Raw genomic sequence first — 230,339 nt, 5'->3', positions numbered from 1 at the left:
ATATATATATATATATATACATATATATATATATATTATAAAGGGAGCTGAGCACTGAACATTCTCCACACATCAGAAAAGTAATAATTTTAGTGGAACTGCTATACAATGTAAAAATACAAAATTCATAGTTGACTTATATTTTTAAATTATAAAATAAAGAGAAATAACAATAATTATTTTATTATTATTGAAGCTGTTAACTTTACTGTAAATTAATATATTAGTGAGCCATTTCATGAACAATAATTTATTTATTATATGGTACCAGTTTTTGAACAGAGTGTTCGTTATATACAACTAAAACTTTCAGAATATTACATTGCATATCTTTTTATAATTTGAAACATTTCCTTGAATAATTAAAAATTTTATGTATATCTTTGAATTTGTCTATTAAATTATGTTATATTCGTGTATATATTTATTACATAAGAATCCTATACTTCTTTTATGTTTTTACACGGTTTGTATTCCGTAATTTTAGAATCTTTTATTCTCTACATTATTTTTAACTTATGTATTTTTTTGTATTTATATGCAAAGTTTCTTTAATAAACTTTTCAATAATTATTGTTTCATCATTATTGCAGCTTATTTCATTTAAGTGGTTTTTGTAATATTTTGTAAAATAAAAAAAAGGAAATTGGAATTCGAATTTTCTTTCTAAAATTATGGTAAAATAATCGGTAGCAGTCTGTCCCTCCGGTTAACCATAAAGTTTATGGTTATGAATATATTTTACTTTTACGAATTTTAAACCGTTTAAAACAGTTACGGTTAACAAACCATGAATGCAAAACTATGCGGTTTTGTGGCCATTTACAACTTCCATAGTTTCTAAATCATAAAAATCCTCGCACTATACAGTATGAATATTATCTTTTTTATAGTTATTTGTCTGTTTTGGTTGAAAGTAGTGAAATAACAATTGAATAAATTGCTATTTAACCATTTTACCGAGACATTTCTAGCAATGTATCAGGCAGCCTGGAAGCATTTAAGCCTAATAATTTGACCATGCATACATCTCCTTCAAAAATAAAAAAAAGTAATCTTCAAATCTTAAAATTTGAAATCTTTGTGCATCCCAAATTTTTTTAAAAATTTATTATGAGTATGAACGCAACGAACATAATGAGTAAGAAAACCTTTTTTAGGAGAACATATTATTTAAAGTTTAGTAATAACAAAAATAATCAGAAAAATTAAAGTGTCATTTGTTCGATTCATTCGATTGTTGGACCTATCGCTTTTAGTTTCTCATTCCCTTACTTTTAATGTTTCGAAATTTATTTTTTTATTAATTTCTATATCTTGTACGCCTGGCACATTTTTTTCTTACTGCAAAGTGTTTGTATCACATGGTTTAGATTTATTCATATTTATGTTTTATTTGTAACATTACTTTGCCTCTCAAATCTTTATCAAATTCTGAGCTTACAAACATAAATAATAAAAGTATAATTATTGCATATATTTAAAGTGAATTTTTTAGCAGTATTGCCGTGTACTTTTAAATATAATGAAAACGTGCATATTGTTTTTTAAACCTATTTTTTTAGAACAAAATTCATACATTATTAAACAAAAAACATTTTCTCATTTATCTTTAAGCACAAGCAGGCCTATTAAAATTTTTTCCCTCTGAAAATTTTGTTATGAAATCAGTTTGTAACTGCAAGCACATGCCTTAGAAGAAGAAAAAAAAGGAATTTTTTTTTCAAACTGTTAAGTTTATTTTAAAAATAAGATCATGACAACTTTGACTTATTTTCAAAGCTAAGGTTTATTTATTCCTTTTTCATGTGTTTTATATGAAAACTAATTATGATTTTTAATTTAATTACGATTATTAAATTATGATTTTCAATTTACGAAAAACTGCTACGGGGGTATAAGTTATTTTGTTTTTAATGTCTTCCATTACGTTTTCATTTCTATTTGTTGAATTAGATTTAAGTATTAAATTTATTCAATATTATTCAATGCAATAGTATTTATACAATATTTCCAATAGTTTTATTTTCAGTGATTAAGAAACTGATGAACTGTATGAGCTATAAAAATATTACATAGTCTCACTTTCTCCTTATTTCTGGTTAATATTCTTTGCAGTGATGTAACAAATGATTTTGCAGCTGTAACCAGGAATTATTTTAACTTTGCGAACACTTAATATCTTCAGAAAATACTGTTAAGACTTTTATAAACTGACGTAACTTACCTTGTGCAGCTGCAGACAAAATCAACTTTGCTTAAAAGATAAAAGACAAAAGATAAATAGACCTTACAGATCGTTACCTCTTCAAAAGAGAAAGAACGAAAAGGTATTTCGGAGAGTATGCAATAATTGTTTTTATGAAAAGTTTTAAGTTTACCATAAATCTTAATATGTCTGCATCACAACAAGAACAAAAGAGAGCTTTTCTCTGGATACCTGGCAAAATTGGTTGAGTCCAGATAAAAATATTATTTCCCGGATTGGAGTGATAACACACTGGTAGAATTTTTATTCGGAAATTATGGTAAAATAACCAGCAACAGTCGGTCTATGCCATTAACTATAAAGTTTACGGTAAATAAATTTTTTTACTTTCATGGTTTTGAACATGTAATATGGTTATAAAACCAAAAATACAAAACTATGCTGTTTTTTAACCATTTACAACTAGGAATCGTAAAGAAACGTAAAAAAATACATTATAGATAGATTTTTCGTTAGGAATAGGCATTGGAGAGTGCAGAACACAAATTAGGAAGTGCGGGACCCTAGAAACTCTTTATGTGTTGAACGGAATGGAGGAAATAAAGCGGTGTCAATGCTTGAATCCCAATTCTGTCGGTCATGCGACTGACCGATTTGCCTTCTCGGCTATATGTACAGTCCGCAAAAAAAAAAAAAACGAATCACCCTGAATAACTTGCGTTCTAATGATCGGATTTTCACGAACTAAGTGTCAATCTTAATGGTTCCTGGGGGTGCCCTCAAATATGTTAATTAATTAGTGCTAACTATTAATTAAGTTACGAAATCAGACATAAAAGCGTACTTTCTCTGAATAAACATATAATTTTTTTTACATATTTGGAATCTAGATCCTTGAATTAGTGGGGATAGGCAAAATTTTAAAAAAATTGGGTGGTAAATTGGGCCGCAATAAAGGTTTATATATTTGGCGATAAACCAGAAAACCGCCAAAAAAAGTCGCCTGCGTAAATAAATATTTTAAGATAACCCATTGACTAATTCAAAAGAGGAGTGCTTAATTTTACTAGGTTGCTACGCAACCAAACTCTGATAGTAAAAAAATTGAAATAATGTTCAGTGATTGCTTGGAGGGGCTTAATTTATTGTTAATAGAAAATATCTCGAAGTTTCCAGGCCATAAACAATTTTTTTAGGGGATTTCTGTCCAAAAAGCAAAAAAAAAAAATTATTTTAATCTCCTTTGAAAAGTAAATTTGAATCGATTTATAAATTATTTATGATAGTTTTTAGAATTTAAATACATTAACTTTTTATCTGATATTATTTAGATTACACTGTCTTTACTATACTTATTCGAGGATTTTATACTAAAATAAAATGAGCATAACTTATTATAGCTATATACAAAATTTTAGGGATAATCATTTTTACAGTTTTAATCGAGTCTTCTAGGCAAGAAAGTTTGAAGAAAAAGAAAGTGCTTGAAAATTAAAATAGAGATTGTATAATAATTCTAATGCACATTCACAAGGCTTTCTATAATTTACGATATTTCTTTTTTCTATAACTCAAGGAATTGCTGAATGTTTAGTGGCATTTTACAAAGATTGAAATATGTTATGTTTAAGAATAAGATATTGAAATAATATGTTGCAAATTGTAGGATTCATTTTTTAAAAAATCGCTTCATTCTACTAGATATTTAGGTTACATAGTTTCCTTTGGATAAAGATGATTAGCAAATAGCATCCTCATGTTTCGATACATTCTGAAACTTATACGTTCGCAAATTCACCATAAAATGTCGCACAGCATATTCTTCAATTACGATAAGCTACATTTACCACCAAATACTGCTACTATGGTTATTTTTGTTTTCTTATATATATCTGATGCTCTTTTTTTTAAACAGAGCTCGTAAGATCCTTAAGATACTGAAATGGGGGCACAAAAACTTAAGAGATAAAATATTTAATTTCATTAACTCAAAATATCTGGTGTCAAAATGTTAATTTTTAAGTTAAATATAACTTTTACAATATTGATGTTCTTACATTTTTAAAGACCATATGAATCCTGATAAAATATTAAAATGCATATGTTTACTTTAACTAGTGTAAAATAATTATCAAAATAATGATCAAGACCCAATTGTAAAACAGTATAATTGACGATAAAAACTCAACTGGCTTCAAAACATATGAAGAGGGAAGTAAAAGTCGACATGTTTCGAGTTTTCAAATATAATCGCACAATCTCAAGACTTGTCAGGCTTGGATAACTTGTGACTTTTATTATTGGACGCTCAAAACATGTCTATTTTTATTATCATCTATTATTTTTTTAAATCAATGAAGTTTTTATATTTTCGATTCAGTTTCTTGGGATTATCCATTTAGTTACACAACATATTAAATTATTTCACTCGATATTAAAATAAGTTTTACATATGTTATAGGCACAGGTTCTTAGATTGAAAAAATAATAATTCACTACTTTGTAAAAAAATTAATGCAGTAAAAAAAAATGTTTTTTTTTTTTTTTTTTTTTTTTTTTTTTTTTTTTTTTTTTTTTTTTTTGCTGCAAGCCTTAACATTTTAGTTTAAGGTCATAAAAAAATTCCTTTTACAATTGAAATTTCAAAAGTCGAATGTGAAAATGGAATGTCCCCTAGTACCAGGAATCAAAATTAAATAGTAACAAGGACAACTTTTTTAAACAAGTTAGCGTTTCCGTTCTACTCGAAGTTGTTTGAAAAGGTATTTTTTATACACAGTCCAGTCACATTAATGTGACCACTAGTCAAAAGCCAGAATAACCACCTTTGGCAGAGTGAACAGCTGCGAGACGTGCAGGAAGAGAGACAGTTAGGTTTCTGAAAGTGTTCACTGGAATGTTGAGCCATGCCGACTCCAGTGCCATAGCCAGCTGAGCTAGATTACGCGGTTGAGGATATGTGGCGCGAGCAACCCGATAGAGGTGGTCCCACAGATTCTCGATTGGGTTTAAATCCGGTGAGTTTGCTGGCCAGGGAAGTACGATAAACTCATCCTTGTGCTCTTCGTACCACGCACATACACTGTTAGCTTTATGACACCTCGCCTTATCCCGCTGGTAGATGCCATCATTTTAAGGAAAAATCATTCGCATGAAGGGGTAGACATGGTCCGCAAGGGCAGATGCGTACTTGTACTGATCCATCGCTCCTTCCACAATGATGAGTGCACCCAGTGAATGCCAGGAAAACATTCCTCAAACCATAATGCTCCCTCCTCCAGCCTGAATCCTTCCGATAATTGTTGCAGGGCGTTTGCTTTCAGACGTTTCATGCCGTATACGCCAACGTCCATCTGTTCGATGGAGCATAAAATGTGATTAATCGGAAAAAGCTACCTGTCACCACTATGTGGACGTCCCGTTGCGGTACTGGCATGCAAATAACAGCAGTCAGCATAGATGCATTAACCAGGCTTCTGAAGCGGAGGCCCATGCACAGCAACATTCGCTGAACCGTTGTTGAGGATACACACTTGGTAGCCCCTTGGTTCATCTGGGTGGTCAGTTGCTCAACAGTTGCACGTCTATTCACCCGAAAGCATCTCTGTAGCTTTCCTACGCCTCTGTCATCTATAGCCCGTGGTGCCAAGCCGCTGATTTTGGATAGTGCCATTTTACCATGCACGGTATACTTTCACCACGGTGACACACAAACAGTTCACAAAATTAGCCGTTTCCAAAATGCTTCCACACTTGGCCCAAAGGCCAATAATCATGCCCTTTTGGACGTCGGATAAATCGCTACGTTTCTGCATTACGCCAACGCTTGAAATGCTTTCCGATGCCCTAGGACATCCTTTATATACACTCTACTGTAATATGCTGCCACCTGCCTTCTGTGATTGGTTATTTCACGTTGACGTCGAAGGTAGGTGGCGGTCACATTAATGTGACTGGACTGTGTATATCGATTCCAAAGTTTATTCTACATATATTTCAGGGTATACTTTCGGAGTATTTCGATCGAGTTTATTTTTACACCCTTATTTGCTTAAAATTATTAAATAATTTACTTAAAATAAATTATTCAAGCTACATGATTTAATGCATTTATAGTATAATAATAAACGGAGCTTCCGGCGCATATCCTTAACCTTAATACCGCTATCATTAAATAAATGGAATAAGCTTAGATAAATAATAAAAGTTAATTTTTCCCTCGTGTAATTTTCAAGGAATAATATGTTTCGATCAAACAGATTTCATTCTGGAAATAGCGAAATTATTGAGTAGGTCCCTTGGAGAAATATCATTCTTATCCTCTTTTGACGAAATATAGGAAAAATTAGTTTTCACAGTTTCTGAAAAAAGTATGTTAGCCTACTTGCCACGTTTTTTTTTAAATTTTTTTTTTATTAAAATAAGGTCGGAAATTGTGTATTGTGTGCACAGCTTCGGAATCCTTACAAATTTCAATTTTTAGTATTTCCTGATTAACAAAATAAGGCATTTTCCTGATTACAAATTATACTACAATAATATCTTGGAAATCATGCTAAAGTAAAAAATTAAACTAAATAGTTTAGTATATTATCAGAAAAAAAATCTACTTGGTATCATAAAGAGTAAAAGATGTAATGAAATAATTAGTGAATCACACGTGGTCAGATAATTAAAAATTTAATTTCACAACTAAGATAGTAGGACGACATTTAAGATACTGAGATATTTTAAGACACTAAAAAAATTGGCTACGTATTCCACAGCTTTTTTATGTTCGGTATCTTTATCCTCTTTGTAGTGACTTAAAAAACATCAACACTATTTTAGATAATCTAAGTTGAAGTCACAAGAAACAAAAAAAAAAGACAATCAATAATTTATATTCTTTTTTCAAAAAAAATAGTATGCTAAGTAAATAATCAGCTGTTTTGCATTAAATAATTTTAAACAGCTGAATGTTTTTAATTTCTTAACAAGGTTTTATTCTCAGCTAGCAGACAATAATTCTTTAAAAAAAACTTGGCTATAATTTGAAAAGGAAACCTAAATTAAAGAAAATCCAAATTAAAGTTCTAAAAAAATTATTCGTATATTAATGAAGAAATAATAAACGTAAAATGGAAAAGAATAAGAATTTTAAAATGTTAAAATTTTATTAAATAGTTGGTAAAATAGTTCTGCGATACACTTCCGGAAATTTCTTTTAAGATTAGGATGATATAGGGTAAACCAACAAATGAAGGAGCATTTCATAGATATTTCTTAGAAATAAGATTTTAAACGTTTTAATTTAGATTGATTGGTAAGAGTAGCTTACTACCTAACAATAGGAAGTCCTCTAACAATGCATTTAGTTATCTGGTCTTTGAGTCTTCTCTGGAAAAAAGTTTTGAATTTGTTAGTATCTGTTCAACGCCTTGTTTCTTTGACAAAATTATAAGGTCAGTGTTTGTTGTTATCCGTTTAAACTACAATTAATTGCATATAATAATGCTTTTTCTTTTCATTGTGAAAAAAAGAATTCAAAATATGGTCATTGAAGTTACATTTTATTTATTTTAAGCATCATAACATAAGCAAGTACTGAGATTAGGGGGTGTTTATTAACTGGATTACAGAACGATGAAAAACCAATGTATAAACAAGTGTTCCTTTACTGGGATTTTTTCAAGTTAATGAAAATAAAAGAAAAATTTTAATTTTCTTGTACCTTTTGTCATATTATAAATCAAAATTATGTTAAAAATAGAAAAAAACAACTTCTAACCAGTGAAGGAACAGGCATGTTCCTTCACTGAGAATAGATTTCCCAGTGAATGAATAGTATGTGTGAAATATGATTTTACTTGGATAATTAGTAGTTCAGCGACATAGAGGACTCCTAAAATTCAGTTAAATGTTGTATGAATAGTTCCTATAACTATTTCATTTAAATATGCAAATTTAATTGCTAAATTTAATTAAAGAATTATAATAACAAGTAATTTATTATTTATCTTTATAAATGTAGTGATTAGTTATTACATCATACCTTAGACTCCTTAATAAACTATGTTTATTAACTAAATATAGCAACTAAATATAACAACTAAATATAATAATAAAAGCTTGAATGGAATCTTTGAAGGATTTTGTGCCAATAATTAGCTAAATTATTATCCTATTGCAGTCTTTAATGTCCTAACGGGAACTGGTAGGAAAAATCCATTTAAAGACAATTATCTAGGTGAAAAATGGGTGAAGTTTTTTTAAGGTGACATCCACCGATAACTCAGTGCAATGCGAAGATAATTTCAAAAGGCAAAACTTCCCTTAGAGAATAATATTCGAAATACTGGTTTTAAGAACTTCAGAGATTCTTTAGGAGGGAAGTAGCCCTGGCATCCTTTTATAAAGTGATTGCATTTACAATGCGAATGAAACAAAAGTTGAATACTGCCCTTAAACGGGAAAAATCTGCTGCCTTAAAAATTATAAGGATTTATATTCTAAAGTACCTAGGAAAGAAAAAGTACCTCCATTGGTAGTTTTTCCTTACAGAAGAATTCGTAGAGATATTACAGAATCAGTCCCTGCTACATATTTCATTGGAAAAAGCTATTCATGAAATGAAACGATGACCGCAGCAACATTTTACAAATATATTGCAAATGTTTCTACCCATGGCTAATTAAAAATGCAATCAAATTCCTAATTTTGCTTCTTCCGGATAGGTATAAATCTCATATCAATTTGAAACTGAGCAAGTTTTGTTCCTCAAAACAAATTTTCTGGTTTAGTTTTCTACGTAATTCTCGAAAATCTCGTTAGACCTTGAAAACAAAAGAATTGTAAAACAATATGTCTAGGAAATTTTACATCCATTTTTAAATAAGATTTGAGGCATCAACTGAAGTTAAATTGCTTTTATGAAATGCGATATTTTTTCATTCGATGTAGAAAACGTTGACTGTAACAAATGCATGCAAAACAGACACCAAGAGTTAATGAGCAAGACAACTTTTCAACAAAACACATGCTTCCAGAGTAACGATGCGCTATTTCTTCAGAAGCTTGAGAAGGAAATCTCACAAGTTATGTTGCAAATTTTTAAAGGAACATTGACAGAAAAGTTTAATCTCCCAAATATCCAATAGCCTGTGCTTTTCTCAATATTGAAGAATTTATTTCAAAAAGAACAATTGTATAATCAAATTTTGGCTCTGAAGCTGAGACAACTAACATTAATAATGAAAGTATCTTGAAAACTGATTTTGAGATAAGTCCTCTTGAGGCATTGTTAGTTGCAAAAACGATTGGTTTCATAAGTAACTACTAGATATAAGTCAATGAGAGATGGGTTTTACTCAAACTTCGAAACTCCTTTTTCTCATTTATTATCCAGTGAGGAATTCTGGAAATGGAACTGGAAAATCAAAAGAAATTTCGAAGATACATTTACATTGGCCAAAAATTTGGAAAAAAGAGGAAGGTTAAATCAAAAGAAAAAGAAATAAATTACTCATGACGAAGAGAAAAAAAATACTTAAAAAGATTTAAAAAAAAGCTTGAAAAATATGAGGAAAAGATTAAACAAAAAAATGATCGAATTATAATAATAATAAAAACATCATGAGATTACACAATGATAAACATTCATAATTTAGAACGGACTATTAAACTGTGAGAAAAAAAAGAAAAACATTTTTTTAAAAGTATGTATTCAAACATATTTTACTTTCCATTCCATGACTGAAAAAAAAGTAACATTTTCCACATTAATTATGGTTATATGTCGTAATTCCAGGAAAAATCTTGTTTTTAGACATTTGTGTGGCCTATGGATTCCTAACGAGCATCAAATATTCTCAAAATTAAGTGTTCATTCTCTGGAAAATTTAGTGTTTATTCACTGGTAAGAATTGTTCCTTCACTTGGTCATCTTACTACTTATTATTTAAACCACCAATAGCTTAAAACAATATTATGTAAGTTATCTAACTTTTTTTACATAATTTGCATTTAATAACAAATATGTCGACACCATCATTTAGCTAAAATTAAAAATTTTGAAATTTTTAGGAATTTTTTTTAAAGGCAAGCTTAGCTTAAGTGTTCCTTCATTGTTTAGTTTACCCTATAAGATGTTGAGAAATTTGCGATGTTGTGAGAGATGTTTAAAAATGTTGAATACGTATTTTTATTAATATTTACAAAATATATATTCAAGAAATTGATAAATATATTATTCCAAATCTATGCATACGTATGTATATTATTGAAATTGTATATGTTATTGAAAAACAAAATAAAAAAAATAAAAAATAATCACATTAAATAAGCACAATCTGGTGTATTCTATCAGAAGCACGCTTTTTTAAAACTAGACATTTGTTGAATAAAGTGTTTTTTATTCAAAATTCTTTACTAAATTGCAAATAAATTATTAAATGACTAAAAAAGAAACATCGTATTTTATAGTGTGAAAGAAATAAAAATAAAAAGATTAGCAAACGATTATTAGCGAAAAAAATATGAATGAAATTTTACGCTACGCGCGCGAAGTCAAGTTCCTCCCAAGTTTATCACATTTTAATATTAATCGCCCCAATTAGTTATTTCTTTATTGTCGCCAAATTATTTTTTTAAAAATAATTAATTTTAATTTTTCTCAGCTTCTAATAAATAAAAACAGTTGAAACTTTAGATTTTTCAATTGAAAAACATGTAGATTAATATGGTATAAAAAAATTCATACCTTATAATTCAATATTTTTCCATCCTCACTTTAATTAAATAATAAAAAATAATAAACAATTATTAAAAATTATTTTTTGCATGAAATTATCTTTGGGTAAATGAGATTTATGAGTGGGTGCAATTTTTTTTGAATTGCTTCATTAGTTTTGAAAATATGACTGAAAACGCAAAAAGCGAAATTAACATTAAGGGGTACGAACTTTGAATCGCTCTCCTGACCAAACTATTGGGACCACATTTCCCAGATTGCGGCTACCCCCTATATTTTGAAGATAAGAAATCCAAATATGTAAAAAAAATGCATGTTTATTCAGAGAAAGTACGTTTTTGTGTCTGATTTCGTAACTTATTAATAGTTAGCACTAATTAATTAGCATATTTGAGGTCACCCCCAGGAACCATTAAGATTGACACTTAGTTCGTGAAAATCCGATCATTAGAACGAAAGTTATTCAGGGTGATATCTTTTTTTTTTTTTGCGGACTGTACATAGGCCTTAACAGATGCATTGTTAAAAAATGAATATTACTTCGACGCTGCTCATGGTGTCAAGGCTTCGATCACTCCACTCATTCTTGCACCCAGGAGTTTGCCACTTGCTCTAATTGCGGAAGCGATCATTACACCAACGAATGTCTCTCAGACGAAAAATACTGTATCAACTGCTGGCACTCCAATACCTATTTTGGAACCAGCCATAATCCTCATCATCAAGCTTCAGACATCAGCTGCCCTGCGCATCGTCAGGCCCTCCTTGATCTAAGATCTCGCTCAAATGAAAATTTAAAAAAAAAAAAATCTTTTCATTGCTGCATTCTCATTGCTACGTATTGGGCTTAGTTGCTGCGATAAAATTCTGGTCGTTTAACCGTATTAGATGCAAGCAGTTAATAAACGGTTTTCTCACAGTTGACAGTTTGATTACCATCTTTTTTTACGGTTATTACACTTTTTTGTTTGAATATGGTAAAATAACAATTAAATTAATTGTTACTAACCCATTTTTTCAGAGAAGTTTCTGACCGTGTAAAATAATGGTAAAATTACTGACTGCGGTCTGTCCATCTGATTAACAGTAAAATTTGCTATTAGGATAAATTTTTTCTTCACGGTTTTGAAACCGTTTACGACTTAAATGGTTAAAAAATCATCAATACAAAACTATACGGTTTTGAAACCATTTAGATTTAGTATTTAGCTGAACATTATAAATAGGTTATCCCAAGTAGCACAATTCACAAAAACGATATCGTAAAAACTTAGCTTTGAACATTGTACAATATCGTAGCGAAATATTGTACTATATAAAAATGGACCCCTTTTATAACGTATATTCAATATTGCAAAACAATATTGTTCGATATTGTAAAAACGTTGGGAGATCTCTCTGCATTTACAAACGTTGTACTATGTCGACCGACATCGTCAGCACGATATTCAAAAAACGAATGCTGTGGAATGCCGACAATTGCCGAAATTACGTTATTTGAGAAAATGAAAATTAGTTTTTGAAAATATTCATGCCTGTTTGTAACCTGATAACAAAACCTTTCTAGCTTGTTTAAAATTAAATTATTTGTTATTACCATAACTTATATTAATTTTAAAGTCTGCAGCTTAGTTATTAATATTTAATAAATTTATGTAGGCAGGTATATTTTACTATTGTTCTAGAAAATAAGCTAGAAAGTAAATAGTTTTGTTAAGACATTTCTTTTCTTTTTCAGGGTACAAGCAGCCATTTATACTGTGAAATAATTTTAATATTTTAAGTGATTTGTGAAATAATTTTTACAGCATCTATATTTTACTATGTAGATGTTAAAAGTTATTGTTTACTATGTAGATGTTAAAATTACAATATGTTTAATTTAAAACGATAAACTTTTTTGCTGTTACGTTTTAGTATTATATAATCTGTATTTTACTTAAATAGTATGTATGGAAAACAAAATTCCTTATCTTCACAGCATCAAGTTCGATTTTAGGAAAACTGATTAAAAAGAAAAAAAAAGCAATATTTACACTGATATTGTCATAATAAAATAATAGGAGTAACTTCCTTAGATTTCTGATTTAAAAAAGGGTAAGCAAGGTAGAATAAGCTACGATTTAATTTACTTATAGCCTTTGTCCATTAAAGTGTTGCCAAAATATCTATTAGGGCTTGAACAGTTGTCAAATGTGTAAATGAAATATAATTTTTATTAAACAGTAAAGAATAATATACTAATTTCTATAATTTATTGTATTCTTTAATACAATCAATTGTTTCTAAAACAAAACTGTGTCAGTTGAGGCAAACTTAGTCTTCCTGCCTTCAAGGTTGTTGGCGGTGGCAAGAATTTTTCAGCTTTTTCTAGTCAGCTAGTTTCGTTATACAGTCTGAAGGTAGCAACTGAAAAAAAATAAGACATGAACTGTGGTTAATTTTAATATCTTTAAATTAAAAGACAAATAGTTATATTGAAAACATTACGCGAACTAAAGTAGACATAAGCATAACACAAGTACTACTAGCAGCGTTTATACTAATCCCTAGGTTGACAATTCTTTTGCATAGAACCAGAGCAGTTTTTATGTTTTCAGTAAGTTTATAACATATGGAAAACGAGTAAGTTTATAGTAAGAACCTTACGACCCTTTACGTGTAGGTTTATAACACATGGAAAATATTATATTTTATAATATAATAGATGGGAAAAAGTTTTTCTTTGAATAATCTTTAAAAATTATTTTGTCCCCTTTCGATGAGATGATCCGGGTTCCAATCCGAGTATCGGCTGGGATTGGAACCCGGCTAGTCAATACAAATTCCAAAACTAACATGCGCTTACCAGTGCTGATTCAGATAGAGTGAAGTATTTTGTAAAGGTACCGCTAAGTGGTAATGAGTTTGGCTTGGACACAGATGCCTGCTCTTTAACCATTAAAACAAAGTTTCAATTAACAAACCATAATTTTAATTAAAAAGTGAGATTTTTTCTCTTGATTTTTAATATGACAAAATAAATGCAACAGATTGTGTTTATAAATGTAGTCATTCATCAATAAATAAATATTTAATCATTTTTATATTAAAATATTCATTTTTAATCTTATATCAAAATAGATAAGTTAAGCTTAAAAAAAATTTAAAAAAATCTATGTACTCATTGGAATTTTTTTTCAGAAAATTTCTTTATAGAAGATGTGATAATGTCAAAGATACTATAAACATATTATGAGAAAAAAAGCAGTTACCAGTTAACAACTCTACTGCTTTAAATAGACTTTGAAAGGGAAGAATGACACTATGTCAGGAAAAAAACATCTGAATTCATCAGCCCCCTTTTTTCCCCTTCTAATATAACCTCAAGCTTTACATTTTCTACTAATAAAATATAATGTAGATTTTAATTCCATGCTTTTGCAATCAAAAGGTAGAATTTTAATTAACATTATTTGTATTTTTTTTTGTTGTTGAAAGAATTCATGTTTATTAATTACTTTCTACAGCTATGCAAGTATATATTAAGACAGCATTAAATATGTACTTTAATTTGTACCCATTTAATGCTATCCAATCAATCTCAAGACTCAAAAAGATTTTTAAAAATGTAATTTCAAATGTGTTGGAATTTAACACACACCAAGAAAGAAAGTAATTTCAATAACTAAAATTAATTAATGCACTAATTTATTTGAAATAAATTTTAAAACTATGAAAAGAAAACAATAAAAGTATCAAGAATTTAAAGCATTGTTTTTTAACTTTCAAAATCAATGATTTACAAAAAAATCATTTGATTTAAATCATGTATTAAATCATGATTTAAATCAACAAACCCAGATAGCTAGTAGTTGAGAAAAGACGCCATGAAAAACATTACAAAACTATCTTTTGAGTGGCTATCTTTTGAACTTTGAAACATACAATGCTGTAAAACGTAAAAGTATTAGAGTTTAGAATACAAACTATGCCAAATAAAACAGGAAGGACCAGGGTAACTAATTTAAGGAATAACTGATCCATTTAAGTGCAAGATAATGACTCATGAAAAAGTAGTCTTATTACAAATTTTAAAATTCTATGTCTATAAAATTACCCATGATGGCGTTTGTAACAGATGAGAGGCTTTCAAAACACTGTTTCCCTTTTCATTCTAATTTACAATATGTCATCGCCAATTCCAAGATGGTGCTGAAGTAAAAGAGCATAGATAGCCTTTACAGATGGTTTCAAAATAACATATCTGAAAGAATATATATATATATATATATATATATATATATATATATATATATATATATATATATATATATATATATATATATATATATATATATATATATATATATATATATATATATATATATATATATATATATATATATATATATATATATATATATATATATATATATATATATATATATATATATTATTATATATATATATACATATATATATATATATATATATATATATAATGTTTTAATAACCATTACAAAATGTATCTCATATTTTAGCATCAATTAAGTAAAACGGGCATGGGATTGCTGAAGGAAGGAATTATCTAAATTTTTCATTTTTATTATATATTATTTCTTATTTCAGTCACTTTATTTTCTAAAAGAGTTCTTGCATTAGTTCTCTTCTTTGTATATGAGAAACTTCCAAAGCAATGGCCTTCGCATAAATATATTAAACATTGCAGTATCAGATTTTATGTTTACGAATCCAATTATCACGAATTCTATGTATAAATTGTGTGCGGAGAAATACCTATACCATCAAAACACTTATCACAGTCATATCTGACTTAAGAATCACATAAGTTAAAATATGTTGCAAAGTTGGGACATATTCAGTTATGGATTGCTTTTCATTTTGATATGTACAGGATATCTGCAACATTTTAGATTTTCAAATCCCTGACTTTCCATCAATAATTCCAAGAAATTGTTATGATTTACCGAAGTTACTATTTTCTCCGACAAAAACACAACAATAAATTTAAAAAAGCATTATAATAACATTAATTGAAATGATAGGTATAACCAAAGCTGTTATACTCTGAATCCTTGAGGCAGAATTTTTCTGAGCTATCTGCGACAAAATTCTCTAGCACTAATATTTTTCAGCAAGATACTTTTCATAATAATAAACATATATGTTACTAATTTAAAATAACAAAAGACCTGTGCTTTAAAAAAAAATCCATACATTACTTTCTTTAAATTGAACGTGTAATTTTTATTATAACATTACATGTAACATTTTCGCATTTTGTTGGGAGGTGGGGGGACACAGAAATTATTTCCTTCATCTTTCATAACTAATCGTCACAATAAAAAATAAATTGCGAATCATTAAATCTGCAGTAGTACTTAGCGAAAAAAAAAGATTGACGACAAATTCACACGAATCGGTTACCTCAAATGAGTGTTTCGTTTCTTGATTAGGCTGTTGTATCAAAAATATCAGATTTAAAAACTATGGAGAAATCAGTAGCAATAACTGATAAAATTCGACAGAATTAATCACTTAATTCACGTGAAAATCAACATCAATAACTGACGAAAATAAAACAGAAAAAATACATCAATTTACGACACTATCGGCGTATATTGAGCATATCAAAAAGTTATTATTTAATAGCATAATTCAAATATGACTGGTAAATTTCTGTCAAAAAATAAATAAAGGCAATTTTCATCATATTTCAAGTCTTTCAGACACTTTTTTAGTCCAAAAGGAGCAGACAAATTGTTATAGTGCGCAGAACCAATAAAAGTAAACAAGGTCTTCGGGAATATCAGAATTGAATAATGTGATATAATTTAATAGTTAACAAACTTGGACTAAAAAAATAGGACATTAGCGTAATTCTGGCAAATATATATATATACATATCAAAACCCCTTCCGAAATTATTCATTACTTGATTAATGAGCTATTCGATTCGGTAAGTAAGATGTAGACATATAAAATTTTCATGATTCAATTCTTTTGTTTTGTAATTTAAACATTATATATTAATTAAATACATTAAACATAATATTAAATAATTAAACATATATATATATATATATATATATATATATATATATATATATATATATATATATATATATATATATATATATATATATATATATATATATATATATATCTGCAAACTTGTACTGTTGAGAAAAAAACTTCTTACTAGCAGCAACATTAGAGATCTTATTAAATCCTCAGTAGACATATTAAATGAATCTAGTACATACTAAATCTTCAATTTAAAATTTCGAAAAAAAAAACATTTCAATCTATCATGACAAATTAATAATTAAAAAATATGCAAATATGATCTATTTGTCAGCTCGCTTAGCTCTTAAATTTTTAATTAGTTTAAGTATTAAAAAATATTTTTCATCGAACGTACAAGTTGCAGGTGTGAAAATATATAAACTTAAGCATGTTCGAAGGCTTAACACCTCCAAACATACTATAAAATTACGCCACTGTTTGTGAGTATGAGAATTGAATAATGTGATATAATTAAATAGTTAAGCAGCCTGGACATGAAAAAAGAGGAAATCGATGCAATTCTTGCAATATATAATTATATATATTAAAAACAGCACATACCCGCCAAGATCAGAGAATTCGCTCACTTCAACAAGGTGCATTAATTCACTTTAATCTACAGCTGGTTTGAGTTTTCGGGCTCGCCTAATCGAAACAACTTTCATTCCATTTACATTATGAGCTAAGATATAAATCTTAAGAGACGAAATTAGATTTAAATATAAGAAGACAAAAGATAAATACACCGCAGACGTAGCGGACTATGATAAACAGCATCTTAACGGGTTTCGGTTGCGGTTCCGAGTGGTATATCGTTGATTTCAGTATTTAGAGAAAACGATCGATGCCGTGAAAAAAACACAATTACAATATTGATATCAAATATTGTCCGAGTGTTGTTCAGATATCTCTAAATTTATATTTTAAATTTATTTTTTGGAATTATAACAATTTGATGTCATTTTTTGTCTTTGAATTAATTTTGATTTAAGAACACAATAAAGTTTAAAGTGAAAAGTTTTACAAACAGACTTTTAATGTGAAATCGGCGGGAATCGTACAATATCGTACACACAATGTCGATTTTCACCAATATTTACAATGTCGGTCGATGTAGACTAAAGCTGTTACAATATCCCTGTGCTACTTGGGATGTTAGGCTTTCGGACATTGGAGATAGGTAATGTTTGAATTGATTTTTGTCAAATGAACCGTGAGATCTGACTTTATTAATTTAAATAGTGGTTCCATCTATCGTCAGAGGAGAAAAACAGTAAGCCATTTTGAGTCAATCAGATATGTGGTGCTGCCATCTATGAGATAATGAGAGTTCCAGTAGTCCAAGGTCCAGTATGAATGGAATAAACAATGTGGAGCTAACACTAGGGTGCAAACGCCACTCAGACAGGTATGAAATTGATGGACTTGCCTTGTCAGCAATAGTACATGCGTACCTAAGGGGCTTTCTAAGGTGTCCAGAATTAACGAATGAAATTCTGGTTGTTTAACCGTTTTAAATTAAAACAGACGAAAAAAGATTTTTCTCACAATAAACAGTTTGAATATCATCTATTTATGGTTATTTAATTGTTTTGTTTGAATTTGATACAATAAGGATTAAATAAATAAATTAATTTGTTAATTAATAATTTTTTTCGAGAAATTTTTAACAGTGCAGGGTAATGAAAATCTGGTCAGATAATTCCCAGTGACCCAATTCACTCTTAGTGACTATTTTCACCAGAAGATTTATTCACTCAATCTTTCTTTTTCCTATCTTATCGAAATAAAATAAAAAATTGGGTGAGATGTCTGTTGAATAAATTGCATGGCCAAAAGATTAGATATCAAATTTAGATAATTAAATTATTGTGTTTATTGATTTCTCAATACATCTGGAAAACTGTCAAAAGGAAAATAAACATCTTTATACGAATACGTTCTAATAAATGCTACGATTGAAAGCAGAAGAAATAGATCATAATTAAATAATTTATTTATTTTTAAATGGATAAAATTGTCACGATGATGAAATTTATGTTATCATTTAAAGGCGTGTGCATAGTAATAGTATCTTTGTGTGTTTGGGTTTTGTTTCAACAATTTCGAAAAAGAAGGAAATACATAAAAATTCTTCCATCTCAAGTTATAGGACTGATACAAGTTTTAGGCTTGCGAAAATATCCAGAGATTAAGTTGCCTCCAACAGCAGGTAAGTAACATCTAAGTTATCATGTTGTTTAATTGTTTTGGAACAGATATTTGAGAAAGGTTATGTTTACATATATCTGTGTGTGCATATATGTAAGAGTACATACATAGTCTTACGAGAAAGTCACAGAAAACTGAGCTGTTCCAACTTTTAACAGAAACAGAATAGTTACCATCCTTGTTAACTAGCAAATGAGACACACTTCAGTACTGCAGTAAGAAAGCACTAATAGAAAACCCCTCTATTTACGCTTTTACCTCAATTTGCGCAGTTGGTTTAGAATTTTGGAATCTGGAAATCTTGTTACGAAAATATTTTAAATCATTCTTGAAGAATCTCTCGTTCATGTAAGTTCATTTGAATTCGCTACTCGCTTTATAGATTTCATTTCATGTTTTATTCTGTTTTTTCTTTATTTTATTTTCTGTTTTTACGTGATATTTTTACTTATTGTGTTCTATTTTATTTGTAGTAATTTTTTTGTAAAAAATTTTTTGAGTGCTCTTCACACTTTTGTATTGATATATTTTGCTTTGGCTATATTGATACAATTTTAGAAAGCACTCCTTTTTGCGGATACAATCGTGTGAGCTGATGATAGGATTATGTCTTTTACTTTCCAGATTTTTATTAATTTTTTCCCTTTTTTTCGGATATTCTCTTCTTTTTTTTCCGGTTTTTTGTTATTTTTATTACTATTTTTCCTTTTCCCCCTTTTTTCATTCTTCTGTAATTTTTTCCATGTTTTGTCTGCATTTTGAATTTTATGTATATATATATATATATATATATATATATATATATATATATATATATATATATATATATATATATATATATATATATATATATATATATATATATATATATATATATATATATATATATATATATATATATATAAATAAATAAATACAAGAAAACACGAAGAAAGTTAAGAAAACAATAAGTTACATTTATTGCGCTTTAGCTGCAAGTGAACAGAACTCATTAGATAAGTTCAAAATGAAAAATAAAGCAAAGAAAAATAATAGACATATGAAAAAAAGGAGGGGGGGGAAATAATAAGTAAAAAAATAACAAACAACAGTTTATTTTAAAAAAAATGAAATGTTAATTAAAAAACCGGAAAAAAAGATATAATCTTTTCTTCAGCCCACACGATTATATCCGCAAAACAGAGTGCTTTCTGGTATTGTATCAATAAAGCCAAAGCCAAATATATTAATACAATAGTGTGAGGAGCACTCAAAAAATATTTTTATAAAAATAACAACAAATAAAATAGATCACAAAAAGTAAAAATAACATGTAAAAACAGATAATAAAATAAAAGAAAAAGAAAAAAACATTAAAAAGGGGGGACTATAAAGCGAGCAGCAAAATCAGATCAACTTACATGGACGGATATTTTTCAAGAATGATAAAAAATGTTTTCGCAGAAAGATTGCCAGATTACAAAATATGAAAAAAAAAGATGAAAACAAAAGCGCAAATTGAGTGTAACAAGAGGGTTTTAAAGTGTCGTTCTTACTGCACTGCTGAAGTGATCTGTTATTCTGAGTTTTGATTTGTTAGTTACCAAGGATGGGCCCGAAATGGATGTGCGCAAGGTAATATTATACTGGATAATTTTAAAAATTGATCATATATAGTTTTAGAAGATAGATTTTTATTTAAGAAAAAATATAAAATAGAAAAGAGAAGCATAAATTGCCTGTTTTGCAGATAATTTTAGTCGCGGATTTGCACGATATGGATTAGCACATAGAAAAATTATTTAAATTATCAAAGAAAAATTTTTTTTCAATAGATAATTTTGACACGGATTTGCCCGAAATGGATTTGCACATGGAAAAATTAACAATGAAAAAATTTTAGTAGATAATTTTAGCCACGGATTTGCCCGAAATGGACTGGCACATGGAAAATTGTATAAATAAATAAAGAAATTTTTAGCAAACAATTTTATCCACGGATTTGCCCGAAATGGATTTGCACATGGAGAAACTGCATAGATTAACAAAGGAAATTATTTAGTAAAGGGATTTTTAGTAAATAATTCTAACCACGGATTTGCCCGAAATGGATTTGCACATGGAAAAATTATACAAATTAACAAAGAAATTATTTAGAAAATAATTTTGGCAATGGATTTACCTAAAATGGATTTGCACATGGGAAATCATAAAAATTAACAAAAAAATTTTTTTAGTAAATCCACAAAAATATACGATTAATTCAATGATTTTATATAAAAGTTTATTACATTAGTTGGGAATCCGTTGTTTTTTTATCAGATTTTGAAAGAGTTTATCGATTTGTTTTTTGGATAAATAAATATTACTACATATTCTTTTAATTCTGTTCATTTCATTAAAAGTGGTATTTAGATAGATGCTCTTAGAAACATTAGAATTCCAAGTAACTAGTTTATTAATATTAAAATTAAAATCATTTCATTTATGGTATAAATCAACAAAGCAGATATTTTCAACTTCCATAATACCCAAATCCAAAAAATTGAAATAAATATTATCATCATTATTACGAAGTAAGATTAATTCCTCAGGGTAAATATCACTCAATAAAACAGTAAAATCTAGGAAATTAAAGATAATTAAGTTATCAGTATATCTAAAAACAAATTTAATGCTAAGAGTAAAATTTTTTTCATAATAATGCAAAAATAAGTTAGCTAAGAGAGATGAATAATTAGATCCCTGTGGTATTCCATTAATTTGAAGAAAAATATCCCTTCCATTGTAAAGATAATTACTAAAAAGACAAAAATTAATCAGAATTTCCCAATAATCAAAATTGCAACAAAGGATATTTTTAAAATCATGGTGATAATTCAAAAGGACATCTTTTAGTTTAGAAAGGGGAATGCTATTGAAAAGATCCTGGAAATCAAAAGTCGCAATAGAATTAATTTTATTATGTTTAATGAAATCTAAAATCGGTTGATTATTAGTGATAATCCAAGAGAAACCTTCTTTAGTAATATAGTTAATAATCTTATTTAAGTAGTTAGAGAAAATGGTGCCAGGTTTAGTTAAATAAGTATTAGACCCACATGTGATAGTTCTAAATTTTACTGGAATTCTATGAAATTTAGGACTGATAATTAAGTAAGGAAATTGTATATTGCTAATTTTAATTTTTAATCTCTTGTAAAAAGCTAAAATTTTTTTAATGACAATATTATTATTGAAATTACTAAGTTCAAAATTTTTACTATTTTTTAATTCCGTATTTAAAAGTTCAGCATAGAATTTTTTACAGAATATAGCATAATTATTGTTAGCTTTGTGTATGGGAGTAATAACAAAATTTTTTTGTAGTTGCTTAATTGATTGAACAATATTAGAAAAATTTGTTGAATTGTTATTCTTATTTAAATTATCCTTATTATTGAAAATAAAGTTTTTAAAGTAATAATAAACTCCCCATTTCCATTCTGTTAGCATACCTAAAGGTAAAGAGAATCTATTTGATATCTTTAAACAAAAGCTATTGAGATCATTAAGAAAGTATTTTTGAATCTTATTGATTGATATATGGTAAATGGGTCTAAACTTTGTGCCTTTTATCATTAAATTCCTAAGTTCCAAGTTTTCTATAATAGTTAAATTACCAGTAATAATATTGTTTATGATGTTTATCAACAAAATCAAAATATTTATCCTCCTCACAGTGACATTCATAATCGGATATATTACTACTCCCTAAATTTTTACTTATATCACAATAGTTAAATATGGTTCTACCAAGAGATTTGTTATATTTAAAACTTTTAATTATGTTAAAATCTTTTAATGGAAATAAAGCTTTAAAATTTTCAAAAACGTTGTGAAATTTGATCTTATCGAAAATAGGATTTTGAAAGTTAATAACGAAATATAAATTATCTAAACTTTTCTTTTTATTAGGGAAAAGTTTGCTTATTTTGGCTTTTATAAGATCGAAACAAAGAATTTTGAAATGTAAATTAATGAAAGAAAAGTTAATAATAAGATCGCAGAACTTATATATTTCATAATTCTTAAGGGAGAAGACAAAATCTTAAATTGGTTTAATGCTATATTGTTTATTAAAGTCTTTTTCCATATTAGAAAGAAATTTTATATTTAATTTGTCACTATTTGCAACGATTTATATAAAATCATTGAATTAATCGTATATTTTGGTGGATATATTTACTAAACATTTTTTTTTGTTAATTTTTATGATTTTCCCATGTGCAAATCCATTTCAGGTAAACCCATTGCCAAAATTATTTACTAAATAATTTCCTTGTTAATTTGTATAATTTTTCCATGTGCAAATCCATTTCGGGCAAATCCGGGGTTAGAATTATTTACTAAAAATTCCTTTACTAAATAATTTCCTTTGTTAATCTATACAGTTTTTCCATGTGCAAATCCATTTCGGGCAAATCCGTGGATAAAATTGTTTGCTAAAAATTTCTTTATTAATTTATACAATTTTCCATGTGCCAGTCCATTTCGGGCAAATCCGTGGCTAAAATTATCTACTAAAATTTTTTCATTGTTAATTTTTCCATGTGCAAATCCATTTCGGGCAAATCCGTGTTAAAATTATCTATTGAAAAAAAAATTTTCTTTGATAATTTAAATAATTTTTCTATGTGCTAATCCATATCGTGCAAATCCGCGACTAAAATTATCTGCAAAACAGGCAATTTATGCTTCTCTTTTCTATTTTATATTTTTTCTTAAATAAACATCTATCTTCTAAAACTATATATGATCAATTTTTAAAATTATCCAGTATAATATTACCTTGCGCACATCCATTTCGGGCCCATCCTTGGTAACTAACAAATCAAAACTCAGAATAACAGATCACTTCAGCAGTGCAGTAAGAACGACACTTTAAAACCCTCTTGTTACACTCAATTTGCGCTTTTGTTTTCATCTTTTTTTTTCATATTTTGTAATCTGGCAATCTTTCTGCGAAAACATTTTTTATCATTCTTGAAAAATATCCGTCCATGTAAGTTGATCTGATTTTGCTGCTCGCTTTATAGTCCCCCCTTTTTAATGTTTTTTTCTTTTTCTTTTATTTTATTATCTGTTTTTACATGTTATTTTTACTTTTTGTGATCTATTTTATTTGTTGTTATTTTTATAAAAATATTTTTTGAGTGCTCCTCACACTATTGTATTAATATATTTGGCTTTGGCTTTATTGATACAATACCAGAAAGCACTCTGTTTTGCGGATATAATCGTGTGGGCTGAAGAAAAGATTATATCTTTTTTTCCGGTTTTTTAATTAACATTTCATTTTTTTTAAAATAAACTGTTGTTTGTTATTTTTTTACTTATTATTTCCCCCCCCCTCCTTTTTTTCATATGTCTATTATTTTTCTTTGCTTTATTCTTCATTTTGAACTTATCTAATGAGTTCTGTTTACTTGCAGCTAAAGCGCAATAAATGAAACTTATTGTTTTTCTTAACTTTCTTCGTGTTTTCTTGTATTTATTTATTTATTATATGTATATATATATATATATATATATATATATATATATATATATATATATATATATATATATATATATATATATATATATATATATATATATATATATATATATATATATATATATATATATATATATATATATATATATATATATATATATATATTCGATAATGCAGCTTTTACAGTTAAAGGCAACAGTTTCGAGAGCTAAATACCAGACATAATTTGAATTTTATTTTTTTGCATCAGCTTTACTGATTTTACGATCAATATATTTATCATATATATATCATATATATTTATCATATATCATTTCACGATCATATATATTTATATAATTTATCAATTGACTCATGAATAATAAATCACGATAAGATGCTTTAATAGCTTCCGATAATAATACACTCCAGCAATAAAAATTACACAATCTTCTTAATGACTTCTTCTCTTTGTTCCTTGCCTTGAAAAGTTTTTTGTTATTGCCAGGTTATTTATCTTTTTAACACCTAAGAGAGCTGGAAGCAATTCACTGCACCAATCTCAGGCATCAGCGATGAATGGTAGTCAATTTATGTAGAATCACGTGCCTTTGCGATTTAAAAAAAACGAAAATACGAAGTTGTAATATAACTTCTTAAATATTTATCTTATCGATTTTTATTTTATATGATTCAATTCAGCATGAAATACATTCCATCGGAATATGAAACCTTACATGCTCATGTTGCCTCTAGATACCAATATAAAATTTGTACATAAATAGGAGAAAAAAAATACTTTTTATACATAAACACTCTTGTAATTTTTGATTTTTCTGTTCTATTTACTCGTATTTAGGCTCGTTCAATTCTGCGTGAAAAAATATGTAGTTTGCATGAGCAGGGACAAATACCAATGGTACTTTTTGTATAGAAATTACTTACAATTTCTAAACTGTTAATCTCATGAACTGTGGTGGCACAGGAGATGGAGCATCCGCCTCAGTGAGGTGAACCGGGTTCCTATCCCACGATGGCTGGTCGATACGAATTCAGCTCCCGGCTCTCACTAACCATAGTGCAGACGTAAAATATCATCTCGGATCAAGGGCGGAGCCCCCTAGACGTCAGACTAACCAAGGGAGTTTTTCGTGGTTTATCTCTCTGTGTAATGCAAATGCGGTTTAGTTCCATAAGAAAGTCCTGCACGAAAGTAAAATCTCTCCCAATACTTGATACTGGAATTTCCTTGTTTTCTGGATTGGGTTCAAAATTACAAGGCTACGGAGTTGAACATTGGTAGTCGTAAACACAAAAATTGAGACGTTTGCTCAACGACGGTAATAAAATAAGATAAAATCCGATTGGCTTCATTCAAGAAAGCGTAAAAAAATACATAGGAAACAATGTTTCACTTGCCTGGCTCTTTCCTCCTCAAACCACTACCATTTCCTTCCAAAAAGTGGAAAGTGCGCAGAGAAGAGTAGAGGTGTTTTTAAGCATCAATTCTAACAATATAACATAGATTTTTAGAAAGAAAAAAAAACTTTTCTTTTAATATCCCCCCCCCCCCCAAAAAAAAAGTCTGTTTTTATAAGGCAGTACGTGACATTTTGAAAAGTTACCCTGGAAAATGTTTATTTTGGTCTTGTTTATTCTACGACATTAATTTATTTCTCCAAGTCTTTTAATATCGAAGATCTCTGTGGTTGAAATATTCAAGTGACAATCTCCGAGTGATTTTAGAGCGGAAGAGTTCATATGGAACTATATTTATACAGAAATAAATTATCGACAAGCAATCTTAGTCAATTAAAATGCCAAGTATGCGAATAAGTAGATTTCACAAAATCAAATATTTATGCGCTCACTACAAAGACATAGTTGTTGTTGTAGTTCATTTACGTCACACTAGAGCTGCACAATGGGCTATTGGCGACGGTCTGGGAAACATCCCTGAGGATTATCCGAAGACATGCCATCACAATTTTGATTCTCTGCAGAGGGGATGGCACCTCCGTTTCGGTAGCCCGACGACCTGCACGTGAAGTCGAGCACTTTACTGTAGAACAGTTTAACGAGGACCAATACCGAACACCCTCGGTTCCTACGCAGACTGTTTCAAGTGGTCACCCACCCGCACTCTGACCACAGCCATACAAAGGCATAGATAGATATCGTTGATCACATCTTAGACTAATTTTACGATCGATTGCTGTATGGTGACAGGATCATAAAAACCTCAAACTCAAAAAGCGTTCTCTTTTCCCTGTCCTCTTTATTAGCTTGATCTCTATTCAAAAGATTTTAAATCGTTAAATTTGAGATTATCACCTTCAATATTTGGTAAAATCTTTCTGAATGCCATCTGCTTACTAGTTTATTTAAAAAATAGCGAATCGTTAAATTCGAGATTATATCCCTGAATATTTAGTAGAACTTTTTTTAGTGCCACCTCTCTACTAGTTTATTCTCTATAAAAGATCGAATCCCAACCCATTTTGACCTAGCGTCATAGGAATTGTGAGAATTCTTCTGATTTGAAAAAAAAAACTATTTCAACATCAAGCAAATGTTTCTTATTATTTTCAAAAACCAAGTAATAGCTAACGGAAGAAAATATAGTCATTTACTTAAAATAAAATAATCACTTTTTATAGGAGCTTTTTTGTGCCATGGTATTTAAAAAAAACAGGTTTCAATCGGAAATTATCTCCTTGAAAAGTTAGAAAATTCTTCTTTAATGCCATTTAACGCCAAAACGGAATTTTAAATATTTCGAACTGAAAAAAGAATATTCTATTCAGATTAAAAGCATTATGCAGTTATAACTTAAGATAAGTAAACAATAGGGTTCAAAAACCGTGAATATTTTTAATGAAAATTAATTTAATTATTATCACGATGATATCTAACTTATTAACTTATTTCTTTTCAGTGGTATGGCTGTTCACAACGGCAATGTTTCATTTATTCAAAAAAGAAACATTATTTGCTGTTTGGCTTGGGTTTACACCTTTCATAAATCTGAACAAACCAGAAGCTGTTGAGGTAATGCTTACAGTTGCAGGGAGGTATGAATTTGTGAAATATCTATTGAAATGAAACAAAGCTAGAATTTCAAAGCTTTGTCTAAATCAAGAGATGGGTAAAAATTTCGAGCCATTGTGTTTGCGAGCTTAAGCCTTGCACTTTTAATTTATTAAATTGTAAGAAAAATTTAACTGCTGAATATGTTTGTTTGGCCCATTCGTTAAGGCATTTGCCTTCCACCTGTTTAGTTCTAGGTTCTATCATACCTGGTTATAGTTTACCTAATTATCTTTTTTTAACTAAAGTTGGTTTTAATATAAAATTTTTAAAAAAATATTTTTTAAATAAATTTATACGGTTGGTTTTATTTCAATAACAATTTCACGGAATAATACTCTTTTCGTTAAAGATCTAATAGGCAATTTATGCCTAAGATTAAGATTAAACTATGCTTTCTGGAAGGAAGAAATTGCGTATGATTTCTGATCGATTGCGAAACATTTTAAATGATAAGATCACTTCCTCGAGAAACTTTTCTAGATTTTGATTAAAAAAAAATTTCTTTTATTTAAATGTGACTATTTTTACTTCATTGATGTCAATTTCGCATCGCATTCAAATCTGGCATAATAGATTTGTCTACAACGCTTCGGCGATGATCTTAAAGCCCGTAAAATGATTTCGTGGGGGATTTTCTTCACCTCTTCTCTAATAGCTCTTTGAAGGCCTCTCAATGTAGAAATTCTTCGCTTATTCAGTTTGTTTTTCAGATGTCCCCATAAGAAATACTGGCACGGTGCAGCATCAGGACTGTTTGGAATCCATTGCTCTGGTCTCAGGAATTGCACTTGCTGATCTGCTATGAATTTCTGGGTGACCTTAGATGCATGCGATGGATTCCTGATGGAATACAGCATCACCATTAGGGTACAATCTGCAGTATAATCCTTAAGAAAGGGCTTTAATATCTCAGAATATATTTTGGTCCCAGGTTTCACAAACCGAGATTTGGTCACACCATGGGTGGATATGCCCATCCAAACCATTACGCCTTTGGGATGAGGCACCATGGTTGATGGTGTCAAGTCTCGCCTGTTCTGCCTACTGCTAAGATATTGAACTTTAGATTTAGCATTAGTATCAGATAGATAGATCCAAGCTTCATCAGTTGTAATGAACTTTAATCATCTGTCCTTACGGAGAAGCTTGTAGAGGGACCATGAACGTTGCCTCCTAATCTGCACCCATCTCTCACTTAAATGATGACATTTAGGTTCTTTATGGCATTTTTTCTTCAACTTTTGTTTTAGTTGATAGCTTACAACTTTCTGACTCACGTTAAGAGCTCTAGTCATGCTTGCCTGTGTTGGTGGATCTGGTTTTGATGTCATCTTATTAAGCTTCTGCAAATCTGATTTTTTTCAATTTGTTTGGCCGTCCACTTCTTTTTGGTTTTGCATTATTTTACATCGATCCGAGTTTTGAATTCTTGATGCGACTGACATGGCTGAGTGAAATCACAATACATTTCTTTTTTAAATTGGTTAGTATAATCTTGTGGCTCCATCGAAGTTCTAAAAATGCTTGTACTTGACCAATTAGCTTTTTGTCAAATTTCTTCAAAGACATTTTTGCGATTTTATGAAATAGTATTGCAATTGAAAGTCTAATAGCAGAGCTTTAGATCAGTATGCTATATATGTGAAAAGGTTTTAAAACTTTAGTGGTAGATAACCACAAAAGTGATCCCTATACTTTTTTGTTACCCTGTAGTTAATGTACGTCGCACTAGAGATGCACAATGGGCTATTGGCGACGGTCTGGGAAACATCCTTGAGGATGATCCGAAGACAAGGCATCACAATTTTGATCCTCTGCAGAGAGGATGGCTCCCCTGCTTCGGCAGCCCGACGACCTGCACACGAAGTAGTGCACTTTACGGTAGAACAGTTTAACGAGGACCCATACAGCGCACCCTCGCTCCCTACGCAGACTGATCCAAGTGGTCACCCACCCGCACACTGACCGCAGCCTGTGATGCTTGATTTCGGTGATCTGCTGGGAGCCGTGTCTTTACGATCAGTTCACTGCGGGATTTTTGCAGGTGTGAAAAAAAAGACATGTTGACCAACTTTAACTGTATCTGGTGTAACTTAACTGTATCTGGTTAACTCTGCTGTAACGGTGTAACCTAACTAATGTTACCACCAGCTGCAATTCTTAATTTTTCCCCATACCTCTCATCAGGAGATATTTTATATAGAGTTTTTCTAGACTAGTAGGACAATTCAGAACAATTTGATAGCGACTATAGCGAGCCCTTTCCGAAATTTTGACATGCGGACACATAGCCCATTTCGAAGGATCGTAGAAGTGGAGTTAAATATTTTGCAATATAATTCAGCCAAAAAAAAGTGTGTGAAGTTTTATTTTTCGAAGAGTTTTGAATGAATAAAATAAGCTCAAGATCATTCAGGTCAATACATAAACTATCCGACTTTCGTCAAACAGCGGAAATATTTTCATAGCTTCATTAAAAAGTCTCTAAAACTACAAAAACAATTGTTTCTATTAAATTAAAATTAAACGCTTTTTGAAACAATGTACACGCTTTATTTAATTCATTAACTACCTTTACAGACTGATTTTATTTACTGTGGAATTTATTTTTTATTACTATTATTAGTTTATGATTTTCAATGTTATGATATTAATTATAAATAATAAATTTCTTTTTTAAAATGTTAAAATCGTAGGAAGTTTTAAGTGGAACAAAAGCGAATGAAAAGTCTTGGATTTATGATTTTGTGCATTGCTGGTTAGGAACAGGTCTTTTAACTAGGTAACTGTCTAGTATATTAATATTATATACAGGGTAACAAAAAAATATAGGGATCATTTTTGAATGTTTTTATTTTCAAAATTTATTACATAAATTCAGCGATGCTACTCAATATGTCGACCTCATGCATAATAGATTTGTCTACAATGCTGCGCCATGATTTTAAAGCCCGCAGAATGATTTCCTGGGGTTTTTTCTTCACCTCTTCTCTAATAGCTCTTTAAAGGCCTCTCAATGTAAAAATTCTTCGCTTATTCAGTTTGTTTTTCAGATGTCCCCATAGGAAATAGTCGAATGGTGCAGCATCAGGACTGTTTGGAATCCATTGTTCTGGTCTGAGGAATTGCACTTGTTGATCTGTTAGGAATTTCTGGTTGACCTTAGATGCATGCGATGGGGCAGAGTCCTGATGGAACACAACATTACCATTAGGGCACAATCTGCAGTAATCATCCTTAAGAAAGGGCTTTAATATCTTCTGTATGTAATACTCAGAATTTATTTTGCCCCCAGGTTTCACAAACCAAGGTTTGGTCACACCATAGGCGGATATACCCATCCAAACCATTACGCCTTTGGGATGAGGCACCGTGGCTGATGGTGTCAAGTCTCGCTTGTTCTACCCACGACTAAGATATTGAACTTTAGATTTAGCATTGGTATCAGATAGATGGATCCAAGCTTCATCAGTTGTAATGAACTTTCGCCATCTGTCCTTACGGAGAAGCTTGTAGAGGGGCTATAAGCGATGCCTCCTAATCTGCACCGATCTCCCACTTAAATGATGATATTTAGGTTTTTTATGGCCTCTTTTCTTCAACTTTTGCTTTAGTTGATAGCTTACAACTTGCTGGCTCACGTTAAGAGCTTTAGTCATGCTTGCCTGTGTTGGTGGATCCGGTTTTGATGTCATCTCATCAAGCTTCTGCAAATCTGATTTCTTTGCTTGGCCGTCCACTTCTTTTTGGTTTTGCATTACTTTGCATCGATCCGAGTTTTGAATTCTTGATGCGACTGATATGGCTGAGTGAAATTGTAATACCTTTCTTTTTAAAATGGGTTTGTATAATCTTGTGGGTCCATCGAAGTTCTAAAAATGCTTGTACTTTGCCAATTAGCTTTTTGTCAAATTTCTTCAAAGGCATTTTTGTGATTTTATGAAATAGTATTGCAATTGAAAGTCTAATAGCAGAGCTTTAGATCAGTATGCTATATATGTAAAAAGGTTTCAAAACTTTAGTGGTAGATAACCACAAAAGTGATCCTTATACTTTTTTGTTACCTTGTATTTATAACTTCTCATATTAATATAACCCATGCGGAGAGTTCTCGGAAAACCTCCCTGAATATATAACTAACAATATTTGTAAAATATGAATACATAGTAACCCATATAATAAAAATTATTACAACAGAATTGATAATTAAGTGAATTTTTCTACACTTTTTCTATAAAGGAAAAAAAAAATAAATGGCAATTTGAGTTAAGCAAGTTTTAATGCTCCGAGGAATAATTTCTTCAAGGAAAATATTATCTTCACTTATTTAAGGATGCGAATTTCGCCAAAAGCAATACTATTAATGCGGCATTCAAACCATGCATATTATATTGTTAAAAACAAGTATTAAAAAAGTATAAAGACAAGTATTAAAAAAAGTATAATCGTATCAAAAATTTAATATCTTAAAATTAGAAAAATCCATCTTAAAATTAATCGTATAATAAGCATATTTGAGAACTTTTTCCAAACAGAATGAATTCGTAAATCTTTATGAGCCTAAAAATACAAAATTGAAGTAATTTTTCAATTGTGTGAAAATTAGATCAAAAATTGGAAAGCAGAAGTTATTCTTTTTCACAAAACAGTGACTTTTCTCCATGATGTTGCTCTGTGCTATTTTCATTATTTCCTTATGTCTCATTTGAAAAAGTTTCGTAGATGGTGTTGGTTAAAAATATATAAAACTAAACCACACTGACAAGAATTTCTTTTCCACCCAGAACAGATATTTTTTTTCTCCAATGCCCACCTGGGTTGACATTTCGTGAATTCAGGTGTATATAAGATAAAGTTGAATGACAAGGAATTTAATTAATATGCAATACAGTAAATAAGCGAAGAGATATTTTATAAAAGCATTTAATGAAAAATAATAACATCGAAATATATGTTTTTGCGAAGCGTTCTATTTACATATCTGAATGTTGCCACCTTTTTATATGAAAGTTAAACTATTCTCTGCTGTAATAAAATTAAACTTATGCGAACCTTACATGTATTATGACAGATTTCTGGGCTACTATTTCAGGGGCACCTTATTAGGTGGGTCAACGTTGCACCCACAGTAAGGACAGATAGTACAGAAAATGAAAGAATATCCATGCGCCTTGTCCAGGATTCGAACCCAGAACCTTTTTGATGCAAAGTCAGTTCCGTGACTCTTACACAATCGCTTCTCACACTATTGTATTGATATATTTTGGTTTGGCTATTTTGATACAATATTAAAAAGCACTCCTTTTTATGGCTATAATCGCGTGAGTTGATGAAGATATTATATCTTTTTTCCCCCAGATTTTTATAATTTTTCTTAAAATTTTTTTTTCGCTTTTTTCATTATTCTGTAATTTTCCCATGTTTTCTATACATTTTGAACTTTTTTTTCTATGAGTTCTATATACTTATAGCTTATGCGCAGTAAATGAAACTTATTGATTTTCTTAATTTTCTTCGTTTTTTTATTTTTTTCGCTTCGTCCTTTTTGTATTTATTTTCAACATGATATTTACTTTTTAATTGGAAGATTATCATAAAATATCTCCTTTCTTACTCTATTTTTTTTAAATTATTATTTTGTTACAAACTAAAAAAAATATTCTCCGAAGTAAATAATCACGTGCTAAAATTCATTCATTTCTCTAATTTTTTTACACTAATTTTGTATTTTATTTCAGTTACGGTGAGAAATGGAAATCAAGACGAAAGTTGTTGACACCAGCGTTTCATTTTGAAATTCTGAAAGATTTCTTACCAGTTATCAATGAAAAATCGATGCTTTTGATAAAAATATTCGAAAAAGAGGTTTACAAGGACTACACGAGTATTTTGCCGCCAATAACACTTTGCAGTTTGGATATAATTTGCGGTGAGAAAAATACACAAGGTGACACTACGAAATGAATAAAGTAAAATTACTTTAACAAAGCACAATGATGGGTACAGAAATGGACAGCAGATTTTTGCCCATTTCTTTACCTTTATTTGATTTATTCACGTTGTTTTGTTTTATTTATGCAAAGTGCAAAATATACCTTATACTTACTTGAATTCCCTGCTAAATGTTTAAATTTAATTTCAAGATTTAATTTATTTTATGTTTTAAAAAAGACCATTATAAAAGATCTTAGGAATAAAATATTGTTATTAATAATATCTTAATGATTTGATATATTCTACACGTCTTTCTTAGCTCCAACAAGAGCTAAATCCTGGAGATTGGTTTTCAAGAGATGATCCTCCCTTACACTTGAAGTTTAAAATTGAAATGTTTCGTTATGATATGTCCTGATCTTTGTTCTTTCTATATATCTCATAAGTGTTTTTTGATGATAAGTTATCCTTAAAAACTATATCTGTTCCATTATCGGAATATGAATTCAATACCCAATTTAAATTTCAATTGCGAATTCTGCGTCTAACCATGATTCGCAGTGTAATTTAATTGGATACTTGCGAGTGACGTCACGCGTGTCTGACGAACCTGATTGGCTCCTGAATCGACAAATGTTATGTTATACCTACGATGGCATCATTGTAGGTATAACTAGAGCCCCTGAATTAGACTATAGTAGCCTTAGGTATAACATAACATTTGTCGATTCAGGAGCCAATCAGGTTCGTCAAACACGAGTGATGTCACTTACAGGTATCCAATTAAATCTTATTTACATCATATAATAAGGCATAATCACGTCACTTTTTCTCCTGTTGCAAGTACTCAATTACGGTTTTTAGTGCTGTCTGATTACGACTTCAATATTCGATTAGTTTTCAGTTTATACAGAGTGATTTATATTTTTAGTGTTTCCTGGTATGCATCGTGATTTTAGAAAACAGCAAACATCATGGTGTTCTTGAAGAAATTTTATGACATAAAAAAGATAAATGACTTAAAATTATTATTACTTGCTACTCCAGTATTAATGATAAACATGATTACATCTGTAACCGCTTACAACAAATTTTCATGACATAAAAAGACAAATGACGTAATATTATTATTAAAATTATTATTGCTAGTTACTGCTGCTTTAATGATAAACAAGATGACATACATCCAAAATTATCTATTTTTTAAAATCTTATTTTACTTTTTATGTTTTAGAAACAACGCTTGGTATTAACTTAAATTGCCAAGAAAATAAAGATTCAGAGTATGTCCAGGCAGTTAAAAAGTAAGTTTTTAATTTTTCCTCATATTAATAATGATAATATTTACATTTAAACATGGTTTTATATACAAACAAGGTGTTTAAAGACAAGTCCTTTGCGGTAGATTAATTTGCTGTAGTAGTCTGCAAGTCTAAAGAAATTTTAATGTAATTTTTAAAGAAAAAATTTTTTGGAATAAAAGAGTGCAGAATTTTCCTGCGCTTATACTTGAATAAACACGATTGTTTAAAGTAAAAAAGTAAAGGTCTGAATATTTTTACCCAGATAAAATTAGTTGCTTAAGTAAGGAAAATAACTGTCGTGATTTTAGTTCCTTTAAAAAATAGTTAACTGAACTTTAAAATCTAACATAAATTGATCCCTAAAAATAAAATTACAAATATTTTTAACTATTTGCTTTCGTCTCCTTGCATATAATGCATAATAATGTATAATTTTACTCCATATGCAAAATATAGGGGACTTTGTCCTCAGCTTCAATAACCAATTTCTGCGACTCGGAATATTTTTGACTGCTTGACGGCAAAATGCAAGATTGAAATTAAAAATTATTCTTATAATATGTCCTAAAAACTTGAGAGAATTATTTAGAACAAATTTTAGAGCATATATGGAACCCCTGATTTATGTCCTGATTCAATTGAAATATAGTTTACACCATAGTTATTCTTAGTAAAAATTTCAAAATCATCCTCAAAATTTTCTTTTTTGATTCTCATCTAATTTTTGGTAACTAAAAGCACACGTTAAATACTTTTTGCTAAAGAGATTGCATAGCGATAGCGAGAAAAGAAAAGTCTTATAGCTATTCTAAGTTGTTATTTTGTATTAATTAACTTTATAAAAGTACGTATAATTTTTAAAGTATGCCTCAACAATTGATATTAAACGTTTACCAAATATTTTTGTAATAAAATTTTTTACATTTTATAATAACATATGCGATCACTTTATTTTATGTTAGTTATGTTAGAACAAACAATTTCATTTTTAAGCATTTAATTTCGAGTAACTAAAATAAAATTAAGAAGAAAACAATTTTGTATAATCAAAATTAAAAATATATTAAAAACCGAAAATAATCGAAAAAAAAATTCCTGATAAATACACCTAAATATAAGAGATAATCAATTTACCGGTAAATGTCGCTACAATTCTTATGAGTTATATGCTAATGGCAGCTAAAAACATTTGGATTTTTTTTTGCTCATTAATAATTTTTATGTTTTTCTGACAAATCACTATGTGTAAAATGGTAAGAAAACAATGACCTTTTCAAAATTTTTAGAAATTGTAAGAAAAAGTAATCTATTTTAGATATATGAGCTTTTCATACATTAAAATGAAGTGCGTTATCCTCTGTACTTAATCTTACTTGTAAATTGTTTATTTATGTTTAGCATATATGTCTCCTACCCCTGTGATGACAGAATTATATTTGAAATCTTTCAACTCTTCTAGTGTGTCTGATGAATTAACCAAAAGAATAACAAGCGTTATTAGCTGGTATGATTTTACATTTTTCCTAACCAAAGGAAGAAGTATCAGAAAAGATTTGACTTTATTACATAGTTTCACTATGTCTGTAAGTTATCAATAGAAAGTAATAATCTTGACTTAAAACCATATAATATCAATGCTTTTATTTTTGAATGAATTTCGAGCATAAGGATTACTGAAGTGATTTATAAATTATTTCTTTTAATGTGGATTGTTTAAAATTAAATTTGTCTTTTGGGCAATCGAGATTTTAATTCATGTGCACATTTTATTGATATAATCTCTTTCGTGTCATAATCCTTTCTTGGCAAAAACTAAGGCAGAATGCCAAATAGAAAAAAAATGCTGAAAATAGTAAATTAAAATAATTTTCTTATTGAAAATAATGCATTTACAGAGAACTATTATTTCATTCAGTTCAATTACTGTGTTATAAAAAAGGGATAAAATAGTAATTACATAAACGCATGACCTAATATGGTCAAGTACCCAGTCCCATTTTTAGGACTCAATATTTTACATATTTATTGCCGTAGTGAAAATGCCAGGCCAGACGACGTGGAAAGCATTGAGCTGTTACCCCTTTTATAAAACTTCCACATCACTATCAACGAAGAAACTCGACAGATTTAACGTGAATCTAGCAGCGTATACATACCGATTTATTTGTCAGCTGCCAGGATCGAACTTATTACCCCAGCTTCAGCCGACTCCGTCATCGAGGTGCTCAAACAACAGTTAAAATAACTATGTAATTATTTATCTTAATTATGTAAGGCAAATGGGTTGATGTTTTAATCTAATTTACTCCTATATTTTAATTTGAGACTCATGGAACCTCATACAGTTTTCGTAGACCCTTTCATTTTGCGTACAGAATGCAAATTATTTAGATATTATGTATCCAGTCCATATCTAAACAAAACACCATTTTATCCGAAGTCTTTTGCATTTATTTACAACTGACGAGTATATTAATAATTGGAAGTAACAACTACAGCATTTGTTAATTCTGATTGTTATATATAAAAATACTATCTGAGTAATTAAACTAATTCGATGAAAGCATCATCAGTGAGAGAATATTTTTTTTTTTACATTTGTTATTGAAACATATTAAGAATGAAAGAAATTGTGGCCTGTTGTAGCGGGGTGAGAATATTCATAAAAATAATATCCATAGCGAAATAGTTTTGCATAAGTTTCTGCAGTGGGAGAGTGAATAATGTTATAATGTTTTTCTAATTTCAGTGACATCATAAAAAAAAAAAAAAACTGTTTAGGATACCAACTGCTGATTGACAAAAAAAATAGTAATATAGTTTTAGAATTGCCAGTTTCTGTTGTTGGACTAATACCAATGAAGCCGTTGCTGTAGTTAATCATAAGACAATACTGGAATAATTGCGGAACAATCATACCAATGTTGTTTTAGCAGAATTGAACAAGATTCAAATTGGTCAGTTATTATACTATTGGACAGAAAATAAAAAAACATGCTAATAAATTTTTAAGAATTGTTACTTCTGAGAAATGTCAATGATTATATTTAGAATATAGCAATGTATGATGCCAGACATGTATTAGACTATTCAAAAAAATATATTTTGCATATTATTGAGAAATGACATGAAGTTATTACCCCTTGGAAGAAAATGCTCATTAGTCCATCTAAATTTATCAAGTGAGATATTTCTTACTGTTAGTTAATAACAATGTTACTCCATTGTTGTATTTTCTTTTTCCAACTATTTCTTCCTTTTATTCTTTGTTTCTTCTTTTCAGTTTTTCTTTCTTTAAATTTTTTCTTTCTATTCTCTCTTTCTTTCAATTTTTTCCTTCTATTCTTTATTTCTTTCATTTTAATTCTTTCTATTCTTTAATTCTTTTTTCTGTTTCTTTCTTATTATGTTTTTACAGAAAAAGTATTATGTGTTGTGGGGACAGTAGTTATCGACAATGCCAACATTCATCTATGAATGGCATATTTCTTACTGTTAGTTAATAACAATTTTACTTCATTGTTGTATTTTCTTTTTTTAATCATTTCTTCTTTTTATTCTTTGTTTCTTTTTCTTTTAGTTTTTCTTTCTTTCAATTTTTTCTTTCAATTATTTCCTTCTTTCAATTTTTTCCTTCCATTCTTTATTTCTTACAATTTTCTTCTTTCTATTCTTTAATTCTCTTTTCTGTTTTTTTCTTATTATGTTTTTAGTGGGAAGAGTAGTTATCGACAATGTCAGCCTTCATCTATGAATGGCATATTTCTTACTGTTAGTTAATAACAATGTTACTTCATTGTTGTATTTTCTTTTTTTTTGACTATTTCTTCCTTTTATTCCTTGTTTCTTTTTCTTGCAGCTTTTTTTTCTTTCAATTTTTTCTTTCTATTCTCTCTTTCTTTCAATTTTTCTTTCTATTCTTTATTTCTTACATTCTATTCCTTAATTCTTTTTTCTGTTTCTTTCTTATGTTTTTACAAAAAAGCATTATGTGTTGTAAGGAGATTAGTTATCGACAATGTCAGCCTTTATCTATGAATAGGCATCCCACCATAGAGCCGAGTCAACGTGCCTTATATACCAGTGAATTGGAATTACATTTTTGCAGTGGTAGATACACTACAGTACAACCCCACCAGAACTATATCTGTGATAAAATTCGACGAACGGATACCACTAGTTGATTCATTTTTGTTTTGTGAGAAGCCAGAAGAGCTGTATTAAGATCACCGCACTTTTTTAGTGCTGATCGGGTGAGCTGTATTAAGTTCACGGTCGTGGTCGCTCCTGTGTTGCCTATAGCAGTCGAGTGTACACGTTGTGTGTGATTGGTCGGATTTTATCGAGATTGTGAAGCAACAGCGTCAGGAGGACAATGTCTCAGTTACAAGCAGCAAGTCAAATGTGAAATGTAGACCCTCCATCGAAATAGGCGTGCTCAAATCGTAGTGAGGGTTTCTGCCTCAGTAGGCGTGTTCACATCACGTAAGAAGGTCACCAATGTGGGGATAGCAGTTATCGACAATTTCAACTTACATCTATAAAAAGGTACCCCGACATAGAATCGAGTAAACATATCTTATATACTAGTGAATTGGAATTACATTTTTGTAGTGGTAGATACACTACTCGTGTTAATAATATTAAGCAGTAACTTGAATTACAGTGATTTATATGAGATTTCGCTTATTCATTAGGTTATTCAAGAAAGAAAGAAAGATATGTTGAGAGGGGAAATTGAAGGAAGAGATAGAAAGAGGAAACCTTTAATGGATCTATTGCTGCAGCACCACATCGAAACAAAAGAACTTACAGAAAAAGACATCAGAGAAGAAGTCGATACTTTTGCATTTGAGGTATATGGGTGAATACAACAATTGTTATTTTTTCTTTCAGTACACATTTATTTTCTTAAAATACACCGTAATTCCTTTTACACAAACTGCAATCTTCCTTTACTAGTAAATATCAGTTGTTGCTACATACAGGGTATTCTGAAAAAAAAATGTTTTAATAAATTTCGTACACATAGTGTTAAATACGTAGAGTACTTATAGTTTAAAATAAAATAAAATTGCACATTATTTGTAGTAAATTATATTTAAGAAAAAAAAAGGAATTCAAAGCTCAACCAATCAAAGATTTAAAACAGTCACATATTTACACCTAAAAAATAATCATTACACACGGAGAAAAAAATTACAGTACTGAAGCAAACTTACAGTACTGAATAGTAATGACATTTCTTGAAAAAAAAAACTTGATTGTTTTCTTTAAAACTATGTAAAAGGGCGTAAGAAAATATTTCCACATGGTCATCTTTCAACGAATATTCTTTTATGTATTTTTTATTTCGCTAAATGTGGATGGAAAAAATTCTGCTTGTAAAATACTTCTTCGTCTAGCATGTCGATGGCTTTAATAACAGCCACTCACTCACTTCAGACGTAAGACCGACATCTTTTTTTTCTCTTCTCAAGTACTTGAATAAAACGAGCATTGAAACAGAAATAACTACAAATATAGAAACGTGCACATAACAAATATAGAAATTGAAATATTTTAGACTATAAAAACTGAAAAAGAATAATTATGATATTTTATTTCATTCCTGCTTATTTCGAATCTAACCTAAACATTAAAAATGATCATTACTAAATATATCATGTCAAGTATGAAATCATAAAAATTTTTACATTTATAAATTAAATACACTTAATGAACCGGATCAAACTATGGTAAAAAGTACTTGCGTCCTAATTATCGATACTTTTTAATATGAAATTCATTTTTGTAGTAGAATTTTGCGGAACGAAAAATCTGATGCACTGCAATTTTACTGTAATGTTTATTGTAAAATAACTGAATCATTCTATTTAACCTTACTGCAAAAATAGGGTTTAAAGTTTTACAAAAAAAATGAATTTTACGGATGCTGCAAGAGTGTCAGCACTTTTTACTGCAATTTTATCAGGAATTTTTTTCAGTGTGCATGGATGAATTCAAAACTAGCATTATTTCTTTTTAAGGGTCATGACACAACATCTTTAGCTATGACTTGGGCTCTCTACTTTATTGGCCTCTATAAAGATGTACAAGCAAAAATTCACGAGGAACTAGATCAAATATTTGGCGATGACAAAGAGAGGCCAGTTACAGCAGAAGACCTGAAATATTTAAAATATTTGGAGTGTGTACTAAAGGTAAAATAGATTAAGTTATATTAATAACAGTCATGGTGGCTCAAGGGATAAAGCGTCAGCCTTCCAACGAGGTGAACTGGGTTCGAATCCCAGCGATGTCTGGGCGATACGAATTAAGCACCCAGCTCTCACCAAAATGGTACTGTGGTAAAATACCTTCAGTAGTAGAAGGATCATGAGTTAGACTTTCCTTGCCATCCCGCTAATCGTGGGAGGCCTTCGTGGTTTTCTTATCCATGTAATGAAAGTAACGGGTTAGTTCCACCAAAAAGTTCTCCAAAAAGGCAAATTTCATCTAATACTTGATCCTGGAGTTAAATCTGGAAAGGAATTATTTTCGGTTTTTGTTCACGTTACATATATAAGTTGTTTCGTAATCTTCATGCTTAATGGAAATTTTTGGAATTTTTGCCAAAAATGAAGTTAAAGTACTACGCGTTGTCGTTCACAAGTTGATATTCAGGCAATGAAAAAAAAAATTAAAACGCTACTGAAAATTGTCGAATCATTAGTGAAAAAGGGGGAAAGAAAACTTCAAAACCAATTTTATTGATATAAAATTTAGAAATGAATCTGAATTCGATTTTCCTTAAACATTTGTTCGTTTGTTTCTTCACTTAAATATCAATCTGTAGTTCTTGATGTGTTTTATTTTTTTAATTCATAATAGGCAATGGTTAAAAAAATGTATATTACAGGTGGCCGTTGGTGATGACTCTGAATAAAATATAATTAAATAGATTATTTTTTATTTTACTTTATAATTGTCATTGAGCAGCCGACAAAATTTTAGGTCTACGACTACTAATGCTCAACTCCGTAGCCTTGTAATTTTGAACACAAACCAGAAGACAAGCGAACTCCTATATAAAGTATTGGGAGAAATTTACCTTCGTGGAGGACTTTTTGATGGAACTAACCCGCATTTGCGTTACATGGAGAAAAAGTTTACGAGAACCTCCCACGGATAGCCTGATGGCAAAGGGACTCTAACCCACGATCCGTCTCTACCACTGAGGATATTTCACGTCAACACTGTGGACAGTGCAAGCTTAATGCTGATTTGTATCGACCAGCCATCGCTGGCATTCGAGCCCGGTTCACCTTGTAGGAAGGCGAACGCTCTATCCTCTGAGCCACTGCTGCTCTCACATAGATAATTAAAATAATTACATTGATGTCTACATTTACTACATGTTTTTGGCAGGAATCTTTGAGACTCAATCCATCTGTTCCTGTTATTGGACGCAAAGCAGATAAGGACATGGCGATTTGTAAGTTACATAATTTTTTAATATTCTTTATGTAATTTATTTTAAGTTTTCATTGCCTTTTTTTCTATTGCTTTTGTTCACAAAATCAGCTCATATTCTTTAGAATTTTTTAAGATATTTGCGTTGCTTTCCTTCGAGTGATATGTCAATTGAAACTTATGTGTTTTAAAAAAAATTCAAAGCATGCAAGTTAGTTTTGATTTTGCCCCTTTTTTTATACAGAGAATACCTCTTATTTTTGAAATTTTTTAAAGAAATTTGCATTGCTGTTATTCTAGTGATAAGTCTATTGAAATTTATGTGTCTTATAATCATTTAAAGCCTATAAGTTCGTTATGATTTTACCCTATTATTTCTTTTCTTACAGACAATCTTATTCTTTGATTTGTTTTTTAAAAAAATGCCTGTTTATCATTCTGAAGAGAATTCTATTAAAATTTATTTGATTTTAAAAATCATTCAAATCACAAAAGTTCGTTTTGATTTCATACTATTATTTCCTTTCTTACGGAGAAATGCTCCTATTCTTTGCATTTTTTAAAGCAACTTGTATTGCTGTTATTCTAGTTATAATTCTATTCAAATTTATATGTTTTAAAAATCATTCAAAGCACAAAAGTTCGTTTCGATTTTAGTATTTTCTCTAAAGTTAAATTTTGTGCTGCACATTTTCTGAGGATAAAAAAATTTCTGCCTTCCAAATTTCTGGGGATAAAATTTTTTTTTGTTCTTATCAAGAGGGTAATATGTTATTATCGGTTCTGTGAGAATGGGGCTGTCTTTTCTTCATAGGCAGTTATAATTTCCGAAATTCATTTAAGCAAACTATTTTTTTATATTTAATTTTGTTATCACAGCTTAATTTCTCTTTTTCATGTTAGAACAGGAAAATAATGATCACATACGTGCGTAAGTTTTCGATGTTAATGTAATTGTAAGTGAATGCGAAAATAGTTATCTTTCTAGTATTTTGTGATATCTTTTATTTATTGTTATTGGTAAATAGCGGTAGAAATAAAAAGAGTAAAAATGACTCATCAAGTAGGTGAGTTTGAAGCCGGCTAAGTGCTTCTGAGAGAAGCATTTCGAGGACGTTTACTTCCTGTGCACTTAACATAACAAAAAATGTCCTCTGAATAAAACTTTTTCCTTATCAATTATTCATTGACACCATCTCGAAGAAAAGTAATAAAATGTATTGTTATCTGCTCTGAATTGTAACACTGTAAATTTAAATAATATGTATGTCATGGGCAACGCAAATAATTGGGCATTGCTTATAATGCCCGGGAAATTTAAAAAGTGCCCAAAAGGATATGACAAAATGATAAATTATGTTGCAATTATGACATTGCCCGGTCATTATGTATAATGCTAAAAGTCAAGTGGGCAATTTGTGTCACACACAGCCACAGGGTGTCTTGGGATATTCATCCACTTTTAGATGCACCTGGATAATTTTTTTTTTTTTTTTCAAATTTTTTCCCGCACATGCGCTGTATAAAGCAACTACTTCAATTACTCTTATCTGGCGCAGTTTTTATTATTATTTTTTTTAATTTTAAAGCAATAATTTCGGTATCAGTTTAAAATTGATTGGAACGCTTTGTTTAATTTTTTTTTTAAATATTTAAGCTATAGCAAAAGTGGCACTAGACCTAGTATATATTTCGGACATTTACCAAAGGTCTAGTCATACTAGGTCTGGTTAAGTGCCATTGCCCGGTATACATTTGCCCGGTATACCCTACACTGATGTTTTTTTAAGGTCAAGTGCCACTGCCCGGTATACATTTGCCCGGTATACCCTACACTGATATTTTCTTAAAGTCAAGTGCCATTGCCCGGTATATATTTGCCCGATACTCCAAACACTGATGTTTGTTCTAATCTATCGTCAGTAAGTATTAAAATATCGAATAAATGTAATTATATCCACGAATAAATTAGTATCAAATTGGATGTAATAAATATTTCGGACATTCACCAAAGCGACTAATTTGATTGTCAACATTCACCGGTGAACATTGGCCAGCCAGAATCACACCACACGCACGTGGCTGTCCCATTGCTGTCAATTAATCAAAGTGACCAAAGAAATAATAGCGATATTTATAATGACCGGGCAATGTGAGAAATTATCGTAAAGTAATTCAAATTTATCAAATTGCCGAATTTTAATGGTCATTATTCATAATAACTAAGCATTATGAATACTGACCTAAATAATTACATTGCCCGTAACATATACATTGTTCCGAAATTCATTTATAATGTTAATAATTATCTGTTAAGTATAGTAGAACGTCATGACGTATTTATCTTGTTCCTATTTGAGAACAGGTGCTTCTTTATGTGTTTATGAATGTAGCAATCTCTTTTAGCCATTTCTTATCGCCAGACATAAGTTATTGTTGAGATAAGGAACAGAAATCAAATGTGGGAGTATCACTTCATAATGACTTTTGATTGTAGCTATCGAGACATCTTTTATATCATAACTGTTGTTTTTAATAAAAATGAAGCTCATTTTATAAATTAATTATTTGACATCCAAGAAGTTTCGTTGAAAAAAATCATGGAGATATGGGTTAAATTTCATTTTCGTCTCAAATTTTACCAATATTTGTTTGCAGTTAAGTTCTTATCCAATTTTTAAGAAAATAAATATATATTAAAATTAATTTCGCATATAGTTGAGTATAATAAATGGGATTGTAGGTTTGAAAAAGATGTATTTATTAAAATATGCAATATGCGTTTGATTTAAAGGCTTCTGTCGTCATGTAATTCGAAATTTAAGTCAACAATTTCAGGATTATAAGTTATATATTTTTTCATTTATCCCCTTCAGACCCAAAGTACCCATTAGGAAATACAGGGAACCAACAACCTAGGAAAATTAATGAGTGGTAACGAAATTTTCCCTACACGGCTTAAAAAATCATAATGTTATCTTCCATTTATTTTCATAAAGTCAGTTTTCAAATTTTCACACCACTATAAACAAAAGGAAAATATTTTTAGCAGATTTGAATACTTCAAAGTATGTATATTTTTTATAATTTAACTACCACTACAAAAAAATTTCCAGATCATGCTTTGGACGCACTATATCTGGTCTGATGAGGATAATTATTGAAATAGAGCACATTACTCAATATTTAATTAGAATTAAAGATTCCGAATTCGAAAATTCCACTTTACTAAATAATTAAATATATCAGCTTTAAATAATTTAATTTTATTCAAGTCTTAACACAAGCTTATCATTGGTTTATTGTATTTATTTTTTTTAAATGTAAATTGATCATTTACAATGCCTTGCTTAAGTAGTCAACTTAGACAATTGGTCAAATTATAGAGGAAATATGTGGTTGCTTTTTAAAATATCTTTTCTTATATCCTGATATTATATTAATGTTCATATATTTCTTACATATAATCCGTGACATAAAAATAAACTGAAAAGCATGACTTTTGTTTTAACAAGACTTTAAATTTTCATCAAGCTATCTTAAAAATAACCATTAATTACCAGATTGGACTATAATTTGTTACACAACTTAAATATTAAGCTTGAAATAAAATAAATAATATGTAAGTTTAAAAAAACAAATAATACTATTTGTTGATGATGCGTGTAAGACTTGATTATAAATAATTTCTTAAAATATTATTATTCAAGAATATATGTGCATTTAGAAAGCTTAATAGTGCTTTATGCATTACAATATTTTGAGCGTAGTTTTGATATATACTTACATGACAAAATCCATGAATGGATTTTACAAATGATCAACTCAGACAGAGGTTTAAGTTAGCTTTTAATTTATTTTCAATGATACAGTGAAATTCTAATATCTAATATAATGATACAGAAAATTTCTCCGAAAAAGTTTTTTTTTTCTGGTCATCTTATGTAGAGACTAGAAAAACACTTAGACAAAATTTACCTATTTCATAGGTCAACATACAAGAAAGACAAGTCGTCAGGTTTCGCAGATTTGAACCTTTTATTATGCAAGATAAATCCGGTTCTTGATAAAGTAGGTCGATTTGGGATGGTGGTCAACTTACAAGGATGGTTAACTTAAACAACTGGTCAGTTTACAAGTATGATCAATTAGATAGGTTTAAGGATTAACTATACTACAGTTGATACAAACTGAACATAAATTGAAACAACATTATTTTTCACGTTACAGTTATAAAATTTTGAAATTTCCTATCATATTTGGAATATTTCTCAGAGCAGTTGCCTTAAAAAAATTCAATTGAAACACTGTAAAAAATTTCGGATTAAATTTCAGCAAAAAGTACCGGCACTTTGGGTGCATTATCCGTAAAATCCGTATTTTTTTTTTACCATAATTTCATTTTACCGTAAAATGCATTTTTACTGTCAAATATTATACCGCGATTTTTACCGTAGTATTTATTTCATTCGAGTGAATCAGTGGCTTTACGGTAATTATTAATGTAAAAAGTACTTAACATCAGATTTTTTATTCCGCAACATGTTCCAGTAAAAATAAATTTTACGGTAAAAATTACCGCCACCCTGGGTGCCGGTGATTTTTAATTTTACTTTTTACCGTAATTTAATCCGGAATTTCTTGTAGTGAAGAAGTTCTTTCACCATAGAAATATACTGAGATTTAAGAAATTTTTACTTCTTGTTATATCTTTAAAAAAAACTACATAATTTGTAATAGGGTTAATACATAAATCTAAACTATTTTTTATCATCTGTTTCATTTTACTAGCTTCTCCTTTCCTTTTCCCCTTTGGATTCCGCTCAATATTTAAAATGATTGCAACTGACACTGCTAATCATAGAAATTTATAATACAGGTGGTTATCCCATACCTAAGGGTGCATCCCTCATTATATGCCCATATATGATGCACAGAAATGAAGAATTTTTTCCCAACCCAGAAGTATTCGATCCAGATCGTTTTACTCCAGAAAATTCTGCTCATCGCCATCCATACGCGTACATTCCTTTTTCTGCTGGATCACGAAATTGTATAGGTATGTATCACCATTTAAGTAAATATATCAGCCAATGACAAGCGAAGTTAAAATGATATTTACTTCACTATTAAATAACTCTGTAATCGTCAAGTTGATTGACATTGGTAGTAAATATGATGCTTGCAATTAAAATAACAAATGTAATTAAATTTAGACATACATAATCCTTATGCTATATAGTTATTATTTGTAATTGTCGTTCGATATTAGTAGTATTCCCGATTACAATTCTTAAATTATGATTGCATATTACCGATTAAAACTGAAGTTGGCAATTATGGTTACTTTTAGTCACGGTTAGAAGACCGGCCTGTGTAGGGATTAGAGAATTGGCTTTGTATCAGAAAGGTTCTGGGTTTGAATCCCGGGCAAGGCATGGATGTTTTTTCATGCTCTGTACTATCTGTCCTTACTGAGGAAGCAACGTTGGTCCACCTATAAAAAAACATGGCGTAAACATGTAACATGGGGCCACTAAAGGAGAGTGGCCAGCAAATACGCCCTTCAGATGCCTGTATGATGAAAGGTTTTTCCCCAGATGAGCATTGGAACAATAAAACGTAATCACGTTTACAATTATAGTTATAGTCCTTGTATTCCATAGCATTGTACTCAACTCATGTAATCAATTACATTTTGCCAATCTGTAAAAACTAAAATAGCAACTTGTCGATGCTATTATATAAATTAACTATTTTTTTTAATTTACAAACAGTATAGGAAGTTAATGAATAATAATAAATTATAGAATAATAATAATGTATAGAATAATAATAATGCATAGAATAATAATAAATTATGGAATAATGATATATTATTCAAATTAAGTTAATGTGACATGTTCTTCTTGGGTTATTTTTTATTATTGACGGAACATAAAGAACTAAAAATAATATTTACAGTTATTAGTTTCACATCCTTATCAATTAGTTTAATTTATAGAGATACTTTATAAGAGTTTAATGTAAAGGAATATCATTTCATTAATTATATTTGTTATTGCTATTCCAGGTCAAAGATTTGCTATGATAGAAGAAAAAATAGTTGTAGCAAACATCTTGAGAAATTATTCTTTGGAATCTTTGGACCCTAGAGACAAGGTCTTAAGCACTCTTGAACTTATTTTGCGACCTCTGGAGGAAGTAAGAATAAAGTTAAGACGTCGATAAAAGTGCTTGGAATTTTTCACTGTTTCTTTGAGTTGCTGTTGCATTATTACTGTGTATAGAATGAACCATATTACTAATAATAAATATGCATTCCTTTACTATAATGACTCAACTTTAATGTAATTCAATTCAGAATCTACGGTTGCAAAAACAGAAATTTATCCTTCGGCCGGGAAGAGGACAAAAGTTCCTGTGCCAAAATTGTCACCAAAATTAATGATTGATTTTTTTAAAGCTTTCTTTATCAAAAAGTTCGAGTGACTTAAATTCTAAGATAAACTATGATTTTAAACGAAATGTATTATCTCGCAGTAAAAATATTGCTTCGACTTTAAAATGGACAGAAAGCAAAATACTATTGATCTCATAAAAAAAAAAAAAAAAAAAAAAAAAAACTCGCTAATATTGCGTGATTTTTCTACCGACACGAAATTTACTAAAATCAATGAATAATTCTCAATTTTTGGATATTATGAGTTCACGCAATAAAGAATTGGAATTACTTTTCGAGTACGCATTTTATTTCATTTTATAGCTGGCGTTGAACAGCTTACTTGATTCTGAATTGCTCAACTCCAAGGCCCTGTAAATTTGAATTCAACTCAGAAGGCAAGAGAACTCCTGAGATCAAACATTAGAGGAAACTAGCTTTTGTAGAAGACTTTTAAATAGGACAAATCCTCATTTGCGTTATATGGAGATGAAAACCACAAAAACCTGCAGCGGGTAGCCCAGTTGCAATAGGATTCTAACACATGATCCGTCTGCCATTGAGGATATTTTGCGTCAACACTGTGGTCAGTGGGAGCCAGGAGCAGAATTCGTATCAACCGGACACCGCTGAGATTCAAACCTAGGTCACCTTCTTGGGAGGTAATCGCTCTATATACTGAGCCACTGTGGCTCACCAACAACGTATTAAAAAAATAAACTAATAGCGCTTTTCATAGTAACAGTTTGAGCCATTTTAATTATTCGCTTAGAGGGTACTGACTAAAGATTCACATAACTTAACAGTCATGAATAACTGTTATGATCTTATAACAGTAATATGAAAAAACATGTTATTCCATAAAACGCCTTATTTCATATGTGAACCTTCGAAGAACATCCTTAAGAAGAAGGATAGCTTTAAACTTAGATAATTGTCTTGAATCTTTACGAACAAATCTTCAAAGTTCTTTTTTTTTCTTATTTATTTTGTCCGATTCAATTATAATAAAAATATGAGTGCACCATGATCAAATAAATCTAATAATGACGTTGTTCAGTAGTGTTCTCAATAAATTCAAAGGATTCAAGAAAATTAAACTTTAATCACCACTAACACATGATAAAAGACATATGTCTTATGGTAGCGCGCGTGATGCTCTTTTGATCATTGTCTCTGCTACCAGAAGAGGGTTTCCTTGAGGCTTGAGCAATAGTTGATAAACAATTCGATTGTAAAGAGTATCGACTCGCTCCAACGTATTATTCAAGTGTTGATGCTGAAGTCTTCGCGATTTAAAAAACAAACAAACTCTTCTCAGCTAACGGATGAATTAAAAAATAATAATAAGTGACACTTTTTTGGGCATTTATGTTGTTGTAGCTGCAGTTTGACGTCATACTAGAGCTTCACAGTTGGCTATTGGCGACGGTTTGGGAAACATCCTCGAGGATGATCCGAAGACATGCCATCGCAATTTTGATCCTCTGCAGAGGGGATGGCAGCCCTGCTTCGGTAGCCCGATGGCCTGCGTTCGAAGTAGAGCACTTTGCAGTAAAACAGTTTAGCGAAAACCAATACCGCACACCCTCGATCCCTTCGTAAACTGATCCAAGTGGTCGCCCACTCGCTTACTGACCACAGCCAGTTACATTTCACTTCGGTGACCAGCTGGAAACCGTGTCTTAATAATCTGTCCACTGCAGGATCTGGGCATTTATGATTTTAAAAGTGTAAAAGTGTTATGATTTTAAAAGTGTAAGATAACAAGTGGAGTTACAGTTTCTTTTTTTAAAAAAGAAAGAAAAAAGAAAAAACTTCCTGTGTTAACATTTTTTAAACTTTTTTAGCAAATTTTATTCAAAATCCTCTTGAAATCATCTTAAAAAAGAATGCACTTTTTTAATCTATTTTGATTAAAAAAAAGGAAAGGTCAAAAGACCTCTTCTGTCGCTATCGAATTGGGAATATGATCCGAGAGTTATGAATTTAAATATCGATGGCTCAGGGGATTGAGCATTCGTCTTCCAATGAGACGAACCTGGTTCGAATCCCAGTCGATACGAATTCTGCATCCGGCTTACACCGATCACAGTGCTGACGTGAAATATCCTCAGTGGTAGACTGATCATGGATTAGAGTCCCCTTGCAGTCAGGCTAACCGTTGGCAGTTCTTGTGGTCTTCCTCTCCATGTAACGCAAATGCGGGTTAGCTCCATCAAAAAGTCCTCCACGAAGGCAAATTTCTCCCAATTCTCGATCCAGTAATACCCTTGTCTTCTGGATTGGGTTCAAAATTACAAGGCTACGGAGTTGAACATTAGTAGTCGTAAACTGAAAATTCGGTCGGTTGTTGTAATATAAAATTTTTTTTTATTAATAATTGCTATTTATTCAATTTGGCTGTATTTTTCAAACCTTATCAGAATTAGAAAATAGAGCTCATAACATATTAGGATTCTAACATATTTTGTTTCACAAAAATTTTACTGAAACAACTTTGCAAATAGCGTTTTTTTTAAAGGTATTTTAATAATATATCTGTTTTCGATAAAATTAAAATTGTTCGATAAATTTAAAAATTGTTTTCTTTTACATAATTTACATTAACAGATTTTTGAAGCATTTTCCTAATTGGTTTCAATCAGTAGGCAGGTATCATTTGCGTGACTAAAATTGAGTACAAGAATATTCTAGCAATGCAAGAATATTTAAAATTTAGTTCTGCCAATAGCTTTTTCTTTCTGTTACCTTTTATAAGTTCTGTCTCTTACCATTTATTAAGCTGTACTTTTCTACATAATAAAAGAACATTAATATGTATATTTTTTTTATATTCCAAGTCAATAAGTGCACAGCTGTTTCAGGATTTATGAACAAGAAACATTCCAACCGCCGCTAAAAATTTTATTTGCAACAATTCGAATATTTTTTTTTTTTTGTTTAAAATTTTTTTTTCAAAATGCAATTCTATTTTGAAAATGAACCATGTGTTTAATGCTCCTAAGACAACGCAAAGTGCTTCATTTCTCGTTAAAATGCGTTTAAATAAACTATTATGCATCATATCGTAATGCCTTCGTTTTACGACACAACACATTAATTTACCACTAAAACACAAAATAATATTACACGAAAGTAATACGCTAGCAATTTTACCTCGCTTAACAATACAACGATTAATTTAAAATGAAATTATTCTTAAAGTATGTAGTAAGAAGTACGTACGATATCGTGGCGCCATCTGTTTAGTATGCAACAAGTTAATCTACTACTGAAGGAAAATATAGGAAATTCCAAGATTTTATACTATCCTCGATCATCCAAGTAGGAGACCCATCTCCCCTATTTAACGTTGGCTATAAAAGGAAAGCTAAAAATATAGACTCTCCTATTTGGCTATATTATAGAAGGAAAAGAGAACTGTAATCCCATACTTAATTTTAAAAATATATAAAAAAAGCTATCTTGAGTATTTTATGAAAAACACTTCCTTTAAAAAAATTAAAGATGATACTTTATCCTGGTAACAAAAGAAATAAATTACCTAATTTAACAAAACTAATGGATAAAAATTGCAAACATTTTTAATCAATGAATATATTAAATACTTTGTTCAACATGCACATAGTACTTATGTAACATAACTGGATACATATATTTATTTATCCCTCCCAAAATGTATTTCGTTTGTATTAAAATGCTTTGACTTAGCCTCTCAAATCATGCGCTTTTAAGAACAATAAATATCACCGTATTTTTTTAAAAAACCGTTTCAACACGTATGTATATATAAAACATTGGAAATCAATGAAATGCATTTTTGTGATCAATCGATAACGGGTTATCCGGTTTACTCTGCGTTTTGTTCTATAGTTTTCAAATATTCCAAGATGAATTGAAACATTTAAAATTTTAATTGACTATAATTAACTGTTATCTTTATAAACTATTAATTAACGATAAAGTTGAAACTAGTTTTAAACTAATTTCAGCATTAGACTAAGGCAGTAACAGTAGTTTTAGAATTCTTGACGGAGTGATACATGCGCAACTAAACTTTTTTATCCAACCTATAATTTAGTTATTTTTTTCTTAACAGAAACTTCCATGGCATATTTTTTAAAAAAAATGAAAGAAATTTAAATTTGTTTAAAAATATTCCATTTTAATTAGTATCAATAAATTAAAATATTCATTCAAGTTAATTTAAAATTGAAATACTTAAATTAATATCCAAATTAAAATATTCATTTTGATACTATACGTTTCTAAAATATAATAATAATTAAGATTTGATAATTAGACTAAACGAAAGGTTTCGCATGAATCAGGCTTTTTTCTACTATTATTTATTTTAAGATTATTTTATTACTGATTTATTTTCATTCTTTGACAATATTTTTTTCAGCTTAAGAAAATGACGATTTTTTAAAAATTTAATTTCTATTGTAATCTGCATGTTAATGTAATAAAGCGCATTTTTTTCTCTAGAGTTTCAGCGTGTCTCTTACAAAATTATGTACAGCGTGCAAAAAAAAAAAGGACCACCTAGAATAATTTTTGATTTTTAATGATCGAATTTTCACATTCTAGGACTCAATCTTAAACGTTTGAGGAAGTGACCTCAAGCATGCTAATTTATTAGTGAAGACGAAATTTAAAGTTGCGAAATCAGATACAAAAATTTACTTTCTCTGTATACCTTTTTTTCTCTCGGCGGATTCGGAATTCTGACCCCCAAAATATATACAGAAAAATTTATGTTATGTACAGTGTGCAAAAAAAAAGGACCACCTGGAATAACTTTTGATTTTTAATGATCGAATTTTCACGTTCTAGGACTCAATCTTAAACGTTTGAGGAAGTGACCTCAAGCATGCTAATTTATTAGTGAAGACGAAATTTAAAGTTGCGAAATCAGATACAAAAATTTACTTTCTCTGTATACCTTTTTTTCTCTCGGCGGATTCGGAATTCTGACCCCCAAAATATATACAGAAAAATTTATGTTATGTACAGTGTGCAAAAAAAAAGGACCACCTGGAATAACTTTTGATTTTTAATGATCGAATTTTCACGTTCTAGGACTCAATCTTAAACGTTTGAGGAAGTGACCTCAAGCATGCTAATTTATTAGTGAAGACGAAATTTAAAGTTGCGAAATCAGATACAAAAATTTACTTTCTCTGTATACCTTTTTTTCTCTCGGCGGATTCGGAATTCTGACCCCCAAAATATATACAGAAAAATTGATGTTATGTACAGTGTGTAAAAAAAAAGGACCACCTGGAATAACTTTTGATTTTTAATGATCGAATTTTCACGTTCTAGGACTCAATCTTAAACGTTTGAGGAAGTGACCTCAAGCATGCTAATTTATTAGTGAAGACGAAATTTAAAGTTGCGAAATCAGATACAAAAATTTACTTTCTCTGTATACCTTTTTTTCTCTCGGCGGATTCGGAATTCTGACCCCCAAAATATATACAGAAAAATTGATGTTATGTACAGTGTGTAAAAAAAAAGGACCACCTGGAATAACTTTTGATTTTTAATGATCGAATTTTCACGTTCTAGGACTCAATCTTAAACGTTTGAGGAAGTGACCTCAAGCATGCTAATTTATTAGTGAAGACGAAATTTAAAGTTGCGAAATCAGATACAAAAATTTACTTTCTCTGTATACCTTTTTTTCTCTCGGCGGATTCGGAATTCTGACCCCCAAAATATATACAGAAAAATTGATGTTATGTACAGTGTGTAAAAAAAAAGGACCACCTGGAATAACTTTTGATTTTTAATGATCGAATTTTCACGTTCTAGGACTCAATCTTAAACGTTTGAGGAAGTGACCTCAAGCATGCTAATTTATTAGTGAAGACGAAATTTAAAGTTGCGAAATCAGATACAAAAATTTACTTTCTCTGTATACCTTTTTTTCTCTCGGCGGATTCGGAATTCTGACCCCCAAAATATATACAGAAAAATTGATGTTATGTACAGTGTGTAAAAAAAAAGGACCACCTGGAATAACTTTTGATTTTTAATGATCGAATTTTCACGTTCTAGGACTCAATCTTAAACGTTTGAGGAAGTGACCTCAAGCATGCTAATTTATTAGGGAAGACGAAATTTAAAGTTGCGAAATCAGATACAAAAATTTACTTTCTCTGTATACCTTTTTTTCTCTCGGCGGATTCGGAATTCTGACCCCCAAAATATATACAGAAAAATTGATGTTATGTACAGTGTGTAAAAAAAAAAAAAAAAAGGACCACCTGGAATAACTTTTGGTTTTTAATGATCGAATTTTCACGTTCTAGGACTCAATCTTAAATGTTTGAGGAAGTGACCTCAAACATGCTAATTTATTAGTGAGGACGAAAGTTAAAGTTGCGAAATCTGATACGAAAACTTACTTTCTCTGGATTCCTTTTTTTTTTCTCTCGGCGGATTCGAAATTCTGATCCCAAAATATAGGGGTTAGCAGCAATTTTGAAAACCTGGTCCCTATAGTTTAGTCAAGAGAGCGTTCCAAAGTTTGGACCGCTTAATGTTAATTTTATTATTATTATTATTATTTTTTGTTGCATATTTCGCCATATGTCGCGTACTTTTGAAGTGAGTTGGAAAATTTTTGGACACAATTATAAAATTCGTTCATCCAGAAGTAATTCCATGCAATAAAAAACTTTTCGCAAATATTTATGATTTTGTTTTATTTTATTTAATACTAGGCTAAAAAATTTTGAATGTTAGGATAAAAATTTTTTACTTCATTTTAAAGGATGTAATTTTGCATGGCAAATTACTAAATTTGAGCGAGATCGGTCAAAATTTTGTATTTTGTCATGTAAAATTACATTTGTTAAAATAAAGTAAAAAATTGTATGCCTTACAATTCGAAATATTTTCGACCATTATTAAATAAAATAATACATATTTACTGAAAGTTATATTCTTCATGGAATTATCTTTAGATAAACGAATTTTATAGTTTTATGCAAAAAATTTACAATTTGTGTTAAAAGGTTTCAGGATATGGTGAAATACGAAAAAAGTAAAATTAACCCAAAGGGGACCAAACCTTGGACCGCTCTCCTGACTACACTATGCGGAACATATTTCCCACATTGCGGCTACCCTCTGTATTTTGGGGGTCAGAAATCCGAATCCCTCAAAACACACATATGTTTATTCAGAGAAAATATGTGTCTGGTTTCGTAACTTAAAATATAGTCTGCACTAATTATTTAGCATATTTGATTAAGATTGAATTCTAGAACGTGAAATTCCGATTATTAGATTAAAAATTATTTAATGTGGTCGGCTTTTTATTTTGAACTCAGTACAGTAAGATGAGCAGTTGAAGTTTAGTGCAGTAAAAAAGAAAACCTACCGGAATAACTTATAGGTATTACTATGGTTCAAGAGGCATAAAATAAATACGTAAAATAAAATAAATACTTAAAATGAAGTTTTGCATTAAAAAGGTATTACACAGGTATTGTTTTTAAAATACTAATTTCTATGTATATGTATTTTCAATTGAAATTTCAATTTTTTATTATCGAAAAATTTTTGCACTATGAGAAATTTTTTGAAAGAGCTGTGACTGCAACAACTATTTTTCTTTATTACAGAAGTAATTTTTAAGCTTACAATGTGTGGTAAATTGCAATATATAACATCGATAACAGAAAAAAAAGTGCGATTTAAATTTATATTAAAATGAATCTGCACGCTACGGTATAAAAATTAGTGATTTTAGCCTCTTAAAAACACACTTGAAAGAAAATGATTTAAAAAAAAAATATAAAGCATAAAATACGCTTTAATTTAAAATATTTTGAAATAATTTGTTTGAGCCTTCCTGTCGGGCAAAGTCTGACGCCATCCTTGAAGTTTTATTTTCTTTCTTACTTTACTAACATGCGCTAACTCTAACTATCAATTCAACCTTTAAAAGAAAATTATACTTTGCATAAATTATACATAAAAGCATTTTATTGTTATCATTTCTATGATAACATATTCAAAGTGGCACGACAAAAAGATAACATTGTTTACTTGCTTCGTCTTTAACTTTCCTATGCAGAGTCACTTCAAAATATATATCAGATTTATCTCTACATAATCTGCTTTCCTGCATGAAACTACTCCCCTAAATTAATAAAGAAAAATATTACTGTTCAAAAACATATAAATTATAAAAACTCATAAAGTTATCTTATAATTTTAATAGTTAAAAGAGACATCTCTGTTGATTTAAATTAATAGCTTATTATTATACTAACACTGCTGACCTTTGCACGTGATCAATTCAAAATAAGTTAGATACTATGTAATTCAACCAATCATCGTGACATAAGATACGTAAGCCCGTGCGTAAATTCAAGGTCTTATTTAATTTAATCATTTTCTACTCCTGTTGTGTATTAAACTAGATATTGTGTCTGGCTGGCGCTGGAGATAGACGTTTCGAATAAAAATGGGAAGTTCAAAATTTTTAGAAATTTCGGCTAAATCTTTGACATTTACGAACGTTGTTTTTACGGCGTTTATTGCTTGGGTGATATTTTTGATTGTTATTTTCTTGAAGTATGCTATTCGAAGAACTAAATATAGTAAAATGGTGCCTTGCAAAAAAGTTGGTTTTTTTAACGTCCTTGGCAACATTGGAGATTTACAGCAGGATAGGTCTAAGTATAATTTTAACACTTGTAAGTACTATTTTTTTTTTAATTCTTAATTTATTGTTTTCTTTTTCATTAACTTCTTGTTATTTAATCCTTTACAGAAACACATTTTTTTCAGTAATGTTTAATGAAATGGTTTTGGGGATTGAGATTGATTTATAAAATAAAGTTATTTTCGTTTTGCGTAAAATTTAAATAATTTTATTCAAAATACCATGTTTTCAGGTGGGAAGTATTTTTTGGATTGGTGGGGGGTGGGGTGGCGGAAGATATATGCCCCCCCCTCTACAACTAGAAGTCTCTAAAAGTCCCCCTCAATATTTCAGACAAATAAAGAAAATTTCCATGAGTCAGTAAAAAAATAAATAAAAAAAATAATAATAAATAAAAAAAATAATTAAAATAATTAGAATTTTTTTCCATGTGAATTTTCGAAAACTATTCAGACTGTATATTTTAATTTAGACCCCCGTAAATAATCCCCTTCCTGCGACGTCCTTGAGAAGCAATTCGTATGTAGGGCATTTTATGTTTTGCTTCACTTTTATATGATTATATTTTTTTAAAATTAAATTTGCATTTTTTATTGCATTGCAATAAAAAAAACATGGAAATGATCCATATTCTAAACGTCTTTTCATGCAAATGTATACTTGAGTTTTTCTATGGCAAATAAAAAATAATTATTCCCCTCAAAATATTAATTAATTTTCAAAGAATATTTAAATTTTAATGACTTAAAATTTTCATATATATTTTGTTTATCATAGTTTATTTCATAAATCTTCTTTTTCTTAAGTCATATAATTATAATGTCAATTAAAAAATTTAATTTCAATTGAAAACTAAAAATACCCCTACCCCTTCACTCCTCTGTATGTTACTCTAAACATGTGTTTGCAAAATAGTTGATTTTATCCATCGGTTTTTTTTTTTTTTTTTTTTTTTTTGTATTCTGCATGTATTCTTTATCAGAATACATTCCTTATATTTCACCAACTTATTTGAATTTTTTTGTAGAGTCAATTCCCTTTGTAGAAAATATATTTTTTTCCCTGTAAAGTATTAAAATGTGCACACTACATTTTTCTATTAGTAATACGTCATTACAATATGTGTATTGCTTTTAATTTCTTCCTCAGTTTTCGTTATTGAACTTTTCTATATTGATTTTAGTACTGAAATTATAAAATAAGTATAAGAATTTTGGAGAATAAGTCTGGCCTCTGAAGACTGGATAGAATTTAATTGCATATTGTTTTTCAGATTTATTACAATTAGCCTCTGGCCTAGCGTCTGGATACTTTAGAAAGGAAAAATTATTTTGCTTATGGCTGTCTTATGCCCCAAATATTATAGTTACAAAGGCTGAAGCTGTTGAGGTATGCAATTTTAATTAAATTTGTTTTAACAAATTTAAGTGACTGTCTATAATGTATCTAACGTTCAAGTGAGAGCAATAAAAATAAATTATCCACGAATTAAAAATGACGTTTTCTAAATAGCACTTTCAAAATTGGCACATATTTCTTACAATTTTTATACGACTCTCTTGAAAGTTTTAAAGCATGTATACAATTAATATAATTTTAGTTACACTTTAGACTTTTTTAGTTCATAGTTAAAGTTAACTTTTTTCCATTAATTTAAATAGACAAAGGAATATTTTTAAAGCCATTTTTTTCAATATACAGCCGTTTAGTTCAAAAATTTTTTCCAGAAAGTTAAAATATAAATGCATCAATGTTATATTATTTAAGTTCGGATACAAATTATGGATTTATGTTACGTCTTATCAGCCATACGAAAAATCTGTTTAAAAATACGAATAATTGGTTTCATTATAAACGAATAATGGAGAACTTCTATCACCATTTAAAATAATTTTATTTTATTTTATGACCGCCGTTGAACAGTCGACCCAATTTGTGGGTGTACGACTACTAATGTTTAATGCCGTAGCCTTGTAATTTTGAACCAATCCAGAAGACAAGGAAACTCCTGGATCGGTACCCCTAGAGCAGCGGTCGGCAAACTTATTTGCCAAAGAGCCAAATATGAACATTACAACAATTTTTAAAAAAGTTAGGAGCCAAGTCTGCTTGTTTAGTAAACTTTTATTACATTAAATAAGTAGTACACTAAATAAAACTAAATTTCATACTTAATAAATATTTATTAATGCGAACAATGTGCTTGCATCTCCTTGGAAAGTTTGAGTAAGTCAGGTTTGTATGTTGTTTTTAATTTTAAGCCAATTTGTACCCCCACTACTTTAGAAAAAGTATGCGCGCATGCTTGTGGTACCTTTGTATCACACCGGAGTACGCCGAAAACATACGAACAATTTAAGCCGGTAGCTTGTACATGGTTTGCGTTTACGTTTACGAAAATTAATAAAATTAAACTCGATGTTCGTTACGTATTTTTACAACAATATAAAATTCTAATTACCTATCTATCTTTTAACTTAAACAAAAAATCATACATGTTCTCGATTTATAGAAGAATTTTAATTTATCAAAATAAGATGTAATTTTTTTCTTACTAAGTTTTTTTTTAATGGAAATATTGCGCCTTCCGTGGATATTTGTGCCAGAGCCGCACTTAAGGAGCCAAAGAGCCACATGCGGCTCTGGAGCCGCACTTTGCCGACCACTGCCCTAGAGGTATTGATTTGTTATGGGAACATGGAGGACTTTGAGACTCGATAGATTTAACGTGCATCAGTCACCATTTACTACACGGGGAGTCTTCGACCGGTGGGGACCGAACCCACGAACTCTTGGACATGGGCCCGGCACCCCACTGACCAGGCTATCCCGGTCTAGTAGCGACAATTTAATTTTACATACATAAACTAGCAGCGTTACATTACAGACTCAAGGGATGGACATCGACAATAACAGTACAATATAAAATAGCTAGTCACGTCACAGGTGTTTTGTTATTTTATTTATTTATTTATTTATAATTTTTTTTTCTTCATTTTTATTTTTTTTAAAATTTTTTTTAATTTTTTTTTTACATTTGACATAAATGGCCATCACGGGTAGCTGAAAAGCTCCGGACTCACTGTCTGTTCCCGGGGACGGGGAGCAGGGTCAGTGGAGTGGCGTGTGTGGTGATCAGTCACGTTGGCTGCTATTGTGAGCCAGTCCGTGGTTGATTGTGTGATATGTATGTTTTGTTTATGTTGTGTTGTGTGTTTTACCTATTTTTATTATGAGTAGTAGTTGAGGCAGTGTTTTGGTGGATCATGATATAGATTAGTGTATTATTGTGTGTGCGTTTATCGACAGTTAAGCCATCTCTTGTTTGTGTGGATCGAGCTTGTGGTTTTTTTTTTATTTATTTATTTTTAATTTTTTTTAAATTTTTATTATTATTATTATTATTATTAGCCTCACGGACAACAGCTTGTGTTGACTGACTGCCTGCCAAGTGTTTTCTGGTCAGGGATGGGGCCAGAGTGTGTTTTTATGCTGCAGCAATGGTTTGCTTGGAGTCCTGACACCTCATGATTGTATTTGCTGCCAGTATTTTTACAAAGTTATTATTAGGTTTATGACATATTGTCTGTGATGTTCCTGGTTATGGCTAGAATATTTATTAGTTTTTGCATAATATGCTTGTTTTTGAAACTGTCTGCAAATATCGTTCTGCCTTGTTCATTTGGTTTTTTGAGGTGGTACGATTCAGTTAGTGGGCAGTCATGTAGGTAGTGACTTGGGGTATCTGTGTCATCGCATGGGCATGTGTCTGTGCTTATTCGCTGCATCCTGTGTAAGAATGAGGGGAAGAATCCATGTCCAGTAAGGAATTGTATTGCTGCTGGATGGCCTATGAGTCGGTCTGTGTCTACTTTAGGATAATATGATTTTGTTGTATAGCCTTTTTCATTTTCGTCCCAGTATGCTTGCCAAAGTTTTTGTGTGATCTTTTTAAGTTTATTTCTTAGGCTCGATGGCGGAAGCGGAACACCGCTTGGAATTCCGTGACCTGCTGCTGCGTCTTTAGCCGCTAGATCCGCTACTTCGTTACCTATGTTACCTGTGTGCGCTGCCACCCAGTGTATTTGTGTGTTGCATTTTCTGACTAGGTGTTCTAGTTGTCTTTGTGTTGTTGCAACGTGTGGGTCTTTTTGTTTCGTTTTTCTAATAGCGTGTATACTAGCCAGACTATCTCTGAAAATTGTTGCATCTTTGCAGCTCTGTGTCTCTAACCAATTGATGACTTCTTTGATGGCTAAAACCTCTGCTTGAAACACTGTGTGTTCTTGTTTTAGCGTAAATTTGTATGTATCTGTATGTTGGTTGTTGTGGTAAACACAGAATGCAGCTCCTACGCCTTTGTCTGTTTTGGAGCCATCGGTGTAGATTTGTACCACCGTTGTCTTGCTAGTTCTACTACTTGTTGGTAGGTTAGTGTATTTATGGCTAGTCTTATGGGCCGGGTGGACCATATGTGTTTTTATCTTTTGTTGATAATCACCCGCTTTTATGTCATATTGTGTGTTTTCTTGATTGAATCTTAATGTGTTAGCTAGTAGTGCTTCTTTTTGGATTTGCAGGTGCAATGGCGGTAAACCTGCCAGAACATTCAGACCTGGTGTGGGTGTTGTTTTGAATGATCTTGTTATTCTGACTAGTAGGGGCCGCTGCACCTTGTGCAGCTCTTTGATCGTGGTTTTATTTAGTTCAGTACCCCATGCTGCTGCAGCGTACGTAAAAGCCTTTTCTGCCACAGTCTTGTACCAATGCTTAAGCATTTTAGTATTAATGCCCCATGTCCTTGGGGCTAGTTTTATGAGATTATTGTGTAGTGATGTGACTCTTGTTCTTAGTGATTTAATGTGTTCTAGGTAGTTTAGATGATGATCCAATACTATACCTAGGTGTTTGATGTGATTTGCTGATTTTATTGTGTTACCGTCTATTTTGATTATTGGTTGTCTCTGCTTGAAAGGATTATTAAAAGTGATGTAGTTGCACTTGTTAATTGACAGTTTTAGGCTTTGTGCCTTACAAAAGTTGCTGAATTGTGCCATTGCCTCATTAGCATTTGATTCTTGGTCTTTCCTTGTTTTTCCCGAGACAATGAAGCTGTAGTCATCTACAAAGGCTTGTGTTTTAACATGGCCGTGTTTGAACTGTTGTAAAAAGATATCCGCACTTATAAGCCATAGTAGGGGTCCTAGGCAGGAGCCCTGTGGACAACCCTTGCAGATATCGATTTTAGTTATATCAGTTCCACCGTTAAACTCAACTGACCTGTGTGAGAGGTAACTGTTGATTATGTTTGTGGGCTGAGTTGGACAGTTTATAGAATTTAATCTGTGTATTATGTGTGTCCATTGTATGGAGTCAAAGGCGCCCTTGAAGTCGTCCGATATTAGGGATTTATAGTATTGCCGTTTACAATTTTTATTCTTTTTGGCTGTTTTGGCCTCGCTAATTACAGTTTTTAGAGCCGACTCAGTCGATCTGCCTTCTCTGAAGCCAAATTGGCAGTCGCTGAGTTTGTTGTTTTTTTCCAGGTGATGGATTAGTCTCTGATAAATAATTTTTTCCAAGAGTTTCCCTATTGTTGGTAGAAGACATATGGGCCTGTAGGCATCTGGTTGTGTTAGTTCTTTGTTTGGCTTTGCAAAATAAACTACTGTTGCTGATTTGATGTTGTTCGGAAAATGGTTAAGCTACAGACATTTATTGACCCAGTTAGTTAAGATTGTTGGGTCGGCATCAAAGACCCTTCTCCATATCATGAAGTCCAGCCCGTCCGGACCTGGTGCTTTTATTGTTTTGATTGCGAATAAAGCATCCTTTACCTCGTTTTGCTCGACCCTAGGTTCTGTGTTGGTGTTGTTTTGTGTTCGAGGAGGCTGATCTGATATGTTTGCGTCTTTGTCAGGGAAGTGATGTTTTGTGAGGAAGGTCATTGCCTCTTGTTTGGTTGGTTGACTAATGTTAGGAATAAGTAACTTAAGGTCAGTTGGCTTGAAGAGTTTATTATGGGCCATTTTAAACGCAGCCCCGTATTTATGTGTTTGAGTATTGCAGAATGTCTTCCATGAGTGCTCTTTTGCTTTGTTGATTTGTTTTTTGTAGTTTGCTTTGCTTTTTGTTAGTTCCAGTTTTATTTGTAATTTTAGTGTGGGGTCCTGACAGTTGTATCTTTTACATAAAGCTCTTAGTCTGTTCCTATAGATTCTTAGCTTGCCATTAAACCATGCTGGCTTGGTTGGAGCCATAGAGGTTTTTAGCTTGTAGATCTGCTTTGAGATTTTAGTAACATTATTTATTAGTTGTTCGGTGTAATTACCTAGTTCTGTTGCTATTGCAGCTGCTTAGCATTCTTTGTTGAGACTGTATGAATTGTTTTTAATTAGTCGTGTGAATTTCTTATGGTTACCGAAGTTTGTTTTAAGTCTGTTGGTTGTTGGTTGAATAGTATCTTGGTTTACGTTGAAAATGATGTATCTATGGCCACTCGCAGTATGTTCGTCACTTATGAACCAGTCATTGACTAAAGTTGCACCCTCGCGGTTGCCAATGGTAAAGTCGGGTTGCCTTGTGCATTGTTTGTATAAAAGGTAGAAAGGTTACTGTGAGTGTTTAGCCCGATCAGGTCGTGTTGGATCACATGGTCGATTAGGATGTCGCCTCTACTGTCTGTATGTTTGTAACCCCACTGTGTGGACCTGGTGTTTAGATCTGCACATAGAACCAGTGGATAGCCGACCATTTAAAATAATTACTGCTATAGCCAACTGTAGAACAGGGAAGTCATGGAGGTCAAGGCCTTACAGTTACCAATAGTATGAAGATGGCAATGTGATTAGCCTTGCAAATTGACTTTCTTGAAAAGCCTGGTATCCATCGATCTGAAACAGGGTTGAGCTACAATCTACTACCGAGTATCGAACCCCAGTGTTTCATAATTAAAGTCAGTTCAGTCCCTCAAGCTCTTAGATATCCAGACTTTCTGTTTTCTTTGATTTAGGGTAAAAATGTCTGTAATGAACTTAAGTTTTTTTTAACGGCATAGAAGCTATGTAGGTAACATATGGCATAAGTAACTATGCATATTGTGCAAGAATATACAAATTCAAGCTTCTTTTTTCAAAAATGAATAAATAAATAATTTTAAAAAATATTCAGCCAAAGATATCAGTCAGTTGTGTGGATATAGTTCACGATAAGCATCAGAATTGTTCTGTTTTTATGAACAAAACTGTACTGATCAAAAGTCAACCAAATCGTCATTTTAGGCACAAATACACAAGCATAAGTAGAAGTCTGGAATCAAGAGCTTCTCTGATAGAAAAGTGTAAAAGTTACAGTGTGACAAAATGTAGAAAAGTTTCAAAATGGCCATTCCGTGAAATATTTTCATGTTCAATTTCCGCGAAATAAGTGAAATTCTCAGAGCAAAAATACTATTAAAGGAAGCATATCACCGTTGAAGTAATCAACGATGCCTGCAATACAATGGACACACGAAATTTGTGATCAGAAAAGTATTTGCCTTCAGAACTGGATATAAAAGGTTTTTATTGGATATATCATCCATTGGTTCATACTGTGTATTAATAAAGCAGCCTTGATTTTTTGCCATAACTGACGTACAGAAACTCTATTAGAATCAGACATATATATTCAGAAAGTCTATATCTAGACGCAGATTTACAAGGAGTAACTCACTTCTTGCTCTACAATGAGGAAAAAAACATTGAATAAAAAAAGGAGAGAAAAAATGTCCCACTGAAATAAAGCCACTGCTAATGTATCCGTCATCTTTATATTTGCCTTGAAATATACGATGTACCATTTATTAAACCTCGGATGGCATTAGCATCAATATTATCCCAGGGTTTGAGGATGGCTACCTTCAATTCTGACACAAACTGAAATTGCTACCTTTTAGTATATATTATTGAGGATAATCCTCTTATTTTCGTGGAGATAACAGCTCAGGTAACAAGACCATTCATGGCACTAATCCTATTATTCAAAAATCAACACTTTGAAAACTTTGCATCGCAAATTGAAGTAGTGTCTGACTGAAATATCCGATTTAGGCCACAAATTCTCTCTGCAAATGGCAATAAGTGGATTTCTAGAATTTTTTGACAATCCTCCTAACAGCGTGAAGAAGATTCTATATTTTGTTTACCATATCTGAAGCCTTTCAACAAAATTAATGAACCTCCGCCTTGTTGTATAATGGAGAAGAAATCCTCTTCGTTCCTCATTTAATTGTAACAGCACACGAAACTGTTTGGATCATCTTATTTTTTTTAATTTCCTACTCTCTTTTGCTTGTGGATCACTTTTAACATGGGCTACTGCTAGCTTTTTTCTATCGCAAATTTCTTGGGATTTATATAAATAAAACAGACTATAACAATATATGAAACAGAACAGTAGATGAGAACAAACGAGAAATTTTTCCTCAAAGCGACGACAATGTGGAGGCTCGTAAATGTTGTAGGATAACGGAGGCTTTGGTGGTAAACTTAACGTGGCTCCAAACCGCATAACTTAACGGCCTGAAAGCTATAATTCATCAAAAAATGCTCAAATGCTGGAATTTGCGGAGAGAATTGTCGACCCAAGTTGGATTTTCCAGCGGTAAAATGTCTTAATTTTTGCTGAGAAATCTTTAAAATGGTGGTTTTTGGAGAATAGGGTTCATGTCATAAATGATCTGCTCTTTCTTATGACCTCATTCCCGACGAAAGCGTGAAGGACTATCCTATCATTAAGGGTGTATATACAAAAAAGAATCAGTTTCAGTCGGTGGCAGAATTGAAGACTACCATCATTGAAACTTGACACAATTTGGATACTACTGTTCTATTGGGATTGGTAAATGGTATGCAACATCATATATTTTATGTCAGATAAGAAATATGGTTAATATTTTGGCTATATTTATTAAAAGTGGTTTTTGTGTTTCGAGTGGACATTTGTTTTTTAATCAATGGTTTTTCTTGTCTAAGTAGGGCAGGAAAAGAGTTGCTCCGTGTAAATATGCATTTAGATAAAGATTTCCTTAATGTTGAGAATTATCGTCTGCCTAATTTTTAACTTTGATCTAGTTCATAAAATTAAGTTGTTTTGCTTTTTTGAACTTGTTCTTTCTTGTGGAGAAGAAGCAAAATGGCTTTGAGTTTATATTTATTTATTTTTGCGCATTATTTTTATTTATTTACTTTTGCGCATTATTTACCCCATTTTATATCTTTGAGTGTTTCGAGTTTTATTGATGAAGCTAGAATTTTATATTTTTGTAAATAGAACTGTGAAATAATTCATTTTTTTGTGTTTTAAGTTGTTTATGGAATAATCAAGAACACTGACATTATCGACTAATTCTGATTCGAAGTGCTAAACGAAATATTAATGTATGCGCTAATTTTTCATTGTTTTCCTCGCCTCCAGTTTAGGACAAAAATTCAAGATGACTTTATTTAAATAGACACTTATTGTATTTGTTATAGTAATCTCTAATTTTTGCGCCAAGAAAGAGAGTTTATAGAGGAGTTGAGGGTTCCGTTTGTTAAATCTTTATTCAGTGTGTGCAGGACGAATTCTAAAAACGTACACTGAATATATACATTTAGAGAGTATCTTGAGTATTAAAATGTAAAGCTAAAGGCTTTTCGAATAAATTCGGGTGTAAACTGGAATGCCTAATTTTATCTGTTCGTGTATGTGGAAGTAAAAAAGTATTATTATTGTTATTATTATTATTACAATTACCATAAGGAAATTAAAATTGAAATCTATTGTCTTCCCTTCATAACATACTGATAATGTTATCAAAAAATTACTACCTATAGTGCAGAAAAATTATATAAATTGAAAAAAATGGAAAATATTAATTAATTTAAAAATTTAAAAAAAAAATTCTAACTTTGGCAATTTTTTAATTTTTTAGCACCACTCTGAATTATTTTCCATTTAATAATCAGATCTTCACGTTCCAGGACCCATTCTTAATGTCTCGAGGGGGCAATCTCAAATATGCTAATTAATTAGTGCAGACAACATTCAAAGTCACATAAATGTACTTTCTCTGAATACACACAGTTTTTTTTCCTATGAATCTGATCTTCAAAATATAGGGGGTAACCGCAATCTGGGAAATATGGTCCCCATAATTTGGTCAGGAGAGAGATCCAAAGCTCAGACCCCCTATTGTTAATTTTACTTTTTGCATACTTCGCCCTATCTCGAAAGCTGTTTAAGCAAATTGAAACATTTTTGCACACAATTAATGAAATTCGTTTATCCAACGATAATTCCAAACAAAAAATAAATATAATTTTTTTTTAATTATTTTATTAAATAATAGTCGAAAAAATTTTGAAATGTAAGATATAAAATTTTTAACGCAATTTTAAAGCATGGTACAATATTTTACATGGCAAATTACAAAATGTGAGCAAAATCCGTTGAATAGTTCCTAAGAAATCGAATTTTAAACACACAATTTCTTTAAAATTCGATTTCTTAGAATTATTCGACCGATTTCACTGAAATTTTGTATTTTGCCATGTAAAATTACTTTAAAATAATGTAAAGAATTGTGTACCTTACACTTCAAATTTTGTTCGACTTTTATTTAATAAAATAATAATAATAAAAAATTATTATTAAAATTTATTTTCACATTGAATTACCTTTAGATAAAAAAATGTTATAATTGTGTGCAAAAATTTTTCCACTCCACTTAAAAAATTCTCGAGATATGGCGAAATACGGAAAAAGTTAAATTAACATTAAGGGGTTCAAACTTTGGATCGCTCTCCTGAGCAAACTATCGTGACTATATTTCTCAGATTGTGGCTAGCCCCTATATTTTGTGGATCAGAAATCCGAATCCGTCTGGAAAAAGATACGCTTGTTGAAAGAAACTGCGTTTTCTTGTCTCAATTCGTAACTTAAAATATCGCCGGCACTAATTAATTTGCATATTTGCAGTCACCTCCCTGAACCATTAGGATTGAGTCGAATACGATCATTGGATTAAAAGTTATTCAGGGTGATTCGATATTTTTTGTCGCACTGTACCTGTAATTTTTCGAATTTAGTAAATAAAGGATTTTTTGTTGCAACTGGCTCTCGTGATTTATAAAAAAGCATAAATTTTACATTGTTTTTCCAAAACTATCATATAAGTTTGATATAATAGAGATATGATAATGTGTTTTTTCATAATAATAAAAAAATATACGAAAAATAATTTAAATTTCTAATTTTTCCGTCACAAATATCCAGATGTTTTGCTCGAACAGAATAATGATTAGTTTAAAAAATTTCATCCAATTAATACTTTTTATAAATTTTTCTGCACTATAGCGTTTATCGTGTAATATCCAAAAATGTTTCTTAGTCCTGCCCAATATTTATATTATCAAAATAGAACATAAATTTTTAAATTAGGATCTCATAGCTGGAACCAAAACAATGAAGAAGGGGTGGAGCTACAATTTTCTGCACACATGGCTAGGTACGGGCCTATTGACAAGGTATAAATCTTTGATAATTTTTTTAAAATCAAAATCAGGTTATTTAAAACAAAATAATTTTAACTTTGAGTGAAAATGTTATCAAAAGTTAATATTTAAAATCACCGAATGTTAATGTTTAATTATAATAAATTCATAAAAAATCAAAAAAAAAAAATCATAATTGAAAAAAAAATATAAAAGGAAAATTATTTGATATTCGATATTATTTAATATTACATGATAGAATCAAAATATCATATAATATTACCCTTACAAAATTCTGAAGAATAAAAATTTCAAGGAAAACAAATTGTCGTGGGCTTGAATTTTACGTCCACAGAATGATGCGTGGTGGAATTTGACACAAATGGAATATCGTTAAATGAGGTTTTATTTAAAATATAAAAAAAATACATACAGACACTTGTCTACAAATGCTAGTTAGATTAAAAGGTTTTGTTTATGGTAGCATTTCGAATAGAAAAAAAGGAAAGATAAGATAAGAATCTGACCATGGTTAAATCGTATAATGGGGAATAGTCCACCTATGGATAATTAGGTTTATAATACGGTGTTTGAAACTTTGGAAGAGATTTAACAAAAATACTTTTTACATTTAATATTAAAAACTTAAAACAATACTGTAACCTTAAAACAATACTGTAACTGCAGTTTAAACTGTACAGTTAAAACTTCCGGATCAAATTATGGTAAAAATTACTGACACCCTAGATGCCTAAAATTCATGTAACCGTAAAATTTTAATCCATAATTTTTAGAATAGTACATTCCACATTAAACAAATCAGGGGTCTGTTTAGAAGAAATTTGGGTCCGTTAACGGACCCTTCACAAAATATCTTTTCATCAAAACGGACTCTTCACAAAATATTTTAACTTAAAAACGGACCCTTCACAAAATATTTTAACTTAAAAACGGATCCTTCACAAAATGATTTTTCTTTTAATCGGACCCATCACAAATTTGTTTAACTTCATTACTATTTTGTTAATCGAATAAACCCTTTCCAGAACAGAAAACAAGAAGGATGGATGTAAACGAATTGAGTTTTGTCTTCGGCAGACGATTCTTCCATTATTCGTTCGAAATTAATATTTTGCGTTCAGCAGTATAGGCTAAATACCAAATATTTGTATGTTGCATCTCTAATTTAGAAAGAGCGCAATTGTTGTTTATTTTTTAAAATTTAATTTTTTTTAATTACAATTTTACAGTGTTGAGCATAATCTTGTATGTCTATACAATTTAAAAACTCCTTGAAAAAGAATTTTTTTTTGCAATAACGGACCCTATTTGCACAAATTCATAAAAGCGGACCCTGGTTGAAAGAATGTGTGTAATTTTTTCACAATTTCACGAAAAACGGACCTTTCACAAAATGTCTGGACAGACCCCTGCAAATACATTTCGTAATTTTTACATTAGTACATTGTACAGTTAAATTAACACACATCATATTTTTTTAATTAATATGTACATTACAGTGATTCAGTGATTTTAAAGTAAATAATACCATATAAATTATGGTAGATAAAAATTTTGTTCCGTAAAACTTTACGGTAAAAATGGATTTTACTGTAAAAATTACTGGTACTCTGAATGCTGGTATTATTTACCACAATTTGATTCAGAAGTTTTGTTGAAAAAAAAAATTGAACACCCTGAATAATTTTTGATCTAATGAACGGATTTTCACGAATTGGAACCCTATTTTATAGAAGTAAAAACACATTTTTAATAGTTTTTGTCTATTTATTAACATTTTATTTAATAATAGTCAGAAACATTTTAAATCGTAAAAAACAAATCTTTGTATTATTTAAAATAATGAAATTTAATATCTCAAAATGGAAAATTTGAACGAAAATAGTCGAATGAGAAATTGAATTTTAAGAGCTGTGTATATAAAATTTAATTTCTTACAAATTATTTTACCAGTTTTGTTCAACCTTCTGATTTCGCCATATAAATTTAAAATTTTTAGATCAATTCCTTAAAACGATTTAAAATTTTTATACCTTAGAAATCAAAATATTTTCAACTGTTATTAAAAAAATAATAATAAGTAATAATTATTTAAAAAATTATTTTTTGCAGGGACTTATCTTTGAAGAAACTAATTTTACGACTGCGTGCACAAAATTTTATTCGCATAAATAGTTCTCGGAACATGGAGAAAAAGTATAATTAAGATAAAGAGATCTAAAATATCGGAACCATATTTTCCAGATTTCGGCCACCCCCACAAGGGAAAGGAATCCAAATCCGTTGAAAGAAAGGTATATTTATTCAGAAAAACTGCGTTTTTGTGTTTGATTTCGTAACTTAAAATATCGTCTTTCACTAATTAATTAGCATATTTGAGGTCACCGCTTTTAACCATTGGGAGTGAGTCCTGGAATATGAAAATCCGCTCATTAGATCAAAAGTTATTCAGGGTGGTCCGTTTTTTTTTGCCGTACTCTGTACATCGTCGTGCAAATTCATACTTTTTGTTTTTTACTATACGATGGTTAAAATTAAAAAGAAACTTGATTTAATTTAACACGTTATTATGGTTATAGCAAAAGCAGTGTATTTGACGCACGTTGAAATAATTTTTCGAAAACTTATATTCTTTGAATTTGTTTTGTAAAAAAACGGTATAAAACCTACTAGTTTATGTATTTTTTTTAAAATAAAGCATTGACCAAAAAAATTTAACTTAGATATTGCTTTAAATTACTATTAACTATTAATTAACTAACTTATTTATTGCATTAAATTTTATCGATGAATGCCTGTGAATGATAATTCATAACTTTTATGATTATAATTATCTTATTTTCAAAATATTTAGCGATGGACCAAAGTGGAAATCTAGGCGAAGATTATTGACGCCATCATTTCATTTCGAAATTTTAAAAGACTTCATGCCTACTTTTGCTGAAAAATCTGATATCCTGGTTAAAGTTCTTCGGAAAGAAACAGGAAAAGAATTTGTTGATATTGTAATGCCTGTAACACTGTGCAGTCTAGATATTATTTGTGGTGAATCTATTTTTTTATAGCTTTTTAATTCTTCAACTTAGATTTTTTTTTTCTGACTCTAATCACAAGCAATAATATATTTTGTTATATTTTAATAATTAAAACACAGTCTAACAGTTATTTTAAATATCTGTAAGATTATTGGAATTATATTTGCACTAAAATATAAAAACATTGTTCGAATTTTTTTTTCATTTATATTCAAAAATTCCTCAATAATTGATTTTGTAAGTTAAAGAAATTTCAATGGTGAATCACAGTTTCTCTTAAATCTAAATAACGGCAAATTTGAACGGAAATCTTATTTTAAAATTAGAAAAAGATGTTTTTTTAAGCCATAAATTGTTAAAATGCTAAATATAATAATTTTTACTCATTTTAAATTAAAAGTATGAAAATTCTTCGTCAAAAGATTAAATTAAACTTAAATTCAAATGATGCTTTAAGATATTTGAACAAGAACCAATTAACGTAACAAAACTGATACTTATACTATTTACGAAAGAATTTCACTTCATAAATATCATATAGTTTCCAATTACACGTAATTGAAACAATTTGTTACGCTACAATATTTTTCAAATAAATCCTTCTTTTTGTTTTTAAATTCCTTAGGCACTTAATGACATTTAGAATAAATGTTTCATCAAATGCTTCTAAAATTAATTAAATAATTTATATTTTCTCTTTTTTGAAGTACTAAGCAGGCCACCCATTGATAGAGCGAGCGTAAACATAGCATCAGTATGCGCACATCACCTCTGCGCATCCTAATGTAAAAGTATTGGAATTTGCCGCCTGTATGCTTCTTTCTTACTGCTTGCCTCCTCAACGTGTGGCCTGCCTTAAAATTAACTTATAGAAATGTTTAAAAGCCTGAAAACAATACAGATCATTTATAGAAATAGATTCGTTAAGCCTTCGCCTTCCAATGACGTCAACCAGGTTCGAATCCTAGCGATGGCCAGTCGATATGAATTCCGCATCCGGCTCGCACCGATCACAGTGCTGACGTTAAATATTCTCAATGGCAGATGGATCATGGGTTAGAGTTCCCTTGCCGTCAGGCTAACTGTGGAAGGTTTTCCTCTCCACGTAACGCAAATACTGGTTAGTTCCATCAAAAAAGTCCCCCACGAAGGCGAAGTATGGCCACTTCTCGATCCAGGAGTTCCCTCGTCTTCTGGATTGGTTTCGAAATTACAAGGCTACGGAGCTGACATTAGTAGTCGTAAACTCAAAATTGGGTCAGCTGTTCAACAACGGCTAAAAAATAAAATATAACTCTTATGAGAAAAGAAGAGTCTCGACTGTCATTTGTATCATAAATATAAATATCCAACACATTTAGGAAGCTGTTTCTTTTAACTGTGCTAAACAAATTAGTTCATTCACAAAAATAACTTTGAGTACATAATCCTTGCAATGAAAGAAAAATTCCCCATCTCACAGAACACGTTAGTTCGTGAATCGTAATCGTATGTGGATTTCGAGCCGTAAAGTTGAAGCCACAGTTTTGTTTATATTGATTCGAAAATTATAAAAAGTTAGGAAGCAGTTATTGTTTCAAACAAAAGCCTTTTTTTTTAAATGTACGCGTTAGCTATTTGCTTTGTATTTTTTTCTTCCTAAACGTTAATTGCAGCACGAAATTACTCCAACTCTCTTTTTCATGCTTTTTAACTCATCACTACCACTTGTTAATAAACACTTTGTTGATTTTCACAGAAACAACATTGGGTGTTAACATTGGAGCACAAGAAAATAAAGACTCAGAATATGTCAGAGCAGTATTAAGGTAAAGTACAACTTGCATACATTATTGTTATAATTGAAGACTGTTATTGTTGTACAAGTTGGTACGTAATGACAGTTCTTAATATATATGTTTTTATAATATTTTTTCAAAAATATGAACTATGCAAATAAATTTGTTACTAACTAATACTTAAGTGACAATTTGTTTGTCAAACTATGACCAATTATTATTGAAATTGTAGCGTATCTACCACTACAAAAATGTAATTCCAATTCACTAGTATATAAGACATGTTAACTCGATTCTTTGGTGGGGTACCTTTTCATGGATGAAGGTTGACATTGCCGAAAACTTCAACTTCCACATTGGTGACCTCCGGGCGTGACATGAATATGCCTACCTTGACGGAAAATCCCACTCTGACAAGAATACGCCTACTTTGATGGATGGTCCACATTGAACAGTTGACTTGCTACTTGTGACTGCGACATTATCCACCTCTTCGCGCTGTTGCTACTCAGTTTCGATCACACCTAACGTACAACGTATAAACTCGACTGCTAATGGCAACACGGGAGCGACCACGACCTTGAACTTAGTACCGCTCTCCCGGCTAATCACAAAACAGCAAAAAATCAGCTAGTGGTATCCGTTCAGCGAATTCTATCACAGTTAAAATTCTGGCCGGGGAGCACTGTAGCGTATCTACCACTACAAAAATGTAATTCCAATTCACTAGTATATAAGACATGTTAACTCGATTCTTTGGTGGGGTACCTTTTCATGGATGAAGGTTGACATTGCCGAAAACTTCAACTTCCACATTGGTGACCTCCGGGCGTGACATGAATATGCCTACCTTGACGGAAAATCCCACTCTGACAAGAATACGCCTACTTTGATGGATGGTCCACATTGAACAGTTGACTTGCTACTTGTGACTGCGACATTATCCACCTCTTCGCGCTGTTGCTACTCAGTTTCGATCACACCTAACGTACAACGTATAAACTCGACTGCTAATGGCAACACGGGAGCGACCACGACCTTGAACTTAGTACCGCTCTCCCGGCTAATCACAAAACAGCAAAAAATCAGCTAGTGGTATCCGTTCAGCGAATTCTATCACAGTTAAAATTCTGGCCGGGGAGCACTGTAGCGTATCTACCACTACAAAAATGTAATTCCAATTCACTAGTATATAAGACATGTTAACTCGATTCTTTGGTGGGGTACCTTTTCATGGATGAAGGTTGACATTGCCGAAAACTTCAACTTCCACATTGGTGACCTCCGGGCGTGACATGAATATGCCTACCTTGACGGAAAATCCCACTCTGACAAGAATACGCCTACTTTGATGGATGGTCCACATTGAACAGTTGACTTGCTACTTGTGACTGCGACATTATCCACCTCTTCGCGCTGTTGCTACTCAGTTTCGATCACACCTAACGTACAACGTATAAACTCGACTGCTAATGGCAACACGGGAGCGACCACGACCTTGAACTTAGTACCGCTCTCCCGGCTAATCACAAAACAGCAAAAAATCAGCTAGTGGTATCCGTTCAGCGAATTCTATCACAGTTAAAATTCTGGCCGGGGAGCACTGTAGCGTATCTACCACTACAAAAATGTAATTCCAATTCACTAGTATATAAGACATGTTAACTCGATTCTTTGGTGGGGTACCTTTTCATGGATGAAGGTTGACATTGCCGAAAACTTCAACTTTCACAAAATCAATGCGAGCAAAGAGGAATTAAAATGAATTTTAAAGCGGACTATTGACGACGGGAGGTAGCTTAAGGCCGTCTCCTAGCGAAATTCAAAAGTATTCCAGCTCCATTAAATTGTTTTGTGGAGATTTCTATATTCCTCTCAATCCGACCACTAATATAATAGCTCATAGTTAATTGTTTTACATGAAAATTAAGTTTTCGACTCGTAATTTTCATAGATCTATATTTTTTCCAGGAACACTGAAAATACATATCTTTACAAGAAAACAAGTAATATAATTTTTTTGAAGTCAATTCCTACTTAGGTCAACAACTACCATATGAAATTAAAATTAATTAATTAAATTTAGTTAATGAATTAATATTTGAAAAAATCTGTATTAACCGCTTAGCTGATATAAAGTCTAGAAGTAATAATAAAAAAAATAATTGATTAGCAAAAGCATGAATAAAAGTTAAAATATTAAAAAATAATGGGCTAGCTAAAGCATGAATAAAATGAACTAAACACATAAAGAGATAAACAAAAAAATAAAAACAGACGATGAAATTAGAAGACTTTTTGTAGAACAACAGAGAATTGTTTTTTTTAGAAATTAGTTTTGTTTTGGAATTTGAGTTTTTTTATATCCCGTTACGGTTTTTTCTAGTTGTTTTATAAGATTATAACTATCCCGTTACGGTTTTTTCTAGTTTGTTTTATAATATTTTAACTATCCCGTTACGGGTACTTCATATTTGTTTCTGTTTGTGAGTAAAAGTCTTTTATAAGAAACAGAACTGTTATTTATATAGCTTGATACGTTACACTGATTATCCCGAGTTAACTCGGGTATGTATATATTACAAATATTTTTTATCCCGAGTAAACTCGGTCATAGCAGATTTCGTCAATATGTTTTGTTCTATCTCGTTTTTATTCGGCCTGAAGGGAAACAAAAAATAATAATAATCTGCTGCTATTGGAAGTTTGCCAATTTTTGTTTGGGAGTTTTGCTATTTGTGGGATTGCAGACGTGTTTTGTACAATTGTATATATGATGGTAGATGAATTTACATTGAGAAAAGAGTAAAAAAATGGCGTTCGCTAGCGAAATTGAAAGTAATGCAGATCATTTTTCAGATTATGAAGATGTGAACATATACTAAGGAGAACGAAAACTAAAACAACAGATAATACTAATTGGGTACTTGCAGCTCGAGAAGAAGTAAAGTGATTACGCCAGTCCATGAGATTTAAATCAGATTTAATTGGACACCTGCGAGCGACGTTTCCCAAGTCAAAATTCTTGATCATACCACCAAAATTTTGATGGTTTACGTTGGCTTCAGTGTAATTCATGATGGTCCAACATCATTCAACATTTTCCATTTTGTGTTCATGAGTTTTGATATGCCAACAAACTTCCATCATTCCATGATGGAAAATGCTTCTTTAATACTATGATTAACCATTAAGAGAAGTTTGATTCTCATGGACCAACAATCCCTGATGATCCGTAATGGTTCATGATGGTACCAATTACACATTTCCATGATGATTTAATGGGAATTATTGTTGGTTTTCAGGAGTATTGCATCAAAACATTTCTTTTAAATGTTGGATCATCATAAATCAGTCCGAATTCATACATTGGGATTGTAATGACTATATTCCATACAAATAATCACACCAGATTTTCATAATAATAAACTTAACTTTATTCAGAACTAAAAGAAATTAGTCATTATTTTTATATTCGAGCATCCAGCTCTTAAACAACCAAGGGAGAACCTCTCCCGACCAAGGTAAACATACATCTACCTCGATTCCTAGCATGCCCCCGAAGGGGTGACACAATGCGCCTGAACGATCGCCAAACAGTTGCCAAACATTACACCTTTCCCCCTAAGATAATGATTATATTACACAATAATTAATCGTTAATCTGAAAATTAAAAAAAACAACTGTTTGCGATCAAAAAAAATAATAATACACACTGATACATACGATAAACATGATTATGCAATATTTCCAATGAAAACATAATAGGAATATTAAACAGATGAGATATTCAAACTACTCATATATAAACTCAGTTATCATTAATTATACACTATAACGCTAGCAATCTACAATTCAATCCTATATAACCCTTTTTTTTATAGAAAAAGAAATAGTTATAAAATAATATCTAATACAAGAATAAGTATCCACTTTAACTATAACCTACTGACACACAGTAATACTAATAATATTTAATACTCACATTATTAATTAAACAATTATTGCTACAAACCAAAATAAAAAAAAATATTTTTAAACCATAACACTTCAAAGATCATGTATAAACAATTATATTATACTAAACAATTATATTATATGTATATCATATATAAACAATTCAATAATTATATTTCCATGGATTTTAATCATATCTTAAAATTATGCATATAAACAATGAAATTTACTATTTTTCAAACACTAAATCATTAATTTTTTTTTTTTTTTGAATTATAAAGATCTTACTTTAAAATATGTTTTCAAATTAATTAAGCATTTACCTCAAATATCTGTTATTTTAAATTTATCCACAAGTAAATATTAATATAAGCATATAAACACTTAGAGTCTCTAATAAAATATATAAGAGTCATGAAATAACTTTTAACACTAACTGACCAAGTCTGTATTGACCTCGACAGTTTATTTATTTTTAATCACCTGAGATTGGGAGTCTGGAAAGGGCATCTGCGTTTTTAAGATTTCTTCCCGGACAGTGCTCGATACTTAAATTATATTTTTGTAGGGCAAGCGCCCACCTTTGGAGCTTAGACGATTGGGGAGCATTTTTAACAATGAATGCCAGTGGGTTGTGGTCGGTCACAATTTTGATTGGGGAGCCAAATATCCAAGGTTCGAATTTCTTCAATGCCCATACTATTCCATAGGCCTCTCGTTCAATAGTGGGCCAATTCTGTTGAGATTTAGAAAGCTTTTGGCTGGCATAACACACTGGTACTTCTGAGTCGCCTTTCCGTTGAGACAAGCAGGCACCTACTCCCACCTGTGAAGCATCAGAGTGGATGATGAAATGCTCGTTGGGGGTAGGGGTAATCAATTCCGTTGTTTTCGCCAATTTCTCTTTGAGCCGTTGGAAAGCAGACTCATGTGTTTCTCTCCATTCAAGCATCTCCGGTTGTTTTTTTCTCGTGAGTTCGGTGAGGGGGTACGCGACGTCTGCATAGTTTGGGATGTATTCCCTGTAGTAATTCGTCAGTCCTAGAAGGCTTTTCAGATGGGTTTTCGTCTTTGGCGATTCCAATTTTTGAATGGCTATTATTTTCTCCGGGTCGGGTTGATGTTTTCCTGATCCAATCACGTGTCCTAAATATTTTATTTGAGGTTTCGCAAAAGAACATTTCTTCACGTTGATGGTAAATCCTAATAATTCTAATTTTGTAAAGACTTTTTCTAAATCTTGAAGATGGGTTTCGAAGTCTTTTGAGAAAATAGCAATATCGTCAATATATGATCTTGAAAATTCCTTGAACTCTTTTAGTGACTTGTTCATAACTCGCTGAAAAGTGGCAGCGGCATTTTTCAATCCAAATGGGAGAACTTTAAATTGATACTGCCCACGGTGAGTTTTGAAGGATGTAAATTCTTTGCTTTCTTCCTCCATAGGAACGGCGTAATAACCTTTGAGAAGATCAAGCGTGCTTATTACATTGGCTCTTCCTATATTGTACATTAGATCCACTGCATCTTCCATCGGAAAATCGTCTGCTTTGGTAACCGCATTCAGAGCTCTATAATCAACACAAAGTCTGATGCTTCCATCTTTCTTGTTTACACAAACTACTGGGTGAGCTATCTCAGCTTCACTCTCCTCTATTAGTCCTGAACTTAACAAATCTTCTATTTCGGCATCAACTCTTGCTTTCAACGCTTCTGGGATCCTATATGCATGTGGTTTCTTTCTTTCTACATTTGGAATCAATCTGATCTTGTGGGATTCCACTTTAGCCATTTTTACTTTTCCTGTAAATAATGCTTGATGCTGGTTGATGAGGGTCATTAAACTATTCTTCTGAGTTTTATCCAAATTTTCTAGATCTAAATTTCCTTCAATTTTTAAATACTCCAAAGGGGTTGATAAGTCTTTTCTTGGTAGAGTTATGACTTCTCCAAAATCTTCTTCATTTTCGAATATCACTCCAACGGCGTTGACACGAGCTTGAAATTTTCTTATTTTGTTGGAATGAACATGTTTTATTTTTCCATCTGGTAGTCTTACTTTGTACGAGTGAGGAGGAATAAGACTCACTATTTCTCCAGGACCATTCCATCTAGCATAAAGCTTGTTGTTAGAGTCCGGTATAAGTAAATAAACTAGGTCACCATTCTTGAAACTTTTTGGCACGGATCTTCGATTGAAATATTCAGTGTATTTTTGTTGTTTTCCACTTGCGATCAATTCAGCTTGTTCTGCAGCTTGCTCCATTCTTATTTTCAACTGTTGTAAGTATTCGACAGCTGATTCACTCAAATTTGGAGGAATGGGTATTTCACCAGACCATGATGATTTTAGCACTGCCAAAGGTCCTCTTGGCTGTCTTCCATACATTAATTGAAAAGGTGATATTCCAGTGGTGCAGTTGGGGATTTCCCGATAAGCAAATAACAGGAATGGGATATGCTTATCCCAGTTAGATGGGTCGCTCCTTATCACATGATGTAGCATCTGCTGTAAACTCCTATTCCATCGTTCAACTAGTCCATTGGAAGCACTGTATCCAGGGGTTGAAAATCTAGGATGGGCACCCAATCTTTCTTGAAATTCTTTAGTCAGTCTTGACACGAAATTTGTACCATTATCACTTGCAATAGTATGCGGGATTCCTGTTCGCATGAATATTTCGAGGAGAGCTGTGCAAGTAGCTTTTGCACTTAAGCTTTTCAGAGGAATGGCCTCCGGCCATCTTGAGTGTTGATCTATAAGACATAAAATATATTTGTGTTTCGTGGAAGAGGGTGGATCAATGGGCCCAATAATATCGATGTTTACTATTTCGAATGGCAGTCCAGGTCTTGCTACTGGGGTTATTGGAATTTTATCCGACCTTTTCTCAGGGCTTCTTAATTGACATTCGCTGCATGTTTTGCAAAAGTGTTCCACATCTTGAGAAACTCCTGGCCAGTAGAAGGAGTACCTTATTCTATATTTTGTCTTCCGCATGCCCATATGGCATCCAAATACCGAGTTGTGAGCTAGATCAAGTACCTTCTGTCTTCTACTTAATGGGAGAACTAATTGGCGTATTTTTTCTCCAAACAATTTTTCTTCATTATGCAAGAGTCCGTCCATAATAAAATAGTTTCCCTTCTTTTCCTTCGACAACTTCCAAGCCTCGTGTAGAGTCGGGCACGTTTGTTGTTCTATGAACAGCTGTTTGGCTGTCGATACAGTAGACTCGATGGGATTGGCTGTTGCATTATCCTCTAGCCACTCCCCAAAGCTTGACTGGTTGCCAGGGGCAACTGATGCAATGCCCTTCTCCCTCTCCTCCACCTCTTCATTTCTCTTTTCTGTCGTATTTTGTTTCTCTTTTTCTGTTTCAGTAAATAAAACGAACATTTTTTCTTCTTCGTTCTGACGCCTTTCTTCTGCGATGTCGGAATCCATGTTCTTTTCTGGGGGGTTGATCAACAGTTCATGTATTTCGGGAGTTAATAAACAAGGCACATTTAATTCATCCGTCACAGCAATAAAGGTATCCACTGAATTAAATAAGTTAGTTCCATCATTTCTTAGATAAATCGGCGTACGGCAAACTTTTGCTTCAATCTGTTGTCCGAATGCAGAAGTTAACAAAATTTTCCCTCCATCTCTCTACTTTACATCCGGAATGAATGACGAATGTAGAATTGAAATCTGAGTTCCAGAATCGACGATTGCCTCGATTTCTTCGGAGTTGATAAAAATATTAACTTTCTGCAGGGGTTTAATAATGGTTTCTCTGACGTCACTCCGTAGATGAGATGAATCTACTTTCGCTACCACCGCTTCTTCTCGGCTTGATACTTTATTCGAATTTCTTGAAATTTTTGTGTGATCCCTTTCATTTCGCTTTCCCGTCATTTCATTCTTTTTCTTTCTATCGGAACAGTCTCTCGCAATGTGTCGATAGCTCCCACAAATGTAGCATTCTCTTTGCCTGACGAAATTGTTTTCTTGTCTCGGATATTCTTTTCTCAGTTGAGGGGGAACATACTTTTCGGGTGAATATGTTGCGTCTCCAAATCTCGGGCGTTTTCCTTCACTTCGGTATTCATCAAAAGATTTTCTTCGCGCTGAAAAGTAAATGTCACACTCTCTAGCTAATTCCTGAGGCTTCAACCATGTATTTCCTTGTCGTATTGTGATATGGGACGCTGTCTCTCCGTCTAAAGTTTGGAATATTTTGTCGGATATAATTAGTTCTTTAAGTGTATCAATATCTTCTGCATTTCTTAATTTACAGTAATAATCCCATGTTGCGGTCATTCGTGAAGCGAACTGGATGTGTGTCTCTCCTGAATATCGTTTTGCTCTTCGGAAATTTTCCAAACAGGTTTGGGGGGTCGGTTCATATTCCTTCAGAATCAGTGTTTTTACTTTTTGATAGTCCTTTAAATCTTCTCCCTTGATATAAACAAGAACATTGGCAGCTTTATCCCCAATTAATTTCAACAATATCTCTGCTTTGAATTCGTCCGGAACATTCTTATGATTAAATGCTCTTTCGATGGAGTCGAAAAATATATTCCATGCTTCCGCTTTCTTCGGTACTGGAATCGTCAAGGTTTCTACTCCTTTTATCAGTTTATCCAGGGAAATTTCGCTTTCTCCACGGCTGTGTTGAGCGTCTGGGGTTGGACTTCTGCTTTCGATACTTCGTGTCGTTCGGATCTTCGCCAGCTGAATTTCGTGTTCCCGTTCTAATCGTATTTTTTCTTCTTCTAATTTCGCTTTTTCTGTCTCTTCAGCTCTTTTCCTGTTTTCTACTGTAGTATTTAGTATTTCTTTAACAAAGTCCGGATCGTCTAAGTATTCCTTGCTATTTTGCAACATATGTTTCAGCTCTCTTAATTTCAGTTCCAAACTGGCTTCTTCACCTATCTCTGACAAAACTGTCACCAAATCTTCTTTTCGTACGTTTTTGAACATTTTTCTCTCAGATCAGAATTCTCCAACTAACTTCTTATTCTACTTCCGAAATTGCTTTTCTATCGGTGCAAATCTCTGGTTCTCGAAACGAGAGCGTGTTGTAATGACTATATTCCATACAAATAATCACACCAGATTTTCATAATAATAAACTTAACTTTATTCAGAACTAAAAGAAATTAGTCATTATTTTTATATTCGAGCATCCAGCTCTTAAACAACCAAGGGAGAACCTCTCCCGACCAAGGTAAACATACATCTACCTCGATTCCTAGCATGCCCCCGAAGGGGTGACACAATGCGCCAAGTGCGCCTGAACGATCGCCAAACAGTTGCCAAACATTACAGGGATGATGATGGTTCATGATCGTTAAAACATTTGATTTTTAAGAAGCTATGATGGAAATATCTGATGATTCAATATGAACAAACCATCAAAACAATTTGCTATTCTCATGTTGGACCATCATAAATCAGTCCGAATTCATACATTGGGATGATGATGGTTCATGATCGTAAAAACATTTGATTTTTAAGAAGCTATGATGGAAATTTCTGATGATTCAATATGAACAAGCCATCAAAACAATTTGCTATTCTCATGTTGGACCATCATAAATCAGCCCAATTCTTACATTGGGGTGATGGTTGCTTATATTGGTTACTATAAAAAATATAATGGTTCATGATGGAATTATTGATAGTTATCATCAAGATTATGTTGGTCCAGCATTCGAAAACCATCGAAAATTTTTACTTGGGTACACGCATGTCTCGAACCTGATTAGCTTCTGAATCGACAAATAACATATGTCTTTGATGACGTCACTTGGAGGTATCCAATCATCATCTATTTTTTCATGACAAGGTTTTAAATTCGGATTACTTTTGTGTTTGCCGTAGTGTTAATCTTTATTGGATGGAGAATAAGCTAATGTAAATCCTATTACAAATACGTTTTGTACAAGGTAGCATCTTATTATTATTATTTTTTTAATTTCAACAGAGTGTCAGAGACAATGATGGAAAGAATGTTCAACCCGAAATATTGGTTGGAAGCAACATTTGCCTTAACAGAATTGGGAAAGCAGCAAAAAAAGGATATTAAGTTACTGCATAATTTTACAGACTCCGTAAGTTTTATTTTATTTTATTAGTTATTTTATTATTTATTATATTAGTTATTTTATTTTGATTTTAAAGGCGTAATCTGAAAATGCTTATGCAATCTCTTATAAATGCTAATTTGTTCAATATATTGTTATTTGAAGTATTATATTTTCTTTAAAAAATTTTTTCATTTCTATTTCATTGGCATTTTACATGAAATGATTTCATAAAGACAAACGCAAGATTAAATAAATTATGAATTATACGTTGAATCTAAATATTCTGAGGTTTCAAAACTGATCACTGGTTATAAAACGCACAAAACACTTATCTATGGCTGAACTAAAACAATGGCTCATTCAAATGAAAAGAGATTATCACAATAATATCTGACCTTTTTTTGGAAAAATTAAAATCTAATTTTGTAAAATGCAATTAAGATATAGCGAATCATTTATTTTCTTATCTGCGAATGCAATGATTAATAATAAGTGATTGATGATAAGCAAATCTATAGGGTAATTCAACATAGAGGTTACAAACTTTAAAGGGAGGTTGAACATACCATAAGGATTGAGAATCATTCGCAGCCCAAAACATCATAAGGCGACATCTCTGTTCTGCACATACTGTTTGAACGCATTTGAACTGGGACTTTTATCTATTATTTATTTTAAAAAAACTGGTTTCTAATAGGATAAAAGATTTAGCTGTTTTCTCGTAATCAATTAATTTGGCGACGATCTTGCAGCGCTAGGGAGATAAAGACTTGCTTATTAAGCAAACAAAAATTTGTATGCGAAATAAGCAAGTTATGATAGAATTAACTCTTTGAATATATGCTAGCAATGTTTGACACTAATTATAAGAAAACATTACCCTAGCAACAATTTTACTTTGGCCCCAGTTTGGCTCAAAGTTGACAGAATATGGGTTCGATAAGAACAAGCACTGAGGGACCAATATTTTGATGTCTGGAATTTTAAATATTGGGCCTATTTCAGGCCAATATCGCCCTATATAGAACCAGTATAGAGCTTATATTGACTGAATAATGATAATAAAATATCTGGAGAATATGACAGTTTTATATAGAGCCGATATTGGTTGCAAAGTGGCTATAAAATATCGGATGAATATGACAATTCTACTTAATGCCAATATCGGAAAACAACCTTTATTTAGGCAAGATTCGTGAATATTGGTCCCGCAGTGGACTGATCGTTAAGACACGGTTCCCAGCAGATCACCGAAGTCAAGCATCACTGGCTGCGGTCAGTGTACAGGTGGGTGACCACTTGGATCAGTCTGCGTAGGGACCGAGGGTGTGCGGTATTGGTCCTCGATGAACTGTTCTATCGTAAAGTGCTCGACTTCTCGTGCAGGTCGTTGAGCTGCCGAAGCGGGGGTGCAATCCCCTCTCCAAATCAAAATCAAAATTGTGGGGATCAAAATTGTGATGGCATGTTTTCCGATCATCCTCAGGGATGTTTCCCAGACCGTCGCCAATAGCCCATTGTGCGGCTCTAGGGCGATGTAAATGAACTACAACAGCAACAACGTGAATATTGGTTCAATGAAAACTATAGTTATATTTCTACTAGGGTAAGTTAAGATAGTTTAGGTGAACAAAATAACCGGTTTAATTGAGCATGAACAACTTGTCTATAAAAGTAAAGCGCCTTGACTGCGTAGAGTGACATTTTCAGCCATGGGTTGCTATATTATAATGCAGCATCTAGTAATTACCATAGTTAGTATTCCAAAATACTCCTGCCTAATAATAATTAACATAGTTCAGGGGTCTGTTTAGAAGAAATTTGGGTCTGTTAACAGACCCTTCACAAAATAATTTATCTTTTAATCGGACCCTTCTCAAATTTGTTTATCTTCATTATTGTTTTAATAATCGCATAAATCCTTCTCAGGAAGGGGGGGGGGAGAAAGACAGATGTAAGCGAACTAAATTTTGTCTTCGGCAGACGCTTCTTCCTTTTTTCGTCCGAAATGAATATTCTGCTTTCAGCAGTATAGGCTAAACACCAAATATTTATATGTTGCATCGTTAATTTAGTAGTTGCAATTGGTGTTTATTTTTTAAAATTTTATTTTTTTGATTATATATTTACAGTGTTGAGCATAATCTTGTATGTTTTTACAATTTAAAAACTCCTTGAAAAAGTTTTTTGCAATAACGAACCCTATTTGCGCAAATTCTCAAAAGCGGATCTTAGTTGAAGGAATGTGACTTAACGTTTATTTTATATTCACAAATTACGAGTAATTTTTTCACAATTTTACGAAAACGAACCTTTTACAAAATGTCTGGACAGACCCCTGTAGTTAGGGAACTACTCTTCAGCATTGAGTGGTGTACCCTTCAAGTTTGTAACCGCTCTCTATGGGGGTCAATATGTATATTCTTCACTGCGTTTTATCTTCATTTTTACTTTTATCTTTTATTGATACGCATTTCACTAAAATATATTTCACCAATTGTTTTAGGTAATTCAAGAGAAGAAGACGAAGTTACTGAGCGGCGGGGAGACTACTTCAGAGAAAAGAAAGAGGAAAGCACTGATGGATGTTTTATTAGAACATCATGTTCAGACAAAAGAACTCACGGAACATGAAATTAGAGAAGAAGTTGACACTTTTGCTTTTGAAGTAATTCTTTTATCTCCCATTATTCTTTTACATTCATTCTTCCAAAGTATTAGTCACTCAGAGGACTGATCACTGTAAAGTCACTGTTCCCACTGAAACTCCGAAGTCAAGCATCAGAAGCTTGTAAGTAAGCGGTTGGGCTACCACTTCGATCAGCCAGTATTGGAACCGAGAATGACCCGCAGGTTGTCGGAATGTCAAAACAGGAGCCATCACTCCTCTGCATAGGATCAGAATTGTGTCTTCTGTTAATCCTCAGGATGTTTCCCCGACCATCAGTAATCACAAATGAAACAGGAAACTGAATAAAACAGATTTCTAACTTTCATCTGCTTTTATTTTCATCTGATCGTTAAAGTCACTGTTCCCAGTGGAACACCGAAGTCAAGCATTACAAGCATGTCAGTAAGCGGTTGGTCGATCACTTCGATCAGCCTGTATAGGAACCGAGAATGCGTCGCAGGTCATCGGGCTGACAAATCAGAGGAGCCATCTCCTCTGCAGAGGATCACAATTGTGTCTTCTGATCATCCTCAAGGATGATTCCCTGACCATCACTAATCACGATGAAACAAGCAACTGAATAAAGCAGATTTCTAACTTTCATCTGCTTTTATTTTCATCTGATCGTTAAAGTTACTGTTCCCAGTGGAACACCGAAGTCAAGCATTACAAGCATGTCAGTAAGCGGTTGGTCGATCACTTCGATCAGCCTGTATAGGAACCGAGAATGCGTCGCAGATCATCGGGCTGACAAATCAGAGGAGCCATCTCCTCTGCAGAGGATCACAATTGTGTCTTCTGATCATCCTCAAGGATGATTCCCTGACCATCACTAATCACGATGAAACAAGCAACTGAATAAAACAGATTTCTGACTTTCATCTGCTTTTATTTTCATCTGATCGTTAAAGTCACTGTTCCCAGTGGAACACCGAAGTCAAGCATTACAAGCATGTCAGTAAGCGGTTGGTCGATCACTTCGATCAGCCTGTATAGGAACCGAGAATGCGTCGCAGGTCATCGGGCTGACAAATCAGAGGAGCCATCTCCTCTGCAGAGGATCACAATTGTGTCTTCTGATCATCCTCAAGGATGATTCCCTGACCATCACTAATCACGATGAAACAAGCAACTGAATAAAACAGATTTCTAACTTTCATCTGCTTTTATTTTCATCAGATAATCAAAATAAATTTCATTCTTTTTATCCAGCACGCCGTTACAATGGTTAACTTTAGTAATGATTATTGAGATTCTGCTGAATGCTATTGTTATTGTTATTATTACTTAAAATTTAATTTTCATCTCTTGCAGAGTGAGCTCTTTCTTAAAATCGTTTTTGACAAGGAATTTGATGAGCCGAAAAATACACAGGATGTTCTATAAATCCTACCATAAATTTAAATGTTTAGATTCCTTGCAAAATATAGGGGCAGTAAGCAAAACTCTTTAGCTATCCTGAATTAATATCTACGTTAGAAGAAACAGAAACAATTTTTACCACAAATCAATTAAGGGAGTAAAAGGCAGTAAGCCATTGACGAAAAATGTATGATAATCTGAAACTTTTTCTCAAGATGAAGCTTAATAACGTTTTTTAAAGAAAATTATGTGCTTTATAGCCGTATTAGCCAAATGAGCCCAAAAGAGCATTTCATCCCTATCTGAATAATGATAGTACATGCACTAAACATTTATATGCAACTTAAAATGAACATAGATTTTTTTGCTTCTCTTCTTACTAGTTTGTTGTTATTCTTTCTAATAACACATCAACAATCCTTGCTCTTCAGCCATTGGCCTTATGTGAATTAAGTCAGGAAAGAGCGCTTTTCGTCTGACAAGAGAGCGCCACAAAGGTAAGATCCACACGAATACATGGAAGCATCACTCAATCATGAGACCACTTCCTCAATTTAGACACAAATCAGAAGAGGAAGGAAAATTTCTCCAGAACCCTGAACTCCATGTTACTGTTAAGTGACTGACTGCTGAACTTTTAATTCCACAGAACTTACGATCCCGTATATCGCGTGTACTGTGTAAGTCTTAGTAGAATCGAGGATCGAATCCGGGCCGATAAAATTTTCGCTTTTATTCTACCGATTCTCTAACCAATGGGCTACCATGGCAGCTCAGCTTACAAAAGTTTTAAAGTATATAGATTAAAGGTGGTCATTACAGAAAATCTTACATTAAGGGCAATGGGTTTGAAACATCATATATAAATATTCAATATAGAAGAAATGTATAATAATTTATTTGATTTACTTTTATGCATGATAGGGTCACGATACAACATCCATGGGAATCAGTTGGGCTCTCTACCTAATTGGTCTCCACAAAGACGTCCAAGACAAAATTCATGAAGAAATGGACCGCATATTTGGAGATGACAGAGACAGATTAATAACGACGGATGATTTGAAGGACATGACCTATCTTGATCTTGTTCTTAAGGTGAATCTTAAATTTTTGTGGCATATGATGAATTAAATGCAATGCAAATTGAAAAATCATTGAACAAGTACCAAATTTAAGCTCTTTATTGTAAATTAAGAGATCACGCATAATCAAATAAAAACTGTACTAATAGTCATTTTGTGTGGGTTATAGTAATGCTTCAAACTCTGATAAATACAACGAGCAAAGCTTTCCTCGCTCTTTTTGCGATACTTAAAAAGTTCTAATATGTCAAAAAGCACAAAAAAAAATGACATTACACCAAACGGCCGGAAATTTTAAGCATAATGTCAGGACCATATTATCGAGAATGCGGTTATTTTTTATATTGTTTTATTAAAAAAAATCCAAATCTGTCAAAAAAAAAGGTGTGTTTTTCAAAGAAAGTACGTTTTACATCTGACTTACACCGAAGAGCCATTACATTATGACCCCCTGCTAATAACATGTAGGATCACCTTTAGCCCTCAAAACTGCTAGCACCCGCCGTGGCATTGATTCCACAAGGTGCTGATAGGTAGTCTGAGGTATCTGGTACCAAGCGCTCACCAACTGGTCCTGTAATTCCCTCACATTGCGAGGGGATAGCGTGTCAGCACGAATTTGGTTTTTCAAGTAGGACCACAAATGCTCTATTGGATTAAGGTCAGGTGAATTTGGGGCCAAGACACGACTTGAAAGTCACTGGAATGTTCCTCGAACCAATCCATGACGATTTGGCTCTTATGACATGGTGCATTATCCTGTTGGTAAACACCATCCCACGCAGGAAAAACTGTTGCCATGAATGGGTGAACCTGGTCTGCAACTATGTTCAAGTAGCTTACAGACGTCAGGGATTGTTCTATGAGGATTATGGGTCCTAATGTGCCCCATGAAAACATTGTTCCTGGGCGAGAAACCATGAAAACCTGGGCGAGCCCATTGTTATAGATGGAGGGTGGTCATAATGTAATGGCTCTTCGGTGTATATAATAAGTAGCACTAATTAATTGAAATATTTGAGATCACCTACTTGAACCATTCGTATTGACTCTTATTTTATGAAAATCCAATCATTAGGAAAGTTATTTAAGTTAGTGCCTTTTAATTAAATTTCATCCTATGAGTTCACTCCTTTTTGTTTATGAATTTGTGTATGAATTTCGTTATGAGTTGCATATAAATTTTTATCCGATGTATTCGCACCATTTTGTTTGTGTTTTTCATGCGTGAAACTGCATCTGATGATTTTAGAGATTTAATGACTTTCTAAATTATTTTAGGAATCTCAGAGACTGTATCCATCTGTTCCGCTCATTGCAAGAGAAGTGACCGAAAACGAAATAACAATTTGTAAGTTTCATATTTAGATTCTGAGAGGTAACATACACTGGTCTGGGGTCTGTCCAGACCATTTTGTGAAAGGTCCGTTTTTGTAAAATTGTGAAAAAATGACTCGTAACTTGTAAATATAAAATAAACGTTGAGTTACATTCTTTCAACCAGGGTCCGCTTTTGTGAATTTGTGCAAATAGGGTCCGTTATTGCAAAAAAAACTTTTTCAAAGAGTTTTTAAATTGTAAAGACATACGAGATTATGCTCAACACTGTAAAATTATAATTAAAAAAAATGAAATTTTAAAAAATAAACAGCAATTGCAGCTACTAAATTAGCGATGCAACATTCAAATATTTGATATTTAGCCTATATTGCTGAAAGCAGAATATTCATTTCGGACTAATAAAGGAAGAAGCGTCTGCCGAAACAAAATTTAGCTCGTCTACATTTGTCTTTCGTCCCCCCTCTTCCTGAGATGGGTTTCTTCTGTTAACAAACCAATAATGAAGACAAAATTGTGAAGGGTCCGATTAAAATATAAATTATTTTGTGAAGGGTCCGTTTAAGTTAAAATATTTTGTGAGGGGTTCATTTTTATGAAAAGATATTTTGTGAAGGGTCCGTTAACGGACCCAAATTTCGTCTAAACAGACCCTTGCTGGTGTGAGGAATTAAGAGAATTTGCAGACTTGGTCGATAATCTATAGAACTACAGAACCAATTTTAATGAAATTTGATATGTGCATGCATTGATACAATCCAAAACAAATGACAATTTAACAATTGTAACACACATGCATGATCGTGCATAACACTCCTTTGAGTTGGAAGGTATGAAACAGCGGTTACAGAATAAACAAAAAAAAAAGGGTTAATAGGGAGAATGGTCCCCACTTACAGATATGCAGGCCTTAGAGAATGATTTCATACTTGAACTAAAGCAGTTTATCATTTCCTTTAACAATCGGCCTTAATTGTCCTGTGGCAATTTCATACTTTCCGATTCCAACGAGTGTTATGCCCAATCATGCGTGCGTGTTAAAATTGTTGTATGCTTATTTGTTTTGTATTGTATCAATGTATGTACTTATCAAATTTCAATAAATTCCAGTAGTTCTAGAGACAATCGACCAAGGCTGCTAATTCTCTTACTTTCTTACACCATTGTAGTTGTTTAATAGGTTTATTACTCTATCTAATTCATAATATTAAAAGTTTTATTGAGTAAAATAAATTTTTAATAGTTTTTGAAAGACAGAGTGCAGCTGTCTAAAGTATGAAACTCTTATTTATTTCATAATAATTTTTACTTGAGTACATCATTACGCTCTGCCTATTTCAACTGGCCTCCTAAATAAAAATTTTTACCAATTTAAATATCCTAACATTAATTCAGGTTTTTTATTGGGTAAATATTACATGATTTTTTTTAATTATATGCATACATGCATTTTTATTAGATGCTAAAAAAATTAACGAAATTTTACTGCGAATAATCGGTATAAAGTTTCGAATAGTTCTCATTCTATTAAGTTTTCTTTTGAAATAATCAAAATTTGTGTCTTTTAAACGTCTGGAGAATGTGCAGCAAAAATATCAAATACTTAAAACATAAGTACTGCATTAATTCATTTTTTAAAATATCCTAATAATTAATGAGATCACCTTGATATCTTATTAGTTAATGACATGTTCATTACAATCTGGCAACTATCAATTTTACTTAGTTAAGTTTAATCAGTTAAATTAAGACAGTTTTCAATTTAACTTAGTCTTTGAGCGATATTATTTTCGTATCCTAATACCTAATAATGATTCTATTTTATAACCTGTGTTGAGCTTGCGACCGAATTCTGATATGATTATCTTTCATGATTATCAGTATTCAATTCCGTAGCCTTGTAATTTTGAACCCAATCCAGAATCCCAGCCTGGATCAATAATTGAGAGATATTACCTTTTGTGAAGATTTTTTAGATATAACTTACCCGCACTTGCGTTACATGATGAGGAAAAACACGAAAATCTCAAGCACTTAGCCTCCCGATGTCCAAGGGATTCGAACCTAAAACCTGTCTAACACTGAGGCTATTTTAATTCAGTACTGTGGTCAGTGCGAGCCGGGAACAGAATTCCTAACAATCAGCCACGGCTGTGATTCGATCCCGGGCTACCTCAATAGGGGGCGAACACTCTAGCCCCTTCTGAGCCACCTTGGCTCTTAATGTTTTTGAAATAGCCTTATGTGATACGTTAATTCCGTATCCTGATTAGCCTTAATGAAACCTTATATGATATTAATACCTTTTTAAAACCACTTAAAGAAATTTGCATTGTTTTGGGTGTATATTGTAGAAATATCAGTTCTTTTGAACCAGTGTTTCTTTTGTAGAAAGGCTTCAGTTTCAAAACTTACTTGTATATTGTACTTGTGTCTATCGGGGTGTGGTAACCCAATGGTTAGAGAATCAGATTCCTATCCGCAGGTGCCGAGGTTCACTCCTCGACTCCGGTAGCGTCCACCCAATACACGTGATAACGCGATCGTAAAATCTGTGGTCGGTCGCTGAGCTGGATCAGGAGAAAATTTCCTTCCCCTTCAGATCTGGGTCTAAATGTAGGATGTGTCATCACAAATTGTGATAGCATGTCTTTGGATCATCCTCAGTGATGTTTCCCCGACCATCGGCAACAGCCCATTGCGCAGCTTTAGTGCGACGAAAATAAAGTACCTGCCTACTTTTTGTTAGGAAATAAATGAATAAACTCGGTTTAAAACAATATATGCTGTAACTCTGATCTTTTGGATGTTATACTTTGAATGTTGAATGAATTTAGGTATTCATGAAGTTTAAGTTTTTAAGTAACCTTCATTATCAAATCATATTTTATAGGAATATTTAAAATTGATATAGATTTTAAACACACGTAAAGATCTTTTCAAGTGGCAACGTCTTTGTATGTAGTAAAGTCTATAGAGAAATATGTGAATTTAAAACTGATGATCGGAAGCACCTGTTGCATATAACTTATACATGTGTTATATTGAAATTGATCAGCAGGCCGAAGACTCCCCTTGTAGTAAATGGTGACAGGTGCACGTTAAATCTGCTTGGTCACAGAGTCCTCTATGTTCCCATAACAAATTATACATCTGAATTAGGTACTGAATTGAATATTGATCGTTCTTTGGTTCGGGTCAAAATTACGATCTGTGGATAACTGGGTTCGCCCTATAAACTGGTGTGACGTATGGGTGTGGCAAAAGTCGAATTCTTGGCCATACATGGTTCCACAGGAAAACATGAACAATCGCATCCTTTTACTTAATGGCCTACCACAACAACAACAATAACTGAAAGTAATAAAAAATTTAAGAAGCATATACTTTCCTGATTTTGACCGGTGTAACAAAAATAAATTACTTTTCTAAAAAAAATTGTAATTTAAGAAAGGAATATCTATGTTAGTTCTATAAAATTTCATTTATAACATTAACATATTTCTTAAAATTTTTTAACTTTATGTATTGAGCAACATGTATTCAACACAAATATTCTCTAATAATAATAATAATATATAAAGCATAAATATTATATAATGCTCACATGTATAATGCGCAAATATTCTAACATATTCTCAATTAATATTAAGCTAATTGAAAGCAGAAAAAGCGCTTACCTGGAAACCCATAGCGCAAGCCTGAAAACCATGAAATAGTCCATAACTTAACAAACAGTATTGTTTTTTTTTCTTTACAAGCATCGACTTCGTACATTCAATATAAAATTTGTTCCTTGGTGTGGAAATACTTAAATTGGTTGGATGTATTTGAATTTAGCTTTTTTATTACTGTGTATAATGTGATGCAGCCAATTAAATATTGTTTTCTAGGTGGTTATAAAGTGCCTAAAGGAACGCAGTGTGTAGCATTGATTTATAACTTACACAGAGATGAAAAAGTTTTCCCAAATCCTGAAAAATTTGATCCTGATAGATTTTTACCGGAAAACTCTGTTGGAAGACATCCCTTCGCTTACATACCATTCTCAGCTGGACCCAGAAACTGCATTGGTAAATCCATTCTATTGTATTTTTATGTATCCAATTTTTCGATAAAACTTCAAGACTCTTCAACAATCAAATAAAAGAGTTTATTGCCCTCCCTTAGTTTTAACTTTTATTAATACATAAACTTTTGAGACCATTCATTATTTATCATTGTCTTGCTTACAATTATTTAGATAATATCCTTGGATTTTGATTCTTTTTTTTAAAAAATTTTAAAGCCACAGTTTAGGGCACTTAACTCGAAGCAAATCTTAAATGGTAAACCTAATGATTATTCACCTAAAGCACCTAATGATTATTCACAAAAAATATTCTCAATATGTGATTACACTGGGGAACAATTTCTATTTGTTGAGTTTATACAAATAGATTGTCTTGCCTAACTCGGGTATGGGAATTTCAAATCTGTAATTAGGGTTGCTCCTACAGTTACAGAATTTTTATAAATGACATTTCAGTCGATTTTTGTGTTTGAAATGTACAAGTTTGAAAATTTTATGAGTTTAAATATAACAAGTTTAAATACATAACTGGAGTTCACGTAAATAAAAAAACTTCTAGGTGAGTTATGGCACATCATCAGGATTAAACTTACACTGGTACCTGTGTCCGAAAGTGTCGTCGTACGTGACTAGGGGCCATTACTTATTATGGTCAGTTCAAAAGCACAAGAAGAAGCAGTTCGTAATGTGGAAGCGTCTCTAGTGACGTAAGAGGGCTGTTCCGGGCATGGATTTGAGTGTCGTTTTAATTCTGATACTATGCCAAACTCGCCTGGAAGTTTTTAGCATTATTTATGCGACTTCCTTAAATATAATGTTTTTATTCTTGCACATTTTGAAAAAAAAATGCCATCAAATCTTCCTCAGTAGTGATTCATTAGATACTAGACAAGATGGAACCAAATATAACTTTGAGCTCTACCGACTTTATAAGCAGCCCCAAATTGCACAAATAATCCGCAGTAATAGACTGAGATGGTTGGGCCGTTTGTGGAGAAGTCCTGAAAATAGCACCATGAGAATGGTCAACATTAGGAACCCCGAAGGGTCAAGTCCCAGAGGTAGACCTCTGCTAGATGGATAATGACCTGACAACACTAAAGATTAGAAATGGGAAGAGAGTTGCCGTGGATAGGAGGTGCTGGCGTTTGTAAGCTGTCGAGGCAGCCAAGGCCTGCAAGGAGCTTTTGCTCTGACAAAGAAGAGGATAGACTAGATGGATTAGTGGTAGATGCATTGTGAAAAAGGGTATTCAAATCACGGTCGGGGCTTAAAGACCACATATCTTCAGATCAATGGGTACCAGCTTGTGTGGAAAGTAAAGTGGTCATGACATCATCACGACCATGTTGATCACATCACTACCATCATGCCATTAGTTAAAACTCTGTGATTCCTCTGGCTCATAGCTGGCTGTTGAGGAAATGTATCTAATGGATATGTATTTTTCTATTTCATTTTTTATAAAGATTATAAGAGTACTTATTAGTTGCGGTGCTTACGAGATATACTATATGGCATAACGTTTAAAAGTACTCTTTATTGTTAAGTGAGTATTGCGTTTTGACAGTCGTGCTAGTACTAGTTTATTGCTAAAATAATATCTCAATTTCCCCCTAGCTTAGTCACTTTTATTTTATTTATATTACAACAAGTGATATTTTTGTATTATTTTTTTAGGTCAAAGATTTGCGTTGATGGAAGAGAAAGTAGTAGTTGCCAACGTCCTTCGTCATTTTACGTTGGAATCTTTAGATCAAAGAGACCAATTACCTGCGGCTGTAGAACTTATTTTGAGAAGTCCAGTTCCAATTCGAATAAAAATTCGAGCAAGATGAGAAAAATCGGGAAGCTTTTTGTTTGTAATGTTTTTATAAAAATGCTATTTTATCTTTGTATAAACAATGATGTACAGATAATTATAAATGTATTTTTAACTATTAAAATCGTCACTTAATTTGGAAACATTCTATCATATCTATAATTGTATCCATAAACCAAATCTAAAAGAGAAATTCATTGAAATCGCTTATAGTTCGAAAACCATTGTTCTTAGCCACTTATCTGTTATGTCCGAACGTTGTTCGGGCGTCACCAAAGAGGACTTCTATGATTTAGGGATTTTCAATTGAGCGATTTTTCAATCCAGCGGCCTTTAACGACCCTCTCTTCTGTTTCACATTTTCTTAAATAAAAAGACAGATGCTTGTGTTTTTTTAGTTCAGGCAACGCATTTTAAAAGAAATAAAATCTAACTTATTATTGCGAGAAATTATCAAGAGGAATTTCCAAAAATGAGAAAGAGTCGTTAAAGGTCACTAGATTGTAAATGAGCTGCCCGTACACCGTTTGGGCAGCTAATTTAAAATCTTTACAATACTTTAGTGTATTTTCTTACATTGATCAAATAATTTGCCCTGGAGGAGAGATAGGATTATAAGTATAAGAATATTTCTGGTATTTTCATTCAAGCGGGGATTATGGGAGAGTTTGTTTTCACATATTCAGTGAATTACCCTTTGTAAATAGCCTTTCTTCCTAATTTCGATATGAAATAACGGAAGTATAAGAGGAAGTTGGTGTGTCATAACAGAATGTAATTCCGATATCTTCATGTTTCAAAATATACCATACCAAAGCTGAATTTTGAATAGAAATAAAAAGTAATTAAAAATTCGCTTTCTTTCTTCTATTTTTTCCCCTAAAATTTTTTCTTCTTCTAGTTTTATACCTTCTTCAGAAAAAAAGGCAATTTCCAAGAAAAGTACCTTATTTTTGCCACAATTATGATTTATCAGAAATTAATAAAGCCAATACATACATATAAAAGTTTTGATTGCCCATTTAAATTCATATAATTGATAAGAACACAAAATTGTTTTAAAAATATCCTTATTTTGGTCACAATATGGGAGAAAAATGAAACAGTTAAAGGAAAAGGAAAGTAAGCATTTTCTTTTTTTCTAAAAATCGATTAAACTTTCATATAAAATTAAAGAGACAAGTACAGAGTTAAAGTTGCGTAACGCACAAAGATTTTCCGATCAATACGCTAAGCTAAAAAAAATTCCTGGATCAAATTATTGCTGTAAAATAATCGGCATCCTGAGTCACTATTTTTTACTGTAAAATCCCTTTTTATCAGAACATGGTGCGGGACGAGAAAATTTATGTAGCGTAATTTTTATAGTAATAATTACCATAAAATCACTAAATCACTCTAATTAAATAAATATTACTGTAAAATTTACGGTTTAATATTGATTTTTAATAATAAAAATGATTTTTTGTATCCCCTAAATCCATTTTTGGTAAAATGGATTTTCGGAATGATGCACCCAAAGTGCCGGTACTTTATACAGTAATTTGGTGCACAATTTTATACACCTTGGAGAAATCCTGAAAAGTGCCTCATTTGATATTGTATAACTTAACCTTTAGCCTTAGTCATCTTCAGAGGAAAAGTGAGTCCACGAAGGTATTTCAATTATGCCGCATTCTATTTAAGCTGCTCCCTAAGGATCGACTTTTAAGTGTGAAAGAGATTATCGATTTTGATGGAACTAATCTGCATTTGCATTACAAGGAGAGGAAAAACACGAAATTCTCCCATGGTTAACAGGCTGCAAGAGATTTCTACTCCATGATCGTTCTACCACTGAGGATATTCTCAGTCAGATTGTGGTCGATACCGACCGGGAAAGGAATTCGTATCAATCGGCCATTGCTTGGATTCAAACCTGGTCATCTTATTGGGAGGCAAGCTATATCACGCCTCATGCAAAGCAATTACCAAGTTTAGACATGGAAGTAATCAATCATAAAAGCTAACTAATTGACCTGAAATTTATTTTTTAGAACAAACTGTGTAAACGGTAAAGTGCAAACCTCATTTTTTTTTCAACTAACAATGACACAATCTTGAGCCATTAGAATAAAAAATTTAAAAACTATGATTCTTAAGTAAAAGATAGAGAAAATATGTATTTTTGTCTTACTGAAAACGAAAACAGTAGGAAAATTTCGGGTGGTGATGATAGCACATTGTGAAAGTGCCAAACTCAAAAATTAAACATAAACGTCATTTATCACTTAAACGACACTCAACCTGCTTTCGGATAGTCTCCGTTTTAACCAAGCGTTAACATTTTTGTTGACTGGATTCTGCCAAATAACGTTACCATCACAAACACAAATACTCCTTCCTATTTGGGCCTACATCACCAACCATCATTACTCGATCTTACTCTAATATCCCTTGATCTCTTTCAGAATTCTCTGTCTTCTCTCCTTTCAAAAGTGATCATCTTCCCATACTAATCATGGAAAAATTTTCGTTAAGTAGTTCTGGTTCCCCGCTGTCCTACCTTCATATAAAAAACGCCGAAAGCTCCATTCTACTTTCTGGTGATGCCTTTAATTCAAGAGATATAAAAAATTTATGGAATCTTGCTTCGAAATCTAATCACAGTAACAAAACACACCCCATCCCTCAACTCAATATGTGGGACTAAAAATGCGAGTATTTATTAGGTCAAAAACGCAAATTTATGAGGAAAGAAAAAAAACTCAACTCAACTACCCTTTGGCTCAAATACAAACAACTCTCAGCTCAACTCCCCAAATACATTAACAGTATTTATGCATTTATCCGTAAAGGTACTTCAAAGAACATTCGAACTTTGCTCCATTTATTACTTCATTATTGGTAAACAAGAGACCAAGTTGCTTTATTAAAGATGGAGCAGTTTGGGAACTACAGGCCTAACTGTAATATTAATATTCCTTTAAAAATTAGGGAAGAATATAGCACATGCTCTAAATTTACACCAAGGCTTATAAATTCTCTTAATATTGACAAATAAAGTTGTAACTTGATCAGATATTTTTGATATATCGTATTAAAAGTTCCATACCAAATTGTAAAATTATTAAAAAATTATATTAATTTCACACCGATGCAAAAATAAAATTAATTTTGCATTTTCCACTCCAAATAGTAAAATTAGGGGTGAAGCAAACAGGCCCAATATGGTTCCAGGGAACACCTTTTGCAAAAGCGAGAAAATAAGAAATGATGGTTGTTTAAAGAAGCGTCAAACAGCTAATCTGATGAGCACGAGTTCGTATCTCATGGCGTGCTGTTGTCTGGTATGAAATAAAAAGGCTAATTATTAGCTGTTGTATTTTTCTGTTCATTACCGAATTATAAATAATTTTTTATCCACATTTTTTAACAGCATGGATATTTTAATAATATATTTTATATTTTCGTTCTAAATAATTTTTAGCTGTAATAGGAAAGCGTCGAGACACTGAAAAATTTCCGGCGCTCTTACATAATAACCTATATTTTGTATTTATATTTAATAATAATTTTTAACTTTACTCCATTTATCATTCTAATATAAGTATACACGAGGTCAAGCCACAAAAATACAGATAAATTATTTCGAGTACAATGGGGCATTAATGAAATAACAATATTCCCTTTAGTCTACATTTATTCTATCTCTTTCAGTCCATGCCTCAGGCCCTCAATAAATCTTTATCCCACCCCTCACATATAGTTAGACTAATGAAAGAACTCCCCTCGCCACGAGGTCTAAAACCGTCTGCTGCTACGGAAACAATAAGTAGCACATTTCAAGGAGGGGAGCTTCTTTACCTAAAATTATGAAATTATGACCCAACATCCATACTTGAAATAATTAAACCTCTTAACCATAATCATCGTCACTACTTCAGACGTATGACCCGAGGAGTTCTTTACATAGACAAACTATACAAGTACACACACCCTTTAGAAGAAAGAACTCTCTTTCACTGTACTATATTCCCGATCTCCGTCCTATTTTGCAACTCATGTGTATTTTGTATTAGTTACTTAGTAACAAACAAAACACAGCTAAGTAACAAAAAAATTGAAACATTTCAACAAAAAAAAATCAGCATTGCTTATTTATTTCCACATATCAATTGAAAAGAAATCAAAACGTACAGTTATCTGCTAACGTTTTCATTTCTGAAGCAGCTGCAGCCTTAACTTCAAAACGTCTTCGTCGAAGTAGTGTGGGATATCTACGACAATTTATTTTTCCTTTTGTAAAAAAATCCCCTCTTTTCTTACCAGAGAATATTCGAATTGTTTTTGATGTTTTAGTTTTATTATGCTCCTTTCCCTTTATGCGATTGATGATCAGTTCAAGAGCTTTTCCAATCAAATCATAAATGGCTACCAAAGAACCACCCAGCCAATATCCCATGTATCCTCCAATCACACTGAATATTTCCAGTGACTGAAAAAGAATGAATACTATGTAAATACAGGATGTCTGAAAAGTATGGAATTATATATATATATATATATATATATATATATATATATATATATATATATATATATATATATATATATATATATATATATATATATATATATATATATATTATTATTTTATTTATTTTAGTCATTTTCATGTCCCCAGTATATTTTATGTTTGTTTTACAGCTTACGAAAAAAAAAAATTCAGGGAAAGTGTCCTTCAGAATGCAAGCTAACAAAAGAATAAAAATAAAATTATCAATTTTTATTTTTTATTTATTTTAGGTAATTAAAATATACCAATATGTCATTCCCTCACTTGAAGAATGACCCATATATATATATATATATATATATATATATATATATATATATATATATATATATATATATATATATATATATATATATATATATATATATATATATATATATATATATATATATATATATATATATATATATATATATATATATATATATATATATATATATATATATATATATATATATTTATATATGTATATATATATAGATATATATATATATATATTTATATATGTATATATATATAGATATATATATATATATATTTATATATGTATATATATATGGATATATATATATATATATATTTATATATGTATATATATATATATATATATATATATATATATATATATATATATATATATATATATATATATATATATATATATATATATATATATATATATATATATATATATATATATATATATATATATATATAAATAAATACAAGAAAACACTAAGAAAGTTAAGAAAAACAATAAGTATCATTTGTTGCGCTTAAGCTGCAAGTACACCGTTTTGGGCAAATCCGTGTTAAAGTTATCGATTAAAATTTTTTCTTTGATAATTTAAATAATTTTTCTATGTGCTAATCCATATCGTGCAAATCCGCGGCTAAAATTATTTGCAAAGCAGGCAATTTAAGTTTCTCTTTTCTATTTTATATTTTTTCTTAAATAAACATCTATCTTCTAAAACTATTTATGATCAATTTTTAAAATTATCCAGTATAATATTACCTTGCGCACATCCATTTCGGGCCCATCCTTGGTAACTAACAAATCAAAACTCAGAATAACAAATCACTTCAGCAGTGCAGTAAGAACGACACTTTAAAACCCTCTTGTTACACTCAATTTGCGCTTTTGTTTTCATCTTTTGTTTTCATATTTTGTAATCTGACAATCTTTCTGCGAAAACATTTTTAAATCATTCTTGAAAAATATCCGCCCATGTAAGTTGTTATGATTTTGCTACTCGCTTTATAGTCCCCCCTTTTTAATGTTTTTTATTTTTTTTTATTTTATTATCTGTTTTTACATGTTATTGTTACTTATGATCTATTTTATTTGTAGTTATTTTATAAAAAAAATTTTTGAGTGCTCCTCACACTATTGTATTAATATATTTTGCTTTGGCTTTATTGATACAATATCAGAAAGCACTCTGTTTTGCGGATATAATCGTGTGGGCTGAAGAAAAGATTATATCTTTTTTTCCGGTTTTCTAATCAACATTTTATTTATTTATTACAAGATAACTTTAAAAACAAAAAACCATGATAAATTTCAATAAATATGTTTGTTAAGTTTCAACAAGTGGTGCTCTCTTATCGTTTGAGCGGCTTTTATAAATAGGTAATAATATACAATTAAAATGAACTCACCTAACAAAAAATTAGTCAAACCTAGCGAAATCACGAAAAGCATCATTAAATTCCATTTTACCTTCTTTGGATAGAATAAAGATCTTCATTTTAACGTAAATGCTCTATTACTACCTTTCACTTATCATGTTCACGATGAGTATGCTATTGATATCAAACTTTTCAAGATGGCAGCAGGGAAGGAAAAATAGTAACTAGAGCAATGAAACTTACAAACCATATATTGCAGAATGGTTAAGTGTAAAGTGAAATGAATAAAAAGGCCATACTTAATAGCAATCAAATTTAATAATGTAAACAATTAAAACAAACAAATATGATGGTGTGACATTTGTTAGCCTTCTCAAAAAGTCCAAAAGCTCCTTTGCCCGCCTCACAAGTGATACAACCTCAGAATTATTGTAAATGATTACAGCGCCCTCTGTTGGTGAGACATAAAATCGTTACACCCTAATGTATATGGATTGCGTTGCGAATTCACCTGGCATTTGGAACAGCGAGTAAAACTTCTATAAAAGTATTCTCGCAAAGCAAACTAACTAAATCCAGGTATAGTCAGCAAGTCCAAAAACAGAGCAGTATTAGAAGATGCTTTTTTGCGATTTTTTTAGGGGCGGCATTTTTGTTGTTGTTGTTGTTCGATTAGTTTCGTTTGCAGTTAAAATTTAATATAGTTGTACCCGATTCTGCAATAGTGAATTAATGAAGAGGGGGAACAAATGTTTTGCAGCATTTATGCAAATACTTGATCTTGCCTTATTCGGGTAAGGGGATTTAAAATCTGAAATTAGTTTTGCTTCTATAGTAATGGATTTTTTTTTAAAATGACATTTTTAGTCCATTTTTTGTCACAATGTTCACGTTTTAAAACGTTACATATAACAGAGAGTTGCGTAAATGTTGCAACAAACTTCTGGAACAGTTACGGAACATAATTAGGATTAAAATTGCTTAGGAACCCATGCTCCAAAATTGTCATCGTAAGGTGCTTTCATATTATGACCTGTTCAGAAACACACGAAGAAATAGTTCAAAATACCCTAGTGGCGTATGACGACATTTCCGGCAAAGGTTCTCATGCAATTTTAATCCTGATTTTCCTAGAAGTTTGTAGCAACATTTACGCAGTCTCTGTTATATATAACATTCATAAACTTCTACATTTCGACAAAAAATAGACCAAAAATGTCAGTTTGAAAACTGTAGGTTGGAGAAAGAAACGGATTACAGATTTTAAGTTAGCTATACGAAAGTATTTATAATCTGCTAAAAAATATGCAATAGGAATGAAAAAAAAATTGTTCCCAAATGCAATTTTAAACCAGTTATTTAATATGCAAAGAGTCATAATTTTACCTCGAATTTCGGTTTGTGCGTGACATTGGAAATTTCGAAATCGTCAAACTGTATATTTATGTCAATACTTCCACACCTACAAAAATAAAAAGGCAAATTATTTAATACTTCTCCATACTTAACTTTTGGATTGGTTTATAAATTAGATGAATGTCAAGAAAAAAAAAGTTTATTTAAATTTTCGCTTTGAATATACCAGAATCTTTGTTTTGATAAAGAGGCTCAGGTGGTACTTTTCAGTTAACATGTTATGACATATCTCACATTTACACTTAATGTAAAGTGACAATTAACTCTTAATTATATCTAATCCTTTAATTTTCTTAAAACTTTATTCCTTTTTTTAATATAGCAATTATATTTATTTTAACTTTCTGGTTGACCTTCCTCATGGTCAACGTGGTCATCGTCCTTCCTGTGGGGAGTGTCAACCCCTCTATACCAGCCTTTCTTTTTCTTCTTTTACTTTTTCAGGGGGGCTAATTTAACTAATCTCTTTCCTTTTATTTTTCAAACTCTACTCCTTTTTAAATTTAATTGGCTATTCACTTCTGGTCCTACACCAGTTAACAAATTTTTTATCAGACTCTTTGAACAGAATCTCTTCTTCGTATTTCCGCGCTGGTTACTCTTTTTTTTTCTCCGAGCATTGAAGGAATTCCTGTTCTCCATACTTTCCTTAGCCTATAATTTTAATTGGATCTATGATATTAATTTCAGAAAATTAAATATCCTCATCGTATCCTTTAATTTTTTTTCAACACTAAAAAGACCCTCTCAAATTTAAGATTTCATTCTCTATTTTTTTTAACGGTCAAATCACTCGCTCTTTTACACTTTACTTTTATGCATGACGCCTTCATTCTTTCAATTCTCCCGTCACCCATTTCAAATAAGGGCCTTTCTTGTGTAGTAAATGTAACGAAAGATATGTGTTACTAAATGAAATGATTTGTTAATAATTAAGTATTGTGCAGAAGAATTTATTTGCCTGTCTTCTATTGATGGTTTTCTTTTTAAATGTCTTCCTGTATAAGTGTGGTGAGAACCTTTTTTTATTGTTAAAAGAATTTATTGTTGACGTATGCCATTAAGGCAGAGGGGGTGCGATTGTTCTTGTTTTCCAGTGGCGCCATCTATGGCCAAGAATTCGACCTCTGCCACACCCGTTTACAGGGCGGATCCATTCATGCATTCATTCATTCATCCACAGATCGTAATTTTGACCTGAATCAGAGAATCTCCAATCCAGTATCCCCAGAGGTATTGATTTGTTATGGGAACATGGAGGACTATGAGACTCGACAGATTAAACATGCATCAGTCACCATTTACAACACGGGGAGTCTTCGGTCTTTAGGGATCGAACCCACGACGTCTTGGACATGGGCCCAATGCCCTACCAATCAGGCTATCCCGGCCGCTAGTTTTTCTTATTGGAAGCATCATCTTTCAATTAAAGGTTAAATTTGTATCTGGATATAGCACGTCATTATCTTATTTATCATCTAATTTTGATTTTGATTAATTTTTAGTTTTCACCCTTATTCAAAATTTGGTGCAACCAATTTATCCAATTTGTTCAAACCTCACGCTTTGTGACCCCTTGAACCTTGGATTGGGTTATCCCACGACAGCATTGTACTACCACTTTCCTTAACGATCACATTTCCTTTTATTTAATTACCTTTTATACTATTTTCGGCCTTAATTTGTTCATTATGATATTCAATCACTAACTATTTTTAATAATTTCAACTCATTTAACCATTTTAATACATAAATTTTTTTATTTAATTCGCACCAAAATGTATTTTAAATTACCTGTGACAACATGTTAATACGGATAAGTAACCTTTTTTTAAACACTTCAAATATAGTTCTCATGAGATAGATCTGATATATGAAATGATATGGCTTTTGAATAAAAGTGCAAGTAAACCTGTTTTTTTGTGAATCTATTTTTCTATTTAGCTCTTCCATCTTCCTCCGAGGAAGAGATAAAAGCTTCTTAAACGAAAAATTTATTAAACTTTCCCTTAATGTCTTCAAGAAAAAAAATAACAGTTTGTAATTTGATCTACTGATTCATTTTTTAGAAATACTAATATATTAAAAAATAAAAAGCAGCGAATTATAGAACTTGCAAGTGATACTTCTTGTTTCTTTCAACATATATTTATTATTAAAACTGTCTGATTTTGAGATGTTTGAAAGAAATACTTACTCTGGTTTCCACATTTTTTCATCAATACAATCTTGCTACATGACGGAATGGAAAGAAAAAAATGAAACATTAAAAACACACACAAGCTTTATTTAACAGATAATGCTTTTAAGTTAGGAAAGGATATGTAAGGCAAAAAAAGAAAAAAAAACCTAATATCTCTTTTTCTTTCTACATTCAACTTCATTTGACAGATATTATTTTTAAACGAGGTAAGGATAGGTAATGCAAGATAAATCAATAAATAAATTAAAAAAATAAATTAAAAAAAATACCTAATAGCTTTCCATGTTATTAAATTTTTTTTTCAAGATTTTGTAAGACATTTTTTAAGCAAAAAAAAAAATTCTTAGCCATACTTTGACCAAATGTCGTTTCTTTATTTATATAAGTCATTTTCAATTCAACTAAAAATTTTGTACAGCATCATTAGTTTTCACAATTACCTCAAAAATAGACCTTTTTAAAGGTACAAAATTTCGTGGCAATAACATTTTTGATAAAATGCATATTTTTCACAAAAAAAAATTTTTTTTTTATTAAAGGTATACTTTTATTGTATTTAAATGGAATTTTTAATTCCAGGAAATTATTTTTATCATTGCTAAATATGTTAAAATAGCTTTATAAGTTTGATCGGAAATCTTTTTTATTATAACATTTAAGTCCTTTAGATAGCTAACCACATAGTTGTATGTTATAGTAAAATAAAAATCTTTAGTGCTAAAAATCAAAATTAAGTCAGAAAAAAAAACCTCCAAAAATATCCATTTTCAAACTATTTCTGCAGAATAAATAGCAAAATGATTCTTCCAAATATTTTTCACATGACGACACTGATGCGGTACAGCATTTCTACGCAATGTTTCAGCAATGGTATGTAATACGCTTAATGTTACATTCGTCTCATTATAAAAAATGATTATTGCCAGCATTAAATCGATGGTTTATTTAATATTCCATGAGTTTTCTAGCTTATAAATAATTATGGTGCCGAAATATCTGACATCAATACATCTTACAGTAAGTTCTGCAAGAGCTGATTAATAAGACAAAAAAAAAAGTGAAGTAAAAGAGACTTAGTGTGAATTTAAGAAATGCGTACTTACTTCTTTAGTCTCTACTTGAAATTTCATGATCTGGAAAAAGCACAAATATGATGTACATAAATATTTATTGCAAGCATTTTAAATAAACCACAAATATATACTACTAAGCTGCTGAAGGAATATACCTTTTATCATTATACAGTAAAATAACGAAAAAGTGGATTGAACGAATTGAGTAAGGATGAAGTAAACTCACAAGAAAAAAAAAGAAACAAAACAATTAGAAATTATAAAAAATACGGTTCGTTCACCTATTGGCGCGTCGGATGTTGAAATCCAAATAAATGAAATTTCTCATGTTAAATCAAATGAAAATGCATCGAGAGTTGATGGGACTCATAGTTCAGAAGTTATGAGGGTTTTTTATATGTAAAAAGTACTATTTTTACCGTTCATCTAATTATTAAGTGCAAACTTTCAAACTGTTTCGTTTTAAATTAAAAATGTTGTTATGTTTGAAGGAGAGCAGAAAGTTCTATAATTCATCAGTATGAAAAATTACATAGAAAACAGTTCCAAAGATAGTAACTAAACAGTACTACAACATATTAGTAACAAATTATTTGTTCTATGGCAGTGTTTCGCAAACTTATGACTTTTGTGTGCCCTTTCTACATTTTTCGTAACGTTGTGTACCACTAACAAAAAAATGAATGTATTTTTTTAAAAATATGTTTCTTTTTCTTTTTTGGTACAAAGTTTTGTAGATACCAACCAGCGATCCATGATCTATGTTAGGAATAAAAATTATATTTTATAAAATTAATCAAAATAAGTAGAATTTATTACAAACCTTTACTATAAAAAACTGCATAAAAGTTAAAAATCACAACTGGCTGTTGACACCAATAATTATTAACTGTCAACTCTGCAAAAAATAGCCCATAGAAAAATACATAATGGTAAATTTTCATGGATGGCTTAGTTTTTAAATAAAAGTTTTTGAAATTTTCGTTTGTTGCAAGATATTTCGCATAAGAACGTGTACCCCCGCTAAACTGTTCCCGTACCCCTGGGGGTACGTGTACCATACTTTGGGAAGCACTGTTCTATGGTAACATCAGACGGGTAAATATGAGAAAACTTAATGTCGTAATAACTTTTGATCTAATGATCGATCGTGCGCCAATATGGAATCTTACTGGTTCGTAGAATTAGTTTAATGTGGAACCATGAAGCACGGAGTTCGTAAAGGCAAGCTAACTGGAGATTGCATGTGGTGATTAGAAAACATAGTTGTCTTTAACAGTATTTCATCATAAAAGTATGTTGGCTGTCATAAATATAATGTTCACCTGGAAAGCAATATTTTTTTACATAAATCAAGAAAAGTGACAAAAAGTAAATCTGTGAGACGTCTTCAATTTTTCTCTGGTCACTATTGTTTCTGAAAGCATATTGGGAGTTGAACTGGCAACTAACCATCTTCGTCTTTTGTGTGACAAATAGAAGTAGTAGACATGTTTCAGTCTCCTACTGTCACCTTCTCCCATTTCTTTATGGAAGCATTATTTAATAGCCAGATTTAAATCCATGGATTAGCTGATATCCTTTTTTTCTGTCTTATATTCTTGTATTTTTGGCATACGTTGACCTGTGACTTATCACTGAACATAAAAAAATGAAAAACAATTATATATTCTGGCCAATTTCTTAACTTAGAAACAGTTAAAATTTATTAAAACTTGTTCAAAAAAAATTCATACGTATTTTTTTAAATATTATTATTAAATTCCATTATTTCAACATGACAACTTCATATTTTTCTTCGTAACTGTCAAAACTGTATTCTAAATTTATTTGTGTTAAAGATGCAGTACTTACCCCACAGGATTGCAAATTGTTATGGCTGGTATATCAAAGTACGTTGGAGAGACTTCTTGTATGTCTACAACTGTTGGGTACGTCCAATAAAGATTTAGAAACTCCACACATTGGTATGTAAATCTTCCGAAGCAAGTAAGAACAACCAAAAGTCTACAAAATGAAGAATAATTTTATTTTAAGAAATATTTACGTTTTTTTTATTTAACCAATAAAATATCGAATGATCACGATTTCACATAAAATTAAGGAAGGTAGGTCTGAGAAAAATCACTTTGAGAGACTCGGGAAATACTCTTTGTTTCTCTCTCTGTCTCTCTCTGTCTGTCTCTCTCTGTCTGCCTGTATCTCTCCCTCTCTTTCTCTCTCGCTTCCTCTCTCTTTCTTCCTCTCTTTCTTCCTCTCTCTCGCCCTCTCTCTCTACGTTGTTTTTTCCAAACGTCCTTTCTGTTGCCATTGATTTTTCAAAACTACTGTTTCCGGAATTTCATTAATTTTTAATTGAAAGTGAGGACATTCTCTTCCTCTCTGATTTTTATCATGAACACACTACCTTCAAATTTAGTGGTAAATTCTGCAAACAAATTGATCATGGCCGTCCGTCATAGTTTGAGACGATTTTGTGCATGCTTTTGAGAAAAGAAGTAAAAAGATATATTGAAGAGGCATTTGTCTCAGTGAGCCAATCAGTGAGCAGTTCCCAGTCTGTTGCCAATAGCCCATTGTGCAGCTCTGTGTAATGTAAATAACGTACTACAACAACTTATTTCTCTTACAAAATGAACATCTCTATATGTCAGAAAAAAATGACCGCCATTTCGTTTAATGTTTTTATTGGACAGAAAATTCACATGATCATTAGTAAACAAAGAAGATCCAGATATCTTCGATTGTTTTCATCATAAAAGTGCATCATAAAAGTGCAATGATATTTATCTTAAAATTATTTATCTAACCCTTTTTTAATAGGATTTATCTGTACGTTGATCATCCTATCTCACAGTTATTCTCCAGTGTTTTTTCGCTTTTTATTTTATCATTATTCCAAATTGGTTGACACGGCCTCAAACATTCGAATCAATTTGAAAGCTTCCTCAGCTGTTTTTGTGCTAGAAAATGTAGTTTAAGGTAAAAGAAGAAAAAAAAAATAGCTTAATATCAAACTTCACCTTGTGGGTATGATGGACAGAGTTTTTGACGGTCCGGGGACATTTAAACTACCTTTACATCTATAGTTTGCAAAGAGAGATTTTGAGCACGCTGATTGGATTTCCAGTATTACCTTCTGTTACGTCTTTTTGTAGTTTCTCCCCAATATCATTTCTCCGTAATTTGTTTATGAAATGTGAATTTTAATGTAAATAAATTTCTCCTGCTATATTTAAGACAAATGCTAACATTTTGTATAGAAAATAAAATAACGTCATCAACGGTCTTTCAAGAATAACACATTTATTGAAATCTAGTTAGCTTTAAATTTTATTCTTATATTTTTCTTTTTTTGTTTAATTGTTTATGTTTATCTATTTTTTTACGCTTCAGTATAATATTTTTCAATATTAATGTTATGGATTTCAGATAAGTGTAAAGTAAGCAACAATGTTTTGATAAAACATCAAATTAGCACAATAATAATTCTTAAGCATAAATTGTGAGTACTATATAGTATTTTAAAATTATTTTTAGCTATATATAATAAATATAAGAATTGATTAATATTCAAATTGAATAGTATTATGAATCTCCTTTTGCTCTTAGAAATTAAAATCTATAACTTAAATTTATCAAGAATGATTGCAGAATCAAACTAATAAAAACTATGCAGGTTGAGTTTAAATTGACTATATACGAGATTTTAAAATGTATGCAAATATTGTATTGAAATTATTTTTGATTATTGGGAGTACAAATTAGTTCGGTCAGTTTTTAAGAGATGGCTCTGCTGTTGCGAATGTTATATAGGGACAGTTTATTTCGGTGGTTTCAGAGAGGTTAAATATCTGTCAATAATATTAAGTTTATATCGCTTTGAGTTTCATACAAAAACCCTGTTTTTTACTTTGTTGAATATGTCAAGTTTTGTGGTAACGAAGCACCATTTCCAGGAGGTTTTATGTTTCTGCTTTAATTGGAAGAAAAGTGCAGCTGAAACGCATCGAATGCCTGTAAAAATTTATGGTGACAATGCTCCAAAAGATAAATTATGTAGGGAATGGTTTCGACGTTTCAAGAATGGTGAATGATGAATGGTGAATAGTGTTGTATACTATGAGTTGTTACAACCTGGTGATTCCATCACGGGAGATTTGGTATAGGCTACAACTGATTCGTTTGAGCGGTGCATTACGAGAAAAACTGCCAGAATACGAGCAAAGACATGACAAAGTTATTCTTCTGCATAATAACGGTCGGCCTGATGCCTCAAAAATCGCAAAAAATTATTTGGAAACGCTCAAGTGGGATATTTCACCTCACCCGCTGTATTCGCTGAACATTGCTCCTTCTGATTACAAGTTGTTCCGACGCATGCAGCATGATTTGACAGGTCACCAGTTCACTTCCTTCGCGGATATCGAAAATTGACTCCTAACTTTTATCGCCTCAAAAGACGAGACATTTTTTCGAGATGGAATTCGAAAATTGCCTGAGAGGTGGGAAAAAGTAGTAGCCAGCGATACACAATACTTTGATTAATCTGTTCATTTATTTTGTTCTGAAATAAATGCCTTTTTGACGACAAAAAACGGACCAAACTGGTTTGTAGTCCCAATATTCGAAAAAGATTTTATAATATCTTAGAGTAAATATTCTAAACTGTTATAACTTAGCAAAAAATGTATGAGATATTCATAATTAATAATAAAAAAATTTTATAGCGAGTAGCATATAACAGGTTTACAAGTTACAATAAGTATAACACGTTACAAGAAAATAAAAGTATATACTAGGGTAGGAGAATATTATTATTATTTTTTTTTGTAGATTTTTCATTTTCACTCCGCAACGCATTTCTATCTTTAGTGAAAACATCGAAATATTTGAATGTTGTGGAAGTTTGGCGTTTAGTAAAATAAACAAATAAATAAAATGAAAGGATAGAAATAGATTTCATAAGGTTAAAGCATAGTTTAATTCCTATTGTTTCACAAAAACAGTTTTTGAAATGAATGAATATTTAATTGACACGAGGAACCATTTGAAATAAATTATAAATTCTTATATTTGCATACTTCATTTATGCAAAATTTATCATTTAATTCTAAAATATAAGAGGGCGTTACGTGCTAAACAAATCTGCTTAAAACTAACAAAACCGATAGAAAAAAGTTATACAGGTTCTTTATTTGCATAAAGAAATTAACCTTTTATTATTAGCATATGAATAGAATAAGCAGCTAATAATAATTTTAAAACAAATCAAACAAAAACTTAAGAATCAAGCAAACAGTTTTTTTGAAAATACAAATATTTATCAATTTTGGAGCACATTATGCTCTTGGATTTCATAATTAAATTTACTGTTCATGCAAGCTGAACAAATATTTTCAATTAAAAACCGTGGAATTTAGATCAATCATGTGAGAATCTTTGTCCGTGAGGTTTCAAAGCTTAGGAATTCCATTTCGTATTCGTCAGTTTCCTGAATTCCTTTACCCTCTTGCTGCGATCTTTAAAATTTAGAATACTGCTTCTAAGGGAAATAATGTTCGATGAAATAGTTTCTATTTCATTTTTAAATGAAGAAGGCAGTTTCTCAGGCGAAAAAATTTATATTTCAAGCTTGAAAAAGAAAAGTTGTACTACAGAAATTGCTCTATACTTAAAATAACAAGCGTAGCAGAATGCAATGGCCATGCGTCACGGAAAGCGTTGCCGAGAAATCCAATAAGCACGCTTAAAATCTATCTTTACAAACTGTAGATGTAAAGGTAGGTAACATGCTGCCCGGGGGGTTTATTTTCCGTAGTAATGATCGAACAGTTCTTACTATTATCGTGTCTTCGTTGTTCGAATTGCGGTTTCGAAATTCTCGCCAGGTTGGGAGAGCATTACTTGTTCCCCCCTCCCCATTTAATTGCGTAGTTTGTATATGAACCAGTATTTATTTCTGATCATGTGCATAAGTGAAACCCAAACAGCTAACTATCAATAACCAATCTCTGTAGTTTTCGTGAAACGTTAAAAGCTCGTGCTCAGAATGAAAAACAATCAAAATTTTAATCAACTGATGCTTTTAACTAATGGTCATTTATCCTTGCGACCGCGTCATAAGCGCTTCGTTTCGAGTTTTCTAGAAACGAAATAATCCTTTTAAGATCTATAAGAAATCATATTGTAACAAAATTTCAGATATCAAATATCACTTCATATATAATATGAAAATTTGAGAAATGCATAAGTATTTACTTTAGTATTCCAATTGTTTTCATTATGGCAGAAAAATGAGATCTAATGAGAAAAAATTTATTGCTTAGGGGCTGAGATTAAGGTTAGTTCTGATTCTCTAATAGTTGGAGAGAGTGGAATAAAATTACAACACACAATAGTTTTATTTGCTTTTTCTCCTACACTATTTACCACATAGGAAATTAAGTATAAAATAATAATAATAAACTTATAAATATTCTTATGTTAAAGCAAATTATATATGGACTTCTAAGCCCGGTCTTCATGTATATTAAATGAATTCTCTCCCATTAAAAAAAATCGTTTTTGAAATGTGCTGGAATAATGACATATAGATTCATTGACAAATAGATTAATACTTTTAATGACTTTATACTTTAAATAATAAATGATTATACTTGAAATGATTCATTGATTATGATTCATGAATGCATTTTCTTTTTACTATAACAGTTATATCGATTATATAAATGTTAAAAATATCAGATATATTATAACTCATGGCATAGCTTTGAAAGGGAAGTTTTTATTTCCCTTTCAAATCTATGCCATTTAAACAATTACCTAAACGCTCCATTTGCTATGAGACAAAATATCGAAAATATATTCTTTCAATAGAATTTTTTACTTTAAATTGGATCTTTAATTAACGAACATTAATATATTTAAAACTCTCGCCGAATATTATTGGTTACAAATAAAATCATGACTCCCATTATTTAAGTCACAAATATTTAATTCAAAATTCTGAAGGGGTTTACTGTGAGATATTGCAGAGTGTCTTAATGGATTACCGCATGCAGTAAAAATAGCCCAAAACAAAATGTGTTTTATAATATTAATGCCTATCGTCATAGAAACACAACCAGTTTTCAATTCTTACAATAGCATTTTCGTTTTACAAGCAAAACCTTAATGTTCAAAATGTAAAGTCACTTAATGTAAATTATTTGAAAGTATCATTAAATCATGATAGAAAATATCCCTTATCGAAGCAAAAATAAAAATTGAACTGATCATGTAACATCAATAAGTATAAACCTGAACGATTAATGGATTACAGTACACAAACACAGTGAAAATAGTTATTTACATAGCGTAGAATAGTGTCAATGAAAATATTGTTCTACAATATTAGTGTCTAATATAGCAACGCAGCCCGTATTCAATTTTTGTTTTTTTGTTTTACGAACCAAAGTTTTATGTTCCAAATGCAGAATAATTTGTTGCGATATATTTAAAAGGATTATCAAATCTTGATAAGCAGTGTGCCTTATTGTAACAAAAATAAAATATGAACTCACCACCTAAAAATATCAATTAGTACAAACGTGAATCAAACGTACCAACATTAGAGTGTCTATGCAAATGTTCCACATTAATGGTAACCAAGTTCTTGGTTTTAATTTTGAGTTTGGTGCTTTTTCAAAAAAAAATTAACATATGATGCTGCCAAATAATTAAACAGTGCAAAAAATATTACTGATGCCGAAAAATAGAAGAAATGAACATAAGTAAAATAAAAAGGAAATTTAAGAAAATTTTCTCATTTTCCACAGTTAAGGGAGTTTAATAGTATAAAATTGCCGAAGTTCAGAGTTTACAGTAGCAATTTTTACCATTGCAATCTTGAGCGCACAAATAGTAAACTCTTAAAAAGAGTTTACACTATAATCATTTTTAATAAATTAATAGAATTGAAGCTAGACTTTGATTAAATGGCAATCAACTGCCGACTCAACTCAAAGTTACACGCTTGTAAATTTGAGTGCTTAATTTAAGAAAGAAGAATTAAAAAGATTAAAACTATGTCTAATGCAGAAACATATAAGGGAAGAACATAAACTTAAGCAAAAAAAAAACAAAAAAAAAAAAAAAAAAAAAAAAAAAAAATGTGAGCTGGAATACTTCGACATATTCGAGCCTAAAGGAATATAAACTTTTTAAAGAGATAAAAATTTTAAATCTATTTAATTTCATTACAGCTGCTTTAAAAATTTAAAATCCATTTATTCTCAGTGCTTCTGCATTGCAAACATTGACAACTAGTTATTTAAATGAAAAAAGAAGCTTCTTTTAGCAATAGAGATTTCAAACTTAATAACAATTTTTGTCAATTTCTCAACTTATAATCACTATTGAGAAAAAACGCTTTTTTTTATTGTCTTTTGATATTTCTTTACATATTAAGTAGAAGATTTTAATTATATTGTTAGTTTTATAGAAAAATATTTATTTTAAACTTTAAAATAGAATCAAATTGTACTTTTTATACTTTTTCAGTTTGCATTTTGCAATACATGTATTATATTTAAACATAAACTATGGATCGTAAATACGTCAATTGCTTTCTAAATTACACTTATGCTTATAAGATAGACAAATATTTTGTGAATACCATCAAAACATATTTTAAATCCCTAGAAACAATTTTTAATGTAACTCAGCACTAAATACTTAGCAACTATTTTACATTAAAATTAGTACAATTATATTAAAAATAATAATTTTCTTTCTTTGTTGAAAAGCATTTTTAATAGTTTAGTGACGTTTTATGGTAATTTAGTTTAATGTAACAGGGAAGGAAAGTTGCCAATTTTAGGGCAAAAGGAATGTTGATTTGTTACATTTTAGATGGTGGGTTTTAAGATTGTTATTATCAGCTAATAAGTGCGCATTCTTAGCTTTATTGAAATAATACCGATTTAATAATCAAAAACAACATTTTCTTCATTCAATTAATAATTTTTTTATGAACACAAAAAACTTTAATGTTCTATATCTTAATTTAATTATTATTAAGAATCTATGATAATAAACACAGCATTTCTTGATTAGGGTATATTTAAAAAAACTCATCAGTGTATGAAATACCGCCTAATCATAAATATCAAGATAGGAAGTATTAAGCCTTAGCACTAAATCTAAACAAGCACAAATGTATGGAATACCAAGCTGTGGCACATTTTCATAAAAAACATTCAATTATGGAATACCAGGAAGTGGCACTTACCTTAAACAAACGTCAGTGTATGGAATACCAGACAATAGCACATAATCTTGAAAATCAGAAGTGTGTGGTAGATTAGGAAATGTCAATTAACCTTAAAATATGTGCATGGAATGCGGGCATTAGCACGTAACCTTAAATAACATAAATGTTTGGAATGCCAGGAAGTGACTTTTAACAATAATAAAATCATAAATGTAGAAAACACTGATTGCTATTATTGGTAAACGGTAATTGTTGATATTAAACATATCACTAATAATCCAGACTCTCATATCCCAATGACTTAATAAAGAAAAATTTTAATATAAAATAAAATTCTGTTTTATGTTCTGGCTCGCACTATATGTTCCTGAATGATTTTCTGATTCTTGTACATTTTTTATTTTAGCCACTTTATTCAAAAACACCCTGTACAATACACACTGAGTCACATGGGTTTTAAACTGGCATCCTCTTTTTCTTTGCTGCCTCCACAGCCTTTTGTGAGCCATTAGAATGTCTTTCTATTCCACTCTATTTTTGACAGGGTGTTGCAGTTTCTTACTCTCAGTTTCTTTAAATCCTCATCAATGAAATCAACCTACCTCAGTTTAGACTTCCCTCTGGCTCGCGTTAAAATCGGTTTAAAAATTTAAGATTTTGGATAATAAGATGGGTGAGACCATAAAATAGTATCCACATTAATTAAGTATCCAAATTAAAATTGGATTTGAAAATTGATTTTGTGATTTCTTATGAAGACTCAATCATATTTTTACTCGGAAAGAAACGTCTGTTTCCAAGTATTAGAACTTTAAAATAATCTTTAACTATCTCAAATTCCATTTTAAGCTTCAATTTAAAAAGCAATAAATTAATTCTTTGTCCTCAATAAATATTTAAAAATATTTATTTTTCAAATAATTTATTTAATATTTCAAAAATTTATAATTTTAAGGTTTGAATTTAATGTAATCTAATGGCTTGATGAATTTTTCCCCTAAGTTAAGAATAATTTTTATTTATGATAAAAGAAAATTCCTTCTAAATACTAATACGTTCTTTAATAAAATTATTGTGGTAATGTTGTAAATTGACACTCTCGCTTTAAAATTTCAAAAATGAGGGAAAAAATATGTAGAGAGTCTCTTAAATATGATATAAATTACATTCAAATAAATTAAATTTATACTATAAAACACGACATTAATGTCATTGCAAGAGTATTATTGTCACAAATAAAGCTTTTATTCTATTAATAAATCTCGAAAGCAATTTTCATCTCTCTATCCTTTTTTTAATTCAAATTTTTCAGAAATAATGAATCAGTTCTCAACTTACAATATTTATTTAAAAAAAAAACAATCATGATTAAAAATACATAATATTGATTTTGAAATTACTTCATTTTTAGTTTCAAACTTTTAAAACATAATAACTTTTAACTGATAAATATCTGCTAAATTATTTCCTTTAATGATAAGTTACTCCCACTATAGTTTCCACTAATTATACCCCTATCATAACATGTTATTTAGTTCTCTTCATGTTTTCTAAATTTATAAACTCTTTCATAAAATAATATAAACTATCGTTAAATTTAAAAGCCTTTAAATGCATTTCAAAATTATTAGTTTTGTCTATATTATTCAATTTCTGGGGTTGATAGTACAGTAAAGTTTTTTATTGTCGACCAGGAACCAAGTTTTTACAATAAAGAAATACAATATTATTAATATTCTTTTATACTAAGCTCAATCGACATTAAAAAGGAAGTTCATTTATTTTCTATTATTCAACTTTAATTTTCTCCTCTCTCATAACAAACAATCCTTCGCGTTGCTCACTTTACAATCCTAAACTTTCGATTGTACTAAGGCATGATACTTTTTTGTATTTTGAATGGGAGTAATAAAATTTCTATTCATTTCTATTATTGGAAATTATTTGTTCTTCCATTTTTATTTTAAGTCAAATTTTGTATCAAAACTATAAAAAGAATCTATAAATCTCTCTAATTAAATAAATACAACTGAAAAATTTACATTTTAATACTTTAAGGCAGTGTTCCCCAATCCCCCCCCCCCGGTTCGAGGACCGGTACCGGTCCGTGGATCAAATGGTACCCGGCCGTCCATTTCATTAAAACTGAATTTAAATTCCTAGGTTTATACCCAAAATTAAAAATATCTGCGTTCCATTAAAATTTTATTTATTTAAAAAAAGGGGCCCTCGAAGGAAGTGACATAAATTTTTTAACGTTTTTTAAAAGTTAAAAAAAAAAAAATGAAATAGAGGGAACCGTCTCATTGACAACAAGCAACAAGTCAAGAAACAAGCTCAGGGTTCTCATTGATTTAACGTTCTAGTAAGTTAAAATGTTAAATCCCTTTATATTTATTTTTTGGTGTAACTCTATTTTATTTTGAAGACAGGTTTAAATACAATTAAATTAAAATTAATAAATCAAAATTATCTAAAATATAAACAATCAACATCCCTCTCCCCATCGGGGCGCGATGAAATTACCAAACGTTGACAGGTCCGCGGTGATAAAAAGGTTGGGGAACACTGCTTTAGGGTGAAAATAGATTTTTTTCATCCATAAAATCAATTTTTGGTTAAATGGATTTTAGGGATGATGCATCATTGCCGATACTTTATACAGTAATTTGAAGAGCAATTTTATACAGTTTAGTCACCTTCAGCGGAATCATGAAATTGTATCATTTGATTTTGTAAAACTTAACCTTTAGTCTTAGTCATTTTCGGTTAAAAAGAGAGTCCACGATGGTATTTCAGGTATACCTCATTCTATTTAAGCTACTTTTAAGGATCAACATGTGAGAAATTGTGGGATTATCGATTATCGATTTTGATTTTTCTAATCTGCATTTACATTGCAAGGAAAGGAAATCCACGAAATTCCCCCGTGGTAAACAGTTGTCAAGAAATTTCCAGTCCATGATCATTCTACCACTGAGGATATTCTACGTCAGATAGTGGTCCATACCTTCCGGAAACAGAATTCGTATGAATCAGCCATTGCTTGGATTCAAACCTGGTCATCTCATTTATGGGCAAGCTATATCACGCCTCACATAAGACAATTGTCAAGTTTGTGCATAGAAGTAATCAATCGCAAAAGCTAATTAACTGGCATGAAATTATTTTTCTATAACAAACTGTGTAAACGGTATGGGGCAAACCTCATCTGCTTTTTGCTCAACTGACAATGACACTATCTTTAGGGATCAGAATAGAAAATATAAAAATTACGATTCTTAAGTAAAAGATAGAAAGTATTTTTATTTTTGTCACTCTCAAAACGAAAAATGTTGATTTTAGGTGATGATTATAGCTCATTGTGAAAGTGACAAACTAACATATTAAACATAAGCGGTATTTACCACTTAAACGACACTAAAATGCCTATTTGCGATCCGTTCCATTCGACGAAAGAATGGTAATAGATAATGTATGTAGAAAACACTTAGATCCATTTCCATTAGATCCACCAGCGCAATATTCAGCAATTATGTAACCAATTGTACCAACAAGAGGAGTATTAAAATTGACGTCGCGATGTTTTCTGCACCTGCGCTGATATTGCTATTTACCTCTTAGTGATCTTACGAAATTTGTTAATAAAGGTGTTTTAAACATTATTTTCAACATGATAATTAGAAACTACATTGAATCAAGAACGTGCATTCAGGATAATTTTTCAGGGGAAAAAGACTCTGTTGCCTGAATAGAACATACATGAATGAAACAGTCGCTTTATTAAAAATAAGAATAAATTTTTGGACAGATCAGAGATATAGAATGATTGATCATTTATGTAAAATATGTCTTTTTTTGCTGGTTTCACATGGTCATGGTAAGCTATTTGAATTAATAATAACATTAAACTTGTAAATGAAATGCAATTTGGTATTTAAATTTTGTTAAACATTTAAAATAGCCATTGCAAATATATTTAGAAATGTTTAAATATTGCATACCTTTCAAAATAACCAAGAATAGCATTTTCATTGAAAACTATTGCTGATTTAGTACAATGTGTGAAAAAAGTAAAACATCTTGAATGACTTTTGAGCTAATGATAATATTTTTCTTTGAGGGTAAAAACCTTTTTGATATTAAAAGAATTTTTTAAACTTAAAATGCATTCAATAAAGAAGATAATTTAAGTTACGATAAATCCAATACTCAAGCATAATAATTTCTAATTAACATTTTTTTTTGGCGTAGTCAGATTATAGTGCTTTATTCTACTAAAAAAAACTTTATTCTTAAAAGCATCTAATGTTATAAGCTTTTTAACATTATGTATTTATTTCCTAAAAAAAATAAAATGAAATAAATAAGGCTTAGGGGCTTGGTGAAAGGCAAATTTTTTTTTCATAAGTTAAATTTTCATATCAAGCTGCTCCTTAGCATTATTTCCAGTTAACAAATTTCTGATATTTCCTTAAGATGGCTGTATAATACAACGAAACTTCTTACTCGTTTTACAGATATCGTGGAATTTAACTTCAAAAATGCTCTCTAGCGTAATTTGAAAAAGTTTCTTATTATTATATTCCCCAAAACTTTAAATTGTAAAGGAAAGTTGCCGGTAGCCTACTCACCTAATCGTAACATTGTTGACTTCTAAAGAGACATTGTATTGATTTGGTCCAACCAAATAAATTAGGAAAATTTTTCACGCTGAAATCAATACAGAGGAACAGAGCCGCTGTGTATTTGCGTTAAGTTTTTAATTAAATTATTTGGTTTCCGATGTAAGATTTGATCAGTCTATGTAAGGATATAGTAAATAAGTAGGCCTCACTAGAGCTGCACTATGGGCAATTGCCAACGGTCTGAAAAACAGCCCTGAGGATGATCTGAAGACATGGCATCACAATTTCGATCCTCTTCAGAGGAGATGGCTTATCAGGTTTGGTAGTCCTATGGCCTGCGCTTCCTGTAGGGTTGTAAAGTTTAACGAGGACTGATACCGTGCACTCTCGGTCCCTACGCTGGTTGATCAAAGGGGTCAGTGATGATTGACTGGGAAACGCGTCTTTGCGATCAGTCCTTAGCGGAACAAGGATATAGTAAAACTAAAGTATTGTACTGATTATCACATATTTTATATTTATATTTTATCATATATATATATATATATATATATATATATATATATATATATATATATATATATATATATATATATATATATATATATATATATATATATATATATATATATATATATATATATATATATATATATATATATATATATATACATTACTCATAAACAGAAATTTAGTAGTTTTACTGTTCGCTATGATAACGTTTTACCGCAATTTCTTGTTTTATAAATTATAGTTTTTATGCCATGCTCTAAAATAATATATCAAAATTACCAAAAATGTTCTTTAGAATTGCTACACATTTTACCGTTTATGTTTTAAATTTAACCTTTTGACGACATTGCCTCTTACCAATTAGAATTGTAATAATCTGTTTACATTTCTTTGTGTTTTAAATAGCGGTTAATTTAAAATATTTGTAGGAGTTAGATAATTGTTAATTATTTCTTGTTCTAACATAATTTCTCAATTATGACAAGGGATAAAGGGATATTAATGAGGGCTTTATATATTTAGTTGAAGTTTTTTAATGATATATCAAATCATGGATTGTTCATGGTGGTTGTTCAAATGCCTATGTACTCCATTATTGAGTAAAAATGCTTATTTATCACAATTGTTGAAACCGTGTTGCCTCGATTTTGTGGTTGTTGTATAATTTTTATTAAGGATAACGAGAATAACGATTTAAAACACTTGTGTCGTAAAAATTTTGAAAAATGAACGTTTCAGCAATAAAGTACATTGAATAATTAGTAAACAACATGTTTGTGTAGACAGTATGTCAGTGTTTGCATATCCTATCCCATTATTTGCTGCAAGAGTCATAAAAATTAGGAAAGACATTCAGCTAATGGATGTGAACTCAGCTGCAACACACATAAACCATCAAATCAAGCGTTAAGTAACAGTGCTGATATCTTTATTCTTAGCTATGTCACCTGCGTGAAAAAATAAATTTTGAAATATGTTTGAAAGATTTTGAAGGACTTGAATGATTCTTCAAAAATGAATAAGAAAAATTATGTCATATATTTTTTGCAAGTCAAGTATTTTACTGAATAGTTTTATTAAAAAGACCAATATTAGAAGTATGTTAATTGTATCAAAAAGAAATGTATAATATTACGAAAAACTGCATTAGGACCTACACAGCAGAGTTGGACAAAAATGTAATCGATTACATTTTTGATTACGGTAATCAATTACTTGTTATCATGATTACAATTTTCAAAAATTTTGATTACAGTTGTAATCATGATTACATAGTCAATTACAGTAATCAATTACTTGGAATCGTAATTACAACTTTCAAAAAAATTTGATTACAGCTGTAATGATGATTACAATATTGATTACAGTAATCAATTACTTGTAATCATGATTACAGCTGCAATCCAACTTTGTAATCATGATTACAAGTAATTGATTACTATAATTGAAAAATGTAATCGATTGCATTTTCACTCTACTTTGATGTAATCAAAGATTTTGATTACTTGTAATCGTGATTACAAGTAATTTATTACATAGCTGTAATTATCTGTAATCAATTACAGTTGTAATCGATTACTGTAATCGACTGCCAACTCTGCTAAACACTAAAACGAAACCAGAAAACGTTTCACCCGAACACTGCTATAATCATTCATCTGTCTTCATCCTTGAAACACATTTTATATCTTTTAGTTTCATTTATTCTAACTTTTCTCAGAGGTTGAATCATTTTGAAAGCATTTCTCAATAATCTTCAAGAGCTTGATTAACTTTAAAAACTATTTTATTATTTTGCATTATTGAATATTATTACATTATTGTATTTGTAAAATCCTAACAAAATATCCTTAATAATCTGTTTTAATTAAATGAATAGACTTCAGTTAAGATTTTAAAAAAAAATGAAGAAGAGGAAGGAGTCAAAGTTTGCCGTTTAAGAAATAATTTTTGGAAGAAATATTTTCCCTAAGTTAAAAATAATATCCTTTAAAGAAATTATTTCACTTGTACCAGCCTCCGGCACATATTTTGCCTGACATAATCACCTTTTTAAAAATGTAGGGGGATGCTGCAAGAAATTTTTAAAAGGCAATTTTCGTGTCCAACAAAAAATAAAAAAACGTATCCAGCCAACCAGCAAAAAAAAAAAAAAAAAGAACTATTTTTCTTGGTTTTAAAGATTTCATACCTTATTTTTCTAAGTTAATTATTCAAATTTCGAGAGTCCCTCACTAATTAACTATGCAGTGAGGAGTATTTTATCTCCTTATGGAAAAAAATCGCTACATTTATATAGCTTTCTGTTTTTTACATGCGAACAAAACCCCATTTTCCCTCTGTCTCTCTCAGGTAAGTTGCGCGAGTTCGTAATGACTTCCCGATAGGGGAAATCCGTATATAGTAGTTGAAGCAGCTGCCTGAGATGTTACTTTTAATGCCACTAATCACCGTTGCCCAAGGGCAAATTCACAGATTAAGAGGTCTGGTGCCCGCTACCGCAGGCAGGTACCTTTCCAATCTACAGATCGTCGTCCCGAGCATAGAGTCTAAAACTCTATGGTCCCGAGATGTTGGTTGGTTCGTTCGTTCGTTCGGTCGCATCATAAGCTATGATGAATGATCGACATGTAATTTCTTTTGCCTAACACTGTGCGTGCATGATGTTATTTCCTCAAGTTGTATTTTAATAAACTCTTTATTTGCCGCATTGCTTCTGTGGTTCATCTACAAAACAACACTTTCAATAGTTGTATAAATTGAAAAACCTAGCAACTCTGAAAAGAAAGGAAAATGCGAGAATAAGACATAGCACATTTTTAACTCTAGAACTGTGCAATAATTCGCCACAAAACCTTAAAAAAACTTTCAAACATTACAAAAAGGAAGGCTCTATTTTGTTTCGTAGGACGGTTAAAAAAAGTCACCTAACTCTAGCTGATGCCAGTAGTGTTTAATTCATTGTAGTTACAGATATTATACTTTCTTCGGTTGTGGTGATTAATGCAAAATGATATCAATGAGTAAACACGCATTTATGGGACAAATTATTGGATTTTTCTGCCATAGCATTGATTTTGACCCATCTAATCAAGAGTAACGTTCCTAACAATATTCTTTAGGATGCCTTAGCCGGACAGTCATTTTCTTAACTTAAGGAGATGCCGTTTTTATAAACTTCCGAGATAAAACTACTGGTTCAACTTTTTACTGATGCTTGCGTGTGTGTCACTGCCGCACGCATTCTATTACAACAGAATACTCAACAACTAAACGAGAGGCCTTTTCTTTTCAGCGATGGAAACATTCATGGGACCAAAAAATTTGTCCGTTTATGAGAGTTGTCCGTTTACGGGAAGGGTACCCTAATAACGAAATTTAACACCGCAAATTGTTTTTAAAATATTCCCAAAGATGTAGAAATAATTAAATAATATCTACAAGCATACTGTAAATATCTACAAGAATATTTATTTAAACAATAAGAAAGATAAAAAAGAATATATAAAGAAGTTTGATATAAATACATAATTCTGGATGTAGCTACAGATAAATAAATATAATTTTCCTATTAGCATGGATACTCAAGTTAGACATATGACACCTGTCCTCAGTCCGTTTCAATTATTAGGTTCACATCCCCTTACACCTACTTATCATTTGATAGGGAACATGGATAGGGAACATGGACGTTGAACAGTTGAACCATTTCTGAGTTCGCGATCATCAATGTTTAGCTCGGTGGTTTTGTAATTTTGAACCCAATCCAGAAGAACTCCTGGCTCAAGCATTGGGATAAACTGGATTTTTAGAAGAACTTTTTGATATAACTAAACCATATTTGCGTTTCATGGAGTGGAAAAATATTCAGACTTAGCCCGAAGACAATGGGATTCCATCCCATGATCCGTCCATCACTGTTGTTAAAACTGTATCTTCAATGACTCATCAAAAAGATGGACTCTTTCCAATGAGCGAAGCTAATTTGGATTGCTAATCGATCCGAAAGAAACTGTTAAAGAATTTCTTCTCTACCACCTTAATATTTCAATTAATTCACTACTTCTTCACTGATATACCATAACTTATGATCCTATGATAAAGGATAATTCACTGATTCATTAAGTATCAAAATAGTCATTATTTAATTTATTTCTGTAATTATTTTCAGCTTACGATTTTTTCACTGGGCTTCTGAAGGAAGCAAACGGTTGTTTTGAAAATGTCCATTACGAAGGGTGCAATACTTCTATAGCTGAGGCCTACACGGCAAAAACGGAACAAATAGGAGACAATCCGCCAGAGACGATATTTGTTCTTTTCACGCCAAAAAACTCCGAAAAAGCTGAACCATTGCACAAATGTGGTGGCGAATTGCCTGATGACAGTGATTTTGATCCAGAAGCCGATACAGTTCTTGTTGCGCATGGTTGGTTGGATGGGATCTGTAGAACAGCTTGGCAGAGAGTAAGATCCAAATTTTCTTGCATTTTTTAAATGCTTATTAAGCATATTATAGGGAACAATGTCAAGCCAAAAGAAAAGACGATAAATCAGATTTAAGAACTTGAAACACAATGTGTACAATCTAGTGCACACTTTTACGAATCAATTTTCTGATCAGACTGAGAAATATAAATGACAAATACCGTCGGAATAATCCTTAAAAATTTTCATACCCGTGACGTCATTAAAATTTTAATTTCTAGCAGAAAATACGACTGTTAAGGCTTTATTATTTTTATTGATGTTTAAGGATTAACATTCAGCATAAACATTACTTTTTCTTTAAAAAAAATCAAAATATCCTTAAAAATGAAATTTTAACCTCCTACAAAACTTTTAAGGAAAGCAGATGAAAAGTGTGTGATTTATTTGGATTTATTACTGTTATTCGAAAGCCATTATTTATATACATTAGTTCTATATTGCTGTTCAAAAACGTTTTGTAACCGAATATAAAAAACTTCAGTTTTTAATAATTCATAATAAACCCTCAAATGAGACACTGGATTTAAAGACTATTTTTCAAATAAAATACTTCATGCTTAATAGTTTTTTGTCCAACACCCAGGCATAAAAAAAAACATTTAAATAATTTTTTCCCCTTTTATTTCCAATGAGTTGCACGAGTGCACACACATGAGCAGACCTAGTGCGTTCTCCATAAGTGGCATCCCCTCTTTCAGAACCACCACAATGGGTGAGATACCGTTGGCCATGTTAATTTGGACGTATAGTTTCTGCCACACTAGATGGCAGCACCGAGACTCTTATTCGGATACTGAAGTGCACTAGGAATTTTAATTTTGCCGGAAGTGCCAAGAGCCATTAAGACACTCCAGGGATCTTTTACATGCCGCATAATCATACGACATGGCCGCTGAGGATTTTCTGCATCCCAAAAATCCAGTGTCTGAGCCGGGGATCGATCCCGGGCAGAGCTGCACTATTGACGACCGTTGGTATTTTACCTGGAAAAGTGTCTATGATTTTCCAAGCAACCTGTTTCCTTTTAGGCTTCATTCCAGTGAGAAAACATATCATTATGCAGATTAATAGCATATTCATTATTCATTAGACAACATAAAGACAGTAGATTATTCATTAGGCAATTCGTCTGAATTAGTTTTTGCTGTGTTTAGTGAGCCAGGAGTAGTGAGAGATTATTGCATATACCCTTATTGAAAGTTTATTGCTGTAAGTCTAAGCAAATTTAGTATGGAGAGTAAAACTTTACTAATTTCTTACTTAGTCTGCAGGTTTATAAGCTAACTGTAATTAACCTAAAAAGTTGTCAGGCACACTAAAAAAATAATTTAAAAAATACACAGGTCATTTTAAATATTGCATTTGCATTTAAATATTGCATATTGCATTTAAATAATGCATATTGCATGTCATTTTAAATATTGCATATTGCATTTAAATATTGCATTTAAATATTGCATATTGCATTTAAATATTGCATTTAAATATTGCATATTGCATTTAAATATTGCATATTGCATTTAAATATTGCATATTGCATTTAAATAATGCATATTGCATATCATTTTAAGTATTGCGTATTGCATTTAAATATTGCATATTGCATTTAAATATTGCATATTACATTTAAATAATGCATATTGCATATCATTTTAAGTAATGCGTATTGCATTTAAATATTGCATTACAATATTTGCAAAGATCCAGATTCTTCAATTAGCCTTTAACCCGTCATGATGGCCCAGGGGATACAGCGTTCGCCTTCCAATGAGATGAACCGGGTTCGAGCCCCAGCAATGGCTGGTCGATACGAATTCCTCATCCGGCTTGCACCGACTACAGTGCTGACACAAAATACCCTCAGTGGTAGACGAGTCATGGGTTAGAGTACCCTTGCCGTCAGGCTAACCGTGGAAGGTTTTCAGGGGTTTCCTCACCGTGTAATACAAATTCAGGTTAGTTGCATTAAAAAGTCCACCACGAAGACAAGTTTCTCCTAAAAGTTGATCCAGGAATTCCTTTGCCTTCTGGATTAGGTTCAAAATTACAAGATTACGGAGTTTAAAATTAATAGCCGTAAACCCAATATTAGGTTTGGTATACATAACGTATACATAATACGTATATTTTATGTATACGTGCGACGTATACATAAAAATTCATCTGTCAAGAATTTGGGACATCACTTCCAACAGTATATGCTAGTTTTACTACGAGCAATATTTTGAATCACGTGATATACTAACGTCGTGAATCCGTGAATAGGCAGCATTTTCACCGAATGTGGTTGCTGCATTTCCGATAGAATCACGTGATTTACTAACGTTGTGAATCCTTAGGCAGCATTTTCACCGAATGTGGTTGCTGCATTTCCGATAACTGTAGAGGAAAAGCGCATGATGAGAGAAATATATTTTTCCGTGAAAAGCTTACCAATCAGTATCCCTTTTTCTGTCGATTGTGATCGGAGATGCGGCAACTGCATTCGGTAAACATGTTGCTTTAATTTCGTTTTTTTTTTTTTTTTTTTTTTTTTTTTTTAAGCAAGTTTTCTTTTTAAAATGTCGTTATTAGAATTCTTTCCCTTAGTTTTTTTTCTTCTTAACTTTAAATTTTTTTGCGAATTCGGTGAAGACTAAGCACCATATGAATAACTCCTAACTCTCTACATTTACTTTCCATTACATTTGCATTTACAATGCCATCGTCTAATGTCTTCAGATAGTTTACTTTTTATCTCTCATATTTTCTATCTACAGAAAATAAAATAGAATCACTTTTTTAGGAAATAAAAACGCAACTTTTTATAAGAGGAAAGTACAATGTTGTTCTCGTCGACTGGACATGGGGCAACACACCAGATCTAGCAGCAGCGGCTCAGAACTCTCTCGTCGCAGGCGAACAAGCAGCTTTTGTTATTCAAAATATCATGGTATGTTACTATTAAAAAATCTATAAATAAAAACTATAAGATAAAGGAAATAAATCAAAACATGAAAAAATGCCAAATATAGACGAAGAAAATAAATTGAAAGGAAATATTATGACGATTATTTACAAACGAGAGGAAAAAGAGAATTATAAAAGAGAGAGAATTACTAATGAGAAATCTGTAATTGCAGTTAAGTGATTAACCATTAATCAATTTTTTTACAACCTTACTTTAGGAAAACGTGGTAGCAGAATAGATTTTCATAAATGATACAACATTTCAAGTCATGGTTTGCAAAAACTACATCAACTGATGTTTCTGTTGACCGGCCTGTGTAGGGGGTAGGGAACTGTCCTTGCATCAGAAAGGTCCTGGGTTCGAATCCCGGGCAAGGCATGGATGTTTATTTCGCTCTCTGTGTGTACTATGTCCTTTCTCCTTTGTGTGTGAATGTAACCCGCCCTATAAACGGGTTGTGGTTGTGTGAATGGCGTGGCAGAAGTCGAATTCCTGGCCATAGATGGCGCCACTGAAAACAGGAACAATCGCACCCCCACTGCCTAAACAGGCATACGACAAAAAAAACTGATATTTTTCCTCTAATTTGTCCAGTTATGGGATTGATTTTCAATTTCAGCCCATTTCAGTATCTTAATACGTTACAACTGTTTTTAAATTTCAGAACTCAGCTTTTAAAGTATTCAGCATTTAAAAAAACGATTTTTTCCAAAATTAAATTTCTCAGGAACTATTCAACTAATTTCGCTCAAATTTGGCCATTTTCCATTAAAAAGTGAATTCTTTAAAATGACGCAAAAGTTTCATGCTTTACAATTCAAACATTTTTCGAATTTTTTCATTTTATAATAGTCAAAACACTATTATTAAATAAAAGAATTAGAAACAGTAACCCTTTACTGCTACAAATAGTATGGTAGGGTATTCCGAGAAATAATACTTAACCTTAAAAATACTAATTATAGCGTGGTTATTGCAGGATAATTGCCTCTCCTTATAAATGTATATCGGACAGTGACATTTAACCTTAAAACACATTAGGGTGGAGTATATCAGGTAGTGGCGCTTAACTTTAAAAAAGAAAAACATTAGTGTAGGCCAGAGGTCGCCAAAGTGGTCTATATAGACCCCCAGGGGTCTATTTAACAAAAGCGGGGGTCGATCTGAGACAGGGGGGCGAATGGGGGTCGATCCGAATCGGAAGGGTCGATTATGGGTCGAAAAAAAAAACAGTTCTCAATACGCAAATCACACATGCCTAATTAAGTATGTGAAATTTGTGATTTTTTTTTATAATTGACTCAATATCAGTTTCTTTATAAAACATAAATTAATAAACGTATATTTATTGGGGTGAAACAAGTATTTATGTACCACCGCGCAGTGGCACGAACTCAGCGCAGTTTATAAGTCATATGCATATGTGCGCTTGTCCAAATGTCACGTGTGACGAGCATTGACGTTACAAATGCAAATATCATACGCAGTTTCAGCTATCTTTGCAAACTGTGTTGAATATTTGCAGTGTCATTATTAAAACTTTTACAGTTTTGGATAATTAGTTATTGTTTCGATAAAACCATTCGTTTGGTTTAGATATCAATTTTAATTATCAATGCACAAAAAAAGGTAAGCATTAATAATATGGATTAGTACAGTCCGCGACAAAACTATAGCACACTTTGTATTTCTTTACAAAAATTACAAAATTGACCAATTTTGACGAAAATTAAAATTGACCAATTTTGAACCCAATATAGCGAACCTTGCAAAAAAATACCAGACACACCCATCTCATTGATTAAGAAGCAATAAATCTGTAGTGACTTATTATTTCTACTTGCTTATAATTACTTACTATTTAATAAATATTAAGTTATTTAAATTTCAACATTAATATATTTTTCATAAAACTATTGTTTCACAATGTACTATTACTTTAATAAATGTTTAAAATCATAAAATAAATGTACAAACACAGTATCTAATATAGTTTTATTTTAATTAACAGAAAATTACTTTTGCGGGGGTCGATGGAGATTTCGAAAAATTATATAGGGGTCGATGACCAAAAAAGTTTGGCGACCCCTGGTGTAGGCTATATCGAACTTCCAGGCAGTGGCACTTGATTTTTTTAAAAAAAAATTATAACAGTATCGGGCAAACCGGGAAGGGGCACTAAAAGAGTCAAATTAAAGAAACAAATTCAACTATTAAAAAAATTAAATGTCTTTTGCATAAATAGATCGCGTATTGGAATATTTCGCATACGATTTCGACAATATGACTCGCGAAGGTTTGAAATATTTATAAGAAATTGAATATTTTTAATAAAGTACGTAAAATGTATGTAAGAAAATAATATAATTAGCTTATTTTATCAGTGAGGTCATTCTTTAATTTAATACTTAAATGGCTTTAACAGGCAGTCAAAATAGGGATTAATAAAAAAGCTCCACACAACAACAAAAAAAAACGGAAATTGAATAATACTCGTCCGGATAGCGTTGGTCAAAAGTAATTAGAGAAGTTATGGTTGCAAGCAAAGTTGCAGGATATTGAGGTTCAACAAATCGATTAATATTAAACATATTTGACATCAATCGCTTTCTTTTTCTTAAAGTGGTTTTAGAAAAAAGAATTTTTTTTTCCATCTAGAATAGAACTGGTATAAAAGGAGACAAGTTTCATCTCATTGGCCACAGTTACGGTTCGTATTTAGTGGGTATGGCAGCAAAAGTCATCAGAGATCAAAATGAAGAAAACATAGTTCGAAGGTTGACTTGTAAGTAAATATTTAAAAAACACTTTGCATCAAGTAAATTTGGCAGTGTAGTAGAAATCACAAAAGATAGTTGTTGTTATAGTTTATTTATTTCGCACTGAAGCTACTCAATAGACTATTAACGGAGGTCTGGAAAGATTCCCGAGGATGACTCAAAGATGTGCCATCACAATTTTGATCCTTTGCAGAGGCAATGGCACCCTATTGGATGGTTCTAATGCCACTTGCTAACGGGCAAGCCTGCTTGGTGAAACCGGCAGAGTGTGCGTTTCGTGTTTTTCAGTAGCGCCATCTATTGCCAAGAATACGACTTCTTCCACACCAAACGTCACACCCGTTTTATAGGGCGGACCCATTCGTACATCCATTCATTCATCCACAGATCGTAATTTTGACCTGAATCAGAGAACAATCGATCTCCAATACAATACCCCCATAGATATTGATTTGTTATGGGAACATGGAGGACTTTTGTGACTCGACAGATTTAACGTGCATCATTTACTTTACTACACGGGGAGTCTTCAGCCTGCGGTGTTCGAACCCACGAACTCTCAGACATGGGCCCATCACCCTTCCGACCAGACTATCCCATCCCTGACACCCTCTTTGATTGCGAAGTCTAGTGTTTTAAGGTAGAACAGCTTAACGCGGACCAATACCGTACGCACTCGATCCCTTCGCAGGTTGATCGAGGAGGTCACCCACTCGAACACTGACCGCAGCTAGTGATGCTTGACTTCGCTTACCTGCTGAGGACCGTTCCATAGAGATCAGTCCAGTACATAACTACAAAAGATAATGTTGCAGCAAGAAAACTGTAGATCTTTGATGTCAGATTCTTGATTTTAAATAGTTATTACTAAATATAAATTAAGTTGGAATTTAAAATTTTGTTTTTATAATTAGTGCAAAATTATAGCTATGTACTTATTATCCATTTAAAATTTCATTTAAGTTTAAATAATGCAGGGTGACAAGGAATAACTGGAGCATACAATAAATCAATTTTATTGCTAACTAAGATGTAACAAACTAGCAAACCAATTTTTCAAATAGTTTTTTAAACATTTACATTTCAATAGAAAACGCCTTTGAACTTCAATAGACATATAAATTGATCTCTGATTATTTTTAATCTACTATTTTGATTTAATAGGCATAGGTAATGATGAGCCTGATTTTAATACAGGGTTATTTAATTCCCTCCGCCTATAAACGCCATTTTTCTTTACTACAACTGGCTTCAGTGGTACATGTTACTGCCATCTACCGGCAACTGCTTGAATTAAAACTTGAATACTTTCGGAATAATTTCATATGTTCTTTTTTGCCATATTCGTCTTCGTTTTTTTAATATAACGCTTCGTAACCCCGGAGGGAATTATGAATAACCCTGCAGAAATTTCCTCTCTTGATAATTTGCGATTCTTAATTTGTTTAATTTCCTTCTTAATAAGGATTGCAAAACGCTTAATTAATTACAATGATATAAGTGATATTTTACTATTAAATCATTAAATCATGCTCAGGGAACAGAGCGTTTGCCTTCTAATGAGGTGAACCGGGTTCAAATCCCAGCAATGGATGGTCGATATGAATATGCATCCAGCTTGCTCCGACCACAGTGCTTACATGAAATATCCTCAGTGGTAGACGGATCATGTGTTAGAGTTTCCTTGCCGTCAGACTAACCATGGGCAGTTTTTGTGGTTTCCTTGAGCGGTTAGTTCTTTCAAAAAGTCCTCCAGGAAGGCAAATTTCTGCCAACACTTGATCCAGGAGTTACCTTGTCTTCTGGATTGGATTCAAAACTACAAAGATACGGAGTTGAACATTGGTAGTCGTGACGAAAAATTGGGTCGGCTGTTTAACGACGGTTATGATAGTTATGAAATAAAATAAAATCATTAAATTTCCCGAGGGAGTCATTATATTTTATAAAATCAGAAAAAAAACGCGCCGTGGTAGCCCAGTAGTTAGAGGTTAATGAGAGAAATTAGAGGTTAATTAGAGAGGTTAGAGGTTAATTACTGGTAAAATTAGGGAATTTTATTGACACTACTGAAAAAGAACAAGAACTTTACATAAAAAAGCTATATTATTTGATAGAATTTCTCTTTAATACTACAAAGTAGTCCGTCATAGTTTATTTGCAAATTCTGTCATGGTTATTATATCTTATTTTTCAAAGCTGTTTCTCTTTATCGATATTCGCCAAGCTTGTTTTCATCCAGTTCTTTTTCTCTTGGATTCAGTTCTAGATCCAGGAGCGGTTCCTGCCTCCAAAGAAGATATTAATAATGGAAAACTATCATATAAAAATGCCAAATTTGTGGACGTTATTCATACCGGCGGAGGAGAATGTTTTCGTGAGTACTAATCCAGAAAAAAAAAGAGATTTTGAAATGTGAAAGAAAACTGTCAACTTCTATTATACTTTGTAAAGTTGCCTTGTGAAAAAAAAACAAATCTGGTAAATATCTTTTTATAAAAAGGAAAAGTCAATATGAAGGATTAAAAAAGCAATGTTATATATGAATGAAGAAGAAATATGAACAAATGATTTTGAACCGAACTGACAGCGAGTTAAAAAAATTATTAAATTTGAAAAAAAAATTTATTTAATTGCAAAGTAGGCCTACGAGCAATTATCTGCAGCAAATTGCGTATTAAATTTTTATGATTTTTACAAGATTTTGTTTTTTATAACTCATAATAATTTTATATATTGATTGTATTTTAAGATTACGAATTTTTTTTCTTCTTATGGTTAATGTGCTTTTTACCAAGGGAGAGTATTACAAATAAACAATATTTTTTCTAAAAAATCTTAGATGGTGGCTAAATTTTTTAGGGAGTGGGGATGTAACATAAAAATCCTCTTTTTTTATTTCGTAATCTAAATTATTTTTAATTTATTTGACTAAAATAAAAATACAGAAAAAAACATGGAAAAAATGTAAGGATTTTTAAAAAGAGTAGAAGAAAAGTTATTAAACTAAAATATTTTAAAGAAGTATTTAAAAATTGAAAAAAGAAACAATTAAAAAGCAGGAAAACAAAATGAGGAAAAGGTATAATCTCGCCATCAGCTCACACGATTATTTCCGCAAAAAAAGAGATTTATTCTAATATTTTATTAATACAGCCAAAGCAAAATATATCAATACTAAGGAGCACTTACACTTTTTTTTTGGATTTAAAATAGTTTATTTTATTCTTCTTCTCTTTTAAAAAAAAATCTTCATACTTTCTGTTTCAGCTGTTCTTAATTTAGGTATAATTAACCCTATTGGTCATGTGGACTTTTATCCCAATGGTGGAAGAATCCAACCAGCTTGTTTAGAATATGGTATTTCCACACTTTTAAGATTAGATGTGTATTACGGTAAGTTCGCTGAAATGAAAATTATTTCAGATAATTACTTTAAATTTGAATACGAAAATTGAAAAATTCTCATTTCGGAAAATTTAAAAAAGGCTCATTCCACTTATGAATTTCAAACTATTTAGGAGTCTACCGTCCATTATGTTTCCGTTATGTTTCATCTAAATGTTCTTATTATATTTTGAAAGCAAACGAACAAGGTAAAACGTTGAGACTTTTCATCCAAGTTCCGTTGAGATTGCAATGAAATTTTTTTTTTAATGAAAAATATGTTTGTTTTTTTAAATTTATTTAAATAACTTTTTTTAATGAATTTATTTAAGAATTGAAGACTTATTACGAGCCTTTTTTAAATATTCCAATCTGTTCGAAAGTTTTTGAATTTTTTTCGAAACTTTTTCTCCATTTTTTGTCTACGTTACATTTTGTTTTTCTAAGCAAAATTTCTTAGATTTGAAACTTGTAATATCAAACACGTTTATAAAATGTACAAGAAATTCAATGGATAAAAATAAAATCAAGACTAATATTCAAGTTCTTGAGCAGTTAAAATTAATATTAACTGTTAAACTTGCAGTCGAAAAACTATTTTGGGCAATTTGCTGCCTAATGAAATACAACTACAGATTTGAAATATAAAATGTTGATAGCACTATTTCTAATCGCAAATTTAGGGCGAAATAGTTTTTTTATATTATGATTTACTCAAAAGCTATTGCTATTTTATATCATTAGAATCATTACGAATAATAATTATTGAAAGCCTTGAACAATCAATCAAGGTCAGTCGTTTTGAGCGAAAAAAAGGTTGCTTAAGAAAGAGCACGAGCAGCTCTATTAATTTGCAAAATGTGACTGCGTTAAAATGCTTAAATTATGTCTGTTTTAAGAAGACATCAACGAAAAAGAGGTCAGAATTTTGAGGTTTTTAATGTTATTTTTACTTCGAATTTTCTAGATCTCTAAAATAAATAACGCAATTAAACGGTGGTTGACGGCGTGCAACCTATCGGCCAAACATGTCTCATACATGTTCTATGGAATTCAAGTCTGGTGATAATGCTGGCCATTCATATAATCTCAGATTGAAGGAATTCGCTTCCGATGTTTTCTCGGTGAGGACAAGTGTCGTTGTCCATAAACACAAATCCTGCGCCGTGGGCACCCCTAAACAAAGGGACACGTTGTTCCAGTAGGATGTCCCGATAAGTTTGGCCGGTCGTGGTTCCGATTTGACCATGCAGATGTATTCAGGAGCCCTTTTATATTTCCACCTAAAACGAGCAATCCTGCACCACCAAATCGGTGTCGTTCAATCATGTTGTCTTGGTGGTGACGGGTATCTGGTGTTCTCCATATGAAAGTCCAACGTGAATCAGACTGTCACAATAGCCCTCTGTGAACATGTATAGTTTGTTCACCAGGAGTTGGCACTTGGCTCCACCACCTCGGACGCAGAGTTCATTTCAGCTCGGGTGAGTAAGAGTAAAAACATTTCCCCGCTTGAAATCGAGATAACCTCCAATGCGCGCAAAGCCACCACACGATTTTTTATAGGTAGTCCGATCAGACCACTATGAAGGCAAACCAGTTTACGAGAGAGCTTAGAGCCCTTTAATAGAAAATCTAGTGAAAATAAGAAAGTGGTAGCAAATATATGCCAAATTTTTTTTTTAAATCTTTGAATATGATTAGTTTGTCTTATTTACTTGTCTACCAATACAGATTTCAATTTTCAAATATATATGACAAATTCTTCTCAGTCACTCTTAAAATAGAATTTGGTTTCATGCGCTCAAACTGTTCACTTTTTAAATAGTCTGAGAAGACTACTTATAAGAAACCTTGTGGAGGCTTTCTGATGTAGAAGGTGATGGCCAAACACAAGCAGTTAATTCTTTTTCAGTCACTTACTTCGCTTTATCATCAGCTTTTAAACCCTTCGTTATTCTAGCTACTACATGTTTAAAAACTTTTTCCCACCAAAATATCTCAAAAAGAACAAACTATTCAATAAAAAGAGAGAAATATCAACAAGTTTATGAAATAAAATGCATATGTTCAAAATATGCACATGAAGATTGCGAAATAAATATTTTTGTCATGTGATCGCCAAATAGCAGCCTCGTTCACATCCTTCTCCCCAAAATAGCGAAATAGTATCATCCGATACCACGTAATGAAGGCGAAGCCAAGTGCCAACTCTTGGTGAACGAACTATATCTATTGCATATTTTCTACTACAGGCTAATCAGTACCATCAGTGAGTTGCTCCGCGAGCTGAACACATACGACAGTTCTGCGAGTATATGGACTAATATTTCTCAAACGTCTATATACGGCTTTACTCTAAACTGTGGAACCCCTGTCTGCGGATAGCTGACGAGTCAGGTCGAATGCTGTGCTCTGTTTTCTTCCTTTGACAGCTAATGCCAAATACAGGTCATCATTTGGCGTCCTTACTCGAGAGCAACCAGTACTGTAACGACTAGTGACATTTCCATCATCTTGACGGAATCGTTACTCAAAGCATAGAGATGACCCTATGGGCAATACCAAGTCACTCAGATGCTTTCAGCTGGGTACGCCCACATTCTCTTCTCTGTGTCATAACTATTAGCTACGGCACTGAGAGATTTACAGAACACTTGCGAACAATTTAACTTTTGTCACCATTTCTTATTCCTCTCTTTCACTCTTGTGATTATGACGTTCAATCGACGTCATCCGGTGGCTTCCAGTAGTTTGTATATCACTCTTGAAGATGTGTATATGGTGAATTTCTTCTTTTAAAGTTCAATTTCTGCTTGATTCTGAATTATTCTTGTTGTTGTTGTTAATTTACGTCGCACTAGAGCTGCACAATGGGCTATTGGCGACGGTCTGGGAAACATCCCGGAGGATGATCCGAAGACATGCCATCACAATTTTGATCCTCTGCGGAAGGGATGGCACCCCCGCTTCGGTAGCCCGACGACCTGCGCGCGAAGTCGAGCACTTTACGGTAGCACAGTTTAACGAGGACCAATACCGCACACCCTCGGTCCCTACGCAGACTGATCCAAGTGGATCACCCACCCGCACACTGACCGCAGCCAGTGATGCTTGACTTCGGTGATCTGATGAGAACCGTGTCTTGACGATCAGTCCACTGCGGGACTTGAATTATTCTAAATTTATGAACATGCGCGAGTTGGTGTCTGAATGATTGAAAGAAGAAGGTTAAAATTTAAGTTTACATACATTGAACTTTGAAAAATCTATTCAAATATTGTTCCTTCTATTCGTTGCAAACCGTAAAAAAAACCCAGCGAAAACTGAATTATTTTGTTCCCTTGACATCTTAATCTTGAAATTTCTTCCGCGGGTTACTTGTGTGCAACTACATAGAGCTTAAATTTTACGAATTGGTAAAAAAAAAATTACCAGTTGGTTTTGACTTAGAAAATAAAAGTACGAGGGTTGTAAATTAAATAGTGGCAACTTAACCTTGAAACTCACAGAAGGGCGGGCATGCGCAAATAGGATATGGGAGCGGTGAGGTGGCGCTGTTGTCGATGTGTAGAGTGCAAAAAACAGTCGATTTGCTTAGAAGGGTAGTTGTTACGTGGCGTTAAAGTGAGGAGTTTCGTTTCCATCGCTCTAAAGCATGTTTTCAAAAGGTGATCAGCGGTCGTGACTTAAAATCGAGGTTGTCCGTGGCAAAAATGCAACAGAATGCTATCGTGGATTAGTGGAAGCCTGTGGCGCAAATGCTTTACCCTATAGGACAGTAGCACGATGGGTTCAAGCATCTCTTCTTTTTTCGTCATTAAGCCTTTTCACAACATGCTTTAGAGCGATGGAAACGAAACTCCTCACTTTAACGCCACGCAACAACTACCCTTCTAAGCAAATCGACTGTTTTTTGCAATCTACGCATCGACAACAGCGCCACCTCACAGCACCCATACCCTATTTGCGCATGCCCACCCTTCTGTGAGTTTCAAGGTTAAGTTGCCACTATTTAATTTACTACCCTCGTATTTAGAATTAATCGTCATATTTGATATTAAAATTTAAAATCTAATGCTAGGAAATCCCTCAAAAAATTAACAAAAATAAAAGGAGTATTATATTTGATCTCAAGATTTTAATACAGGTAATCCTCATTCAGTTTATCTAAATGACCGCTTGATATATTTAAAAGTTCTTAGTTTATTGATAATAATAGCATTTTATTTCATGTAATATTCTTGTACAATGAAAATGAAAAAAGTGCAGTACAATAGAAAATTGTAGATTAGTACAATAAGAAAAGTAAGTTAAACTAGTATATTTTTTCTTAGTTAAACTGGTATTTAATTAAACTGGTATTCCAGAAGAAAAAAAACCTAAAGCTGACAGTCTTAAAATTACAAATCGGAATGACGAAAATTCATTCAAAGAGTTCTTTGAATGTTTCGGCAGGCTGTCGGAATTTAAAATTTTTAGAACAGTAACTTCATCATATTATGGTTTTCCTTAGGCTTGGTGTCATTGCTCCCTGTATTCTGCTTTCATTTGCAATCGATTCAGTACTTCAAAGTGTCCATTAATTCACCAAGCAGCAAATTCATCGGTGCTAGATGTGACAGTTATGAAGATTTTCTGTCGGGGGCATGTCACCGATGTTGCCGAGACAACTCAACAGAATGCGCTGTTGCAGGAATGGACGCAGAATACTATTTTCCCAGGGATCAACCCAGAGAGGAGAGAAAATACTATTTCAACACTGAAGACGTTTGTCCTTATAACGGTAAGCACTAAACACTTCCCCCTTTTTTATAAACCTAACATGAACAAAAAATATTATACAGGAAGATCCAATATCTCCGCTAATATTATATTAACTTTAATCTAGATCGTGTTTCGTATTCTCAACGATAGAGGCCAGTATTTGCAGAGATTGTTTCACCTTTGGTAGAAGATTCGCTCATATTGATTTCCATTTTTTAATTCTCTTTTGACTTACTTTCTAATAGAATTATTTGTTTTCGATGGCGAAAAATTCTTTAGCAAGAGGCAGCAGTCGTTCTGCTTTGTGGTATATTATGTTAGCTAATTTGTTATCTGAAATTAAGGCAGGAAACACACTGAAACGACATGCGGTAACGATGCAACACATGCACGAAAGAAGAGCCTTTCACAATAGAACAGCCACACACAGAAGCAGACAATTTTTTCCATCATTTTGAAGAATGAAATTTTACCTGGCAAAATACAAAATTTGAGCGAAATGGGTCGAATAGCTCCTGCGAAATTAAATTACAAAAAGGTCAAATATTTAAAATGCGATTTCTCAGGAACTATTCGATCAATTTTGTTCAAATTTTGTATTTTGCCACATAGTATAAAAGATGGGCCGCTTGCGTGTACGCTAAGGCAGAAAGTGTTTCCATTTTCTCGAACTTTAAAAAAATGCGTATTTTCGCATACTCTTGCTCTCTACTTTCTGAGTTTCTTCAAAAAGGTGAATGGGGCCAAGATGGCCTGGTTGGTAGAGCGTTAGACTCGTGTTCACAAGGTCCTCCAAGTTCCTATAACGAATCCATACCTCTGGGGGAACTGATCCAAGAGTTTCCTTGTCTTCTGGATTGGGTTCAAAATTACAAGGTTTCGGAGTTGAACATTGGTAGTCATAAATTCAATTTTGGGTCGGCTGTTTAACGACGGTTATAAAATAAAATTAAAAAAAGCTGATGAGCATGGCAATCAATTTTTATATTCCGAAGATTTCGATTACTTCTGATATCCGAGCCTCTACGATTACATTTTTTAAAAATTATAAAACATACATGTTAACTGCCAAACATTTGAGATCTAATTCTGCTTTCTTCTTTTTTTTTTAGAACATTATGACTTCAGCATTTTTAAAAACTGTGGATGCAACAAAGATTCAACTAAAACCGTGAAAAGAGTTTTGTGATAATTGTAGCATCTTACATTGCAACATCTTATTTTAAGGATTGCAACGAATATTTCGTTGAAGTTATCAGAAATATGCATAAAGAAAGACGGAACAATACTGTAATTAAACTATCTAGTAGTACCAGAGATTTTTAGTTAAATAACTGCTTACTTATAATTATTCAAATTTATTGATTTAATCCTTAAGGTTACTTTTTAAGCAGTGCATGTTTTTCCGTAAGGACCTCCTTAGAAGTATATTTTAGAATCCTCGTAAAAAAAACTTTCAAAGCTTCTCATTAGAAGTTTCAAATTTTTGTTATAATGTAAGAAAAATAATAAAATTATTTAGTTTTACATTTATTATCTTATTTCTAATGCTACTTTGCAAGAAATCAAGGTTTAACATAATTATAAACAATTTTCAAATTTAATTACAGTTTAATTTATTATTTTTAGAGTTTTTTTTATCAAGTAAATAGCACGACACTACGTTTTTCTTCTGCTTTGTTCCAAATTATTTTCTTTCTCATTTAATCTCTATTTAATATGGCTTTACGTTTTTTTTTAGAATAAGAATACACATTGCTGGCTTCGAAAGGCTAAACATGTCTTAACAGTAACGAGTTACTACAGCAATATCACAGCAGTTATGAAAATAGCATATTATTCACAAAGATAGCATTATTTCAAATGATGACGTAACTAAATAATTTTAAACTTTTTCATTCGATTTGATTTAAAATTCAACAATATATTATTAATATAGTTTTCGTTACACTTTGGATGTATATGATTTTTATTAATTAAATAATAATAAGAGTAATTCTAAAGTAAATTTTCACTCGATGTGTCCCTTTTATTTAAAAAAAAAGTTAAAAATAATGCATGCATGAAATGAAATTTACAATTACAACTCCAATTCAAAATATTAGAATAATGATAAATAAAGCACATAGTGGTTTGAGATATGCATTTATTTTGGTAAAAATGAATACCTGAGAATTTTGAAGTGTGTTATCACATTCTACATGTTTTGTAGATGAACATAACATAAATAAATTATTATGATATTGCAAAAGTTTTTACAATGAATTTTTTCTAAAAATTCAAAAAATTAGAATAATTTTCACAGTGGCTCAAAAAATTAGAATAACATGAACAAAAATAGCATAATTCATTTAAATGAAATCTGCATGAATTCGCGATCGCAACACTCAAATACGCCATCTGGGGAGAGACCGGTTTCATGCCTTTAGCCCTTCTCCCTTCCCTCTCCTCCTCTTTTCAGTTGTATAGGAATGTACTACGATATTTTCCCTTTTCTTAATATTTTTCCTTTTTATTTAATAAAAATATTTTCTAAAATTTCCACGATACTTTTCTTTAGAACTATGTTTAATGTAGTTTTCAGTTCCATATAGTTTTTCAAGTTAAAAGATTTTAATCTATATGAAAATCAAGAGAGAAACTAACGTGCTTCCTTCCTCTATGACTTTCCACACGCTAATGGGGAAAGCATGTGAAGTGTTGCCATAGGAAAAGAGTTCTGCTCTACGCCACCTGCAGCCTATTTCGATCGCCAATAGTTAATACTTAGTGGCATCTCCCTTAGCTTTAATAACGTCACGCAAACGATTTTGCATGCGATGCACTACTTTTTTGTAGTCATCTTTGCTGACAGTTTTATTTAACTTTTTTAAAAATGAAATATATGAAAGTTATTTATATATGAAAGTTATTCTACAATGTAGCATTTTATTCCAGGTTTAATTAGAATAATAATAAGAAAAATAAGAAAAAAAATCAAAAATAGAGAAAAAATTGATTAACAATATAGATTCAAAAGTACTCTCCACATTGCTTTCAGTTATTTGAGTTTTCGTTTTACAAGTGGATTAAACGATACTAAGTTTCAACTTTTCACTCCTTTTCCGTGGGAGCAAGTTCTACACAAGGATTGCTACCCCTACACTAGCTACCCCTACATTTATTTACATTGTTGCACGCGTGTGTTTACATACGCCGGATTCAATGGTAAGTTCTTTTATTCCTTACTTTAATTATTACTATTTTAATTTTAGAATGTTAATTCATTATAATGCTTCACTGTCAAAAAAAGTAAATAATAATTGTAGTTAATTCTGCTTGAAATAAACACAAATATTCTAAGCCTATCATTTGCGAAGTTTAACAAACTATGACAAAACGTAACGATTTTGGAAAAAAGCAAGAGAATTTGTTGAATCTCATTTACTGTGCTTAATGTAAAGAGACGAAATACAGACCCGTTATATACGATTGTTATGCAGTTAAGATATTTTTAATAAAATCATGAATTTTTGGAAAGTTTTCTGATGGTACCTAAGCTTAATCAAGGAATATTAATCTGAAATACTGAGTTAAACTAGTTGCGATCTTATGTAAAAAAAAAATTCTATTTTAAAGCTTTAATTATCAAAATTATTAAATTAATGCTGCATTATTTTATTCACCTGACAAATTTTGTTGCTATAATAAATAACAATTAACAAAAAGTAACAATTATAAGCATTATTCTGAAGATAATACTTAAATGTCATTAATCATGGTTGACTTTACACACCAAAATATGAGTAGAGGGGATATTTTCCTTCTGTGATTTGCTGCGCCTACTATTGTGGATTTCAAACTTGCATACATTTATAAAAGAAAACTTGTAGAGGTTTGCCAGGGGGTAGTGGCTACAAGATATACCCTGTTGAGTTTCTTCCCATGTTTTGTTTTCAGTGTGATGATAGCCACTGGAAGTTACCAAGACCTGTTGATTATTCTGCCACAGGTGATGATAAACTAATTTTCCGGAGTGGAAAAATATTTTAGCTAGATTTATAATGTAAATTTTTCTGTTTCACTAATTTTAGGGGATATTTCCATGTATTAACCTGTTACACTAACTACAATAGCCAAGCCACCAAATAGATATAAACTTGAAATTTTTTTTGAAAAAAACATGAATGTTTGCCAAATGGTTACGAGTTATATCTTTCGAGTTGGTCCCTTTCTGTGATTTTTTAACTTTCTTTCAGTTTCTCCGATACCAGAAGTTGCCAAGACGTGCTGATTATTCTGCCATTGTTCCTTTTATAGAGATCTCCCCTGATTTTATGAATCAAATAAAAGGGGATGTTTCCCTATTTGAACTAGATTGTGCCAACTAAAAATGTTGAAACAAAAAAAAATATATATATTTTGTACTTTGCAAAAATTTAAAAAGAAGTATGTAGAAGTTTTCCTGAGGGTTGCTTCAACTTATATTCTCTGAGTTACTCCCATTCTGAGATATTTTCTTAATTTTTCGTGGACCGCTGGAAGTTTATAAATATTTATCCATAGGTAACAACATAGAAATACTCATTAAACTTTTAATTCCCTATTAGGGTTACTTCTGTATTGTGAGCAGTTATGCCAACTGCTATCGTCCAGGCACTAAATAGATTTCTAACTGCTAACTTTTTAAAAGAATATGTAAAGGTGTGCGAAAGGTAGCTACGAGTTATACTCTTCAAGTTGATCTCCGTTCGTTAATTTTTTTTAGTTCCTCCTGGTTGCTGCGTGGAAGTTGCTTAGAAGATATAGTGATTATTCACCGGCAGATCATGATACGGGCATTTTTCTTACTGTTTTGCCTACTCAGTACGAGATGGCATTTTTATTAGCAAATGAGACGAGACAAGTGTTATGTGTGAAACAGTCCTATCATATTGTTATTAATTTGAGCTGTCTTATCTACTTACCTACTATTGTCTTATAAAGTATAAAAACTATTAGTTGTTGCATTTTTAAAAAAGTTGAGTAGTGGCATTTTCTTTTAACTTTACCTTTTTAAAGAACCAAGGGTTAAACACGCTTGATTGGTGTAAATTTTACAAGAGTCTATAGCAGATGGTTCTTCAACCAAAATGTCGTGGAAGTATCATCTTAACAAGCTATTGCAAGAGAAAATCTCACATGGACAAAATAGTTTTTTGACTATTTATTTTGCAACATGATATCTTTAAAAAGAAAAAAAAACACCCAGTTGAACATTTACTGGAAATTTTTCTTCTTATTTTTGAAACAGTTTTTGAAATTTATCAGCTAAAACGATATGGAAAATAATTGCAGTAATTTTCAATATTAAATTATCTGTAGAAGTATTCTTATTCAAGCTTTTATTTAAATTTACATTGCTGTTTAAAACTTTTTTAATTCTTTTATAGTCACTGTATTCTAAAAATATGCCTAGGCAGAGGTCTGTCAAGGCCAAATTTATTACCGTTTAGCAGTACCTTCACAAATTCAACTTTAGAAAAAACATTAGTTTCACAAAATACTTTTTCTTATAATTTTATTTTTGTATTCCTTAAGAAACGATAAATCCATATTTTTGTGTTGATTTTTTAATGTAGTTTTTAATTTTTCACAAATTATGTCTAAATTTTCATAAAATAGGTACCTATCAGAAAAACCTAGACAGACCCTTGCTAGGTGAAAAAGTTCAATTGAAATTTTTATTGCTAAATTTTTCTTTTAAACAATTTTTGTCTTGGTTTTTACCTAGCTTTTTACATTTCTAAAAAACTTTGTTTTTATTAACTGTATGACACAGTAATTAAGAATGTTTCTATTGTCTTTATTCTTATCTGGAAAATATGATAATTGGAAAGACTGAGATGTAAAGCTTTAAAATTTCATTTTGAGAATTAAAATAGATTTTTCTGTTTTACATTTGTATATAATCTTTTGTTTTTTTTAGCATTTTTAAGATAACACAGCATTTTAATAACATATTTCTAATAGATTATATTTTAGTTAATGTTGCTTTATGGATACTGCTTTACAAAAAATATTATTCTTAGCATGGAAGTTTTGTTGTAACAATTATGATAATTTTTTTTTCTCTTTCTATTTTACTTCATAACTTTATTAAGTATTTCTGGTTTAGTTTTTTGTTTTCCCTTTAGCCCATTCCACTAACATAGATAAGCATGGAGTAATTTCCAATAATAAATAAACTTATTTATTCGTAAAAAATATTTATTAATGAATTTTTTTTTAAAAAATATTACTATAAAAATATATTCTGCATTTCACCATTTTTTTTAGCTAACATTCTGCCAAACCATTACTCCTTACTTCTCTAGTTCTGAATAATAAATGTGCCCGTATAAACAAAACAAAATATGTTTGAATTATTTCTATGTTTTTAAACGTATTAACTGAATGGATTTTCTTTTTCATAATCTATTGATGTACTTCTGAGGAAGATCTTTGAAAAGGATCTAGCTTTGAGAATGAACCTCCATCAAATCTCATTTAAAGGTACCTGAATTAAGTATGTCTAAAGAAATAACTGTATTTGAATTGTTTCCTTTTTTCTTGTGCTTAAAAATGGGTAAAAAAATTCGTGAAATTATAAACATGATCAAATCAATTGTTAAAAATTATTTCAGATTACTTTTGCTGATATTAAAAAAAGTAATTAAACATTGTTTACATAGGCTGCCCATGCTTCAATAACAACAAATAAAAGTACTCAAAAATTTGTCTCTTAAAATGAATTATCATATATTGTAAATATATTTTCCATGTACTGTAGAATCCTAATTATTTCATGCACAATCATCAGCCTTTGCACTATTCAACTAATTTATAATAGAAGTTTCTGGTGTAAGTTTCATCGTTAGTATCAAGTAGAATGGTAAACTGTTACTGTTTTTACCACCACTATTTTTGCTGTTCCAATGTTTTATTTCACTGACACCTAAAAAAAAATGTGTTTTATCTGCATTAAATTAGTCTTTTTATTCATAGTCCTCCATAAGTTCAAACAAATTCTGAAACTTCTATTTTGCTTTTGAGAATTCTTCAGCGATTATGCAGATTGATGAATCCCTCAAAGGCTAAGGCTACTCAAACCAAACATTTGGCAAACATTAAAATGAATTATAAAATGAATAAACAACATCAATTAGAAATTCTCGGGGAATTAAGATTTATGCATATTGCTCAGTATTTCAAATCTCCGTGGCAGAATCGCAGCGAAACGGCGACATTGTTGCAAAATTTTACAGATCTCTTGCAGAAAGATTTTTCTCTTGAAAAGATGAAAATATTACTTTTCTTTTTTACAGAAATATTTGAACATGCAATATTTGAATCATGCATTTAGATAATCAGTTTTTGACACGCTCAATTTTCACCGATAGTATCATAAATCGACGTAATGTTTTGATAGTATTTTCGGCAGTTATTGATATTGATTTTCATTTGGTTCTTAACCATCTTGATATATTTAAACAATATGGAAAACTCGAATCGTGCATTTGAGTATCTATTTTTTAAGGCTATCTATTTTTTTTTTTTTTAAATTCTATTGAATTTTTAGAAGTTATAGATGTTGATTTCTCCTTAAATTTTAAATCAGATATTTTTTATACGATATTATTTATTACAACCTAATTTCAAAGTGTAACACGCTTTTGAGGAGTCCAATTTACGTAATTACATCATATTTTTTTGGGGGGGCGGGGGGCAATTGCTACTACAGATTTCATGATATTTAATATTTTTTTATTGTGATGATTATTTACAAAATGCGAAGAAGCTAATAAAGTGTGTGTCTTCCCACTGTAGCGTATCTACCACTACAACTACAATTCACTAGTATATAAGACATGTTAACTCGACTCTATGTCGGGGTACCTTTTCATAGATGAAGGTTGACATGGTCTGTAACTCCGCTCACCATATTGGTGACCTTCGGACGTGATGTGAACACGCCTACCTTGGCAGTAACGCCCACTTCGATATGAACACGCCTACCTAGACAGTAACGCCTACTTCGATGGATGATCCACATTGAACAGTTGACTTGCTGCTTGTGACTGCGACATTATCCACCTCCTCGCACTGTTGCTACTCAGTCTCGAGCACACAACGTCGGCCTGCATACACTTGACTGCTAATGGCAACACAGGAGCGACTACGACCGTGAAGTTAATACACCTCTCACATTCAGCACTCAAAAAGTACGGTGATCTTAATACAGCTCTCCCGGCTCAACCGCACAAAAACAGCAATGATTCAACTAGTGGTATTCATTCATCGAATTCTATCACAGATATAATTCTGGTGGGGGAGTACTGTAGCGTATCTACCACTACAACTACAATTCACTAGTATATAAGACATGTTAACTCGACTCTATGTCGGGGTACCTTTTCATAGATGAAGGTTGACATGGTCTGTAACTCCGCTCCCCATACCACCAACAAAATGTGAGAATATCACCCATAATATTAAAAAAAAATTATTTCGTGTTAAATTAAGAAAATCATTATTATTATTTTTTGTTAACACAGCATATTTGCCATTTTAAATTAGCAACATATATGTTTGTTTGTATTAAAAGTATTTTGCAATTAGATCTTAGTGCTGGAGAGTTTAGTCGCAGATAGCTCAAAAACATTCTGCCACAAGATTTCAAATTATCCTTGTTTTAATTAAAATAAGCCAATTGTATATATGTTTATATATATATATATATTTTTTTTTGTGTACATCTGCAGTTTTCTACAATTCCGCATATTAGAAATTGAACTTTCAATATTGTTAACTTTAATCAATGATTTTATATCTATGACTATACATATGATATTTTCTATTTATATGATATATCTGTCTATGATATTATCACTTTATTTTTATAAAGTTTTTTTTTCAATAACTTCTGCACTATATTATTATGCTTACATTAAATGAAAAATTTTTGATTTCATACTGTTTGAAAACATCTTTTATTTAAATATCTTATTTTTCCAAGTGAATGTTTTTGTGTCTATTATTTGGTGTTGAAGTATTAATGATTAAAATGCTTTGAAACACGATTCATTGTGTATATCAAGGTTGCAAAAAATGCTTACTTTTCTCTAAAAGAGTTAGACTGACTAGTTTTCATTAATTTATTATATTTTCTTGCATTTTACTGTATACATTTAGCATACTTATGTTCCAACTTTTTATTTTAACAAAAACTATTAAGTAAAATTTACGTTAAATGTCTAATATTGCAGAAAACTTGTAAGTTAAGTAGTTCATGCAATGGAAATTATCACTATTACAAACTATATGAATTACAGTTTGACAAAAAAATATATATTTGTTTTCACATCTTTAAATAAGTTAAAAAAAATTTTGATATATCTGCTCTATACTTGTTCAAAAAAATTTTTATTTTATTTTTTTGCATGGGTGTGGAAAGTTGGTAATTTTGTTTTGCTCATATATATATATGCAGCATTAAAAAAGATAATTTCTAATTAGTTCCAAGCATAAAATTATTATTTTTTGAAACAATTTTAAGTTTAAGGCTGTTCCTCCGAATTGTTTTTATAGTCCAAAATTGCTATACTGCATTACTCCAAACATTCTGTCATGTTGCTACAATTAACTAACACCATTGTGTTCCTTTCATTTAATCACATTTTTCGAAGAAATATTTATTAAAATATTTCTCCAAAAACTGTGTTTTGTGTGTGAAGTTTTTTTTTTTTGAAATTTTTTTATCCAGTCCTTTTTAAGTGGTTTAAACAAATAAAGTTTTTACTGCCCCCAAGCAACCTGATTGTAACACACTAGGGTCAAGGAACACAGAACCTATTTTTCCCACCCTTCCTATTTTTCCCACCATTACTAAGAATTCCGTTGTGGAAATGAATTTCTATATCACCAAACAGCTTTCTAATGTATTTTGGAGTAAAGTGTTACGTTTTAGCAGCGATTTTACAGAAATTAAAGAATTTTCAAAATAACCATTTTTTGTTTAAAAAAGCTTTAACAGAGGCAATTGTAAAATGTAATTCTTCTCTTGAACTAAATAATATATAGTTTAACAAATTACTGAATTTGTTAAAATTACTCCTTTTGTATATTAAAGATACTGTTAGTGTTAAAAGGCATAGTATTTTTACTGTTTTAATAAATGAGAAATTAAAAATTACGTAACTGAAACTAATCAAATTGTGTTTCTGAACTACAAAGTTCTTGCAAAATATTCTGAAGAGGAATGAAAATTGCAGCCAAGGAGCAATAAAAAAATGAAAAGAATGAGAGAGGAAAATAAAATTCTGATGATAAGTAAATAAACAGAAAGTATAGGGCAGCTTTTAGGAGTACTTTACCTGACAATGGGCACATGTCGTGGCAAGTACTGCGGTTATGAGAAAAAGTAATTTCAAATAGGAGTGTTTTGTGAATAGTTTTGTCTTGATTTTAGGTCAGCGTGGGTAAACCAATTGACACCTTTATTCCTTCATTGTTCCCCTATTAGAAATGTGCTCTTACTTGTTACCAAAGCAGCCAACAGCACCAGACTAAAACTCTGGAGGAGTTCTCCTCAAAGCCACACGAAAAATAATTTTATGTTTTGTTTATAACTTACTGCTGGTCTCAATGTAAGATTTAGTTAGGATAAAAAAAAATTATGAAATATTCTAATTCAGATTTGTGCTGTATATGTATGTAATTTTGTTGTGTAATATGTGACTAAAATTTGTAAAATAGATTTTCTTATATCTAAGTATTTGGATGTACTCAATCGATATATACTTAGTAGAAATTCCATGAAAATAATAAACAGTTTTAATATTTTTTTAAAAATTTTTATTTAACTGTATTTTATCTAGTCAGTATTGCTTCGTTTTAGAAATCTACTGTTGGTTGTAACAATTTAATATTATTGTCCGGTATATTTTTTTTTCATATGCTGAAATATTTATTTGTTTTCCAGGAACATTGCAGTGAAGAGGTGATAGTAACAGCGGGATGGAAGAAGTTATGAATGTTTCAGATCTGTGGCGATGTGTTATAATTGTAAATCTATATATTGTAAATATATTGTATGATAGTTGTAAAATAAATAAAACTTAATAAATCTTATTTGATTTAATGTTTTTTTCTGTATTTAAAATTATTTAGTTAACTGCTCTTCTGGATTAAAAATTTTAGTTTTACGAACATAAGGTTTAGAAAAATTGTAATTTTAGTAAGTAAACAAATCAAATGGTAAATTTGGTTAATATTTTTTTTTTTTACTTCGTGTGTGTGTTAAAGTAAATTGTAGTCAAATTTTTCAAGCTAAAAATTAAAATATATGCATTTAAAAAAAAAATAATGAACCCAAAAGCATTCTAGAAGAGTAGATAATTTCCAGCAAGCAATTTGGAAACATAGACTTCAGGACAGCAGTAGATTTCTTAATTATTAATTTAAACTAAAAAAAAAATATTTTTTTTCCATATGGGTTTGGAAAATCATGTAAGTATTGAGTAATTTTTTCTTCTACCAATTCTTTATATTACAAACTTTTAGGAATGAAAAATGTAAAAAATTCCTGAGGGACATGAAACTTCATAAATAAACTAGTATGCTGCTGTGAAGAGGTAGAAAGATTTGCATTCCATATTCGTTGAGTTATAATTTGAATTGTAAAAATTTACAGAAAGTGTGAGATTAAAAACAAAAGCTTTTTCTAGGATTCTAAAAAAAAAAACATGAATATCGGCTATTTTCCGTTATTTTAGTTTTAGTTCGAAAAGAATTAAAAGTTTTTTTTAAATAAAAAGTAAATGCTATATTTTTTAGTGTAATTAGTGCAGCGTAAACATTAAAATACGGAATGGTTTCTTTCCTTCTTAGTTAAAAAAAAACTTAAAATATGCTATTGTTAACAATTCGGTTAAAATTACGATAAATTGAAATTAATTTAGTTAAATTTTCGCGAAAAATTTATCAATTCACCTAGCTCAAAATAAGCGTTAAAAATATTGATGTATAAGCGTTAATAATGCGTAAATAAAGCTCAAAATAAGCGTTAATAATACGTAAATAGTATGGATAAAATACGTTTGTATTTTGGTTAAAATAACGTAAAATGTACGTTATTTTAATAAAAATAAGCGTTAAAAACACGTAAATATTCTTGGTGAAAATAACGAATTTATAGAACCAAAAATATACGTAAATAGTTTGGTGAAAAAAACGTAAAAAATACGTTAAAAATTGGTTACGAAATTCACCTTAGTCAAAATAACGGCAAAAATCCGTCATTTTTACGTTAAAAACAGCCCAAATATAAACGCATTTTTACCTAATTCGAGACTACCACTCGAAACGGAAATAAAACGTTTTAAATAAACGTTTTTTTGCTCTAAACCTTGTGGCATTTTAACGTTATTTTCACGTAATTAATACTTATCTCTGCTGCATGGGGCGTTTCTTCATTAAACCCCATATATTCTCGATGGGGTTCAAATCGGGTGAATTGGCCGGCCAAGGAAGTAATTTGACTTTATTGTTAGTAAGCCAAGTAGTGGTGGCGTTTGACGTGTGGCAAGATGCAGAGTCTTGTTGGAAGATAAAGTCATCCTCAAATAGATCTTCCGATGACGGAATCATAAAATGCTCAAGTACCTCCTTGTATACTTCAGAATTTACCCTTCCTTTCAAAATGCACAGCTTTCCTAAGCCCTCAGCACCCATACACCCCCAAATCATTACAGAAGTGCTAAACTTCACTGAGCGTTTCAAGCAATCTGTGGTAAAAGCTTCTTGCTTGCAACGCCAAACACGGACACCCTGATGACCGTGGGAAACGCAAAACATCGATTCATCGCTAAAAAGTACGTTATTCCAGTCCTGAACACCCCATTGCAATCTGTCTTTGCACCACCTCACTCTGGCTCGTTTTTGCTTGCGTGTAAGTAGCGGTTTTTCTTGGGCACACGTGATTGAAAATCAAGTTCATGGAGTCGTCGTAGTGTGGTAGATGTTGAGGCATCCACTCCTTGTTCTCTCCACTTTCTACTTATGAATCTCAAGCTCTTGAAGCGATTTTTAGTGACGATACGTTTCAGCATTCTGTCTTGTCTCAGTGTGGTTATTCGTTTACGACCACTATTTGAGCGATTATTTTTAAAACTTTGATTTGTAGAATAATCTTTTAAAATTTTACTTACAGTTCCTTGAGAGCAATTCACTTTTTTGGCAATCATTTGTTGACTAATTCCCTCATTGCGTAGAGTCACAATCGCTGTCTTGGTAGTGTCCGGTATGTCTTTCGTTCGACCCATTTTAACTCCCAACTAACTAAATCTGATTTTCAAACGAGCCTTTATACGCGTACTAGCTCTACAGTGGCGCAACTTATGCAAATTTTATGATTAACGTTGACCAGTCACACAATTTTACAGATATTCTAATATTTTGAATCGCCTCTGGAAATATTTTAATATTTTGAAAAATTTCAATATTTTTTTATAAAATCTCTAATACTTCTTTAGGCGCGTGTGAACAATAATATCATACGTCAACTAATTGTGGACGGTTAATAATTTTTCCGTTCTCCACCGTTGTTTATTTTTAAAGATATCACGCATTTTATAAGGTAATACAATGCCTTTTTTGGTTATTCTAATATTTTGAATTGGAGTTGTATAATAGACATCCTTTTTCAATTCCTACTTATAGTTCACCCTATATCTTGTTCGAATTTTCAATCGTGAAATAAAATACTTTTTATTCATCCACTTAAGTTCAATTAAATTTTTTTAAACTTGTAGTGAATGGCACTTGATGTTAATACAGTTTTTTTTAAATATTAATTCATACATTAAATTTAATTAATTAACTTTAGATTAGATTTAGAATGAAATTTAGAGAAGAAATTTTAATTATTCAATAAAACGTAACTAAAATAAAAATTTTATTTTCTGATCTAAATAGGAATTTAATTAAATTTTTTTATGTTACTTATTCATATTGAAGTGAATTGGATAAAAAATTAGAAAACTTTCTTAGCCCGCAATTGGCTAATGAAACAAGCAACATTTATGAAACTATTTTACTTCGAAATTCATTTATAATTATTTTACTTCTGTTTAGTGCCCTTCCGAAGCTGCGCTAGGGATTTATGTCCCCTTTTGCCTCTCCCCCCTAACTATGTTACTAATGTGGCGTAACTACCACTACAAATACAAATATTATAAACCAAAAAATCACTAGTATATGTAAGACATGTTAACTTGATTCTAACTGGAGGTACCTTTTGATAGATGTAGCTTGACATAGTCGATAATTAAAAACACCTACACTAGAACCATGTTTTACGAATACATTCTATCCACTGGTAAATCATACTTAATTTCATTTTAAAAATTTCATTTTAAAATTTACTTCAAGGAAAAAGAAACCTCTATCATGAAGTTACGGAAAAGATTTCAGTGGAACGCCAAGTTCAGGGTCGACTACTTTTATTTTTTCTCCTCAGCTTCCTTAAAAAATATAAAAGGTAATTATTTGTTTAGTTTTTTAAGGATATTTTCTCGTTATCCGAGACGTTTAAATGATATCTTTTATTGTAATTTTCAATCAATTCAATGATTTCAGTAAATGTAACTTTAAAAAAAAGAAGGAAACTAAAAATAAAGAAATAACTATGCTGATGGATTGGGTTTTAATATGTTGAAGGTCGTTCATTACATTCTTTTTTTCGGATAGCAAATCGGTACGTTACACACGTACGTATGTAATCCATTTGCTTAATATGACCCGGATAATATTTTCAATGATCCATGTGCGGTTTTGTGAAATTGCTACTTAATCGTTCCATTTGTATCAAGTTTTCTTTGCTGTATCTGTGTTCGTAATTATATTGTCAGATTTTTATGATTATAAATAGAGATCGCACAGGGACACCGAAAAAATATTTAAGTTCTGAAACTATTCAAAGGAAAATAAAGACGAAAACAATAATAAATACAATGCATATAATTAGAACGATAAAGCATTATTAATTAAAATGTGAGAATAAACGGTGTTTTCGAAGTTCGATAGGCTGAAATACAACGAATTCTTTATTGCATGCGTACGTTTCTTTTTTCTTTTTTCAGCCAAGAGACACAAAACCATACAGCAAATTGTTTGATGTGCAGATTAAGCTTTTTAAATAAAAAATTATAACTTTATTATTTTTTTTGCTTGCAAATTCTTTATACTGGAAATAATTTTTTAGCAAGAAAACTAACTTTTTTTAATCAAAAATTAATCATTTATTCGGCATATGATATCATAAATAACTTGATAAAAGAGACTAGTAGAGTTATGATAATTTTTTGAATGTAATTATCTCACAAAATAAATATATTTTTACATTATATATGCGTATAGCTCTACTCAAAATTGGAAAATATTTTCCTGGCTCTTACAAATAGAGGAGAGACAACATCAGATAGCAGTGTAAGGTTGCTTTTAATAACGGGTACGACATTTATTACAAAGCACAAAAAGGTTCATGTATGATTAGCAAACAAACCATGCAAGTTTTAAACAATGTTAAATTTAACTATACTAGTTTGTATGAAGTTTGTATTAAGCTTGAGTAAACAAACCTTTCACATAGAAATTTAGTCGGCCTTAACAAAACTATATAAACCTTCTGAAATCGAGAATGAATTATCATTCGCAAATCAAGAGTAGAAAGGATTTTCAAACCGAGAATGAATTTCCCTTTTTTTTTTTTTTTTTTTTTGATTTTATGAACATCACTGAAACAAGGTTTACTTGCTCAGGCTCGTACATACTTTATTTAACGCTTTAAAAGTGAAGGTAAGTCTGATCATTAGTTTTCCACTTGAAAAAATGTTGCATTTGAGAGCAAAAAAGCAAAAACAATGTATACAGTAAAAGCTAAAGAATGAGATTTTGTTGTGAAGTTTTTTTTTGCGCGCGTTTATACAATCTTTAAGGCAGTGCTTCCCAAAGTGTGGTACGCGTACCCCCACGGATACGGGAACAGTTCAGCAGGGGTACACGTTCTTATGCGAATTATCTTGCAACAAACGAAAATTTCAAAAAAAAAAATTTAAAAAACAAAGCTAGTCATGAAAATTTACGATTACGTACTTTTCTATTGGCTATTTTTTGCAGAGTTAACAGTTAATAATTACTGGTGTCAACAGCCAGTTGTGATTTTTAACTTTTGCGTAATTTTTTTATGGTAAAAAATAAGTTCATTTTTTATTACTGGTACACAGCGTTACGAGAAATTTAGAAGTCATAAGTTTGGGAAACACTGCTTTAAGGAAACAAACTTGATATACTATTATTTCCACTAAGTTGAAAATAAAATGGATTAATTAGCTTACCTTCCTAAGACAACCAAATGAAGAGGAAAATACAACATCTGTCTGCTATCTGAGAATTACTTTTTATTAGATACTTGAAATTGAACAGTTAATGGTAACAATAAGGCAATATAACGGAGGATTACATCAGCAATACAAACATTTCCTTAATATAACTCAGTGTTATAAGAATCGTAAACATATAGTGTTGAAATGATGGCTTGTGATTTTTTTCCCTCTTAAATTACTATATCAAAGTAAACACAAGGGTGAGTATCACCAGTATATAGGTTTCTTAGATTTAGATATCAGCTTGACTTCGTTATTGTAGAATTGAAAAGAATTTTTATTTGGTTTCACTCTTTTGCGGTTCCTGAGGATTATTTGGGTCCTGACCGCCTTGAAAATAGTTCCGATCAGATCATAAATTGTCACCAAAGATATGCCCAGCCACATTCCCATGTATCCTCCAATCACACTGAATATTTCCAATGACTGAAAAAAAAAATGATATGTTTACAACATAGTGATTACCATCGGCATCAATTGTGATCTATCCAACCTTATTTTTTAATTTAAAAAAACGTATTGTGTGATTTTTATTGCAACGATAATTTTTTTTAAAAAACTGACACACAGAACGAAAAATCTCTATACATCTACAAACTGTTCCTCATGTTAAAATGTTTCAAGACTTCCCACTTGAGGTATTATTTCAATTGTTGTTGTATACATGGAAATTATATACATAAAATAGAGTTAGACAAATTCCCTGATAATAATAATGTGTTAAAATTTATAAAACTTTTATGCTTACTGTTTAAGAAGTACTATTTTGTGCTGGTACCTATATACGCATATGACTTCGCAATATAGATAAAGGAAATATTGCTTTTTATGCACCTTTTACTGTCCCAGAAGATCACCGAAGTCAAGCATCACTGGCTGCGGTCAGTGTGCGGGTGGGTGACCACTTGGATCAGTCTGCGTAGGGGCCGAGGTCCTCGTTAAGCTGTTCTACCGTGAAGTGCTTGACTTCACGTGCAGGTCGTCGAGCTACCGAAGCGGGGGGCCATCCCCTCTGCAGAGGATCAAAATTGTGATGGCATGTCTTCGGATCATCTTCAGGGATGCTTCCCAGACCGTCGCCAATAGCCCATTGTGCAGCTCTAGTGCGACGTAAATGAACAACAACAACAGCATCTTTTACTGCTCACTGAATCCCTTTCTTCCTTCCGTCATAAGCGAAAGCGTGAGGTCTTATGACTTTCTATCACCAACTATGTTTAATAATTTGCCTCTTTTTTCTGGATTTTTACGATTTTTGAACTATTGTTACTGAACTGAAAGAAAAAAAAAATCAAAATTCCGAACTTTTCTATGGAGAAATAAAACAAAATAACGGTTGCGCAGCATTCCTGAAATAAAACATATTCTTTTTAAAAGGATATGACCAAACTAGAAACATCAGCGATTTTTAATTAAGATAAATATATAAAATATAAATTTTTTTTCCATCTGCGAATAGCTACGGAAATATGTACGTGTTTAAATGTTTAAATACATATAATAATCTTTGTAAGAATGATGCATTAGAAAAATCGAATCTTTCCCCGAAAAACCTCCAGAAAACTTCTTAGAGAAAGAAAAAAAATTGAAATTAATTGATGCAGAGATGTGAGATGTTTGAGGTTTGAGTTAGGTTGATTTGCATTAAAGTGACTGGAAAACGATCGAACAGCTCTTCAAACTCAAATTAACTGAAAAATACTTTAATATATGTAAAGTTTACTAACGAGTTTTCTGTAAGGTTATGTGATAACATTTCAATTGTTCTTAGCGTGTAAATAAATCTTTATTTCATTTCATAAACTTGGATGTTAGGGCAAAATTCGAAAATATTGCGAAGCGCCATTTACCAGCTGCAATTTTAAACAATTAAAACAAAAATTATTGGCATTGATAGTGAAATGCATTTCTAAATATATGGAAAACAGTGCAAGGATCATTTTTAAAATGAAGAAAAACCTTAAGAATCTTGCATGAAGTAGCTTAGTTTCCAGAAGATTGTGAAATATTATTAATATTTTAAAATTAATTTGAAAAATGCAATAAAATATATATGCAGTGCAGTTTCGTCGCAAAAAGTGGCAATAAATTGCGACTGGTCGACATGTTTTTAGTTGCCTTGTGGCCGGTGGTGACAGTTAATTTTGCTTTTCTTGAGTTTAAGAATGCACGTTTACCATAAGTTAGAGGATATCTTGTTTTAGTATAATCAAGCTTAATGTGTGTATACAAATAATTGAAAGAATATACCTCAAATTTAGGTTTGTATGTCAAGTTCGAAATTTCGAACCGGTCAAACAGTACGTCTATATCTATCGATCCACACCTGTTAAAAAACAAAGAAACTATTAGTTTCAAATTTTTAATAAACTGCTTTATTGTTATCAAATCAAATAATATTTTTAGCGAATATTTTTGTACATCTGAGTAGTCTAAATTACTATTTTTGACAAAATCCCTGACCCTTCTGTTTGTAAATTTTGAAAGTGCGCATGCCTGTCAACTGTGTTATTAATTTTTAAGCATTAATAGTGCGCACTTCTTGGAAAAGTTTATTTTATTTGAATAAATATGCAATCTTTTTTAATGGATTTATATGATCGACACTGAAAGCATGGAATAAAAAGCGACAATCTGAACAATTTGCTTCCAATAGTTCTGCCTGAAGGACGAGTAAAAGGTTAAACCCTCTAACACGTTTAGCGCCATGCGATCTGCAAGCTGCTTTAAAGCATTCGCATCAGGACATAACAATGTAAAGCAACAGTTTGAAATAAATCTAAGTTTTATTTGTAAAAAAAACAAAAATTAAGTAAGTTTTAAATTAATTTTCTGTATTTACTTAAAAACAATGTAAATTTTTCAGTTTTATATCATATTTTACACTGTCTGTCACCCATGGCAGACGCTGTTTCAACAAAAAGTATAGTTCATTCACCAATGACTGACGCGTCCGAAAGGTTAAGTTCAGTGTCCATCACCAATGATTGACGCTTCCCAAAGCCGAAAGTTTTGTGCCAGTCCCCGCTGATTAACGTGATGCTCAACGTATTAATGCTATTTTTAATTTTGGCAAAATTCACCTTTTGTCTCTGAAAGCCTTTATTCAAATCAAAGGAAATTGCAAGGCTACGGAGTCGAATTTTGGTAGTCATAAACCCGAAATTGGGTCGTCTGATCAACGGCGGTTATAAAAAAAAATTACGCTAGAACACATTTCAAATGTGTTCAGCTTATTGCGAGCTGAATATGCATAGCTTACGATGTATGCCTCGAAATATTGCATAACAATCTTGGGGGGTTAGGGAGCGTCTGAAAACAGGGGTCTGAAAACAGTGTTATTTTTTTAATAAGCTCACCGAATTAAATAAGATCACCCTCCTTGAATAAGATCACCCTCCTAAATTTAAAAAAAAAAAAAATTACAATATTGTCTTATTAGTACCCATAAAAATAGATTGATTGCATAAAACACAACTAAAACCATTTTAATGAATATAAAGTATGCTGAGCATTACCACGGAATAATGACCCTTGGTAGTGAACATTCTATCTTTATGATCTAAATGGGCGGGATAGCCTGGTTAGTAGGACATTGAGATCGCGTCTGGGGGAACGTGAGTTCGAATCCCTCCAACTGAAGAATCCCCGTGTATTAAATGTTGACTGGTACACCTTAAATCTGTCGGGGTCACAAAGCCCTCCAAGTTTCCATAACAAATCAATACACCTGGCTGTGCTGAATTGGAGATTGATCGTTCTCTGGTTCAGGTCAAAATTTCGATCAGTAGATGAATGAATGGAGGATGATTGGGTGCCCCCCCCCTTTAAAACGGGCTGTGACGTGTGTGCGGCTGAAGTAGTATTCTTGGCCATCGATGGAGTCACTGAAAAAAAGAGAAACGTGCCCTCTGCCTTAAAAATTCGCTTGATTTTAAGCATGCTTGCTGGCATTGGCAAGTGACGTAAGCAACAACAACATGATCTATATTCGACGATACATTTTAGAGTAAAAGCTCATTGTTTCTGCAAAATTTCTTCTTTCATTGTTTGATTAAAAGTTTCTCTATTTACTCTTTTTAACAAAACATTATGCATAAAAATAATGCATTGATACTTACTCTGGTCTCCAAACTCTGTTCTCAGCACAATCATACTGAAAAAAACAACGACATGAATAAGTTAGAATTCTAGACTAGTTTTAAATAAAGTTCCTTGTGTTAATTTTTTTTATTAATAAGGTTTTTCTAAGCTCATCCTCCAAGGAAAGTAAAAACAGTTGAAGTGCCTTGCACTTGAAGAAAAGCATCAAATTTAAACTGTATCTTGCTGTAAATAAATATCTTAGCCTCAGAACGGTCAAATAAATAAATATTTTAAAAGTAGTTAAACTTTCTTAAAAATCGCCAATTTGGCGATATTTTTTCCACGTAGATAAAAATTGTCAAAAACAATGCCAGATAATGCAGCATTTGAGTAAGTTTCCAAATATTAAAAAATGAGCCCACATACGCTTTTTATTTACTCAAAATTGCGATTCTTCTCCATGCTGACGTTTTGCATCATTTCCAGATAATATAGATGGCGTTGGCTAAAGATCGTCTAAACTTGACCTAACGATCATGAGTAACTATTGCAAACTCCTATCAGTTATGAAAATAGCATATTATTGGTAAAAAAAGCATCATTTCATGCGACCACAGAGCCTATGAAAAACAGCCTGAAATAAGAACTAATTATAATTATTATTTTCTTGATCATAGATAATTTCCTCGAGATTTAGTTTAAAAATAATTTAACTGTATGAAGTTATTACGATTATGATAATTTGAAGCTCTTTTCTTAAACTTGGTTTGTAAAGCTGAAGTTATTGACACGATCGTATAATCATCTAAATTATTGGGATCATGCTCGGTTGCTGTTAATTCCAAGTAAATATGGGCTCGTGCATTAAATGATCATGAATTCTCGTGTATTAAATGGTGATTGTTGCGCGGTAAATCTCTTGGGGTTACAAAGACCTTTAAGTTCCCATAACAAATTAATACCTCTGGGGGTACTGAATTGGAGATTTATCGTTTCCTGAATCAGGTCAAAATTGCGATTTGTGGATGAATGGATGGAGTATGATTGAATCCCCTATTAAATCGGGCTGTGACGCATGTGTGACCGAATTCGTAAAGAGTGACTGAATTCGTATTCTTGGCCATATAAACAAGAAACGCACTATCTGCCTTAAAACTTCGCCTGATTTCCCAAGAAACCTTGCCAGTATTGGTAAGTGACATAAGTAACAACAACACATTTGAGATAATGTTGCTGCCATATGAAAATAGCTTTTCACCAATGCGTTTGTAATACTGTATAATACTTGAACGTCTATTTGTCAGAGAAGATATGTTATATTGATATCCATAAAGAGGCGTCGACGCAGTTCGATTCAATCAGTTTATTTTATAAATAAACAAGTTGAATACGATTTCCGAAATGTCACAGAACAGAATACCACAAAAAGAAGTTAGGAATCATGCCACTGCCAGAAAGATGGCAAAATGTATTGAACCAGAAGGGGTAGGATAAAATTCAATAAAAAAAATTTTTACTACAAAAAAAATCGTCTTTCATTTTAATAATAAATAAACAAACGAACAATAATAAATACACAAAAAACTGGCTTTCAGATAGTATTAGAATTGCAAATTCAATGGCGTAGTCCTTATATGCTATCCACGTTGATTATTACATTTACCTGACAAAACAAATAAAAAATAATTGACCCCTTAACGATCGGTTAATTTTCAAGAAAACGGTCATAAAAGTGCCTATTTCTTTGGCTTTTGTATTTGTATTACGCATTTGATTAGTGCTGGCATCTAGTTCAAAATAAACTAACTATCTACAATTACCTTAGAAATATCCTGGTACTGCCATCTGGCGTGTAAAATGAGAAATAAAATGTTTTCCGGACGAAAGAAATGAATTAGTTTTATTCTTATTGGCACGTTACTACTGAACACTCCAGCTCGTCAATATCACGGGAGCGAGAAATAGAGGGCGAAACCTCACCCCGTCATTTTCACGGGAGCGAGAAGGAAGGAGTTAAATGTTAATATACGTACATAGGCCAGTATGCATGATATTATCTGAAAAATACATTTGAAAAGAGAAAGAAAATATAAAATCATCTATAGATTAATTAAAAAGGATAGGATGTAATTGAAATTTTGATCAGGTTGAAATTCCTGTTGTTCAAATTTCAGGACGCTTGCAAAAACAGTTCAGGAGCTATACGAGGAGCGTAAAAATTCTTCTTTTTAATAATATAGATAACTCTCTTGAAGGCCTTTTCAGAATGTTATAATTTAGTTTGTTTTAATTCTAATAATTTTTCTTAATGTAACTAATGGAATTTTATAATATAAATATAAGTACTTACTTCTTTTAGTCTGATTCGTGTTCCCTAAGGAGAAAATTAAAGAAAAAATTATTTTTCATACAATTTCTTTTTTAATTCTAAGGTTATGGAAATTTTTTATACATCAAAATGCTGCAATTTTAGAATAAATTTTGTGAAATAGTGCGGTTTTTCCAAAATTTACATTTGCATATTCGATCAAAACTCAAGCAGTGAGAAAGGAGACTCACAGATAATACAGTATGAAAAGAACAGCACATTGTTTATTTTTTAAAATAAAGTATTTTTCTACAGTAATTTTAATAAATGCTTAAAATTATTGCAAAGTCGTAGTCAGGAAGCGTAAAAACAATCTATGCACCTATTCAAAGTTAGGAGAGATATTTTCGTTATGATTAAATGCTACTGGTGCTATTTTGGTACATTTTTTTCTAAATTATACTTGATATTTTTAGCTTTGAACGAGTTTGTATGTGATCAATTTTATTTAAACTTGAAATGTATTTTTTTTCTTTGCAAAAATGGAAAATTATTTTCATTTATATCTGGATTTGATTTAATTGTAAGAATTATCAATTGCATAAATTATTAAGAGGCTAATATCTATCCACTTTATTCAATGGCATTGAGAGCAAGGTCTGGGGAAGGTTTTTTCATTCACCAAAGAGAATGAATGAAATTGATTTTTATTGAATTATTATTTTATTTTTCTCCCTTTGAGTAGTTCGTATTGAAATAATACACCTTATTGTTAATTTTAAGAGTGGTTCCTCATAAGAAACTCCCACTTTTTTTGTAGAATTAAAATAAATCATTTGCATAAAGTTATCTGGGCTATAATAATATTTATGTACTGCGAGTGCAAATTAACAAAATCTGCTTTTATACAATTCGGATTTGCTTCTTTTACTGGAGCAAACCACTTTCTCGTATATGTCTTATGCCTGACAATGACGTAGTTAGTATCGACTTTATTCTTTTTCTCCAAGTTGTTTTTCAATAATTATGTAAATTTTTCTGTAGTTTAAAAAAAATTTAAAAAATTAAAAATTTAATTGCTATACAAAGCAATTAGGCTTCACATTTACAAGTAGAAAATAAAGGTAGGGGAGAGTGGGGTCAATTGTAACAGGATACGATTGTAACAGAGCAAAAATTTCGAGTGTCGGGTTCTAGATTTGGTTCCTAGGTGACCCACAAGGTGTATTTAATAAATCTACATGTACACCGCTGCTGGCAACCATTTTTATGTACTTTTGAAAGAGTTACATCACAAAAGATATTTTCACGCTACGTAAATACTTTTTTTGGTATTAGAATATTATATTGAAACAAAGTAATTTTGCTTAAACAAATAAAAATTATTAACCGAATATGTAAGTGGACACCTTAATTAATATTTCAAAAAAAATATTAGTTTTGTTAATTAACTAGCATTGTTTTTAACAAATGAAGCTGAAATGGCGTCTTGGGGACGAATGTAACAATAAGTAAAGGGACGATTGTAACAGCTGAAAATAAATATTCTAATATTTACAAACCATTACTTAACTCTTTAAAAACCACCAATAGTTTCCTATATCATTTATATTATGTTGCATGTGCATTATTTAATTTGTCACCTTTCACAGCATAAATTAAAATTTTTAACCCCTTAAAGTTAAAAGTTTAAACCTTTAGGTCTCTGCTCATTATTATTTTTACTCCTAAAATATCACTACTATTCTGATCAATAAAAAAATATATCACAACTATGATAATATGTATAATTAACTATGTTTTAGTTGAATTTATGAACTGTTACAATTGACCACGTAAGGGGGGACAATTGTAACAAGTGCACGACTGTCAAAAATTCTTAATAACTAATATAATAACATTTAAAATAAGGTTTTTTTTTTCAGTAGAGGATAGTCTACTTTACTCGTCTGTCAATTAATACTAATAATATATTGTATTTTTTGTTAGTTAAAAATAGTTAAGTAAAAACTGTTACAATTGACCCCACTCTCCCCTACATATTCAGCCAAAGCAGTAATGCTTCATATTTGGCGAATTTTTTCTCGGCTTTATACTTTTTTTCCAGCACTGTAAAAACATCAAAATTTTCTAATTATAAAATTCAATGCTTAAACATCTAAATTTACTTACTACAAAATTTATGTATACATTTAAGATTTTTAAACAATGAAAACGAATTAGAAACGAATAAAGTTGTTAGCATACTCACTTCTTTTCTACGAAGAAAAACAGTGTTCTAAAAAAAAAGGCATTTAAAATGATATCAGTGCACATAGTTACCCCTTTAAATCATACATCACTTAGGTTATTTAATACAATAATAATAATAAGAAACACTGAGTAAACCTGGTAAAGTTACTGTTTAACTAATTTATGTTTTTATGAAGAAAATACTAGATGAAATGTTCTTTTAATACAAAAATATGTTTTAATACTGTTTTTAAGTCCCATATTTTTATTAAATGAATCTGATTTTCAAGAGTTTGATTATCATGAAAAATTCTCCGATATAATTATTCAAACTACGTTTGAATAATATGTTCCTATGTGTATGGTTTTTGACGGTGGGCAGATTAATAATACAGATTAATAATAGTAAGATAATTTCGAAAATGAAAAAAAAAATTCTAAACTTCAAAATACGCAATTAATATGTTCCATTTCGTAATAACGCTGAATTAGCACAATTATTTGTTTGTAGGGTTTGTCTTTTATTAAAGACAGAAGTATGATTTGCCAAAGAGTTATATTGAGTTCAAATTTTGGTATTTGTTTGTATTCGTAATTTCTATCGTATATCTGTATTTCAAAGGAATCATCTGCCGATTTTGAGTTTGTTTTATTCCATTTGGAGCTATAAATTATGTTTATCTAGGCAATGAATTTCAACTTACTATTTCTTGATATACCGTTATGGTCTTGTCTTCTCTTATTGTTGAGTAAGAAAGTGAACTGTGAAAAAAAATCACAAATTAAATATATTTTAAAAGATTTTCGCACCTTACGTTCTCATATAAAAATAACTCTTACAACGAGTCTATTTTCAACCCTTTAGTTGCATTTATGTGAGCTACAGAGCAACTCACATATTTTGATAATTCTCCATAACAGTTAATTTTATTTCATTTTACTCCCTGTACAATTTTCTACACACAGCAAAATAAAATGTAACAAAGAGTTGAAAAAAACAGAGGTGACGGCAGCGGGTCTTAAACGATTTTTTTTAATATCGAGCATCATACTTAGTAACATTTTGCGGGATCGCCGCTCTTATTTAGTTCAATAAAAAATAAAGTACGTATACTAAAGCAAACTGAACTTTACTCGATAAATATCACTTAAATCAACGGGAGATTTTTTTAAAATAGATTACAGAGTTGTAAAAAAGAAAAGGAAAAAAATCTAGTGCTGAGTTACTTTTAAAATTAAATTCTGAAAATATGACAGGGATATTAGAAAACGTTGTGTAATATCTAAATACATTCCAAATGAACATTCAGATTTCATAAAGACAACTAATGTTCCATTAACTTATTAATTGTGTTCATTAACACAGCCAATAGTGATGACAAACTCTTCAAGGAATGATAAAGGATTTTTAAAAAAAATAATAAAAAAAGACTAAAAGTGGCGAACCGGGAGATTTCACACTTTCCCAGCAGCTAATTTATAACCCAGCGGCCTTTAAAGATTCGGTCCTTTTTTGGAGATTTTTCCTCTTGACTTTAGTTAGTTGCAATTATTTTTTTATTAATTATTTAATTCTTTTATTAATAAATTTTTTTAATAAATTCTTTAATTAATTTTTTTAATTAATTTGTTTAATTATTGTTTATTTTTTTAAATTATTGTTTAATTTTTTTAATTATTGTTTAATTTTTTAAATTATTTATTATAATTTTTTTATTTCTTTTAAAATGTATTACCTAAAATAAAGAAGTCAAGAGTCAGTTTTTTGTTGTTTAAGTATATGCCGAACAGAAGTGCGGTTTGTTAAAAGTTTCTGGATTGGAAAATCGCTACCCGGCAGCCCAGTAATCATCCATCCATGCTTGGTACATTATAATTAAAAAACCACTTTTTCTTTTCCGTTAAAATCACTTTAGTGCTCCGACTTAAAATTTGAAAGTTTCAGAACCTTAGTTACTTAACTTTAAAATACTTACTCGCAAGGTTGAGTAAAACTCTCAGCCAAACTAAGGCAGTCATGTGTAGATGACCCATCTAAAAGAATCAAGACGGTATTTAGTAGGAATTTAGGAAACATTTTCTTCATTTTTAAAGCAAATGCTAAATGGATCTTTTTTCCCCCAACTAAAAATGCAACTTTTTGTAAAAAAAATCCGTGATTAAATTATATTTAAAAAATAATTTTTGTTTTACAAATGCTATTAAAAAGTCCCTTATTTCAGTACCGAGCACATGCGATCTGCGTACTCGTAAAATCTGTGAAAAGGAAGGTCCTGCGTTCGATCACCGAGTAACCCCATGGGTAGGGGAGAGTGGGGTCAATTGTAACAGGGTACGATTGTTACAGAGCATAAATTTCGAGGGTCGGGTTTTAGATTTGGTTCCTAGGTGGCGCACAAGGTGTAATTAATAAATCTACATGTACACCCCTTCTGGCAACCATTTTTATGTACTTTTGAAAGAGTTACATCACAAAAGATATTTTCACGCTACGTAAGTACTTCTTTTAGTATTAGAATATTATATTGTAACAAAGTAATTTTTGTTTAAACAAATAAAAAATATTAACCGAATGTGTAAGTGGAAACCTTAATTAACATTCCAATAAAAAAATTAGTTTTGTTAATTAACTAGCATTGTTTTTAACAAATGAAGCTGAAATGGCGTCTTGGGGACGATTGTAACAATAAGTAAAGGGACGATTGTAACAGCTGAAAATAAATAATCTAATGTTTACAATTCATTACTTAACTCTTTAAGAACCACCAATAGTTTCCTATATCATTTATATTATGCTGCATGTGCATTATTTTATTTGTCACCTTTCACAGCATAAATTAAAATTTTTAACCCCTTAAAGTTAAAAGTTTAACCCTTTAGGTCTCTGCCCATTATTATTTTTACTCCTAAAATATCACTACCATTTTGATCAATAAAAAAATATATCACAACTATGATAATATGTATAATTAATGTTTTAGTTGAATTTATGAACTGTTACAATTGACCCCGTGAGTGGGGACAATTGTAACAAGTGCAAGACTGTCGAAAATTGTTAATAACTAATATAATAACTTTTAAAATAAGGTATTTTTTTTCTAGTAGAGGATAGTCTACTTTACTCGTCTGTCAATTAATACTAATAACATATTGGATTTTTTGTTAGTTAAAAATAGTTAAGTAAAAAAATGTTACAATTGATCCCACTATCCCCTACAGAGATCTGCTGGAAATTTCCTTCTCCTTCATATCTATGTCTAAATTGTGGAAATGGAATCACGAATGGGTGGTGTAGTCATCTATCCCAGGGGTTCTGAACTGAGGCGTGATTACACTCTTGCGGTGCTCTTTTTTCAAACAAATGGCGAGCCACTACTGACATAATTCGCAAAAGGCCGAATGCTTGGCTTGACTAAATGTAATTAGAAAATACAACAACTTCTTTCTGTTTAATTGGGTTTCTCATTGTGTTAAAAGAATTCAATACTTTAAAACTTTAAATTTTTTGCATCAATAATTAACACCTATAAGCGTTATAACATATATATGTAGCTTTATAAACATATATTTAAAAAAAATGTTAGTTTGAATCTTTAATAAAATTTGAAATTTAAAAATTATTTTACTATTTTCGATAATTAAATTCTTTTAAAATTTTGATAAAATTTCAAGTTTAACGAATTTGAAAGATTTAATCAATGTATATGCAAAAACATTATTCAGACTGGCACAGTAATAGTATACAACAAATTCTTTTTTTCTTTCTTTGCAGTAATTAATAGTTTTGTCACTAATTGTCATGAAACCGCATTTGAACCATTATAGTAACAGATATGAGCAATTCTACAGATAAACGCCAATTAAGCGGGAAGAAAATAAAAAATTTGGGGAGGGGGGCACACTATTTCTACATGAATTTTCTTCTTTTTTACACCCTAAAAAGGCAAGAAAAAATCGTGAACATGGAAATTTTTCTTTGTGACATACTTTAAATGTGACATGCTCTTTCTGACATACTCAGATAAATCTGAGTCATTTATTCAGATAAAACGATTTTTACATAAATATAATATTATTATAATGTCTCTCTAACATGTATTTATGGAGATTTCGTACTATATGATTATGTTTTAGTATAAAAAACAAAAATAAAAAAATTTAATCAAAGTTCCTAAATTGAAAAAATCGGGAAAAATTTAAAATTGGTATTTTGTCATCTAAAGTATGTCACAAAGAAAAAATTTCATGTTTAATATTTTTTCTTGCTTTTTTAGGGTGTTAAAAGAAGAAAATTCATGTAGAAATAGCGTGCCCCCCCCCCTCTCAAAAAAAAAAATTCAATTTTTGTTTGGCTGCCTAATTTACGTTTATTTGTAGAATTGCTCATATCGTCGCTTTGAAACTAAACCGTAGTAGCTCAAAAAAATCGAAAAGTGAGATAATTGGGTCATTTTGTGTAAAAAAAATTACCCTTTTAGAGAAACAAAGTGTTATCTTCCTAGTTCCATAAAATTAATTTAGAGAGCAGATAAATCGTTATCGCATTGGCGCGATTAGCATCAGCGCGGAAAGTTAGAAATTGCTCTACTGAAAAACTTGCTTTTTTGAGTTACCACGGTTTAGTTTCAAGGCGACGATATGAGCAATTCTACAAATAAACGCCAATTTTTATACTAAAATATAATCTTATAGTATGAAATCTCTACAAATACATTTCAGAGAGTATAATAATTATGTAAAAATCGTTTTATCTGAATAAATGGCTCAGATTTATCTGAATATGTCAGAAAGAGTATGTCACATTTAAAGTATGTCACAAAGAAAAAATTTCATGTTCACGATTTTTTCGTCCCTTTTTAGGGTGTAAAAAAGAAAAAAATTCGCGTGGAAATAGTGTGCCCCACAAAATTTTTTTTTATTTTTTTCAGGCCGCCTAATTGGTGTTTATTTGTAGAATTGCTCATATACTAATTTAAAAAATTGTTATTAGTAAAAAAAATAAATAAATAAATAAACTAAAACGAGCTCCTTCAAATAAGTTTTTGACTAAACCATCGCCAAACGGGACCTCCGTAATTCCTCATCACAATTACCTAAAACACACTAACATGAGAGTTAAAAAAAAAAAAATTAATTTTTATTTTATTTCCAATGAGCTGCACAATCAGTCTTCCCGATGAGTAGACCTAGTGCATTCTCCAGAAGTGGTATCCATTCTTTCAGGACCACCTCAATGGGTGAGATACCGTTGGTCATGTTAATTTGGACGTCTAGTTTCTGCCACACTAGATGGCAGCACCGAGACTCAATTTGGATGCTAAAGTGTGAGTTAAAACAAGAAAAACTTAATTTTTCACAACAATAATCCATTAGGCCAGGCTTATAAATTATTCATATTTATCTTAGTATGAAAATTAAAATATGAAAATATGATCTAAAGAAATTTAAAATACTCATACGTTTTTTTACTACATTCAACATTCTTTTACTGCATTACAACACTATACATGGAATATGCATTAAAAATCTCTTACCTGTGCAGTTATTACAAGTCGTACATATGTTATAAGAATTCTCGGGGTAGTCCAAATCGATTGGAATGCAACCTCGTTCTTCAATTGTTTTATTCATTCTACATTCCTGAAGGATACCCTATTTAGAATTCACAAAGAGAAGAAAAAACATTTTTTAACGCATTGCAACATAAATTATTCGAAAGGCAGCAGTTTTGCGCATAGTTTGTCTTAAGTAAGTACTCCCCTAGCCATTCGTTTAGATCAGTGGCGGTGACTATGGTAACGAGGTATAACTATTTCAAGTAGAGGTGTGGACAGTTTTTGGCTCTGGTCGGCGAGAGAAAGGGAATATTTTTTTTCGGTCTATTGTGTTAGCCCTAGAGTGAAGAGAAGCTACCCTCCCTGAAATGCGCTATTCGTGTTTCCATAGCAGCAGATGGTTTGAGACTTTGATGATTCATGATTTCAATGACTTAGTTTTCTTTTATTTTTTATTTTATTTTTATTCCATTTTATAACCGGCCATAAACATCCGATTTATTTCTGATTTACATTTATAAAAGTTCAATTCCATAACCTAGTAATTTTGATACCAGCCTAGAAGACAAGGGAACTTCCTTGCTCAAGTACAGAAACAAATTAGCCCTCATGGAGGAATAAAATGACTATGAATAAAATGAAATGACTCAGTAATAAATGAGGAATAAAAAGACGACGTACAGAATTCTTATATGTTTTCTCAACTCCAACACGTATGACAAAATACACTCTATCACAAAAAAATCGACGCACCAAGAAGAAGTTGTCCGATTGAAACGAAAATTGGTGGATAGGAAGACAATGTACAGAATAGTAAATGATGAAAAGTTCAGAACAATTGAATAATTTATTACAGAGTTACAGTAACAGGTTCAATAAGGTGTTGACCCGCCTCTAGCCTGGATACAAGCTTCTACACGGCATGGCATAGACCGATAAAGCTCCCGGATGGTATCTTGTGGTATTTCCTGCCAAATTCGATCCAATTGTCGAACGAGGTCATCAACATTCCGTGCCAGATGCAATCGCCTTCCCATCATATCCCAGACATGCTCGATGGGAGAGAGATCTGGTGATCTGGCAGGCCAAGGAGAAGTTTGACAAGCTTGCAGACAGTTCATAGCAGCACGTGCCGTATGTGGTCTGGCATTGCCCTGCTGAAAAACCAGCCCAGGGCGCTTCAAAAGGAACGGTAGCAAAACAGGTCTTAGGATGTCGTCGACGTACCGCCGTGCAGTAAGTGTACTTCCAATGACGACCAAAAAGGCCCGGTTGCAAAGGAAATGGCACCCCAAACCATAAGGCCTTGTTGAGGGCCGGTGAGGCGTGCAATAGTGAAGGCAGGATCCCCCCTCTGCCCTGTGCGTCTCCAAACACGTCTTCGATGATCGTCAGGACACAGTTGGAAGCGGGATTCGTCGCTAAAGACTATACGTCCCCAGTCGGCATCATTCCAGCCTGAACTGTTCAAAACATTCATGCATACGAAATTTCAAAGCAATCGGATGATTGCTTCTTGGTGCGTCGATTTTTTTGTTATAGAGTAGTTTCCATTAGGAGATATATTTTAAAAAAAATAAAAACAATGGTTTTGTAACAAATTTTCGGTACCATCAATAGCAATTAATGAAAGGAATTAAAATACATATACACTTAAAAACGAATAACGTTGGGGTACAAGTTATGAAAAGCTACCACACAATAAATGTGTGGATAAAAGTAGATACAATTTTTAAACAACAAGGGAACTACCGTCTACCACTGAAGATATTTTACGTCAGCACTGTGGTTTTTGCAAACCAGATGCAGAATTTGTATCTACCTGCCATCACTGGACTTCGAACCCAGATCACTTGCTTGGAAAGCCAACACTCTATCCCCTGAGCCATCACGGTTCTTATAGAGATATTATTAAGTTCATTAAAATTCAAAGAAATAAATAAACAAGTTATCTAATAAAATATATTGACTGAAAGAAAAATATTTTACTTGTATACTAGGGAATGGCAGTTCTCAAATAGATCAAGATAACTAAAAATTTTAATCGTTAAAAGGCAAAAAAATTGGCAACAAAAGATCGATTCGAATGAAATTTTTTGTACAAGTCAGGGTCAAACAATGGCTTTTGAGGCACTGAGGATGATGATATTTTAACTTTTGTTAGAACTAAATAAATTGGCATGTAGTAGTAAAAGTTCGTTTTAATATAAAGGAGTAATATGCAATGGCAATGAGGTAAACATTTCGTAACGTGAATAGTATTCTTACCATTTGATCTATAGGAGCTTTACCATCACGTTCTCTCCACAAACGCATGTAATCCGTACAGTTTGTCTGATATGGAGCTGGGAGCAGATGCTTTTCCCTCTGGAATAAAAATTGTATAAACAATTTATCTATGCACCCTTGACTAAGTAATTTGTTTTAAAATTTTTTCCCTGCATTCATTGTTTACATTGCTAACTAATTTCGTCTTTTATTTATTTCAAAAATGTGATCTGTTAGGAATTTCGGATCACGTTTTACTATGATATGATTTATATTTGCGGTTAATTTAATACAGATCCAAGTGAAACCATATTTCAATACTAACTAATATTTTTTAACATAATTACACGATAGCACGGTTCCAACCGAATTGAAATATGGTTCGATTCAGTACCTTGCTATGGTTTCGGAATATTTGGACAATAGTATGGTTCAAGGAACCTTTATTATGGTTCAACTTTGAACCGGTTTTGTCCAAGTGTGTATAAATCTTGTGATCATCCCTTTGTACATTTCATATATCCTTATGTATAGGTTTATGTTGATTAGCTATTTGTGATTAGCTTTATATCTTTTTTAAATATAAATTTTGTTTTAGCATTAATGTTTCATTTATTCAATGTTATTTTCTTTCACAATTCTATGTGTCAATTTTAAATATCTTTTTTTTTACTAATTCGAGCTAATACTTCAGATCGGAGAATATGGAACCAATGAGAAATCATTTCAGTCCTTCTTACAAATTCATTGCAAAAATGTAAGCACTTTCTTGTTTAAAAAAGGTTCCGTTTCATCCTGGATCTTTGTAATAACAAACTAGCTCAGTGAAATAGACACTCCAGCACTGCTTCAGTACAAATACCTGGAATGTCCAGTGCGTTCGCCCAGATAAGCATTTCTCTAATAACAAAGCCAATAATCAAAAATGCGAAAATACCCTCGCTATTAGAATATCTCAGAATCTATCTGTTAACCAAAAATGGCTGAAACATAAGATGATGATCGATTTGTGGGTCTCCCCTAGCCATAAAACACTTATACACTCCTACAGCCTTAAAGTAGTTAATAGCCGTCTATGTAGGGTTAGTAATCTAAAATAGGTAATAGATGGGGTCCATCTGATCCATTCTCAAGTATCAGATTTGCAATAATTTGTGGATCGTTGCCGAGTGGTCAGGGGCTGTCTCTTTTGTGCTCTATGTTATGTTTTCTGTGTTCTATGTTCTGTGTTCTATGTTCTGCGTTGTATGTTCTATGTTCTGTGTACTATTCTTCTGATGAAATTGCCCTTTTATCTGTACCATTGGAAATGAATCGGGTCCTTCGAGAAAGAAAAATCTCTACTCAATGCTTGGTTGCCACTTCTTTGTCAAAAACTAACACTATAGCTACATGTTTCCTTGTGTGAATATTAAAGTAAGGAATGAATTGGACTTACCATTGAAACCCGGATGTCGTAAGCTCGACCTCCGATGTAATTGTAGCCGTCAAGAAATGGACTTGGTAAAAAGTACGGAGAATGGACTCCCATTTGGATGGAAGGGGAATCAGGTAAGTTGTGTTTGGGTTCGTATTTGGGTGGCTCTTTTTCCTTTGGAATTGGCTCAGGACGTTGAGTAGTGTTGAGTTGAAAATGAAGATGCATCACTGAAAAATTATTATTTTGAATTTACTTGAGTATATATATATATATATGTATATATATATATATATATATATATATATATATATATATATATATATATATATATATATATATATATATATATATATATATATATATATATATATATATATATATATATATATATATATATATATATATATATATATATATATATATATATATATGAAAGGGTAGCAGTCATGGTGAGTGTTGTTAGGCCACGCAGATAGCAGTTGGAAGGCAAAAAATATTTTATTAGCTTCACATAGTATATTTAAGACATTTTCTAGCAAAGGCGGAGCTCAAATTCGCACTCCAAAACTGTGTGCTTAAGTTTTTATCCTAGGGAAAGTAGCAAAGGAATTTCCCTCTATTTTGTTATATTTGAGGGGAAACGAGAAGTCCCAGGGATTACTATTGGTTTAAGAACTAGCTCGAGTGATTCCCACGTAGCTTAAAAGGGAAGAATGTTTTTATTTAAATTTATGCATACTTTGGCTAAAAATAGATTTGGAAACAGGATGTGGCTTTTAAAAGTGAGCAGTTCGACTTGAATAATTAATTAGTAATAAAGTAGGAGTTGTTTTATAGCAAAGAAACTAACATAAAAAGAATAATAGAAGCTTTTTATGTTACACACACACACACACACACACACACACACATATATATATATATATATATATATATATATATATATATATATATATATATATATATATATATATATATATATATATATATATATATATATATATATATATATATATATATATATATATATATATATATATATATATATATATATATATATATATATATATATATATATATATATATATATATATATATATATATCACTTCATTAGAAAGCAAACTCTCTATCTCATGCGATACCACAGCTTCTTGATTTTGACATTTATTAATTTAAGTTGGTAACATGTTTAAATAGTAAAATGAGCCCATTTTTTCGTAGACCATTCAAAATCCTAATCACCGATGTCAAACCAAAAATAAATAATCGGTAAAAACTTGTCCAATGAAAATCATTTCTTAATTAAATAAAGCTATAAGCAATAAAATATATCATATTATAAAATACTCATGAAATCCTGTAGAAACTCTTTTCTCTAGAATGTAGCAAGTGAACCGATCGCCAGAAAAAGTTTTAAGGTGGACAGTTAAGTCCGTCCTGTTTTCGAATGTGTATAAACCAAATTTGGTGTGGATAGGTAATGAATTACGGATTTGCATGAGGTACATACTTAAACGCGTACATATAAACATTCTGCTTTATTTATATTGATAATTAAAAGTACCTGTCTTTTAGAATACGAGGAAGCAATTCAAAGTAGAAAAGCGCCTCTAGCAGCTTACCACGACATTTCCCGGTAAAGAGCTCCTCTGCAATATTAATCAATTATTAATCAAATTCGCCCTTCCTCCAACAGAAGTTTGTCGCAATATTTACGGGACACTTCAGATGGGCCTTATTGAAAATATTGCAAATTTACATTCTTGGCATCCACTTTTAAATCCTTGCAAAAAGTTTCTTTCTTAAATCTAAACTTATAGTACTTAAAGAAAGTTGAGAAAAATGATAGAAAAAGCAAAAGTTCTTCCTGGGAGTGTTATTTATGTTTAACTCGAATTCAAATATAGTGAAACATAGCATTTCATTATAAGGGGAGAACAATTACTTTGCATCTTATCATAAAACTGCACCTATTGCTCCAAAGAGATATAAAATATAGCTGAATACGAAATGATTTAGTGAAACATAAAATTTAACTGATAATTCAAATATTTTTCGTTATGGTGAACTTGATTTTCAATGGTGATGCTTATAACTAATTTATTGAAGTTTATGACTTATTGCAATCTATTTTAAAAAGACTGATTTCTGCTAGAAGTGATCGTTTAAGGGGAAAAAACGTATTGTAGGGAGAATAAAAGTATTATTAATTGAAGAATTAAAAACAAATGTTAGATTTAAATGACGTTAAAAAGCAAAGAAATATGCTTTGTCAATAGCTTAGGAACATTTATATTATCTACAAAGTAAACAAACATCCTTGTAAAAAGTAGTGTTTGAATCCATTTTTCCAAGACGCAAGATAATCAAATGCACTTTTAATCTTTCTTTAATTTTCAACTTGGTCCCTCTAGTCATGACTGTTGCCTTACTGAATAAGGGCATCCTTAATTTTAAAAATTGCTCCTTAAAAACTACGCATTTTAAGAAAATAAGAAGAAAAAAATTATTCAGAAAAGGAATTCTCTAAATATTTCCTTCACTTCCGTGGTGTTGGAATGCAATCAGAAAGCATTCTGTTCGGAACAATGTCATAAAGGCCCGGAATCTATATATATATTTCTCTTACACGGCGATAAAAAAAAAGCCTCATTACAACTCTCCGAATGGCAACGCTAGAAAATCAACCAATAATTGCCGCTAAAAATGTCACATGCCAAATCTAGTTTGGGTGGCTCAACATATAGCGCTTCTAAAAACGGAAACGGAAATAACCAGAGTGTAAAATATTATGTGCTTATGCGCATCGTATTTTTTGTTAAATAATTTATTTATTATATATCAGTTTATAGATGGTAACGAGAAGAGTTTTGTGGTTGCTATGGTGACTAATTAGAAGGTAAATTGTTTTTTTGAGTGAGTGTGAGATTTGTTTTTTGGAACTGCGATGCTGTAATTTTATTGTTTAGTTAATAAATCTTCTTTTTATATTAAACGTGATAGTAGTTTCCTTAATTATTTGATTCGAAGTCCTTGGAGTTTTATTTGAGGTCAGTTTATTTTGTATTTTTTGACAAGAGAGAGCATTGTCACCAAACGAGATTTCTTCCGAAATTCAATGTTTTGTTTATGCAGGGTTTTTCCATTGCAATTTCTCTTATTTAAATTTTTAATAGACTTAATTATAGCCAAAATTTTAACCTTTTTAAAGAGATATCAGTTTTAGAAATTTTATCTTAAGATTTTATACTATAGCACATTTCTAATAGGTTTAACGAATTACGTGTCATTTATTTGAATTCAAATTTATTTTAATGACTTAGTATTTACTAAAAAGATGTAATTTTTTTAAAAAAAAAAAGTTCTTATATGGATTTGAATGATTGTTTTGAATTCTTAGAATTTTGTGCATTTGCAATGTACCTAAGTTAGTAGCGAGCGAAGCGAGCTTGGTTTGCGAAGCAAACCATATAAGATTGCGTAGCAATTTTCGGGGGTTGGCGAGCGTTAGCGAGCAGGGGGCACAGCCCACTAGTGTTTTTATAATGTCCTTAACTTGCAATGGTAGTAATAGTGCGAATATTGTTCGATGTGGTGTCTGGATAAGCCTTATAAAGTCTAAAAATATTAAAAATATCTGGCTAGCAAAAGCACGAATAAAATAAATTAAACAGATAAAGAGAAAAATTAAAATTTAAAGCACGAGACAATTTTTAGAACAACAGATAAATAATAGATTTTTTAGGAGATAGTTTTTGTTTTTCAAATTTGAAGTTTGTACTAACCCGTTACAGTTTTTCCTTGTATTTGATAAATGCTTTTTTTTTTTATAAAACAAAAAACTGTTTCTGAATATAGCTTGATACGTTATAGCCTATAGATATAAATGTCCGGAGTATCGCGTGAATGAGTCCAAATAAATGTTCGGATAGTAATGGGAAGAGGATCATTGGCGTCACATTATCCTGAATGTTCTAACATTTTTTAGACATTTATTTATTGCTTCTTTCCTTTTTATCTAAATTGTTTTTTGTGGAAGTTCAATGCGCTCGCCTCCCATTGAGAGGAAAAGGGTTCGAAACCCAGCTATTTCTGGTCGATACGAATTCTGCACCTGTCTCGCATAGACCACAGTGGTAGACAGATTATGGGTTAGATTCCCTTTGCAGTTAGGTTAAACATGGGAAGTTTTCGTAGTTTTCCTCTTGTAAAACAAATGCGGGTTAGTTCGGTCAAAAAAAGTCATTAATCCAGGAGTCCCTTTGAACTGTAGAACTACAGACAAACTACAAGGCTACGGCTAAATTGACTTTTGAAGTGTCTATGAAATTTCTATGGGTATACCTGTTCCTTTTGGTATTTGTCTTCTTTTTCCGTCTGGGTCACCCCAAAGTGAGTAGATGGTGTAACAAAACTGTGGCATCTCTGTCTTTGAAAATATTGATCCTCTTACATTAGTCAAACTGAAAAAAAACATTAAAAAAAATTAAAAAAAAAAAGAATTCATTTTTTAAAAGTTAGAGGAAAAGTAAAGAACATAAGCACATTAAGGAACGTTTGATCATAAAACGGATATTAGGAAAATAAATAATTGCTCTTTTTCCACTTCTGTTGAACAGAATGATTAGAAAATAACACTTATTATATAACAACAATACATTTACAATAACATTATGTTAAGTCCTCGTAAGCATATACCCTAAAAAATAGTTTACATTTGTCAATGTATTTATGTGTAAGTGCAGGATGATTATAAAATTACTTAGCCGATATATGGCCCTTTGGAGTGCATATTGTTTGAGTGAATAACGGAATAAAATGGTGTATATAAGTTTAATGGTGTACATAAGTGATAAATGCACTTGATGTAAAAGTTACAGCGACGAAGTTTTGAAATTTTCAAATGGCTATCCACATTTTTGATCAAAACATATTCTTTTCAATGAAAAGCATAAATTGGAGTTGGGATGATATTTTTAGCACTATAAATTGAGTTGATAGGTTTTCGCTATTCGCTGCCTTTTTTAGGACCACTAGCAAAAAGAAAGTGTGATAAAAATCTTATTTTATTTCATTTTTTATTTATTTTTTTTTAAAAAGAAAAAAATTACGAAAGATCAAATTAGTGGTTTATGAATTTTTGACATATGCGTCCTAAGATGTTCAATATGTGCATAGTTTCTTCTCTGTTTCGAGAGATTTTTGTAACAATCTCTTCTAGTTGATGGTCATGAAGGCGGGAATTAGCAAAAGCCTAGCATTACATTTTCTTGTTCTAAAAATATTGTTTCATTTCCAATTCGCGATCGCAACGAACTATAGGGGGCGTTGTTGTATGAGACGCATACCTGCGATTTCTATATGAACCGTCATTCAGTTACTCTGGAGACGTCGTTAATGTAGCGTGTAGCATTGCAACGTTCCTTCTTTAATGTGGCTTATTAAATTTAAAAAAGAAAAATGCTTGATCTTCTTTCTTGTACAACCGAAAACAAAATGGTATCTCTTTTTATTAGAGAAGGAACATCCAAAACACATCGGAAAAATATTTGTACATTAACAGAAAAAAATATGTATATTCTTATAAGAGTTAAAACCTAATGCCCGAGAAATAGTATTACTAAATTTAATGATATAACATGAAAGGCCCATTTAAACTTTACATTCTATAGTTTTAAGAATCATATTAGTTCAAAAATTAAAATGAACAAAAAGTATACATAAGCCTCATAATTTTATGAAATTTAATTTCGTAAACAACGTTTTTTGACAACAATTTTTATCAAAAAATTTCAAGTTTCAATAAAAATCATTATTTAGAAACTAAGAAACGTAAAATAAAGAATGCTGACGAAACAAAAACAAAAAAAAAAAATTCTTTTTTGTCGCCATTTTTAGTGCTATGAATATTCGTCTTTGGGATTTGCCAAAAACAAAACAAGATGCAATTTTATTTTTTCAGGAGGGAAATATTTTACCAAAAAAACGAAAATGTACCAATTCCCACAACATAAAACTTTATCTTGGTAAACGTACGTTTTGGAAATGTTATTTCATTTGGAATCTTATTCATCAGAGTTCATATGGCGATATGATTGTTTTGAATCTATGCTAAACTCTATATCGGCTCATTTTCCACCGAAATCCGATTAACTATTTTGATTTTAAATAAAGTGTTTTATTTTATGAATTGTCGCAAAAATTTTAAGTGTAGATTGGCGGCACTTAAAAACCGCCAAATCTGTAGCGGCGGTGGCGTTAATAAGTAAGTACCGAATTTTTATTCCATACTTTTCTGAATCATATTATTTCAAACATTGGAATATACAAGAAGTATACATAAACACATAATGTTATACCATTTAATTTTTCAAAAGTATTTTGAGAACAATTTTTATCAAAAAATTATAAACTAAAAAACGGAAAATAAAGAATTCTTAGGATAAAAAAAACGATTTTAAGAATTCTTAACATTGAAATAAAAACTTTCATATTGTTTCTTTTTTTATTATTCTTATAGTTCTTAATCAGACGTAAAAAACCATTCTGTAGAGAACCATCATCAAATGAGAAAAAAAATATTTACAAGCAAATTTTTTATTGTAAAAATCATTGCACTTACCTGATTTATGATTCCCGGAGAATTCCAAAATGATAAGTTCCTTGTTTGAAAACTTTATTCTCAAATAATAGATACATAGTTTATACCTTCATTACTTTTAGATAACATACTACACAGCAAAATTTTATAGTTGATATGAATTTGAATATGTAGCTAAAAACAGAATAGCTGAATTCTAGTTGAACTTATTCTTTCAAAATTAAAAAAAACTTACCAAGAAAACGATTTAAATTAATTAAGAATCAGCTCAAATGGCACTATTTCAAGTAACTTGGATAATTTTTTATTGTTGTTTTCCGAATTATATGGATACAGAAATATATACTATTCTATAACGAAGAAGAATATGCTATAACTATTACAATTCTGTATGTTCTGAATTCATATTTATTCACTGGAATGACGAAAGCAATGTTGACTTCACTTTAATTCGTAATGAATTGAAGACAGAAGAAATGCATTTTACCTTAATACACACATCTGTAACAGTATCCAAAATCGGAAGTCATCAGTTGCAAGTTTGTTGATAATAGAAATTAAAAATTATTGAGGAATTTTTCTTCAAATGTTTGGCGTGTTCTGTTCCTGAAAGATTTACTAATATTCTGGAGATTTTTTTCAAGTTCTTCGGCCTTTTCCTTAGGGAAATTTTGTTTCTTATTTGCTGCTAAAAATGGCGTCTGATTCAGTCAATGACTTTGATGGAACTAAATGAAAACGTGATAAATTAATGTCCGATATTTACAGGCTCCCGCTAGACGGCGTACTCGAGCGTTGCGATCGCGAATTGCGGTTTTTGTCTGTAAGGATTACGCTTCGATGAAGAAAAAAAAGTGGGTGCTGCCATTTGAATTTTTTTCCTTAACTGTAACCGGCGAGAGCTGCGACATTTTATATTTAATATCATTTTTGAGCGCATAGCTCCTAATAATTTTGTATTCTGCCTTATAAAATTACACTTTTTAAAATTATGTAAAATTTTTTATTCCTGTCATTTCAAATGTTATTTAATTATTTTTAAATAAATAGTACATAAATAATCAATAAATATTTAAAAAAAAAATTTTTTTAATGAATAAATTTTATAATTGTGTGCTGAAATTCTTCGCTATATCGAATTTCGAAAATAAGAAGAATCTCGAGGTATGGCGAGATACGCAAAAAAGCAAAATTAACATTTAAATGTCAATATCCTGACCAAACTGCTTGAACCCTATTTTTTAGATTGCGGCTACCCCGCATTTATTGAGGGATATTCAGAGAAAGTACATTTTCGTGAGTTATTTCGTAACTTAAAATGTCATCTGCGCAAATTAATTAGCATATTTGAAGTTATATTAAGATTGAGTCCTAGTATCCACTGCATCAAAAGTTATTCAAAGTGTTCAATCTCTTTTTTTTAATTTTATGGACTGTACTTCTAGTTTTGAAATTATAACCTTTACTTTTGACTAAGTAGAGTATGTATTCAAAATTATTGAAACAAACATGTGGGGATGGTAGACATCGACAATGTCAATCTTCATCTATGAAAAGGTACCCCATCATAGAATCAAGTTAACATGTCTTATATACTAGTGAATTGAAATTATATTTTTGTAGTGGTAGATACACTACAGTACTCCCCCACCAGAATTATATCTGTGATAGAATTCGATGAACGGATACCACCAGTTGATTCATTGCTGTTTTGTGAGAAGCAGGGAGAGCTGTATTAAGATCACCGTACTTTTTAAATGCTGATAGTGAGAGCTGTATTAAGTTCACGGTCGCTCCTGTGTTGCCTTTAGCAGTCGTGTGTATGCATTGTGCGTTGTGTGTGAGAGAGACTGAGAAGTAACAGCGTGAGGAGGATAATGTCGTAGTCACAAGTAGCAAGTCAACTGTTCAATGTGGAATCCATCAAAGAAAGCGTGTTCAAATAAAAGTGGGCGTTTCTGTCAAGGTAGACGTGTTCACATCCGGGTCACCAATGTGGGGTAAGTTGTTACCGACAATGTCAACCTTCATCTATGTTAATGTACCCCAACATAGAATAGAATCAACATATCTTTTTTACTAGTGAATTGGAATTATATTTTTGTAGTAGTAAATACACTACAAAACAATAAAAGATTTTTGAATGAATTACAATTGAAAGACTTATTAAAAACTTACTTGCAGTCGTCTATCATTCCACCGAACTCCAAGGAACATGTGAGATAGCTCTCTAGAGTTACCCGAAGCCTATTTTGATCATCAGGTTGAAGCACAGCCAATGACATAAATTTACCGTACGTAACGATCTGAAATTTTTTTCAGCTGGATCACAAAAATTCAATTATTTATAATGTATTTAAAAGAAATTTTGTCAAGTAATTTTTGGTTTATCTAAGTTTATGAAATTGAAATAAGTTTATCGAATTCTCTTAGTGAAAAGCAAGTGAGATGAGTTTGTTTGAGAAAAAAAATTGATTTCCCTTATTAATCCAAGTTTATCTCTGTTTGGGCGGAATTATCGACCATGCCAACCTTCATCTATCAAAAGGTACCTCCTGATTGCATTAAGTTAGCATGTCTTATATACCAGTGAATTGATGTTGAATATTCGTAGTGGTAGTTACGCCACAATACTCCCCCACCAGAAGTTTATCAGGGATAGAATTCGATAGCACTAGTTGCTGTACATGTGAAAGACCGGGAGAGCTTTGTTGAGTGCTGAATGTGAGAGGTGTGTTAACATCACGCCGTAGCGTTCGTTGTTGCTTCTGTGCTGCATTTTGCTGTCACAAGTAGCAAGTCAATTGTTCAATGTAGACTATCCATCGAAGTAGGCGTTACCGTTAAGTTATTTAGCGAAGTGGGCGTTGCTGCGTGTTTAAATCACGTCCGGGTCACCAATGTAGGGGCGGAGTTATCGACCATGCCAACCTTCATCTATCAAAAGGTACCTCCTGATTGAATCAAGTTAGCATGTCTTATATACCAGTGAATTTGTGTTTAATATTCGTAGTGGTAGTTACGCCACAGCTCTGTGGTTGCTAAGCAACACATTATACATGTCTAAGAAGAAATTTTCATTAAAACCGTAGAGTATTTTCTTGTGAGTAGCAACAATTTTAAAGAACTCGTGCAAGGAAAACATATTCTGTTATATTATATAACTGTTAAAATATAAAAAACGTCGCTGCATACATTGTAAGAAATTACGGTAAAAAGAGCCAGCACTTAAGAACGCAGATACTTTTTATCGTAAAATCCATTTTTATCAGAACATGTTACGGAACAAAACATTTGATAAATCATCATTTTTACAGTACTAATTACTGTTAAATTCACTCAATCACTCTAATTAAAGAGGTGTCAGAAAAATTTAAATTTTATTTTAGGATGATTTATAGTTTTTAGACATAAAAATTTTTATAACCATCGCTACTCCTTTATTGTTAAAATATGCAAATTTTCGTTTAGAAAGTTTACAGTTTGTAGATGTAAGGAATTTTAGATCTAATGCTGCTTAATTAATTTTTTGAGAAAGCATACAAACATTTTAGAATTAACTTTTAGAGCAAATCGGACTGTACTCTATCATCAATATAGTTAAATTAAGTTCAAAAAATCCCTATTTAAAAAAAAAATTATTTTAATGAAACTCAAAATTAAGGTATTATTTTACTCGAGTTTCAAACACATTCGTTTCAATTATTTATAAGTTGACATTCAAAGCATGTTTTGAGTTATTGTGCTGATGGTAGTTAATTCACCAAAATGATTTATGGAAGAAATGATTGGTGGTTAATTCATGGGAGTTTTTAATATCATCAGTGATCGAGAATTCTAAATGAAATTTTTAAAATCGTGATAAGCGATCACGAAACAAATCATGCTAAATTGACAGAAAATTACATCTGCTGTTGAAAGCTGTCTTGCTGCCTTAAGTACTTAGTGCACGCCAAAAAGACAACGATAATTTACTTTCTCTAGAGATAGGTAATATTTTAATCTATTAAAAATTTATATGTTTTTAAATAGATAGGGATGTGAAATATAAAATCGAATGGTATTTAAGCTATTCTAATGCAACAATAAATTGATTCTCAAGTTTAATTGAAAACTTGTAAAAAGTAACTTTCGAAATTATTATTGAAAAGCAATAAAAATACTCTTTTATAAATTTAGAAGCACCTTAAGCCATAATATCCTTCAAATTTTCTGCCACCTAATGATATTATGGTTCAACAATGTAAACGATTCCGGATAAAATTAGGGTATAAAGTACCGGCACTTTGAATGCATCATCCAAAAATCTATTTTTACTGTTAAATAATAGCGAAGCGCTACTAATTAATTAGTGCAATGATATTTTAAGTTACGAAATCAGACACGAAAACGTACTTTTTTTGAATAAACATACCTTTTTTCGACTAATTAGAACTTCTGATCCCCAAAATATAGGGAATTGCCACTATCTGGAAAACATAGCCCCGATAGTTTGATCAGGAGAGCGCTCCAAAGTTTGAACCCCTTAGTGTTAATTTTACTTTTTGCGTATTTCGTTATATCTCGGAAACTTTTCAATTGAAAATTTTTTGCACACAATTATAAAATTCCTTTTCTCAAAGATACCATGCAAAGAAATAAATTTTAGTAAACATTTATTATTTTTTTATTATTATTTTATTTTATAACAATCGAAAACATTTCGAATTGTAAGGTACGAAATTTTTTTTTACATCCTTTTAAAGCACGCAATTTTGAGTGTGCATAATACATTTCGAGTGAAATTGGCTCAGAAATCGAATTTTAAATGCATGACTTTTTTGAAATTCGATTTTTCAGCCACTATTCGATCAGTTTCCCTCAAATTTGGTATTTCGCCTTTTAAAATTACTTAAAAATGATGCAAGAAACTGCAAACTTTACAATTCAAAATTTTTTCGATTGTTATTAAATAAAATAATAAAAAACAATAAATATTTACTGAGATTTACTTTTCGCATGGAATTATATTTGGGCAGAGAAATTTAATAATTGTGTGCAAATATTTTTCAATTCGCTTGAAATGTTTTTGAGATATGAAAAAATACGCATCAAATCAAATTATCATTAAGGGGTCCAACACCAAACACTATTAGGACATTTCTCTGATTGATTCTACTCTCTATACTTTGAGAGTCAGAAATCAGAATCCGTTGAAAAAAAGGTATGTTTATTCATAGAAATATCGTTTTTGTGTCCGATCTCGTAATTGAAAACATCGTCTGCACTTGATAATTAGCATATTTGAGCTCGAACCATTATGATTGAATCCTAAAACGTGAAGATCCGATCATTAGTTCAAAAGTTATTCGGAGTGGTTCGTTATTCATTTTACTCGCTGTGCGTTACAAAATTTATTTCTGCAGATTCAGTAAAATGTTTCTTGCAATGGATTTACTTTCTTGCAATGTTCCTTGCAATGCTTGTACTCCATAAACTAATCTTGTTTCTACCGTGTTACCTATATTCAATACATGGTAAAGTTTTTTTTTTCTTTTTAAACCTTGTTTCGTTAAGTATACTGTTAAAATTAACATATCGCTTAGAAAAAGTTTAAAAAATTTATATTTCTAATTTTATTTGAACTACCTCTTTATAACTGGTTGCCTTTTGCTATGCATACCTGAAAATCGTCCGGAACGCGTTTCGTCTCAGGATCACATACTGCTTTGTGATTTGAACAAATTGCATCTCCCACGTAACGATTGATTCCGAACGGTAAACAAGCTCCAACAGGTTGTCCAGTAGGTGTTTTGAAGTCGCAGATGGTTTTGTAATGGTAACTGAAATTGAAAATAAAATAGTCAGTGAAGAAATAGGCGTAAATGAATATGCAAGATATGAAGATGATGACAATATGATGTAAGGATGATGCTATACCACAGAATAAGCCCTTCATGCCAAATTTGCTTTGCTTTCCCCTAAATTTAAAGTTTAGACTAGATCAAGCCATGAAAAGGGAGGTTACCGTGAAATTTTTGCTACATAGACTAATGCATTTTTCTTAGTGCCTAAACATGAACAGCCATTTTGGTGTTTACACACTGATGAAAGTTCTGATGTAATTGTTCCGTTCTTGTTCATTATTTTCACTCGCACACACGTTGTTTTATTGCGACAAATGAGGTTTCTAATGCTGACCTGACCACACCAGGTGATGCTAGACTTCGGTGATAGGACGAAAACCGGTGTTTCCGTCATCATGATATGACTGGTGACAGATGATCAAAATACGGGCAAATTATGATCGGATCACCGAAGGTTACGTATTGGTTAAGTTTTCTTACAATATTAAATTTTGCATTTTGATATTTTAAAAATATTTTTAAGCGTTTGAAACTTCACAGTTCACTCTAGGTCTACATGAACTCGCTTCCATTTAAAGTTAAAATTTCAAAATATCAATGGATATGAAACAAAATTTGACTTATTAAGTTTTATCCCACGGTATAGCGTCCGTATATATATATATATACACTGAGTGGCCAAATTATTATGACCACCTCAGAGTTTTATGCAAATGAGTTATTGCGTCGCAGCGCTGCCGCTAGAGGGCAAGATAATTATAACACGGGAATGCTGGACAAGTGAGTCATCGGTTATACTGTGTTGCTTGCTCAGATATGGGAAAGAAAAGTGATTTAACAGAATTTCAACGTGCAATGATTGTGAGTGCGAGATGTGTCGGAACGAGCATCAGCAAAACGGCTGCACTTGTGAAGTGTTCTAGAGCAGCAGTTGTTAATGTGTACAAAGAATGGACAATCAAGCAAAAAACCGGGTCTTAGCGTCAGGCTCGTGGTCGTCACAGTGTACTGAATGTTCGATCAGAGAGAAGGCTGGCCAGGGTTGTGCAGCGCAACAGAAGAGCAACAGTGAGACAAATTGCAAGTGATCGTAATCAAGGAGCAACCGAGAACGTCTCTGAACCGAATGTTCGACGCACATTGTGCCGTATAAGGTATGGAAGCAGACGACCTGTTCGTAAGCCTCTACTGTCTGCTTTAAATAAGCGCAGACGTCCCCAATTTGCAGAGGAGCACAAACATTAGACAGTAGATGACTGGAAGAGGGTCATGTGGTTCGATGAATCACGATTTCAAATGCATCGCGCAGATGGCAGGATGAGAATATGGAGAAAACAGCACGAAAGCATGGACCCCAATTGCATTGCCACGACACTTCAAGCTGATGGTGGCAACATTATGGTATGGGGAATGTTCTCTTGGAATTGTATGGGTCCTTTAATTCCTGTACCACAACACCTTAATGCCCGAGGGTATTTAAGTATCATCGCAGATCAAGTACATCCGTTTATGTCAATGGTGTACTCTGGCGGGGATGGATACTTCCAGCAGGATAACTCTTCCCGTCATAAAGCTGGCATTGTCCTCAGATGGTTCGAAGAGCATGACGGAGAACTTAACTTGCTTCGTTGACCAGCACAATCCCCAGATCTCAATCCAATTGAGAATTTGTGGGAAGAAATTGAACGGGCGCTCAGACAGATGGATCCAGTACCATCAGATTTGCTGGAATTGGCAAGTGCTGTTCAGCGAGCATGGTCTGGCATACCTTCTACCACCTACCAACATCTCATAGAATCCATGCCCAGACGAATTAAGGCAGTAATACGCGCAAAAGTTGGCCCAACAACGTACTGAAGGGGTGGTCATAATAATTTGGCCACTCAGTGTATATATGAATGACAAAATGAAGATAAAACAAAGGAAAATTATAGACATATGGAAAAAAAAAGGAGGGGGGAATAATAATGAAAAAAAATAACAAACAACTGATTTAAAAAAAAAAAATTGAAATTTCTATTTTTTAAAATTTTTTTTTAGGTAAGTTATTTTCTGGTTTCTTTAAAAAATTTCATCATTTTTTTCTTAATCAGTTGTTCGTTATTTTTTTCATTATTATTTTTATTTCATTATTATTTTTCACTTCATTATTATTATCATTATTAACCCCCCCTTCTTTTTTCTTCATTTGTCTATAATTTTCCATTGTTTTATCCTCATTTTGAACTTATCTAATGAGTTCTGTTTACTTGCAGCTTATGCGCAATAAATGAAACTTATTGTTTTCCTTAACTTTCTTCGTGTTTTCTTGTATTTATTTATTTTGTTGTATATGTATATATATATATATATATATATATATATATATATATATATATATATATATATATATATATATATATATATATATATATATATATATATATATATATATATATATATATATAAAAAAAAATTTTTTTTATCTGCGTTTAATATGAAGTATAAAGAACATTAATGCTTCTCAATATGTACCCTTAATGATGATTATTTCGTTAAAAATCAGAAAATCAGTAATACTTAAAAAAGTTCTTGATTTGTGTAAACATTTGAAGCGATTCATTAACACACAGTCAGTAAACAGATGATTAAAATACTAGAAAAATCATATTTTCGATGTACCTATTTACTCGAAAATTGTTATATTAGTTTTAGTAAATAAGAATATAATATTAATAATTTTAAATTTGTGAAATTAAAATAATAACTCATACCATTTGTATTATATATCATTAGCGTGTATTGCCATATTATGGACTGTCCAAAAAGCAAAACTATTGTAAGCGCTTTATATTTTTCAATATTTTTCATTAGTGAAGTATAAAATGTTCAGCATTAAAAATAAGTTTTCATTTTAGGAATAAATTCAAATGATTATAGAGTCAGTAGCACAAGACCCAGATGCGACTATACTGAGCAGAACACTGAAACTTTCCGGCTAAAATAACGGTAAGAAGTGAATACCTGTTCCGAATTTCTGTTTTTATTTTCCTGTAAAATTTTATACCGTAATTTTTACAATAATCTTTAATTACTCAGTGGTTCAGTGATTTTACTGTATATTGCTATAAAATCATGGTATATTGAATTTTTTATTCCGTAAAATCTTTCAGAAAAAATCGTTTTTACGGTAAAAAAAGCTGGCTCTCTGAGTGCCAAGACTTTTTACCATAATTAGATTCGGAACTTTTTAGAGTGTAAGATTACCTTCATAAAATAGCTAAACTCAAAGGTGTTGTAAATTTAGTCTGAAACAACAGGGAAAAAAATACATCACTTAGACTAGAAGAGGACTTTTTTAATCGAATTAGATTTTTGTTCCATAAAATTTAAACAGAAAAAATAGAATTTACTGTAACGTATACTTTTACTCTGAGGCCATTACTTTTTACCGTAATTTGAAGATAGCAAAATTCAAAGGTGCTGTAAATTTAGTCAGGAACAATAGGAAAAAAGATTCATCACTTAGTCTAGAAGAGAACTTTTTTAATCAAATTAGATTCTTGTGAAATAAAATTTTACAGACGAAATGGATTTTACGGTAAATAATACTTTCACCATGTGGACATTTTTTACCGTAGTTTGATTCGGAATTTTTTACAGTGTAGGATTACCTACTTAAGATGGCAAACTTCAAAGATGCTGCAAATTTAGTCTGGAACAACAAGAAAAAGGATACATCACTTACCCTAGAAAAGTATTTTTTCAATCAAATTAAGTTTTTGTTCCATAAAATTTTACAGGAAAAAAAAATTTATTTTACGGTAAATGATATTTTCACCCTGAGGCCGTTACTTTTTTTCCGTAATTTGACTTTTTGCAGTGTACAATTACCTACATAAAATAAAACTTCAAAAATGCTAAAAATTTCACCTGAAACAAAAGAAAAAAAAAGAGAGATACATCATTTAGTCTATAAGTTTGTTATGCGTCATCTTACCCTATGGGGTTGCAAAATGTGAATGATGGTATTTCAAGATAGGTTGGAGATATATCTTGGATATCTACTACCGTTGGATATGTCCAGTAAAGATTAAAAAATTCCAAACTTTGATAAGTAAATCCTCCCATACAAGCCACTACCACAAGCAATCTGAAAACTTTCTTATGCCGAACGAAGAAATTTTTCGCCATGTCTTTCACAGGTTTTTAAAAATCGAGTTGTGCTTTAGATTCAACAATTTGGATTGATCTAATTTCTTTGAGCTGAAGATCATCGTTACCTGACCAGTAAAAACAACCCTAGTGCATAAATCAATAAATTTAACACCGCCTACAATTATTGTCTTCGACTTTTTGCCAACCCCCACTCATGGAGATGCTTTTAAAAAAAATTGAAAATACTTTTTGATGTTAATTTATTCTTTTGTTCAAAGAACTTTGTTTACCATTTATTGTTAGATACCATAACATAGCAATGCAATCAACTTAAATTTTCAAACTTAACAAAAAGCTAGAAAGCATACCATGCAGAATCATGTAACGATGAAGTTCTAAAAGGACACAAAAGAATTAATTTGTTAAATGCTGTTAGTTTATACAATGAATTAGTATGTCTGCTTATACATGCATGCAAATATTTTAAAAAATTATGTCCTTGAATTAAAAGTAGAAACTAAAAAGAATTATTCTTAAATATTTTCAGTTTTGAAAATAAAATCATTTGAGGTTACAGCTCTTTTCTTATAACAACAGGTAAGATTTTTTCAAGTACTTTTTTTCAATTTATATTTTTTATGATGTTGATTAATTCATAAATCTCAGATATAACAAAATAAAAAATATTTGACTATTTATTTACATTTTTTGGTTAAACTATTAATTTTCTTGTTTAACGTCATTAATCTATTATATCATAACTTTGATGAATTCGAATTGTATTTATAGATCTTTAAAAATTAAATACTACAACTTAAAAGTTATTTATAATAAATGAGCTGAAATTCAGAATCATCTCAGCAAATCATTTACAGAGAGAGTCTGAAGGCTTTTAAGTTTATATTTGATTTTCTTAAATAATAAAGAGTTTGAGAATGTAATACAAATTATAAAATATCCGCAAGCTGAGATATTTTCAACTCAGAATCATTTTAATAAATCGTTTACAATAATAGTTTTAAAGCTTTTATGTTTATTTTTTATTTTCTTTAATAATGAAGAGTTTAAGAGTATATTACAAATTATAAAATATCACCAAGCTTAAATATTTTCAGTTCAAAATCATTTCAATAAATCATTTAGAGAGATAATTTTAAATATCTTATGTTTATTTTTGATTTTCCTAAATAATAAAGAGTTTGAGAATATAATACAAATTTAAAAATATCCCAAACAAAAATCTTGCTTACACGAAAGCTCACATTTAATTTAAATTATGCTGGGCAAAATTATGTGGAAGAAAAGTTTTTCTTTTAAAACTGAGCTAAACAATATTCTAGATGAAAGACACCTTCAAAATTTTATCAGAAAACCACTTTTCACAAAAAAAATATAGTGTTATCGAATTTTTATCAGAAATTAATTTATTACTACGAATTTCGAAAGTAAAAACAAAATCTCTAAAGATATGGTAGTTTTAAAAATAAAATAATTTAAAATTTCTGCTTCTAAGCAAATATTGAAACTTGATTACTTTTTTTGTTTCTAGATATTTTTAGCGTTTACTAACTATTTCAATAAATTTTATAACATTTACCTGCATTTTAAATTTTTTAAACTTAAATTAAAATTTATTGAATTTTAAATTTAAAAAAAAAAATTTCTTAAATTTTTTTCTCATGAAACTGAAGATTACTTTGAATTTTCAATTTCTACAAAATGAACTTAAAATCCGTTAATTTTTTTGTTTTGTACTTGTACTTTTACTTCTACATTTTGCTGGTTACTTTTTCAAATCATTACTTTTTACTTTTTCCTCCTATTTGTTTCTAAAAGTACTTGTACGTTTACTCGCTATTTTTTAAAAGTAACGCTCCCATGTATGCTCATGTTTGAGGAAAATAAATAAAGTTACAATGATACATTTTGCTGGTTACTTTTTCAAATCAAAACTTTTTAATTTTTCCTTCTAACTTTTGCTAAAAGTGCTTGTACATTTAATCGCTATTTTTTAAAAGTAACGCTTCCATGTATGCTCATGTTTGAGGAAAAAACATAAAGTCACAATGATACATTTTGCTGGTTACTTTTTCAAATAAAAACTTTTTAATTTTTTCTTCTAACTTTTGCTAAAAGTGCTTGTACATTTAATCGCCATTTATTAAAAGTAACGCTCCCATGTATGCTCATGTTTGAGGAAAATAAATAAAGTCACAATGATACATTTTGCTGGTTACTTTTTCAAATCAAAACTTTTTAATTTTTTCTTCTAACTTTTGCTAAAAGTGCTTGCACATTTAATCGCCATTTATTAAAAGTAACGCTCCCATGTATGCTCATGTTTGAGGAAAATAAATAAAGTCACAATGATACATTTTGCTGGTTACTTTTTCAAATCAAAACTTTTTAATTTTTCCTTCTAACTTTTGCTAAAAGTGCTTGTACATTTAATCGCTATTTTTTAAAAGTAACGCTCCCATGTATGCTCATGTTTGAGGAAAATAAATAAAGTCACAACGGTACATTTTGCTGGTTACTTTTTCAAATCAAAACTTTTTAATTTTTCCTTCTAACTTTTGCTAAAAGTGCTTGTACATTTAATCGCTATTTTTTAAAAGTAACGCTTCCATGTATGCTCATGTTTGAGGAAAATAAATAAAGTTACAATGATACATTTTGCTGGTTACTTTTTCAAATAAAAACTTTTTAATTTTTTCTTCTAACTTTTGCTAAAAGTGCTTGTACATTTAATCGCCATTTATTAAAAGTAACGCTCCCATGTATGCTCATGTTTGAGGAAAATAAATAAAGTCACAATGATACATTTTGCTGGTTACTTTTTCAAATCAAAACTTTTTAATTTTTTCTTCTAACTTTTGCTAAAAGTGCTTGTACATTTAATCGCCATTTTTTGAAAGTAACGCTCCCATGTATGCTCATGTTTGAGGAAAATAAATAAAGTCACAATGATACATTTTGCTGGTTACTTTTTCAAATCAAAACTTTTTAATTTTTCCTTCTAATTTTTGCTGAAAGTGCTTGTACATTTAATTGCCATTTTTTAAAAGTAACGCTCCCATGTATGCTCATGTTTGAGGAAAATAAATAAAGTCACAATGGTACATTTTGCTGATTACTTTTTCAAATCAAAACTTTTTAATTTTTCCTTCTAACTTTTGCTAAAAGTGCTTGTACATTTAATTGCTATTTTTGAAAAGTAACGCTCCCATGTATGCTCATGTGTGTGAAAAATAAATAAAGAAAATTTAACTAGTTTTCGAAAAAAAAAGTCTCTTCACAATATTGCAGAATTTATAATTAGTTTATAAACAAACAATTAATCGATAATTCCGTAATCTTCAAATCCCATTAGCTATGGGTCATACGGATCATTTGCATAAAATACATTTGTATGCAAGTATCCATTTTCTGTTCCAAATTCTTTCATATTACAATTGTTTACTATTCCAATCGTCATGAAAACATTTTTATTGATATGCGATTGACTAACAATGCTCAGCATTTGCATCTGAATAGATTTGTTGACAGTAAACAAGAACCTTGAGCAAAATCTCTTAAAGGACTAAGAGCATTTGGGAAAATAAACAGTTATTAACTATTTATTTATTCGAAATGGAAAAAATAAAGGTTGTGTGAAGTATGCATAGTATCTGAAATTACAGAAATTCTTAAGTAAAATTTCAGTAAAGGCATTTAATTTATATCTACTAGCTTCGTGAGTATAAAGTCACAATGATAAAAATTAAATTCCCTTATGCAAAATTATTAGATAGTAGAAAACAACTTTTCGTGTCACGAGAAATTACAAATTGCATGAATTACGTTTAAACAAATAATTTCCCGAAACTGAAGTGGAAAAATATTACCTGATTACGAACTTCATTCTCTTCAAAAATATATAAATAAGAAATAACATTCGATATGTTTCAAACGTAATGACTTACCTGACATGAATGAGAAGTAACAACTAGATTAAAAACTTCATTCGCTTCAAAAATATATAAATAAGAAATAACAGTCGACATGTTTCAAACGAAATTACTTACCTGACATGAATGAGAAGTAACAACTAGATTAAAAACTTCATTCGCTTCAAAAATATATAAATAAGAAATAACAGTCGACATGTTTCAAACGAAATGACTTACCTAACATGAATGAGAAGTAACAACTAGATTAAAAACTTCATTCGCTTCAAAAATATATAAATAAGAAATAACAGTCGACATGTTTCAAACGAAATGACTTACCTGACATGAATGAGAAGTAACAACTAGATTAAAAACTTCATTCGCTTCAAAAATATATAAATAAGAAATAACAGTCGACATGTTTCAAACGAAATGACTTACCTGACATGTATGAGAAGTAACAACTAGATTAAAAACTTCATTCGCTTCAAAAATATATAAATAAGAAATAACAGTCGACATGTTTCAAACGAAATGACTTACCTGACATGAATGAGAAGTAACAACTAGATTAAAAACTTCATTCGCTTCAAAAATATATAAATAAGAAATAACAGTCGACATGTTTCAAACGAAATGACTTACCTGACATGAATGAGAAGTAACAACTAGATTAAAAACTTCATTCGCTTCAAAAATATATAAATAAGAAATAACAGTCGACATGTTTCAAACGAAATTACTTACCTGACATGAATGAGAAGTAACAACTAGATTAAAAACTTCATTCGCTTCAAAAATATATAAATAAGAAATAACAGTCGACATGTTTCAAACGAAATTACTTACCTGACATGAATGAGAAGTAACAACTAGATTAAAAACTTCATTCGCTTCAAAAATATATAAATAAGAAATAACAGTCGACATGTTTCAAACGAAATGATTTACCTGACATGAATGAGAAGTAACAACTAGATTAAAAACTTCATTCGCTTCAAAAATATATAAATAAGAAATAACAGTCGACATGTTTCAAACGAAATTACTTACCTGACATGAATGAGAAGTAACAACTAGATTAAAAACTTCATTCGCTTCAAAAATATATAAATAAGAAATAACAGTCGACATGTTTCAAATGAAATTACTTACCTGACATGAATGAGAAGTAACAACTAGATTAAAAACTTCATTCTCTTCAAAAATATATAAATAAGAAATAACAGTCGACATGTTTCAAACGAAATGACTTACCTGACATGAATGAGAAGTAACAACTAGATTAAAAACTTCATTCGCTTCAAAAATATATAAATAAGAAATAACAGTCGACATGTTTCAAACGAAATGACTTATCTGACATGAATGAGAAGTAACAACTAGATTAAAAACTTCATTCTCTTCAAAAATATATAAATAAGAAATAACAGTCGACATGTTTCAAACGAAATGACTTACCTGAGATGAATGAGAAGTAACAACTAGATTAAAAACTTCATTCGCTTCAAAAATATACAAATAAGAAATAACAGTCGACATGTCATTCGTTGAGCAACATCATTCATCATCGTCATATAACTATTTAAACTCACTTTTGTTTTTTCTCATTAAGCCTTGAAAAAGGGCGTTTGTTTTCGAGAGCTTATTTCCCGTTTATGAATTTCTAAAATGAATGAAGTTTTTAATCAAATAGTATGTTACATTTATAATTAATCCCTATATAATGGCGTTAAAGTTTAAATATGAGGTATGGAAAGAAAATAGATTGTGTGTAAAATCTTTTCTTTTGTAAATGCTAATTGGAATATTTCCTTGATATATAGTTTTTTTTTCACCTTCTTTTGGATATAGAAATGAATAAGGTAAGTAAAGTATTTTCATAACTTAAAAATTCTTAGAAACGTTGTCAACAATAAATTACCATCTTATGGGACACTGGGACACAAACTAGTATTTAAGTGAAAAAAAGGAAATTAAAAGATGATATTAAACTGAAAATGAATCACAAGTAAGACCGATTAAAACCAGAAAATAGTAACAAAATCAATTTGATCTCATCGATTAAACTGATAAGCACTTTTGATAATAGCTTTAAGCTTAATTTCCTTTACGTATACTTATTTCACTTAAATATATTGATCACTTGGATTAACCTCGATAAATATTCGTGTGATAGTGATAATTTTTTTGTCTGTAAAAATGTTTTGTTTTCTAATATTAATTTTTTTATGGAGTATAATTATAGTATGGAGTGTTGATTTCATGTATCAAGCGGGAAGTTTTTCCAACTGTAAGTAAATGAATTTGAGATTTATAGCTAAGATTCTACATCAATTTAAAAGATAATTGAAAATCAAGAATAACATTATAAAATTACTTCTACAAAGTCAAACGAAGACTTAGTTTTTACCGAAATTTCAATGTTAGTTGTTTTTAAACAGCTATTACAGAATTATTAAAAAAGTTCAGAAAAAGTTTTTATTTTTGCATCAAAGAGAGTTTACACGTATTTTCAAAAAGCTAATGAAATATTTTTTGGGGACAAAAGACAAAAGATGTTGAAATTTGCAAACATTTTAAAATGATAATTTTGCTACAGACGACTCAGTAATTAAGCAGATCAATACGTACATTTATTTATTTATTATTATTATCATTTTTTTGCAGTCATATAGTGTATTATGGCCAAGTGTTAAAAATGAGACCAAATTTTCTACAAATCTCATCATTGCGTGGTGCTATAACATCTAAAATGCTCAGATTGCTATGCTAAATTGCTTAGATTTAAAGAGGAAATGTATTTGCTGGAATAAAAATAGCTTTCTGCTATAGTTATAAAACTCTTTTGCTCTAAAAATATGATATTAAGTTACTAATGGAATGCAATTACTCTTCTGCACAGTTTTTTTTTTCTTGCATTGCTTGCAGTTAATTTAAGTGATTAAAACTGTGTTGAAGGAACAAGATATTTTATTAACTGATTCTTAATTTTCTATCATACGCAAAATGCTCTCATTAAGGATATTAAGTGTGATTTCATCAATGCAACTGAAGCTCACTTGCACTTTTCAACTCTCTTCTAGCAGAAAAAAAAAGTTTTTTAATTCTTCCCCTAGATGGCATTACATACGCATTTGTTTTGAAGCGCAATGATATCTTCTAAGACTTGGCAAGTTCTAAGATATTAATATTTAGCTAGAGAAAATCGTCTTTAGTGGCGCTCTCTAGTGTTATAAATGACAAACATTCTTTATATTATTGCATTTCTAGAATGGAATATGACTTACTACGAAGTTCAAGGGAGAAAATTATATTAGATTTCGATTTTTTATTATGTTTTCGGCTAACACAAGCACTTGCTAAAACTAGACCTATTTTTTTGTAATGAAAATGCTCTAAAACGAATTCGTATTCTTTTTGAACACTTATTGAGTATCAAACTTTCGAAGCCATATGCATTCAAACTTTTTTAGTCACTAAAATTTAAAAAAATAAGTGTTTGTTAAAAGGAAAGTTAATAAAATGTTAACAGTGCTATCAATATTTTCAGATTGAGTTACATCGTATCATATTGAGTTTTATATAGAATTCTTATTATATACCAATGCATTCATATAAACATTCATAATTTTTAAAAAAATTTTTTATAATATTGCCTACAGAAAAATTCTAAAATGTTTAGATAAAGAATTAAGCAGATCACTTTGCCATTCAAAATTAAAAGATAAAGTCGATCGAGTATTTGTATTTTAAAATCCTCAGAGACTCCGCTTAGCAACCTTTGTAATTGCTTCTCATACATTTTTTTTTTCTCGGTACTTTTCCATTTCGTCGGCGTAGACGATGAAGTTGCTAATGCTAAGTTACTAAGTGCAAGTCAATTCAACTATTTTTTTATTATTTATTTTGGTTCTTTTAAGTGACTTCTTTCTTTTAAAAATAAATAGATAAAATAGCCGAAATTGCTTGTGCCAACGAAGTGGAAAAGTTCTTTTTTTCTTTTTCACCAATGTCTGTATTTTCCATAAAAACAGAGATAGATATTTTATTTAAAAATACAATTTTGGAAGCTTAATGTAAAAACATTTTTTCAATCGTAACGGAAAAGATTACCTGGATCTGAAAATTAATCATCCGTAGTTTAATTTTGAAAAAAATGAAATTTAATTTGAGGAATACTGACTGTGTGATTAAATTATTGGAAATAAAGTAATTTTATTAACTAAAGTAATTTTATTACTCAAGTAATTTAAAAGAAATAAATAATTTTTCTAAAAAATGAGTCTTATGGCAGTTTAAATAGGAAACGGTTTTTATGTACCTCTTGTATTGGTTACTTTTATTGTTTATAAAAAGTTCGATATAAATGTTTAGATTTAAATATGTATTCCCGCTCTGATTTTTTTTTTCTTTCTTTTTTTCTGTTGATACTTTAGATATCAATTTACGAGCAGGCTAATAAAATAAAGATCTCGAGAGGGAATTTTTTTTTTACAACAATGGTTAAATAATCAATGTTCAAAGCAAATAATAATAAAGAGAAAAACAAGGGGAAAAAAGCATTTAAAATTGCAATGTTTTTTTTTAATAAGATGAAATTTTAAAAAAAAAGGAAAAGAGAGGAAAAACTCATCTTAAGTTAATAATTGAGAATCACTCATTCATACGTCAATTTCAATTGCTAAATCAAATGTGCTAATCAAATTTCCAAATCAAATTGAGGTCTGTAAAAGAGCGGAACGCATTGCATATTTTACTACAATTCCAACAGTTTATGATTCTCAAACTAGCAATTAAATCTTAATTTTTTTAAATTCCATTTCTGTAGTAAGTATTAAAATTTTTGTGTAGCACAACAAACTGTAACGTAAAACAAAAAAAAAAGTGTGAAGAAAACCTTAAAAAAAGCAGTTATTTTCAAAGAATTAGAAATTTGAAAAAATAAATAAATAAATAAAACTAGCGTAAAGTTCAAAAACAGAAATAGACATTTCAGCATGTTAATATATACATTTGTCTGTCTATGGATTGTAGGGCAGAATGCATTGCATTGTTTACTCTAAGTTTAACAGCTAGAAATTCTCGAGTTAATTATCGAAAGTTAATTTATTTTTCTCGTATTCCCGGTACACTTTTCACTCAACTTTATTGTCTGAAGTGGCGACCCTGAACGTTGTCCAGCACTCATAGAGAAAGAAATGATGACTACATGACTGCACCACGAACGTCGGAGAGAAAGAAATGATGACTACATGACTGCACCACGAACGTCGGAGAGAAAGAAATGATGACTACGTGACTGCACTACGAGCGTCGCCAAGCTTGTGTACTTGGAGATATGCAATGGCATTTGGGGATTTTGAAAATATTACAAATAAAAATGTTGTTTAGAAAATTCAAAAGAAAAGAAAGAGTAAAAGAAAAGAGAGATTAACAAAGAAATTTAAGAAAAATAATAAAGTTTAATTTAGCATGATAAATTTTAAGACAAGGGTCTATACACAAATCTACTTGACTGTTTCTAAACTCATGTTTAGAATCTCGTCTTTCGCAGACTAAAAACGATTCGCATTTTTTTCCGATTTTTCCATACCTATCTATTAACCGAAGAAAAATGTCGTTCTGACAAACAAAATATTTTAAATTCATTCTAAATTTATTTTTCGTGGTATGAACCCATTATTGGTCAATGGACCGGTTAAGTAAAGCTAAGTATTGTGTTTTTGTTTCATTCATACTATATATATATATATATATATATATATATATATATATATATATATATATATATATATATATATATATATATATATATATATATATATATATATATATATATATATATATATATATATATATATATATATATATATATATATATATATATATATATATATATATATATATATATATATATATATATATATCTTTATATATATATTTCGTCTGTTCGTGTGTATGTCACTGAACTCCTCCTAAACGGCTGGACTGATTTAAATGAAATTTTCTGTGTACCTTCAGAAGGATTCGAGAATGGTTTAGATTCACAATAGAACATTCTGCCACAAACCGTTCCAGCGGTATCAGCGAAAATCGAAATGGAATTTTCTGATTGGTTAAAAGTTAGCCATTGTTTTAAATTTTGCTGTACACGAATCAGTTTTCAAATATCTTGAAGATAACAACAGTGATATTTTCTATCTTATAGCTCTATTCTTTTAGAAAAGTAAATTACATATACTTTAATATTTAATCATAATTCGGTTCTTTATTTCAGGTGAGCACAAGCACGTAAAATCAACGAGAATAAGTTTCGTAATTATTGGTCGTATCACGGATTTAGTATTGTGAAAACTGTTTAATAAAAATCAAGGCAAAAGCAAATTTTGTTCATCTTGCACGCTTTTAATAATTATTTATATTTAGTATGCAATTTTAGCTCAATTCAGTATGCAATTTTTCATTGCTGACAGTTGTCATTTGAAAACTATTAGATTGTTTATTATGACAAAGTTTGCGAATTCACATTCATTTTAATTATTTCATTTAAAAAATAGGAGTAGACTATATTTGAGGGTGCCCCTTGATTCCCACCAAGTTGTGATAGCGGTTGATCTCCAAGCTGGCCGATGTTGAATCCCAATCGTGATTCTGATTCGTTTAAATTTCAGCGTTATTTTTAAATGTTCAACGGTATATGTAATTTCAGAAGTCCGTTAGTTCTATGTTGGATACCGGCTGGTTAGGTTACTTTTGCTTCTGATCAATAGGATCGAAGGTATGTGGGCAGTCATAAAAAAAGGACTTTAGAAAAAAATGTCACCGCCATTCCGATACCACAGACGCCATTTTCAATTCGTATTTCGCCGAATTTATGTGGCGATGGAGGAACACAGATTCTATTCATGATAAATTTAGACAGTATCTAACTGCTATTAGAGAATTCTGTGCACCTAAAACTGAGGAAATTCAAGCTTAATGAATAAGTGAGATGTTTTTTTTCCTTTTCTTTCTGTGCTTACTCCATTAATTTTTATTTCGATTCAAAATGCATTTTATTGGGTTTATTAATTTTGCTTACATTGGGTTCATTGCAATTTTATAAAGTTTTGGCCGATGTCTTGCTGAAATTTTCCAATGTATTATTAAAATATCATTATGTTTTGGCAGCCATTCCTGTTACCGCGGTGTTCCGCGCAAACAGGAATGGTGATAAACATAAGTTACCAATTTCGTCAAGGGGCACCCACAAGTATATTTTTACCAAAAATAGATTTTTGTTTTAAATTTTATCATTATTATATTTCTTATTTAATTTATTTCATTTTTATTGCTTTTTTTATTATTTAAAATAAATACGTGAATTTTCGAATTAGCAAATTTGCGACCACTGTCAACTTCTACATTTCTTTTTGTTTGAAAGAGAATATTTGCAAAAATATGCAGCCTAAACGAATCGCTCTTAGTCGATCAACATCTCAAGCACGCAAGAAGAGAACTAACCGTGTTTCAGAAAAATCGGAGCAACGGGAAGAAAGACTTGAAACTAATCGAGAACACAATCGAGCCCGTTCCTTAGAAACGTCTGAGAAACAGGAAAGAAGACTGTTAACAAATCAACTACGCACTACTCAAGCCCGTTCCTTGGAAACATCAGAGCAACGGGAAAGAAGACTGTTAACAAATCAACTACGCACTTATCAAGCCCGTTCGTCGGAAACATCAGAGCAACGGGATGCAAGAATAAAAATCAATCAAGAACGCACCTCGCTATTCAGACGCTGCCAATACTCTGATTTGAATCTCAGTGCATTTCACTATGATCCGACAACCAACTATAGTCTTTCACCCAAGCGTCATCATCGGAAAAATGGATCAATTATGTATGTTTTGCAGTGCTCTCAAATTTAAGAATGAAACAGCTGGAATTTGCTGTTCTGGAGGCAAAGTGTAACTACCAGATTTAACGTCGCCAGCCGAGCCATTATCAACGTTGTTATCGGGTCAAGCAAATCAATAGAAACTTTTCTTGGCGAATATAGGTCAGTACATTCGTGTTTCCAAATGACTTCATTCGGTGCTGCTACAAGTATCGGTGCGCATAAGGACAGCTAGAGTTATTTATTACATTCACATGCAATCCTGCTTGAGCTAAAATTAAAGAGCTTTAGTAACTTAGGCAAACATCATCGGATCTTCATGATGCATTATCACACGTGAGTTAAAACAAATATTAAGCTCTAAACTTGGTTTTATTGCGAAAAGTCATGTTTTTAGAGAGACACGGTGTTTGATGCATTCTATTGAACGGCAGAAAAAGAGAATTGCCACATGATTTGGCTTATTGAAAAACTCACACCAGGACAAATTGGTCAGCTCATATCAGCAGAAATATTCATGACGCCATTGATCCAGAATTATTTCAGATTATCATCCAAAATATGTTTCATGATCGGTGTGCATCACCATACATGTCTGTTTGGAAATGCACTAATGATATCCTAGAGAATTAACTGTTGAGACTATCAATGGTTTTTTCACATTAAATAAAATTCTCTATTCAAATCATAATCACAAATCTCATTTACACACTTAAATACAAAATTTAAATTCAAACTGAAAGTGTTGCAACGCACGCAGGGTACAGCTAGTATATATATATATATATATATATATATATATATATATATATATATATATATATATATATATATATATATATATATATATATATATATATATATATATATATATATATATATAAATCAAGAGAAAGGGCAAAAATTAGATTTCTAGAACATTTCAAGGCTTCGATTAAATAAAACTACAGTGGGAAATCTCCATCGGCAAATAGTAACTTAAATACGGATAACGTAATTTAAATAAACAATTAGGTTAAAATCTTACAATGTCACCCCCATCATGGGACAAACTCGAAAACAACAATAACTTTTAGACCTGACCATTCCTCAAATTTGTAACTTTTTATCACGCAAAAAATACGATATAAAAGCAGCCGAAGGAAAGGGTTATGGGAGCAAACAATCAGAGTGTGATCTGGGCTGATAACGAAAGATCACCATGGATAAACTTGGCAAGTCTCTCTCTCCATCTATTCTAACAGAATGTTTACACTAATGTTATAATGCTAAGTTGGTTTAATTGCAAATGCTAATGCAATTCTAAAATAGTTATGCTGTAATGGTAAATTGGTTTAATTGCAAATGCTAATGCAATTCTAAAATAGTTATGCTGTAATGGTAAATTGGTTTAATTGCAAATGCTAATGCTAAAATAGTTATGTTGTAATGCTAAATTGGTTTAATTGTAAATGCTACTGCTAAAATGGTTTAAATATAAATAAAATATTATTTGTTTAAATTTAAGACTAGTAAGTTTCCTTAATTTAATTCAATTACAATAACTATACGATACGGCCTAAAAAGGGCCACAATATATATATATATATATATATATATATATATATATATATAAATGCATACGACAAACTTTTAATCCTAATCAAAAACTATGAAACGAAATTTCCTACCTGGATCTTAAATTTTCAAAACCAAATTATTTTAAAATGACTGTTTTATATCTGGTCATGAAAGCATAGACTCCAATTAGCACAAAAACCAATTGGTGAAATAATTACAATGAATGTTATAAAAAAAATATTGTACGAAAATAAAATTTTACTTAACATTGTTAAGCTGGGGTTTTTGTGGCTCAGCGATCAGATAAAGTGACAAAGAGTTTCTTAACACAACCTCAAGCTCCTCATGATACGGCAGACCAACAGCTCTTTAAGGGCGTTTTATTGTATCCATAAAACTCTTCAGCCCTGTGATCTGAAAGGATGCCATTTAGTTTTTCTCTATAAATCAGGCAGGAAGCTTAAAGTTTTACGGCAAATGGTAAGTTTAATAAAAGTGACCCATAAATAGAGGTTTATGACTGCGTGAAATTTATGACAGTGGAAAAAGTGCCAGAGAAAGTGAAAATCTCATTTAGAATATAATAAAATGCGAAACGTGTGACCTTCATTATGGATGTTCTATGCTTAGTTTTAGATTCCAACACAGAACTTTTCGAGCCTATTATAGGCTGGAGTAGAACTACACTAGTTCACGAACCAGTAAATAAAATATATTACTAAACCATAAAATTTTTTACTGATCTGTTTACACGTTTCTATTAGATTTTTCATTAAAATAAAGCTATTTTTTTTCCAATGGCAGAAATTGACAAACTCTTAACAAGAAGAATAAAAATAGTTAAGAGAAAAAAGTCAATGACTCATTAGCAGATGCCTAGCACTCCAATATCTGTTCACTTCGGAGTCTCCGTGTATAGCCGAACATCCCATCAAGTGCTTCCTATCCATTACTTCGAATTTCCTACAGGGTGGGCAATTCGGTCTCGTAAAAATACCAATGAGGTGGAGGTGGTGCGCAAGACATGGCCCACCGCAAGTCTAAGTTCTGCCACAGCCTTTTCAAGGTGTCTGTCTGAAATGTCCCGGTCTAAAATGTTTTTCCAACTTTTCAGGGATATACGGGAAAAAAGGGACACTTTCCAATTTTTGATGTAGATTTTCGTGGAATGAAAGCATCTATTGGAATTTGGTTGTTGGATTATTTTTGTGCCTTTTTTTGCCAACATATCAGCTTGTTCATTGCCGTAGATATCGCAATGTCCTGGGATTCACTGTAGAGTAACTTGACGGCCATCGATCTTCAGTTTCTCCAAGAGGGCCCGACAATCTTGTATATTCTTTGATATGGGCATTCCCTTAGATGCAATGGCCTGTATAGCAGCTTTGGAGTCAGAGAGAATAACAACCTTTTGGTAGAGGTGTCTTGGAAGGAAAATAAAGCTATAGCTTTATTATAATAATACTTTATTATAATAAAATAAGTGCCAATGATCCTAAATTAATTTTGTAATAAACTACTAGTGGAGTGGTAATAGGTGCCGTTTTTTCAAACAAGAAATATACTAATACAGGTATTTAATATAGGTACTATGGTTATAAGTTTTTTACTGCTCCTGCAAAAGTATTAAATACTAGGAAAGAAATTGCTTTATTGTGGTCAATTCTGCCTTAGTCATTAATTAGCCGTGAGAAGTAGAATGCTACCAAATGATTTTGCACATAGTTCATCGTTATTTTGATACGATGAACTTCTAAATACTCGTTCTTAAAATTCTAATATCGTAAGAACACCAGAAAGGGCAATAAAGAGAAAGGCTGTATTTTATTATAATAAAGTAAATGAAAAATTGCAATACTAAGAATAATGTTTACAATTATATTGGGATGTGATATTTTATGACAATACAGACCAAAACAAAAATCTGGGAATCAACAAACCAAAACAGTATATCATCCCTTTACATCAATTTCCGTGCGATCACGTTATTTTTTTTAATGGTTGTCAGAGTCAAATATTAGTTGCCCAAGGTCAACGGGTCACAGTTAACTTAGAGTCCTGTTGTTAGGTATGACCATCAATCATCAGATTTGCGGTTACCATTAGAGCCCGAATCCTTAACTTTGTAATTAAGAATTCAATCCAGATGATAAAGAAAATTCTAAAGCATTCTATTTCTGTGTTTCAGTATAAAATGGGGCAATAAACAAAAATTCCGAATTTAATAATCAAATTTATTAGATAAACAACAAGACAAACAAGATGTTGTGGGTAATAATTGCTGGGCTTCCTAATAAGCCTGCTGTTTCGATCCATTGCCTGCCACAAGTGATGCATATTCATAAATATTAAAATCGAGCATAAAGCCACTTTTGGTGGGGCAGAAATAAGTAACGCATGCTGTGAACTAAACTCGCCTTTTCTGGAAGCATTAAATGGAATTAATTAACGTGTGTGTTACATGCAGAGGAAACCACGAAAACTACACACGGTAAACCTGACAGTATAGGCATTCTGACTCATCCGTTTACCAGCGAGGATAATTTACGTCATCATATCGGTTCGAGTGATCAAGGATCAGAATGCGACTTGACCAGCCACCACCGGAATTCGAACTTTGGTTTCTTGTACTTTTATGAATGTCTAAGTGAAATTGTTTGATTATTTAGAAATTGGAACAATACGAAATATGAAAAACAAACGCAAATCAATCGCAGTTTTGTCAGAAACAAAAATAATAATTATATAAAAAGCAGTGAAATTTTTGACTCTATGGAAAGAAACCGATTGCAGATTTGAAATCAGTATGTAAATTTGTTTAAAAAAAATCATTCAACCTAAAATAAAACAAAAAATGGTTTCTTTGAGTTATTGTAAAAATTGTTTTTAAAGGGAACGAAACAATGAAAAGCCATCTAATTCAGTCGATAAATTTTTGAATTGAAAATATCAAATTTTTTTTTCAATGCTAAAAATGATTAAAACTATATTTTTTAGCCAAGCACTAATACGTCATACGTCAAAACTTACCACCTTGAGACATGCCCGCCTATTTTACGATGACGCCGTGTTAAGGTTTTGGTGTGGGTGTATTCAAAATATGCGCCACGTGCAATCTGCACCGCCCTCCCTATAAAAAATCTACGCGTCAAGAAGTATTATTTTTCCTCAGATCCTTTTTGATAAAATGCAATATTTTGTCAGATATGGCTTGGGCAAAAAATGTTAACGCATTGGAAAAGAAGATTAGGCGACGCGTCACAAAAACAGTGTCTCTCTTTAGATTGACTTCTTTATTGTCCGAATTCCTCCAGATGTTGGGAGATTTGCAAGAATGAGGAAAGAAAAGGAAATAACCATAACGTGAAACATATGTTGAAGGAGTTGAACTTTTTCTTCCTTTTCACTTTTTAGAGTTTTTTTCTTAACGACTTTGGGACATTTTGATATTTTAATCAGATAACTATAAGGAAAAGTTAATTAAAAGAATTGCTTAGGCTTGAGCAATATTGAGTCCTAAAAAGGTAATCTTTTTTTACCCATAAGTCATGAGAAAATATTGGAAAATAAAACGATTTTAACTATCCATGTGTTCAAAGAAATTCGAGTTTTGTTTTCTTTGATATTCGAGTCATCAAATGTTCATATAATTTGATTTTTGATATATATATATATATATATATATATATATATATATATAATATATATATATTAAATTTTTGAGATATTTAAAATCTTAGAAAAATTGTTTTTTGAAAAGTTTTGCTAAACTCAAATTATAATTAAAATTATATCAATACTTAAAAAACGCGGCAAAATTTTGCCCATATCTTCAATTTTATGGAGAAAAGTAATTTTTAAAAAAAACGGAAAGTTTTCTTGCAAATTATTTAAAATTCTATTCTCGCATTAATTTTTTACTGATGTTATTGAAAATGGATGAAATCTGTTTCCACGCATGAGAAATGTAATAAATCAGCAAATAGATGAAAAGCTAGTGAATAAATCATCAAATCACTGAAAGAAAAATAAAATACTATCAATCAAATAATATCAATCAAATCAATAAATCAATCATTCAAATTATTAGAAAACCAAAGAATAAGCAAAGCGATGATTCAAGGATTTACTAAATAAACTTATCAATGAATCGGCAAATTATTTTACAAATGATTCAACACGTCAACACTTCTTCGATAAGGGAGAACCAATCAGCATATCTAACAGCGAATAAATGAAAGAACCTAAACAAAAAAATCTGCTGTCTAATTAAACAATGGATTTTTCTTCAATGGTTTTACTTACACTGATTAAATGATTTATTATCTCATTGATTCCTTAATTTATTTAACATGAATTCGTTAATTCATCAACTCGCTATTCTGTTGACTCACTCAGTAGTTGACTGATTGACTTGCTGATTTATTGATTCGCACAATGATTTATTTACTGTGTTAATCGATTACTAATTGTTTCATAGATAATCTGATTCGTTCATTCGTTAATTGGCAGATTTATTGATTAAATGATTTGTTTAATGTTACAATAAATAGCTGAAATAAAAATTTTAAACCTGGCTCTTTTAACTTCCGTAGTAAGAAAGCAATGTAACTAATGTTGTTGTTTCTATTGCGGCATGCCAATACCAGCAAGCCTGCCTGGAGAAGCTAAGTGAATTTAAGGCAGAGGGTGCTTTTCTTGTCTTTCAGTGGCGCCATCGTGTGTCAAGAATACGACCTCAGCGACACCCTCGCCACAGCCCGTTTATAGGGCTGATCCATATATACATTTATTCATTCATCCACAGATCGTACTTTTTACTTGAACTAGAGAACGATCAATCTCCAATTCAGTACCAGCAGAAGTATTGATGAGAGGTATGAGAACACGAAGGACTTTGTGACCCAAAAAGATTTAACGTACACCAGTCACCATTTACTACACGGGGAGTCTTCGGGCATTAAACTCACGACCTCTTAGACATGGGCTTAATGCCCTGACAACCAATCTTTTCCGGCGATAATAGAACAATATAATACGTGCTTTTCTAATGATCGCATGAAATAACATGTTTCTCTATTAAAAATTTTTTAAAAATTATAGAGGAAATTTTTATCAAATTAATCTCATTGTGAAATTTTAGAATTTTTTTTTATTTCTGTACAGCTGAGAAGAATTCAATAAAATTCTCAAACTTTTCCCGTCTATACCAGATTTTCCAATAAGGTTCCTAAGTAATGAACAAGTCTGTGCAAAAAATTCTCTCTAAAGTACTAAAAAATACCCAAATTGCACTCATGTATTTTAGGAAGTATTTTTAGTTGGCTTATCTATACTTGAAACGTTTTCTAAATACTTCGTAATTTGCAGTATCCTTTTTATTAAAAAAATATTATATTTTTGTAACAAAAAAGTTCTTTAAAGTTCTTAAAATAATATGAATTCAAATCTTATAGATTATAAAGCATTTTACAATATTCTTAGAACTTGGGTGGATTTTGTAACATCATTCAAAATAGTTATTTATTTTTATTGATTCCTCTATTTTGTTGAATTCAAAGTCCACGTAAATCGATTCACTGACGTTAGATATATTCAGGAAATTAGAATTTCCTTTTTATTTCATGAATAGATTATCTCAATGATTAAATATAATTTGACCTCGATTCTTTAACTATAAGAGAAACCAGGCTTTCTTAAATATATCAAAGAATAGAATTTTATGTGAAGATAACCACACCTCTATATTTTATTATTAAGATATCCTTAGTCATTTATCTTCATATATTATCACAATATCAAATTCCATGATTAATCGTTTGTTCAGGATGCCATATTAGGCTTAATATTGTTAAAAAAAATATAAAGAATAAGGCAAATCAGAAACATGTTTTTATGATGACAGAAAGTTCTTAAACTTTCAAAACTTTTTGTTCAATTCGAATTTTTGATTTATTACCCTATTGCATATTTTAAATTACGAAAAACTGAAAATAAAACTGATATAACTGGATAACTAATAAAACTGAATAAACTTTTTTGAAAATAATCACGATAGATTTGTTTTCTTTAATTGCATCGTACAACAAATTGCTGAGTCAGAATTTGCGTGATTTTACTGTGTTTACGTTTATTCCAATCCAGGACAAATTGGTTCTAAGTTAATTCATTATATCCGTGATAGCTAATTTGCTCTTGATAAGGTTTTAAGTAAAACGACGTTTAGGGTGGAAGTGAACTAAAACGCTTAGTATTCTTGTTTAAAACGTTTCTTTCAATGTAAAACTTTATTAGGGACCGTTCAAATATTGCGTAAGCACCCAAATTGGAAAATGGTCTATGAGTTGCTTATTTTTGATAACAAAGAGGGGGTGATGGAAAAATGGCTGACCTAAGAATTTAAAATCATCCTACTTTCAGTTTTTTTAATCGTATAACAGAAACAAATGTAACAAAAAAATGGAAAAAATTACTCTTATAAAAATTTCTAAAGAGATAATTTAAAAAAACATTTTTACAAAATATTTCTTCAAGCATTTTTACTTGATTGTTACTGAAAATGTTTAAAATATATCTACTTATACAAGAGATCCCCACCCCCCAAAAAAGAATATATAACAAATATATATTCAAATAAAATATGACAGTGACACCAAGAGACCTATTACTTAAGGGTAAATATTTGTTAAGGAAACTGTTTCGCACCGAGCTAACAAAAACTTGGATTTAATTAAAAAGAAAGATTATTTATATATATTTGAAAGTTTGCTCAGCGATTTTTGTTAATAAGGGTTAAAATTATAAAACTCAACCTTTTTCATTTCGTAAACATAACCGGATGCTAATTACATTTTATAGCTTTACGTGTTTTTTTTTTTAATTTCTTTCTTTTAATTTAATTTTTTGCCTAACTGAAAGATTGTAATGTAATTTTTTCACTTATAATTGATAATACTAAAACCTATGTAATAAAAATAATAATAAATACCCCCCCCCCAAAAAAAAACCCGAATTGATTTAACTTTTCATATAACACATATTTAAAATCTCTCACTTCACCGTCAAGAAGAGTTTCCGAGAAGAGTTTCAAGAAGAGTTCTCATATGGAGCAAAAAAAAATTCTCAAAATACACTGGTTATCATAAATTAAGGAAAAATCACAAAAATAGCGATAACTCTTTCAAAAGTAAGCCAAACCGTGCAAAATTTGCATATGTTGTCCACTAAGAGTAGCTGAGTAAAATTGCAATATGCAAATTAGTGGCGCTGCACTCGGCTTACGTCATCTGCCTGGAGCATAAAAGTCCAAGTTTGAGAGAAAGCACACAAATTTTACTGTGATTGCGACATTGAAAATCTGAGATAGCCAATTCGTAATAATGACCTCTAGGCATCATTTGCCTGAAGAACTACGATGGAGAGCCATCGGGAGACTAGAGGCAGGGCAGAGTCAATCAGAAGTGGCCAGATGGCTAAATGTGAGTCCATCTGTGGTTCATAGACTTTGGAGGCAATTTCAAACCACAGATTCGGCATCTAGGAGGTTCAGTCAAGGACGGCCAACTGTTACGACCAGTGCCGATGACCGATATTTGACATTAAGTGCACGCAGGAATAGAACCGCTACTCCGACACATCTTAGATCCTCTCTTGCTGCAGCCACCGGAAGGTTGGTGTCAACGTCAACTGTGCGCAGAAGGCTCCACGAAGGTGGTCTGTATGCGAGACGACCAGCCATTTGCGTGCCGCTCACATCACGCCATAGGAGAGACCGTTTGCAGTGGGCCCGACAACATGTCCACTGGACGTCAGATCAATGGAGGCCTGTTCTCTTTACGGATGAGTCCAGGTTTAGTCTAGAAAGTGACAGTAGACGTTATTTGATATGGAGAGAACCTGGGACCCGTTATCATCCATCAAACATCCGTGAAAGAGATGCATACGGAAGAGGCAGTGTCTGTGTTTGGGGAGGCATATCCTTAGGAGGGCGCACATACCTCCATGTCTTTCCAAGGGGAACCGTGAATGCTCAGGTTTATCGAGACAACATCCTTGATGCTTATGTGCGCCCATATGCCGGGGCAATTGGTGATTGCTTCCTGTTACAGGACGATAATGCAAGACCACACAGAGCTCGCATTGTTGATGATTATCTTCAACAGGAAACAATTACTCGCATGGAGTGGCCAGCTCGATCCCCGGACTTGAATCCTATCGAGCACGTTTGGGATGCTCTAGGGAGGCGTGTATCTGCCATCAATCCGCCCCCTCAGACCCTTGCCACGCTTGCAACTGCTTTACAAGAGCAATGGCTCTCACTTCCTATTGAACTGATAGACCGCATAATTGAAAGCATCACACATCGCTGTTTGTGCTGTATTGCTTCTAGAGGCAATCATATTCCATATTAAAGGTACTTTTTCTATTGCAAACCGATACTTCCAATTTGTTTATTTTATACATGTGCTAATTTCTATACTACTATTAATGTCTGATAATTTCTTTTTATGTTGTTTAATACCTTACTATGTGTTGTATATTGTGGGTAAGTTTCATAAAATTCCATGTGTAATTTCTTGAGTTATCGCGATTTTTGTGAATTTTCCTTAATTTATGATAACCAGTGTAGTTACGAAATAAATTTAGTCAAATTTGAAATCTTCATGTACTCATTATTGAGTATAGTGACATGATCAAAACTGCATTTACTCTTTTTGAGTACAATGCATTGTCGCCAAAATGATTAATTATGAATTTATTTTTGTTAATTTACTGTTTAGTCTTAAAAATAAGTATGTACTGTTTTTAGCACGTCTTTTTGAGCAAAATGCATTGTCGCCAGAATGACTCATCATGAATTTATTTTTGTTAATTTACTATTTAGTCTTGCAAATAAGTATATGCTGTTTTGAGCATGTCTTTTTGAGCAAAATGCATTGTCGCCAAAATGACACAGCATGAATTCCGCAAATATTGAGAAGCGAAAAAGAGAAATAGCAAATGACTATTAAAATAAAATAGGGTCGATACTTGTTACTTTTTAGCAGATATTTGTAACAGTAATTGTTTCGTGACGTACTAATTTGAACTTAGAAGTAGCAGTTACGATCCATTTCTACTTCTTGGTGAGGCCCTCTTTGGGGAATAGTTCGACCACCATCAGAGATAATAGCAGGATGGCATAATCCGATTAAGGGGATTTCTCGGGATGACGAGTCAATAATTACAGGCTACAAACATTTATTTCATATCGTTTATATTGAGCTAGATTGTATAGAATACTAAAGCGAATTAATAATTTATTTACCCCGGATTTAAAGTATTATGGTTTGGTGTAGATTTATAAAAATAGATCTAAAGAGGAATGAGGTAATAATGTAGCTCTCTATATTTTCTTCAGAAAAGGTTTTGGAATAGTTTCTAATTTTAATCCCTCTTATCAGTTCTTTAAGTGAGACTAAAGAATATGCCACAGAATATATCCTTACATTACTTACTCTTATGTAATCTGAAATGAATTATTCTGTTTTTCTCGTGAATTGATTATAAGTAAAAAAAATAATAATTTTCAGCCTAATACACATTCGATAATTACTTCCTATTTTATTGGGTTAAATGAATTTATTTTAGAAAAATTGGATTGCCTTAATTTTTTTTACAAATAAGTGAATAAGCAAATGAAATTAAACAAATAAATATAAACAAATAAATACAAATATATAAAGAAATATTGGTATCAATTAATGTCTAAAATATAAATGGAATAAAATTTTCAGCTGTCGTAATACAGTACCTTATTTACATGCAATATATTGCTATAACTGGATACATTAAGTTTATAGGGCCGAGATAGCTTGGTTGGTAAGGCGTTGGGTTCATGTCCAAGGTATCGTGAGTTCGATAACCTCCGGTTGAAGTGCGGTGACTCGTGCAAGTTAAATCTGTCAGGTCACAAAGTCCTCCATGTTTCCATAGCAAATCAATACAACTGGGTGTACTGAATTGGAGATTGATCGTTCGCTGGTTCAGGCCTACAATGAAGGCATCTATTTACCTAATTATGCGAAGTGGAAAAAAAGCAACCCCATAGTCCCCTCGGAAGGAACTGGTCATTGATTGGGTTAAGGAATGGCGGTTTATTCGAAAGAAAGTAGCCAGAATTTAGCCTCTCCTTACTGGTAGAATAAGTAATTTTCCTTACTTGTCTTTGATCTTTTCTTCGGTTCTTAAAGTTCTGGAATGAAAGATAAGAATTAATATTATAGGCATGCATTGAAATCTGGTATTGCACAAATAGAAAGACACTATACTTTATTATTATTATTTAGTGTAATCTTCAAACAAGTGAAGACTTAGTCCTCAATGTGACGGTATGTTCACTCAGAGCATTTCCTAGGAAACTGTTTCGTCAAAAGCAAAAAGAAATTTAGTATGAACTTGAAATATTATCTTATGAATTTATTTGAACTTAATTACGAAGCTTTTTTTGTTGTTGTTGCTGTAATAAACAAGATACTGTTGTTCCGGCTTTCTCAATCAATCAAGGACTAAAAAGAATTGGATAAGAAATTAGTTTTCATTAAAATATTACAAATTGTGATTTGGATTAAAAATTGAGTGCTTTTATTTAAAATTTGATATTTCAGTTTACCAGCCACAATTTAATTATATGTTTATTCGTACAAATACAAAAAAACTTCAATTACAGAAACAATCAGCTAAATTTTTATAATTGAAAATTATAATTTAAAATCTTAATTAGCCGAATTCCACAACGAATTAAGACTTATTTTCTTCTTTTTGGGGATATTAAGTATTCCCACTTACTTCAATGAAAAATACATTAAACCGCACCTTAGAAGGTGCGGCGTTCTAAATCCTCGATAACAAAGACGATAAAATCAATAGGGTGACAGCTGCTCACAATAAAACATTATATGTCGCTTTTCTGATCAGCTTTGCTCAAAATATTGATATTGTAATGAATCTTTTGGCCCCTAATTGGGAGTTGAAACCTTCGACTACATTGATTTTGGCGCTTTTAGTGATCATTAGACGAGTTTTCGTGTCAATTACTCGTGTTATTGAGATACTATTATTGCATATCTATGCAATGCATTCCAATTGAAATTAATGAAATTTGCCTTTGGCAAAATCGGGACGAATAATTTCAGGATCTTATTGTCTTTGAAAGGAAGCAAGTGAAGTTATCTTTATCTCAAGGAGAAGAAATAAATGTTTAGCAAGAGCATAATATTTTTTTCTACATCAAATATAAACTGCGGTTTTAAGAAATCAGCTGATCCAATTCAGCTCCCCAAAAAATAAAATTTAAACATGAATTAATAAAAATGTATATTTAATTATATTATTTTTAATTCATTAAACATATTTATAATTAATTAATAAAAATTAATTATAAGTAATTAATTAAAATTATTAATAATTATATAATGTGTATTCAATTTCTTACCATTTACAATTGGTTTGCCATCTATGAAAATCTCTTGAAATTAAGAAAAATCGTAGATCCCACCGGTAAAACTTAATATTACGACATTTTGTTTTGTTACACATAAACTATAAGACTATACACATAAACTATTACACATGAACTATAAGGTGCAAAGGAGTGTAGAAAATGTACCGGGAGTACAATGGAATTAAAAAGTTTAACATTTGATAATTAATTAGAGAATTATGAACCATTAAACTTGTGGGAAAAAAAACAAAAAAAAAAGCACCATGCTGGGTCGCTCTAAACACCGTAGAAATACAACTTCAGAGTTGAAATTTAATATTCATATACCTTCTTTATATATGAACTTAACAGAGAGTTTTATTCAAAATTCTTATTTGTTCGTAAGTTATTGTAATTTTATATGCTTTTTTTGAGAATTTTTAGTTTTTTCCTTTTTTGCTTTACTTTACATTTTATTTTATTTTTGAAAAAAATGCTTAATAACTTCAAAACTAATTCGAAATTGAAGCATGCAAATTTTCATATGTTTTTGACGGTAGTAAACATTTTTTTTACAAAAATATAGAAAAAGAGATAACACTCTTATAATTTCTAAATTTTTCATGATGATGCACTGAGAAAAACAGTATTGAGAAAACTACCAATATACGGAAAAGTTTACCGCGTATCTGATTTCAGGGGAACATCAAAAAGCTCTGTTATTTTTTTACCGAAGCGTTTTAGTAATGATTTCGAAAAAACTAACAATGCTGTATGGTTTTATAATATGTAATAAAATTCGTTAACTGTGGTAATAGTAATTTTAACATGATACCTTAAGGCATGGCATGGAAATCATTCATTCGAATAAATAAGTTTTGTATTTGCTTACTAAATTTGTGTAAATAGGAACTACAGTTTTGAAGATCACAATTTCCGTTAAGCCGTTACCATATGAACGGAAAAATTACCAAATGAATGATTTGATTACAGTATATTTTGGTTTAATTAACCAGAAGAATAATTTTTTTTTACTAGAAAAATCATTACCATACAGTATGTTAATTGTACCAAATTTTTTTTCTCCGTATGTTCATCGGTATATTGAATTAAAAGTTAATGTAGCAATAAATTTCGATTCTAAGCATGCAATTTTGGTGTTTGCTCTTTATTATGCTTTCGGTAATTGCATAACGCTTGCCTGTTAGACACACACACATATATGTTACACATATATACACACATATATAAAAAATAAACAAAAAAATGTGCTTTCTCTGCTGAATAACATTTAGAATTTTTTTTTTCTGTCAAAGCTGTGAAACAAAGCAATCATAAAGTTTAACTCTGACATTTTTATTTTTAACTTTCAGGTATGTTTCCGGCCTCCTTTTTTTAGATCCCCCATGTTTTTGTCGTTAAAGTGGTAGATTTCGGTTTGCATTTTCATGCCTTCGTTTACTTAAGCCTATTTTAAACTTAGTTTGTTCTATTCTAAATGCTGTGGGCATTTCTCGCCTAATAAACACGTGATTGTGTAGAATTGTGACATTTTGCAGCTGATTTGTAATGTACAGCAAAGTATGGTAAACATGTACCATTGAGTGATTTTTCGTGCAAAAAAATTTTAATTTTATGAAGCCTTTAAAATTAGTGGATAATTATTTAAGAAAAAAATCTTATTTCACTTGTATTAATGATTTTGTATTTACGGTTGCATTATTATATTGTATATACGCTTGTATTAATAAAATACATATTTTGTGACAAATGTGATCAATTTAATGTTTGTAATTTGTAGGGAATATCTGCGAACAGCAGCATGCTTGACTGATCAGCACAAGATAGGTAAGAACTTAAGCTTTTTACTTAAAATAAAAAAAATTGAGAGAGATTTATATTTTTCGATTGTTGTATATTTACGTTAAATCTCAATATAATTCGAGAGGAGAATCTCTTTTAAGTCGATACTAATAAATAAAAATATTAAGTTCCTACCAATTTGAATATAAAATGTGGAAATAATAAGTAGCGAAATACTAAAGTGATACGAAATTGTACTTTTGAAAGTACATTTCCTGATTCCAAGTGTTTGATATTCATATAATTCTTGTAATCTTTGTAAGAAACAATCACAATCAATTATTTGACCAATTACAAAACAATTAAATTCATTACTTTGAATTCGTTTCAATTATTAACTAAATTTTTTAGGAAAATAGTCGTAATAATTTCAATTTTATCTACATATATATATAATTAATTAAAAGGAGGATGAGTGTTAAAAATTTTTTTCTTCTGAAATCTATAACTTAGCTATAAAAGAATATCAATTCTAAGTATTGTGTTGGTATTCAAAAATATTCTGCTATTACAAAAATGCTCGCTAAATAACCAGCTTACTTGATTTTAAACACGTGCTACTGGTGGGCTAAGTAAAATATTTCATCAAAAGATCAGTTATTTTTTTTTTCAACTTAGAAAACTGAAATTTAAATTTACGAAATAAAAAAAATCTTTATCGTTGATTTTTAAGTCCATTTTTTATTGAAAACTTGCTTGTTTTTATTTGAAAAAGAGAAACTTGAATATACTTCATAACTTTTTTAGTTCATTGATCATGTTATTTCAGCTATAAGAAAATAATTGTTTTAATTTATAGGTTTTGAATGACAATTGAAAGTTTTATTTCTGCTACTGATTAGGAGCATATTACTGTAAACATTACAGTGTAATATTTTACGATAAAAATGGATTTTACGAATGATGCACTGAAAGTGCCGGTATTCCATGCCGTAATTTGATCCAAAATTTTTAACAGTACGTTACTTTTACCGTAATATTTTTTCTAATTCGTAATTTTTTTACCGTAATTTACCGATTAGGGGCATACTACTGTTAACATTACCGTATAATATTTTACGATAAAAATGGATTTACGAATGATGCACTGAAAATGCCGGTGTTTCATATAGTAATTTGATCGGAAATTTTTAACAGTGTATACAGAACGTTAATTTTACAGTAATTTTTTTTCTATTTCGTATTTTTTTTACCGTAATTTACCGATTAGGGGCATATTACTGTAAACATTACCGTATAATATTTTACGATAAAAAAGGATTTTTGGCACTGAAAATGCTGGTGATTCAGACAGTAATTTGATCCGGAATTTTTAACAGTTTATACAGAACGTTAATTTTACAGTATTTTTTTTCTCCGTGTACTCTTCTGAAACACCTTTTCTTTCCATGCTTTAGCACGTATTTCTTCCCTTAACGAAAATATATACGTGTTACGCAAAACTGAACGAAACTTATTTTACTAAAGGCAGTTTTTTATTTATGCTAGTAAATGAATAAAAATAAATATGAGTACTATGATACTTAATAAATGTAGTATTAGCCAAAGATCAGATATAGCTCCTTAAATATTGAGTGAGAGTCCATTTTGGGATGTTTGCCTCGGGTTATGAGTATATTATCTTCACTCTGTTGCTTTCTTGCATTCTTATTTTTTAATTGAGGAAATGAAAATGTTTTTTCTTCCTCTGAAACCTTCATGGTTTTGGAATATCTTTTTTTTTCTCCTGCTCTTACATTGTTGATGAGTTTTCCACGCAAAATTGAAACATGTGTTCGAAATCCACTTTATCCATTTTTTGTACAACTTAATTCCCGCAAAAGAAATTAAAAAGGATAAGTATGTAATTGTTTTTTGAACCGATTCTTAATGAATGCAAAATATAGTTATTTATGGAAAACGAAGTGTTTTCTTTCATTTTTTCTGACCAAGTCATTAGTTATAATTTTAAAACATCAGTCACTTAATTTTCTTTCTCGTTTTTATTATACAGAAATAAGTATTTTTCTTAGATGAATCACTAACAGTTCAGTAACGAAGAGTCTAAAAATGTATTTTAACAAGAATTTGAAAACCTTTTTTCAAAACCTTGTAAAATGCTAATTTTGTTTTATAAACGCGAAGTGATTTTTACATGGTAAACTGATAAAGCAAAAGCAAAGAATTGTTGGAATCTTCAACATAAAAAATCATTTCAATGTTTTGAAAAATGACAATGTTTTTTACGCATTATCTACTCTGAGAAAAAAGTATTGTCAAAATACCGGGGATATGGTGTTTCTGGCTATATGGGAACACCAAAAAGTCGAAGCGCTTTGGTAGCGATTTGGGTAAAATTAACAATAGATTATGGTTTTATATTGTGAGAAATTTGATAATTTGGTAATAAACATGTTAGAGCATGACATAAAAGCCATTTATTCGATTAAATTTACTTTTTAGTTTTGTTATACTTATTGAATATGTCGTAATAAAAGTACCATAATTTCAAAAATCAGAATTTTCAATAATCCATTTTAAAATTATAAAAACTGACTGTAACTCTTTCTTTATCATTGCCTCCAGTTGAACAGTTTGTTGTTTATTAATTAAAAAAATTCAAATACGAAATGTACACATTTAAGTTTACATTGTACCTAGCGTAAAATAGTCAAATAATAAAATTTCATGCAATGCATGTTTTTGAGCATATGTACAACAATTCCTTAAATGCAAATTATTCAAATAATTGTTTACATTAAGCGAAGATTAGAACTATAAAATTAGTAATAGAAAGTAATGAAGGAATATTTTAAATTTCAAGAACCTTTTGCAAGCAACGCTGAAGTTTGCCAAAATATATTTTTTCATTGAACAGCATACTTTTGTACATTGCACCAAGTGTTATTGAATATAGATTATTGATTATATATGCACCAGGTACATTACACCAATATACCGATGGATTCAAAAGCTTTTAAGTATTGCAATAAGAATAGAGTATGCGTGTAACGTGAAACGTTAAGTGAAATGTGTAACTTAAAATGTGTAGTTAATAGTTTACATAGTATTATAAATACACTGTACAAAAATTCCTAAAAATTCATGGCAACAAACCGTCAGTTGAGACGGTTGAGCAAAATCGAAAAATTTACGAAGTAAATACGTAACCTCGACGGTTTTTCATTATACAAGAACAAGTTTATTCTGTAAATTCAGGAAAATCCGTAACTAGACTGCTTTTTTTTACCGTAACAAAATAATTTCTTACAAAAAAATGTATTAACCAACACTTGCTTTTGAATCTGAAACTAGTTTCAAATGAATAGCTCATTGCAAAAAAATTATAAAAAATTCGCAAAATCTCATTATGCTATTGTTATTATATACCATTATGTTAACTATATACATGCTTTTAGCGTAGCATTGTTTGAACTGAAAATCGCTTCTTAAAACGTTTGAGCGTATATTTTTTTCACATCAATGGGTATTTTTTGAAGAAGTTGATCTTAAAAGTTTTAAGCGAATTCCTCATTCCAAAAAATTATAAAAAAATCGCAAAATTTTCTCGTTTTTTAAGCTATATATATGCATTTTCGTAGCATGGTTTGGACTAAACAAATGCTTCGTAAAAAATATAGGGTATTTATTTTTTCACTTCGATGGGTATTTTTTAAGCATTAGATGCTATCCTGACTATGCCACCATTTGAGCCATGCCACGTTAATAGCATATATATGGTTAATATATAAAGGAAACTTAGTGAATTTTTTTATAAATTTTAGCAATGAGTAATTCATTTAAAACTTGATTCCGTTTTCAAAGTGAGCGTCACTTTTTTTTAAAAAATATCGATATTTTTCAAGAAATCAGAATTCGAAATTTTTAAGAGGGATTTGTTTGCTTACAGTATGAGCATATTTATCGATAACATAATGGAGGACACTTTGCGAATTTTTTAAAACTTATGCCAAGAGAAATTCATTTTAAACTTGTTTCAGATTAAAAGTAAGGGTCCAATTTTTCAACAAATACCCATAGTAGTGAGGAAAGAAATACTCAAAGTTTTTAGGAGGCATTTGTTTCGTCCAAACCATGCTATGCAAGGAGCATATAACATAGTTAACATAATGAAGTTTATTTTGAGAATTTTTAAATTTTTTTTTGCAATGAGAAAATCAGTTTACGAAAGTGAGTGACAATTCTTTCAAAAAACTTTAATGTGTCACGAAATAAGTACTCAAAATTTAATACGTAAAATTTAATAAGTACTCAGAATTGGTTTACTCCAAACAATGCTACGTTAAGAGCGTGTTTATAATTAACATATTAGAGGGCACTTGGCGAATTTTTAAATTTTTTGCAATAAGGAAATAATTTTAAACTTGTTTCAGATTATAAAGTGAGGGTCATTTAAGTAATAACGTCAGTAAGATATTAAAATTATAAGTTCATGAGCTAACTATCCATTTATTATTAAGTACTGTATCTTTTCACGAACTATTTAAACTTCGTTGCAAATTTATAGTTTTCCCTATAAGATTGAACAGCACTCTTCGTTTTGTAACAGTTATAAAAATAACAAACTTAAGTTTTCGTTGTTTTCCTGTTCTTCTCTACATCATTCGTTGTTTTTGCTTTTGTTCGAATTAGATTTGTTAGTATTTTTACACATTAAAAAAAAAAAAAGAATTGTTGACGATTTAATGTTTTTGTAGCCATGACTGTATTTCCTGAGGAGAAAAAGAAGACAGGATTGGAAAATCACTTGGCAAGAATGACGTAAAATCATCAGCAGGACATTCCCACGCAGGAGGATCTCGACAAGAAAAGTCGCCAAATGTCACCATCTGGAGACAATATCTTCTTCCTCTTTACAATGGAATTTAAGAAATGCATTTCTTCCTTTCTTATGTTGGGTAGAAATGGAAAATAAATGTCGTCTGCTGAATTAATCTCGTCTATACCAGACGCTCTTTGATTCTTTGTGTTTCCTTCAAAATTTCGATGTATTTCCTTTTTATTCGCATTTGTTTAAAAACATTTGAATGTTAAATAGCGTTTTTTTATGATTTGAATGCAAATAGTTAACAGTTTTGATATAGTGCAATAATTGGAAACAGAGAGAGAGAATAGAGCTTTGAAAAATCATTTCTTTGTATTTTTTTTTAAAATTTTACGCAAACATATGTATATTTTCTGATTATTCCCAATTATATAATTACACAACAAGTTATAAATATTTTATATTATCACTGCCAGTAGATTACGATTGTTTTATAATTGATAATGGTATAAGAATTGAATTTCAGTAGCAAGCAGAAACTATTTCAATTTCACTTTTACTTAAAATTGAGAATTGACTGCAACGTGACTTCTATATAATGTTTTAAATTCTATACATATGTTGTAATAAGCAATTTAAAAAAATATTAAGTCAAAAATTTAACACAGTAACAAAAACGTTATAAAATTAATTCTAATCAGAAAATCTTTTAAAAAATTCAAAAAAAATAAATAAATGCAACTATATGTTTGCAATGGGGAACTCCCTTAATTTGATCAATTCATTTAATTTAACTATGATCAAAAATTGTTTTTTTTATATACCAGGCAAGAATTTTTCACTCACCAAATATTTAAGGCTGGCGAGTAAATTTCTTCTTCAAAATTTTTGAGTTTGAATTAAACTTCATACGTAACATAGCTACATGTTTAAACTACATAGATTATCAAACCCCAATCCATCAGTATCTGAAAGTGCTTTGAAGACAACTTTCCTCTATTTCGAGCAAAAACTGCTGAGTTGCCTTCTTTGTACAAATGAAACCATTGTTTTTGAAATATTGAAAGCCTATGAGAACCTTATTTTGATTTAATATTGCAATAAATACTTTTAAGTTGAATGTTTTCTTATTCTTTGGTGGTTTTGGTCGCCCAAAAGCTCTTCTTACTATTCTGTTAACATTTCGAAAATTTTTCATATTTTTCATGAATGTAAAATTGTGGTGAGCAAAAAATTCTAGCCTGCCGGGTATCTTTAAAATCGAAATTTCATGCCGTGCTGTTAAGCATTATATATAAAAAGTTCGTGATCTTTTATATCAAACATACAATTGTTCATAGTTACAGTAAACATACATATAGTAAACATACATAGTTCATACAATTGTTATATCAAACATACAATGTTGTTCATAGTTACACAAGTGTAAGCCGTGGTGGCTCTGGCGATAGAGCACTCGCCTCCCAATCGGATGACCCAGGTTCGAATCCCAAGAATGTCTGGTCGATACGAGTCCTGCACCCGACTCGCACCGACCACAATGCTGACGTAAAATATCCTCAGTGGTAGATGAATCATAGGTTAGAGTACTCATGCCTACAGGCCAACCGTGAGAGAATTTCGAGATTTTTCCGTGCAATGCAAATGCGTGTTAATTTCATCAAAAAGTCCTCCACGAATTTCCCCCAATACTTCATTCAGTAGTTTCCTTGCTTTCTAGAATTGGGTACAAAGTTACAAGACTATGCAGTTGAACATTAGTAGTCGTAAACCCAAAATTGTGTCTGTTGTTCAATGATTCAAAATCAAAATAAATCAATTCAAAATCAAAATAAATTCAAAATCAAAATAAAAACTACAGTGGCGTGTATACACAGACAGATGAGCGTTAAATCTGTCATAGTTAGGATGTGGAAGTTGAGAAAGGGGTACGAGTTCATGTGCTATCCACGTCGTCTGACATGGCTCAATATTGCGTCGCATTTCTCCTACCGTCGTTAAAAGATAGAGTCTTAAAAATAGAGCAAGGCTCTTAATAACCCTGGTTGGGTGATGATAATGATAATTTCAGTCGACATAAATGTATAATTTTTTATTCGCAAATAATTCGCATTAAATTAATTTAAATTAATTCAAATCATTCAATACAACAATGGGAAAAATTTTTTGGACCTTTATAAGAGATTTTGCACCTTGTAACACTGAAACACTGTCACTTATTATTTTTTTAGTGATATTAAAAGGCTGTAATTTTGTTTAAGTTATAAAAAGTCTGTGTATGAATATACATTCAATATAAATAATGTAATAAATTAAAGGCAAGCAATTTAATAAATTTTAGTATGAATTGAGATGGCATAAAAAGTTTCTGAAGGAAAAAGGATTGAATGATTTTTTAAGTTTCCTTTTTTTGTTGCAAAATAAGAATGTGACTAAACACAAAATCTGAAATAATACCTTTTCACAGGAATAAAATTAGAATAAATTTATACTGTTATAATCGATTTGAATAAACAATAATTTTTTAATATAATAATTTTTAAATGTCATGTCATAAATCAATTTGTTTGAAAATTTCTTTTATGCGCTTAATTCTAATTGTTTATATTCCAGTTTCTAAAATGGCGTAAGTGGTCTCCTCAATTGACTTGACTAAGTAAAAGCAAACGTTATAAGGCGTTGATCAAATATTATGAAAAATGACCTGAAGTGATTTAAAAGTGAGTAAATATTATTTCTAGTGAATTGGAAACACAAATCATCCTCATGTCTGAATTAAAATTGTGCAGTTTGGGAAGAAAGACACATTTTTTCATGAAACAATATTTTCTCAAAAAAAAAAAAAAAATCATCCTTTTAAACAGACATTGAAATTATTCAGTTTAATGACATTTCTGCTTGTCTTAATTTTGAACTATGTTGTAATATATAGTTTATATTCATATTGCATATTATTGTGTTAATATATATAGTTAATTATTTAAGGAAAGGTACATTTTCAATTGATCTTGAATTATATTTTCATTAAATAATCATATAGTGGATTACATGATTATCTAGTGAAATCTTGTTTATAATTGTTATTTTCCTTATTTCACTATTAATGCAATTATAATTATAGCTTAAAATTAAATTTTAATCACAAAAAATGATCATTTGAATTAGTTCAAAATTTATTCAAATTTTTAAGTAGAAAATGTACTGAAAACTCTAACTGATTGCAGATAAATGAGAAATATTAAAATTTTAATTAAAAGTGATGCGAAATTTGAATTTTTTATTAATTTGATGCAAAATAGAGTATTTAAGAAGTTTTAACGCAACTAAGCAATGATAGAAATTAAAACGAATAATGGCAAATTTAAATTATTATAGAATGGATGCGATTAAGTGTTGTTTTAATGGCCATCATAAGAAAAGTTGAGTCATTTAATCAAAAATAAATGAATTAAAAAATATGTATGCAAAAAAATTAGAAATAATTTATCTATTTTATGAAAATCTCAAAACTGGTGCTACATTGTGCAATGCGCAAAAAAAAAAAAAGAAAAGAAAAAAAATGGACTGCAGTGAATCACTTTTAATCAAATGATTGGTTCTTCTCGTTCTAGGACTCAAGCTTAATTGTTTGAGGGGGTGTCGAGTATGTTTTAGTGTCGGATTTCGTAACTTAAAAAATAGTCTGTTCTAATTAATTAGCATATTTGATGTCCCCCTCACGAAACATTAAGATTGAGTTCGAAAACGGGAAAATCGAACCAATGATATCAAAAATTATTCAGATTACGTCGATTTTTTTCGCACACTCCATATAGTATTCATATTAGTAACAAAGAAACTAGATGAAATTTCACTAATTAAAATTATTTAAAAAATAGATAATTTTCAGAAGAAACTACTCTAAACTTATTTTGAAAAATTAAAAAAAAAATATATGTATAGATAATGCAATATGGATAAATTCTTATATTCATTTTAAATTTGTGGGTTAAACAATTTCCCCCAACCATCACATCATATCATGAATAAAATGTAATATTAGCTTGTAGCCTCAGTCCTTAAAATAAGCATGTGTATTTTCTTAACAATCAGAAGAAGTTCAAGGAACATTATAATAAAATAACATATTATCTGACAAGTCCCTCGTATAAACCTTCCCAAACGGGAAAGACGAAATCTGTCGCCAATAAACAACCTTTCCCTCCAGATTCATAATCAGGAAGCGCACACACCAAGTCCCTATGTATAGTAACAAGACTAACGAATTTATAGCTCTTTTGGCTATGAAGTTGAATGATCTAGTTTTAACAATTCAAACATGGCATGGCGTCAATTACCCAACTGGTTGACACTTAAGTCCAAAATATGTGACTATAGTTCAAATACTAATGAAGATAGGAAGTCGGTAGGCATTAAAAGCTAATGGTGATTATATAGGTTTGTTTTGATATGGGTGAATGGGATGTGTTTTAGTGCGATAGTACCTTGCAAGAAGAAATAAAAGTTGAGTTATTGTCAGTGAAGCAAGATATTACACCATTGGTGTTTATCTATTGGGATGTATTTTATTTTAGGGGGTGTTATTGTTCACGCTAGGATACTATGCATTAGAAATTTTCCTTCAGCAGCTTACTTATTTATTTATTTATTTTTGTCGAACACACTACGACATTTATGTTACATGAATAAATAGTTGCAAATAACCTATCTTATAGAACTCACCTCTGCCTCATGATTTTGATTAACTGGATAGGGAATCTAAGATTTGTTACATATGTTTTTAAAATTATTTTTTTAGCGTCACTGTTATATAGATAATAGCATTAATTTAATTTGCATAGCTGTTTGAAAATAGTGATCAGAGATAAAAATAGTAAGCTTTTTTATTAGTAATTTAGAATTTAAGCTAACTATCTTAATCTGCATTTTAAATCTATTTTTGTTTGCATTTTTAATCAACATCAACATTACACATTCCTAATGTCTAATATTAAGCATCAAATCTATTTGACTTCACCAATACTGAAATATGCAATAAAAAATTAAGTTAGAGCAAGGAATCAGTTTTGAGCTTTTTAAATAGTAATTTAGTATTGAAGCTAGCCATTTTTATTTAAATTTTTTTAAATATTACTTCACTTTCATAATGTCTAATATCAAGCATTAAATCTATTTTATTTTAGCAACCCTGAATTATGTAACAAAAAAAAAGTCTTTTTGATTAAGGAATATCAGCTGAATTGCATTTAAACAATTTCTAAAATCAATTTCGCTTAGGTTAAAAATGATAATAATTTGATATTACTTTTTAGTTGTTCAGACAAAAACAATTCTGTGTTATTGAGTAACATTTAAACAAATTATTTTCGATTATATTATATCATACAATTAAAATTGATTAATTTCTGTTTCAGGTATTACACTGAGGAAAAAAAGTATGGTCAAAACTTTCATAATATGGTAAAATGTATCCTGTTTCTGGTTCTTCGGGAACTCTAAAATGCACAGTAATTTTAACGGCGCTTTCGGAATAAATTTTGAAACTTAACAATAAAATATAGTTTTAGAACATGTGAAAAAATTTGGTAATTTTATCATGTTAACTTAGAATTCGGCATAAAAATTTTTTTTTTTTTTTTTCAGTTTTGTTTTTTTTTACTAAATCTGTGGTAATAAAAGCTATGATTTTTAAAACCAGAATTTCCAATAAACTGTTAACATATGAATTAAAAAAATTGTCAAATGAGTGGCTTATATACCATATATTTTGGTTTCATTAACCAGAATTATAATTGATTTTTACCAGAAATGTCTTTGCCATACAGAACGATAATTTTACCAGAATTATCTTCTCCGTGTATTACACATTTTTTTATTTTAATTTTAATGCTGAACAATTTAAAATTAAATATTTCTTAAATTGAAAAGGGTTTAAATATTTATGGTTACATTGAAAAGGATTTAAGGACCCATTTAATTTTCAGTTAAATATTCAATTAAATATTCCTTAAATTGAAAATGGTTTAAATATTTATGCTTGAGGGATTTAATGACTTATTTAATTTTCAGTTAAATATTCAATTAAGTATTCCTTAAATTGAAAATGGTTTAAATATTTATGCTTGAGGGATTTAAGGACTTATTTAATTTTTATTCAAATATTCAATTAAATATTCCTTAAATTGAAAAGGGTTTAAATATTTATGGTTACATTGAAAAGGATTTAAGAACTTATTTAATTTTTAGTTAAATAATCAATTAAATATTCCTTAAATTGAAAATGGTTTAAATATTTATGGTTACATTGAAAGGGATTTAAGGACTTATTTAATTTTCAGGCAATTGCTGTAACCATGTCTGTTTTTTCATCTTTTGAAGATCATTTTAGATTTTGATTTTAGCCCATAGATGAGAAAATAAATTAACAATAACTATTTTGCAATACTTCAATAGGTAAGTTTCTCGTTTAAGAAAACAAGGACGTTTGAAATTGAGACACCAGCTTTATTGGAAATGAAACAAGGTAACTTCTTATTTGTTAAATGTCATCGTGTTCAGACTACAAAAATCATATTTCAGAAATCATAACGCCCTACTAACTTAGTCTCATGTCCACCCAAACATTCGAAACCATGACGTTTTCTGGCAATTTAAAGCCGCATACATCATATCAACGGAACATCTGTAGAAGCCATATCGAAAACTTAATACACCTTTCCATACAGAAATAGAATTTATTGTTCCGTTTGGGGCATAAAAAATGGCCAGCTCATGGTGTTCTTCTTAAACCACAGACTTAGGCTTCCTCAGATATAGGTGCGGCATTTTACAGAAGGACGAGACGAAATAAATATCCCCAGTTAGTTTTTTTTTTCTTAAAAGTTACGACTTACTTTCGAGTATTCTATTCGCGTATTGGAAAGAGATTCGGTTGGTTTTTGAAATCTCAGATTTGTCTCGAAAGATAGTACTAATAGTTGGGGGCGTTTTTTTTAAGAAAAATCTGATAACAATCGTAATAAAAAGACTAATTTGGTTCCGGTGTCTCGCTCTCAAAGGTGCATCTGTATTAAAATGCGAACGGCGTAGTTTTAATTGTTTTTTTTTTTTTTTTTGAATGATAGAAATGTTTTACCTCCAATAATGTTCAAGCCGTTTCATAATAAAAATTCATAGCGTAGGTTTTTAATGGTTGCGCTAACCTTCAGATATATCAGGTGATTTGTTTGATTCATTAACAAATACGAACATTTATTAAATTAAGAAAGATAGCTGCATCAACAATTACTAAAAAAATAGATTTAGAGTGTTTTTAAAGTATAAACTTAATTTAATATCAGTGTCTTCACCTTACATTAGAGATGTAATCAAATCTAACATACTGTATAAGTAATCTGAAATTGATGCAGCTATTATTTTTCCCATCCACTGGAAAACTATTGATTTAACCTTTGATTGATTAAACCTTTTATTGGAATTGGAAAGTTATAACTTTCCAATTCCAATAAAAAATTAATTTGTGTGATTATTATTTTTTAAAAATAGATTTAGAGTGTCTTTTAAAAATAGATTTAGATCATTTTTAAAGTATAAACTTAATTTAATATCAGTGTCAAAAATATTAGAACAAAATAGCATACATCTGAAATTTTAAAGGGTATATAGTTACTTCTCGTTTATCGTCAGAACAATCTTATTAAGGGGTTTAGTTCGGGTAAGTTTCTATAGCGTTTCTTATAACTAACTTTAAAACTGGTTCCACATTTATATGATTATCGCCATTTGGGCATCTTAATATTTTTCAATTAAGATTTATTTATGTAAATGCCCTTAAATTGGTTCATAATTGCTGTAAAACTTGGGGAAAAAGTTCAGTTATACTTTATGCTTTCATTATGAAACTTTTCTATAACATTTATGTTATAAATGGAAAATATATA

The 230,339-nt window shown here is 30.9% G+C and overlaps 4 protein-coding genes and 2 long non-coding RNA genes across 10 annotated transcripts; 5 read left to right on the top strand and 1 right to left on the bottom strand.

The window, feature by feature from the left end:
- The first annotated feature begins 18,868 nt into the window (after positions 1–18,868).
- Positions 18,869–48,836, top strand: LOC107443469 (cytochrome P450 4V2). 3 transcript variants are annotated; one of them, XM_043039900.3, is made up of 11 exons: positions 18,869–19,224; positions 27,659–27,771; positions 30,510–30,595; positions 33,552–33,742; positions 34,982–35,051; positions 36,511–36,634; positions 39,749–39,907; positions 41,081–41,254; positions 42,462–42,528; positions 47,386–47,565; positions 48,580–48,836. In XM_043039900.3, the coding sequence occupies exons 1-11, from the start codon at positions 19,020–19,022 to the stop codon at positions 48,735–48,737; spliced, it is 1,527 nt and encodes a 508-aa protein (XP_042895834.2). In that variant the 5' UTR covers positions 18,869–19,019; the 3' UTR covers positions 48,738–48,836. The 3 variants fall into 3 exon arrangements, with proteins under 3 accessions (XP_042895834.2, XP_042895835.2, XP_071035748.2); XM_071179647.2 differs by lacking the exon at positions 18,869–19,224 and adding an exon at positions 19,547–19,571; XM_043039901.3 differs by lacking the exon at positions 30,510–30,595 and having other exon boundaries at positions 18,900–19,224; positions 27,659–27,794.
- Positions 48,837–57,052: 8,216 nt separating this feature from the next.
- On the top strand, positions 57,053–96,525 carry LOC107443468 (cytochrome P450 4V2). The gene is made up of 11 exons (XM_043039899.3): positions 57,053–57,674; positions 58,917–59,032; positions 69,107–69,192; positions 72,035–72,225; positions 73,954–74,023; positions 83,930–84,056; positions 86,539–86,700; positions 88,990–89,163; positions 90,432–90,501; positions 94,382–94,561; positions 96,241–96,525. Exons 1-11 carry the CDS (start codon positions 57,443–57,445, stop codon positions 96,396–96,398), a joined length of 1,566 nt encoding a protein of 521 aa, XP_042895833.2. The 5' UTR covers positions 57,053–57,442; the 3' UTR covers positions 96,399–96,525.
- A 23,650-nt stretch (positions 96,526–120,175) lies between these two features.
- On the top strand, positions 120,176–141,566 carry LOC107445352 (pancreatic lipase-related protein 2). 2 transcript variants are annotated; one of them, XM_087166376.1, is made up of 8 exons: positions 120,176–120,403; positions 125,836–126,131; positions 128,941–129,087; positions 131,764–131,890; positions 134,149–134,262; positions 135,156–135,281; positions 139,789–140,058; positions 141,152–141,566. In XM_087166376.1, exons 1-8 carry the CDS (start codon positions 120,286–120,288, stop codon positions 141,226–141,228), a joined length of 1,275 nt encoding a protein of 424 aa, XP_087022502.1. In that variant the 5' UTR covers positions 120,176–120,285; the 3' UTR covers positions 141,229–141,566. The 2 variants fall into 2 exon arrangements, with proteins under 2 accessions (XP_087022502.1, XP_087022513.1); XM_087166387.1 differs by lacking the exon at positions 134,149–134,262 and having other exon boundaries at positions 120,206–120,403; positions 141,152–141,364.
- A 1,686-nt stretch (positions 141,567–143,252) lies between these two features.
- Positions 143,253–151,169, top strand: LOC147816510 (uncharacterized). 2 transcript variants are annotated; one of them, XR_015434810.1, is made up of 2 exons: positions 143,253–146,552; positions 151,021–151,169. It is a non-coding gene; the product is annotated as an uncharacterized LOC147816510 (long non-coding RNA). The 2 variants fall into 2 exon arrangements; XR_015434811.1 differs by having other exon boundaries at positions 143,253–146,565.
- Positions 151,170–156,476: 5,307 nt separating this feature from the next.
- On the bottom strand, positions 156,477–191,105 carry LOC107445370 (uncharacterized). Its single transcript, XM_043039903.3, has 14 exons — positions 190,778–191,105; positions 186,615–186,774; positions 183,131–183,258; positions 178,696–178,814; positions 174,369–174,577; positions 172,931–173,029; positions 170,642–170,759; positions 167,084–167,141; positions 165,812–165,869; positions 165,127–165,153; positions 162,918–162,941; positions 160,603–160,637; positions 158,732–158,807; positions 156,477–156,907 (listed from the first exon to the last, which is right to left on the bottom strand). The coding sequence occupies exons 1-14, from the start codon at positions 190,969–190,971 to the stop codon at positions 156,689–156,691; spliced, it is 1,524 nt and encodes a 507-aa protein (XP_042895837.3). The 5' UTR covers positions 190,972–191,105; the 3' UTR covers positions 156,477–156,688.
- Positions 189,691–224,254, top strand: LOC122268943 (uncharacterized). Its single transcript, XR_006224803.3, has 4 exons — positions 189,691–189,786; positions 191,483–191,532; positions 217,573–217,619; positions 222,332–224,254. It is a non-coding gene; the product is annotated as an uncharacterized LOC122268943 (long non-coding RNA).
- The last annotated feature ends 6,085 nt before the right edge of the window (positions 224,255–230,339 follow it).

This window comes from Parasteatoda tepidariorum, chromosome 1 (assembly GCF_982258835.1).
Source record: "Parasteatoda tepidariorum strain Cologne lab strain chromosome 1, Ptep-v5.0, whole genome shotgun sequence".
Lineage (NCBI taxonomy): Eukaryota > Metazoa > Arthropoda > Arachnida > Araneae > Theridiidae > Parasteatoda > Parasteatoda tepidariorum.
This window is presented reverse-complemented; position numbering and strand designations above follow the sequence as displayed.

What these genes read in the sequence shown, in the direction of transcription:
- LOC107443469 (XM_043039900.3), top strand. Translation starts at nt 19,020, where the DNA reads ATGGATAAAATTGTCACGATGATGAAATTTATGTTATCATTTAAAGGC. An exon ending in ACAAACCAGAAGCTGTTGAG is followed by an intron (nt 27,772 to 30,509) that starts GTAATGCTTACA and finishes TTAAAATCGTAG; the next exon opens with GAAGTTTTAAGTGGAACAAA. An exon ending in TCGATACTTTTGCATTTGAG is followed by an intron (nt 39,908 to 41,080) that starts GTATATGGGTGA and finishes TTTCTTTTTAAG; the next exon opens with GGTCATGACACAACATCTTT.
- LOC107443468 (XM_043039899.3), top strand. Translation starts at nt 57,443, where the DNA reads ATGGGAAGTTCAAAATTTTTAGAAATTTCGGCTAAATCTTTGACATTT. An exon ending in CAAAGGCTGAAGCTGTTGAG is followed by an intron (nt 59,033 to 69,106) that starts GTATGCAATTTT and finishes TTTTTAAATTAG; the next exon opens with GATCTCATAGCTGGAACCAA. An exon ending in CAGTCTAGATATTATTTGTG is followed by an intron (nt 72,226 to 73,953) that starts GTGAATCTATTT and finishes TGATTTTCACAG; the next exon opens with AAACAACATTGGGTGTTAAC.
- LOC107445352 (XM_087166376.1), top strand. Translation starts at nt 120,286, where the DNA reads ATGAATGAAACAGTCGCTTTATTAAAAATAAGAATAAATTTTTGGACA. An exon ending in GTAGAACAGCTTGGCAGAGA is followed by an intron (nt 126,132 to 128,940) that starts GTAAGATCCAAA and finishes TCACTTTTTTAG; the next exon opens with GAAATAAAAACGCAACTTTT. An exon ending in CGGCGGAGGAGAATGTTTTC is followed by an intron (nt 134,263 to 135,155) that starts GTGAGTACTAAT and finishes TTTCTGTTTCAG; the next exon opens with CTGTTCTTAATTTAGGTATA.
- LOC107445370 (XM_043039903.3), bottom strand. Translation starts at nt 190,971, where the DNA reads ATGGCGAAAAATTTCTTCGTTCGGCATAAGAAAGTTTTCAGATTGCTT. An exon ending in ACATTTTGCAACCCCATAGG is followed by an intron (nt 186,775 to 190,777) that starts GTAAGATGACGC and finishes TTTCAATTTCAG; the next exon opens with TTACCATTACAAAACCATCT. An exon ending in CACGAATCAGACTAAAAGAA is followed by an intron (nt 160,638 to 162,917) that starts GTAAGTACTTAT and finishes TGTTTTTTTCAG; the next exon opens with TATGATTGTGCTGAGAACAG.